The 288,358-nt window shown below is 44.9% G+C and overlaps 6 protein-coding genes across 14 annotated transcripts in view; 2 read left to right on the forward strand and 4 right to left on the reverse strand.

The window, feature by feature from the left end:
* The window catches only part of RAB27B (RAB27B, member RAS oncogene family), a 111,640-nt gene extending 81,986 nt beyond the window's left edge, over nt 1-29,654 (reverse strand). For 2 of the 4 annotated variants that reach the window (XM_081881708.1, XM_081881710.1), the window contains exons 1-2: nt 29,544-29,654; nt 21,992-22,083 (exon numbers count right to left, since the gene is read on the reverse strand). The gene's annotated coding sequence lies outside the window, so the exon portion shown is untranslated. Of the gene's footprint in view, nt 1-18,416; nt 18,435-21,991; nt 22,084-22,230; nt 22,379-29,543 lie in introns of those variants that run through there. The other 2 variants (XM_081881709.1, XM_081881711.1) reach the window with 2 other exon arrangements.
* A 14,299-nt stretch (nt 29,655-43,953) lies between these two features.
* Nucleotides 43,954-60,710, reverse strand: LOC309352764 (uncharacterized protein). Of its 2 annotated transcripts, none has more exons than XM_081881562.1 (8): nt 60,492-60,710; nt 53,017-53,223; nt 51,306-51,539; nt 49,705-49,858; nt 48,481-48,590; nt 47,995-48,108; nt 44,876-45,025; nt 43,954-44,160 (listed from the first exon to the last, which is right to left on the reverse strand). In XM_081881562.1, exons 1-8 carry the CDS (start codon nt 60,573-60,575, stop codon nt 44,026-44,028), a joined length of 1,188 nt encoding a protein of 395 aa, XP_081737688.1. In that variant the 5' UTR covers nt 60,576-60,710; the 3' UTR covers nt 43,954-44,025. The 2 variants fall into 2 exon arrangements, with proteins under 2 accessions (XP_081737688.1, XP_081737687.1); XM_081881561.1 differs by lacking the exon at nt 60,492-60,710 and adding an exon at nt 54,337-54,640.
* Nucleotides 60,711-63,426: 2,716 nt separating this feature from the next.
* Nucleotides 63,427-82,597, reverse strand: LOC309352754 (lung adenoma susceptibility protein 2). 2 transcript variants are annotated; one of them, XM_081881538.1, is made up of 8 exons: nt 82,455-82,594; nt 80,064-80,394; nt 77,562-78,320; nt 75,876-76,026; nt 70,522-70,627; nt 70,089-70,220; nt 67,555-67,625; nt 63,427-65,024 (listed from the first exon to the last, which is right to left on the reverse strand). In XM_081881538.1, exons 2-8 carry the CDS (start codon nt 80,347-80,349, stop codon nt 64,964-64,966), a joined length of 1,566 nt encoding a protein of 521 aa, XP_081737664.1. In that variant the 5' UTR covers nt 80,350-80,394; nt 82,455-82,594; the 3' UTR covers nt 63,427-64,963. The 2 variants fall into 2 exon arrangements, with proteins under 2 accessions (XP_081737664.1, XP_081737665.1); XM_081881539.1 differs by lacking the exon at nt 80,064-80,394 and having other exon boundaries at nt 82,455-82,597.
* A 23-nt stretch (nt 82,598-82,620) lies between these two features.
* On the forward strand, nt 82,621-92,149 carry STARD6 (StAR related lipid transfer domain containing 6). The gene is made up of 7 exons (XM_081881714.1): nt 82,621-82,757; nt 83,703-83,796; nt 84,118-84,167; nt 86,586-86,712; nt 88,945-89,062; nt 90,314-90,407; nt 91,979-92,149. Exons 2-7 carry the CDS (start codon nt 83,707-83,709, stop codon nt 92,133-92,135), a joined length of 636 nt encoding a protein of 211 aa, XP_081737840.1. The 5' UTR covers nt 82,621-82,757; nt 83,703-83,706; the 3' UTR covers nt 92,136-92,149.
* Nucleotides 92,150-93,728: 1,579 nt separating this feature from the next.
* POLI (DNA polymerase iota) lies at nt 93,729-119,269 on the reverse strand. 4 transcript variants are annotated; one of them, XM_081881442.1, is made up of 11 exons: nt 114,694-114,859; nt 112,529-112,575; nt 112,223-112,348; nt 111,089-111,253; nt 106,243-106,395; nt 105,925-106,161; nt 102,840-103,018; nt 101,244-101,335; nt 99,645-99,778; nt 97,331-97,533; nt 93,729-95,270 (listed from the first exon to the last, which is right to left on the reverse strand). In XM_081881442.1, exons 3-11 carry the CDS (start codon nt 112,257-112,259, stop codon nt 94,464-94,466), a joined length of 2,007 nt encoding a protein of 668 aa, XP_081737568.1. In that variant the 5' UTR covers nt 112,260-112,348; nt 112,529-112,575; nt 114,694-114,859; the 3' UTR covers nt 93,729-94,463. The 4 variants fall into 4 exon arrangements, with proteins under 4 accessions (XP_081737568.1, XP_081737569.1, XP_081737567.1 ...); XM_081881443.1 differs by lacking the exons at nt 112,529-112,575; nt 114,694-114,859 and adding an exon at nt 119,046-119,269; XM_081881441.1 differs by lacking the exon at nt 112,529-112,575.
* Nucleotides 119,270-119,306: 37 nt separating this feature from the next.
* On the forward strand, nt 119,307-186,085 carry MBD2 (methyl-CpG binding domain protein 2). Its single transcript, XM_081881673.1, has 7 exons — nt 119,307-119,806; nt 155,393-155,552; nt 159,605-159,742; nt 169,800-169,890; nt 171,974-172,151; nt 183,314-183,459; nt 185,073-186,085. Exons 1-6 carry the CDS (start codon nt 119,691-119,693, stop codon nt 183,441-183,443), a joined length of 813 nt encoding a protein of 270 aa, XP_081737799.1. The 5' UTR covers nt 119,307-119,690; the 3' UTR covers nt 183,444-183,459; nt 185,073-186,085.
* Nucleotides 186,086-288,358: the final 102,273 nt, after the last annotated feature.

A 288,358-nucleotide genomic window follows, 5' to 3' on the forward strand; every position in this document is an offset into this window, starting at 1 on the left:
AGCCCATTCCACAGCGCTTTGCAGCTTTCATGCAGGACTATGCAACTCCTGACAATCAATCTATAGGTTAGAGAGTCCCTTATTCTAGTGGTTACTTTGAAGTCAGGGGTTTTCTCTCAGGGGTTTCTTCCCTGGCACTTCTGGTGGGGATGTCCCAAAAGTTGCTTTATTCTGGAATGAAAATTATCAGGAGGTGTCAAAGATTATTAAAACACATATCCAGTTGCCCCTACTAAATAGGTGGACAGATACTCTGGAGACATTTCGCCAAAGGGAACACTTGGCATGGATGCTGGCAGCTGCCAGGATCTCTCTAGCACAACAGTGGAAATCTTTTTAAAAGACTGATTCTATCCTTGTGGTATAAACATCTCTAGAATTTAGGCATTGCAGGGGGGAGGGGAAAAATAGCACATGTGTTATGAGTGTCTAAGGGACAGGAAGAGCCCAGATCTCTCCACCTCGTTTCAGATCTTCAGATATCTCTCCCCATGCCACATAGATTGGCTGTTATATTTTGACATGTTTAGGTTTTGTATGACCAGCCTTTAGCTACATTTAATATAGAATTTTTCTTATTGTTTACTTATCTCTGTGGTTCCATAATAAATTGAAAACCAATATATAGATATATATAGGAACTAGATCATGGCTTGCTCTCTCACAAATAAAGTGACACCTTAGCCATCTGTTCAGACTATAGTTCCTCCATTTTGGAACCTTCCAGATCTTCTTCAGCCATACATGTTCATTCAACCAGAACTTCCCTCACAGGGCAACTTTTAGCCTGTGGTGAACTATGTCAACAGATCTTTCTTCCCTATTTGCAGTGTGAAGTGTCATTCTAAAGCCTGAGCAAAGTCTGTGCAACTCAAGTAAATTCCAAAATCTGGCTCTTAATGCACATGATTCTGGAAAGGTCATTTTTAAAATAATGATTGGGGAGAGATCCGATTCTAATTGTTTTGCAAAATACTTCATGCAACTGAATCTCAAAGCTGTAATGCGCCAGCACAGAAGAACACAATGTACTCAGTGACAGGCTTCAGCGCATAACAGAAACACCGGTCACCTTTGTGGCCAGCTGCACTCAGTGGGATTAATGGTAAGTCTAGGTTTCTGATAGCAAGCAGCAACGAAGCTTGGGAAGAAGCAATAAAACATCTGGAAACTCTCCCAATTACTTTTGCAACAAAAAGAAAAAGGATATTTGGACAAGAGGAAACCTGTGGCAGTTCACAGCAAGTTCTAGCTCCCTAAGGAAATAATAGCAGTAAACGAGATGGATAAAAAGGCGGTGACACATTTTCACAACTCAGTAGTTTAGGAAATGCTACTGCTTTGCACCCAAAAGTACTCATTTGAGCAAAAAAAAGTAAAATGGGAAAACACTGGACAAAGCCCTAAGATGCTTCCAGAAAGCTATCTATTGTGGTGTTGATGCTCCTCACATATACAAGGTTTCTGAAGTGTCAACACATATGGCTAGTCTGGTGACTGGGAGCAGCCGCTGAGACCATATAACACTGGTCTTGAAAGACCTACACTGGTTCCCAGTACGTTTCCGAGCACAATTCAAAGTGTTGGTGCTGACCTTTAAAGCCCTAAACAGCCTTGGTCCAATATACCTGAAGGAGTGTCTCCACCCCCATTGTTCTGCCCGGACACTGAGGTCCAGCGCCGAGGGCCTTCTGGCAGTTCCCTCACTGCGAGAAGCCAAGTTACAAGGGAACCAGGCAGAGGGCCTTCTCGGTAGTGGCACCCGCCCTGTGGAACACCCTCCCACCAGATATCAAAGAGAAAAATAACTACCAAACTTTTAGAAGACATCTAAAGGCAGCCCTATTTAGGGAAGCTTTTAATGTTTAAAATGCTTCCCCACACTCCGGCCCGTCACGCGATCAGCGCTGGAGACACTGGCCCTGTCATAAGCTGAGCTGCAGAACAGGAATTAAGTGACCAAGAACAGACTGAGAGACTATTTTCATGTTTAATTTCTGCAACTGATTATCACATGCTTGTGGTCCGTGTTAGCTAATCTGGAGAACGTACCATCAGCTGGTTTCCAGGCACTGCTACTAAAATAGATTGTCAGTCTGATTAAAATCAGTGGGTGTGGGCAGGCCTAACTCTGCATGGAATGTGCTGCAGAAATACTTAACCAGTCACTTAGAGATGTCTGTCCCCTAAAGTTCAGGCAACAGTTTAGGCTATATACACAGCAGCACCTTAAAACGCAGAGTGAGTGTCATTCCCCCCCTCCCAGTCCCAGCTGTGTCTTTCACATTTTTCATTTTCCTTAGTTTAAAAATATGAACTAAATATTTTTCTTTCCAGTTTTTTTTATAGAAATGGGTATGTGCTATCTTTCTTTTCTGTATAACAATAATAATAATTATTATATATAATTGTAATTATATTAGTTGTCTACCAGCAGCCCAACATATTTCTCCTATCCCACTGCCACTAAGGTCTCCGCTGCATAAATTTCCCGCTTCTGTCTGGGGTTGTGTGTACTCTGCTAAAGTAGAAACTCACAAAATCCAAATTCAGCCAAAAGAAAGTCAGATCCTGCAACCAGCATAAATTATGCAAATTAAGCACAGCAGTGCATGTGATCACTTATTTTGCAAAATTTATTTTGATTTCCTAATTATATTGAGGACTCTCATGCTCTGCTACTGAGAATGTTATTGTCTGACCTGAGATTTCACCAGGCATTGTCCACATACAATGAAGCCCAACTTATTTAATATTTAATATTTATTAAATTACAGCACAAATCCTCACAGCGTCTACTCAAAAGTAAGTCCTACTCAATTCAATTAGTCTTAAAGGTAAAGGGACCCTTGACCATTAGGTCCAGTCGTGACCGACTCTGGGGTTCTGGTGCTCATCTCGCTTTATTGGCCGAGGGAGCTGGCGTGCAGCTTCCGGGTCATGTGGCCAGCATGACTAAGCCGCTTCTGGCGAACCAGAGCAGTGCACGGAAATGCCGTTTACCTTCCTGCTGGAGCGGTACCTATTTATCTACTTGCACTTTGACATGCTTTTGAACTGCTAGGTTGGCAGGAGCAGGGACCGAGCAATGGGAGCTCACCCCGTTGCAGGGATTCGAACCGCCAACTTTCTAATCGGCAAGTCCTAGGCTCTGTGGTTTAACCCACAGCGCCACCTGCGTCCCTTCAATTAGTCTTACTTCCAGGTAAATAGGGTTAGGATCACAACCCTAAATTTCTTACTTTAAAAAATATATTCTCCATACCTGTTACGCAGGCGCTCAAGGCAACTAACTTTAGACACACCAATAAACAACCACAACTGGAGATGAATATAAAATCTTCATATCTATGAGAACCCAGAACTTGCCTGGCTTAACTCCCTTCTTCCACGCCATGTTATTGCTAGGATATAAACTCAGATGTAAGAGAGATCTTGTATATGAAGAGCCTCTCAGTAGTTTTGGCACTTTCCCCTCCATTCTTCTCAGATATGGATCCTGGCTTTAATCAAAGATTGTGAGCCTTAATCAGGTTCCTGCAAAGCATCCTGTTTCTGAAAATGTCTGACCTACTCTTTCCTCCTCCAACTTTCCAACTTCTAAGCAATAATTCATCATTCCTTTATGAAATATTAAAGGCGGCACATTTTGCAGTGCCCTGTTTATCTGCAGTTTCTTTTTCTGCTCTTTCCACGGTGCTATTAAGCTTACTCCCAGCCAGCAACAGCTTCTGCAGACACATTTCCATCAGGGTGTATAATTAAGCAAGTCATCTTCCGTTCTGCTGTGCTTTGCTGTGCTGTGATGACAGCATATGAGCAAAGCTGGTTCCCAGTTATCCTGAGAAAGCATGGCACAGAGCTATCAAGTCCTATTCTCAAATGCTGTGGTATGCTGGAATAAATTTGTGCCAAACTTTTTTTTTAAAGGATGAACACTTTAAGGCCTGTTCCACCATCACCACCATCCCACCCCACAATTTGCTCAGTCCTGCAGTGCAGTTCTAAACATATGCAGAGTGCATTTCCCCCCCTGCGAAGACAGAAGGCACAGCTTTCCGGACTTAGCTACTGTTTTTCAAAGGCTATAGGGAGACATGATTTGATTTAAACTACAGAGATCAGGGGTGTGGATTTCATTAAGTCACTCTGTAGCCTTTGCCCTATAATTTGAGCGCTGTACTTTTTCTTACTGCTGTACAAACCCAACTTGTTCCTACACCTTTGGGATTACAAACACACCTATCAAGTCATAGGGGTTCCTATGCAATTTGAAGAATGCAGTGCATAAAACCAGGTCACTTTCAAGTCCAACCTTTATGAGTTAACTTTAACTTGAACCCATGATCTTTTCCACCCAATCCTCTGACAGTTATCTCTGAATTAACATAACATACCATGAAAAGGGAATAGCTGCATAGATTTTATATCAGCATGAAGCTGATTACACACAAGATTTAGTATAAATTTTTGCCCCTTACTCAGCGGTGTAGCGTGGGTTGTCAGCACCCGGGGCAAGGCAAGTAATTTGCGCCCCTAACCCCTAACCTGCCGCCGCTGCCAGCTTCTTCTTGCTGCTGCCTGGGCTGGTTGGGTGTGGTTCTCTCCCGCGCTCAGTGCTGCGCTGGGCGGCCACTGCACTGTCCCCCCCCCAGATAGTCCCTCCCTCGCTCTCTCTCCGCTCCGCACCGCAACGCACGCCTGGCACCCTCCCCCTCCACAGTGGGCGGCAACCCGGCAGCTCGGATCGGATTCACACAGCCAGCACAGCAGTGAGAGAGAGTGAGTGTGCCAGGTAGGGGCAGAGAGCTGTGAGTGCGAGCGCGCCCCCCCAAATGTTGCGCCCGGTGCGGCTGGCCCCCCTGCACCCCCCACGCTATGCCACTGCCCTTACTCTCTCTGATTACTGTCTACCTCTTGTGTTGCACCCAGGGATGTCTTCATCAAGAAGAGAAAACCTGCCATTGCAGAGGATTCGCCAACATGGGCATACATCCCTGTTCTAGTCTTAGCTGTGCATGTTGGCATACCCATGTACAGAGATGGTAATTGCACTGGCACCAGCTGAAGAACACCCTCTGCTGCTACTTCTACTACTGTCAACAGAAGATGTCAGTTTAGATAAGCAAATCACTCTCTGCACTTTTCCCCCTCATAGATGAATGGAAATTTGCCCAGGTTATCCACCTCATATGTCACACGGTATATAGCCAGTAGGCCAGGTTACTTGATCCTCAGTTCACACAGAGAGGAGCTCGCTCCCCCATCTACTGCAGTCCATATGGTCGGGGACAGGTGTTTTTTTTAAAAAAAAAAAGGTAAAGGAACCCTGGACGGTTAAGTCCAGACAAAGGTGACTATGGGGTTGTGGCGATCATCTCGATTTCAGGCATTTGTCCACAGACAGCTTTTCTGGGTCATGTGGCCAGCATGACTAAACCGCTTCTGGAGCAATGGAACACCGTGACAGAAACCATAGTGCACAGAAACACCATTTGCCTTCCTGCCACAGCAGTACCTATCTATCTACTTGCACTGCTAGGTTGGCAGGAGCTGGGACAGAGAAATGGGAGCTCACCCTGTTGTGGGGATTCAAACCACAAACCTTCTGACTGGCAACCCCAAGAGGCTCACTGGTTTAGACCACAGCAGCACTCACATCCCTGGTTGGGGAGAGGAGCCAACTCCTCAAGAGGCAGAGACCTCTCTGCCTTTTCTTCCCTGCCATGCATCTTCCAAGTTAGCGGTACCCACTTCTAATGTGGGAGGCATCAGGGTCCTGGAAGAGTACAGTTTCTGGTCTGTTGTTGAGCTCTAATATGGTGGCTTGTCAGGTTAGTCTTGAAAAAGCACTTTTGTTTCCCTGCAGTGCCTATCTCTTTTCTATGCATTATTTATCTGGTGGATTTGGGAGGGATGATATTACTTGAAGTTGTTTTTACTCCAAAAGTGCACATTTTTATTGCTGCTCTGTGCGATATTATTTGACTACAGCACCCTAAGGCACCCGATGACAGCACTTGTGAGTAGAAGGATGATTTAGTTTTAAGATTTAATTGTGTTTGTTGTGCTTCAGTTTAATTCATGTTTTAGTAGGATCTCAATGTGCTTTATGGTTTGTTTTGAGCTATACAGGAAAAGCCCGTGAGCACTTGCTGAGAATGTGGAAGGGTTGTGACCTGGCGATAGAGCACATGCTTAGCATGAAAGAGGTTCCAGGTTCAAACCCTGGTGTCTCTGGGTGGGGTTGGGAAGGGTCCTGGCCTAAAACAACAGAGAGCTGCCACCAGCCAGTGCAGATAGTAGTCAGCTGGTTGGGCTAATGGTCTGGCTTGCTATAAGACAGCTTGCCAAGTCACTATCGGAAATGCAAAACAAAAATCCAGGGACTAGACAAGTATTGTCACTTATCACCCAGTACTGGGATAGCCAGAGACTATCCTGAGTAGGGACACGGGTGGTGCTGTGGGTTAAACCACAGAGCCTAGGACTTGCCGATCAGAAGGTCAGCGGTTCGAATCCCTGCGACGGGGTGAGCTCCCGTTGCTCAGTCCCTGCTCCTGCCAACCTAGCAGTTCAAAAGCACATCAAAGTGCAAGTAGATAAATAGGTACCACTCCGGCGAGAAGGTAAACGGCATTTCCGTGCGCTGCTCTGGTTCTCCAGAAGCGGCTTAGTCATGCTGGCCACATGACCCGGAAGCTGTACCCCGGCTCCCTCGGCCAATAAAGCGAGATGAGCACCAGAACCCCAGAGTCGGCCACGACTGGACCTAATGGTCAGGGGTCCCTTTACGTTTACCTTTACTGGGATAGCCAGCATCTTCAGCCCTGAGGTCCTGATCCTTTTCAAAGTTGGACACCTTCGCCCAGACATCACCTCCTCCTCTAACCCATGCCTGCAACTTGCCCAGGAATAGCCTGTTCCTTCAAAATTAATGAGGGGACCCCCAACCTTTTGGGACCCAGGGGAACATTTGGAAATCTGCTGTGGGCACCACAAAATTCACATTTCGCCAACGAAAAACTGGTGATATTCAGAATCCTGCTGCCAAGCAAAACATACACCCTGAAACAAAACAAATCTGAAACAAAACAAATCTGCCAAGTAACCAACGCTCCCCGATCATCCCCAAGGACTTTTGCTACAAACAAACATAGACATTTACATTAAAAAATGATCCCTTCAATTAATAGGCCATGGAGAAGAATGCATCATGTGATCTTGCTGGGGCATCTCCTGGCATTTCTGGATGATTAGCATGCTTTAATTATTCAAAGACTGCTGTTCCATTTGTGTTCTACCATCTTTTGAGTCAATTAAAAAAAAAGTGCAGGAATGCTGAACAGAATATATAAAGTCATTATGGTTGGCTAAACCATCGAATCAGAGAAAAATCCTTCTAATCCTTATTTAACCCATCTCCCCTTATAATGGATAAAACTCTGCATTGAATAAAATATGCCTTAGCTATATAACAAAGTGCATCCAATTCAACTAGTACTACTTTGGGTGGCATCAAAAGCTATTCGTTTATAATCCCCAAAGATCAAGACAGCATTATATGGTTTTGCACATCGTGTGCGCACACACAAGCATAGAATTATCTAACTGGTAGGGACATTATGAATCATCTACTCAGGAGGTGGTGGATTTATATCTGGAAGCTCCTCAGTTATTCACTAAAGCAAATTCTACAAATAAAGATCCTGGTGAATGTTCCATCAAATGCTTGGCCAACCTGTTCTGATGGACCACCTCCTTTACAGAATGTTCTTCCTAATTGCCACTGGTTACAGTTTCAGCTCATTATATCATGGCATCCTTGGCAGAAAAGAGCAGTGGACCTCTGCCCTTTTTAAAGCACCCGACCACATATCTGAAGGCTGTTTCCAAGTCTCCTCTAGTCTCCCAGCCAAACAAATGTGACTACTTCAGCCTTTCTTCCTATGCCATGTTCTCTACGCACCTTCCATCATTTGTTTCTTTCCTCTAGATTCTTCCCAGGTTGTCTATCCTGTGCTTGCTATGGGGCAACCAGAACCTTCACACTGTATTTCTACCAAAAGGTCTCACGAAAGTAGATCAAGTACCTCCTGTGTCTTACTTTATGGTTACCAGACGTCCCCGTTTCCTGGGGACAGTTCCTGGATTTACAAATCTGACCCCAGACAAAACCCGTCCCCGGAATGTTCCTGGATTTCATTTAATGTCCCCAGATTTATATTTTAAGTGTTGTAGATTTATTAGTAGGGAATGAATGTTGTGTGATTGGTTCAATGGCACAAGACACATCATATGGGGACTTCCGGCGAGGCAAAATGGCGGGCTCCTGAAGCCAGCCAGAGCCAGCTGTGCTACCAGGCTGGCTCCGGGCTGCTGAGACTGCCGCTACTGCCGCCACTGCCAAAGGGAACCAGGGATGCCTGGCCCAAATCAAGCTGGGAGCGAGAGAGCCCGGCCACCTGGCCGACTGACCAGCAGCGCTCCGTAAACAGGAAAACCTGAGAGCCGATGCAGGGAGGAGGAGAAGAGAAGGAAAAGGAATAGAGAGAGAGAGGAAGGAGAAAAAAGAGGGGAGCCCCAACCTTGCGGCGCTGCTGTGGAGGAGAGGTAGGAGAGCACAGGGAGGGCAAGGCCACGTGGCCGAGCCCAGGCCCAACCTGAGCCTACTCCACGGCGGCTAGCAGCTTGCGCTCCAAGAGAGCAGGCCGGGGCCCAGAGGAAGGCTGTGCCACAGAGGAGACCACAGAAGAGAAGATATTACTTCTTTTTTAAAACTTTTTTTAAATATTTTTTTTTCTCTTTTCAAAAAAAAAAGAAGTGTCCTTGGATTCTTTGAAAAAAATCTGAAAACCTTGTCTTACTTGTGGTCACTAGCCCTGTCCATACCTCCCCATTCACAGACCAGATGCTGAAGGAAAAGTAAGGAAAACAAGAAAGCTTGAGGAACGATGTCTCATCCCCCAGCCTCATATGAAGAGGTGAAGTGCAAGAAAAGGCACAGAGAGATACTTCCAGTATAGGTATTTGCAGTATATGGGCAACCTCAGGAAGTTGTGGACTCTCCTTCCTTGGAGGCTTTTAAGCAGAGGTTGGATGGCCATTTCTTCATGGATGCTTTAGTTGAGATTCCTGCATTGCAGGGGGTTGGACTAGATGACCCTCGGGATACCTTCCATCTCCACAATTCTATGACTCTACTCTGGTATGGATAAAGCACAGCCATATCAACATTCAGATCAATGGATCTGATATTCAGTACAGGCTATTGCAAGGAGGAGGAGAGGCTGACAAGGAGACCTATTGCTTTGCATGTGGAAAGTCCCAAACATTTCCAGCTAAAAAGGTTATCTGGGAGCCGGTCTGGGAACAATACTGTTATGTACTGAAGTTCTCACCCTGGGCCAGCAGGGCGATACTGTAGATAGTTATGCAAATGAAGGATCAGTGATTGGATAGTTTTAGAAAGTTGCTACAGTAACATGGTACTGGAGCTCTATATAAGCAGGCTGACTGAGCCCTTTAGTTCAGTTCTGTCCTGGCCTGTGAATAAACAAGAGCTGTTTGAAGGATCGATGTCGTCTGATATGTTCACCCACAACTTAATACCTTCTGGATACCTTGTTAAAATAGAAAATGGGTCAGTGGACAGACTCAGTATAAGTCCATGTGTTCAGTAGCTTGGAGGGGGCTCCACAGTTCTTGCAAAAAATCCCTATTTGGAATCCTGCAAGTTCAAACCTGAATGTCTGGGCTTTGGCTTGCTTCTGCCGCATTTTATCTCTAAAGAGCAACAGATACAATTCCAAGAAGGCTGTGATGAGGACGAGACAGCTGGGTCAGAGACTGAAAAATTAATTCCAGGATTTCAATTAATTCTTCTTTTATGAGCTAGCAACTCCACATTCGATATCTGAAAAATGCAAACATTGCACGACAAGATTGTGGAGATGAGTAAAAGTTTCCGGTGGTCTTATTAATCTATTGCAGCAATCACCCTGTGACAGCAGTCTGAGAAGAGCAAACAGAGCATTTTGGAGACTTCCGTGAGGGCGGGAGTAGATGGCTGATGGCGTGGGAGGCCATATTATTACTTTACGGCTCCACAAACTGAAAATGACAACGAAGTCTGCTCCTGCAGAGTTTTGAACATTGTACATGGTATCGCTGTCTGGGTACAGGGATAATGAGAAAATTTACTTAGAAAGCAACGTAAAAACCATATAAAACAAGATTAGGCAGAGCACGGGGGGGGGGGAGATACATCAAAGAACGTGTGTGTGTGTGTGTGTGTGTGTCTTATTGGAAGTACGACTTTTTTTTTACACATCATCACCACCTGATTTGAAGACACAGGACAGCCAAACCGGAGAGCCGATTAAAAAAAGGTTTGAAGGCCTCATGCTTTGAAATTTTTATGCATCACTGAGGAAGAGAATGGAGGGATTTAGAGGCAATATGAAGGACAACCACCCTTTCTCCTAAAGCAGAGCTGTGGTGTAAATAAATGTGATAAGTTAGTACCAGCTGTTCAGGTCTCAGAAGTGCTTTGTTGGATACCGCGCTCAGTATATTTGGGGAAATTGCTTTGCAAAAAAAGAGTGCATCTCTGGCAAAATTGCAAACAAGAATATGTTTGTTAAGAGAAGGTTGCACTATCTAAATAAAGGATGAACACATGGCGTAGCCTTACAGTGGATTGGCTTTTTTGTCCATCCAGACCCATGTGGTCTACCCTGAATGACTGTGGCTTCTACAGCAAACTGAATTCTGTCCAGTTCTACTTCCTGAAACCCTGTTTAGATGGCGATGCATGGAGATGACCAGGACTTTCTAAAAGCGAAACAGATGCTCTACTTGTGAGTCATAGACCCACCCCTCTCTGAATATCTGTATGGATGTCTGTGTAGGTAAATCCTTTCTGTTGCAGGGAAAGCACTGCCTCCTCCCTGCCCACCTCCCAGTTCACTGCCCCTCACACACTTCTTCTTCTTCAACATCATCATTAGCAGCAGCATCATTATTATTTTATTTATACCCTGCCCATCTGGCTGGGTTTCCCTAGCCACTCTAGCCAACAGAACACTACAAACAGACTATAACATCAGTCATTAAAAGCTTTCCTAAACAGGGCTGCCTTCAGATGTCTTCTAAAAGTCAGATAGTTGTTTATTTCTTTGACATCTGATGGGAGGACATCCCACAGGGCAGGCACCACTACCAAGAAGGCCTTGTAACCTCACTTCTCGCAGTGAGGGACTTGCCAGAAGGCCCTCGAAGGTGGGCCTCAGTGTCCAGGCTGAATGATGGGGGTGGACATGCTCCTTCAGGAATACTTTGACTTTAACATACCCTATTTAACAGTGCTGCTTAGTTTTTTTAACTCTTGGAAACAGTGCAAGGGCCAGCCAACCAGCCCTGTGCAAATCCAGCATCTGCAGCAAACTGGGAGAACAAGTTTCTCCTGAACTTGGTCCAGGGCAAGGGAGGAGACTTAAAATAAGCACAAATGCTTAAAATAAGTGTGCTTTCATGGTGGGTCCACCACTAAAAAAGATCTCTCCCTATACGCATGCTACGGTGTTTATTTCTGAGATTTCATTTAGTAAAACAAACCCTTGTGACACGAGGCAGTTTAGCAAATGTAATGAGATTATTACAGTGGAGAATGTAAATGTAATAACCAGCATTTGAAAGTGCCAGGGAAATGTGATGCAGTATTTGTTCACCACCCAAGCTGATTAAATTCTGCTTCCAATTTGAGAAACTTTTAAATAAATGATATAGAAAAAATAAAATGATTAATTTAAAAAAGAATATCCTCTGGTAAACAGATGACCAAAGTATGGAGGAAAAGTAATGCCAATTCAAAGGAAGTCCAAAAAATAACGGATATTGTTTGAAATACAGTAAGGACATAGATTGTATTCATGTGCTCAAAATTTTGTGCATGTATTCCTCTCTACTTCCAGGAATAGCCCTGAGGAGAGAAGAAGACCAAGGTGGTCCCAGCCATCAGAAATGAAATGAGCAATTGCAGGAAATTTCCCCCCCATTCCCAGATGCTAGAAAGGACATTTGACTCTAACTACCATCTGCAGGGAAGCCTGCTCTGGCTGAATTTATCGGTCACAGGACAAAAGGTTTTGTAGCAAACACTCTCACAAAGCAGCTTCCATAAACGGTACAATACAATGCACAAAATCGGAGTTGCAAGTGCCACAAAAGCACAACCAAATCTTTGCGAGCGTTCGGGTGAACGCATTCGGTGAGCTTCTGAAAAACATCTGTTACTACATGCTGATATGAAGGATGTTCACATAAATGCATGTGTTATGTACTGAGTTGAATAGGGTCCAAAATGCAGTAGTCTGATTGGTCATAGAACAATAGGATCCAAAATGCAGCAGTCTGATTGGTCCTAGAACAATAGGATTCAGAATGCAGCAGTCTGATTGGTCCTAGAACAATGCAGCAGTATGATTGGTCTGCAGGAGCCACCCAATCCAGGTCCAGGTGGAGGTGAATCCACAACCTGATTGGGCTACAGGAGAATCCCGGAATTAGCCAATCACGTGCAGCCCATTGTGTAAATAATGTATATAAAGCAGATATTGTGGGGGAACTTCCATTCCTCCTCACCACTATAAGCTGAATAAAGAGCATGAAATCCACTCTCTTCCAGCATGCAAGGACTGGGTCCAAATATGAACAATTCGCCTGACCACCATTGCTCCACTTTGTCAGGAAGCAAGGTGAGATCAAATAAAGAGCAGAGAGTGCCCACTTCCCAGCTGACCAACAAGCAATCAAGGCAACGCCTCTGTTTCTCAAAAGGCGTTTTTCTTTATGTGTGGCAAACACATCAGCAGCGAGTTTATTATAGATCTACATGCAGCCCCAGACAAAAACCCACATCCAATCCAAAGTGGGAGCTTGGACTCTTTGCTATGGCAATGGCTATTCTAGGAAGCAGAAGCAGCATTTTGGAATACCTCTTGTCTCTCCACTACAAACTTGCCCTTATTTATTTATTTCTGTTCAGTTAACCTTTTCGCAGTTGAAAGCAGGCTTGACAGCTGTTCCAGCTTTTACCTGATACCTTTCCATGTAAGAAAGATGCTTTGTCTAAAGTGACCTTCTGCAGCCATGAAGTGGATGAGCAGAACATGAAACAAGGATCTACCATATTAGGATTTCCTTAAGCATCATATAAAACCAAATAAGCCTCACACTTTTAGTTAGTCTTAACAGAGGCAGTTACAGATAGGTAGCCGTGTTGGTCTGCCATGGTCAAAACAAAATAAAAAAATTCCTTCCAGTAGCACCTTAAAGACCAACTGAGTTAGTTCTAGGTATGAGCTTTCGTGTGCACGACCTTACGCCAAAGAATAAATGGACATAAATCCGACATCAGGAACCACAAGACAGAAAAACCAGTAGGAGAACACTTCAATCTCCCAGGACATTCTATACAAGATCTCAAAGTAGCTGTTCTATTACAAAGGAATTTCAGAAATAGACTGGAAAGAGAAGCTGCTGAATTGCAACTTATCACCAAACTTAAAACTATGGAGAGACCTGGTTTGAATAAAGACATTGGATTCTTATCTCATTATACATGACAAAGCCATTTTTCACCTTCTCACCCCTTGCTTTTTCCTGTTAGACCTATTGCAGTCGTTAAGAGTCGTCAACAGGCTCATCGCAGCTATCTGCCAATCACCCATTCCCACCACCCTTCTGAGTAATACCCCTCCCCACCTTCTCACTATATAGAAAGGTCCGGTGACTTCTGTTTCAGTGTATCTGAAGAAGTGTGCATGCACACGAAAGCTCATACCTAGAACTAACTCAGTTGGTCTTTAAGGTGCTACTGGAAGGAATTTTTTTATTTTGTCTTAACAGAGGGACAGACTTACAGAGAGATCAGTCTTTATCTCCTGCATAAACAACGCATTTAGTTTATACTCCTGAAGAGAAAGTTCTAACATGGTCCCAAGACTGTCCAATCCTTTCTGCATTTTTCTTATCTAAATTCTCTTTCTTTCCTCCTTGGTAGTTGGGTTGCTTACCTTGTGATTCTTATTAATCATGCTCATAACAAGCAGCATAACTTGCAATTTAAGTCCCTCATGACCCAAATTCCTTTAATGAATGGCTGGATTATCTCTTCTATGTTAGTGGGATTCTGCCAAATTAAATTGCTCAGTCGAGCATGGGTCCAGCCCATCCATAAGACACAAGGCAATCAACAAGGAATGTTTTCTATGGAAGACGCACAGGAAAGAGACAAAAGCTATCCAACATGGCTCCTCCAATGGAGCTAAAAGGACCAGTAGCTAGGGATGGGTGGATCTGTCAATTTTAATTTTGCTCAGTTACTCAGTTTTCCCACCTTAAGTTCAGCACTCAGCCAATGTGCTTCCCAACTATTGTTGGGCTAGGAGCAACCAGCTCTCACTCCTACACTTGCTATTAAAGGACAGTGCGATGAAATAGAATTTTTTTATATTGCTGGGTGGTGGAGGCTGAGAAATGATAACATAATGTCATCTACACAGTGGCATATTTGAAATATTTGATTAGAAATGACTGTAGTCAAATGCTATGCTGTTGCATAGAGACAATATTTGACAAGTTACTTGATTAGAGTGTCAGCTAGACTACATAGCTTCTTGGGGTGAAAAGCTCACAGATTTCGATTAAAGGCATTTATTTTCCAAACTCAGGTGTCTTCTGCCATCATAAGCAGCATGCCTCCTACCCAGGGTTGCTCAGGAATTCTAAGAAACTAAAATATTCAGTACAGTTTTAAGATCAGTGGTTAAAATCAGTGAAGTTTTGAAAGGTTCAGCCCGCCATCTTCATTCGAAATGATGTCCAATTGTATCTAAACATTCCTTGTACCAGGAACCATCTTGCAAAATTTGCTTACGATATCTCAACGGGTGTCCAAAAGCATAGGAAAAAAATCATATATAAATATAGATACAGTGGTACCTTGGGTTACAGATGCTTCAGGTTACAGACTCTGCTAACTCAGAAATAGTACCTCGGGTTAAGAACTTTGCTTCAGAATGAGAACAGAAATCGCATGGCGGCAGCGGGAGGCCCCATTAGCTAAAGTGGTACCTCAGGTTAAGAACAGTTTCAGGTTAAGAACAGACCTCCAGAATGAATTAAGTTTTTAACCCGAGGTACCAGTGTATACAGATACACACATACATATATGTATATATTCTTCGTGGCCATATCCTAATACCAAGAGGTTTAATATACTTTGGCAACACACCATTTGGTCAACAGCAAACCTGGCTCAAAGGCTCTATTAATGCTGTCCAACTCATGTTTTGCCTCCCCACCCCCCATTGTGCTGTTGAACGTGGCCTGAGGCACACTGTCGGCCAAGTCACATTAGATTGTAGTGTATTTGGATTCAGATAAGCTCTCCTGAGCATCCTGAATTGCCAGAGCACACACAGGAAACAGAGACAGGAATGATACCCTGGCATTTAAATTCTCAGCTGACGGTATGCCATTAAACCGTGTCCATTTGTTCAACAGGAAACTCCTTTCTTTCCATTCGCTCATTTTGGGCCAGTTACAGCACACCAGAGGAGCCGATCTGGCGCTCCTGCTCCCATCTTGCCAATGTTCTGCCCCTCTCTCTCACCATCCTGACACATGGCAATGACACCTCTGCCGGGTCACCTTCCCCTCCACTGCCAGCCCAATACATTTTGCCGCCTGAGAGACAGAGCAGGAAATGGTCCCCCAACCTTCTAGCTCAAGGTCCATAGCATCCAAAGCTGGCCAAGTTATTTGGAAATGGAGACAGGCAAACAGTGTTTTTCACCCTACTTGAACAGCAAAAACGCAACAATAATAAATAAAACAACTAACAGTTTGCTGCCCTTGTATGACACCCAAAACAGCACCCAAATCTACAGACTGGAGTAGGTTTGATTTGTTAATGGCAGGGAACAAAAGGTGCAGGGAAAATAATATTCCCCAAGAAGTGATCTTTGAACACAGCCAAACCTAGTACACTTCAAATTTGGGTTTTTTTAAGTGTCCTTGCAAGTTACTCTACCCCTTTTCAAAAGTTAAGGGGGGTTGTTTGCTGGGGAAGACTGACAGGGAGACTAGCAAACCCCATTTTGAACTGGACTCTATTTGAACAAGGTTGGGCCTAACTGAAAAAGAGAAGGGCTTTTTTGAGTTGGGATGTCGCATTTTGAGCTCACATGACTCAACCTTCCCTTGAAATATCGATGTCCCCCAAAGAATGCTGTTTGAAGGGTACTCCTCTTTCTCCCATAAAAGTGAACGGTTCTCCTCCCGATCAGTCTTATGAGTAAAAGTAAAGCAATGGACTTAGGCACAACACCTCACTACCAAGAGCCTAACTAGATTTTATGAAGGATGTGTTTCTGGCTTTGACAGGTGTCTGCCCAGTAACACATGACACAACATCAACGTTTCTCTGGGCATGAAGTCATGATGCTTATTACTTTTACTAGCTGTTACTGTGAAGACGCTGGGGAGTAAGGGAGATGTGGTACTTCTTCATAATGCTTACTAAGGCCCTGTAGCGCCCAGCTGTCACTAGTAAGGATCCTGCAGGAGACACCATGTGTGCCTGCCTGGAAAGGACCCAGGGATTCCACATACTCATCAATGAAAATAACAGTCATTTTGCTAGTAAGGGAGATGATGATGAAATTATTCCTTTAATAAAATAGTTCTCCTATGCTCCTGCGAAATGTCTCTGTGAACTGGGTAATGAATTCCATTTTTGAAAGTAATTTTCCAGCCATTAATGGGTGGCCTGTTTATTATTTGTTTCTTCCCCAACATTTGATTCATAGCATAAGTGAGAAAAGCAGGATCTCGCCCCAAGGAGCTTGCAAACTAAGATCTGACAATGGCAAAACAATAGCAGCTACCTAAGGGTTTCTGTCAGGGAGATGAGGGCAATGCTTTCTCATATCTGTTGTATAAGGTCAGTCCAGGCAGCAGCACCTCTAATTCTGATTGGCAAGTCAGTTAATGCAACAAATCTCCATCTTCACAGAGCACCTGTAGGAGCCATGAACATATCATTCAACTGACAGCAACCTTATTAAATTTAATAGGAAGGAATCTGCCTTGCTGAATTAGCGATTCCAAATAAACAGAGGCTGTCAGGGAGATTTCAGGTCTATTTATGTATTATACCCTCAGGGGTCCCTTCCAACTCTACAAGTCTATGGTTTTATCCTACCTCTACCTAGTGTGATAGCACTTTTTAAAAATCCAAGGACTAATCAGGTTGTGTATGTCCTTTTAGAGATATCCCAGCAGTTCAGAATCTTTCATCCATTCATCCAGGAATTTAAGTAAAGGCTATTATTCTTATTCATGGGGTGCCTTCACTGTAGCATGTAGCAATCTAGCATTTGTTGTTAGTACCACTACTGGAAGCAAACTCTGCCACTGCTGCTATTTTTGTGCTTACAATGTTGCCCTTTTCTTTAAAGTATTTTGTGATGAGCTGTTGTTGAGGTTAAGTAAACTAAATCAGTTTAACTGAACCGGGCATCTACCACTGCAGGGCTCACACTTTCCTTTTTTTAGTTTCAATCAGTTCTACACTTCAGTTTAGCACAATTATGTGCACAAAGATGTTACACTGGATGGAACAAACATCTGTCTGATATTATGGCTATCAGGTGCATATCTTTTCAGCATCTGGATTCCAAACATGAGCCTCCATCCACACTTCCATTTCAGATTTCATTAAGTAGCATGGTTAAGTGATTTCGATGGAGAAGCAGATATTTCTAGTAAGATGAAAGAGATCACTCATCTTTCCTTACAGAGTGAGAGCCCCGGTACATGAAGCAAAACTAACAAACTTCAGAGTTCCTCTGCACAAGCGTTGATTACACAAATAGATCATCTCCCCCAACAAATGACCCCCCCCCAATACAGTTGTATCCAATGCTGGCCCAGCAATGGGACTTCCATTTCCTCTCTCTCCCCCACACCTGCATCTGATCAAAAAGGCCCCCAACATCCCAGAGCTGATGTTGAGGTCATCTATGTATGTGTGGAGGGGACAGGAACTCTGTCTTTCATACAAAAGTGCATTGCATCAGCAAAGCTGGATGTCGCCCATAGACATTAGAAGGAGTGCCAGTCAGTCAGTGCAGAACTATCCAAGTGAAAACAGATGGGCAACCTGTGGCCCCCTGTCTTAATTTTGTGCATCTCCTGGCATCTTCCTCCTCATATTTCCTGGCTTTTTAAAGAGCCTCCCTTCTGTATACTTTAAGAAGAACTGGAAGGGGCAGTGTAGGGTTTTGTGTGCATGTATGTATACAGAGCACACTGAGGTCAGAAAGGAATTACTTTCAGTCGCATACCAGAACAGTAGCTGCATTGGTTTGTTGTCGGCACACGCAAAAATCCTCTGCCTACTTCCCTTAGAGTAGCCCCATTTAATCCAGCTTACTTCTGAGTAGACTTGCATGGGAGTTCTAACTTCAGGTAGCCATGATGAAAAGTGAAGCAGGGTGGTCCTTGCCATGGATTAGTTAAGCCATAGTGGGAAGAAGAAGAAGAAGAAGAAGAAGAAGAAGAAGAAGAAGAAGAAGAAGAAGAAGAAGTCCATCATTAGCTCTGGCTCTGCCTCTCACCAGCAGACATCCCTGACACCTGTTGGGTGCTGTTTGATATAAAGTTCCTGTCATATCAGTACACATGCATGGAGTTGCTGTTTTCCACTGAGTTTACTTGCAACCTCATTTGAATTCAGGAATACTCCATCCTACAGTTGTTTGAGGAACATTTTTTGTTTTCTGTTTTCTTCTTCTGCAATTTTAACACCGTTTTCGAATAATGCATGCTGTTCTATCTGGTTTAAACAGTGTTTGGATAGTTAATTTGGATTTGCAAATTGGTCAAAGCAACAAAACAAGATGGGTTTGACTCGGAGAAAGATTTCAGCCACCTTGGACACTCCAGCACAGAGTTTTTGGGTTATTCTGCGGGAAGAGCTGTTCTATGATCCTGCCAAGCCAGTAGCCACAAGGCCATGGCTACTGCCCCATTATATGGCTGCAGCTTTAGGCTCAACAAGAAAGATAGCACAAAAACTGCTGCAAGAAGGAAAACTTCCTTTTATGATAGGAACTTTAAATAAAACACAACCCAACATATGTCCGTTTCATGTTTATTAGCAATTAATAGGTTATCTTGGATGCAATTTTTATCCTATTTAAATCAGTGACAGTTCTCTTTGTGGTTTTTTTTAAAAATGGATCAGAATGGCACCCCTTTTCATTAACTGTTTATTTAGGGAAAATAAACAAAGAGACATAGTGCCCCGTCATAAATGGTTGACACAAAATTTAAGCAGCTGAATGGAATACAATATAGGCAACAGACCATTTATTTTTATTGTCAGTAGAAAATCAAGATTTTCTTTTGCTGCCCAACAACAGATGGGAAAATAGGAGTCTTATATCTAAAGTTTCTCTTATATGTGAATAAAATGATATGGGCACATTAAAAGATGGAGAAACATATGGGCACATTAAAGGATGGAGATGTTTAAGTATATAATATACAACTTACAGCAAGGGAGAAGCTATGGAACTGGGATTTGAAGTTTACAGCATGTTATACGTTGAAAGAAAACTATATGAAAATGATGAATCATTGGTAGTTAACTCCCAGTAAACTAGCTAAAACGTACAAAGCAAGGTCAAATACATGCTGGAAATGTGAGGAAAAGGAAGGCACCTTTTATCATATGTGGTGGACATGTAAAATACTAAAAGAATTCTGTGAGATGATATACAGTGAATTTTCAAAAATGTTTAAAATAACTTTTTCTTAAAAAACCCAAAACTTTTCTTTTATGAATTCTAGGTGCCGAAATTCCAACGGATCAGAAAAAAACTATTTATGCACGCAACCGCTGCTGCTCAGATGTTACTAGCCCAGAGATGGAAAGAAGATAAAGCTCCTACCAGAAAAGAATGGCAGATTAAGTTGATGGATTATGCCAAAATGGCAAAAATGACTGGAAGAATCAGAAATCAGAAAGAGCAAAATTTTAATAGGGAGTGGGGTAAATATATAATTTACCTTAAAAACTATTGTAAACAATTAAATTTATTAGTAGGATTGGAATAACTCTTGAAGTTTAATATTGAACTTCCATAGTCACTTATGGACTCACTGTTAAAACCATGTTTATGGAAGACAATCTTACTCAGCTACGAGTGATTGCTAAAGAAGGAGGAGGAGGAGGAGGAGGAGCAGGAGGGGCATTTAATAGATTTGGATTAATACAAGATGCAGGAGCAAAGCATTATACAAGGACCCACAAAGGGGATGAGGAAGTCCAGGAGACTCTTCAGAATTCTCTTTTTATGTTGGTTGTTTGATAACTGTTCATAAATTTCAAAATCTGAAAAAAGCTAAAAAAAAATTTAAGAGACTTGTTTAAGGTTTGTCAAACTATCCCTCTGCCATCAGCTCCTGTTTAAACCTCAGTGGTACCTTCTAGTCTGGGTTGAACCAAACCAGGGTTGGGGAACCCACGGCCCTCCAAATGATGTGGGACTACAGTTCCCATCATCCCTAGCTAACAGGACCAGTGGTCAGGGATGATGGGAGCTGGAGTCTAACAGTTTCCCCACCCCAGAATTAGACAATGGCAGCTGGTCCGGGGCTGGTAAACCACAAAATGGCTGCAAAACAGCTGGGAGGAGCTGTGATAGACAGGCCTATAGCTGGGGTGATGGGCTGGGTCCTTTTTCCACCCTTCAGTTTCCTCTACCCCACCTGCTTCCTCTCAAGCCAGGGATCTTGCTGCCTCGCAGGGGGAAAGGTGGGCTGCAAGGAACCACAGTGGGGAAGCACACCTCTTTCCTCTTGCCACTTCTCTGCTGAAAATGACAACATACCCCAATAGTTCAGATCCACTGATCTAACTCTGCTGCCGCACATCCAGATTGACTCCCTTTCTTGCAGAGAAAGCCACTTGTAACTGAACCACGCCTGATGCACAGAACCAAAAAGGAGCAAACTTAAGCATGTAAATAAGATTCACTTCTGATTTAACATGCAAATAGTACACCTCTTGTTGCAAGAGAGTGGTATTTTGAGGGAGAGTTGGGTTCAAGCAATGTTCCTTGTCTCTCAACATGCAGGCCTGTGCATATGATTCTTTATGAGGATGTTTGTTGCTCCTGTGTTTTCATGTAAACTAACCTGACATATGGTTTCCTAGAACGGCAGAGTTGGAAAGGACCCCAAGGGTCATCTAGTCCCAGCCCCCTGCAATGCAGGATTGGACCCTTTCACCTCTACAGCACCACTGATAGTCTAATTTTTAAAGAACTGTCGTGGCATGGCACAAAATCGCCAGATGTTTTTCTTGGGGGTGAGGCTTGTCTCAAAATAAAAATTGGGCCCCCTTGGAATCTGGCCCAGAACCTGGGCATGTCAAAGTAGTTTGAATAAAAACTATTTCATTTCACAGAGGACAATGGAACCAAACTGGAATAAATTCAAGTATTTTGGTTTCCCACGCTCGCTAGCTCCTTCCTGGTTTTAACACAAGTCATTCCTCTTCCAATTGCTTTATCCCCTGCCCTCCTTTCAGTGGCCATGGAGAACACAGCAGAAAAAATAATAATGATAATTGCAAACAGAAAATCATCTCTGACCATACATAAACAAGCAAAAAAAGCACATGACCCATACTGGACTTTGCAAGGACTTTTGGGGGGGGGGCATGTGTTATAACAAATATGAACATTTTATTTCATAAACTGCCCCCACAAGAGAACTGGAAGGTTTCTAGAAAAGGGGGATGTGCTTTGTTTTGGTTTGAGGCTTGGTGTGTGGTTCTTTTTGCAAAAGATTAAGGTGCAAAAGCAGTAGTGACAAGCTATGCAGGGGAGATGATATAAAAGCTACTTACACTTTTTGGTGTGAAATAATCCCTCTGGATTCTGCCAGCTGGAAAATAATTAGCCCATTTCTTAACGGCACTGTTGCTTCTGTCTGCTCTCTCTACGGACGCAAGAAAACACAGGTATGAGAGGAGGGAGGGGAAAATGCTGCCACTGGTGTTCTGCCGCTGCAGCTAAACTCTGCTAGCCTCTGATAAGCAATTGGCAGGTTAAGGATGCTGAGGACGGCAAGCAGATAAACAGGTACCTTGGCTTTCAAGAGGCAAAGGATGCTCCTGCGGCTGCTACCCTTCTTCTTGTGTAACAGCGAGAGCCGCTCAGTCTCTGTACCGCTGACATGCTACCAGCCAGCATTTCAGAAAAGGCGTCTGGGAGGTCCTAGTGCCAGGGTCTGCAATGTCGCCTTGTTGCAACCCGACTCCTGGCATGTTAGAGAAAAAGGGATCAAGGGTAGAGAAAAAGGGATCAAGGGCTTAAGTCGAAAGAAGGCTGACAATTCAAGACCAGCCTTGCAACTCTACAATCCTATGGTTCTACTAAGCAAAAGAAGCACCTTTCTTTCTTTAAAAGAACAAAACTCAATGTTTGCTCTAGTGCTGAAGAAGACAAGGGTATGTCCAAAGAAAAATGGTTTTCAAGGATCACAAAAGCTGCAGCCTTAGTAGACTAGCTGCAGAGTACTTTTGGGGAAGCATGCAAGGATTGTGGTCAAATTTTCTTGGAATAATGGGGTGTTGTAGTTGCACAGAATAGAGCCTCACATTGTTTTATCCCCCCCACCAAGGCACATCAGACATAGGGAAACTCTGTCTCTCCAGATGTTGGAGTCCAACTTATTGCTGCAAGGCAGGGGTGGGGCTCCTGCTGGAGACCTATGGTTCTTGTTTGTGTACAAATCCCATCAGCTCCAGCCAGCCTGGCCAGTGGTCAGGGATGATGGTAGCCATAGTACACCAATATCTGAAGGCCCACAGGTTCCCATCCTTGGGCTACACAGAGACAAACTTTCCCTTTCTTTTTCAAGAAAATTGAGTGTTGGAGATGGGGAACATATACACACTCTGATCTAACAGAAGGAAACACATAATAATAAACAACACATGTGCTATAAATTTGCTTGGGCAAAGGACCAGTTGAGGTTGAGAGAATCAGAGCAAAAGCTGGATTCAGGCCTCCCTCTTGTTAGTGGCACCTGATCAAGATGAAGTTTTGAGAAACAACAGTGTTTCATTGCTGTTGCTGTCTGCAAAAAGACACATTGAAATAGTTGGTCATAAGAATAAAAGAAAATTACAATAGTTTGGAGATGGTATTTAACATCAGTCAGATTAAATAAATGCTTTTGAATTATGGTGCTGGAGGAGACTCTGCAAGAAGATCAAACCTATCCATTCTGAAGGAAATCAGCCCTGGGTGCTCACTGGAAGGACAGATCCTGAAGCTGAGACTCCAATACTTTGGCCACCTCATGAGAAGAGAAGACTCCTTGGAAAAGACCCTGATGTTTGGAAAGATGGAGAACACAAGGAGAAGGGGATGACAGAGGACAAGATGGTTGGATAGTGTTCTCAAAGCTACCAGCATGAGTTTGACCAAACTGCGGGAGGCAGTGGAAGACAGAAGTGCCTGGCGTGCTCTGGTCCATGGGGTCACGAAGAGTTGGACACGACTAAATGACTAAACAACAACAACAACAGATTAAATAAAATAAACAAGGAATATTCGGTGTTATGTTGGAGGGCATGCCAGGAAACCGGGAACTATGTTCACATGTGGTGGGGGTGTAAATACGTACAATTTTTTGGTAAAGGATGTTTTAGGAGATAACAGAAATCACTGGGTTAAAGCTGACGAAAGCCCAGAAGTAGCATTATTATCAATTTACGATGGGGGAGAAGGTTTGCAGGCTATGAAGGGCTTGCTCACAAATTTATTGACAGCTGCACGAGTTATTATAGCTAGGAAGTGAAAGGGGCAAGAGGAATATAAAATGGAAGAATGGTATATAAATAGGTGTGGGATATAGCCATTAATGATAAATTAACATGTGCCATTAAGGTAAGACAGGGAATTTGCAGGAGAAATGATTTTGAGGAGATATGGAAGGTGTTTGTAGAATTTGTACTGTTAAAATGGAAAGGGGGTCAAACCATCTTAAGAGGTGTTGAAATTTTGGGAGGTTGGATAGTTACAATGGAATGGTCTCGGTGGTGGGGTGCACATTTTTATTCTTATTTATTTATGACTATTACTTGTTTTCCTAAAAAAATAAAGTAATAATAATAATAATATCAATAATAAAGAAACAGTTGGTCATTGCTCTGGGGAAACAGGTAGTTTTGCCTTCTCCCCTCTCTATTTTTGAAGGGCTGCATGAGCACTCGTATGGATAGGCAACATTCTTAGAAATGCACAACTCTGTTAAAAACAGCTCCAAAACTGCTCAAATACATGTGTTTATTTTCTCTCCAATAAGCACTTCAGATTGTCACACCAAAACGTACACATGTCTATTTAGGGAGCAACAAGTTTGTTCAGCTGGCTACAAAAATTGGCTAAATCTGAGAAAGAAAAGAGTTTGACAATAATAACCACAAACGTTTCAGACTCTATCTCCAAGCCTGAAAGGCTATAATCCATACATGCTCCAGCATAATAAAAGGCCTCTTCTCATTTATTAAAACCATTGTTGTTTTTTTAAATCACAGAATTGCATCCATCTTCCCTACTTCCCATTATGTTTCCAATGTCTGCTACATATTTGTTGTTTCTCTGTGGTGTATCAGTCCCTTAAGGCTGATGTTTTGGAATAATTTCTCTTTATTGCTGCAGGCAGACAAGACCCACCCCTGCCACACACAATATTTCTCCTGACTAGACTTACTGCATCCTGACTTTTCTATGCGCTTTTAGAAATGACAGCTTGCATGATTAGTTTTACTCTTTTATTAGTGTTCAACTATTTTAAAACGAGCCTGTTGTTAGTGTGCTGTTTATGAAAGTTTGTGTCAATTAACATCTATTCACACATTTTTAATAAGTAGCCTACTTCTTTTTGATACAATGGCACCTACCCCCCTTCTTTTTGACTTATTTATATTATTTACAAAAACAGATGTCTTTCCAGTCCTGTTTCTGAATCTTGTACTCTTAACATGCAGCAAAAATTGCTCCATCTTTCAGCAAATGCAACATTCTGTGATATCCTCAGGGTAGGTGGGTTCCCACAAGGCAAGACACAGCGATAACAGCAAGAACCTTTATTCAACTACATAACTGGGAAACAGGGACAAGGAACTGCTTATATACGTTCCTGAAAGCCTGTGCCACTCCCACTCCCAACGTGATTGGCTGTCTAAACTTCCAAGCTGCGAATCACGACTCAGAGTTCAAGGGCCAATGGCAGAGGCCCAAATCCTGAAATGTTCTATGATTGGACATCATGTATCGAATCAGAACACAGGAGCTCAGAAGCCTTAGTCCAGACTCAATCTCAGGCAAACACAAACCACTAAATACGTAACAACCTCCCTTCTCTCTTTTGAACTAGTTCAGCTAATTTACCCATATCAGCCAAATCCATACAATTTATTAACCACTCCCACTTCTCTTGGAGCTTGTTGACACTTCCATTTTCTAGCCCACCAGCTTAGCAGCTACCAGCAGCACATATCCTAATGGCTTCAGATTCTTAACCAATTCATTCTCAATGACATTAAACAGAATCAACACTGGGGTAAGTCTCAGAGTAACCCTTATTAGATCAGAGACAGCCTGTACTATTTGCCTGCAATAATTAGTTACGATTGGACATTTCCACCATATATGGAGCAAACGTGCATTTCCTGCTGGGCATTTCCAGCATGTAAAATCTGTTCTGTTCAGAACTGCAGGCTTTAAGTACTGCCTCAACATTCATTATATCACACTCCCCTAATTGACAAACTTAGCAACTCAGCCAGACTTCACATCTTTTTCTATCATTGATCTGAGATAGTCCATCTCAGATAACATTTAGTTTTGATTTATCAAATTCCAGACCCTGAAAGGGGTGTCATGGTTGCATGCAAGAAGCACAGGATTGTGCGTAAGCTGCACAATTCATAACAGTTGTCTCCTGCAGCCTCGCTGTTGACTCTTTATTTGGATATACAGAAGCACCTGCAGGAACTACTGAACTCTGGGAGTTGTAGTTTTTAAAATGAAACATCACACATGCCTCCATTTCTCTCCCAAATCATGTTGTAAGGCTGTCTTGCGTTCTCTCTCTCTCTCTCTCTCTGTGTGTGTGTGTGTGTGTGTGTGTGTTCTAGATAACAGAAGAGCCTGAACTTATTAAAACTGCCCAGCTTCTGGGCAACTTAATTTAGAAAGTGCATTTTATTCTTGTGCTTGCATGCAGCTTCCTGGATTCAATGGATATAGCTGGAGTGGGTCTGTGAGGGCAGCTGAACTAAAACGACCACTGCTGCAACTTGGGCTTTGCACAAACTTCTCCCCCTCCGCATACACTCCCCCTATCTTCTTGGAAATTCAAGCCAGCAAGTTGCTGACAGAAAATGACTAGCTGTAGAACGGGTTGTAATAACTTCCACTGTAGTGTTTTAAAGCACTTTTTAATAGACCCGAGGCTCAAATTACACATAGATGTGTTTTTTCTTTTTCTTTAGGGGAATGCAGTCACAGGGAGTGGAGAAGTTGATTAAGGCAGTGGCATTAGGAGAGCAGGCGCTTAGCAATTTCCTCCCCCCCTCCCTAAACATGCCTCAAAATTGCCATTGGGGGTCAATTTGACTATGAAAAATCACAGGTACAAACTGATTTCTCAGTAGTGGGGAGTGAGGGAGGCAACAGGAATTGCAAAATGACTTTCATGGTTAATCGCCTCCCTCCATTAACATTATAGTGGTACCTCAGATTACATACGCTTCAGGTTACATACGCTTCAGGTTTCAGACTCCGCTAACCCAGAAACAGTGCTTCAGGTTAAGAACTTTGCTTCAGGATGAGAACAGAAATCATGCTCCAGCGGCGCGGCAGCAGCAGGAGGCCCCATTAGCTAAAGTGGTGCTTCAGGTTAAGAAGTTTCAGGTTAAGAACGGACCTCTGGAACAAATTAAGTACTTAACCTGAGGTACCACTGTACTGTTAAAATCAAAGTCACACAATCCTTTTTTTTTTTTTTTAAGGAAGATTAGATATGAATACTTAGCTATGCTGCATTAGTCTTAGGCTAATGTCTTCCCCCACCCTGCATCCCCACCTCAAAATATGAGTATTATACACAATAAATTGCTGCTGTGGACCACTCTTTTTCTCAGTCACACAGGCAAACACAACTCTCTCTAATACGGCCATCAGAATAAGATCCACTATTTGACTATTGATTCGAAACCCTAAAATGTATTTTATACAATTGACTTTTTATTTCTATTCTTTGTATATCGTATCGTTGTTTTATTGCTCTGGCCGATAGCTGACGCAAATAAAGATTCATTCCTTCCTTCATTCATTCTCTAATACGGTGTAATAATGATAGATGTATTTTCATTTACACCGGCAGGGCTTTTTTTTTTTAAAAAAAAGGATAACACATTTTTTCAAGGAAACAAAGACTGTTTAATACTAATTTGTATAGAGATATTATTTTTCTCTAGATTATGGCTAAATGGCAATGTTAACAATATTGATTTGTCTTAATATTTAAACCAACATGCTTCCCCCCCCCCTTTTAAATGTATTTTTGCAAATTTATTATATGTTTTTGTAGTTATATATTAACAACGGGACCGTGATTTTGATGATGGTGAAGACGACAGTGAGGATGATTTCGTTATTTCATTTCTGAGTCACTTCCCATGAGACAGTTTAAAGCAACAGAACATACATAAAATCAATTAAATCCAGCATAATTGGATTTGTCTTCACCCAGGCCTTTGGTTGAGTGGATGCCTTTCCTCCTCCTACACGACAGCAATGAAAATTACTTCTGAGTAGGCATGCATAGGATTGCACTGCCATGCTAATATTAATGGCTTTGCTACTAAGTTTACTAATAACATTGTTCTGTTACTCGTCAAAAATAACAATAACAACAACCACACTTTCCACAGCAAATAAAAAGCAAACCAATGCAAAAATCCAGGATTTTTAAGAAATCCAGAAATAAAAAGACCTGTGTTAGAAAGAGTGTAAATTCCTGCCCCTGTTTCTGCCTTGTGTTTGGGCGGTGAGACACTCGCACTGGTGCCCAAACACAGCTACCTTAAAATCATTAATTTTTGCACTGTTTTCCTGTCAAAGATTGGAATCAAAATAAATCTAATCTCCAGATTCTGGATAATATTCAACTATATTTTTATTCATAATAATAGACCCACTGAAATGAGTGAACATGACTAAGTTAGGCCCGTTAATTTAAATGGGTCTTCTCTGAGTTAAACAGCTGAAAACCACCTTCGGTCTTAACTTTTTAAGTTAACCAGCAAAGCCGCCTTTTTCTACAGCAGCACATCGGCTGCTGCAAATCCATTCAGAAGCAGTAAAGTAAAAGCCCTACACTTGTGGTGAGGTCAGGGGAGTAAAACCAAAACCACTTGCCTTTTACGTAGGTCAGAGCTTTCCAGACTTTTCATGTCGGTGGCACACTTTTTAGACATGCTAATAATAATAATAATAATAATAATAATAATAATAATAATAATTTTTTATTATTATCATTTCGCGACACAGTGATTCAGTTTTGCACCATTTCGCCACGCAGTAATTCAGTCTTACTAGCAAACTGGAGGTTAAACTAACCCCTTTGGGGAGCGTTCGTGCAACACACCTACACACTGCAGCCGACACACTAATGTGTGGCGACACACAGTTTGGAAAGCTCTGATGTAGGTGGGTCATCATAGTAAAAAGGACCCCTGGGTGGTTAAGTCCAGTCAAAGGTGACTATGGGTTTGCGGAGCTCATCTCGCTTTCAGGCCAAGGGAGCCGGCGTTTCTCCACAGACAACTTTCTGAGTCATGTGGCCAGCATGACTGAACTGCTTCTGGCACAACGGGACTCCATGACAGAAACCAGAGCGCATGGAAACGCCGTTTACCTTCCCTCCGCAGCAGTACCTGTTTATCTACTTGCTCTGGCATGCCTTCGAACTGCTAGGTTGGCAGAAGCTGGGACAAAGCAACAAGAGCTCACCCCATCGTGGGGATTCGAACCACCAACCTTCTGATCGGCAAGCCCAAGAGGCTCAGTGGTTTAGACCACAGTGCTACCCACATCCCTTAGTAGCGCAGGAGTGAAGAACTTGTCATCCTCTAACTGCCATTGAACCACAACTCCCACCATCCCTGACCATCATCCATGCTGGCTGGTGCTGAGGGAAGCTGTAGTTCACCCATGTCTGTAGCGCCACAGATTCCCCATCCCTGTGTGTGAGCATTTCGTTCATGGAAAACTGAGGGAACTCTGTCCCAAAAACTAGCCTGAAGTAAATAAAACCTAATAAGCAGCAACACAAAGCAAGTGGTCTTCATCAAGTCCCTTCTGTCACAGAAGGATCACCTTAGAATGGGCATCTCCTTGTCAGCATATGCAGCCGGGTCTCTAAGCAAATCACAGGCTGCTCAACGGCCATCTTGTGCATCCAAAGTGGTTCAAAAAGCCAACTGCCCTAACCTTCTTGGAATGGAATTTATTCAAATGAGCCTGGCAGGGACTGCGCTGGCATTTATCCTTATATCTCTTGAAGTGCAGAAGGAAACATCGTGTTCTGCAAAGCACCCAACCTTTCCCTCATTGCTCTGGGTTAACAGACAAGGGTCATAATCTTAACATGTCAACTCAACCTGCTGAAAAATGCCTCCACATTAGCGAAGCATCACAGTGGTCTGCAGCATTTAAATCACTAGAGGTATTTTCCTGGTAAACCCAGAGAAATTGACACAACGTGCATAATTCCGGGTTGTGCCCATCCAAATTCTGGCAACTGTTTTCTGTACTGATTGAAGTTCATCCCTAATATTGGGAAATGATCTATAATGAAATGAAGAAGATGTTTAAAATAACCTTTGTTAAAAAACCAGAAGCTTTCCTACTAGGTATTACAGGAGTGTAGTTACCAAAATCACAAAATAACTTATTTATGTATGCAACTATGGCCGCACGGACATTATTAGCACAGCATTGGAAAGAAGTAGCTGTCCCAGCTAAAGAAGATTGGCAAGTTAAATTAATGGAATATGCTGAAATGGCAAAATTGAGAATGAAACTAAGAGGAAGAGACGACAACGAATTTAAGGATGAATTGAAGATGTTTATTGCATATATACAGAAGCATTGTACACAGGTTAATACATTAGCAGGGTTTTAAAACTACTAGTAATTTGTTATGAATGGACAATGGTTTTCAAATTTAATAATGGACATGCAGTATGTTGATAAATAATAGAACCAAGGAAGGGACTAGAGCAAGCACCCCCAAACTCGGCCCTCCAGATGTTTTGGGACTACAATTCCCATCATCCCTGACCACTGGTCCTGCTAGCTAGGGATGATGGGAACTGTAGTCCCAAAACATCTGGAGGGCCGAGTTTGGGGATGCCTGGACTAGAGGGAAGTCAATTTGTTTTGTTTTTGTTTTTGTATTGTTATTGTTATTTTTGGAAAAATTAATAAAATATTATATATCTAAAAGAAGCTCATCCCCTCCAACATTTATCCAATGAAAATAGGGACTTCCATTATTATTATTATTATTATTATTATTATTATTATTATTATTATACCTGCTGAGAGCCTGAGGGCCCTGTCACTACCTCTCTCCACCTGGCCCAGGGTGAGACCCAACAGGTTTATAAGGACTGCTGCCCAGCAGAGAGCACTGCTTCTTCTTTTAAATTGCTTTTTAAAAAATTTAAAATCTGTTTTTAGCTGGGTTGATTGACAACCTATGCCCTTTAAAAATGTGTTGGGGGTTGTTGTTGGGTGGTTGTTGTTCTGATTATGTCTTTTGTGGTTTTTTATTCTAATTTTATCCTGTGAACTGCCCTGAGACCTCTGGGTCCAGGACAGTATATTATTATATTATATTATATTATTATATATTATTATATTATAATATATTATTATATATTATTATATTATATTATATTATATTATATTATATTATATTATATTATACTATACTATACTATACTATACTATACTATACTATACTATATTATATTATATTATATTATATTATATTATATTATATTATATTATATTATATTAATTTCTCCCACCCATCTGACCGGGTTGTCCCAGCCACTCTGGGCAGTTTCCAAATATATAGAAACATAACAATAAATTAAACATTTCCTATTACGATGGCTTGAGGGTCGGATAGCTCCATACCCCTCCAACATTTCTCAGATGAAAATAGTGACATCCTAAGGGGGGGGGGGATTCCAGGATCAAACCAGAAACCAAGATGGTTTATGTAAATCCAGTACTGTCCCTGGAAAATAGGGACACCTGGAGGGTCTGGAAGCTTCTGAGTCATCTGCCAGAACAACTTTGTATATAGCACATTGCTACAGGTGGTTTCTGGAGTATGGACCACTTTGGGGCCAAACTATCCATGTCCAGAAATGGCCACAGGTACTGAACCAGCACACCCTGTACCAGAACCCAGGATTCAAGAAGCATCTACATCCAGTTTATTGGCCCTCACCTAGCCCAGTACCAACTCTAGGCACCAGTTTAGCGCCTCCACAGCCTCATCTAATCCAGGTGATAAGAAGCAGTGGTAGAACACATGCTTTGAATGCAGAAGGTCCTAGGTTCAATCCCTGCCAACTCCAGGTGGGGCTGAGACCCCTGGTTGAAACTCTGGAGAGCCGCTGAAAGTCAATGTAGACAGTGCTAAGCTAGATGGAGGTATGGCTCTGACCTGGTGCACTTTATTTAATCCACCATGTGCTTGTTATACTTTTATGTATGCTGCCCAGGGGCTTCAGTTATTAAGAGATCTGATAGTAATATGCTTGTTTGCATATTTATTATTACAGTCATACCTCGGGTTGAATGTGCTTCGGGATAAGCGTGTTTGAGTTGCGCTCCGCGGCAACCCGGAAGTAACGGAGTACGATACTTCCGGGTTTCGCTGCTTGCGCATGCGCAGATGCTCAAAATGACGTCACGTGCATGCACAGAAGCGCCAAAACGTGACCCGCGCATACGCAGACACGAGTTATGTTTGCTTCTAGATGCGAACGGGGCTCCAGAACGGATCCTGTTCGCATCTAGAGGTACCACTGTACATTGATATCCTGCCTGCCCTCCAAGGAGACCAAGATAGTGTACATGGTTCACCCCTCCCCATCTTAATCGGTATGTTTTAATTGATTCAACTCGCCCTGGGACCTTAGGGCAAAGGGCAAGTAATAAATTTAATAATAACTTTAACCACTCTGTGTAGTAGGTTAGGCTGAATAGCCCAAGGTCACCCAGTGAGCTTCGTGGCTGAGTGGGGATTTGAACCCTGGTCTCTCAGGTCGGAGCCCAACACTCTAACCACAACACCACACATGATACAAGGCAGCACCCTCTGTGGTTTCCAAGCTTTCACTGCTGAAATTATTGTCGTGTGAGGAAATTTTTCTTTGTTAGGCGGGGAGGGTTATCCAATGAAGTAGTCTTCCTCTAAAATTGACCTACTTCACAGTTAGAGCTATGATCGAGTTGAAATTCCTGAATTTTAGGGGGTTGGACTAGATGACTAGATGAGTTGGGTCCCTTCCAACTCAACAATTCTATGATTCGTCCTTTCAAGTGTGGCCTCCTGGACCATGCCCGTCTGCAGCTTACTGTAAAGGTAAAGGGATCCCTGACTGTTAAGTCCAGTCTCTGGGGTTGTGGCGCTCATCTCACTTTACTGGCCAAGGGAGCCGGCGTACAGCTTCCAGGTCATGTGGCCAGCATGACTAAGCCGCTTCTGGCAAAACCAGAGCAGCACACGGAAATGCCGTTTACCTTCCTGCCGGAGCGGTACCTATTTATCTACTTGCACTTTGACGTGCTTCTGAACTGCTGGGTCAGCAGGAGCTGGGACTGAGGAACAGGAGCTCACCCCATTGGGGGATTTGAACCGCCAACCTTCTGATCGGCAAGCCCTAGGCTCTGTGGTTTAGACCACAGTGCCACCCACATCCTGCAGCTTACTGTACCATCTCACAATACAGAAAGAGGATGACTTGTATCCCCACTTTGAAATCTCCCTACACATAGAAAGCCAAGCCAGATGTAAGGGAGAAGTCTAAGCCCAAGCCATGGGAGGACTATACCACGTGTTCCTAAAAACATTTAAGCTGCCTCTCAGTTACCACTACAGCAGTTGCTTCTATTTGTCGTCATGGCAATTTTCCACCCCTCTGTTGCCATGCAACCATTTCTGAGCAACACTGGTATGTACATTTGATCTGTCTGGCTTAATTTTATTTCACCCCCACCCCAATGCATTTATTTGCTTATATGTCACAAGTGGGTTCTTTCTACAGCTCAGCTTCAAAACCGGGAGACCTTATTTTCTTGTCGAAATACTTAATAGGGAGATTTCTGTTGTTGTTATTATTATTTTAAAAACATCTCAGTTTTCTTCCATTTAATGTTACCTTCCTGTTAATGTATTTGCACTACACTGACTTCATGGTCACAGCACTCTATCAACCAACATGAGTGGGCTCTTCTTCTCGGAAGAGCAAAGCCACTTTTGTTTATCATGAGAAAAGGGAACCTGCGTCAAAGGTAGCTTATCAGATCGGGACAGAAGCAATGGCCTTTCATCACTTCCTGTATGTTCCATAAAACCAATTATCAGGGAGGCCACCTTCTCCACACAAGAGTGCAGCCTGATCACAAACTGGTAAGACCCAGTTAAAGGGGAACCTTACGCTCCGTGTTAGAGTGGAAAACAGCTTTGTATAATGTTCAAGGAGGGTTCTGGTGTGTTGAACAATTTGCATCTCAATGACCATGGTAAGATGAAGAAGTTGTGAAGCAACGAGGTGACAGAAGCTAGCTGGCCAGAGGAGAAACAGCTAGATGACATCTATTTTTGTCCTAATTGAAAGTTCCTGCAGATTGGGAATTTGGTGTAAGACGCCATACTTGAACCCCTAAAGGAAACTTCTCCCATAGTAGCCTGGGAACATCTTAACTTCTAAACTTATTGCGAGGGGGGGGGGGTTAAAAGAGAAGAAGAAGAATGTCACAGCCTGGCAGTGGCATAGCGTGGTAGGGGGAGGCAGAGGGGCTGTTGTAGAGAACAGAGAACAGCAAGCCAAATGATTATTATTTTTTTGTGGAACCCAAACTGCAGCAGAATGGAAACATCACTGCATGGGGTGGATATAAGGCCTTTATAAACCTGTAGCTGCTACACAGTTGTTCCCTCAAGCAGAGGACTTTTAGGTTGGCCATCTCTAAGCTGCTCTGCCTTATCTCTCTCTCTCTTAGGGCAAGCTGGTCCTTAGGTAATTTTGCAGTGGCAGTTGAGAGAGGGAAAGGCCATCTCAACTAGAAATACTGATGAACAGCGTGAATTGCCCAGTGATTCACAGCTGAATATATAAACTGCTTCCATTACTCAACATTGTATCTGAGATGATATGAAGGTTTTATCTTCAGTGACTCATTCATTCCTAAAAGTCTTCGTGACAATGGATGCAACTAACATGTGTGAACGTAGTCTATAGACTATCTCCAATCTGCAGCTTAGCTGCCATTTCCTATTACTCAGGAAGTAAGTTGCACTGAGTTCAATAAGACTTATTCCCAGTAAGTGTGCATAGAATTGGAACTTTAGTAAAGCGACGCCAGCTAGTCAGAAATCATGTACAATCTTAATCAAAGACAGTGTAAGCCCCCAATGCAGCCAGCTAGATTTAGCAGTGTGCCACCATCATGAATATGAAACAATAAGGGCACAAAGCCTAGCCTTCTCTCTCAACAGACTTCCTGACAATGCCATGCAGCCAGTCAGATCTGGTCACGTGATGATGTCACAAAGCCAGATGAGAGTGAAGACAATGCTGCCTGCCTATACTCTAAATAATGGGGGGAAGTGCCACAAAACTTATCTACTCAAAACCCCTCTGCTAAAAAGAAGTACAGTGGTACCTCGGGTTAAGTACTTAATTCGTTCTGGAGGTCCGTTCTTAACCTGAAACGGTTCTTAACCTGAAGCACCACTTTAGCTAATGGGGCCTCCCACTGCCGCCGCACCGCCGGAGCACGATTTTTGTTCTCATCCTGAAGCAAAGTTCTTAACCCGAGGTACTATTTCTGGGTTAGCGGAGTCTGTAACCTGAAGCGTATGTAACCTGAAGCATATGTAACCTGAGGTACCACTGTACATTTCACAATAGGAAAGTTTCTGTTGAAAAAAAACCTTCTCTTCCCTAGTTTTAGCACAGCCCTAAAGCAGTTGCTGCTAGCTATATATATATCTCAGAGAAAGAGCAGAAAAAAGCAAATTAAATTATTAAAATACTACTACAGTACCTAGTTTTTCTACCTGGTTTATACCTTACAAAAATATAAAACTAAGTTTACAACTTGTTGAACTATAGACTTTTTCTTGGGACTTTGCTGGCAATCCATACCAGCAGCTTAATGTAATATTATTCCTGTGCATAAGTCAGCTATAAATATATACCAGAAGAAGATATCCTAGAAATATATTCACTGTTTACTTTCTCAGTGAAAAAGTAATATTAGTCCCAAACTTTCCCTCAGGGCTGTGGCAATATTAGACTTATAACTCTTGCCACTGACTGGAGCAGATTTTCAGACAATCTTTTAAAATCTTCATTCCTCAACAGCCCTCCACCAATATTCCCTAATGTCAAAGGATGATCAGGATCCTAAACCCAGACCATCAGGAACCTAAGCCCTGCACTACAACCCTACCTAAAGCATTCAAGTGCAGCTTGTCAATCTGTTCCACAGCAATGACCTTTAGTTAGCCATAGCAGGGGTTAACGTACCCAGTTAGTGATGCAATGGTCATGTATTTTATACAAAACCTCTCACTTACTCTCTGGCTGTGAGAAAGAATCTGAGATTTATATTCCACGTCCTCCAGCCTCTGAGTGAATAAAATACTGTATCCGTAGCAAGTGAGTCCGTTTCCCTGCTTCTTCGTTAACCTTTTGTGCAACTTTCTCCTTTAAAAGGTCCAGAAGAATCGCAAGAAGTTCAAGGCCGAAGAGGAAAAATGGAAGCGAAGGCAAAGCATCTTCCGTCGCGGGATCTCTGGCCACCGTTCTGCTTATGCCTTCTCCCACCAGCGGGGTTATGCTGACCTCATAGCTTCCATAGCTTCATGTTCAGATGTGTTTCCTTTCCTTTCCTTTCAATAAAGGTAATTGGCCTTGTACAGTAGTTGTTTCATGTTAGTTGATCACAGGGTGTGATGTCAAGAAAACAACAACTATAAAATGATATCCAACTATAGAATGAGTTCCTATCATTGGTTTTTGGGTGGAGAAGTACACTGATATTAATGCATTCACCTGTGTTTCAGTATTAAATATTTGTTTCCTATTTTTGTCTAAAAATAAAGTACCTTTGTGCTTTAAAAATGAAAATCCAATTGCCAATGCCATTGAATACATTAAACTTGAACAATGCATGAACATCATACAATGAACATCAGCTTAAACTGGTGGTAAGTCAAACAATAAGCTATTTCTAGGCTGCATCAACAGAACCTGTGACCTGATCAGGGGAAATAATATTCCCGCTTTATTCTGCCTTGCTCAGACCACATGTGGAACTACTATGTCCAGTTTTGGGTGCCACCATTTAAGAAGGATATTGACAAGCTGGAAAGTGCAGGGGAGGGCAACCAAGATGATCAAGGGCCTGGAAAACAAGCCTTATGAGGAACGGTTGAAGCAGTCTGGTGTGTTTAGCCTGGAAAAGAGGAGACTGAGAGGAGATATGATAGTCATTTTCAAATATCTGAAGGGCAGTCACATGAAAATGGCACAAACTTGTTTTCCTCTGCTCTGGAGCCTAGAAACCAAACCAATGGCTTCTAGTTACAAGAAAGGAGATTCAGACTCAACATCAGAAAGTATTTTGTGACAGTAGGAGCTGTTTGACAGTGGAGCGGACTCCCTCAGGAGGTGGTGGACTCCCCTTCACTGGAGGTTTTTAAGCCATCTGCCCTGTATGATCTAGCTGTGATTCCTGCATTTCAAGAGGTTGGACTTGATGCTCTGTCAAATAATTTCATAAAAATTAAGTGCTGCTGAAATAGCCACTAGCTCACCTTCAGGCGCCACAAAAATCACAGTTTGATGACTGCAGGGTGCAAAAAATACAAATAACAATGAGTTTCATCGCAAGTATAAACAGTGCCTTCATGTTCATCTCCTGACTTTTCAAAGTGTCGGCTGCTCTGAGCAACTTGGGCACAGTGCAGAATCATAGAATCATAGAATCATAGAGCTGGAAGAGACCACAAGGGCCATCGAGTCCAACCCCCTGCCAAGCAGGAAACACCATCAGAGCACTCCTGACATATGGTTGTCAAGCCTCTGCTTAAAGACCTCCAAAGAAGGAGACTCCACCACACTCCTTGGCAGCAAATTCCACTGTCAAACAGCTCTTACTGTCAGGAAGTTCTTCCTAATGTTTAGGTGGAATCTTTTTTCTTGTAGTTTGGAACCATTGCTCCGTGTCCGCTTCTCTGGAGCAGCAGAAAACAACCTTTCTCCCTCCTCTATGTGACATCCTTTTATATATTTGAACATGGCTATCATATCACCCCTTAACCTCCTCTTCTCCAGGCTAAACATGCCCAGCTCCCTTAGCCGTTCCTCATAAGGCATCGTTTCCAGGCCTTTGACCATTTTGGTTGCCCTCCTCTGGACACGTTCCAGTTTGTCAGTGTCCTTCTTGAACTGTGGTGCCCAAAACTGGACACAGTACTCCAGGTGAGGTCTGACCAGAGCAGAATACAGTGGCACTATTACTTCCCTTGATCTAGATGCTATACTCCTATTGATGCAGCCCAGAATTGCATTGGCTTTCTTAGCTGTTGGCTCATGTCAAGTTTGTGGTCAACCAAGACTCCTAGATCCTTTTCACATGTACTGCTCTCAAGCCAGGTGTCACCCATCTTGTATTTGTGCCTCTCATTTTTTTTGCCCAAGTGCAATACTTTACATTTCTCCCTGTTAAAATTGATCTTGTTTGTTTTTCCTCCTTCTCCCCAGCCACCGCGCAGTGTAGTCTGGATAAGCACTATATGCTATTCTGCGAGGGCAATGCACTTTAACTCAAGATCTGGACAAGGATTTCCTCTGGAAAAATTATAGTTTTGCAAGGTTACTCTTAACCAGTCATAAAAATAAGCTCAAGAGAGACACCTGCTGGAAAGAACTGCTCTGAGCAATGGCAACAGTAGACATCATTGATAAGGATTTCATTACGAGTCCAGGAAAGTGGAACTTGGGGAGAGGGGAGTTATCCTGCCACCTCATAAGGAGAGCCCTGCTAGATCAGGCAAAAGGTCTAGCCCAACCCTCTTGTTTTCACAGTGGCCACCTAGATACCTTTGAGTAGCCCACATGCAGGACTTGAGTGCAACAGCCTCTTCTTACTTATGATTCAGAGACTTGCTGCCTCTTCCTCAGCTGGGGATATAAAACAGCATCATTTTCCATGTCACCCAGAATGCACTGCATGCAAGCAGGGCTTCCGTTTTATATTTATTTCAAGCTGCCTCGCCAACCCTGGTAGATGGAAAGGTGCTGTACAGTGGTACCTCTGGTTATGAACTTAATTCGTTTTGGAGGTCCGTTCTTAACCTGAAACCGTTCTTAACCTGAGGTACCACTTTAGCCAATGGGGCCTCCCGCTGCCGCCACACAATTTCTGTCCTCATCCTGAGGTAAAGTTCTTAACCTGAGGTACTATTTCCGGGTTAGCAGAGTCTGTAACCCGAAGTGTTTGTAACCTGAGGTGTTTGTAACCCAAGTTACCACTGTATATATATTTTAAATAAATATATCCTGGTCTGACTGCACTGGCTACCAATTAGTTTCAGGGCTCAATTCAAAGCTGGTTTTGACCTAGAAAGCCTTAAATGGCTCAAGATCGCAACACCTCATGGACCACATCCCTCCATATGAACCTACCCTAGGGTTGCCATATTTCAAAAAGTAAAAACCAGGACACCCCAAAAGTTGTTGAGCTTTTTTAAGGAAAACCCCAAATTTGTTCATTGACTTGCCTAAGATCCAGGACAGAGCACCACATTTTGGAATCTCCCCCAACATCAATTCCACCTTTGAAATCCCAGTAATGTCCAGCCCTAACCTACCCAGACCTTGAGATCATCTTCTGAGGCCCTTCTTCATGTGTCTCCCCTGCAAGAGGTCCTGAGGGTGACAACATGAGAACAGGTCTGTTCCGTCCTGAGATTTCTCTCAATATGATTAGTATCAACAAAACTCCACAAAGCTCTCAAACATGTATTCTATTGAAACTCACAAGGCACAAATAGAGGTATTTACTCACATTCCAGTAGCCTGTTCTTTTGGCTCTGAATGAATGTGGTTAGGAAGCTCTTTATGAAGTAGGAACAAGGGAGTCTACCCCTCTTCCTGGGCTTGCAAGAACTAAACAGAACTAGGTTGCAAAGGAGAGACAGAGGTTTTTCCCACTGTGGGAGTAACCAATAGAAACTAGTATATTACTATGCCCTCCTTTCCCAGCCTGCTTTGAGATTTGGAAAGGGGAAAGGCACTACCTTTTCTTAAAGTTGCAGCATTACTATTCCTTCTACCTAACATTAATACACAGATTTGCTATCACCAAATAATTGAACCCTGTGGGGCAGAACAGGGTCTTTTCTGCAGTGGCTCCCCGTTTGTGGAATGCTCTCCCCGGGGACATTCGCCTGGCACCTTCGTTATGCTTCTTTAGATGCCAGGCAATAATGTTGCTCTTCAAGCAGGCCTAGGGCTGATTATCTTCCAATACCCTTTTAAGTGTTTATTAAGTTGTCTTTGTTTTATTACGTATTTTTTTAATATTGTGATTTTACGTTGTGAACCACCCTGAGATCTACAAGTATAGGGCGGTATACAAATTTAAGAAATAATAACAATAGCAATAATACACTGAAGTAACAGTAGCTTAGTCCACTGGTTCTTCCCTTCCACACTACCCAGAATGCCAACTCACTCCTCTGTCAGTTTCAAAATGGCAGCTGTAAAAAGGGACCTATTTCCACGGCTTCATCTGATGCCTTGCACTCAGCTAAATAAATACAGAAGTGAAGAAATGTACTCTTAAACTATTGCTGCTTGAGGGCATGGATTGCAACACACCTTGGTATAAACCGTAACTTGGTTTCTTGGGGAATAGCTTTCAGGCAGAAGTTATTTCTGAGCCCTGGAAAGTGTTGTGTCCATTTCATGATGCCATTGTGAGGAAAAGCGTATCTAAGGTCTCCTTGCCTTTTCTGCAGCCTCAATATTTTCTTCCAGGACTTTATGCCTTAAATCTTCAACAGAGTTGTGGCATGCATTGAGGCTATTCAACCTCCCATAGCTTACATTTTAACCATAGCTATCCTGGGCTTGCCATATTTCCTTTGCCTACTTAGACAAATTATTCCATTAAATAGTTTACAGATACAGATCTTTACTGATGTACGATGCCACCTGCTGGCTAAACCCCTATAAAATTACCCTGAATTATGGGGATTTGCTGCCTTCTAAGAAACTTGGGCTAATACCGTAATTCTTGCCTGTTAAGTGAAACCCTTGAATTGCATTGTTCTTGGGAACAGCTGGCATCTGCAAACACTTAAAAACAATATTCTGCGCATATTACATAAAGTGAAAGAGTTTACTTTGAAGGTCCTAGCCTTCAATATGTTTGATGCTTTTGAATTATGGTGCTGGAGGAGACTCTTGAGAGTCCCATGGACTGCAAGAAGATCAAACCTATCCATTCTTAAGGAAATCAGTCCTGAGTGCTCACTGGAAGGAGAGATCCTGAAGCAGAGGCTCCATTACTTTGGCCACCTCATGAGAAGAGAAGACTCCCTGGAAAAGACCCTGATGTTGGGAAAGATGGAGGGCAGAAGGAGAAGGGGACGACAGAGGACGAGATGGTTGGACAGTGTTCTCGAAGCTACCAGCATGAGTTTGACCAAACTGCGAGAGGCAGTCGAAGACAGGAGTGCCTGGTGTGCTCTGGTCCATGGTGTTGGACCAGAGTTGGACACAACTAAACAACAACAACTAGTGGTGAAAATTCTTCTGCTCCCATGATAAGTCATAGAGGCTTATTCCCAAGTAAGGGTGAATTGGGCTGCAAGCTTACAGCCAATTTTTGTAGTGTCATCCCCCTAGGGCATGAGGAAAACCCCGAATGAGTGACTACTATGTGATCACATCCCACAAATACATTTCGCCATCTGTTAATTCCACATCCCTAAATGAAAACTAATCACTACCTAATTGCAATGTAGTAGAAAGCTAGTGTGTTGTTCAAATTACAATAATTGCAGCGCTGTTTCCAAAGTTTGCTTACAGCATTCGCTTGAGGATCTGAAAGTGGGGAAAGGAATGTATATATTTGAGGGGAAATTATCGCCTCAGCACAGGAATGAGCAAATATATGTCAGTTTCGATTTGTCTCAGTTCTCCTTTTTCCAATCATCAGTTCAGCTCACCACATTTCCACACCAGTTCAGTTCATGTACTTTGGGAGGGAAGGGTGCCGATGAGGTAAATTCTCCATTAAATGCAAACAGTTGGATTTCTCCCCCATCCCAACCCCATTATTGAGGAACTTCAGTCGGGAATGATGAAAAAATACGCTGGCTTAGATGCAGAGTTTCTAAGATTAGGACTTAACTCATGGAAGGCTCAAGGGATGCAGGGGGCGCTGTGGGTTAAACCACACAGCCTAGGACTTGCCGATCAGAAGGTCGGCTGTTCGAATCCCCGCGACGGGGTGAGCTCCCGTTGCTCGGTCCCTACTCCTGCCAACCTAGCAGTTCGAAAGCACATCAAAGTGCAAGTAGATAAATAGGTACCACTCCGGCGGGAAGGTAAACAGCGTTTCCGTGTGCTGCTTTGGTTTGCCAGAAGCGGCTTAGTCATGCTGGCCACATGACCTGGAAGTTGTCTGCGGACAAACGTCGGCTCCCCCGGCCTATAGAGCGAGATGAGTGCGCAACCCCAGAGTCGGCCACAACTGGACCTAATGGTTAGGGATCCCTTTACCTTTATCTTTTACATGGAAGGCTCCTGAGGTCAGAAGGGGTTGGGGCTGAGGCAGACTCTTAAAATTATCCCTACTTCCTCCAATAGTTCCCTGAAAATTTGCTCTGGGGGATAGAGAAGACCCTCCAGGACAGTGTGGAAGGTGGCCCAGCAGGAAAAGAAGCAAAAATTCTCATTCCTCTTCTTTCTACCGACAGGAGTCTCTGCTGAGTTGCCGCCCTTTCTGCAGACGAAATGAGCCCTTTCATGAAAGGAAGGACAATGTAAGACCCAACCTGCTCCCTCACCACAAAAACTTCTCGTTTTGTTTTATTTATGTGACTATTACATTGCATTTGGAACGGATCGTAAGTCAAAACACTTCCATTTAGTGCTCTCATTCATGCTTGCTAAGTTCTAGAAATGTGGTTTTCCTTCACAACTGGCTGAGTACGCTATAATCCTGGTAATGCCAAGACAGTGCCAATGGGTACAATTGCGCTGGCGATGCCTCCCCACAAGGTTTGGGAGCTTCCTCCACTCTTCTGCCTCAAGATGTGGCCCATGAATCCAAAATTTTGGCAACCCTTGTGTATGAGATAGGGCCAAGCTAACCATGACAACAGGGTAACGTGTGCACATCTTTGCCTTATATTGTAGCCCGTCATGTAAAGAATAAGCTGACATTATGAAGGAGCATCTCCACCATAGCTGTCAAGTGTCCCTTATTTGAAGGGACAGTCCCTTATTCCAGGGCCATGTCCCACTGCTGTCCCTTATTGATGGATGTCCCTTAAATGTCCCTTAAATGATGTACCCTTAAATTTCAAAGGAAGCAGCTCCTCTCCATCCCTGCCGGCCAGGGAGGAGGGAGGCTCCAACTGTGTTGCTTGGCTGTGTTGCTCACCCAATAAGAAGTCTAAAAATGACTGGGGGGGGGGGGGAGCTTGCATGCCTTGTGTGTGGCTAGTTAATGGAAGCTGAGGGGTTTTTTGAATGCTGGACGCCATTTTGTTGCACGTGCTGCTGCAAACTTTGCAGTGCAAAGCCAGGCCAGGGAGCCATCTTAAGTTGAGGCTGCATAGGCCTTGTGGTGCATGTGATTCAGATTCTATTCAGTTGAACCTCTGGTTACAAAGTTAGTTGGACAGTGTTCTCGAAGCTACCAACATGAGTTTGACCAGATTGCAGGAGGACAGGAAGACTGGAGTGCCTGGAACAGGTGAGGCTGCAGGTCCCTTATTTTGGCTGCTGGCCCCTTATTTTCAAATCTGTAAGTTGACAGCTATGATCTCCACCCCCATTGTTCTACCCAGACACTGAGGTCCAGCTCTGAGGGGCTTCTGGTGGTTCCGTCCTTGCGAGAAGTGAGGTTGCAGGGAACCAAGCAGAGGACCTTCTTGGTGGTGGCGCCTGCCCTGTGGAATGCCCTCCCATCAGATGTCAAAGAAATAAACAACCATCTGATGTTTAGAAAACATCAGAAGGCAGCCCTGTTTAGGGAAGTTTTTAATGACTGATGTTTTAATGTATTTTTAATCTTTTGTTGGAAAGCCGCCCAGAGTGGCTGGGGAAACCCAGCCAGATGGGCAGGGTATAAATAAATTATTATTATTATTATTAGGAAAATGCAATGCAAGCCCTGACTTTGTTTACTTTATAAAGAAGTAGATAACAACTCGGAAAAACTCTTCCAAGGCAGCATTAACATTATTAATAACACGTGGTTTCATGAGGACTTCTTCGTTGCTGTAGTGAAGCTGCTACGGTAGATTAATTGCCTGATCCTCGTTAAAATGTGGAATCTTCTTAAATTCGTCCTGCTTTTTGAAGAAAAGTTGGGCTAGTATATGGTCTGGCGTGCGATGGAAATAGTCATCCATATCAAGGGTTTGCAGCTACAAAAACAACAACAAGAGCATTTGAATTGGGAAGGGGGAGTTTACGCTCGTTTCACAGTAACACACACACATTTTTCATGGCAAACTATTAAAATGACCATCTTATGTAATATGTACAATCATGTATAATACAGATGGGCAAATTTCAGCTGGTTTCCCTCCATTTCTAATTTTTCTAGTCTTACATTCAGTTCTCTACATTTCCACATTGGTTTGCAAATAAATAAATAAATTGTAAGTTCTTGTGAAAATTCATCAGCATTTTCGTGAGAATTTCACCGAATAGTCACATCTTTGTATGCACTTTTACCTTAGCTATCCGCTTTTGCAAAGCAGTGTACCTAATATAATGCACTTTCCCATGTTATTTATTGCTAATATGCATTTTTACACCTCCTTTAGTATATGCACATTACCTGGCTGGAGAACTACATTTCAAAATTCAGAAAAATTCAAATTTTGAAGGATGGATGTTTGGGTTTTTGGTGTATTGCTTCAGAAAGCACAAATTAGGCAGACTTGCCTTTAAATGTGAACTGAGTTAAAATTCTTCCCCATCGCTAATATATGGTTGTTGCTTTTTTCTCCCCAATCCTGCAAAACCTTTATAACGTTGATTGTGGTTCACAGTAACTCACCACACTAACTTAACTGTGGCTTCACTGTATCTAGCCCAGCAGTTTACCTAGGAAGTCAAGCACAGATTTCCTACCTGGTTCGCAGTGCTGAATGCCAAAATGAAAAGCAACTCTTCATCGCATGTGCTCTTGATGTAGTGTTGGGTTCCAACGGGGAAAAACACGACATCTCCAATGCCAATGGTGAAGTCAGTGGTGAGTGATGGTGAAACGATAATGCCCACCTGGAGAGAGAATGCACCAACAAGGAAATATACCCCAACACCCATCCAACTGAATCTGTGGTTCTCAAAGGACTTCATGAAAAATGTCACAAATCCAGGCGTCTGTAATGTCTCCCAGAGCCGAAGGTTCAGAAAAGGGAAGAATAGAATGATCCAGAAGATAGAGCAATTCCCCTATGAAAAAATGCGACCACATCTGGGGCTTTTTAGTTTAGAGAAAAGGTGGAGGGACATGATAGAGGACATTATTCATGGTGTAAAGCAGACATGTCCAACCGGTCAGCCACGATCGACAGGTAGATCCCCCATTGATAGTGGTCGATCACGGGAATAAAAGAACTGTGGAATGAATGTCTCCGCCCCCTGCCCCCCTTGCTCTGTCCCTCTGGGCGGAGTTTGGCGCTATCGCTTTGCAATGTTGAATACTGTCAGGGGTTCAGGGAGAGAGACGCAGAGTGAGGGGGAAGGATTCCAGGGTGACGAGGAAGAGGACGACAATGACCCAAGATTGTCCATGAGTCCGTCCAGTGAATCGGAGGACTCCCAAAAGGGAGCCCCTCTGGTCAAGCCAAGGGGAGCTAGAGGGGGAAGCAGTCAGGAGCAGGGAAACGAAGGGGGAACCCCCAGTGGGAGTTGGAGAGCGAGACCGGCTGCTCCGCTGGAACGGAGTGAGGGGGGAGGAGTGACCAGTGTGTCAGAAGGAGCAGAACAGGAAGCAGAGAGGGGAAGGAGATCAGGGCAAAACGTCCTGCCGGAAGGGGAGGAAAGTAGTATCGAGGGCAGTGTAACTGTCGAAAGGAAGGTCAGGAGCAACGTACGCGCGCCAAGTTCAAAATGGGAGGCGCGCGGAAATGAAGAGAGTCCTGGGGAGGAGCCTGGTCCCAAAGCCCGAAGGAGGGGGGAGGAGGCGGCAGAGGATTCAGCCTCTGGAGAGTCCCGAAGGGAGAGAACACAGGGGGGCAGAAAGACCCTGCGGAAAAGGAAAGAGAGAAAGAGGTGGACCAGTACAAGCCTCTTAAACTGGTGTCGAGGCGGGAGTGACTCAGAGGGGACTTCGGCGGTCTAAGTGTAACAGACGTAGAGTCACGGACCTCGGATGTAAAGCTAATAATGTTCTTCAATAAAAGCTTTTGTACATAAGCTGCAGTGGACTTTGGTCTCTTGTGAGCTGGGACCACGGGTGACTCTGACAAATACGTTTGAATGCGTGCAGTTTTCCAGGTTATCAATTGATGTCATACCCCTGTATAGAAGTTGTTTCCCCCCAAAAAGCTCAACAACTCTTGCTCCCCCAAAAAGGTTCAACAGCTGTGGTCACTCCTCAATGACAATGGGTAGATCACTGCCAGTTTTTTTATATTGGGAGTAGATTTCAGTCTCTTGGTAGTTGGATGGGCCTGGTGTAGAGAAAGCAGATAACTGCCGTATTTTTCGCTCCATAAGACGCACCTAGTTTTTAGAGGGGGAATGCAAGAAAAAAAATTTCTTTAAAGGGAGCACTGAGCAGAGCCTGTATGCATCCCAGGGTCTACTCCGCGCTCCCTTTCATGAGCTGTGTGGAGCGTGTGTGAAGCTGTGTGGAGACTTGCAGTCTTTTCCCTGAGGAGGGCGAAGGGCAGCCCATCACTGACGAGTTGCCCTTCTCCCTCCTTGTGGAAAAGCCCCCAAGAGCCACACACACGCTCCGTGCGGCTTGTGAAAGGTAGCGCAGCTCTTGGGGGCTTTTCCAGGAGGTGGGGGAAGGGACAGAGCGCAGCTAAGCCAGAAGCTAGAACAGCGTGAGGGAGCGCAGCGATCCCTCTCGCTGTTCTGGCTTCTGGGATAGCTGTGCAGCCTCTTCAGGGCAGTGGGATGAAGGCTGCCCCTGCCCTGAAGAGGCTTCGTGTGGCTAAGCCAGAAGCTAGAACAGCGAGAGGGAGCACAGCGATCCCTCTCGCTGTTCTGGCTTCTGGGATAGCTGTGCAGCCTGCATGCGCTCCATAAGACGCACACACATTTCCCCTTACTTTTCAGGAGGGAAAAAGTGTGTCTTATAAAGCGAAAAATACGGTATGTTTTTCTCCCTCATATACTGTTATAAAGCTGTGTAAGGGGACAGGAGGAGCCAGGAGGAGCAGCACAATGGATACAGGAGAGTGGCCTTCCTCGTAGGGCAGGACTTGTAGACAACCTGATGTGCAAGGCTACGGAGCTCCAAGATTTCTTTCCCAACTCTGCCTTGCAGAAAACTGGAAGGAAGCAGAGCTAGGAACAGTTTGATTCTCCTAACCCAGCAACAGCCACTGGGTGACTACCTGATATTGGATTACAACTCCCATCATCCTAGTCATGTTTTCTGTGGCTGATGGGAGTTGTAGTTCACTATCTTGAAGGCACCAGGTTGGCTAACCCTGCAACCTCCTTGCCGCCAGCCCAAAATGCTGGCATTTCTTCTTTGAAAATATTCATAACCTTTTTCTTTTATAGAAAAGCTTATAAACTGCTTAAACAGAAAAAAACATAATTGACGTACATAATAACATCACCAATAAAACATGATTAAATCAGCAAAACTTAAAAAAACAAATATACATAAAATAATAACCAATAAAACTCGGATAAAAAGCAGCAAAACTGGGGGGAAATGCAGAACTAAACTGTATGCCTGGGTAGGATTGCTGAAATAAAAACAACTATGGTATAAGACATAGAAGACAAGGTGCAGCAAAGAGGGAGAAATAAAAAAACACAGTGGAAATGGGATGGGAGGCTGACAAAAACAAAAGAAAAATTGATTATGTATTGGAGTGTAACTGTGAAACTTGTAAAAATTTAATAAAATATAACTGGGGGGTGAAATGAAAGTCTTCAGCAGGAGTCAAAACAATATTGTGAGAGTTTCTGCTTCCTGGCAGTAGCTAAGCACCTATTCCTTACCCAAGGAAAACTCAGAACGGTTTACATCACAGTGGTTTAAGTTAAATAGCTACCTTTCCACACCCACTGATGACGTATCCCATCTCGTTGGCATTGAAATGAAAGTGAGGCTGCCGTAGACCATTGCTATAGATCCTGAGTGTCCCCAAAGTAAGAGCATCTTCCTTCTGAGAGAAAGGAGAGCAAACAAAAGCACGTGAGCATGTGAGGTTGTGCAAAATAACAAGAGGATGTCTCAAAGCATTAAAACAGGGGTTGGGAACCGGTGGCCCTGCAGACTTGTTGGACTCCAACTCCCATTATCCCTGACCACTAGCCATGTTGGCTGGGGCTGATGGGAGTTGGATTCCAACAATGTTAGAAATCTCAGGTGGCTCCATGGCTGTTAACTGGCTATTAACCAGAAGGTTGATGGTTTGAGCCCATGCAGAGACGGCTATGGGCAGGGTTTCTGTACTGCTCCCCAAACGGAACATTTGACTCAGATCTCCATGATCTCATCCACTACAACAGGCAGCGCTTTTTATCTCAGTACTTACTGAATGGAGAAACTCGCTGTAAATTCTTTCATTCGTACTCAAGCCTTTTCCATCTTTCACATACCGAGCAAACTGGATTGTTCCCCCGGGGAAACGGAACTCAGTTGACCCTGAATGGAGGACAAACGCAGCATCTTCAACAATCAGACCAGCTTGGGAGACTTAGTTCGCGATCATCACAGAATATTTATTAGCTTACATTGCTCGCTAAGCCATCCTTGCTGTTCTGAGACATTTGCCATCACTTTGCAGCAGACCACATGTTCTGGATATAGAAGTGCCAGACATACTTCTGTGAGGCCAAAACTCCATAGCTTAGGAAGATAGAGAATACACTTTCCCAGCCTTCCTCCATCCCGTCCCAAGTTCCAAGAGTGGTGGAACTACTAAGAGAGTCCTGAGTTAGGGTTGCCATTTTTCAAAAAGTGAAAACCTGGACACATAAAAATTGACATTTTGAGCTATTTTTAAGGGAAGTCAGCAAAAACAACACTGGGTTACCATACGTCCAGATTTTCCTGGATGTTTTGCCAATTTCCATGCAGACACTGCTTCTGACTGCAATATTCCGGGTATGTTCAGATGTATGATAACCCTATCTGAGTGCCAATCTTACCACCCAAGAGGGTTTCTTTAAAAACCCAAGGCTTTAAAAAGAGAATATTTGATTCCTCCATGGGCATTTAATTGGGAACAAGCTCAGCTGCTTGGTTTCGCAGACAGCAGAGTTTCTGTATCCAGCTTTGCCCATGCTCTGGAACGAACTGTGGAACCAGAAATAGATTCCGCCACTGATTTTGGGCAATCCTTCCCTGGCTGGGTCTCTGAGATTGTCTGGAAATATCTTGGGTAGCAAGTGGATGCCACCAGCTCCTTCCTGCATCAGAAGCCCAGGAGAACGTTCCTAAGGTGATGGTGGGGCTGGTCCTCTATTGCCTCTGCTCCCTTTGCTGAAGCAACCCTGACCCACATTGCTAACTGTCTGGAAACAACAGTGGCGTATCGTGGGTTGTCAGCACCCGGGGCAAGGCAAGTAATTTACGCCCCCTAACCCGTGGATTTGCGCCCCCTAACTCGTGGATTTGCGCCCCCTAACCCGTGGATTTGCCCTAACCCCAGATGTTGCGCCCGGTGCGGCCGCCCCCCCCCCCCCCGTATCCCCCACGCTACGCCACTGGGAAACAAAGGTCCCTGTTAATGCCATCTCAGCTTTCTCTGAAGTACCTTTGAGATCAAAGAAGTACCGCCACACAAGCGGGTCTTCAGACTGCTGGTAGTTGGGATTCTGAACAAACTCTGCTAGGTTTGGAGGAAGGTTGACAGCTTGGTCTTCTGCTTGCTTCTGGAAAGACCTGATGAAGGCCACTCCACCTTGAGGCTAGAAAACATGCAGCAAACATTGGATTTAGCTTCTCAGCAGCAGTGACTTAAAGGAGCTCCAGCTAGAGGAGTTTGTTTTTGTCACTGAAATTCTACTCAATATTGATCCAGAGCAGATTCCAATGTGTAGTTAGCAGAGTAACAAACACGTTGCAGGATTTCCAAAAACTAGATCAGAGGCAATTAATATTTCATCCAGCAGAGCTTTTCTGCCACTGAAGGCAAATGAGTATAATGGTCACAAATCCAATACATTCAGGATTGGCACTGTCTATAAAAAATCCAGTTGCAGCTGACTTAGTTAGCTTAAACTTACAATAACTTATGATAAGTCTAAAACACTAAGCATACAGAACACCACATCAGAAAGAAAGAGAGACGGAAACAGAGGGTGAGACCCAGGCTCCTTCTGGCCTCACTATTACAGTCAGCATGACCTTGACAGAAAGAGATAACAGAACCAGTTTAAACCAGCTGTACTCAGCTTCTTTGAAGGAATAACCCAAACATCAGGAACCTTCTGCTTGTTTCTTTCACACAGAGAAGCTTACAGAAGCTTCTTGAATTAAGTAGAATAGGAAAGATTTCTACACATCAGATCAGTATTTTCTGCACTAAGAAATGCAAACTGACAGTTTTAGCCCTAAAAGAGATGGGAAGGGGGTGGGAACCAAATTTTCAAGAACAAGTGAAATACTTTAAAGGCTTCTTAAAAAAAACTAAAAACTAAAACACCCTGTGCATTTGTTGTTGTTTAGCCGTTTAGTCGTGTCCGACTCTTCGTGACCCCATGGACCAGAGCATGCCAGGCACTCCTGTCTTCCACTGCCTCCCGCAGTTTGGTCAGACTCATGTTTGTAGATTAGAAAAACTTAAAACTAAAACACCCTGTGCATTAGTGGTGGGCATATTCTGCTTTATTAGTTGTTCTGAGAAGCTTACCCAATGATGCCACATAACTGCTTTCTAGAGGGGCTGAAGCACAACAAAAAGGGGACCAAAAAAGAACACCCGACCCCAGAACAATTTGTGGTAAGAAAAGTTGCAGAATTTCAGTAGGAAATGAACTTTGCTGCTTGGAAATGAAGCGGGGGGGGGGGAGCTGCCCAAAAACCTCTGCAGGTGCAATTTGTATGGAAAGTGGAATCTTCTAAGACCACCCCAATAGCAAATGCATAATTAAAAGGCTATCTGGAGGGGCCCATGCCCCATGTCATTGCCCCAATTGGCTCTTAAAGTGGCTTACAAAGATTTTCACAATACAGCTGCATTCAAGTGTAGCATCAGGAACAGAAACAGCTCAGGGCTAATCCACATATTTGCTTGCCTTGACCACTTTCCCCTGGGAAAACCTGTAGTTTAGTGCTGAATAGGAATGAACAGCAATCAGTTTCCCCCCACAGATTTGTTTTGATCTAGCACGAAGGAGTTTATGTTGTACAGACCTTTAGTGACCTTGCTGCTATGTCTTCAGGTGTTAAGAAAAACGTATCATCCAGATCCAGAGTTTGAAGCTCTTCATGGGTTGTGAAGAACAGCAAGAACAGACAGTCTTCTGTACCGACGTTCTTGAGCCAATGCACCGTGTTTCGAGGGAAGAAAATGACCTGGCCCGCTGTGACGTTGTACGTGGTTACGGTATTTCCACCAGCATCGACAACCCCAATCCATGCAGTGCCCTGAAAAACACAGGTGGAGAGACGACTAGTCTTTGCAAATCAAGTTAAGAAGGCAGAAATCCAATGCCATCACTAAAACACTGCCATGGGCCATCACAGCAGTGCAAAGAGTGAAGCCGCGATGTTTTATTGTGTTTTATGAGTGTTGGAAGCCGCCCAGAATGGCTGGGGCAGCTATAGACTATTAAAATGTATCGATCAGTCATCTGCATCAGAATTCTTGATCCAGGACACCGACGATCTATTCGCCACCCTGGAATCCTCCTCCTGTCTTCTTCCCAAAGCCGAGTTAGTGCTTTCCCCAGAATTGGGAAGGATGTGGGAAGCCTTTGGGACTCTGCCAGAGCCCTCATGCCTCCTTCACCAAATAGGTGCCTCCATACCCTGTCACTGCTGTTGACTGCATTTTATTCAGCTACGCACACCCCAGTCCCTGACTAGTGAGAGATTGCAGGGTTGCTGACACATAGTAACAACAATTTTATTATTTCTATGCCACACCCATCTGATTGGGTTGCCCCAGCCATACCTCAGGTTTGGTTTCCTTCAAATGAAGGTCACCAGAGATGGCAATGTCTTTGTGATGTGTGATTTTATTTACATGCCTGTACATTACAAGCTCAAGGGACGCGGGTGGCACTGTGGGTAAAACCTCAGCGCCCAGGACTTGCGGATCGTATGGTCGGCGGTTCGAATCCCCGCGTCGGGGTGAGCTCCCGTCATTCAGTCCCAGCTCCTGCCCACCTAGCAGTTTGAAAGCACCCTTAAGTGCAAGTAGATAAATAGGTACCGCTTTATAGCGGGAAGGTAAATGGCGTTTCCGTGTGCTGCGCTGGTGCTGGCTCGCCAGAGCAGCTTCGTCACGCTGGCCACATGACCCGGAAGTGTCTCCGGACAGTGCTGGCTCTCGGCCTCTTAAGCGAGATGGGCGCGCAACCCCAGAGTCGGTCACGACTGGCCCGTACGGGCAGGGGTACCTTTACCTTTACCTTTACATTACAAGCTCACAGCACTGACAACCCAACTGATTTTGCTTTTCCCATTAGTTTTCTTGTGGGTTTCCCAAAGCCATAGCTCTGGATTCAGCGCACAGAGAGCAAGTTAAGCCTGTGTGTTTACTCCACATACGACTCACCCTGGTCTATTCTCTCTTAAACCCACCAATGACATAACCTCCAACCAGAGGAAGGAGGGAGGCCTGTCCCGCTTCTGGAAACATCCAGTAACTTCCATGGCAACTAGTCTCCTTAACACCGTAGTCATGCAAAGAGATACTTAACAGACATGGCTTGGGCCTTTAACTTAGCAAAAAGACTCCTCTGCAGAATGCAATGCTAGAAATATAAAACCATAAATTTGGAGGGCACCCAAAGATGACATAAAAACGAAACCACCATCCTAATTCTATAGCCATTCTCAGGTTCTTTCCACTAGAAAGGTTGGGTAAAAACAATTTTAAGATACCCTCAAAAAGTACCTTTAAGAGGTAGCCATGCTCATTGGCATTGAAATGCCAGTGTGGTGCACGCAGTCCTTTGCTCTTAATCCGCAAAGTTCCAAACGTCATCTTGGAGCGCTGAGCATTGATGCTTCTTCCAAACTCCATCTCTTCCTTGTTCTGGTACTCATTGGCGTTTTTTCGGAATCTCGACCACTGAATGGTACCGCCCGGGAACTCGTGCTTCTGGAAAGGGTAATACTTGGGACATCAAGCACTGCATAAAAAGTCTATTATCCAGTGAAGTTAGTTGCGGCTCATCCTGCCTCCAGCTATGTACAAGAATTTGTGTGAAAAAGTGTACACTTGTTACAGGCTCAGGTACTTATGCTATCTCCCTCCACAGTCCAGGAACACATAATGTGGCTCCTTCTTTCCTTATACAGTAAAATAATAAAAGTAATAATAATAATAATAATAATAATAATAATAATAATAATAATAATTTATTATTTCTATGCTGCCCATATGGCTGGGTTTCCCCAGTCACTCTGGGCAGCTCCCAACAGAATATTAAAAACACATTAAGACATCAAACATTAAAAACTTCTCTAAACAAAGCTGCCTTCAGATATCTTCTAAAAGTCAGATAGTTGTTTATTTCCTTGACATCTGGTGGGAGGGTGTTCCTCAGGGTGGGCACCACTACCGAGAAGGCTCTCTGCCTGGTTCCCTGTAACCTCACTTCTCGCAGTGAGGGAACCGCCAGAAGGCCCTTGGAGCTGGACCTCAGTAGAGCAACACCAGCCAACTTTGTGTCCTCCAGGTGCTGCTGAACTTCAACACCCCAAAGCCTCAGCCAGCATGGACATTGGTGAGGGATGATGGGAGCTGGAGGCCACTACTTTTTGGCAACCCCATGGACAAAATAATCATTAAGGTCCTTATTCATAGAATCACAGAGTTGGAAGGGACCCCCAAGAGTCATGCAGGAATCTCAACTAAAGCATCCATGACAGATGACCATCCAACCTCTCCAATGAAGGAGAGTCCACAACCTCTTATGTGAAATATATACCGGCTGGGCTTTTAGTGTTGTGGGCCCAAGCCTGTGGAGCACACGCCCAATTGAGATCATAACGGCACCCTCCTGGCTGAACTTCAGGCACATGACAAAAAAGACTTTCCCACTCCAGCAGTTATTTGAAGGCAGTTCAAGTTTTGCACAGCTTTTTCGTTTTTTGTTCTCTGCGTGGCTCCTGGTTCCTTGTATGCCGCTTAGAAATACTAATGATTAAGCAGCTTATAAACGCCTTAAATAAATAAATAAAAATAAAACAGGACACGGTCAAATTCTACCTTGGCTTTAGCAAGCTGGTGGAGAAACTGGAACTTGGGGTCCACCTGGGCAGATGTTACTCTTGATGTTCCCGGGAAAGCAGCTCTATGCTTTTTTGCGCTGTCATCGTATTTTGGTTTGAAGCCAGTGTTGGCGGTATAGACCAGAGACAAAACCAGCACCCCTAAGACAGTGGTGATGGCGCAGGCCAAGAGGCAGACCAGAAAGATGTTGAGCAGGGACCAGCGGCAATTTTTCTCCCCCGATAAACAAAGAAACAAAGAGGAATAATTAGTAGCCATTTTTATAGTACTGGCAAAACAGAACATTGCCTCTCCAGGCCTGTGTAAGCTGCTGTACCGGCAACCTTTGGGAGCACGTGACAAGCTTATGGATAAAACACTATAACTTCACAATGCAGAAGGTCTGTAGCTCAGTAGTAGAGCAACTGGCTTGCATGCAGAAGACCCCAGATTCTGAGGTTGGCTCATGAAGGTAGCATGTAGGCTTCTCCAGGGCAGCAAAAACGTTGACTATCAATTCTGAAAATTCTCAGTGTTAGGGACATAGATGACCTCCTTGGTCATTCAGTTTTGAGACGAGGCCATTTGGTGAAGCCCTAAAGACGTGACTCACATATTGGAGCTGTTACTGGTCGCTTCATAGGGTTCTCAACACATCGTGTGCCTGGCTGCTACGTATCTCATAACTCTTGGAGCTATTTCACACACGGTTCAGCACAATCTAAGGTTTCCCACTGAGTGTACGTACAAACAGCAAGGACTTGCTTCCAATCCTGTTTTCCTGGTGGTTGTTGTGGCGATCACACAGGGTCCCCGGACGTTTCACCATCTATTGATCCCTGTGCCACCACTTTATTTCTCGCTGCCACCACCCAGGCCCTACCTGGTACAATACTGAGTCCAGTCAGGGTTAAATTGGAACATAAACTTCTGTTTATTTATTGCAGTTCAACAAGCGTGTGGTTTCATAAACAGTGTCAGTCAATTACATTCATGGGGTGCCTATCCAGACCTATAACTTCCGCTACCTGCTCTCACTCACTAAACCACCTCTCAGATATTTACTTGTCTTCCTAGCCCCTAACTGTTCCTGACTCAGCTTATTTCGCTACACTAACTCAACCTACCCACAAACTCTATCCCAATTCACTCCCACTCCAACCAACCTCCCAACGAACTCCTCCCTTTGCCCCTCCCAGAGCTGGTTTTATAGTCCCTCTGACTCCACCCCCCTGGGTCCTGATTGGGTAACCTGTTTAACTATTTCACATCCAGCACTCTCTCTTTTTTTTATTATTAATTTTTTAGAAAAGTTTTTCTTTTACAAATTTAAATAACACATACTTTCCAATATAATACATAAATTCTTTTAGACTTCCCCCAGCTCCCTCCACAATCCTCATGATTTTAAAATTTAATTCACATTTCCTTTATAATTGTATTGCTAGTTAGTGAATCTTTACAGCTCTTTCCCCTCTTACAACACCCTTTCTCCTCACAAAGCCTCTTTAAAACCGACTAGCGTTGTCTGTTCATCACATATATTTTCCAGATGAATCGTAAACTTTCTCCAGTCCTGTATGAACTTGTGATCCTTTTGGTATCTGATTTTTCCTGTCAGTTTATCTAATTCAGCAAAGTCCATCAATTTCCGTCTCCATTCTTCCAATGTTGGTAAATCTTCTTGTTTCCATTTTTGAGCCATTAAAATTCTTGCCGCAGTCACTGCATATTGAAAAAGTTTATAATCACTTCTATTGATCTCGCTTCCTGTAATTCCTAACAAAAAGGCTTCTGGTTTCTTCACAAACGTATATTTAAACATTATTAAGAGAGACCTCGAAGTGTGGAGTAGGATGAAATTATCTTTTTGGGGCAGAATCTCTTCAATTAAGATGAGCGTGCTTCCAAAGATGTTGTTTTTATTTCAAATGATTCCAATAATCAAGGGGACAAAGATCTTCAGAGAGTGGCAAAGAATGATTTCCAAATATATCTGGCAGGGCAAAAAGCCACGAATACAATTCAAGTTACTAACTGATGCGAAAGAAAGAGGTGGCTTCGCCCTGCCAGATTTGAAACTTTATTATGAAGCATCTTGTCTCTGTTGGTTAAAGGACTGGATAACACTAAAAAATAATAAGTTATTGGACTTGGAAGGGTTTGACAACAGGTTTGGTTGGCACGCCTACTTATGGTTGGGAAAGAAGAAAGCTCACAAAAGTTTTGCCAATCATATTTTTAGAGGTGCCCTAATAGAAATATGGGATAGGTACCAAAATATTTTGGAACCAAATGTACCTCATTGGTTATCCCCACTGGAGGTCATGAGTGTTAAAAAGACAAACATGAGAGAGGATTGGATGACTTATGGAGATATTGTAATTAAAGAGGGGGGGAAATGGAAATTGAAGCCATATGAACAAGTTAAAAAATATGTATATGATTGGTTGCACTACTTCCAAACAAATGAAATGTTTAAAAAGGATTGTAAAGAGAGGAAATATATTGAAGGAGAGTCTAGATTTCAGAAAGAGATAATAAATAATGATTATAAGGTTTTGTCAAAAATGTATAAAATGCTATTGGAATGGCAAACAAAAGACGAAGAAGTTAAATCGGTTATGATACATTGGGCCAAGGATTTTGGTTATAATATACAGCTGACAGATTGGGAGAAGGTATGGAAGGAAAATATGAAATTCACTGCATGTATGACGATAAAGGAAAATATTATGAAAATGGTATATAGATGGTATATCACTCCCGTTAAACTCGCAAAAATGTATAAGACATGTAATAAATGTTGGAAATGTAAGGAGAAGGAAGGGTCGTTTTATCATATGTGGTGGGAGTGTAAGAAAGTAAAAGGCTTCTGGGAAATGATATATAATGAGTTGAAAAAGATGTTCACATCCAGCACTCTCATATGTTAACGTCACAGTTGTCAGTGGGGAAAGGGTGGGGGAGCATGACTCCAAGGTATGTTTAAAGTGTGTAAAGGTAAGGTATGTTTAAATATGTGTAAAGAGTAGGGATTATATGTGTGGGCATGAAGGGATTATCTGTCTAGTGCAATACACAAAACATCCGACTCCCTGTGAGTTCTAAAAGCACTATTACAGAGACTACGTATGTCGTGGTCTCTAAAGGCCCTCCTCCTCCATTATTTTTTTTTTTTAAGTCTTATGTAACTCTGGGAAATGGTAGGACTTGTGCTATGACAAAGAGTAAGGGAGCTCCTGAGCTGGGGAGGAACCTCCCATAATACCCCATCTGAGCTTAGTGTCTTATCACATGCATACATGATCAGTTTATACCTATCTTAGAACAGGTTGCACTAGGGTTGCCACCTTTTTTGTAGCTAGGAACCTGTACCTTTACTAGCTACCTGACTGGTAGAAATTCAGCTTTCCCCTCTCACTGCATTTCCATGCAAGTAAAAGCCTCATCAGTTGAATTTTAGGTTGTTATTTCAGCTCTGGCTATTTTCAAAGCAGAATAGCTCCAACTAGGGGAAAAAGCAATTGATAACACTCAGAAGTGACCCAGCTTGTTAATATTGTCATTGTAGCAACTGGCAGTTTTTGCCTTTGATTACTGCAATGCTGAAAGCTTCTGGTTTGTTTTTTTTAGAAGTTTGTGGAGAATAATTTGCTGGTTTTGATCTGCTCAGCCAGGAAAACTTCCTCTTTCAACTCTTCTTCCCTTACTTCTGCTTACAAAAAGTTGTCCTAACCAAAGTTGCTCAAGCTAACCGGGAAAATGCCCGAGGAAGTTAACAAATCAATATTAGTTAATTCATAATTGTGCAGTAGTTTTGCACAGAGCACCCTGGTTACCTTGGGGAAGTCACTATTATTCAGCAGAACATAACACAGACACAATTATCACTGCCATATCTGAAAACCAAGTTCAGAAGTGCTTGTCCTTTTTGTCACATTCCAGCATGAGAAAGACAGATTCAAGGATGGGGCTATGCAGAAATGGATGAGCTCAGTTCTTGATGCATCTCTGGGGAAAAGCAAATGTAATGTGGCCTAATCTGACCCCACACAGAGACCTACAGTAACTGGAGGCATGGCAAATATTGATCCTAACCATCTCCTTAACAGAGCCTGAAAAGTTATCTCTTTTTTAAAAAAGTTCTCATTTTTAAGGTGTTGTTGTTTTATCACTTGTTGTTTTCTGCCCCAGGCTCCTTTGGGAGGAGAGTTGAGATATAAATAAATAAATAAGTAGCTCAAGTCCTGTCAGGCGAAAAGCGGGGTATAAATATGGAATAATAATCATTAAATGGTGAATTGCTTAATTATTTTTTCCAGCTATCATGATATTTAAGCTTAAAGGTCTGAAGACTCCAGGACAGAGGTTTTCAACCTTTTTGAGTCCACAGCTCCCTTAACCAATTACAATATTTCTGTGGCACCTCTGTGGGCCTGTTTTGTCACCCCTTGTCTGTAGAGCTAGCAGCCTCTCACCCTTTTTGAAACATCCTCCCTTGTGGAGTCTTCCTTCAGCCTCCTCTCCTCTCCCCTCTTCCTTGGGAGTCCTCTGGGCAGCTGCTGCTGCCGTCCCTGGTCTGAGCTGCTGCCCTCCCCACCCCAAACAGAGGTGCCTCCCAGGGGCACCATTCACCTGCGGAGCTCATAGCCAGGGCTGCTACAATAAACGGATGTGCAAGCCTTTGGGAGTCAGAGATGCGAGAGGGCATCAGAGAAGGGAAGCAAGGAAAGAGGGACAGAAGGCAGTGTTGCCTCTGCACCCCTGACCATCATTCAAGGCACCCCAGGGTGCCACGGCACACTGGTTGAAAACCACTACTCTAAGGGTTAAAAAAATGTAAGAGAATGAACTTGAGGAACTTGAAATAATTCAAAGTTCTACCCCAAAACAAACTTCTCATTCCATTCACCCAACAATTATGGGAACTACTTGCAGGTGTAGCTCAGAGATTTTTGAACTAATTCAGTGAAGTTTGTTGAAACAAACTAGTTCATTCCAAGCACTGGTCTTTAATTTCTACCCTTTCCCCACTTTGAAATAACTAGCAGCCATTTACAAAATGGGCATGTCACTTCTTGTGGACAGATAAGACAACGGTACACATTGTACACTGAAGAGCTATAAATCTCCCTGCAATTCTTTGTTTTTCTTTACTGTTGGAATGGTCAGTAGTGGAGAAAGAGATTGTTACTTAAAGGATAACAACCACTTCTTTTGCTCTCAGCAGTCCACCTGACATATCCCCCCAATGTTCCTCCTTCTGCATGTACCAAATTTGTACCAGATCATATGACTAGGCTTTTCTTGTTTCTGCACCCAAAGATAGCAACCCTCCACAATGGTCTGACTTGGGATAAGACTACTTCCTTTGTTCGTATAAGACTGTCCATTCTGACAATGCTGAAAAGGCAGAGAGACAATGTGGATTCTGTTTCTTCTGCCTGCCTCAGAGGCTACAACACAATGAGAACCCCAAACCATCCAGAAGTTGATGGACGCCAACTAACATCAGGAGAGGCAGCCCAATATATTTTGCTGCCTGAAACAAAGAACAAGATGGTTCTCCCCCATTCCATGAACAGAAGCCAGCTGGATTTGCACATCAGCCCCAGACAGCATGGTCAAAAACCAGAGATGATGAGTTGGCATCCAATATTATCCTGAGGGCCACAGGTTCTCCACCCATGGCTGCCAACATCAACCTTTGGGTGGGTGGTACAAACTTCCAAGTGCTGCCTACAGGTCACATAGCCAGAGAGATGGAATCATGCGCTTCCAAGTATTTGAGAACAGAATCAGAAGATTAGACTGCACATAGGAAAATTTCGACCATTGGATTACTCTTTCTGGGACCGACGAGCTCATTTTAAAAAACAAAAATCTCCCACTCTGTGTTTTTAACTCAGCTGTTGTTGGTTTGTTTTTAAAAACAAAAATAAAACATTTTTTATTAGCAGATTTTTAAAAACGCAGTTCAACCCCTAGGCAACCTGCTAATACTTAGTTTATAGCTAGAGGTGCTGGATGAAGTATGGAAGCACATTCTCAAGATTTTCTATACATTTTCTATACACTTGTAAAAAGTTTCCAGATCTGAGCATATAGCTTCAGATCAGCTCTCTCGTTATTTCACAACAGCAACTTACTGGGTGTTCTTGTTTTTTCCTCTCCATTTTGACTGAGGGACTTGGAGGTGTTTCTTCATGCAGTTCAAATCCTGAGTTATCCATTTCAAGCGAGCAAAGTAGAATTTTGCATGCACCAAAAGTGAAATCCGAAGTTACCTTGGATTTGTGGCCTGAACTTCAGTAGCAGAAGAAAGCATCTGTTTTCCTTAGGATATACACACGGTAATGGACAACTTGAGGAACAGGTTGCAATTCAGGATATCCCCTTTCTTAAACCAAACTTTCTTTACCAGGAAAGCTGTCACCATGACTAATGTACTTCTAATTTCGGTCATAACACTATTCATTTCCTCAGCATCATATGAACCAAGCAATGTAATATGCCAGTGAGAAAGTGTGTGTGTATATATATATATATATATACAAGAGTTGAGAGCGAGCCTGATTAATTTATGTGATTTCAGGTACTATTTTATTTATTCATCTACTAAAATATATACCTCAGGTTACAGACGCTTCAGGTTACAGACTCAGGATGAGAACAGAAATCGCGTGGCAGCAGCAGAGGTCCCATTAGCTAAAGTGGTACCTCAGGTTAAGAATAGCTTCAGGTTAAGAACGGACATCTGGAATGAATTACGCTCTTAACCTGAGGTACCATAGTAAACTCAAAGCGGTTTACAAAAAGATGAGAACAAGAAAATATTGGGAGGAGAAAATAGGATACTTTAAAACTTACAAAAATTTAAGATACTAAAGCAGATTAAAATTCACATCACCATTTCTAAGCTTCTGGCTTATTTAATTTGAATGTGTGTGTGTATATAACAAATAAAAACATGTCCAAAATTAGGAAGTGGTTTGTTTCAGTTACACACTTTCAAATCCATTTCTTCCTTCTGGTTTACATTGTAGCTAATGCAACTTAACTGACGCTCATGAATCCTCATTTTATGTTAATGGGGCAAAGGGTTTTCCCATGATTACCATAGGAGGGGGTCCATGCTACTGGTCTGGTCCGTTTTGGTCACATTGAAGGAAACACCCCTGGGGATGTCCACACATTGATGTTGAAACCTACACTAACAAAACCAGCATGTGACCAGCTGCAGGAATGTGGGCTGAGCACAAGATCCTGATTCCTGAGCATATGGGCATGCTTGCTGAAATCAAGCTTATCTTGATTCTGGCATCAGCCTAACTGGACGTGTAGCTTTTGTGAAATTATATGCTCTATCAAACCAATGAAGATTTGGTAATATGCTAACCAGACTGAACTGAGTAACCATCTTTTAGCCAAGCAATCAACTGAAAATTATTTCACTTGATTGACAGCCCTCATTTAAAGTGAGATGGGTGGAAAAGTACATGTACAGGATGAGGGAAACCCTGCAGAAAAATGTCCTGAGACACTAAAAAAGGTAAAGGTAAGGGACCCCTGACAGTTAAGTCCAATCGCAGATGACTCTGGGGTTGCGGCACTCATGTTGCTTTACAGGCCGAGGGAGCCAGCGTTTGTCCGCAGTTTTTCCAGGTCATGTGGCCAGCATGACTAAGCTGCTTCTGGTGCAACGGAACACTGAAACCAGAGCAACGCACGGAAACACTGTTTACCTTCCCGCAAGAGTGGTGCCTATATATCTACTTGCACTTTTTGGCATGCTTTCAAACTGCTAGGTTGGCAGGAGCTGGGACTGAGCAACAGCAGCTCACCCTGTCACGGGGATTCGAACCGCCGGATGGGGGAACCCTGCAGAAAAATGTCCCGACACTAATGGCCTTTAAATGCAGTAGAGAATGCTGCGGAAACGAACTCAGACAGAAGATTTCTGTTGACACATGGAAACCTCACACTATGCTGTCTGTGGACTGGATTGTTGCTTTATTAGTTTGGTTAATTTGGCACAAGGATTGTTTCCACAAATAAAACAAAGAAGATGTCTGCTGCCGTGAATTCCTGATAATTCAGAATTTGAGTAGCACTAACAATATTTCTGCTTAGACACAGCCTGCATTCCAAATTCATTGCAGAGGGGGAGGTGAAGCAGGGGCACTCCATTGACTATCCTGAGAAACTAGCTCCAGCTGGGTCCCAGCTCCCTCTGCTGCCAACAGCCATTCCATCAGGCTGCTGAAGAGGGAGAGATAGGAATGAAGCCCACACTATCAGTTCTGCTGAGAGGCCAACTCCATTCAGCTACTCCTCACCCTGAACAGTTTCCATTCCCGTTAGTCACTATAAGAACTTTTAAGTAACTTTAAGAACTGGTGCCAGTTTTTCTCTGCCCTCCTCATCCCGTTTTCCTTTTGTATCATGGATTTTAGATTGCAAACCTGGAGGCAGCAACTGTCTGGGTTTTGCTGAATTTATGTAAATCGCTATATGAACCTTTCTGGCTGAAGGCCGAGGTAAGAATACTTTGGATATATAAATTATAGAATCAATATGCTGGCTATAGAAATTAAGTCAAAAGGAACTCGCTGCATGTACAGTGGTGCCCCGCAAGACGAACGCCTCGCAAGATGGAAAACCCGCTAGACGAAAGGGTTTTCCGTTTTGGAGGCGCTTCGCTAAACAAATTTCCCTATGGTCTTGCTTCGCAAGACGAAAAAATCTTGCGAGTTCCCGCGGGTTTTTTTCAGTCCCCCCCTTTCCTAAGCCGCTAATCAGCTGTTCCGCTGATAAGCCGCCTCTCAGCTGATCGCTAAAAGCCGCTAGACCGCTAATAGCGCTAATCCGCTAAGCTGTCAATGGGCTTGCTTCGCAAGACGAAAAAACCGCTAGACGAAGAGAATCGCGGAACGGATTCTTTTCGTTTTGCGAGGCACCACTGTAATTATATTCCCTGCAGATTTTGTGGAAAAACCTTCTCCCCTTGCCTAGTGCTCTATTGGATCAGAGAAAGGATCCATTAATGCAACACACCAGGAAGGCTTCTAAACCAAGCCTGGCGGTGGATAAGCAAAACTTTTATTTAGCATGTTGAACATCTTATCCATGCGTCTTGTTTTCTCAAAGCCCGCCCACCACAGATTTGAAAAAGCACACAAAATATTGTTCAGCTGATGCTCAGGTGTCTCATCCAACTTAAGGACGATTCATATACTACTTCAGAATATCCAAGAGCAGGGGTTTTTTTTTTGTTTTGCTTTATAAACAGGCAACTCAAACTGGTTTCCAAAAGCAGCACACACGTTTTTTGTTTGGGAAGCACCTCTTGGCTGCAGCCCCAAACACAACCTGCAACCCACAGTATCCATCACCCAAGTATCTCAAATGTTAGATGAAGAATGTCCTTCATTCATGAGACCAAGAGCTAGAAATTTAGGAATCAAAATTTCAGCACAGGCAAAACTCCACAAGCCCAACAGACCACGTTCACGATGGTAGACCCTCAGTTAGACAGCAGAACAGGCATGCTTAGGGTTGCACTGAAAGAGAGGCTGAACATTTTTTATTCAAGACTAAGGATTAGGGATGGTAACATTAGCTGAAAATATAGCCAAGTGTCTGGCACCAGCAGCATCAATCTTTATATATTTAAAAAAAATAAATTCCAACAGTCTTGGAGCAACAAATGATATTCCAACCTATGTGGGAAAAGGCACTTTTAAAGGTATTTGAGTCGCTTCGTATGGCTACACTTTGTGAGAACTTACATTTTTAACTGCCCTCATTCTCAAGAACAAGAGCTATAATACACATTTCTATGAAAACTCCTGGATTTCACCATAGTTCCCCAAGCCTGTAGCATAGCACTTCCAGACAGAAAGCGGGAGACATCACAGCTTGACTATTATGGTTTCCCAGAATGTGCCATCCTAGAAACCTCCGGTATATTTTTTACTATGCTGAAAGTTAATCCTATGATGCCAAGCATGATTAGAAATGAAAGGAAAGCAGCTTGTATTCTGAAGATCACCCGCCCACCTGTGTAAACACAGTGAATCGACAAACAAAAAGCAATTTCTGCAATAAGGCTGTTGCGATGTTCTTGTTTGATGATCTTGATTTCCTGCGTTCCCAAGGTTAGCTTTGATAGCCTGTGGGTGACACTTAATCCTTTGGACCTTGTCTCTGTTGTGCTGGAGAACAATGAAACCTGAGAATTCAAGCAAGGTTTTAGAGCTGGCTTTCCCCAAGCAACTCATGCTGCACGGAACGCAGGGGGCTTGCAAAGGCTTGGTATGGCGTAAAGCATGGGTGAAGCCAGTTGCCTGTGGGAGTGGAGAAGAAGAGGGAGCCCCAAATTCAACTCAGTGCCACCAGCCCATTCAATGTGCTTGTGCAAGTTTTTGAAAAGTCTAAAAATTTTCAATAGAGAACATCCACCAAACCACAGTTCAGCTGAAGTAGAGCATACACTCTAGTCTGAGAAGTATTTATCCCATGAATGTCCAGGCCTTGATTAAGAGACTGCCCTAGGAATTCCCCCCAGTTCACAGATTTATGACAATGTATGCTTCATGTCTTGATAACTGTTTTTTGGTTATTCTTCACCACTTGTATCATCAACCAGACCTTTAAGTCGAGATAAATGATGTAAAGCCCTATAAACAAAGCAAAACAGATAAATGAGCATCAATCTCTGTGCATAGTAGTGTTATAAAATAAAATAAAATAAAATAAAATAAAATAAAATAAAATAAAATAAAATAAAATAAAATAAAATTAAATTAAATTAAATTAAATTAAAATAAAAATAAAATAAAAATAAAAATTTATTTATACCCCACCCATCTGGCTGAGTTTCCCCAGCCACTCTGGGCGGCTCCCAATCGAGTGTTAAAACAATATAGCATTAAATATTAAAAACTTCCCTAAACTGGGCTTCCTTCAGATGTCTTTTAAAGATAAGATAGCTGCTTATTTCCTTCACATCTGAAGGGAGGGCGTTCCACAGGGCGGGTGCCACTACTGAGAAGGCCCTTGGTCTGGTTCCCTGTAACCTCACTTCTCGCAATGAGGGAACCGCCAGAAGGCCCTCGGTGCTGGCTCTCAGTGCCCAGGCTGAACGATGGGGGTGGAGACGCTCCTTCAGGCATACAGGACCGAGGCTGTTCTTCCTTTGGTTTCTCAGAGCACATCAGATCAGCCCAATAACAATGTGTTGAACCAAGGCTTTCGTGATCTGCTGGCTCTCTTTTAATGCATAGGATCTCTGCTATATCAGCCCAAAAGATCCGTCTACCAAAGCATCCTGATTTTGGCGGTGGCCAGATGCCTCCAGAAAACCTATAAGGCGGCCATGATAGACCTAATTTGAAGCCCCCAAACTTCAATGCATTTCTTTTACTCCGCAATGGAGTAAGTTAAGGCTATATGAGTGGGCTACACTTTCAGATAAGCTTGCTTTCAACCTGTTACATTATACCATACCCAACCCAGATTTAACAATATGGCTCAGAAATAAATAGTTAGTGCACAGCATGATCCAGAAAATAAGGAAGCCGATGGATGGATGTAAGGAAAAGTCCCAGCTCACAACTTTAAAATTCTCTAAGCAGGCAGCCCTGTGGCAGCTCGTAAGAGCTGTGACAAAGGCTCAAGCCTGAAGAAACCCAGTTTTCCTTTATTTTCCTTCCTCATGAAGATGGTCAGGTGGGGAAGAAAAAACCATGCAAACAGGCTTCCAGTTCCTGTCCCGCCCCATGGCGATGGCTCTCTCAACATCGGAGAGAGGCATAGGCTGAAAAATGGGGGTGGAAGGGTTAAACAATCCCCTATAGGCTTCTCGGGGTACAAGAGGTATTGGCAACCAGTCATCACCTCAATTGCCCCCGCACAGATCAGCATTGAGACAGGTGGAGGTGATGGGTACTATGCACTTACAGTCTGATGTGAACCCCGCCCCCAAATCACCATTAGATGCAGAGGTTCTCCTTAAAACTGGGTTTTAAATGGCATTAAGGTGCGCATCGGAAGAAATGGACATAATAACTGAGAAACAATCAGCTGCATGCAACTGAGGTATGAAATCAGGAGAAAATTCTATCTTGTGCTGGAGGTGGATGGAGGAGAGGGGGGCTCTCTGATATTTTATGGAAGTTTTTACACTTATGATTCGGCAACCCTCTCCTAATATCGAATTTTACATGTGAGGATGGCTCGATGTACGATGTCACACTGAGATTTAAAAGAAGATGTAAAGCTGAGTGCGACTTGAAAGGAGTAAAGAGGGGGAGAGCCTGGTTGCTTTGTTTGTTTGTTTTTTTATAGATATTTATTAAGATTTTTCAAAACAAATCCAAATCACAAACACCAAATCAAAAACAATACAACAAAAACAACAAGTACAAAAAGAACTTGTTGCTTTGTTTGGAAGGGTGTCACTGGGAGTTAGAGCCTACCCCCCCCCCCCCCGAAAAAAAAGACTGAAAGAAATCATAGAGATGTTGAGATATAACCTTTAAAAAAAGAAAGAAAAAAGAAAAATGGTATAGTAGCAGTGAAAGGAAAGCAGCGTGAGGGATTTTGGGATGTTGGAAGAGGAATGGCACCGCCTTTCCGCTCCCTTCCCAGTAGGAGGAAGATATGGGGAATGTCTAGAACTTGTTAATTAGTTGCCAGTGGAAGGGAGGGATCTGCTGTGGCTGATTTGGAACTGCTTGAGTATTATGGGAAGGAGCTGAGCCTGTTTAACCTTGAAGCTGCAGCTCCGCCCCAACCAGGCTGGAATACAAAAGCAGTGGGAGTAAGGAGAAAGCCCCAAATGCCACAGGAAAATGGAAAACATCAGCGAGGCATATGAGGCAAAGAAACTAACAACTGATTTTTGGATGTGGCACATGCAGGATGAAAAAGAAAAAGCTATGGTTCCTCACTTGAAGCTCTTATTTTGGAAGTTGAATAATATAGTAACACGAATAGAAATCATTAAGCTGTTAGTTATGTGATAATTTTGAAAAATGGAACGTAATAGAAATAAATAAGAATATGACATGCAGCAATATTAGATCATAAGGATTCATCAAGAATGATGCATGGGAGCCCTCTTAACAAAACTGTATTAATTTGGAACTAATTTGTGTAATTGGGTTTGGAGCCAAGACTTAGGTCTGGGGATCTCAGCCTGCTTACCTCTGAAGTGATTTTACAGGGATGATATCATGATCATGCAGTTTAAATTCCACATCTTCATCTAAAAAAGTCTGAAAAAGAAGCAAGGTTTGCTTTAGCAGCATTGCTCAAGGGCACATTTCTTTCTGAACATCCTTTCTTTCTCTCTTGGGACGTACAGAGAAAAAGTTTAAAATTTCCTTATGAATAAGCAAATAAGCACAACTGTTTTATCAGAATATAAGAAGAATCCCAAGCAATATACTGAACACAGGTCCCTCCATCAGAATGTTCGTTATCCAAAAGCAAATAATTATACCCAAATGTCACTAAACAAATGGCTGATTCAGATAACTTCAAACAGCCAGAGTTTGTCCACTTCCTTTCTTGTGTTTTGCTGGTCGGTGGCAGCCATTTTAGGCAGAAACCATAGACGGAGGAAGAGAAATCAGACAAATCAGGAAACAGGTGAGATAAGACATATCAGTTTTCCCTTTGTTTGGCTTTTGCTGATTGGCTGCAGAAGTTTCAGGCAGAAATCAGGGAGGGAGGGAAATCAGAGGTACCACAGATTAGAAATGCTCCCATAGGAATTAATGGAAAGCATTAGCTTGTTATGCAAACACTTGCCTAGCGAACTATTTTCTGGGAATGTAATGTATTCAGAATGAGGGGCCCGCTAGTATATGCCATCACTGGCACAGTACAGAAAAATTAGGTATACAGTGGTGCCCCGCAAGACGAACGCCTCACAAGACGGAAAACCTGCTAAACGAAAGGGTTTTCCGTTTTGGAGGCGCTTCGCAAAACAAATTTCCCTATGGGCTTGCTTCGCAAGTTCCTGCGGGTTTTTCCTGCGAGTTCCTGTGGGTTTTTTTCCCTTCCCCCCCCTTTCCTAAGCCGCTAAGCTGCTTATCAGCTGATCCGCTGATAAACCGCTTATCAGCTGATCCGCTAAAAGCTGCTAAACCACTAATAGCGCTAATCCGCTAAGCTGTCAATGGGCTTGCTTCGCAAGACGAAAAAACCGCTATACGAAGAGCCTCACGGAACGGATTAATTTCGTCTTGCAAGGCACCACTGTACGTTTTAAAAGAAAAATACAGAATCAGCCTTGCCGTTGTTTTGGGTTTCCCATAGGCTTCTGGTTGGCCACTGTGAGACCAGGATGTCTAATTGGATGGACCATGGGCCTGAACCAACAGGGCTTTTCCTATCTTTTTACTTAAAACATGCTGCAGTGTTGGTGAAATGTAGTTGCTAACACTGTGAGACAGGAAGTCCCTGGCTCAAATCACACCTTGGCAGCAGCAGCAGCAGCAGCAGCACAAACAATGAAAACAGAAAGGATGGGAACAGCTTCAAGCTAGTTACATGTACTTGGGCTTATGTATTCATTCAAGGTTCTTTAATCCTGCCTTTCCTACAATTTGTGGCTCGAGGCGGCAAACAACTTGTATATAAGCCATTGTGCAAAATAGCACATCCTTTTTAATTGTAAAGCCGTAACAGAAACAATTCAGCAGCAAATATTAACAGTTACAGAAGGAACGGGAGTTGTGCCAAAAGCTGGATTTTGAGAAGTCAGCTAGTGCTGGTGCTTGGAAGCAGCAATTAATTTTGCGTGAGTTAAAAGATGCAGGAAGACCTTCTCTCATCAAAATGTACTGGGCAATCTTCAGATAAGAAATTGCTGCTTTCAAACTCTTTCAAAGCTTGCGGCCTGCCCCCCTTGTCCCCCCCCCAAAAAAACTTATTTTGGCTATGAACTTACTTGGTGCCTTAGTGCTTACCCATAATAACAAACCCCCTCTCTTACTTCAAATTTCTCATTAAATCCAAACTTTTCTGCTTTTATACAATCTCCGTGCTCCGTAAAGTCTAGGATTAAGCAACTGACGCAACATGGTTTTTTCTCCTATTTTATCCCTGCTACACTTTCCACACCTTTCTCTGAATCATATTTTAGACTGTATACGCTTCAGGGCAGATACTTGGATTCTTATATTTCGTAAAGTGCCACTGAAGATAATGATAATACCGGCCAACTTAAACGGTTGTTGCCAAGAATAAATGAAATAGTGTATGTGAAGGATGATGAGCACATACAAATACTTACAGCAATATTTCTATTATCTAACTGCTTGGCTCAGGCAAGTAGCATCAAGGGCCACTGTTTAAACTCCCCAGGTTCATGTTTACAGGCACAATGGTAGGTTTTTGTGTATGCTTTTAAAAAATAAAAATAAAATAAAGCTCACATGCAATGGCACTGTATATAGCATTTTTAGCATGCCAAGTGCTGTACAATCCTTCTCAGTCATTTAGCAGATCAAGTTTTGCCCTACCGTTCTCCATCTCCATCAAAACAGAATCAGCAGTCACCTAAGAGGCTTTGTACGCTAAACATTTCTGCATGTGGTTTTATTTCAGGTCATTTTGAATTTAGATAGTTATGCCTCAATTTTTCAGTCAGTCTTTTCAAGAGAGGGGGTAAAAATATAGAAAATAATTAAACATCAAAGGGGAGTCTCATTCAAAATGGAAGAATTTACTTTCTTCAATTCCTCTTTTTGTCCAGCAGTTTTGTTCTGGTTAAAGCTGTGCTGAACTGCTTGAAGATTAAACAGCATTAGCTTCAAAGCTTCCACGGGGCCATGATGATTCCCTCCAGAGAATGTGTCCTCCTGGAAATAAAGAACTATATTGTAATCAAAGGACACTGAACTCAATATAGCAGCTGAAAAAGTTATCCCCTGTGAAGTTCAGGATTGTGATTTAAGTGGCAATTTTCCACCTTAGCTCCAGATCTATATTAAAAGGATTTCATAAGTTTCTTTAGGAATGTGCTTGGGAGGGCTGTTTTTCCATTTTAGTACTATATGTTATATGTTAAAGGTAAAGGACCCCTGGACGGCACACTCCATTGTCTCTCGAGACAGATGGATGCCAACAATGCTCTTCACTCAAGCTTCACTTTTAACCTACCTGCCCAACGTTCTTTAAGCAATCTTCCAAAAATTCATTAACAATGCCTGCTTTGGGGTTTTGCGGAAAGGTCTCCTCCTCACAACACACAGGTACTGGAGTTTTCCTGTAGACAGATATCTGGAGCTTAATGTCTTGTCTGAAATAGTTTTTCATTCTCAAAAAATATTTTAGCATAGCTGTATACAAACCAGTGGGAGACTTTTTCAGTCAAAAACAGTCCTGAAAATCAGATAGTATAACAACCTTGGTATCAATGAGTATTAATATTCTGTGTTATGATTTGGTGATGTTTCTGTTTCTGTAAGCAGAGTTAAATGGCTGATTTTTAAAAAAAATACACTTAACAAAACAGCTTTTCCATAGCATAGAATGTTGTTTATTGATTATAGCTGGGCTTTTAATACCATCCTCCCTGACATTCTTATTAAAAAGCTGAAGGATCTGGAGCTTTCTTCTACCATCTGTGACTGGATTAAAGACTTTTTTAGGGATTGGACTCAAACAGTGAGGATTGGGACTGTTACATCTACCTCCCTGAAGCTTAGCACTGGCACCCCACAGGGATGTGTGCTAAGTCCCTACCTGTACTCATTGTACACATATGACTGCATATCATCTGATCCACCCACAGTAATTATCAAGTTTGCAGATGATACTACTATAATGGGCATAATTGCAGGCAGAGATGAAAGAGTGTACAGGGGGGAGGTTCAATGAGTATCTACATGGTGCTTAGAGAATAACTTGCACCCAAATATTAGTAAGACAAAAGTGATAGACAGATAAACTTTATTTGCATTAGCCAATGGCCATAGCAACATAAAACAAGCAAGATATACAATTAAAAAGACAAAAGAGATGGTGTTGGACTTCCAGAGGAAGAGAGGGGAACCTGCCCTGTTGTATATTGGGGGGGGGGCTGTGTGGAGAGAGTCTCCTCCTTTAAATTCCTGGGAGTTTACCTTAGTGAGGAGCTCACTTGGAAAATCAACATAACTTAGGTGCTCAGAAAGGCCCAACAAAGACTCCATTTCCTCAGGGTCTTGTGAAAGAATAATGTTAAACAACAGTTGATGAACTCCTTTTACCGGTCCACAATAGAAAGTGTCCTCTCATATTGTATCACAGTGTGGTATGCTGGCCTGACAGCCACGGACAGAAAGTCTCTACAGAGGGTGGTGAATACAGCCCATGATATCATGGGCTGTCCCTTGAGTCCACTAGATGACATCACAAGGGATCACTGCCTTAGGGGAGTGAGAAAAATTCTCAGGGATGACTCACACCCCGGCCATCACCTCTTTAATCTTCTACCCTCAGACAGGAGATATAGAAGTATAATCAGCCGTACCAACAGGCTAAAAATAGCTTCTATCTATGGGCTGTTAGACTCCTGAACGAAAAATAACACAGCAAAATTGACTTGCAAGGTGGTGTGTTGTTTGATAAGAGATTGAGTGTTGGGGGGGGGGAGGCTTGTTTAATTTCATTGTACACAGGTTGACAATAAAGGTATAAAGAATAAAGAATAGTTCTGCTATGGGGCAGCTCTATAAATTAAATAGGTAAATAAATATGAGGAAAGCAAAATGTTACTTAAGAGAATGATCTGGAATATTTTCCTTGAAGCTTGAATTTATTTTATTCTGGATTGTTTTATGTTTTAATGTGTTGTAAACAGCTTTGCCCCTTCATGGATCACTGCCTTGCTGTGGCAAAGGGGCTTGAATAACTCAGAGAAGCTACGAGCTATGCCGTGCAGGGCCACCCAAGATGGACAGGTCATAGTGGAGAGTTTTGACCAAACGTGATCCACCTGGAGCAGGAACCGGCAAGCCACTCCAGTATCCCTGCCAAGAAAACTTCATGGACAAAGGCAACAGGCATATAAAAGTTATTACGCTGGAAGATGAGCCCCTCAGGTCGGAAGGCGTCCAACAAGCTACTGAGGAAGAGCGGAGGACAAGTACAAGTAGATTCAGAGCTGATGAAGCGGCTGGGCCAAAACCGAAAGGACTCTCAGTTGCGGATATGCCTGGAAGTGAAAGGAAAGTCCAATGCTGTAAAGAAAAATATTGCATAGGAACCTGGAATGTAAGAACCATGAACCTTGGTAAGTTGGATGTGGTCAAAAATGAGATGGCAAGAATAAATATTGACATCCTGGGCATCAGTGAACTAAAATGGACGGGAATGGGTGAATTCAGTTCAGATGACCATCATATCTACTACTGTGGGCAAGAATCCTGTAAAAGAAATGGAGTGGCCCTCATAGTCAACAAAAGAGTGGTGAAAGCTGTACTGCGATGCATTCTCAAAAATGATAGAATGATCTCGATACGAACCCAAGGCAGACCTTTTAACATCACAGTAATCCAAGTTTATGCACCAACCACTGGTGCTGAAGAAACTGAAATTGCCAATTCTATGAAGACTTACAACACCTTATAGAAATGACACCAAAGAAGGATGTTCTTCTCATTATAGGGGATTGGAATGCTAAAGTAGGGAGTCAAGAGATAAAAGGAACAACTGGCAAGTTTGGCCTTGGAATTCAAAATGAAGCAGGGCAAAGGCTAATAGAGTTCTGCCAAGAGACCAAGCTGGTCATCACAAACACGCTTTTCCAACAACACAAGAGACGACGCTACACATGGACATCACCAGATGGGCAGCATCGAAATCAGATTGATTATATTCTCTGTAGCCAAAGATGGAGAAGCTCTATACAGTCAGCAAAAACAAGACCTGGAGCTGACTGTGGCTCAGATCATCAGCTTCTTATAGCAAAATTCAAGCTTAAACTGAAGAAAGTAGGAAAAACCACTGGGCCGGTAAGATACAACCTAACTCAAATCCCTTATGAATACACAGTGGAAGTGAGGAACAGGTTTAAGGATTTAGATTTGGTGGACAGAGTGCCTGAAGAACTATGGATGGAGGCTCGTAACATTATACAGGAGGTAGCAACTAAAACCATCCCAATGAAAAGGAAAGGCAAGAAAGCAAAGTGGCTGTCCAACGAGGCCTTACAAATAGCGGGGGAGAGAAGGCAAGCAAAATGCGAGGGAGATAGTGAAAGATACAGGAAATTGAATGCAGATTTCCAAAAAATAGCAAGGAGAGACAAGAAGGCCTTCTTAAATGAGCAATGCAAAGAAATAGAGGGAAACAATAGAATGGGAAAAACCAGAAAATTGGAGATATGAAAGGAACATTTCGTACAAAGATTACCATAATAAAAGACAAAACTGGAAAGGACCTAACAGAAGCAGAAGACATCAAGAAGAGGTGGCAAAAATACACAGAGGAATTATACCAGAAAGAAATGGATGTCTCGTACACCCCAGGTAGTGTGGTTGCTGACCTTGAGCTAGACATCCTGGAGAGTGAAGTCAAGTGGGCCTTAGAAAGCACTGCTAATAACAAGGCCAGTGGAAGTGATGATATTCCAGCTGAACTATTTAAAATTTTAAACAATGATGCTGTCAAGGTGCTACACTCAATATGCCAGCAAATTTGGAAAACTCAGCAGTGGCCAGAGGATTGGAGAAGATCAGTCTACATCCCAATCCCAAAGAAGGGCAGTGCCAAAGAATGCTCCAACTACCGCACAATTGCACTCATTTCACACGCTACCAAGGTTATGCTTGAAATTCTACAAGGCAGGCTTAAGCAGTATGTGGACCGAGAACTCCCAGAAGTACAAGCTGGATTTCGAAGGGGCAGAGGAACCAGAGACCAAATTGCAAACATGCGCTGGATTATGGAGAAAGCTAGAGAGTTCCAGAAAGACATCTACTTCTGCTTCATTGACTATGCAAAAGCCTTTGGCTGTGTCGACCACAGCAAACTATGGCAAGTTCTTAAAGAAATGGGAGTGCCTGATCACCTCATCTGTCTCCTGAGAAATCTCTATGTGGGACAAGAAGCTACAGTTAGAACTGGATATGGAACAACTGATTGGTTCAAAACTGGGAAAGGAGTACGGCAAGGCTGTATATTGTCTCCCTGGTTATTTAACTTATATGCAGAATTCATCATGCGAAAAGCTAGACTGGATGAATCCCAAGCCGGAATTAAGACTGCCGGAAGAAATATCATCAACCTCAGATATGCAGATGACACAACCTTGATGGCAGAAAGTGAGGAGGAATTCAAGAACCTTTTAATGAGGGTGAAAGAGGAGAGCGCAAAATATGGTCTGAAGCTCAACATCAAAAAAATGAAGATCATGGCCACTGGTCCCATCAGCTCCTGGCAAACAGAGGGGGAAGAAATGGAGGCAGTGAGAGATTTTACTTTCTTGGGCTCCATGATCACTGCAGATGGTGACAGCAGTCACGAAATTGAAAGACGCCTGCTTCTTGGGAGGAAAGCAATGACAAACCTAGACAGCATCTTAAAAAGCAGAGACATCACCTTGCCAACAAAGGTCCGTATAGTTAAAGCCATGGTTTTTCCAGTAGTGATGTATGGAAGTGAGAGCTGGACTATCAAGAAGGCTGATCGCTGAAGAATTGATGCTTTTGAATTATGGTGCTGGAGGAGACTCTTGAGAGTCCCATGGACTGCAAGAAGATCAAACGTATCCATTCTGAAGGAAATCAGCCCTGAGTGCTCACTGGAAGGACAGATCCTGAAGCTGAGGCTCCAATACTTTGGCCACCTCATGAGAAGAGAAGACACCCTGGAAAAGACCCTGATGTTGGGAAAGATGGAGGGCACAAGGAGAAGGGGACGACAGAGGATGAGATGGTTGGACAGTGTTCTCGAAGCTACAAACATGAGCCTGACCAAACTGCGGGAGGCAGTGGAAGACAGAAGTGCCTGGCGTGCTCTGGTCCATGGGGTCACGAAGAGTCAGACACGACTAAACGACTAAACAACAACAACAAACAGCTTTGAGATTTTTTCCCTTTAAAATAAAAAGTGGTTTAGAAATGAAATTAGTAATACTTTTTTTTAAAAAAAATCACAGCAGAAAAGGCACCTAGACATTCCATTGTGGCTACCATAACCCAGATTTAAGGTTCCATTTGGCGATCAGCTTAGATATCTGAGTTTCTAACACTGGTCTGAATATGGGCTTCCTGTAGGCATTTAGTCACTGTGGGAAACTGGATGCCAGGCTAGATGGGCCACTAGCCTGATCCAGCACTTATTATGTCTTCTGAAAAATACCGGGAGTTCATTGCAGAAGACTGTCCCTATGTACTTCCCATGCTCAGGCCGGTTGGAGGTCTGCTGTACAAACTAAGATGGTGCAGTAACCATACTCTTGAACGTTAAACTGATATATCCCTGCTATGCTTTCATAACAAAGCTATGTGTATGTCTTGTTTACTCACAAACCAATAGGAACATTATCCCATGATCTTTCGGCTTCTAACACATCCACTGTACAAGGGCTGCCATCATTTTTCAGCGCATTCCTTAATTCGTCAGCAGAAGTCTCCTGAGTCCCTCTTGTCTTCTGAAGTATTAGATCAGTACCCTCATCTGAAATCATTTATTGAAAATAGCAATTAAATGCAAGACACCTTGAATTCACATCTGGTGTATACAGTTGTACCTTGGATGGCAAACCCAGAAGTGAGTGTTCCGGTTTGCGAGCGTTCTTTAGAACCTGAACATCCATTTCGGCTGTTGGCATTGTTTTGGGGGCCAATCAGCCAATTGGAAGCCGCATCTTGATTTGCGAATGTTTTGGAAGTCCAATGGACTTCCGGAACGGATTCCGTTCATCAACCAAGGTATGACTGTACTGCATGTTAATCAAAATAAACATACGTATCTAAAGTTATAACAGTTTTGTGTTGAGAAGATCTGCTACAATAAAAAGAAGTATACTGTGTTAAAGTAAGGGCACAGTCCATTCATAACTATGTCTCTTCAGGAGTAAGTCATTTTGATTTAAATGGGGCTTACAAGGAAGCAGGGTTAGGCGTGTGTGAAATGTTATCCTCATTTGGCAGACAGAGACAAACACTGGGTAAGAGAGAGAAAATGTAAACAGCAGGACCAAAGGCCATGAAATAAGTGGAATCCAGTAGGCCTTTGACAGTTATGCAAAGGACAAATGTATACAAGATCAGGACTGTGACCATTCATAACATCAGTAATTAGTGAGACTGCTGTTATGAATGGTCACTGTTCTTATCTTAGGTCAAATGTATAGAAGATAAGAACAGTGATCATTGGCAACAGCAGCCATGCTAATTACTGCTGTCATGAATGGCCGCTGTTTTTGTATGCATTTGACAGTGGCACAAAAATGTCACAGACCTCAACACCCCGAATGGCGTTATGAATATACTTAAGAGGCCTTTGTCAATTAGACTGACCCATCTAATTGACAAAGTGAGTGAGTCTAGCCACAGCCAATTAGAAAATACTGGCTGTTCCTCCAATTTCAGAATGGCATGTCAGAATTTGCAACGTTTCTCTTACTGACTTATACTGTATCATGCTTTCTGTAATAAAAATCAAACTCTGGGCAGCTTACAGATAAAAGTTATAGATCAAATAAGATTTAAAGTACTCCCAACAATAAAATAATTTATTACAGAATATTTCATTATGAAAAACAAGCTAAAACCATGCAGTTTCCCAAGTTTTTAAATAATGCATAGGTTTTATTAGTTTCTATCATAATCTCTGCTGCTGTTTTAAATTCTGATTATTTCTAATCACAGTAAGTCCAAACCACCATTTAGAGATCCACTTAAAATCATGGTTTTAAATTGTGGTTTGGTGTTAACTATGGTTAGTGAAAACACAGCTTCACCATATGCTAACTATGGTTAACTCAGATATTATAATGGAAGTCAGGAGGAGCAGGTGAGCTTACACTACTGACACCCAACCATGGCTAGGGATTGGGCAGTATTGTTTCTGAATCAGGCCAATGGGTATAAGGTAGCAGAAAGTTGTTTTACTCTCTATGAAAACATGTAAGAAACAGTCTGGATTCATGATCACCACATGCTTCAAAAACTTTGTTGACCACCAAATGAAGTGCACCTGTGAGTTACCTGTAATTGAATGCCTATGTTTTAAGCCCTGAGGTGTGAAATAGGCACTTGGAATATCATAGTGGCAGTTTCTCTGAACTTCATGCTCATGTTGTTGGTCCAACAAATTGTTATGTCCAGGACATCCAGGATGGTTTGACCTTTCCACATCATTCTGACTCCTCATCAGTGTCTTGCTATTTTCCAAAAATGTGGTACCGTCCTCTCCACCTGGTGCCCAGGTAGAACTTTCATTGCTTGACTCCGGCAAGAGATTATGACTCTTCAGCCAGGCTGGATACTTGAAACTGGGAATGCTGCTTATCCCTGAAACACTTAGGTCAGATTTCTGGCTTGTAAGCCACCTTGGATAGTTCGTATGAAATACAGACTCTGAGTTGTCTTCTTCCATGAGGTGGTCCTTCACAGAATGCCCAGAGTCATATCTCTGAAATCTGTGTTGTGTGTACACATTTCTGCTAGAGTGTTGATATGAAAGGGAACCTGAATTTTCAGGAAAATTCAATACTTTTTTATTGCCAAAGAATGAATCCTGATGAGCACAGGAAGCAGATGCTGTCAACGACTTCCTGTTCTGGTTGATACTTTGAGGCACAGGTCTTAAGGCAGCAGCATGGATAAAAGGTAAAGAACCATCTGCAGGGAATGCTAAAAGATCATCGGTAGTGAGACTAAGCATATCTGCATTATAGGCATTTTTTCTCCTCAGATGGGGCACAACTGAACCTAAAATGGCTTGCTGCTCAAATTTCTCCAAAGCTGAAAAACAAGAAGTAAGAGAGAGAGAGAGATGTCACATTAAAAAACTGTAAAAAACAACAACCAGCAACATAAACTCATTTAAAAGATGTTAGGTAAAGTAAAGGGACCCCTGACCATTAGGTCCAGTCGTGGCCGACTCTGGGGTTGCGGCCTCATCTTGCTTTATTGGCCGAGGGAGCCGGCTTACAGCTTCCAGGTCATGTGGCCAACATGACTAAGCTGCTTCTGGTGAACCAGAGCCACACACAGAAACGCTGTTTACCTTCCCGCCGGAGCAGTACCTATTTATCTACTTGCACTTTGACGTGCTTTGGAACTGCTAGATTGGCAGGAGCAGGGACCGAGAAATGGGAGCTCATCCCCATCGTGGGGATTCGAACCGCCGACCTTCTGATCGGCAAGTCCTAGGCTCTGTGGTTTAACCCACAGCACCCCCCACGTCCCTGCTAAAATATGTTAGAAAGGTGCAATTTTACTAGAAATATATTAAGGTTGCTCAATGAACTCTGTGGGAATTGCTTATGAGAAGACATAGTGCAAATAACTGCACACAAGAGTGATCTACTTGCAAGAATAACATAATGTCCATTAAAATTCTCACGGAAGTTGGAACGGCTGCTTCTTTGAGGGGTGCAGCCAGCAAATGCAGATATCTTTGCTCATAGAAACAGCCACTTCCTATGAAAATGCTTAATCAGACATATTACTCATGTGCAACAAAACTGTTCACTGTTTGTATGATCAGTTCTTCACTAACTAAAAGCCACATGCCCGAAACTTTCAGGCTACAATTCTAAGTTCTGTGTTGTCACTTCCCCCTCTCCCACCTGAAAGATCATGCAAATCCAGCTGATAGCTGTCCTGGGACTGTAAAGCAGAAGGCAAGAAAACACTGGCTTCTGCCTCCAGCGATGTGGCTGAGGGGCACTGGGACGCTGCCTCCCTGGTATAATATCAAGGCAAACGAGGGACCAATCTGGTCCCATCCATCACCACAGAAGGAGCAGCTGCAGAGAGCTTGCTTCCTTCTCCTTGCCTGAAAGCATGTTGCTCTTGAATTGCAGAAACAAGGGGAAAGTACAATCTGACCAACAAGTAACTGGTATTCAAGCAAGAGCACCAGCAAGGGAAAATCAACCTGGCCTGGCCTGGATATAAATGCCCACTTTGTTCTACCCTTGAAGAACTGAGCACCCTCTTCTACCTTTTCCATCCACTCCCCCTTTTTAGTGTCTCTCTCTTTTTAGCTTGTAAGTCTAATGATGACAGCCCCTCTCTTTTATTACTGATGACAGCCACTTTAAAAGGCAATAATTGTATGAAAAGCAGTATAAAAATACCTCCATTGCTTAAACAAAACACTTAAGTTAGTCTTAACTAGTTATATCATCTGCTAAATTATTCACATCATCTAACATGAATGTATAAAAGAAATGACTAGTAGCTGCTATAACAGAAATATGACCCCTTTCTTAAGCAATGTTACGAAGTTATTAATGTTATTACAATGTCTCTCATTTGTGGAGTGTTATATTTCACTTTAATCCTATATACAAACTTGCCACTTATCTCTCACTGGAAGCCGCCTAAGCATCACAAGATAGGAAATGCAAATAAGATCAAAATTATGTAAGCTAAGCAATAAGAAATGTGCATCAGCTGCCACTCTCCAGTGACCCTTCACAGGGACCAAGGTTTTGCCTGACACATTCTACACAAATGAAATTAACACTCACATACCATATTTGCACTTGAAACTGTCCTCCGAGGACCTTAGGTCTTTACGAGTACTCTGTCTAATGCAGATTTTTCCAGGTCTTACTTCTGGCGACGCAAGGCTGAGATCGAAATCTTCAATATAGGCCTCCAATGCTTGAGATGCAGACCTATAGAGCCTGTCATTGTACTGAATTGAACTGTGGGATTTCAAGGAGCAACTACTATTGCTAAGGCTACAATCTGCCAGAAGACAAGAAACAGTTGATTCCGGAGAGTAGACGCTGCCTTTTTTAATCAAGCAAGCCATTACACATTTCACCAAATTGGATTCCTGGAACCGCTAGACATGTTTCTGAAAAATGACAGCAAGTGAGAAAACCAGTGAGTCAGCCATGCTGAGAATTAATAAATGTTGTGGATTCAGAAGCCAGACCTGTTGCCGGACCGACTCTCTGTTACAAAGCCTGTTTGAAAGTGTGACATGAAGGCTGACAACATTAATCCCACCATATGGGAATCCCTTGCAGGATTGTAGTGCCTGGAGACAGACAGCCAGGTTGTGTATCCACAGCAGTGACCAGAGGACCAACGAGTGCAGAGAGAAGAAAACCATGCTGCATCTGCAGCAGAAGAACAGGATACTTTCATCTGCCCCAGCTGCAGCAAATCATGACTTTCCTGTATCAGTCGTTACAGACACAGCCGATGCTGCAAGCTTGACCTCCCCTGCAAAGGCACACTCCTCCATTGTCTCCCGAGACAAACAGACGCTGAAAACATGTTTTGGTTTCTTACAAGCTGGGCACTCTGAACTCAATGTTTGTTGTTGGAGAAGCAGGACACAAATATCAAATCCAATCGAATCCTCCCAGGTGAGTGACATGCTATTTAAGTAGGTCCTCCTGCTAAGGCAGCAGCAGCAAAACCCCAGGCACACCTATGCCAAAGCTTTACTTGCTCCCAGGTAAGTACAAGAAGCCGGAATCCAACCAAAGTTCACATAAACTTTATGGTCCTATCCATCCTCCCACCTGGAAGCAACTCGGAATATAGTGGTACCTTGGTTTAAGAACAGCTTAGTTTATGAACAACTTGGATTAATAACGCTGCAAACCCGGAAGTAGATGTTTTGGTTTGTGAACGTTGCCTTGGAAGCAGAACATGTTCTGCTTCCTGTTGAGTGTGTTCCATTTGTAAATTGAGTCCCCCACTGCTATGGGAAAGCACGCCTTGGTTTAAGAACGCTTTGGTTTAAGAACGGACTTCCGGAACGGATTAGGCTCGTAAACCAAGGTACCACTGTATGCAGAAGGGAGGGAAAAGAGAAGACGCCAGAGAAGGAGAGGAAGGGAAGCCCTTCGGTGTTTTCTGTTGTGTCCCCTTGGATTACCGTGGTTTTAATTTTTCTCCTTTTATTCTTATTCTTTTTGAACTGTATGTAAAAACACAAATAGAAGCAGGCATGGGCTGGACTGAATCAGGTCTTCCTTAATGCATCACAAGAAGCTTGACTGCTTCTTATAAGAATTTTCCAATAACTATTTTATTACATTTTTTTCTTTTTTTCACAATAACTGTTTATTTTACTTATTTTGCGCCAGGCAAAAACGTTCCTTTTTAACCAGGCCTTTGGTTGATCTGATTTACATCCCTATGCCCTTTTAAAATGTGCTTTTTGTGTGTGGGGGGGGGCTATTGGGTTGTTTTTATTTTTATTATGTATTTTGTGGTTTTATATCGATTTTACTCTGTGAACCGCCCTGAGACCCCCAGGTATAGGGTGGTATATAAATTCAATAAATAATAATAATAATAATTTATTTTACTTATTGCATGCAACTATTTTATTTGTTACATTTTTACTTTTCCCCAATAACTGCTTATTTTACTTATTTTATTTCATTTCTATACGTGGTGCCTTTATCTCCCAAGGAGCTCGGGATGGCGCACGTGGTTCTCCTCCTCCCAATGTCACCCTCACAACAGCCCTGTAAGGTAGGCTAGAGCAGCATTTCCCAACCTTGGGTTTCCATCTCTTTTTGGACTACAACTCCCATCATCCCTTGCTAGGAAGACCAGTGGTCATGGATGATGGGAACTGTGGTCCAAAAACTGCCAAAGACCAAAGGTTGGGAAACACTGGGCTAGAGGCTAAATTTTGGCCTAGCCCTAGTACGGATTCGGAACCCACATCCATCTCCCCGAAATCTCCCTCAATCCTCCTCAGAGGGTCGAAAGCGGACGATTCTCGCGCGAGGGGCGCAAGATGCGGGCGCGCACGTCTGAACCCGCGACACGCGTGTTTCCGCGGACCGTCGCGCGTCGCCTCACCGCGTGTGAACCCGCCGCCGGGCAATAACGCGTGTCTGGCGACTCCCCACCCTCTTCGCCCCGAGGGAGAGAGCCGCTTACCCGCTTCGGTCGGCGCCTCCTCCTCTCGCCCGCAAAACGTTTGAAACGGGGGGGAAAAAATGCCGCCTCTTCCCAAAATGGCGCCGTTAGCGCTCCACTGCGCATGCTCCATCGCTGCGGCCGGGCGGCACCGCGACTGCCCGGCGTTCGGAGAGCAAGCGCCCCTGCGAACCACAACTCCCGGCACGCCCCGCGGGCGAACGCATCACAATGCTGCTGAGCCACACCGCCCCCCACCGAGGAGAAACGCGAGTTGCAGCCGGGAATGCGGAGACTGGAAGGGATGCGAGCGACGAGACCCAGGTGAGCGCTTGGTGCGGCTCTGTTGCAGCAGCACCTGCAGACGCCTCCGAGAGGCGAGCCGCCTTCTTGAAGCCGGGAAAGCGATGGGAATTTAGCCCGCAAGAGGAACTGGGATTCATAGTTTCAATAGAAGGGACCCTGGGAATCAGTGCAGGAAAATGCAGCTGTACCATACGGGCAGTGCTGGATTTACGTACTGTATAAAGCTAAGCAAGCTATAACTTAGGGCCCCACTCTCTTGGGGCCCCCCAAAATAATTAAAGGGGGGGGGAAGCACCTGGATGTACATTTCCAAAATATAAGATAAAAAACAAAATAAAACTTACATACCTATTAGGTCCATCAATTACCATATAGCATATATTCAACACACACAAAAACAGCGACAATTTGTTGTTGATAAAGGACAGCTGCACATATAAAGGGCCCCATTACCCTCAGTAGCTTAAAAGGTAAAGGAACCCCTGACCATTAGGTCTAGTTGTGGCCGACTGTGGGGTTGCGGCGCTCATCTCGCTCTATTGGCCAAGGAAGCTGGCGTACAGCTTCCGGGTGATGTGGCCAGCATGACTAAGCCGCTTCTGGCGAATCAGAGCAGCGCACAGAAACACTGTTTACCTTCCCGCTGGAGCGGTTCCTATTTATCTACTTGCACTTTGACATGCTTTCGAACTGCTAGGTGGACAGGAGCTGGGACCGAGGAATGGGAGCTCACCCCGTCACGGGGATTCGAACCACCGACCTTCTGATCAACAAGTCCTAGGCTCTGTGGTTTAACCTACAGCACCACCCACATCCCTTTATTTCTATATAGAACAGCCTAATGTTTCTAGTGCTGTCACACCCTACACCGTTAAGGTGCTCTGTGGAATGAATAAAACGTGCTGTATCCCCATCCTCTGTCCTTGCGACACTTACTTGTCCTTTGCTTTGCCATTTTCACAGATAGATGGACTATAAGAAACTTTCAGAGGGCCTCTCCATAAAAATTTTCTCGTACCTGCATGATCCAGTGGGATGGAAAGTGGTGAAAAGTGCAGTAAGAACAATGCAGTTCATCTTGTTTCAGCTATTTCTCTCTTGCTGTTAAGCCCCAAACTGTTATTAGCCCATGGCAGGTTTTTCTTTTTTTATCACCCTGCTGATAAATAATTGCACCTTTAAAAAGAAGAAGGAAACATCCCAAGATGCCTGGTCAATTTGCAGGCAGCTCTTATTTCTCACAGGCAACCAGAGTATTTAGAACCTGATCTAGAAGTAAAACAATTTTTTAAAATTGGGGTTTGTTTTTTTTTAAAGTTACAGATATTTCAGAGGTGTTTGATTATTGTTTTTTCCTTTCCTTTATTGTCAACCTGAGAAACAAATGTCAGTGTCGGCAAGACCTTCAACAGATTTCCCAGGAACTCTGTAAGTAAACAGGGCTTTGGTTCCTGTGTATTTCCTTCCATGCACTCACTCTGAAAAGCAGCACCAATGGGCAAAAGCACAATACAAAGGATTTCCCCATCCTCAGAACTATTAATGATGGACATGTCCATACTGCGGACCTCAAAACTGATTCAGTAGTCACTCCCCCATCCCAGGGACTCCTGAATTTTTCATGCCAGTCAGTTGCCGTGTTAAATGCCACATGGATCCCAAAATGCCATGCTATAAGGTGGAAGCTTAGTTTTTTTTTAAAAAAAAAAACTAATTTTGTTTCGTTATTTATTTAAACATTTATTTAAACATTTACAAGCCACACTTTTCATAAAAGACACAGCAAGGCAATATACAACATGCAAGATTATAGCAATGTGGGTAGAAGCCTCAGTAGAAGCTGGTTGTTGGTGGGTAGGAAAACATCACGTTCCAAAGGACTGTCTGAATGACACAGTTTTCAACAGACCCTCTAAAAGTAGGCAGGAATCATTCCTGCTGAGCGTCTAGTGGCGGGGAGTTCCACAGGGCAGGGCCTTCCGAACTAATGGCATGGTCTCTAGTAAAGGCTGACTGCACCACAGTTCAAGAAGGACACTGACGAACTGGAACGTGTCCAGAGGAGGGCAACCAAAATGGTCAAAGACCTGGAAACGATGCCTTATGAGGAACGGCTAAGGGAGCTGGGCATGTTTATCCTGGAGAAGAGGAGGTTAAGGGGTGATATGAGAGCCATGTTCAAATATAGAAAAGGATGTCACATAGAGGAGGGAGAAAGGTTGTTTTCTGCTGCTCCAGAGAAGCGGACACGGAGCAATGGTTCCAAACTACAAGAAAGAAGATTCCACCTAAACATTAGGAAGAACTTCCTGACAGTAAGAGCTGTTCGACAGTGGAATTTGCTGCCAAGGAGTGTGGTGGAATCTCCTTCTTTGGAGGTCTTTAAGCAGAGGCTTGACAACCATATGTCAGGAGTGCTCTGATGGTGTTTCCTGCTTGGCAGGGGGTTGGACTCGATGGCCCTTGTGGTCTCTTCCAGCTCTATGATTCTATGACCCTCAGGGAATCTCAGTGATCAAGATGAAGCATAAGGAATCTGGAGGTCCCAGATTATTTACACCCAGAGCCTTGAACCTGGAGTGGTAGCTTATTGCAACCAGTGTAGCTCTCTCAACAGAGGCGGATGGCATGTTGCCTGTAGCCTGCTCCTGTGAACAGTCTGGATGGTGCATTCTTCACTAGTTGTGGCTTCCAAATCATGTAAGATTTAGTTGACCTTCCTGCAATGCAGAGGGTTGGACTAGATGGCATTTGTGGTCACTTCCAACTCTCCAGTTCTACGATTCTATGAATGAATTATCAGGAACATAGGAAGTTGCCTTGTATCAAGTCAGACCACGAGTCTACCTAGCCCAATATTGTCCACACTGACTGGCATCAGCTCTCCAGGGTGTCAGGCAGGAGACAAGTCCCAGCTAAGGCTGCCTTAGATGTTCTCTCTTTTCATTCATACATCAGTGTGTGTTGTAAACAAAAAAATTGCCCTTTTCCCTTATGGGGTATCCAAGAGCCCATATAGAGCCCTTACATAGGTTCCTTATTGGTAGGAGACAATAACAGAGGCCAACCAGAGAATACTGAGAAGCAAAGCAGCTAGTAAGCTTGATCTTTATTGATCTGTTGCAACAGGGTGCTCGCCTCATCCGCAGGAGAGAGGAGGGACCCAGAAAAATGGCGTGCAAGGCCTTATAAAGACTTTTGAAATTGCCACCCTATAGATCAAGACCACCCCCAGAAACATCATACATACATCACAGAAGGGGTGTAACCTAAGACCACCCCTCAGATACATCACACCTACATCACAGAAAAGGCGGTCTAAAACAGAAATTTGAATATTGTTTTTCTCCTGTTGTTGTTTATCTCCTGTCTGGCAGGTTACTTGCTTGGATTGCCTGGGGAGCCCGGCTAGTCTTTTGTAATGATAAATACCATACTTAGTCCCTGGGCCATGTCACCCGTTCACACCCTATTCAAACACAGACATACCCTTAAGACAGGCTTTATGAAGGAAAAGACAATGGGGAGGCTTTTCCATTTTCCTTTGACCTTGCAGAGAAAACATTTGGTCAGTTTGGGACAGTTTGGGAATCAAAATGGTTCCAGATCGGACTTCCTGTGCTGATCTATGTATGTGCTTGGTTGGTACACTTATGAACATTTAACATGTGTCTAAGACCATAAAATTCCAATCACAAGTGCCTGCCTTCCTTCCCCACCCATGCCAGTCTAAAATTATACTGCTTTGTTCTACTGCCTCATTCTTCTGTGTGCGTAGAACTGCTCCTCAATTCCCGATACAAACCAAACACCTCTCAAATACCTCTGTTTCCGTATCTAACCTAGATATCGTGCTGAAGCCCTAGTGGAAGTACCGGCTCCTAAACTCTTTCCCTTCATTTTCCGGGCTGAGTACCGCAACAAGTGGGACAGAGCAGTACAGTCGTACAAACTTGTAGATACAATTGACCAGGTGATTCCATAAGTTAATGGGGTTTTGAAGTTCTGGGGTGTGTTTGTGGTTTTCCCCCCCTTAGCCTAGGCATTACTTTGGCTTTTCTGGCAGAGCTGAAATGGGGGACAAAAAGGTCTTGTGCCTTTGGCTGCTGTAAAAAAGTCTGGATTTTCATAGATGCATCTTTGTTACATTATTTAGGGTTGCATCTAAAGAAGTTGTCTCCTTAGTGAAAGGACTTCTACCTGTGTGGCAGGAGTTCCTCTCCCTTCCTCAATACGTTCTTGGTTTCCCGTCAATCTCCTGGAGCAGATTGGTGGGTACCCAGCGAGAGAAGAGGGGATCCCATTGCACAAGCAGAAGTCATTGTGCTTAATAATAATAATAATAATAATAATAATAATAATAATAATAATAATAATTTTATATATACCCTGCCCTTCCCGGTTCAGAAAACTGGGTTCAGGGCAGCTAACAACAAATTTAAAACACTTAATTGAAACAACAAAAAACAGCATAAAATACAGTATAAAACGTGAATAACAATAAATTCAGAATTCAAAAATCAATTTAGGGGGGAAATCCATCCAGTAAACATTAGATGATTACCAGGGCTAGCTGGCTAAAGGATGATTTCATAGGATGCAACCCATAATGCTTCGTGGCATGTAAGGCCATACCTGCCAACTTCTTAAAGACATAGCAAGTAAGCTCTACACTTCAAAAATAACATACCAATATAGCTACTGTTCAGGAAAGTTAGTGAAAGCAATCCCTTTCTGACTTTAGTATGCTACACACACGGCAATAGCCTACTACTTTGTCCTCAAACATGTGGGAAGGAGGGATCTTATTTTCCCTGGCAGAGCTTTCCTAACTATGGAAAGCCAGCATTTTTTACCTCTCGTTAATGAGGGATTTGAAGGAATTTGACTTGAACCATCTTTTTTTTCCTGGTTAAGTTCCGCTGGGTTGCTAGGTCATGTGATTGAGCTGAAAAGGGTTTGGAAGAGGTGTAAGTCTCTATCTGCTGTGTTCCCACACTTCCCCATAACGCTCCCCTTTGGGGGGGATTTATGCTAGTTTAGCTCTGGGTGAGAGACTTACACTGTTGTATCGCCAGCTTAGCTGGAAAAGCCCAAGATTTGCTGAATCCAAACTCCCGCATCCTGGTGCATCTTTGGGCTGGATTGTACTGTAAGCCATCCCACCTGCACAAAATATTTTTTTCCTTTTTTAAATCCATTTTTCTCAAATGTATTAGTGTCCTTCCGTCCAATTGTTCTGAAACTACTTAGAAAGATTGGGGCAGGGGCAACACTTTTAAAAGCCAGGAAAAAATAAGGAAGAAATGAATAGGAAGGTAAGAACTGTCATGTTTGCAGAAACGGGGTGTCTTTAGGAAGTGTTGGAGACACATAGTATGAGGTTGGTTACCTGTTTTCGATCCATATCCATTCCATACAGTAATCCATTCCATACACCCCCATCCATTCCATACCTTGGTTCCCAAACTTAATCCGTTCCAAAACCAAAGCGTTCTAAAACCAAGGCACACTTTCCCATGGAAATTAATGCAAAGTGGATTTATCCGTTCCAGACTTTTAAAAACAATCCTTAAAACAGCAATTTAACCTGAATTTTACTATCTAACGAGACCGTTGATCCATAAAATGAAAACAAGAAACAATGTACTGCAGTCACACAATCAATCAAACCATCAGTCAATCAGTAGCTGAACTGGGTTCCACACAGTCACAAAAACAAAAGAGCCGCAAAAACAGACAGACCTCAGCGTAACACTCAAATTGTCAGTGTAACACTCAAAACGGAAGTGTGGTACTCAAAACGGAGTACGTTCGACTTCCCAAAAAAGTTCGTAAACCGGAACACTTGCTGTAGTGTTTGGGTTCTGAGTTGTTTGAGTACCAAGGCGTTTGAGAAGCAAGGTACCACTATAATTTATTTAGTTGCTCAGTCATTTTACTGAAAGGATTTCTATTCACTCTTCAGTGAAAAGCAGTGTTTCTATGTTGAACTCTGAGCTGAGCATCAGCAGTGCCTGCATGCTTTAAAATGCCAGTGTTGCTTTTTGCTGGTGAAGCCTGGCATTTTGCTGACAAAGCTCAATATCAAGACTCTTCAACTTGTTTTTCTGGTAGGCAGGTTACCCAGATGCAGCCAAGGAAGTTTTGGCCCAATGCTTTTAACAATTTGTTTATTTATTTGTTTGTTTTGTATTTGCTACAGGACACTTTTGTTTACCAAAGTATTACACACAGTTACGGCTTGGGACTGGTTACGCCAAGGGACTTTGTCTACTTGCTGCATGTTAAGACATACGATGGAGATTTATTGACAACAAACTGTAAGTATAGTAATATTGCTTGCTGGGAAGGGGTTAAGAAATGGATTTCACACATAACCAGTTTAGAACCTGGTGATTCCCCTCAGTAGAATACACTAGTGGGCAGGGGTACCAACTTGAATAAAATATTGGGGGAGGGGGCAGGTAAGTTCCACCCCACATAATCACAATATTTTATTTTATTTTGTTTAAAGTTTTTTTATTCAAAATTAAAACAAGACATATTATCCAAAAACATATCGTCCTTGTCCCCCCCCCATTTTTCCTCCCTCCCCCACCCTCCCCCACAAAACCCCCCGACCCCCACCCCCCGACTTCCCTCAGTTCCAGTCTTTGGTTTCTCTGAGACTGCTGTTTTCTGCAGGTTACAAAGTTGTATAGATCCTCAAACTATTTAGCTGATTATTATCAATAAAAAGTTTGTGAATGTTTATTCAAAACCTGCCAAGGAGTCCAGTTCACTTTGTTGCATCTTCAGATACTTTGTAAAGGGTTCCCATTCATCTTTAAAGTCACAGTTATCCTTGTCCTGTAACTTTCAATTTGAATTTAGCCTGATCTTTTATTCCCCTTCCTTCCCTCTCCCTCCCCTTTTATGAAGATTGCCCACTCTGGGATCCCACAGCAAATTCTCCCCTGGTCTCCTCGCTGGCCCAAATAGGACTAATTTAGCCAGCTAGCCCTAGTGATCATCTGTTTATTGGATGGATTTCCCCCCAAATTTATTTTTGAATTCTGAAATTATTGTTATTCATGTTTTATACTGTATTTTATGCTGTTTTTTGTTGCATCACTTAAGTGTTTTAAATTTGTTGTTAGCCACCCTGAGTCTGGTTTCCTAAACCGGGAAGGACGGGGTATACAGTGGTACCTTGGGTTACATACGCTTCAGGTTACATATGCTTCAGGTTACAGACTCCGCTAACCCAAAAATAGTGCTTCAGGTTAAGAACTTTGCTTCAGGATGAGAACAGAAATCATGCTCCGGTGGCGCGGCAGCAGCAGGAGGCCCTATTAGCTAAGGTGGTGCTTCAGGTTAAGAACAGTTTCAGGTTAAGAACAGACCTCCAGAACGAATTAAGTACTTAACCCGAGGTACCACTGTAAATAAAAAAATATTATTAATACACACACAGTATGTTGCTCTTTTATTCTTAGTGCCAATTGGTGATTTGTTGCTTGGACGTATGTTTGGGTCACCATGCTTGCTGGTGGAGCAGGTTTTAAATTCTGTTTTGTTCTCCCCCATAGCTGTAAGTATAGACCACCCAGCCTTTCCTCCAACTCCAAAGTATGTGCGTGGAACAAACTACCCTTCTGGCTATGCATGCTGTCCCATACCAGGGTAAGTGGTCCTGTTAATTTGCAGGAAAGGGTAAATCATCATGATGGCTTCCAAGCTGGGATGCAGAAGATAGTAGATTTATTGCTCAGATAAGTCCTGGCGTCCAGCCCACTTCGGCTACGCAGCTCTGCTGGACTTCAAAGGCCACATTCCAAAGGCTCTGAGCAAAAAACGCAGAGTTTACGCAGCAGCAAGAGAAAGCTGCAAAGCTTCTTCAGTGTGCTAAAATAAAGTCCACTCAGGATATTAGCAGCTAGAAGCAGTTTATTTACAGCAGACTATCCATTATCTATCACAGCGAACAGCATCTTGAAAAACACGTCCTCTCTCCTCAAAAGCGAAAGTAGAGAACAAGAACAAAGACTGGAGACACTCGGAAATGACGCAGGGTCTCCCTCCTCCCAACAGTGGGCAGTGCGTACACTCTGAGCTGTTTAACCCTGTAAGCTCAGGTTCTCCTCACAAGCTCTTCATAACTTGATTGTGTCAGTTGTAGTGGGGTTTGGTTACATGAATAGAAGCATAGGAAGATGCCCTACCAAATCATAGAAGCATAGAATCATAGAAGAGTTGGAAGGGACCTTGAGGTCCATCTAGGCCAACCCCCTGCAATGTAGGAATCTCAGCTAAAACATCCATGACAGATGGCCATCCAACCTCTGCTTAAAAACCTCCAAGGAAGGAGAGTCCACCACCTCCCTTGGGAGACTGTTCCACTGTCGTCTTCCTGGTGTTTAGCTGGAATCTCCTTTCTTGTAACTTGAAGCCATTGGTTCAAGTCCTACCCTTCCCGGCAGGAGAAAACAAGCTTGCTCCATCTTCCATGTGACAGCCCTTATTTGAAGATGGCTATCATATCTCCTCTGTCTCCTCCTTTCCAGGCTAAACATACCCAGCTCCTTCAAGCGCTCCTCACAAGGCTTAGTTTCCAGACCCTTGATCATCTTGGTTGCCCTCCTCTGCACACATTCCAGCTTGTCAACAAACTGCTTAAATTATAGTGCCCAGGATTGGACACAGAATTTCAGGTGTGGTCTGGCCAGGGCAAAATAGAGTGGTACTATTACTTCCCTTGATCTGGACACTATACTTCTGTTGATGCAGCCTAGAATAGCATTGGTCCATCTGGCAGAGGCTTTCCAGAGTTCAAGGCAGGGGGAAATGATTTAAGTGTATAGCGAAGGGAAGCTTTTTGCTGAATTTACTCTTTGGTTCTGTTCTGTGGGTCCCATCTCTTGCTGAGTTTGTACTGTTCAATTCTCACTGTTAACAGTTTTATTTTCCCCCTCCCACCTTCCAATAATTGGAACTGTTTGTTTTTAGAAGGGTATATTTTAATTGTTGTAACTCTCCCTGGGACCTTATGGTACAGGGTGCATACGAAATCTAATAAAGCAATGCTTTGAGGTTATTGTCACAGAGAAAAACTGTCTCGTTTGCTTGAGTTAGTAGAAATTAGTGCCAAACATAATGACAAAGTAGTAATGCTGACTACGACCGGGTTATAGTGTCCTAGAACTGTGTGTAATTTCCGATTTCTTAATGGATAAAAAACAATTCCTCTCTTTCAGCAACCCAGAGCACTCCAAGTTTGTGGCGATTGTCCAGGTGGACTTAGGAGGGAAGTTAATGCCTTCTGTCATAGATTCGGTTATGCCAATGAGCATCATGAACATGATCATGGATTTCAAAGCTGGAATTAAGTCACTGAAGGGAAACACCCTATAAAAGTCTACCAGAGAGTGGATGGAAGGTTCTTTGCAGTGCACAACTGTCACTGAAGTTTGGTTTAATGTAAAGGCTCAGAGAGTGTGCTCAGTGAAGCTCAGTGTGGACCATTTAGAAGTTGCCATGTTGGGTCAGGCAAAGATCAATCTCATTTAGAGTTGGGTCTCCAGAAGTGGGCAGACACAAGGAAGCTTACAGATAGTATGTGATGGAAACAACCACCCTCTCTGCATTAAGAACTGGGAAGAAAACATATAGCTACCTTTAAATCACCTTGAGTGAAACTTCATGTTATGGCAGGGGTGAGGAGCATGAGGTCTTCCAAATGTTGTTGGACTAGTGAATGGGCTTTTGTTACCTGGCCAAGAGAAGAAGAAGAAGAAGAAGAGTTTGGATTTGATATCCCGCCTTTCACTCCCCTTCAGGAGTCTCAAAGCGGCTAACATTCTCCTTTCCCTTCCTCCCCCACAACAAACACTCTGTGAGGTGAGTGGGGCTGAGAGACTTCAGAGAAGTGTGACTGGCCCAAGGTCACCCAGCAGCTCCATGTGGAGGAGCGGAGACACGAACCCGGTTCCCCAGATTATGTGACTACCGCTCTTAACCACTACACCACACTGGCTTTGCTGTGACTCCTTCAGAGGTCTGCTGTAACAACCTTGCAAGGCACTTTAGGGACAAAATCACTCAGATCTAGGCAGAGTAGGATGCCACAGTTGGAGCAAGTCCACACTGGAGGAATCCACTCCACCATCTTCTCCTTCTGGACCACTTTATCTTCTTGTGGCCTGAGGATGAGGACAATTTTCTTGGATAAGCACAGCTGACCACCTGCCCCCTTGACTAATGCCTACCTTGGCTTGTTATAGCTAGCTGTAGGGTGCTGACTGGGTGGGTCCAGAGAGTGGACAAGGCTTCATTGGAAAAGGGGGAGGTACCATCTGCCTTCAAGGAGGTGGTGGTTGTGGTGCATCTCTTCCTTAGAGGACCTCTCTGGACCCAGAAGTGTTAGACAACTGTTGCCCAATGGCAAATGTCCCTTTTGGGCAATGTGCTTGAGAACATGGCAGCTGTCCCACTTCAGGCATGCTTCGAGGAGACTGAAAATGTGGATCCATTTCAGTCTGGCTTCAGGCTTGGTTGATGACATTTGTTAGGAGAGAGATGTGAGGGGTGCAGTTATGCTAATTCCACTTGCGAGACTCAGCAGCCCCAGATTATATCCTGATCTCAATGCTGGGGATACACATATATACATTCACACAACATATATTGACCACAACCACTATGGGCGTGAGTTACTTGGGTCCTTATGACTGTTTGGCATGAAGGCTGCATTGACAAAGTCACTTACACACACTTACCTGAGAGTAAACCCCCTTGAAAACCATGGCGCTTACTCCTAAATACACATGCACGGAGTGCCTTTACAGCATAAATGTTAAAATAGGAACATGTGCACCTGTAAAATTTCTTCCAGCTTCCAAGTTCTTTAAGGAACACAAGCTTAGTTCCAGGAAGCTGACAGTATTTAGACCTGCTCTACACATAAGTGGGAAGACGTTTATTTGTCATAAGAATTCAGACTCTTACTCCATGGTTAATAACACACTTATATTGTGTTTATGAACGAAAAATTCTGGTTGTGTTTGTGTCAACTACCCCCACTTTGAGGATGGAAATGGAAAACCCCATTTTCTGAATCACCCTGCCTTACCAGAGGATCTAGGTCCACCAAGTTCCATCTACTCATGTCTGTCTCTCCTGTTATGTGCTTTTCCTTGCCCATCCCATATTCTCACCTGCCTTTTCAGAGGTCAGAAACCTCATCACCACAATGTGCTTGACGGTGAGAGTAGGGGGAGCAATATTTCCTGGGGGTGTTCCTTTAATATTACCCCACACACACACACACACTTCCCTTTCTTGTACCTCTTCTCCAGAGTTTTAAGCAATTTACATTTCAAAGAAAAGGGATTTTGGATTAATGTTCACCTGCACAAATCATCAAAATCACATGGTCAGGTTCTTTCCCAATTATAGCAGATAGCATATGGGTAGCTGCATTTTCTAAGCACTCCCAACATATTAAAGAAGCAAACCCTTATCATGTAGCAAAGTAGCACATTGGGGAGAAAGCTAGACAAGAGCTAGTTGTCCATGTGCAGGGAGGTTATCTATATATTTAACTTGAGGGTGCACTAAAACAAAACAAAACAAAACAAGCCCTCTTCTCCAGTTGCTGTCAGAAATGGCACCATCCTAGAATTCAGCCATGTGATTTTCTTTAGTTTCAACACTGCACTGATAACCCAGTGTATCTGGTGATCATTTGGGTTTAAAATATCTTAACAAACTGTTTGAGTGGGGGGCTGAAGGAAGCCCTTTCTTTTCCCTTTTGAGCCTGTTTTGAGTTTTGCCAGCCCGCAGCTTGGAGGCAAGCTCCTGGCTCTTCCACTCCACCAACAGTTCCTTCTGCATCTCTGTAGGCAACTCGGAAAAGGTTTGGGGATCAATATTGGGAGGGAGGACAAGTTTTGAACCGTCTTTCCAACCTTGGTTGCTGTCTTCTTTGTCTGGGTGTTTCTGCCCCTCTGGAATACAAAGGTGCAGAAATGAAGGCTGAGATGGAACTGGGGGTGAGCTTTTAACATGCTCAGTAGCGTCAGCAATTGAGGCATTTTCACCAGTTTCTAGAGGGCAGCTGGGAGTACAAGTGTTTACAGCTAGCGGTGGCTTGTCATTGGTGGATGCCATGCCCCCACATGCCAAAGAGCTTATGTCCTGTTGGATGCTTCCAGAAATCAAAGACGCATGGCTCGCTTGGTCTTGTGCCTTAGCCGAAATTCCTTCCCTCGGGACCCATAATGTTCGTTCCTGTAGAGATGCTGTAGAATCTCCTCTCATTTGGCTAGAAATAATCTCCTCCTCAATGTCTGCTGGAAGCTGGTTAAACACGTTGCAGTCAATGCCATCAGGAAGTAAATGAAGCGGGAACTCAAGAAGGCCAGTATCTTTCAGGAGGTCTGGGGACCCCAGTCGACCTTTTATAGCACCCCTCACCTCTGAGGAAGCTTCACAGCAGTCCAGCTTATCTCCTGAAGTTATTCGTCCTGCACCCATACCTTCTGTTTCCTGCAACACAAATGACATAATTTTTTGTGCAAGAACATTATTTGCCAACCTGGTGCTCGGAGCAGATGTTTCAGACTACAGCTTCCACCAGCCCCAGCCTGGCTGTCGCAGAGTTAGTCCGTAAATAACACAGCTTAAAGCTGGGGCTAACTCTTTATTAGCGAAGCACGATGCTCAAGAGACTTGGCTGGGTTTCGAGCCTAATGAGCACAGCAGCTCATGCCCTGTAGTAGGGCCTAATCCATGAAATAAGTTGCCATGACTAAAGCTCCCCACCTCCCCCTCTCCAGGGCTTCTTGCAAGCAATCAGAGACTGCGCCTGCGGCCGGTCTGTATTTGCTCCTCCTGTTTCATACATCTCCTGGTTCTGCAAGTCAGTGTCAGAGTGCTGAGGAGTATTGCTCTGATGAGAAATGGTGGGAGCTCCCACCTCCCCCTGCTCCTGACCAGGATCCCAAAGCTGCCCAGGAGCAGTGGAGCAGTATAGATTTGGAACAGCGGTTTGCAGAGGGACATACCGTATTTTTCACTCCATAAGATGCACTTTTTCCCTCCTAAAAAGTAAGGGGAAATGTGTGTGTGTGTGTTATGAAGTGAATGCAGGTGGGAGGCAGGCAGGAAAAGCCCCCAAGAGCCGCACACACACTCCGTGTGCTCTTTAAAGAGCTCCCCTTGCCCAGGAGAGGATGAAGGCTCCCCTTGCCCAGGAGAGGCTGTACGCAGCTATCCCATAAGCTGGGACAGCAAGCAGGATCACTGCGGAGCGATCCCGCTGGCTGTCCTGGCTTCTGGGATTCAGAATATTTTTTTTCTTGTTTTCCTCTTCCAAAAACTAGGTGCATCTTATGGTCTGGTGTGTTTTATAGAGCGAAAAATACAGTAGTTTGGAAGACAACAGCTGGGCAGAACTGAGTGGGGGACAGCTAGGAGAAGAAGAACTGGAAGAGAGAGAGAGCTAATAGACTCTCACTGGGAAGTGTCCAGCCTATCAGCCCAAGGCCACGTTGAGCAGATAAGGTGGCTACACAAAAAGCACGGTGGCTGTGAGATCAGATTGCAGGGCGCAGAAGTGACTAGGGGGGAAGTGGGTGGGAACCTTAATTGGGAGAACTTTCATTCCGAGAATCAATGCTTTGTTCTTTTGCTGTGATCATTAAAAACTCTTTAAATGGTAAGAGACTCCTTTCGCTTTGTCCTGCTTATCTACAGCCTGGGGGGTGGGGAGCCAAGTTCCCAAAGCCTGACAGACAGGGGGGAGGGGAGCTTGTCATAGCGGGGGGGGGGGAGACACCTATAACTTCACCAGCCTGACTCATCTCTGCCTCTTGACCTCCCTCCTTCCACTCTCGTACTTCTGCTTCTCCCTCTGATTCTTGACTTCTCTCTGCCACAGACTGTCCCAACTTGCTGAGCCCTGTTGCTGGCTCCCCAGCCAGTTCCTCCCACCATTCCTCTGCATCCAACCAGTCCATAACACTGGCTAGAGCTGATGGGAGTCGTAGTCCAAAACATCTGCAGACAGCATTAGCTTGGCAAAGGTAGACTGAGATACCCAGCAAGCATCATTCAGTTGACTGTCAATCTCTTCTAATTGCTCCTTGAACCCTACTCTTGCGAGTAAGTCCAGAAATATTTTCACTGGTCTGCCTGCTCTACACATACATTACTCATTTATAAAAACAAACTGCTGTTGAGATCGTGCCAGAATTCTGATAGGGACCATCTATACCAGGGTTAGCCAACTGGATACCCTCCATATGCTGTTGGATTCAACTACCATCAGTCCCAGCCAGCATGGCCAATGGTCAGGGGATTGTGAAGTTGTAATCCAGTGGGCACCAGGTTGGCCACTGCTGACCTATACTGTATTTGTGGTGGCGACACATCCAGTACCAACAGGCTAAGCTGGTGTACTGGATGAGATTCTTGTCCACAAAGTATAGGTGAGGAGCTCAGCTATTTCTTGGTGAATTTAAGTAAACATTTCTTTGGGACAGGGCAGGCAACACCTCTCTCTCTCTCTATAGATTTACAAAAAAGAAATACAGTTCTGAACTTACAGGAATGACTTTGCTGCAGCTGGAAGAGGGTGGTGAACGAGTTAAATAAAACCCAATAGTCTGCTTGGCGGAAGCAGGAGGGGCCTTGAGGCTGGAGAAGCAGACGTTCAGAAGCGTCAGATGAAACGGAACTTGCACGTTTATCATCTTATGAAACAGTTTCATCAGGAGAGCAACCAGGTGTGTCTTGACTTTGGAGTCACCTGGATGTGAACATTGAAGCAGGAGAAACCCACCCTGAAGTTACACACGGTTTACAGTGTCAAACAAGATCTGCACCAGAATTCCAGTAAAGATCATCTATACTGGGGGAGACAGCATGGTACCCTCTGGATGTTGGGACTCCCAACTCCCACCACCCCGGCCAGCATAACAAATGGTCAGGGACCGTGAGAGTGGTCATCCAACAACATCTGGTGGACACCAGATTGGCTAATGCCGATTTATACATTATGGTACTTGTAACAACGATGCCTCCAATACCCGTTGCCAGAGCTGGCACCCAATGCTCAGTTCCACGTTTCTATGAAGGAAGGGAAAGTTGTTTGCTTGGGTGGGATACAAGGGTGGTCTGAAGCCCAGGATGCAGAGAAACAAAACATTGAAAACAATATATAGGAAGCCTGGATGCAAGGCAACTGATAGGTGGGTGGGTGTTCAGTAGGGAAAGGGATAGGCAGAAGTTTTTGTGGACACTGCTAGTCACCAGAAGAGAGTATACTCAGTGACAACTGGGAGAACCTAAAACTATCTCTGCCTTACCCCTGCCCCCAAAGTAAATTGAGGAGGGCACCTTGGAGCAGGGAGCATCAGGCTTTTCCCAAAATAATTGTACGGCAGATTTGCAAAGACCTTCGGCCTTTGCAAGGAGTGACGTCAGACACTTGAAGGCCTAATCTCTTTTGGGGACGGGCAGAGTGATGCTTTGTCATCTCTAGTGCAAAGAGCTGAGAGAGAGGAGCAAGGAAGGGAGGATTAAGGAGAAGAGACAGGGCACTGAGGCAAGGAAAGACTCAGAAGAAGAAGAAGAAGAGTTTGGATTTGATATCCCGCTTTATCACTATCCGAAGGAGTCTCAAAGCGGCTAACAATCTCCTTTCCCTTCCTCCCCCACAACAAACACTCTGTGAGGTGAGTGAGGCTGAGAGACTTCAGAGAAGTGTGACTGGCCCAAGGTCAGCCAGCAGCTGCATGTGGAGGAGCGGGGAATCAAACCTGGTTCACCAGATTACGAGTCAACTGCTCTTAACCACTATACCACGCTGGCTCAGAGGGGACTCTGAAGATACTTCCCAGTCCTTATAGCCAGGAGAGTCTGTATGTTATGACAGAGAGAGTGAGGGGTGCTAGGAACAAAGAGATAAGAAATAGATAGATGGTAGATAGCCATCTAGAAATGGTAGATAAGAAATGGTTGCTACCTGTAGGCCTGGGATGAAGAAGCTGTGCCCCCCAAGAATATACTGAACTTACTCCCAAAGAAACATCATGACTGCAATCCTAACACATTTTCTGTCATGCCTAGGTAATTGCTGCTCTTTGCTGTAGGGAGGCTGGATGCTTTTCTCCTTAGTTAGGGTTCCTCAAGTGGTTTAAATGACCATACTTCATTGCACAATAGTGCTTGATTAGAATGAAATGCAAAATGAATGCTGACCTGAGTCATGTACACTGCTCTCCCCAGCGCAAGGCCAACATGTGAACCACAACACCATCATTTTCCAGCTCAGTGTCAGCTAATACTGGTAAACAGAGTATTGTGCTATGTGCTGGGGTGTGTGTGTGTGTGTGTGTGTGTAGGGAGGCATTATGTAACGGATCAAGATGCAAGCAGTTTTCTCCTCTCCTTGGAGGATTTGCTATGGCTAGTGTGATGAGCCTCTGCACCTCAGTTGTTTAGAAATGCACCCAGTGTTAGTGCTACTCACAGAAGACCCATATAAATTAATGGGCCCAACTAACTTAGCTCCATTAATTTTAATGAGTCTACTCGAAGTACAATTTCGTTGGACACAATTCTTCAGATTGGTTATTTGCACTTAAAAGCCTTAACGGAACAGTCCCAGGTCAGGATACAAAAATCTCGCAACTGCAGCAAGCACAAAATCATAATAAACATCAGAAAACAAAGCCACAAAACCAACTGGTAACAAAACAAAACCAGACAGAACAGAAAAGCAACCCAGCAAGGAGGGAAGGCGCTCAACTCAACCAAAGCTCCAAGGAGGTTATCTTGACCAATCATTGAAAAGCATGCAATGGTGGCACAAGACGCATCTTGAAGGAGAAGTCCCCCCCCCCAAAGGCAAGTTACCTGTTCCGATCCTCTGGACCACATGCGATGGAATAGGGCACTGGCGGCTCTCCCGATTAAACCATTTATTGGTAGGGGAAAACTGCCGGATTGTTAATCTTATGGTATGTGGCTTTCTTCCATCCTTGTATAACCTAACCAAAACAAACAAACAAACAAACAAACAAACAAACAAACATGGAGAAGCAGACAGAGGCTGACATGCCCACCATTTCCCAAACATCTCAGTTTCGCCTGGCTCAAGAAAACTAAACCCTATCAGGCATTTTTACAGCACTGCAGAAATACTCCAAGAGCTTCAGCTACATAGATAGCTGGGTGACATCCCCACCCCATCAAGGGCCACATTGTCTTGGGAGGTAATTTGCTGGGGGCCACAAACTGTGTGTGTGTGTGTGTGTGTGTGAGAGAGAGAGAGAGAGAGAGAGAGAGAGAGAGAGGGAGGGGGGAGGGAGGGTTGGGGAAGCTTCTTCAGCCAAAGGAGAGAAAGCAACACTTTTATCAACACTACTAAACCAAGTGCTTTGGGAGATTCAAATTTAGGTTCTACTGGCAGGAGATTCAAATTTAGGTTCTACTGGCAGGCTTCCTCAACCTCGGCCCTCCAGATGTTTTTGGCCTACAACTCCCATGAGCCCTAGCTAGCAGGAGCAGTGGCCAGGGATGATGGGAACTGTCGTCTCAAAACATCTGGAGGGCCAAGTTTATGAGGAAGCCTGATCTTGTGAGTGGCTCCTGCTGGCAGAAAGAGGGGATGGGATGACTTTTGCCAATCTCCCTTTCCTCCTGTAGCTACTTTGCCCCTGGAAAACCTGTTCTGGAGGACTGGGGGACAGCATGAGAGGTCAAGCAGAAGGCTGCTCAAGGGACATTGGTGAAAATACCACATCACATCTGACCCCAGTGGAAGCCTCCACTGACCTCCAGTTCCATCTGTGAATGGAAGTAACCCATTCCCTCCTGGGTGACGTGGGGGGGGGGCGGGGAGAGCAAGTGTCATGTGCCAGTGGTGGGCGGAGCAACAGAACCAACTCTTGCTTTGACAAGCCAAAAGCTTCTGCACAGACACACGCCAGGCAACAGCATTCGAGGAGGCTGTTGAGAGGCAAGACCTGGGGAGAAGAAACATGGCCTGGGCAAGAGGCCCAGACAGAGAGAGGCTTGGAGGGGTGGCATTTAGGCCCTGTGCTTGCAGTTCCCCAGTCCTGCTTGATTTGAATGCAACAGCCATTGGCAGGACAAATGACACAAACATGCATGATAATAGCCAAGTCAAAAATACATACAGTGGTACCTCGGGTTACATACGCTTCAGGTTACATACGCTTCAGGTTGCAGACACTGCTAATCCAGAAATAGTACCTCGGGTTAAGAACTTTGCTTCAGGATGAGAACAGAAATCGTGCTCCGGCAGCGCAGTAGCAGCAGGAGGTCCCATTAGCGAAAGTGGTGCTTCAGGTTAAGAACAGTTTCAGGTTAAGAACGGACCTCCAGAACGAATTAAGTACTTAAGCCGAGGTACCACTGTATTTTATAAGAGATATTTCAGCTTATGCCCAGGTGCATCTCTTCTGATAAGTTACTCCACAGTAAGGTCACCTGTCCAGAAGACTAGCAAGCAGCTCTTCAATTTTCTTTTTCACTTCGGCTTCGGAAGAGCACTTTCTAAAGGAGTCTTCGTCACTGAGAGACTGCAGAACATTAAAAAAACCATTATTGTAATTGTTAATACCACAGCGACAACAAATGGGTCGGAAAAAATATGAGGAAACCATGGATCTGTGCATTATGCACAGGCTGATTTTTCACCCAACTATCTTTGTTCTTTAAGATTTACATGCTGTGAAATCACCTCTGAAATACTGCGTTTGGGGAAACCAAGTACAGTAAGTCAAACTTCTGATGAATCACAGCCAAGCTAGTACCAAATGTATTGCTCTGCTTTCCTTTGGACCACATCAGTGAGGCCGAGAGGGGGGTATTGTCATCTGGGCAGCCCAGGACCTCCAGACACACTGCCCAGACTTGTGCCCTGAGGAGGTCATTTTGTTGCTGCTAACGCAATGGTTTGACTTCACCCCCGATGGCACACTCCATTGTCTCTTGAGACAGACAGATCCCCAAAACAAGAAAACTCAAGCAGGGAGGTGGGGAGATTCACTCTCTCCAGATATCTCTGTCCGGCCTCAGGACTCTTCCTGGGCCACAACCCTCAACATCAATGTCCATTTCAAAGCTTTTGCCGGGATGGAAATTATTTGATCTGTGATAATGCCTCTTGGGGACGTGGGTGGCGCTGTGGGTTAAACCACAGAGACTAGGACTTGACAATCAGAAGGCTGGCGGTTCGAATCCCTGTGACGGGGTGAGCTCCCGTTGCTCAGTCCCTGCTCCTGCCCACCTAGCAGTTTGAAAGCACGTCAAAGTGCAAGTAGATCAATAGGTACCACTCTGGCAGGAAGGTAAACAGCGTTTCTGTGCGCTGCTCTGGTTCGCCAGATGCGGCTTAGTCATGCTAGCCACATGACCCGGAAGCTGTATGCTGGCTCCCTCAGCCAATAAAGTGAGATGAGCGCCGCAACCCCAGAGTTGTCCGCGACTGGACCTAATGGTCAGGGGTCCCTTTACCTTTTAATGCCTCTTGGGGAGAGGTAGGTCTGCATTGAAACAGCTCATGTGTGGGTGGCTGGAATAGAACCTATGACACAGATCTAGATTTGCATCCATTCCTCTGCCCATCTTTGCCTCTGGCCTTTGTCCGCCGTGAGGGAATGTGGGACCTGGGCTGAGAAAGTGTTCTCCGCCCCCAGTGACTAGTGCATGGCAGAATGTTGAGAACGGAGGCAGAGAAGAAGAAGAAGAAGAAGAAGAAGAAGAAGAAGAAGAAGAAGAAGAGGAGGAGGAGGAGAAGGAGGAGGAGGAGTTTGGATTTGATATCCTGCTTTATCACTACCTGAAGGAGTCTCAAAGCGGCTAACATTCTCCTTTCCCTTCCTCCCCCACAACAAACACTCTGTGAGGTGAGTGCGGCTGAGAGACTTCAGAGAAGTGTGACTGGCCCAAGGTCACCCAGCAGCTGCATGTGGAGGAGCGGAGACGCAAACCCAGTTCCCCAGATTACAAGTCTACCGCTCTTAACCACTACACCACACTGGCTCTTGGGAAGACCTTGAGCATCTGTGTTTTCCTCTATACCTGAGGGAGCCCCGATGGGTTGACTGGGGAATCATCTTCTCCCCAGCTGAGCTTCTGGATATGTTGGGCAACTGAAGATCCCAGCTCTCTCTCTAGGATTGCAGTCGGGCACGTCTGAAGGTCACGCACCGTGGTGATTCCCAGCGTCGCAAGGCGCTTTGCTGTTTTATAGCCGATACCTGCAAAAGAGAAATAGTTCACTCTACAAGCACTGGAGCAGACAGGGGAGTGCAAATTTCTCAGTATACTAGCATGAAATGGAATGGAATGCTGGCCTTGAACTAGGAAGTCCTCAATTCAAAGACAGCAGGAGGCTTCAGGCATGCCCACAAGCATATTTATTTATTTGAAAGAAAACCCAGGAAGTCCCCTTAGTATGTAAAAACTGGTCCCTTATTTCTGAACGGCCTTTTTTGCTTCCAGATTGATAGGTATTCAGCCACTAAGAAAGGTAACAATGTGTGTATAGAATAGGACCTGTAAAAGGGTAAAAGAGTATTGGGAAATAATTCATAATGAATAAAAAAAAAAAGTTTAAAAGTGCTTTTCCAAAAAAACAAAAACAAAACCAGAGTCCTTTTCGTTCGAGATAATTCAGATTGAAATTCCCAGCTGTCCAAAGAAGTTATTTATGTATGCCACGACTACAGCCCATGTTTTGTTAGCCCCAGAATGGAAAGCAAGCAAGGTCCCAATAATAATAATAATAATAAATTTTATTTATATCCCGCCCTCCCCAGCCGAAGCCGGGCTCAGGGCGGCTAACAATAATCAAATAATCAAACAATCAAATAATCACACATTCTAAAAATATTTCATTATAAAAATTAATTAAAATCAAATTAATGGCAACCGATTAAGCAAAATTCTGTGCAGGTTGCCAGAGGAGGGAGTCAGGCTGCGCCCTGACCAAAGGCCTGGTGGACCAACTCTGTCTTGCAGGCCCTGCGGAAAGATGTCAGGTCCCGCAGGGCCCTAGTCTCTTGTGACAGAGCGTTCCACCAGATTGGAGCCACAGCCGAGAAGGCCCTGGCTCTAGTTGAGGCCAGCCTAACCTCTCTGAGACCTGGGACCTTGAGGATGTTATTATTTGCAGACCGTAGGTTTCTCTGTGGGGCATACCAGGAGAGGCGGTCCCGTAGGTACGAGTGTCCTAGGCCGTATAGGGCTTTAAAGGTTAAAACCAGCACCTTAAACCTGATCCTGTACTCCACCAGGAGCCAGTGCAGTTGGTATAGTACCGGATGAATGTGATCTCGCAGCGAAGACCCCATAAGGAGTCTCGCCGCGGCATTCTGCACCCGCTGGAGTTTCTTGGTCAGTCTCAAGGGCAGCCCCACGTAGAGCGAGTTACAATAATCCAGTCTGGAGGTGACCGTCGCATGGATCACAGTGGCTAGGTCAGGGCGAGAGAGATAAGGGGCCAACTGCTTAGCTTGGCGGAGATGAAAAAAATGCCGCCTTTGTTATAGCTGTAATCTGCGCCTCCATAGAGAGGGAGGTATCGAAGATTACACCCAAACTCTTAACGGACGGTGCTGGCACTAATTGCACCCCCGCAAGAGATGGGAGTTGCCCCCTCAATCCCATATCGTCCCGCCCCAGCCAGAGGACCTCTGTCTTTGAAGGATTTAACTTCAACCGGCTCCCACGTAACCATCCAGCCACAGCTTCCAGACATCTCGCCAGTGTGTCTGGGGCCGAGTCAGGATGGCCATCCATCAACAGATAGAGTTGGGTGTCATCAGCATACTGATGGCAACCCAGCCCAAAACTCTGGACAAGCTGGGCGAGGGGGCGCATAAAGATGTTAAAAAGCATCGGGGAGAGAATCGCACCCTGAGGCACTCCACACACCAAGGAGTGGCGCGATGACAATTCCCCCCCAAGCGCCACCCTCTGTCCCCGACCAGAGAGAAACGAACGCAGCCATTGAAGGACTGTGCCCTGGATCCCCACGTCGGCAAGGCGGTGGTCCAGGAGTTCGTGATCGACCATGTCAAAGGCTGCTGACATCTAGAAAAATCAGCAGCCCCGACCCGCCTCGATCCAGCTGCCTGCGGAGATCATCTGTTAGGGCGACCAGAGCCGTCTCGGTCCCATGACCAGCGCGGAAGCCGGACTGGAATGGATCCAGAGCAGATGTTTCATCCAGAAACCTACCAAGCTGTTCAGCAACTGCTCTCTCAATCACCTTACCCAGGGATGGAAGATTCGAGACCGGGCGGTAATTGGATAGATCTAAGGGATCTAATGATGTTTTCTTTAAGAGCGGACGCACCACTGCCTCCTTCAGTTCCCCTGGGAATATCCCGGTGCCAAGGTACAAATTGATGATATCCCCCAGGGGGGCCCGCACCTCGTCTGGACACGCTCTAATCAGCCATGACGGGCACAGGTCAAGAGGACAGGTGGTGGGCTTTCCAGCTCGGAGGAGTCTGTCCACATCGGCTGGAGATATCCGGTCAAAGTGGTCCAATACTGTACCCGAGGACAGTCGAGGGGCCTCCAGTTCCTTTATTGTATATATTTTATTGTATATATATATTATTGTATATATTAAAGAAGAATGGCAACTTAAACTGATGGAATACACGCAGCTTGCAGACCTAACATATAGAATAAGAGAACAAGAAGAACATATGTTTAAAGAAGATAGGAAAATGTTTATTGAATATATGGGGGGAAATTGTATATACTTGAAAACGTTGACAGCATTATGATAAACTCAACAGTGTAAATATGTTTTGATGGATGTAATAATGGAATACTGAACGGTTTAGTTTATGTAAAATATGCAGGGATTTATTATATGAAAAATATGGAAAGAGAAGAAGGGAAATCATTGACATTTTGAGGTTGTTTAAATGAATATTTTAATTTGTAAAACAGAAAATTTAATAAAAATATTATACACAAAAAACACACAATGTGTGTACAGAATAAACCAAGGTAGAATTTCTCTTTTCCCGCCACCCACTCAAAAGAAGAAACCTCTTCCCCAATCCCCCTCCTCTTAAACCTAACCTATACAGGTGAGTGCACATCTAACTGGAGCAGAGGAATCTCCCCTTCCCCATCTTACCAGGCACTTTCATGACGTTGTCAAGGCTGTTCATGAGGTCCTGCCGACCCTCCGGTAACAGAACAGTTTGCTGGTTTGGTTTAAAGGTCCCGGACACCAACTTGGAGAGTAATTTGTTAGTTGCCACTCCTGCACAGCCTGTGAGGCCTAGCCTGCTGTGCATGGCTGCTCTCAACTCCGCTGCCACCTGAGACCCCACAGCCAATCGTATGTGCACTGGATCATGTAAATCGACAGCTGAGAAGCAAACAGAAAGCGTTATGAAGAGGTGCACCTAACAGGCCAAGCAACCTCGCTTAGGAAGGGTGAGGTACTTACTCTGATTGTTATATACATGGCCTGAGAGAGAGATTTGAGAAAAGGCATCTTTTTTCCATTGTCCCAGCCTTTTTTCGACCATCTCAGTGATGTCCACAAAATTTTCATCCAATCCAAGTCTTTCCACCAGGGGAGTAAATTCTTCCAACAAGGCTGTAGACAAAACAACAAAGTGTTTAACTGAGCTAGTGGAGGGGAGACACAGGTGGCTAAACCACTGAGCCTCTTTAGCTTGCTGATCGGAAGGTCGGCGGTTCGAATCTCCGTGACAGGGTGAGCTCCTGTTGCTCTGTCCCAGCTCCTGCCAACCTAGCAGTTCGAAAGCACGCCAGTGCAAGTAGTTAAATAGGTACCACTGCGGCGGGAAGGTAAATGGCGTTTCCGTGCACTCTGGCATTCGTCACGGTGTCCTGTTGCACCAGAAAAGGTTTAGTCCTGCTGGCCACATGACCCGGAAAACTGTCTGTGGACAAATGCTGGCTCCTTTGGCCTGAAAGCGAGATGAGCGCCGCAACCCCTTTGACTGGACTTAACTGTCCAGGGGTCCTTTACCTTTACCTTACAGGGAGAAGAAGAAAATTAATACCTCCTTAATAGAAAAATCCAAGGCTCATCACAGACTGCTGACCATAGACTAGGCCTGACACTTTTTGACAAGGTTGCCTAATATTTCTGAACTGCTCTTTTGAGGAACCCATAATCACCTTCTCTTTGACTGAAAAAGAATAGAGGCAGATGGGTCCAAGTCCAGACCTGAAGGATGCACTTTTCAGCTCGGGGTCCCCACACTCAGCAGCCTGGGTTGGAAGCTAAACATAAACACAGGAATGCATTGCTCCGTTGATGTAAGGAAAGTTGGAAGGCCAGCCCGCCATAATGTCTACCATACCTGATCAATCCAGATCAAAATTATTTTTCTAATAAAATAATTATTCTTCTATTTGTTTTTCATTCTGCCCATTCTCACAGCAACCATATTACTGTATTGACCTGGATATAAGCCACACATTCCCCCACTCCAAATTCCGACCATGAAAAGTTAAAGTGTGGCTTAAATTCACAACCTTACAAAAAATGGCTTTTACAATATCGCTGCTGAAACAGACATACGGCAGAACGGAACGGGTGTGAGTGCCTGCGGAATTTTAAGGGAGCGGCTTATATTCAGGTATTGTCTGTTTTTTATTTTTTCCCCTTGAATTTTAAAGGTACGGCTTATTTCGAGTGTGGCTTATATTCGGGCCAATATGGTATATGGAGCACTTTAGACTGGAAGCAACAGTGAGACAATGCATCTTGCTTAAGGAGACCTGGGGGAGTTGATAGAGTTGGCACTTCCACCCACAGCTTTCAAGTCCAAAGCCAACACAATAAACATCTCCTTTGCAAGGCTGATTGAAATGAACAAGATTTTGGTGGCAGCTGAATGCTCAGGCCCTAATCCGAACCCCACTAGCCAGGGAGCAAGTCCCACTGCATTACTTCTGAGTAGACAAGGGCAGGCTTGAGCTGCGACTTATTTCCCCAGGCTTTGAGGAGAGGATCGCTGCCATGATTCTGCAGGTTGTATGTTATTCCACAAATGACAACATTTTGGAGGTCCCAGGTCGGTTAGATTGGTCTCAACTAGGGCCATGGCCTTTTCAGTACTGGCCCCAACTTGGTGGAACGCTCTGTCACAAGAGACTAGGGCCCTGCGGGACTTGACAACTTTCCGCAGGGCTTGCAAGACAGAGCTGTTCCACCTGGCCTTTGGTTTGGATTCAGTCTGATCCTTATGTTTCCCTCCCCTTATGTTTTTGATCTATGGGCTACTTTTAAAATAAGGCTGCATTTTAAATAGTATTTTGACCTGTATTTTAAATTGGGTTCCCCGCCCCCCCATTATGTTTTTACTGTAATTTTACTGGTGTTAGCTGCCCTGAGCCCGGCTCTGGTTGGGTATAAATATTAATTATTATTATTATTATTATTATTATTATTATTATTACCCTCCCTCCACCCAACCTGTTTTCACTGTGCATTGATTTCAATGCACTCTGGGACTGCTTCAGCCATGAAGAGACAGAAAGAAATACTTTAAATGCAATAAAAGAGAACGTTTTGTTAAGTTTCAGGCCCTTTATTACTCCAACTTTATATTTCAAGGGAGTAAGCTGTCGATGAGGGATGTATCTGCTTCCAGGAGATGCACACATCACAAGGCAACTTTATGACATCACCACGACAGGACCTTGGGAAGATTCCTCAAGTCCCGAGGTCCCCAGCCAATGTCCACACATTACAACAAAAGTAGGAGGAGCAAGAGGGTGAGGTGTGAGACACAAGCTGTTTCCACAGCTGAAGCCTATGCACCTCATCTTTTCCCTGCTTGTGCATGACTCCTGAAGCCCCTTCAGAGCTCGCATCTTTCAAAGTCCTTTCCTTATCTGCTCTTCCCTAGTGGGCTTCACATCTCCTGACCACCTTGCTCTCAATACTGTTTGCACCTGCAAAGGTTTTGGGGCCGTCACACTGCTTCATTTCCAATTGGTACACATTTCATAATATTCAAGTATATCTGAAGGAGCGTCTCCACCCCCATCGTTCTACCCAGACACTGAGGTCCAGCTCCGAGGGCCTTCTGGCGGTTTCCTCACTGCGAGAAGCCAAGTTACAGGGAACCAGGCAGAGGGCCTTCTCAGTAGTGGCACCCGCCCTGTGGAACGCCCTCCCACCAGATGTCAAAGAGAACAACAACTACCAGACGTTTAGAAGACATCTGAAGGCAGCCCTGTTGAGGGAAGCTTTTAATGTTTGATGTATTACAGTATTTTTTTTTTTTTTTTTTTTGGAAGCTGCCCAGAGTGGCTGGGGAAGCCCAGCCGGATGGGCGGGGTATAAATAAAAAATTATTATTATTATTATTATTATTATTATTATTATTTCCTAGTGAAATTACTCAATCTGTCATACTACGCACAAATCTTCTGGTTTATTTTTCTTGCTGTGCTTTAGCCCCTCTGGACGACAATAACATGGCAGTGTCAGGGAAAGCATTTCAGAGCAACTAGCAAAGAGGAAATCCACCACTAACCCAACTTTGTGTCCAGAACATGTTACAAGATAAACATGCAATAGAAACCTAGTCTGCAGGGGTCCTATAAAAGGAAGCTATGAAGCTATCCTATGACAGCTCAGATTATTTGCCATTATGGCCCAGTATTTTCTACTTTGATCGGGAGTGGTTCTTCAGGGTCTCAGGAAGAGAACATTTTACATCACTTACTATCGGATCTTTTTAACTGTAGAGGCCAAATACTGAGCCTGGGACCTTCTGCAGGTAGAGTGCATTATTATTATTATTATTATTATTATTATTATTATTATTATTTAGTCTTTTAGTTGTGTCCGACTCTTCGTGACCCCATGGACCAGAGCACACCAGGCACTCCTGTCTTCCATTGCCTCCCGCAGTATTATTATTATTATTATTATTATTATTATTATTATTATTATTATTATTTACACACCGCCCATCTTGCTGGGTTTCCCCAGCCACTCTGGGTGGCTTCCAACAGAATAAAAGCACAACAAAACATCAAACATTAAAAACTTCCCAAAACAGGGCTGCCTTCAGATGTCTTCTAAAAGTCAGATAGTTGTTTATTTCCTTGACATCGGATGGGAGGGTGTTCCCCAGGGCAGGCACCACCACTGAGAAGGCCCTCCGCCTGGTTCCCTGTAACCTAAGGTTACCAGGCGTCCCCATTTCCCGGGGACAGTCCCCGGATTTACAAATCAGTCCCCATACAAAATCCATTGAAGTTGAAAAGTGTCCCCGGATTCATTGAAAAAAATCTGGTAAACTTACTGTAACCTCACTTCTCACAGGGAGGGAATTGCCAGAAGACCCTCAGGGTTGGACCTCAGTGTCCTTGCTAAACGATGGAGCTGGAGACGCTCCTTCAGATATACTGGGCCGAGGCTGTTTTTAGGGCTTAAAAGGTCAGCACCAACACTTTGAATTGTGCTTGGAAACTTACTCTCCTAATTGGATATACCGTATTTTTTGCACCATAACACTCACTTTTTTCCTCCTAGAAAGTAGGGGGAAATGTCTGTGCGTGTTGTGGAGGGAATGCCTACAGGTGGCATGCCTACGGATTTTCCTCCTCTAAAAACTACGTGCGTGTTATGGTCGGGTGCGTGTTATAGAGCGAAAAATACGGTAGTCCCTTCCCCAGGTCATAGAGGTGAGTTCTGTACTCATGGCTGAACCACTGGAATAGGGAAGGATATAAATCCAAACCTAGAAAGTTAGGACAAAGTTTGCCAATTCCACATTGTTAAAAATCTTTTTATACGCGACGGCGGCAGCAAGAGTTCTGATCGCGGCAAAATGGAAGAGTAATGAAATCCCCTCTATACAAGATTGGATCCAAAAGCTGACAGAATATGCCGAATTAGAAGGTCTATCAGAAAAAATAAAGAATAAATCAAAACAGGAACTTGTTTTAAAATGGGAGGTTTTCAAAGAATATTTGAAAAATAAATATAGTAGTTTAAATTCTGTTGCAGCATTCGAGGAACTTCAGTAATAGTTGCAAGGTAGATATAAGGAATTAGATATATTAAGAAAAAGTTTAATTATGATAAAAGTCTGTGATGGCAATAATATGAAATCGAAATATGGAATAGACGAAGGTTGGGTCTTTAGTGTTAAGACCAATATATGTTTTATTGTTTGCTAAGAAAATTATGTGTCTATGGTTATTCCTGTGTGTAATTTGGTATTTGTGTTTTTTCTTTTTTCTTGCTGTATCAATATTTTTTTAAAAAAAAAAACCTGTCAAGGTGAAGATACCTGTTAACTTATAAGACATTTCCCGGTATTTTGTCAGATCCTCTCCATTAACCAGCACCAATTCTGGACACTTTTCTTTGGCTTCTTTCACAGACATGCACTTCTTGACTCCAGCATTCCTGGCTTCATAATTGCAGGTGACCATCAGGTATTTCTGTTGCACACCTGGAAGAGGCAGAAATGAAGCAGCTGAAATGAACAATCCATTTGGAGTTTTCAACATGCCAAAGTATATTTCAGTAACTCGCACAGTACTGCTTTTCTCCTTTTTTTTTTAAATTTCCAAGATTAATATCCAACACAAATCAACACATAGTTAAGCAGAAGCAAGTTGCACTGTGCTCAGTGGGCCTTATTCCCTAGCAAGTGCATTTAGGATTGCAGCCTTAGGCACTCACTCTTGAGAGCACTCACCCGCAAACTCTGGGAGCGGAGGCAAGGCTGTGCGCAACCTTGCCGCCACTCCCTGACCTGTTCTGGGGGCTGGGGTCGGGGGAAGCTCGGGTCCCCCCCCCCAGCCCCAGGGACCACACATTCGCTCCATAAGACGCACAGACATTTCCCCTTAGTTTTAAGAGGAAAAAAGTGTGTCATATGGAGCGAAAAATACGGTATTACCTGTAACTCTGCTCTGATGGAAGCCCACTCCCTGACCTGTTCTGGGGGCTGGGGTTGGGGGAAGCTTGGGTTTCCCCCGCCCCAACCCTGAGGCTAAAAAGGAAGCCAGGACAGCGAGCGGGATCCATCCCGCTGGCTGTCTTGGCTTCTGCCAAAGCTGTGCGTAGCCTCTCCCGGCTGCAGAGGTTGCGCGGGGCTAAAGAGGAAGCCAAGACAGCCAGCAGGATGGATCCCGCTGGCTGTCTTGGCTTCTTTGCTCTTTGGGGCTGGGGGGGAAATCCGGGCTTTCCCCGCAGCCCGGAGGAGCTCTGGGAGAAGCGGACAGGCTGCGCGCAACCTGTCCGCTGCTCTTTGGGGCTGGGGGGGGGGGATAATATATTTTTTCTTGATTTCCCCCTCTAAAAACTAGGTGCCTCTTGTGGTCCGATGCATCCTATAGAGCGGAAAATACGGTAATTACTTGGGGAAAATGAAAAATGCAGGCATACACAGAAGAGCAGTCAACTACGAGATTACCTAAAGGTTTGCTTCTTAATTCAGGATTGCAGATCATTTCCACCTGCGCATAAAAACAATCCAGGTCAAGGTGCACAATGATTCGGTGCTGAGAGCTTCCTGCTGATACTACTTTGCCATGGCAAGCTGCTGTGAAAGGTCAAAACAGAGATTAATTCATTTTTCATGTTTTCGCCACCAAGTGCTAAAGCATGTTAACATTTTACCAGCTGTAACTACAGTTACCAGTGTTCTATCGGCCCTGCTACTGCAATTGTAACAACAGCCTTCTAAGCAACAGATATTTGGAAAGGAAGCTTCTCTTACCATAGGGACAAGAACATCTTCCGGCTAAATTTTGAGGCCTCAAGCTGCTGTTTTAAGAGAGCAGCAAGGAGGAAAAGTGTTAATCCACGATGCAAAGAATTCACAGACATTCAGATTCAAGCCAACTTGTTAACAACAACAACAACAACATACTCCACCCATCTGGCCGGGCCTCCCCAGCCACTCTGGGCAGCTTCCAACAGGATATTAAAAACACAATAAAACATCAGACATTAAAAACTTCCCTAAACAGGGATGCCTTCAGATGTCTAAGATAGTTGTTTATTTCCTTGACACCTGATGGATGGGTGCCACTACCGAGAAGGCCCTCTGCCTGGTTCCCTGTAACCTCACTTCTCACAGGGAGGGAACTGCCAGAAGGCCCTTGGAGCTGGACCTCAGTGTCCAGGCTGAACAATCTGGGTGGAGACGCTCCTTCAGGAATACTGGGCTGAGGTCAAGGGGTCTCCTCCTTGCATCTCACAGAGGATACAGCGCCATTGACCCTTACTTGCCATCTTTGTAAGGGGGCACATCCTGCAACCTGCACACCGATTCTCATAAGAGCACAGCACCACCTTTGCATGGGGGGCGGGCACCCAAAGTGGGGTCCAAAGCTCAAGAGAGAGAGAGAGAGAGAGAGAGAGGATGCTGAGGAGGTAACATCTTCCTCCATCCCTAGCCAAGACACAACGGTGGGGCAAATGCCTTTTAGCAAAGGATCCTCAATGGTAATATTGTGAGAAGCAGGTTGCTCCCTCCTTTGCTGCAACCAGATTTGGGGAAAAGTTTGCTGCTTCCCCCCCCCACCCCTTATAGCAGTGGTTCTCAAAGGGTGTGGCAGGAGAGGATGACAGGTGTGCTGGGGAAGATTCAAGGACAAGGAAACATTTAAACATTTCAGTGTAGTGTTGTATAGTATCTGTATACAGTGGTACCTCGCAAGACGAATGCCTCGTAAGACGAAAAACTCGCAAGACGAAAGAGTTTTTCGTTTTTTGAGTTGCTTCGCAAGACGAATTTCCCTATGGGCTTGCTTCGCAAGACGAAAACGTCTTGCAAGTTTGTTTCCTTTTTCTTAAAACCGTGCATGCAGGGGGTGCAGTTGCGACTTGACTTCGAGGAGCAACTCATAGCACGTGGTGTGGTAGCCTTTTTTGAGGTTTTTGAAGACTTTGGTGATTTTTGAAGCTTTTCCAAAGTCCATGCTTCGCAAGACGAAAAAATCTCAAGACGAAAAAACTCGCAGAACGAATTAATTTTGTCTTGCGAGGTACCACTGTATATAGAGAGATATTATTTGCAGACTATGGATGGGTATCTTTTAAAAAATGAGAGCAAGAGCATCAAGTCATACCGAGGGCAATCCTAGTTGTGGTCCTTTTATTTTCCAATGTATTTCTTATAAATAAATTAATAAAATCAGTGTGGCATGAGCAATTTCTTTATTGTTAAACGTGTGGCCCAGAAGAAGAAGAAGAAGAAGAAAAGAGCTGCTGCTCTTTTCTAATGCTCCTCTTCGAGGGAGAGTAATAAAATCCAATTAATAATAAACTAAGAATTAGCACGCCAGTCTGCAGATCTCTTGCACATAGCTGCAGCTTGCACCCATGCATACACCCCAATGACTGTCCACAGCAGTTTGCAAGTGTGCAAAATTATACTGGGGTTAGTAAACCATTAAGTATTCCTTATTCCATTCTCTCATGCTGTTCTCAGCCTGCTTTCTCGAAGGTTAGCAGCGACGCCCGCACTCTCACACTGTATTCCCCTCTAGCTATGCCTTTCTCTTTCTGCAATGAACTCTCTGTATTTTTGAGAGGGCATCAGAAGAGCCTTGCAGGATCAGGCCAGGAGCCCATCTAGTCTCAGGGAAGCAGCAGGACCTCTCCATCCCCTCGGATCATTTTTCGTTTGCCTTTTTCTGAAACGCTCCCAGTTCTACAACGTCCCGTTTGAGAAGCGAGGCGACCACAACTGCTCCCGATATCCTTGGGAGAGGCGCCAGTTTTCCAGCTCCCCGGCAGACTAAAGAGGAGCGGGTCCGAATTCCGATTCGGAGCGCCCAATTCGCTTCCTGCGCCGCTTTGTACCGAGCTCGGTAGATGGCGGAGTTGAAGCAAAGCAGCAAACCCCCGCCCCCCAAACTGTTCGCCCCTGTTTACATGGGACTCTTCCTCCAGCAGCAAGAGGATCTCTCCCAGGGCTGCAGCCGGGCTCCGGCAGAAGCCAATCCGGTTCCTCGTCGTCTCCGGACCCCTCCATTAGATGCGAGGGGCGTCTGCGCGGCCGCGGCAAACGGGCGCCACCTTCGCCCGCGCGCTGCGCATGGCCGGCCAGCTGGGAAGGCGGAGTTACGCGAAGAGACTCCCTTCCTTGCTTCCTTCCTCGTTCCGGCGTCTGGTCTTTCTGCGGTCGGCATGGCTTAATCCGGATCGGGTTAAAGTTCAAGGTCCTCCCTCTGCCCCGCATCTCTTCATTCCTGTAGGGGAGGCGGAGGGCCAGAACATGGCACACCAGAGAGAGAAGTCCCGTTGGATGGAATGGCGCTGCTTTACTTCCGAGTAAGGCGTGCGTGCAACAATGGATAATCGCCCATGGATGAACCGCTTGCTTCCCAGGAAAAAAAAAAAAAAAATACCCCGAAGCGATTTCACAGCAAACAAAGCAAGTCCACACGTGAAAACACAATAATATATTTCAAGACAACCTCATATGCTCAGCAGTTTCAAATCCAATACCGATCAAGTAGGCGTCGCGTGGGAATTCTAATTTATGATTATTAGGGCAAGTGTCAATTCGAAAGTGCCTTGAGTTAGGATCAAGCTTCGGTCCACACAAAACATTTAAAACATATTCAATGCACAATTGAAGCAGGTGACTTCAAAAGAATCCTGGGAACTATAGTTTGCCCCTCAAGAGAAGGAGAGTTACCAGCACCCTTAACAGGATTCTTGGGGGGGGGGGGGGACATAGTCCTTTAAATATATGTGATGGGTCTCATAGAATCAAAGAATTGGAAGGGATCGCGAGGGTCACCTATTGTAGCCCAACCCCGCAATGCAGGAATCTCATGGCAAGTGTATTTAGGATAGCAAGACCTGAGAGCAATTAAGCTTGTGTAACAGGTTGTGAGCTTGTTTATGGGGCCTCAAGGTGGATCAGGCACCTCAGCCTTTCCACATTTATATAATCACTTTAAAAAAAAATTACAGTAAGGCTGGATCAGACCGGATCAACCTAGTATTCTGTCTCCAGCTGCAGTCAAGCAAATGCTCCTGGAAACTCACATCACATAAAGCAGAGCATGGTTTAGGGTGAAGATGGTGCCCTCCACTTCTGTTTTATTCCCAACACAGTGGTACCTCGGGTTAAGTACTTAATTCGTTCCGGAGGTCCGTTCTTAACCTGAAACTGTTCTTAACCTGAAGCACCACTTTAGCTAATGGGGCCTCCTGCTGCTGCCGTGCTGCCGGAGCACGATTTCTGTTCTCATCCTGAAGCAAAGTTCTTAACCCGAGGTAATATTTCTGGGTTAACAGAGTCTGTAACCTGAAGCGTATGTAACCTGAAGTGTATGTAACCCAAGGTACCACTGTTCCAGAGACACCTTCCCTTCCTCTCCACCCAAGAGCTGGAAGCCTCAAGTTCCCTTCGTAGGCCAAATTGTGTGGGTTTTGCTTAGAAACAGGATGGCAAATCCTAGAGGAGTCTAGAGGTCACCACAAACAGTTTCTAAGAATCTGCATTTTGTTCCCCCAAATTATAAACCAGGGCCAAGCAGAAAGGTGTGTTTGGAAGGGAATTCAGAGTTCACTGGCAGGCGGAGATAATTCATTTTTTAAAATTGCCTTGCACTTCTCCCTGACCCTCTGTATAGGGAAGTCACACACTGGTTGACCCAGCTGGGTGGGGCTTTCTCAAACCACTCTGTGTGCCTTTTGCATGAAGCCTTGCGAAATATTTTCGTCCTGTGTGCCGTGGGCCCATTGGGTAAGGGCTGTAGCTCAGTGGCAGAGCACATCTGCCTTGGTAGCTCAGTGGGTAGGGCATGAGACTCTTAATCTCAGGGTCGTGGGTTCAAGTCCCATGTTGGGCAAAATATTCCTGCATTGCAGGGGGGTCAGACTAGATGACCCTTGGTATCCCTTCCACCTCCACAATTCTATGCTATGCATGCAAAGGGTCCCAGGTCCAGTCCCTAGCATATCACCGTAGGGCTGGCATTGAGCCCTGCCTGGTACCCTGGAAAACCACTGCAAGACAGTGAGTTACGTCGTCTGATTCGGTATAAGGCAGTTTCCTATTCTGGCACCTGCTTGCTCACCAGAAAGCCTTACGCTCAAATAATTTCAGAAATAGACTGGAAAGAGAAGCTGCTGAATTGCAACTTATTACCAAACTTAAAACCATGGAGAGACCTGGTCTGAACAAAGACATTGGATTCTTATCTCATTATACATGACAAAGCCATTTTTCACCTTCTCACCCCTTGCTTTTTCCTGTAAGACCTATTGCAGTCGTTAAGAGTCGTCAACAGGCTCATCACAGCTACCTGCCAATCACCCAATCCCACCACCCTTCTGAGTAATACCCCTCCCCACCTTCTCACTATATAGAAGGGTCTGGTGACTTCTGTTTCAGTGTATCTGAAGAAGTGTGCATGCACACGAAAGCTCATACCTGGAACTAACTTAGTTGGTCTTTAAGGTGCTACTGGAAGGAATTTTTTTTATTTTGCTCAAATAATAAACAACCTGAGGTCTTGCATGTTTATGCCCAAGTAGCTTTCACTGCAGCCTTAAAGCATTTGCAATGAGGGCGCAGCCGAAGTAACTTTGCTCTTGTTTCTGTTTTGCATTCGCGGTATGGCAAATAAACCGCACTGATGCTGTTTTAAGCCTCAGAAGGGCGAAGATGCCCAGTTCTCTCTTGTAGGCATCTACACGTGGCTGGCACAGAAGGAAGCCTCTCCCCTCTCCCCGCCTTGGCTTTTCCACGTAGGCAACGCCTAAGGTTTGAACCGGCTCCACGTCCCCGTCTCCTCCGCGCCCAACTGCAAGCTCAGAGAAGCCAGCGGGCTCCGCCCAGGCAGACAATTCCCCGTTTCTAAAAATTAAAGATGTCCGGAATCCGGACGGCTCGTTTTCCCGAAAGTTCCCGCTCTCGGAGATGCACGACCTCGCCCACAATTTCCGGTGTGTGATGGATCTGCTCAGGAGCCAGGGGGGACAGCGCTCTGCACATGCTCAGAAGCATTGCCTGAAAGTTAGAACTCCTTCTGTCCTTGAACCTCGCTAGTAAACCCAGAGATTTGGAAACTGGAGCGCCTCAGTAGCTGTGCATTTGTGCGTGTGTGGAAATCCACTTTACAAAAGTATGCAGACGTCCCATATGGGGATCGAACCTGCAACTTTGGCGTTATCAGCACCACGCTCTAACCAACAGGGGGTTGGACTAGATGATCCTCAGGGTCCCTTCCAATTCTGTGATTCTATACACTTGCTCAGAAGCGCTGCCTAAAAGTTTAAACTTTTACGGAGGTAGCTCTCGACCAGATGTATGGGATCTGTGCCTCTCCGTTAGCCAGAAAGCTCTCAAAAATGTTAAATGTCTTTATTCGAGAAAACCCCCACTTTTTAAGTCCAGATGTGTGGGATTTGGAGCTCCTCACTTTGCACATGTTCAGAAGCGCTTCCTATAAATTGAAACTCTTTTTTCGGAGTAAGCCCTTACCCTATACTGTGGGATCTAGCCCTTCGCGGTAGCCACTGGGAAGGTCATTCTGCACATGCTCAAGGGCGCTCTCTAAAATAGTAAACTCAGCAAAAACCTTCGGCTCCAGATTCCAAATGTGCGGGAACTGGAGCACCGGGCTACAATCCTAAACCAGCTCCTTTGGAAAGTAGAGACACCTACCTAGGAGTAAAGCTCCATTGGAAACAGCGAAGTCTTACAGCACATATATCAATTTTCTTTTATTGACTATAGTTACATTTTGTATCACGCGCGCTTTCAGAACTGCAAGTGGCTTTGAGACATTTTTGCAGCGCGACACGAATAAATGCAACTAATGATAAAGATAATACGAAACCGTCGCAGTTCGATCCCGCGTTTCCCTCCGGCTCCCATGGTCCTCCCCCTGCTCACTTCATCCTCACGACAACCCTGCGGGGTAGGTCGGGCTGACGAGCAGCGACTGTCCCCGGGCCAGCCCCGCGAGCGGGGAACCAAACCCTGTTCTCCCAGGTCAGACCCTAGAGAGTCGGAAAGGGGGCCACGAGGGTCATCTAGCCCAACCCCGTGCCGTGCAGGACTACTCTAACCACTGGACCGCACTCTCCCTCTAACACACACGAGTCCCGCCCTCTAACAACCGGGGGACCCTGAGTCCCACCAGACGTCGACGTTAACCATTGGTCGCGCTGGCCGGCGCTGATGGGAGTTGGAGGAGCCTACCAATATGCGGGGGAGGGGGGGGGTGTTAGAGACGCAGCCCGGCAGCCTCTAGCACGACCTCGGAGGGCGGCGCTGCGCAGCCCACTCGCCTCCTCTGTGCTGTCCGCGCGAGGGGCGCGCGTAAAGTTGGAGCGCGGAGGGCAGGGGAGGCGGTCTTCCGGGCCGAGCCGGGTGCATGTGCCCGGCTGGCTCGTCTGGGGGGCGGGCGCTTGGCTGGCTGGCGTGCCGCCCCCCTCCCCTCCCCGCCTCCTTTGGCGGCGCCGCGCGGGCTCTATGACCCCGAGGTTCCGAGCGCCGATGACACGGATTCCGAGGCTCAGTTACGGAAGCAGCAGCAAGAGGAGGCGGAGAGGCAGGCGCTCCCGCGGCCGCCGCCGCCGCCGCCACCGGGCAAGAGGAGAGCGCTGCGCGCGCAGCAGCCCCAACTCTGCCTCCCAGCTCTGGCCGACGGAGTTCAGCGGCGCAGGAGGAGCAGGCGCGGAGCGTCGCCGCCGCTGCCGCTGGACAGGAGCCTCGACGGGCGGCCGCTGAGCGGGTCTCTCCGGCGCCCCTCGCCTGCCCAGCCTCCGGCCGGCCGGCCTCCTCTGCCGGCCAAGGGGCCGCCGCACGCGCCGGCCAGGCAGCCGGACAGCAGGCCTCGCTTGCTCCGGAGCAACTCTCTTTTTGGGCTCCGTCGGAGGGGCGCCGCCGCCGAGCCCCGCGCATGGAGAAGCGGGGGAAGCGGGTGGACTGCCCGGCGCTGCCTCCCGGGTGGAAGAAGGAGGAGGTCATCCGGAAATCGGGGCTCAGCGCCGGCAAGAGCGATGTCTACTATTTCAGGTAAAGCCTCTCCATCGGAAGCGCCAGCCGCCCAGCTCGAGTCAGGGCGTGACCCCAGAGGCGCTTTGGTCAGGGCCGGGTTCAAAACTCGCCGCAGCAGAAGCGCCGCCGCCGCCGCCGCCGCCCTCTGAGCATGTGCAGAGTCAGGGGCTCCCGGGGAGTTCGAGGGTTCGGCACGCCGCGCTTGGGAGTGGCGCTGAAGAGGGCAGGAGGAGTCGTGGCTTTCTGGCAGCGCCTCCTGAGCATGTGCAGAGTGAGGGGCTTCCCTCCTCAGGTGTTCTAGATTCTACACGCAGGATATTAGGATAGAAAAGGGCGCAACTTTCAGGCGGTTCCCCTGAACGTCGTCGACTAAGTTACTCTCCTGCCTCCCAAGTTTCTAGAGAGCTCCAGGTTCCACGTGTCTTAAGTTTGAGGAGTGATCCTCACCCTTTGTGGTGGGAAGTTGTAACTTTCTCAGGAATTGGCAACCTGACGCATTTAGTTTTTGAAACAAAGTCTGGTCTGCGTAACTTTGAGTGGCTTTGGGAGATGAACCAATCTGTGCGTTGGTGGCATTCTCTTTTCCTCTTTCCTCCCATTTGCTTCCCTGCGGATGAGTTTGACCAAACTGCGGGAGGCAGTGGAAGACAGGAGTGCCTGGCGTGCTCTGGTCCAGGGGGTCACGAAGAGTCGGACATGACTAAACAACAACAACAACCATTCCAATAAGGCTTCTTTCCCTCTCTTATTTTCTATCAGTGTCACCGAACCCACAAAAGGGACTGCTGACTGGTGGAGCCAGGCTAGGCTCTAAACCGGCCTTATGCGGCCTCTGGTGGCCCTACTTTGTATACTTCGCTTCTCTGGTCTCTTGGCCTCCCTTTCTGGGGTTCAGAGCAGCAGTTCAGCTTTGGTGCAACCCTGTGGAGGTATGATAAAACTTCTGCCTGCAGTTTCGCTTGCAAGGGAAAGAGAACTTTTTTCTCAAAGTTTCTAGGTAGGAAAAACATGCCTCGCTTCAACAGTAATATCTTTTCTTCCCCCTTTCTCCCCCTTCCGGCTTTGTGCAACACATGCATATCCATAACTGCCAGGCGGAAAGCCCGGATCCTGCAGCCTGGCCAGTTGGAAGGGTTCGGTTTGTTTGGCAAGATCCGTTTACGTCCTCCAGACTGCTGCCTGGAAAAGTGACCCCCCCCCCCGAAAGCAAAGAAGTCTGCTTTCTCTGCCCTGCCCTGGGTGTGTCTGGACAGCAGGGGCGTAGCCAACTTACTGCTTTTCAGATGTTACGGACTACAACGCCCACCACTCTTGACCACTGGCCGCACTGGCTGGGCAAGATGGGAGTTGTAGTCCAAAACATCTGGAGGCCACCACATTGCCAACATCTGTTGTATGGAGTGGCATTGTCCGGGCTGGAGTCAGGCGTAGGTGAGCAACAAAAACAACAAATTGCCCGAGGCCAGTGCCTAGTGCTCTCAGCAACTCTTTCTAGGAGGTCTTGTCCCAATGAAGCATTTGCGAGGACTGAAGGTCCCTGCCTTCCCATTGCCCACTAGGACTCCTCCTCTGCCGGGTATTTCCCGCACTATCTCAGGCTCCGCCTGCGCACAACCTCCCTCTACTCTGTTTGTTTCATTTCTCTGAGAGACCTGGGGGAAGGGAGCTGGTCACAGCAGCAGCAGAAGACTCCCTGGCTTCTACAGCAGCCTGTCATCTCTGCTTCTTGCTCCCGCTCCTCTCCAGCCTCTGCTTCTGCCTTGGATTCCGGACTGCTCTCTGCCACAGCCTCTTCCTGCTCATTAAACCCTGTTCCCTCTTCAGCTTCCGACACCTCCTCCTCCCAGTCTGCTCCCTCTTCTCCCTCTTGACCAGAGGCAGAGGAAGGGGGATGCGGAGGGTGCAGACCGGCCTGGGTGTCATCATGGGTGTGTGAGTGACAAAACGACAAAAATATGAGGGTTTTTTTTTTAAAAAAATGGGCTCACAAAACTTTTTAGTTCAGTCAACAAACCTAACAAAACGTGGCTGGCACTGGGTGCCACACCACGAGGGCCGGCACTTACCACGCGTCTCTCCTGGGAGTGGCTTGGGCGCCTGCAGGCTCTGCGCTGCCTGAAACGGCAGTGTGGGGCTTGTGTCTACAGCTGGGGGGAGGTGGTAGAGAGGCTCCACGCAGTGCCCCTCGCCCCCCTATGCGCGGCTTGCCCAGCCCCCGGCTGCAGGACATGTGCACCGCACCCAGCACCCGAGCGGCTACTTACACTGCTGCTCTTGACTACTCATTGTCGTCCCACCACCAGTCCCCTGAGTCTTCTTCCCCTGGGAGTTCCCCGGCTGGTGCCTCTTATCACCCCTCTGTGTCCATCCAGTTCTTGACAGACATTTACAGTGGTACCTCTGGATGCAAACGGGATCTGTTCCCGTTCGCATCCTGAAGCAAACACAACCCGGGTCCATGCATCATTTTGAGTGTGTATGCGCGAACGGCGAAACCTGGAAGTAACGTGCTCCATTACTTCTGGGTCACCGTGGAGTGCAACCCAAAAAGCTTAACCTGAAGCGACTTCAACCCGAGGTATGACTTACCGTATTTTTCGCTCTATAAGACGCACCAGACCACAAGACGCACCTAGTTTTGGGAGGAGGAAAACAAGAAAAAAAATATTCTGAATCTCAGAAGCCAGAACAGCAAGAGGGATCGCTGCGCAGTGAAAGCAGCAATCCCTCTTGCTGTTCTGGCTTCTGTGATAGCTGCGCAGCCTGCATTCACTCCATAAGACGCACACACATTTCCCCTTACTTTTTAGGAGGGAAAAAGTGAGTCTTATAGAGCAAAAAATACAGTATTTTCCTTCCTGCAGCATGCATGTATCGCCCACCCAGGCGACACTTGCTCTTGCTGCTCCTTTGGAACTGTTTGCCTAAACAGTGTCTGCTCAATATATATATTTTTTTTGGGGGGGGAGGGCAGAAGGAGACCCTGAGTGGGGTCCCCTCCTTGTGACCCCTGCTTGCCGCGATATGCACCACTGCCTTGAAGTAGCAAGTACAGCCAGCTGCTTTCGCTTGCTCTTGCTTTGAGAAGTCAGGCGAACACACAGCAAGAGTAAGCGAGTGAGTTCTGGGGCTCAGCAGGGACCCCTGACCATCCACTGCCCTTTAATTTCTCTCGATATGTTCTGTTTGCATGATGTGTCGGTCTATGGAATTGCACTTTGTGAGATATTATATGTTGAATTGTGTTTGAAATAGAAGTTACATGGTCAAAAACAGCATGTTACGTAGTGTGTGTTGTTACCAGGGTTGAGGGCTTTGGCATGTGTCTCACAATACTGACCCCTGGCACCGGCCCAGGCGTCAGGTGCATTTTGCAACCAAATGAAGATGTTTTTTCTTCAGGTTTGGCGCCTGGCATCTGCACCATCTGGCTGGTGTGCAGAAAAATCTCTGGAGATTTCTTGTCGCTTTTTTTTTTTTAATGTTTCAATGTGTTGTAAACCGCTTTGAGATGTTTTCCCCCTTTAAAAAGAAAGTGGTATAGAAAAGAAAGGAAGAATAAGAATGATCAATTTCACTGCAAAAAAAAAAAGGTGACTAGACAATCTGTTGTACTGACTATAAAAAAAAAGAAAAGGTAAAGGTAAAGGACCCCTGGACAGTTAAAAGGTAAAGGTCTTTTCGTGGTCCAGTTGTCACCAACTCTGGGGTTGCGGCGCTCATCTCGCTTTATTGGCCAAGGGAGCTGACGTACAGCTTCCGGGTCATGTGGCCAGCATGACTAAGCCGCTTCTGATGAACCAGAGTAGCGCACGGAAACTCTGTTTACCTTCCCTCTGGAGTAGTACCTATTTATCTACTTGCACTGTGATGTGCTTTCGAACTGCTAGGTGGGCAGGAGCTGGGACCGAGCAATGGGAGCTCACCCCGTCGCGGGGATTCAAACTGCCGACCTTCTGATCAGCAAATCCTAGGCTCCGTGGTTTAACCCACAGCACCACCCGCGTCCTTTCCTGGACAGTTAAATCCAGTCAAAGGTGACTCTTGGGTTGTGGCATGACTAAACCACTAGCATGACTAAACCGCTTCTGGCGCAACGGAACACTGTGACGGAAACCAGAGTGCACGGAAACGCCATTTAGCTTCCTGCCGCAGTGGAACCTATTTATCTACTTGCACTGGTGTGCTTTCGAACTGCTAGGTTAGCTTGGACAGAGCAATGGGAGCTCGCCCAGTTGCGGGGATTTGAACTGCCGGCCTTTCATTTGGCAAGCCCAAGAGGCTCAGTGGTTTAGACCACAGTGCCACCCGCGTCCCAATATGTGGTGACTGTAACCTAGGTTTAAGGTGCTGTTTGGTGATCAGCTTATATATCTGAGCTTCTTACACTGCTACAGAAACACACCTGCCTGCCCAGTGCAAAAGGACAACTTAGGATGTGGCGTTCCAACAGTAGTGATACCCACTTACGTATTCCCTGGTTGTGGAGGGCAAAGGGCTTCTTGCTCATGTCCAATTCTGCACCTCAAAACAGCGAGTACCTTGCATCCTGGTACCTTACAGCTTTACCCACTCAGTCTGCTGTCCCAGGCAGGGACACAAGGGGCATTGGTGGCCACCAGCTCGCATGGTTTTAAAAGCAGGTTAGATCAAAGCTATCAGTGGCTACTAGCCACAATGTCCATCTGACTGGCCCCAGTGAGAACAGGATGCTGGGCCAGATGTTCCTTTGGCCTGATCCACCGGGGCTTTTCTTAAGTCCTTAGGTTAAGCTGGCACAGTCCAGTTTGGGGCAGCAGCGTCACATTTGGAGCTGTCCTCTTCAGGCCTGGCGAAAGCAGGCAGCCTAACTTCTCTCGTTTCCTTCAGGGTCAGAGAGAATGACTCCTGTGCTTCTGTGACCCCCACCCCCGGTGGCTTCTATGGGCCAGACAGAGACTGGGCAGGCTGTTCCCCCATTTATACTGCCAGCCGGGAAAATGCCCCTAGAGACCATCTCCCTTGGAGCAGCAGGATTTCGACTTTCCTTGACTCTTCTTCCCCTTCCTGTAAGTCACCAGGTGACTTTCATAACCATTCCTGCCACACCCTTTTCTTACTTCTGCTGCTGCAGCAACTTTCCCCTTCTTTTCTGCTACTGTTATTCCTGTTGTTTCTACTACTGCTACTACTTGTTACAGCTGCTGCATCATCGGCCTGCAGTATGTTTTAAAAACCCTTTTAAAAGTAATAATAATAATAATAATAAAGTCATACCTCGGGTTGAATGTGCTTCGGGTTGAGCGCGTTCGAATTGCACTCCACGGCAACCCGGAAGTAACGGAGCGTGTTACTTCCGGGTTTCGCCGCTTACGCATGCGCAGACGCTCAAAATGACGTCACACCCATGCACAGAAGCAGCAGAAAGCGACGCGCGTGTGCACAGACGTGCCGTCACTAGTTACATTTGCTTCTAGATGCGAACGGGGCTCCGGAACGGATCTCCGTTCATATCTAGAGGTACCACTGTAACAATAATAATATTATTGAGGCTGTGGGTTTTTAAGCACAAGCTACAAGTTGCACAGAGCTTCATGTAACTCTTTTTTGAAGGAAGGTCTTGGGGATTTGGTGGGGAGGAGATGCTTTAACCCAGGCATAGGCAAACTCGGCCCTCCAGATGTTTTGGGACTACAATTCCCATCATCCCTGACCACTGCTCTTGTTAGCTAGGGATGATGGGAATTGTAGTCCCAAAACATCTGGAGGGCCGAGTTTGCCTATGCCTGCTTTAATTCTTGTCAGTTGTCCTTTCATCTCTCTGTTCCCCAGTTACTTTTTCTCCAAAGAGGGAAAAATAAAGTGGTAGCGCTCCCCCCCCCCATGGGAGGAAAAGCTTATGATGGGGGCATGGGGGCGCCTAATGTTTAGAGCAGGGGTTGGGAATTGTTCATCCGTAAGCCAGGGGCAGCCCATGGTGGTTTGGGGTCCAGCCTGTGACGTCTCCTTCAGCCTCTATATTAAAAAGCTCACATGCAAATTGAGCCTTTCCCACACTAACTGCTGCACAGTGGGGATTTTCTGCAGGAAGGGAAAAGGGGAGACACAGCATTGGGGAGGGGAGAGGAAGAGAAAATGGGTGACCCACCACCAGCTCCATCCTGACCCGCTGCTGGTTTCTGCAGTGCCTCCTGGAAGGTCTTGTCTCTCTACATTTTACACACACACTTCCCCCTGAAGTATTTATTTATTTTTAATTACTAACTCCGTGTAACATCCAGTTTGACCTGAATGCAGGGAATGTGTCAGAGTATTGTAAGCACATGGCCAACTATGGTCTACTCCAGAGGTGGAGAGCAGTTTTCTAGTCACGGGCTGTTCCCTCTGGTAGAAACATCAATTACGGTATATTATTCCCATATTACACCAATTACATTATTCCCATTTTACACCAAGAGAAAATGACTTACCAGAGGTCACACGAGGAATCAGTGGTGAAGGCGAAACCTGAACTCAGGCCACCAAATTGAAGTCCATTTCTTGCTGTCTCTCTTGTTCCCCATTGACCAGCAGGGGTAGGGAACCTCAGGCCCCGTGGGTAGCCCAGAAAGCATCCCACCAGGTGTCTCTATTTGGGAGTTTCCGCAGGCCACGCCCCTCACCTTCCTTGCTCCACACCTTCCTTGAGTGTTTTGGGCAGACTGAGATGCATCTCTGATACTGACTTTTGCTTGCTTGGATGGAGAAGTGTGTGTGTGTGTGTGAGAGAGAGAGAGAGAGCGCGGGCACATGCCTAGAAACTAGCCAAAAAACATGCAAAGGTAGCATTTATACCCAGTGTTCTGCCAAGAACTCGCCTTTGCTCCTCAGGAGGGACTGTGGTCTACCACTGCTGTACAGTTAGGAAAAGGGGAATGCTTTAATAGGATTCCGCCCAGCCAACGTTGCTCTGAAATTCTTTCCTTTCCTTGGTGTAAGCACTAAGCTTATTAGCTGTTTTTGTGTGTTAAACCTTCCCCCTCATGCTTTGGGCTTTTGCAGATTTTTGGAGTTTATGGCATGCACCTTGGACTTCATCTTAGCACACGGAAAACTGATGGTGGACGAGGGTTTCCTGCTGCTGCTTTGTTTTTTATTTACTAATTAAAATGCTTAGTTGCTTTATCCTTGACAAAGGCAGCGACTTACAAAATCAGACATATTCTCTTGCCTTGCAACCAACCCAGCTCCAACCCCTCCCTTGCATCTACAATTTGTGATTCTATGATTCTGCCCTTTCCCTGGGGTCTTGTACTCGCTGGTCCCATTCTCTTTTCTGTGTGCATGGGGATGGGAAGTAAATGTATCAGGCCACTTTATTTTATTTTTAAGAGATGCTTTCAGGTCCGTCGCTTGTCACTAAGAGGAAGCCGTGAAGGCAGGTGATAGCCGCAAGCCCATGCACCCCCAGGCTGCTTTGCATGTACAGCAGGCCTATATAGCTGATGTAACGGCAGCTGTCTTTCCTGTGCATGGCAGGATATGACCACTTCAGGTAGTTAAGAGTTTCATCGTAAATAGGTTGCAGTAAATCAGAAAGGACTGTGTGGCAGGAGCTAATCTGTCCTCCTCGCCTAGACATGGCAGCCAGCTCTGCTAGTGGATCTGATCTTCGTGAAAAGCACCCCAGGGGAGGGCATGCTCTTTATCAAAGACAAGGCCTTTGGAACCACCACTGACATCGCCTGTAACTTTTCGAAGTGCAGCTTTCCAAACTTGTGCTTGAACTGTGCATTTCCCTCCTCCCTCCCATTACTTTTTCCTTGTGTGCTGTGTCTTAGATTGTAAGTCTGAGGTCAGGAACCACCCAAATACCAGTTTTTTTCCCCAAGCCATTCCAAGAGTCTTGCAATTTGAAACTGGTATTGCTATTAGTATAAAGATAAAGGGACCCCTGACCATTAGGTCCAGTCGTGACCGGCTCTGGGGTTGCGCGCTCATCTCGCTCTCTAGGCCGAGGGAGCCAGTGTTTGTCTGCAGACAGCTTCCAGGTCATGTGGCCAGCATGACTAAGTCGCTTCTGGCGAACCAGAGCAGCGCACGGAAATGCTGTTTACCTTCCTGCCGGAGTAGTACCTATTTATCTACTTGCACTTTGATGTGCTTTCGAACTGCTAGGTTGGCAGGAGAAGGGACCGAGCAACGGGAGCTCACCCCGTCGTGGGGATTCGAACTGCCGACCTTCTGATCAGCAAGTCCTAGGCTCTCTGGTTTAACCCACAGCACCACCCGCGCCCCATTGCTAATAGTATACAAAGCCCTTAACAACTTGGGACCATTTACCTACGAGATCGCTTTTCCCCACAAGGGCCCACTTGACTCCCTCGATCGGTGTAATTGGCACTACTGCAGGTGACACATAATACCCATTCGGCTTTAGTGTGACAGCGTCTGAACTTTGGAACTCCCTGCCTGTTGAGATCAAGTAGGCACCATCACTGTACTCTTTTTGGTGCTTACTAAAAACCGTTCTTTTTTTTTTTTTTTATAATAATTTTTATTGATTTTACAACATAAAGAAAAAACAAAACAAACATAATGCGACTTCCCCAAACCTCCCCTTCACTGCATCCAAATTTCAAAATTTTTAGCAATTCTTCATCCCATTTTTATATTTAATTCTCTTTAAAAAGAGTTTCTGCTTTATAAATTTCGATTTATAGCTGTAATTCTTAGTGTCCAATCCCCTGACATCTTAACATTCCGAAATTTTACAACAATTTTTAAGATAGATTTTAAATTTTTTCCAGTCCTCCTCCACTGTCTCTTTCTTCTGGTCACGGATTCTGCCGGTCATCTCTGCCAGTCCCATAAATTCAGTCACCTTGGTCTGCCATTCTTCCAGAGTAGGTAATTCTTTAGTCTTCCAATACTTCGCCAAAAGGATTCTTGCTGCTGTTGTTGCGTACATAAAAAAGGTCCTATCTTTCTTTGGTACCAATTGGCCGACCATGCCCAAGAGAAAAGCCTCCGGTTTCTTTACAAATGTCCACTTAAGGATTTTCTTAATTTCATTATAGATCATTTCCCAGTAGGCCTTAATCTTTGGGCAGGTCCACCAAAGGTGATAAAAAGTTCCTTCACATTCATTACACTTCCAGCAATTGTTATTGGGCAAATGATATATCTTTGCAAGCTTGACTGGGGTCATGTACCACCTATAGATCATTTTCATTATGTTCTCTTTCAGGGCACTACATGCCGTAAATTTAATACCTGTGGTCCATAACTGCTCCCAGTCAGCAAACATAATATCATGACCAATATCTTGTGCCCACTTAATCATGGCTGATTTAACCGTTTCATCTTGTGTGTTCCATTTTAGCAGCAGATTATACATTCTAGACAAATTCTTAGTATTGGGTTCTAGCAATTCTGTTTCTAACTTTGACCTCTCCTTCTGAAATCCTAGTTTTCTGTCCTGCTTAAAAGTTTCATTAATCTGGTAATAATGTAACCAATCTCGGACTTTAGGTTTCAATTTCTCAAAACTCTGTAGTTTCAACTTTTCACCATCATATTCTATAATTTCACAGTATTTTGGCCAGTCTGTATCCATGTTCAATCTTTTTACCGCCTTAGCTTCCATTGGTGACAGCCACCTGGGGGTTTTACTTTCAAACAAATCTTTATATCGATTCCATACATTATACAATGCTTTCCTAATAATATGATTTTTAAAATTTCTGTGTACCTTTACCTTGTCATACCATAAATATGCATGCCAACCAAAACTATTATCATAACCTTCCAGGTCCAGAATATCTGTATTCTCAAGAAGTAGCCATGGTTTCAGCCAGCAAAAAGCTGCTGCTTCATAGTAAAGTTTTAAGTCCGGCAGGGCAAAGCCCCCTCTATCCTTTGCATCAGTCAAAATCTTGAATTTAATTCTGGGTTTTTTGCCCTGCCAGACAAATTTAGATATATCTTTCTGCCACTTCTTGAAACAGTCCATCTTATCTAAAATTTGCAATGTCTGGAACAAAAACAACAATCTCGGCAATACATTCATCTTAATTACAGCAATTCGGCCTAACAAGGAAAGTCTCAATCTTGACCATATATCGAAATCTTTCTTCACTTCAGCCCAGCATTTCTCATAATTATCTTTAAATAGATTCACATTCTTAGATGTTAAGTTCACCCCCAGATATTTTACCTTTTTAGTAATTTCCAAACCCGTTTCTCTTTGAAAACTATCTTTTTCCCCCACCGTGAGATTTTTTTCCAACACCTTTGTCTTGTGTTTATTCAATTTAAAACCTGCTACCTGACCAAATATTTCAATAAGTTCCAAAACTCTTTTTGTGCTAGTTTCTGGCTGTTGTAGTGTCAAAACTAGGTCATCTGCAAATGCTCTTAGCTTATAATGTTTAGTTCCGACCTGTATACCTTTAACCAGCTGGTCTCTTCTAATCATGTTGAGGAGAACCTCCAGTACCGATATAAACAATAGAGGGGAAATTGGGCATCCCTGTCGTGTCCCTTTCTCTATTGGAATTTCATCCATAACCATACCATTTACAATAAGTTTGGCCTTTTGCTCAGAATAAATTGCACTTATACCATTTTCAAAGTTCTTGCCTACCCCCATTCCTTGGAGATTCCTCTTCATAAAACTCCAACAAATATTGTCAAAGGCTTTCTCTGCATCCACAAAAATCAAAACAGCTTTTCTATTTATGTCAGTTTCCAAAAGTTCTAGAATATCTATAATATTCCTCACATTGTCTGACAAATGCCTGCCTGGTAGAAAGCCTGTTTGGTCCCTGTGAATCTCCTCTAACAGCACTTTTTTGAATCTTTTTGCTAGAATGTCTGCAAAAATTTTATAATCCACGTTCAAAAGTGATATAGGGCGGTAATTCTTGACTTGATGTTTCTCAGTTTCTGTCTTTGGTATAAGTGAGATGAATGCTTCCTTCCACGATTCGGGAGCCTTTTTCCCCTCCAAAATTTGGTTGCAGACTTCTTTCAATGGTTGTATTAACCAATCCTTCAATACTTTATAATATCTCGCAGTTAATCCATCTGGCCCTGGTGATTTTCCCAGCTTCATATCCTGGATGGCACTCTCTATTTCTTGGTCTGTAATTTTCTCGTTTAAACTCCTTCTATTGTTTTCAGAGATTTTTGATAGTCCGTATTTTCCAATAAATTCTTCTATCTCCTGTTCATTTTTTGGCCCTTGTTTGTATAATTTCTTAAAGAAACTTTGAAAACAATTACTTATCTCATTTGGTTTATTAATAGACTTCCCATCTACTTCGAGTGATGTCACTGTGTTCAATTTTTGTCTCTTTTTCAGTTGCCAAGACAGTAGCTTCCCACATTTATCTGCAGATTCAAAAGTCTTTTGTCTCATTTGTTTAATTTTCCATTCTATTTCCTGGTTCGTCAATTCCATATATTGTGTTTGATAAAATTTTATTTCTCTTAATATCTCCTGGGATTTAGGCTTAGATCTCAATTTCTTCTCCCCTTCTTTTATTAGATTCCAAATTTTCTCTTTCTTCTCATTCTGCTTTTTCCTCTTTATTGAATTCTGTTGTATTAGGAAGCCACGCATCACGGCTTTACTTGCGTCCCAAATGATTCTTTTTTCTGTATCTGATCTCAAATTGATCTCGAAGTAGTCTTTAAGTGTTTCTTGGGCCTTTTACTAAAAACCGTTCTTGTTCAGACAAGCCTACCCACGTGATTAGAAAGTTGAGGTCATTTTAATCTGTTTCAGCATTTTCATTTGGTACGTCTTAAAGTAGGATCGTGAATCCTTCTTGATTTTATTGTTTTGTCTTTTTGTAAACTGCTGTGAAGTGGGTAGTTTTTTTTTTTAATACAGTCAGGCAGTGTGTAAAGTGTATGGTATAAATAAATCCTATAAGTAAACAAACCTAATTTCAGTCTCTGGACTTAAATGGTCTGATGTGTCTGCTCCCCATCATTAGGACAGCAATGTGTCATTAAATTATTTCAAAGTGTGGCAAGCCAGTCCTGGTGCCCTCTGGCTCAGTCTGGTGAGCGAGATCCTAGATTTCTGCCCTAAAGTACTGCCCAGATGACACCACTGTCTGGGAATGCAAACTTGTTAGGGCAAAATGCTCTGTACCCCTCTTCTGAGTTAATTTCACTTCTGTTGGTGAGCTGTCCTTACTCATTCATTTTGTTGGTGTTTGAGAATCAGTCTGCATCTATTTATTTGTTTGTTTGCTGGAGGCAATAGTCCATGCTCTTTTGAGGATAGGCGTAAAGGATACACATGACTTAGGCAGCGTTAGAACCTCAGATATATAAGCTAGGTGCAAAATGGCTCCTTAAACCAAGGTTGTTGTTGTTATTTAGTCATTTAGTCGTGTCCGACTCTTCGTGACCCCATGGACCAGAGCACGCCAGGCACTCCTGTCTTCCACTGCCTCCCGCAGTTTGGTCAGACTCATGTTGGTAGCTTTGAGAACACTGTCCAACCATCTCGTCCTCTGTCCTCCCCTTCTCCTTGTGCCTTCCATCTTTCCCAACACCAGGGTCTTTTCCAGGGAGTCTTCTTTTCTCATGAGGTGGCCAAGGTATTGGAGCCTCAGCTTCAGGATCTGTCCTTCCAGTGAGCACTCAGGGCTGATTTCCTTAAGAATTGATTGGTTTGTTCTTCTTGCAGTCCATGGGACTCTCAAGAGTCTCCTCCAGCACCATAATTCAAAAGCATCAATTCTTCAGCGATCAGCCTTCTTTATGGTCCAGCTCTCATTTCCATACATCACTACTGGGAAAACCATAGCTTTAACTATACAGACCTTTGTTGGCAAGGTCATGTCTCTACTGTCTAGTTGACGTTTTGGGGCAAGGCGGCTCTAAAGTCTAATTTTTCAAAAGATGGACTGACTGTGTTTGATTCTCGGTTAAACATCTGGTTAGTTCAGATGACAACCTTGAACTAGGCTAGGCGCTGTGTTCTAAACCACTGAGCCTTGGGCTTGCTGATCGGAAGGTCGGTGGTTCGAATCCCCGCGACGGGGTGAGCTCCCGTTGCTTGGTCCCTGCTCCTGTCAACCTAGCAGTTCAAAAGCACATCAAAGTGCAAGTAGATAAATAGGTACTACTCTGGCAGGAAGGTAAACGGCGTTTCCGTGCACTGCTCTGGTTTCGCCACCAGCGGCTCAGTCATGCTGGCCACATGACCCGGAAAAACTGTCTGCAGACAAACATCGGCTCCCTTGGTCAGTAAAGCGAGATGAGCACTGCAACCCCAGAGTCGTATGTGACTGGACTTAATTGTCAGGGATCCTTTACCTTTACCCACTAGGATATATGCAGATGGCCTCAGAGGAGGATCCAGTGGCAGGGAAAGCAAGTCCTATGAGGAAATATGTAAAGAACTTGGGATATTTACCTTGGAGGGAAAAAATGCTGAGAGGGGGTGATCATGATAACACACTTGAAATACCTGACGGACTGCCTCATCCCTCAGAGGGAGGAGCAAAGACTTGTCTCCTCCGCTGCTCCAGAGGGCAGGATTAACCCTCAGGGGCTGAAGTCACATGAGGGTAGGTTATGACTGTACCTTCTGCAAAACGTGTTAATAGTATGAGCAGTTTGGTGATGGAATTGGTTGCCTATAAGAGTAAAGTGGTACCTCAGGTTAAGAACTTAATTTGTTCTGGAGGTCCGTTCTTAACCTGAAACTGTTCTTAACATGAAGCACCACTTTAGCTAATGGGGCCTCCCGCTGCTGCCGCGCCGCCGGAGCACAATTTCTGTTCTCATCCTGAAGCAAACTTCTTAACCTGACGTAATATTTCTGGGTTAGTTGAGTCTGTAACCTGAAGTGTCTGTAACCTGAAGCGTATGTAACCTGAGGTACCACTGTAGTGGGCTCTTCCCTCACTGGAGGTCTTCAAGGAGAGCAGGGGGCTGCCATCTGTTTCTGATTTTCTATCTCAGGAGTAGGTGACCTCAGTTTCAGGGGCCAAATGTGGGCCTCTATCCCTCTCCACCTGGCCCTTGGGACACTAGACCACACCCGTTTCCCAGCTAATCTCTTCACCAGCCTGCTTTTGCATGTACTCACACAGTGATAAAGCCTCTTGCTTTGTCTGATGAGGGATGGTGTGTGTGGATTTATACCGTGGCGTACAAAGGTAGAAGTTGCATCTATTGCTCCAGTGACGTAGCGCAGGGGTGGGGGCCTCAATCCAGCTGTGCACTTCTGTCACTGAGCTTCTCCATGCTAACCAGGAAGTGAACTCTCTGGACAACAGACTCTCCAGCCTCTTCTTGTTTTAAATCTCTGTGTCTGCGATCTCCTGGGTGACTCAGACACCATAAAGCAGTTAATGTGCATACGCACTCCATCCGTTTCGCTCCCTCCCTCTCTCCCACTTCTGTACAGCCCCGGGCACTGGCAACCCACGCTATGCCACTGCATTGCTCCACCCACTTTATGCCTCTGCTCCCCCCATCATTACATGCCTCCCCCGAAATTTCCCTGTGAGAGAATGCAGTCCTTTGTATTGAAAAAGATTCCCTATTCCTGCTTCAGCTTTTCTGGAAGTGCAGCCCCAGTCTCCTCCCTTGCACGATTGTAACCACATGATTGTACTCACATGAGGGAGACACATGAGGTAGAAATTTGTCCTGGGAAGATGGTAGCTTGTTCCTGGACCCCAAGCACTTCCCCTCTTAGAAATCAGTGTTAACTGCTCCGATTTCCCCCCAATATCCCAGGGCCTTTGTACTTCTTGGTTAGAACAACTTGGACGGCAGGGTGAGGTTGACTTTTCTTGCACACAACGTTTGTTGCAATCGGTCAGTAAGTTTTTCCTTCTCCATAAGCAAAAAGACTAGACAAAATTTCAGGCTTGGGCTTGAAATTTCTCTGTGGGTGCCAGACACCACCTCTTCAATTTCACTTCTTCCCTGGATCACATTGTCTGTTGTGGCTGTCATGAGGCCTCATGAAGCGCCACTTTTTTCTTCTTCTGTACATTAAAAAACACACAGTTGCCAAAAGTGTGCATTGCCCAAGCATTGGGAAGGTGACTGGGACTTGCCACATGTTGAGTGAGAAACCCAGCTGATTCTGTGCAAAGTGTGAAATGGCCCTTTATTCCTTAGGTACCGTCTGTCCAAAATGACAGGCAGTCGACAGAGTCAGACACATGCTCTTTTTACCCTGCGGAAGCTGAACTTGGGTGGGGAAGGGAGGAGATAATGGTGTTTGTATTGCAGAAATGGGTCATGATGCCAGACGTTCTTACAAATTCCGTGTTGGGGGGGGGGAGAGGAGAGAATGGAAGGTGGTTTCACAACCTTAATGGAAGCTCAGCATTAAATAACTGTGCTGCGAACCCCCCCTCCCATCTCCCTGTGATGAAAACACGCCGAGGGGTGCTGTCCAGATCTCTTATATGGGTGATGTAGCCAAATTTCAGGACTGTGGCCTCATTTCCCCCTCCACCTTCTGTTAAGGTGGGGGAAAAGGAGGCGATAGAAACCGCTTTGTAATTTTAGAGGTTGCTATCAGTTCAGTTTCGCTTTATTGCCCAAATTCCTAGGGCTCATAATGAGCTGTAGCCAAAAGGCCATGCTATCACTTTTGTTTACTGTGTGCTGTTCGAGTGCATTTAACAAGCAAAGGCATTTAGCTTCCTCTCGCTCCCTGCTTCGCCCCCCCTCCCTCTCTGGGGAGAAGGAATGTTTCATCCTGCTTGCTCTTTCACAACTGTCAGATTGTTTGAAAAGGCGCCTGTGCTGTGGCTGCCGAACAAGAGGGAGCTGACAAATGTCTGTCCAAATGAAGGGGTAAAAAAAGAAGAAGAAAAGGAGCAGGTCTTTTGTCTCTGAACTATGTCTCACCATCAAAGCTCGCTCTTCTCTCTCTCTGCATCTCTCCCCCCCCCCCCCCGCCGCCGTTTCCGGGTTACTGCCTTTGTTTGACCCGGGGTGCCACCAGCCGTATGCAAATGTGCTGGCCGGTGATTGGCCAGTGTTGGGCACCCGCTCTCATCTTTGCCCGTGGTGTGTGGCAGGCTGGAGAGAAAGGCTGCTTCGAAATGGGAGACCGGAATGATGTCCTAAGCGTGCAGGGATGCTAACATGCAGCTGTTGACATGCTTTGATATTCCTAGCGGTCTGGGGAAGTTGGAGGGGCTGCAGCCCTCTTTGAGTGCAGTGAAATACCGTATTTTTTGCTCTACAAGACGCACCAGACCACAGGACGCACCTCGTTTTGGGAGGAGGAAAACAAGAAAAAAAATATTCTGAATCTCAGAAACCAGAACAGCAAGAGGGATCGCTGTGCAGTGAAAGCAGCAATCCCTCTTGCTGTTCTGGCTTCTGGGGTAGCTGCGCAGCCTGCATTCTCTCCATAAGACGCACACACATTTCCCCTTACTTTTTAGGAGGGAAAAAGTGAGTCTTATAGAGCAAAAAATACGGTACTTATTCCCAAATTGCAGCAAGGGATATTGCACTCCCAAGCCTCGCTTCATTTCCCACCACCTTTCGCTTTATTTTCCCTCTTCTTTTTCTGTGTTGAAAAGCCTTGAGCTGTATAAGAGTTCCGGAAAGATCGTTTTTTGGTCTTCAACAAACGCCTCGCTTTAGGGTGGACCCGGGCATTAGGAAGGACGCAGGACCTCTGCCACAACCAGTGTTTCCAGTGCTGAGTGGTTTCCATAAAGTCCAGTTCAACTTGCACCATGTCCTAATGTCACTGAGACTTTTTAGACCTCACCCCCCCAACATTTCCAGTTCACGTATGACGTGCAAGTATTATTATCATTAATTAAATTCAGTGCTTTTTCTCTCAGGGGGATGCAGGCGTACGCATACCCCTAAACATTTTGTGAATCTTTGTACTTTTGTCCATTTACTGTATTTTTCCCCATTTGAACTGTAAAATGGTGATTTTCTTGAGTCAAAATGAGAGTACCCCTAAACATTTTCCCCAGAGTGGCTGGGGAAACTCAGCCAGATGGGCGGGGTATAAATAATAAATTACTATTATTATTATTAGGGGGGGGGGAGTGCTGATTAAATTTGCATACCTCCCTATACCCGCAGGTCTCAGGGCGGTTTGCAACATAGCATCACAAAATACACAATAAAAACAAAAACAGGAACAACCTCTATTTTTAAACACATTTTAAAAGGGCATCAGTGAGGTTACTCTGTGGAATGTGCTGGCACACAGTTTGTTTCACCTGAAGAAGCTGCACTAGGTGCCGATAAGCTAAAGCAGGGGTGTCCAACTGGTCGATCGCGATCTACCGGTCGATCGCAGGGTGTCTCTGGTTGATCATGGTCGATCGCAGGGCCCTGACCCCCCAAAAAAGCTCAACACCTTTGGCTTATGTTCCAAAAAGTTCAGCAACTCTGGCCAATCCAATGGGTATCTAATCCACTGCTAGTTTTTTTATAGTGGGAGTAGATTGCAGTCTCTTGAAAGTTGGATGCGCCTGAGCTAAAGGACCAAGTTAACCTGGAAAAGCACTTAACAACTTAGGACCAGAATTCGAATTCCGGCACAAGGGCCTCTCTCCCTCCTGGCCTGTCTGGGCATTGCACTTGACTGCAGGGCCACGTGGGCATCCATGGGGTGGGCCTCAGGCCCACTGCTGCCACCGAAGCAACCCAGGTAAGGGAGCGGCACAGTGTCTCACTGCCCCTCGGAGCAGAGGAAAACCAGTGGCAAATCTCTCTGGAATGCCTGTGAGTTGGCAAAGCTGCGTCGCCAGGCGGAAAGCACTGCTGTCCCACCTGGTGAAGTGTCGAGGCTTTTCTTTGAGAGGAGGCCCTTTCAGAGCCTCAGGCCTCCAGCTCCATCGTGTAGAAAACAGCAGGAAGTTTTGCCTCAGGTGGCAAAATGTCTTGCACCGCCCCTGGTTGCCCTGAGCGAGTCAAGGTCTACCAGCTTCATTTACGGGGTTGTTGGGTAAAAACACTCCCCTGAGCGCTTTGGAAGAGAGGAAGAAGGGTGTGTGTGTGTGTGTGTGTAACTTTATTTATTTATTTTCCATTTAATAATATACATTCACATCATTATCATCCATTTTACCTCCCTGGCTCTTTAGAGCCTATCGACTTCCTTCCCTCCCGCCTCATGGCTTTCAAAATTAACTTTGTATCATTGCATTTTGTGCATTTTCCAGTTCTAATTACACTCCTTACAAAATAGCTCAAAATCTAAATAAATATAGAAAGGTAGAAAATTTCTCATTACAAGTCTGCTAATGATGTTAATTGTTTACAATAATCTTCCAGATATCATAAAAATTTACTCCAACCCTTTTGGAATACTTGATCATGCTGGTTTCAGATTTTTTCTGTCAGCTTTGCCAGTTCTGCAAAGTCCACCATCTTCATCTGCCACTCTTCTTTCGATGGTACTTCTTGTTGTTTCCATTTTTGAGTTAAGAGAATTCTTGCTGCAGTTGTTGCACACATAAACAGTCTTTTCTCTTCCCTTGGTATCTCTTCACCCGCTATACCCAGTAAAAAGGCTTCTGTTTTCTTAACAAAAGTATTTTTAAGCATTTTCTTTAACTCATTATATACCATTTCCCAGAAAGCCTTTACCTCTTCACAAGTCCACCACATGTGACAGAAGATACTTCCCAGAAAGGAACTAGATTTAATTGGGCAAATAAATATATATATCCTGCTCTTCCCCTCTGCCTTTGAGGAGCACAGTTGCATTGTAGTTTCACCCCCTTCATGTCCCCACAATGGTCTCCCATCCCCAAGCTGCTCAGGCCCAGTCTGTTTAGCTTTCTATTCGACAAAATGTGTGTGCCATTTGATTGTAATAAAACCTCCAACAGTTTACAAAAAAGCTAAAACTGCTACCTTGGTGGAACCTGCAAGCACAAGAGCTTGGTCTTCTATTTCCTTGCTTATGTGCAAATTATTTGGAACAGAGATTCCAGCTTGCTGACCTTTATTATTTTTGTTCTCAGCAACAGCCTTGCACAATAGACCACAGTTATGCCCATTTCAGAGATAGGAAGCTGAGGCTGAGCTGAGAGGCTGTGACTTGCCCGAGACTGCAGAAAAGATTGCAAGGCGGACGTAAGTCTGTAGCGTTCAGGGCCACACAAACTCAAAAGAACACAACGCAAGTTTGGTTCTGGTGCTGATGCAGCTCTCCCCAGTCTCCTGACTATGCTTAGGATATTGTCTTCCCTGAGATGGGGAGAAGGCAAGTGAAATGGAGGAAGAGGTTTTCAAAACTCTTCAGTTATGAAGGAAATCTTACGCAAGTCCAATAGATACAAGGCAAGTTCACAGTATTATTAGTGTGTTGCAATCTGGACTCATATGCATTTTGTAATTATTTCTTTTAGGCTTGCAGTACATACTTTCCCCATCAATATCACATATGAGTTCGCCGTGTGGATGTGTGTGTACCTGATACATCCCTAAGGCCATGTAGCACAGGAGAAATGGATTTTCCCAGCCTTCAGATATGAAACGCTGATTAAGTTTACAATACCAAAAAGTTGGCTTATCGAAGCCAATGATCTTGATGGTTATTAAAATGTGCAATACTGCTATACGAAAACGATCTGGGTAGATCTTAGTGCTATAAATATGTGGTGTTCATAGTGCTGAGAGCTTTACTCATTTGACTAATCAGTGAAAACATTAGTTGATGGGGCCAATTTTTAGTGTGTAAGAGGTTTCCCTTCATATCTATTTTTGTTTGAAGTGTGTTGCAAGAATATAAAGTGTGTTGCAAGACACATATATATGGTATATGGCCTGTCACTGCCTTCCAGTTCATCATCATTAATTAATTCCACGAAAAAGAGGATGACTGAGCCAGTAAAACGTCTTTAGAGAGCAAGATATACATGGCAACTCGCTGGTAGTTAGAAAAGACAAAGGCAGAGTTGGGAGTTGTGTGTGAACCTCAAAGTGGGAAGCTGCAGGCTTCAGGCTGGGAGAGACAGAGCCATACCTGATTCCTACTTGAAGCCAAGGCTGCAGCTATGAGAGAAGCACGACTCTCTTGGGGTATTAATGCTGTGAGCCCCTCCATTGTAGGTTTGGGCTGCATATATGTGTAAGTTAAACTCATATCCTAAAGACACTGCAGTCTCCGCTGCCCCTTATTCCGAGGAAAACGAACCCTGGGTAAGAGCCTGGAAGAGGCAACAATACCCTTTTGTGATTTTATCTTGTGAAGCGTGGGTATAGGGCGGTATATAATTGTAATAAATAATAATAACATAATAACAACTCAGGTCCAACCTACACAAGCTGCAATATGTAGTTAATATCAATAGCCTACCTGAGAGGGCTACTGTGAGAATAACTGGAGATATAAGAAAATAACTTTGAGCGCTCAAGAATTGCACTACAAATCTCAGGACCAGAGGGCTAGATGTGGCCCTTGGGTTTCTTCCTAGGCCACGCCTTCTCTGTAAGCCACACCCCTCTCCCCAGACCACACCCCTTTACACTCCCACTCCTTGAGTGCTTCTGCCTGACTGAAGAATGGAGGATTGCGTGTATGCACATACACCTGAACTACGTGACTTCAAAGTTTAGCCCATTCATGTGACTGCAGTCTGTTTTCACTATTTTTTATACTGAATTTTAAATTATTGTAACTTGCCCTGGGACTTGCTGCTAAAGGGTGGGTCATCATAATAAAAATTATAGACTGAATTTGAAACATCAACAATACTCTGTTGCTTGGGAGTAAGAAGGTTGGCGATTCGAATCCTTGTGACGGGGTGAGCTCCCGTTGCTTGATCCCAGCTCCTGCCAACCTAGCAGTTTGAAAGCACGTCAAAGTGCAAGTAGATAAATAGCTACCGCTCCAGCGGGAAGGTAAACGGCGTTTCCGTGCACTGCTCTGGTTCACCAGAAGCAGCTTAGTCATGCTGGCCACATGACCCAGAAGCTGTACGCCAGCTCCCTCAGCCAATAAAACGAGATGAGCGCTGCAACCCCAGAGTCGTCCACAACTGGACTTAACAGTCAGGGGTCCCTTTACCTTTACCTTTGAGTAAACATGACAGGATTGCACTGTAATACTGCCACCCTGTATGCACTTACTGAGGAGTAAATCTGATGACGCTGGGTGGATCTTACTTCAAACTGAACCTGCAAAGGTTTGCACTTTGAGATCACCACTTCAAACGAGCTTTCTAGGGATTAAGGGTTGTTTTACTTCTGAGTTCCAGTTACAGATAGGTAGCCGTGTTGGTCTGCCATAGTCAAAACAAAACAAATTCCTTCCAGTAGCACCTTAAAAACCAACTAAGTCAGTTCCTGGTATGAGCTTTCGTGTGCATGCACACTTCTTCATCTGAAGAAGTGTGCATGCGCACGAAAGCTCATACCAAGAACTGACTTAGTTGGTCTTTAAGGTGCTACTGGAAGGAATTTATTTTGTTTTTACTTCTGAGTAAATGTGTTTAGGAGTCCCACAGCAAGCTGATTTGAGAAATGGCTGCTGAGCAGATACTTAGTGTTCTTCAGTAAGGTTGAACATTTCCCACACGGGAAATTAAATCTTTCCTTACTAGGGAAAATATCGGTAATAAAGATGAACATATTACCAAGGATGATGTTTTTATTTCAAAGTATCCCAATACTAGGAGGAGATAAATGTTTTAATAACTGGAAAAGAGATTTGGCTAAATTCGTATGGTCAGGGAAAAAGCCAAGAATAAAACACAAAATAATGATAGATAAGAAGGAGAGAGGAGGATTTGGTCTCCCAGATATGGAGTTATATCACGATGCGGTGGGTCTGACCTGGCTAAAGGAATGGATCAAATTAGATGACTCGGATGTATTGGATTTAGAGGGAGTAGAGACGAGATTTGGATGGCATGCCTATCTAATAGATGAAAAAGTGAGAGTACATAAAGGCTTCCTAGGGCATATAATCAGAAAATCTATATATAAAATATGGGAGAAATATAAAGGACTCCTAGAACTGAAAACTCCCTGGTGGGCATCGCCAGCAGAAATTGTCGCAGTGAAAAAATTAAATATGAAAGAAAATTGGGCTACCTATAAAACTGTATTAAAGGAAGAAAACGGAGAATTGGAATTAAAGGATTACACAGAAATTAAAGCTCATGTTAGTGATTGGTTCCAATATATTCAAATTAAGAAGTGGCGTAGCGTGGGTTGTCACCACCCGGGGCAAGGCAAGTAATTTGCGCCCCCTAACACGTGGATTTGCGCCCCCAACCCTAACCCCCAGATGTTGCGCCCGGTGCGGCCGGCCCCCCCTGCACCCCCCACGCTACGCCACTGAAATTAAGTATAGATTAGCGAAAGACAAAAAGTTAGGATTTGAAAAAGAAATATCAAAATTCGATAAATAATACAATAAAAATAAAAATAAAATTCTAAATTGTATAATCTGATTTTAAAGTGGGGAACAAAGGATGAATTGGTTAAAGCATCAATGATTAAATGGGTGCAAGATATTGGGAAAAATATTATGTTTGAACAATGGGAAAAATTGTGGAAAGAAGATATGAAATTCACTATGTGTTATATACTGAAAGAAAATTACCTTAAAATGCAACATAGATGTTATTTAACACCTGAAAGAATAGCAAAAATGAATAAAAATTGTAGTGATGTCTGCTGGCGATGCAACACGGGAAAAGGTACTATATACATATATGGTAGAATTGTTTAAACATCAAACAATTTTGGGAAATAATATATAATGAAATGAAAAAAATGTTTAGATACTCATTTAGGAAAACACCAGAAGGTTTTCTATTGGGAATAGTACCAGGAAGCCTAAAGGAAGAAGATAAGACCTTATATTTATACGCAACAGTAGCAGCAAGGCTATTGATTGCGAAAAACTGGAAAAGTGGTATAATACCGACAAAAACAGAGTGGCTTGCCAAATTATTGGAGTATTACAATATATCCAAAACAATGGAAGAAATTGGAAGGATTTCAAAAGAAAAGATAGATAGGGACTGGAAAGTGTTTAAAAGATACTTGCAAAATCATATCGAAAAATCAGAACTCCTATTAGAATAAACAAGTTCCGTTTCAAATACTGAAATATCAAATAAGATGGATAACAATGTGTAATAGAAAAAGAAGTATGTGAAAGGTGTGTGAAAGAAAGTAATAGAAGTGGAAAGAAATTGTAATTGAGTAGATTGGAAGTCAAACACAAAGGTGGGGTGAGGGGTGGTGGATGGTGATAGGGAAAGGAATTATTTGTGGGATTGAGTGTAAGTATGTTTTAACACTTTTAAGGACTGTATGAAATGTATGTTTGTATGTTTGTATATGTGTATTAATGATGAACTATTTTAACAATAAAAACTTATTAAAAAAAAAAAGAGAACATTTCCCACACGAGGAAGCTAATTTGTAGAGCCTCCTAATATGTAGAGAGAACTTTTGATGTTGGAATTCCACATGGGGGAAAACAGGCTGTGAGCGGGTTCAGTCCCAGGCCCTGAGCAATGATGTCAGTCTTCTGCCAAAAACACACACACACACACACACACACACACACACACACACACACACACAACACAACACATCCCCAAAAACAAAAAAAACCCCTCAAATGAAATGCAAACTAGACAGCTTGGGGCTTGTTGTTTGATGTGTTCTTCTGTAGACTCCAGCATCCCAAAGCTAAGGTCTTGATCTTGCAAATAATCTATGTATATATTTAAATACCAGTTGTGGGATGGCGCCTAGAGAAATATTGTGTGTATGTAGAACACAACTGTTTAACTAGATACAAACTGGCATAGAATGTATAGGAATTCACGTTATTACTCTTCTCCTTTTTCATATCTGGCAACCTTAGTTAGAAGTCACCTTTAAATGTTTTTCTTCTATGAATTATATATAGATTTTCTTTTTTAAAAAACCAAAGTCTTAAGCAGACTTTGGCAAAATACATAAAGCAGAGGAAAGGTTAAAAAGAACAAAGTTGCCATTTATTCTAAAAAAAGGGGGTTAAGAGAAGTGGGTATAGAATGAATATGGTAGTTTGCATTTCAGGCTGATCTCAAAAGCCTAAAATTAGTGTTGTGCTGAAATCTCTCCTCTAGTTTCTCAAACTGTCTTCTCCCCTCAGCTAGCCCTGTGAAAGAGGCTTCTATTTTCCAACCTCATTCTCAAGGCTTGTGAGGTTTTCTTTAGAACTTTGTTGGATATGGAGTCCTTATCGTTAAGAGGTGGACAAGGGCGCGGCGTAGGAGTTTTTATTTCTATTAAGCATTTCTCCAGCAGCCTGCTTGGCTTTCCTGCACTTCTTGAACTGAAACCTCCTCATGACACAAGACCTCAGGGTGGCTGTGCACACACCCTCCTGTTACTCAGTGTGCTCCCACTCCAGATTTGGGAAGCAGTGTGCACGCAGCTTTGGCCACGATCTACATACCGTATTTTTCGCTCTATAGGACGCACTTTCCCCCCTTCAAAATGGAGCGAAGACGCCATAGCCCTGCGACCCTCTCCTGGGTGGAGAGGTGACGCGCGGCTATGGCAGGAGCCTCTTTTTTTAAAAAAAATAAAATAAAATTTTTATTACATTTTCAATTTACAGAAAAGGAAAAAAAAAGAACAAACAGAAAAGAAGAAGAAGAAAAACAATCCATCTTTCAAAATGCATTTTTACGTTACTAACTGGACTTCCCCACATCTCCCTCACCCTGCGTTCTTTACAATAAACATATCAGCAAATTATTACCTTGTTTCGTATCTTTTTTATATCTTTCAAAATATTTTACTTCTAGATTTAAAGTACCTTTTGTCAATTGTTTATACCTTAAAATAATACATAAAATAACTTTAAATTTCAACTTTTTCTAACTTATAACTTAATCTTCTGTTTTCCCAATCTAATTGCAGGAGCTCAAATTTCCAAATCATGCAGATTCTTAACATTCATACAACTTGTAATTTTTTTGTAAATAGTCCTTAAATTTCTTCCAGTCCTCTTCCATTGTCTCTTCTCCCAAATCTCGGATTCTGCCAGTCATTTCAGCCAGTTCCATATAGTCCATCAACTGCGTCTGCCACTCTTCCAGCGTGGGAAGATCTTGTATCTTCCAATATTTTGCAATGAGTATTCTTGCTGCTGTAGTTGCATACATAAAAAATGTTCTATCCTTCTTTAACACCTTTTGGTCCACAATGCCCAGGAGGAAGGCCTCTGGTTTCTTAGGAAAGGTGTACCTAAACACCTTTTTTAACTCATTGTAGATCATTTCCCAGAAGGCCTTCACTTTTGGGCAAGTCCACCAAAGGTGAAAGAATGTCCCCTCAGCCTCCTTACATTTCCAACATTTATTATCAGATCGATGGTAAATTTTTGCTAGCTTGACTGGGGTCATGTACCACCTATATATCATTTTCATAATATTCTCTTTCAAGGCATTGCATGCCGTGAATCTCATTCCAGTGGTCCATAACCTTTCCCAGTCTTCAAACATAATGTTGTACCCAATATCCTGAGCCCATTTTATCATGGCTGATTTGACTATCTCATCCTGAGTGTTCCATTTAAGCAGCAAGTTATACATTCTCGAAAGTACCTTAGTCTTAAGTTCTAACAGTTCTGTCTCTAGTTTCGATTTTTCCACCTGGAATCCTATTTTTTTATCAGACTTAAAGACTTCTTGAATTTGAGCATAGTGAAACCAATCTTGCACCCTATTCTTTAATTTTTCGAAGCTCTGCAGTCTCCGGTTGTCTCCTATTTTTTCTATCATTTCCCAATATTTTGGCCATCCGACCTCCATATTGAGTCTTTTTCTAGCCTTGGCCTCCACTGGTGATAACCACCTCGGGGTTTTACTCTCTAATAAGTCTTTATATTTTGTCCAGACTGCGAATATAGCTTTTCTGACAATATGGTTTTTGAACATTTTATGAACCTTTACCTTGTCGTACCACAAATATGCATGCCACCCAAAAGCATTGTCATACCCTTCCAAATCCAAGACATCCAAGACATCAGTGTTCTCAAGTAATAACCACTCTTTCATCCAGCAGAAAGCCGCAGCTTCATAATATAACCTTAAATCTGGCAGGGCAAACCCCCCTCTCTCTTTGGCATCCGTTAGTATTTTAAATTTTATTCGGGGCTTTTTGCCCTGCCAGACAAACCTAGAAATATCTTTCTGCCACTTCCCAAAACACTCCACTCTGTCTATGATCTGTAGGGTCTGAAACAAAAATAACATCTTCGGCAATACATTCATTTTTATAGCTGCAATTCGGCCCATCAAGGAAAGTTTCAATCTTGACCAGATCTCTAAATCTTTCTTAATTTCTGACCAACATTTTTCATAATTATCTTTAAACAAATTCAGATTTTTGGCAGACAGGTTTACCCCTAGGTATTTTACTTTTTTAACAACATTTAATTCTGTCTCTTTCTGAAACTCATCTATTTCCAAAGATGTCAAGTTTTTCTCCAAAACCTTAGTTTTTTGCTTGTTCAGTTTGAACCCTGCTACCCGACCAAATTCATGAATTAACTCTAACACTCTCTTCGTACTAGATTCTGGCTCCTGTAATGTTAAAACCAAGTCATCTGCGAAAGCTTTCAGTTTAAATTGTTTCGCTCCGACCTGTATTCCTTGTACCAACTGGTCTTCCCTAATCATGTTCAAAAGCACCTCCAGAACTGAAATAAATAACAGAGGGGATAGGGGGCACCCTTGTCGTGTTCCTTTTTCAATTTTAAATTCTTCTGTCACCACATTGTTTACAATTAACTTTGCTTTCTGCTCTGAATAAATTGCTTCTATTCCATTTTCAAACCCCCGTCCCACTCCCATCCCTTCCAAATTTTTCTTCATAAATCTCCAAGAAATATTGTCAAAGGCTTTCTCCGCATCAACAAAGATTAACACTGATTTTGTATTAATGTTGGAGCCTCTTTAGCCGCACACCACCTCTCCAGCCGGGAGAGCCGCGTGGGGCTAAAGAAGCCCCGCTTACTCTCTCCCATCTGGAGAAGTGACACGTGACTATGGCAGCAGCTTCTCCGCTGCGCCTTTCCGCTGCTCCCTGACCTGCTCTTTGGGGCTGGTGGTGGGCTTCCCCCCGCCAGCCCCAAAGAGCAGGTTGAAAGGAACGTGAAGCCTGGAGAGCGAGAGGGGTCATTGCGCACCGACCCCTCTCGCTCTCCAGGCTTCCAAGGTAGCCGCCTGAACACACCTTAAACGGCACCTTGTTTTAGAGCGGGAAAACAAGAGGGGGGAAATTCTCCCCCTCTCTGCGCAGCACCTCCTGCCACTTCGCTGAAGGGGCGCTGGGCAGAGAGGGAGAGATTTTTTTTTCTTGTTCTCCCCCCTCTAAAACAAGGTGCGTCCTATTGTCCGGTGCGTCCTATGGTGCGAAAGATACAGTATCCTGTTGTTTCTTATGAAATGCTATGTTTCAATGCATTGTATCCCAAACAGGGGTGCGGGTGGCGCTGTGGTCTGTGATCAGAAGGTCAGCGGTTCAAATCCACACAATGAGCTCCTGTTGCTCTGTCCCAGCTACTGCCAGCCTAGCAGTTCGAAAGCATACCAGTGCAAGTAGATAAATAGGTACCGCTGTGGCGGGAAGGTAAACGGCATTCCCATGCGTTCTTGTTTCCGTCACGGTGTTCCATTGCACCAGAAGCGGTTTAGTCCTGCTGGGCACATGACCCGGAAAGCTGTCTGCGGACAAATGCCGTCTCCCTCAGCCTGAAAGCAAGATGAGTGCTGCAACCCCACAGTCACCTTTGACTGGATTTAACCATCCAGGGGTCCTTTACCTTTAATCCCAAACCAGCTTTGCTCCGAATTGAGCAAAAGAACATGTTTGCAGCATATTAAGCTGGTAATGTGTACGCAGCCAATGTCTTTGGGCTTTAATTGAAATTGAGGAAACGTGCTTAACATGTGCCTGAAATCTGTGTTTTGCTCCAAGTGGGACAATAACCAGCAGTTCCAAATTTCACAGAAGTGGATTTTGCTGAAACATTGCAAGGGGGTGGATTGAATGACCGTTGGGGTCCCTTCTATGTTTCTATATATGCTTGCTTATTTTGTTCTTAGGGGAAGCTCTTCCCTTTAATCTTTCTGCTACCTTAAACCCGCACCTTTACTATAACTGTAAATTTTGCTAATGTGTGTATATATATATATACACCAATCAAAAATTGATTGACTCATCACCTATGCCCCATCAATCACCCCTCTCTTACTATCCTCCTGAGAAAACCCCCACCCCACTCTCCCACTATATATAAGGGTCTGGTGACTTCTTTTTCAGTGTATCTGAAGAAGTGTGCATGCACATGAAAGCTTATACCCAGAACAAACTTAGTTGGTCTCTAAGGTGCTACTGGACAATTTTTTTATATATCTTTGACTGTGTCAGACCAACATGGCTCCCTACCAGAATCTATTACTTATATATATATCGTACTTATATATAGAACTGGGTTACAGTTTCAAGCACCTTTTTGGTTTTCCCCCTTCATTTTTTCACTTTGTGCCCCCTGAAAAGTTTCAATATAATTTTATTTTATTTTATTTTTTAAAAAAAGGAATTGTAACTCTGTGAGGGGCACACATCAGTGCCCAGAACCCCCCTTTTTTGGGGTGGTGCACTTTGAAGGCAGTTTTAGAAACTCAGATATATAAGCTCCTCAAAGCAAGGTTGCAGTCGCCAAAACTGAATGTCTAGTTGCCATTTTGGGGAAGACAGCTCTAAAGTCTTATTTTTCAAATGATGGACTGATGGTGATTGATTCTCAGTTCAACATCTGGCTGGTTCAGATGACAACCTTCAGCTAGGTTAAGACCTTTGAGAAGAAGAAAAGTCCCTTGATCCAGGGACATTCCACATACATCCTGGCCTATTCTGACCTCTTTTTCTTAATGGTGAAACGGACCATTCTTTGCAACTGTGAGCAGGGCAGTATGGGGTAAGTAGAATCAAGCTTCAACAATTAGCTATACCGTTGTTCACTGCTGCTGCTCAGGCTGCACAGAAAAGGCATTTTGATTCCTGGAATTCAATCTGAATATGCGGATATAATATAACTGATAGAATTCTACAGGATGGGGTATTAGTGTATGAAAACATAAAGATGCAGCGATTCCCAGGCATGCACCTCCAGATGGTGGAGACATCATGCGCCCAGGCATCTTCATCTGTCCGCAAGTGGCTGATAAAGGTAAAGGTAAAGGGACCCCTGACCATTAGGTCCAGTCATGACCGACTCTGGGGTTGCGAAGCTCATCTCGCTTTATTGGCCGAGGGAGCTGGCGTACAGCTTCCAGGTCATGTGGCCAGCATGACTAAGCCACTTCTGGCGAACCAGAGCAGTGCACGGAAACACCGTTTACCTTCCTGCCGGAGTGGTACCTAGTTATCTACTTGCACTTTGACATACTTTTGAACTGCTAGGTTGGCAGGAGCAGGACCGAGCAATGGGAGCTCACCCCATCGCGGGGATTCGAACCACCGACCTTCTGATCGACAAGTCCTAGGCTCTGTGGTTTAACCCACAGCGCCACCCACGTCCCTAGCCCAGTGCAAAATGCTCCTAGCACCCAGGCTAGTTTTGAACACTGTTTGAAGGCATTGTAAAGGTAAAGTGTGCATTCAAACCCGGTCTCTTAGCTGCTACATTTTGCCAAATGACACCGCAGCAGCCCACTTGTTCTCTCTCTAGGCTGCCCAGATGCAAGAAAAAATGGGAATTTTTGACAGAGGTAAAAGCAGCTGCTTGCTTGAGCTTCCTTCTTTCTGCAGGACTGTTAAAAGCAGGAATGTGGAACCATTTTCAGACCGAGGGCCGCATTTCCTTCTGGGCCAGCTTCTGAGGGCCAGAAGCGGGCAGAGCAGTGAATGCACCAGCAAAAGAGCAGAGACTTTTAACAGTTGCACCATTGCTAGCCTCAAAACAGTCGACCGGCACGAGCGCTGTTGTTGCTAGTTGAATGTGATGAGTGCTTTTCATGATCTTTGCAGTGAAAGGTAATCTGAGCCTGTTGCATGGCAGCGGGTGTGTGTTTTGACTCTTAGGTAATGGGGTTTGGCAGTGGGGAAGCAAGCCTTCAAGTGCTGTTGTGCTCGACGAAGTTTCCCTTTCAAGCTTGGTTCCCTCTGACTGAGCAAATCCTTCACTTTTAAGTATTGGGTTGTGCGTTCCAAGCTGCAAAGGCGGTGTCTGGAAAACCTGCTGTCAGTGGCGTTGCGGCCAGGGAAATGGAGCTGGGAGCTGGTGCCTACCTGTCCCTTGTCAACAGGCTTGTTTGCCTTCTGACGCAGCTGCGCTGTGCAAACCCGCTGAAAGAGATGAGATTGCAGAGGCGTTGTTTAAGGCGACAGGGTGTGCTGTGGTGGCTCCCTGGTTGTTTTGAAAAGCAGCAACTCTTCCATAAAGGCCTGGAGGTTCTTTAGAGGGCCTTTTTTGCGAATCTGGCACCTTCCAGATGTTTTGGACTACAACTCCTGTTATGTACTGAGTTGAATAGGATCCAAAATGCAGCAGTCTGATTGGTCCTAGAACAATAGGATTCAGAATGCAGCAGTCTGATTGGTCCTAGAACAACAGGATTCAGAATGCAGCAGTCTGATTGGTCCTAGAACAATAGGATTCAGAATGCAGCACTCTGATTGGTCCTAGAACAATAGGATCCAGAATGCAGCTGTCTGATTGGTCCTAGAACAATAGGATCCAGAATGCAACAGTCTGATTGATCCACAGGAGCCACCCAATCCAGCTCCAGGTGGAAGTGAATCAGCAACCTGATTGGCCTACAGGAGAATCCCGGAATTAGCCAGTCACGTGGGGCCCATTGTGTAAATAATGTATATAAAGCAGACATTCTGGGGGAACTTCCATTCCTCCTCACCACTATGAGCTGAATAAAGAGCATGAAATCCACTCTCGACTCCGAGTATATTTCAACTCCCATGAGCCCCAGTGAAAAATGATTGGTGCTGCTGATACAAGGATAGGCAGTGCTTTATAAAGCCAGACCGTGCCAGAGCGCAGTTCTGGCACCTCTTCTATGGGTACCATTTTGGGCCGGCGCTCCTCCTGCCTGCTTCCTGCCTTTATGAACTTCTAAGAAGCCCAGAGCAGAATCAGAATCGCCAGAGCAGCGATGTCACGCTGGCCACGTGACCCGGAAGTGTCTTCGGACAGCGCTGGCCCCTGGCCTCTTAAGTGAGATGGGCGCACAACCCCAGAGTCTGTCAAGACTGGCCCGTACGGGCAGGGGTACCTTTACCTTTACCTTTACCTAAGAAGCCCAAAATGAATATTTCAAGTCGAAACAGAAGCTGGCCGGCATGTGCAAGTCTACACTTTTCAAAGATCTGCGACTCCACCAGGCTTCTAGCTGCTCCCAGCCTACAGAGCAGGGCCAATTCATATTTCTTTTTCTTCAATCCTTTTTTGTAGCAGCTGTGGCCTTGAAGCTTTCTAGCCAGGCCTCTAGCATTGCACGAAGGCCGTTCTGAGCTGCCCTAGCCACCCACTTGAATCTAAGAGAACGAGGGATGTTTCTCTCTCTCTCTCTCTCTCTCTCTCTGTGTGTGTGTGTGTGTGTGTGTGTGATTTTAGCTTAGTTGAATGATGCCCTATTTGTGGCAGATGGAAGGTTATCTATCTTGTGTGTGGAGGAGGAGAGGTAATATGACTGGTCTTTCACATTAGGAAATGATGTGTCACCCACATGAATGAGTGGCCTTATTAATTGAGGTTGGTTCCTTGACTAATTACAGTAGTAAGAGCCACTGTGTATTTTTTTTAAAAGTCCATCTGAACAGAGTATCTCTTTTCAAGTGATTTTATTGGGTGGACTTCCTCTTCAAGCCTTCTTCTGAAACATTGGTTTTATAAAGGCAAATAAGAGGAACCTGGTTCTTAAAACAGGCATTTAATCTTTTTTTTTTTAGCAGTATTTCTGTCCATGTTTCATCCAGATGTTCTGAATTTTGCTTGATAGTTCTACTTCCTCCACACACACCCCATTCACATCTGCTGTACTTCTGAACCTGTTGCAAATTATTACCGGGTTCCAGCGAGCTGTGCCGTCTGATCTGTGTGCCCGTTGCAGGGGCCTTTGCCCTTCCAAAATGCGTGGAGGCGGAAGGAACTTGTAAAAGCATCCAGAAAGCCAGCATGCTGCAAATGGTTAGAAGCAGGTGCTGGGGAAACCTTTGGCCCTCCAGATGTTGCTAAACCACAGTTCGCATCAGCTCTGGCCAGTGGCTGTGCATGCTTTTTTTTTTTATTGCCCCAGCAGGCCTGTGAAACAACAGTGGCTTTAGTCAGAAAAGGAAAATAGGAGGAGAAAACTGCTTTATGGTTTAGTTACACAGTGGTACCTCGGATTAAGTACTTAATTCATTCTGGAGGTCCGTACTTAACCTGAAACTGTTCTTAACTTGAAGCACCACTTTAGCTAATGGGGCCTCCTGCTGCTGCCATGCTGCCGGAGCACGATTTCTGTTCTCATCCTGAAGCAAAGTTCTTAACCTGAAGCACTATTTCTGGGTTAGCGGAGTCTGTAACCTGAAGCGTCTGTAACCTGAAGCGTATGTCACCCGAGGTTATTTAAGGAGACGTGTATCAGGAACCTGTAAGTGCAGTTTTAATTTCGAAACATCTATTTTAAAACGGCGCCACTTTCATTCTGACTCTTTTGTGTGAGCCTAGGAATCCTAACGCTCTGCAAAAAAAGAGTCACACCACTTCAGCTGGGCTCCTGGAGCCACGTGGCTTTGTGGAAGCTTCAAAGCTGCATTCCAAAGAGAATACCTGATCTCTGGGCATTTGCCCTGAAGAACAAGCTTCTGAACTGCATTTGAAAAGGCAGAATCCTTTTGTATGCCGTCAGACGCCTGCAATCTTTTTGAGGACCGTTTTAGCCAAGCTGCAAGAGGTCTTTGATGAGAATGAGCACGTCCAGTAGTGTCTGTAGGCGGGTTCGCACAAGTATTGATCCCTTGTCACTCAGCTGCTTAGCACTTGGGGCTTGATGTACATGCTCATTGTTTGGCAGTGGCGCCATGTGTGAATGAGCTGTCGTGGATCTTATGCATCAGCTCAATGGCAGCATTTTCACCCCCATCGGTGCTTGCACTCAATTGGCAGTTGTCAAGTGGATGAAAACTGGGTGATGGATAAGAATGTGTGAATGAGGTCTTGATGAATTTTGAACATGGCAGCTATCTCCATTAGGAAGTATCTCAAATAAACTGTGGGATACCCCCGAGGGGTCAAACGGTTCCTCCCAAAAAAGTGAATTGGATTTTTCTTTTTTTGCTACATTTTAACTACTGTATCTGGCAAAGGAGCTTAGGCTGAGAGATGTTGGCTTGCCAGAATCCACCCACCGAGCTGCTTGGTTCAGTAGAAACCAGAACCTGAATTTCTCACGTCCTACTCACGTCCTGTTCACCGCAGAGCAGGGTCGATTGCACATTTCATGGCAGCCAGCTGGTCGCGTATTTGCCCTGGTGTTTCCTGTGGAGAGCACGCAGAGTGCAAAGGAGTGGTGTATGTTCCCCTAAATGCACATTAGGCGTGTTCCAAGGACACACTGGTAAGTGTGTGTCTCCCTTGCCCTTACTGCAAAGTATTTGGAGATACACAGCTCCTCTTTGTAAACCATGTGCATGGTCCAAACAGAAGCGTAAAAGCAAGTGTGCCTGGTGGTGCAAAGTGTGGATTGGCTGCAAAGATGTTGTTTAAACACCTGGTTGAAGCCCAGATGGGACACGGGTGGAGCTGTGGGTTAAACCACAGAGCCCAGGACTTGCCGATCAGAAGGTTGGTGGTTCGAATCCCCGTGACGGGGTGAGTTCCCGTTGCTCGGTCCCTGCTCCTGCCAATGTAGCAGTTCGAAAGCACGTCAAAGTGCAAGTAGATAAGTAGGTACCACTCCGGCGGGAAGGTAAACGATGTTTCCGTGTGCTGCTCTAGTTCGCCAGAAGCAGCTTAGTCATGCTGGCCACATGACCCAGAAGCTGTCTGCGGAGAAACGCCAGCTCCCTCTGCCAGTAAAGCGAGATGAGCACTGCAACCCCAGAGTCGGTCACAACTGGACCTAATGGTCAGGGGCCCCTTTACCTTTACCTTTAGAAGCCCAGGTGCCCCTTCATTTTTCTTTTAAAGCAGGCTTGGCCAACACGAATCTCTGCTGAAAGACCAGCAACTTTAGTGGCCTGGTTTTCTTGACAGCTTTCAATTCCAGCTGGTCATTGTAAGACTTCTGTTAATGAAAAAAAAAACGGTCCCCAAGCTTGCTTTCTTCCTCTTCCCTCCCACTCCCCTTTCCTTTGGTGTTATGACTTCTGGCCCTGGTCCTTGAGTTTACAATCAGTCTTATAGGTGGCGTTTTTAACCTACTCTGCCCCTCTCCTTTTTTGTGCTGAAGCGAAGGATGAAAAAGTTGTTTTGTATTCAGTTTATATACTGCCCTTTATTGAAAGATCTCAGGGTGGTGTACAACATTAGAAACACTTCACAAAGCATCACTGACAAAAAAATAAAAAGCGCACTGGCAGGCGGCCTAACAGTAAAATAATCAACAATCTATTAGTGATATAAATCAATTAGTACGTATCAATTATATATTATAAATCAGTTACTGATCTGGGGACCGGTGTAGGCTCAGTGGTCAGGAATGAATCTTTTGCAAGCTCAAGGAACCTCTTGCCTGCAGGCAGAATGTGGCCATTCCGTTCTATTCCTCCAGCGTTCAGGATTCTTCCCTTCCTTGGCTCAACTTGGTGACTACTTTTGTCTGGCTGGAATGTGTCCTTGAACAAAGGATGGAAATATGTTTAAACCTCTGACCTTTGCACAACTGGATTGTAACTGCTGTACATAGGAAGGTCATAACCATTCCTTTGCTGTCCTTTAGACTCTGGCCTGGCTTGTCGTGTCTCCCCACCCCACCCCACCCCACCCCACCCCACCCTAGACCTAGAAAAAGGTTGCTTATAAGGAAATGTGGCCTTTGGGCAGAAAAAGACGTGTGTTAAAAGCTCCATAATGTCAGTTACTGGAAACCATGGCGGTGAAAGTGCCCCTGTGTTGGGTCTGGCTTGCAGTTTTTCCTGCAGGCAACTGATTGGCCGCAGGATGCTGGATTTAGGTGGGCTTTTGGCCTGATCCGTTGGGATGCGGGTGGCGCTGTGGGTTAAACCACAGAGCCTAGGACTTGCCAATCGAAGGTCAGCGGTTCGAATCTCCGTGATGGGGTGAGCTTCCGTTGCTCGGTCCCTGCTCCTGCCCACCTAGCAGTTCAAAAGCACCCCTAAGTGCAAGTAGATAAATAGGTACCGCTCCAGCGGGAAGGTAAATGGCGTTTCCGTGCGCTGCTCTAGTTCGCCAGAAGCGGCTTAGTTATGCTGGCCACATGACCCGGAAGCTGTACTCCCTCTGCCAATAAAGTGAGATGAGCGCCACAACCCCAGAGTCGGCCACGACTCGACCCAATGGTCAAGGGTCACTTTACCTTTACCTTACCTTGGCCTGATCCAGCCAGGAGTATTAAGTTCTGAATGAAGCATTTCTCATTCTCCTGTTCTTTATATTTGCAGTCCGAGTGGGAAGAAATTCCGAAGCAAGCCCCAGTTGTCGAGATACTTGGGGAACACTGTTGACCTCAGCAGTTTTGACTTCAGAACAGGGAAGATGATGCCTAGTAAATTACAGAAGAACAAGCAGAGGTTAAGGAACGATTTGCTCAGTCAAAACAAGGTTTGTTCGCAAGCACACTTTATAGATGGGTCGGTTCCATAAACTCTGACATCTCTCTCATTCATATATATATATACACACACACACACACACACACACATATATATAAATATAAATAATTTAAAGGAACAATAGTCTTTGTTTGTTCACACCTCCTATCAGCTTCCCCCTGACATCTTTGCATTTATCTTGATCAGTGATGGAGGCGTTTGCTTGGGTTTTCAGTTTTCATTTCATTTCATTTCATATATTTTTTTGCAATGCTCCGGCAGTGACAAAATAAATAGAAGTAAGCCTGGAACATAACCCTTGAAAATAATTCTACAAAACTTCTGCGTGTATAATCAAAGGTACCAAATGTCTGTGCTTTATGATGAACAACGATAAGGCTGACAAAACACTTCCAGGGAACATTTTGATGCGACAGGTGATGCCAAGAGATTACCTGGTGCATTTTCACAATGTTGTCAACGCCGTTCATCATCCAGGGAGCAAAAGTAGGTTTTTTGGCAGGAAGGCTGCCTCTTGCCGTGTGTGCATTAAAGGGCATTGCAGGGGCCGATCTTCAGGCCAGGATTCCAGGAGTTAAGGGATCAATGATCTGTATCGCTCTCATCCTCCCTGCAAATGGCAGAAAGGCAATGGGCTGAATTCAAAGCGGTTTGTCATTCCATTAACCCACTGGCACCTCCATTCTCTCTCCTCCCCTCTCCTCCCCAAATAATAATAATAATAATAATAATAATAATAATTTTTATTTATACCCCACCCTCTCCAGCCTAGACCGGGCTCAGGGCGGCTAACACCTGATAGAAAAACAAATTGATTGAAATGCAACTTAAAAACAAGATTAAAAGACAACATAAAAACATTAAAATACAGCCTAATTTCAATGGAAACTCAAATCAAAAACTTTTTGGGGATGAAAACGTCAAGTCTTCACCAAGGCTAACTATCCAGACTGGTCCTACGTGAGCCAGAAAAAAGCCAGGGAAGTCCCCAAATAGGAGTTCCATCACAGAAGGAAAAAGGAAAAAGGAAAGAGGGGGAGGGGATCAAGTTGATTCCAAGCCAAAGGCCAGGCAGAACAACTCTGTCTTACAGGCCCTGTGGAAAGAAATCAGATCCTGCAGGGCCCTGTTCTCATGAGGCAGAGCGTTCCAGCAGGCCGGAGCCAGTGTTGAAAAGGCCCTGGCTCTGGTTGAGGCTAATCTGACTTCCTTAGGGCCTGGGACCTCTAGGGTGTTGCTATTTATGGACCTTAAGGTCCTCTGTGGGGCATGCGGGGAGATCTTCTCCAGAGGCTCCCATCTCCCCCTGGGCCTGATTTAGAGGGTGCACAGGAAAGGGTCTGTAGGGGAAAGGAGTGGGGTAGTTCCCCTCTTGTGCTAGCAGAATAGAAGTAGTAAATTGTTACATTTGCATGGTGGATCAGTGTTACTTGGCACAGGAATCTTTTTTCGGTTGCTGATACAGGTCTGTCTCAGAGCAGGGCTTTCAGTGTGGCTGCCCCTGTTCTGCGGAACAGCATTCCTGTCGAGAAATCACTGGAGTGCCCTAGCTGCACCTACAAGGAAGCAAACAGAGAGCAATCTTGTTCTGACAAGCTTTTCCAGCTGTGCAAAGAGGCCTCTGCCAACAGGTGTCCGCTTTGTATTGTTTCAGGACACTTCTGCCTTGCTAGCTCAGTTGGTAAGATCATAAGACTCGTAATCTCAGGGTTGTGTGTTCAAGTCCCTTGTGTCAGCATCGCCCTTGAGCCAGTGTACCAACTGGACTCATGCACTACAGCCCCGACTGGGCTAGGCGAGCTGGGTAGCACTGCCAGAGACCTCCTTTCCCACAGGAACAGGTCACAGTGCTGTGGACTCACAGCTTGGAGCTGAGAGCACCGGATTCACTGTCTCAATAATACAGTCGTTGCGCAGCAGCGTTTTGCAGAGTCTTGCAGAGTATAAACCACTCGGAGAGCAGCTCTGTAGAATATCTTCCTTTTATTCTATTGCTACAGCTATAATACAAAACTATATACAGAGCTACAAATTCTAAGCATAAATCAATGCTATACTCTGAGTGCCTGCAGCTGCTCTTAGCAGCAATCTTATCACTAAACACAATCTCTTGCACTCTCTCTCCGACACACTGACTGACTCTCTCTCTCACACAGAGACTGACTCACTCACTTGACTAATTAAGTAGAGAGCAGTACATTGCTCCTCCTCTCTGTAGAGTCAGCAGAGACCTCAGGAGATCATCAGGAGATTCTTGGGTATGGGAGGGGTGAAATCTCCTCACCTTGTTGGGCAAAACGTTTCTGCATTGCAGGGGTCCCTCCAACTCTAGGATTCTATGATCTTCTGTTTAGTTGTTGCTTTGTGCCTGTTTTTCTTAGATTTTGTATATCAACAAATATCTAGATATTTGTTGAAGGCTGATTGATGGATAATAAATTAGGAATGGAGCCATTATTTCTCTCGTAAAAACATAAGAAGGGCTTGCTGGATCAGGCCAATGGCCCATCAAATCCAGCATCCTGTTCTCACAGTGGCCAACCAGATGCCTGTGGGAAATCTGCAAGCAGGATTCAAACACAAGACCACTCTCCCCTCCTGGGTTTTCCAGCAACTGGTATTCAGATGCATTTCTGCCCCCCACTGTGGCGACAGAGCATAGGCATCATGGCTGGCTAATCCTCTTCTAAAGCTGTTTCAGTGCTGTTTCAGTGCTGTTTTGTCCTCTTTCCCCTTCCTTAGTGACCCTACATCAGCATTTCTCAATCTGTGGGTCCCTAGCTAGCAAGGCCAGAGCTCAGGGATGATGGGAGTTGTAGTGCAACAACATCTGGGGACCCACAGGTTGAGAACCACTGCCCTAGACCATGGGTAGGCAAACTAAGGCGCAGGGGCTGGATCCGGCCCAATCGCCTTCTAAATCTGGCCCGCGGACGGTCCGGGAATCAGCGTGTTTTTACAGGAGTAGAATATGTGCTTTTATTTAAAATGCATCTCTGAGTTATTTGTGGGGCTTAGGAATTCGTTCAATTTCTCCCCAAAATATAGCCCAGCTCCCCACAAGGTCTGAGGGACAGGGGACTGGTCCCCTGCTGAAAAAGTTTGCTGACCCCTGCCCTAGAGACAGTCAGGTGAATGCTATATATCCTGTCAGGTTCGGTGATGTGAAGACATCACTGCGGTCAAAACAAAGCAAAGTGAGGCAATACTTTCCCAGATCAGTCACATGGGTGTTCCCTGCCAATTGGATCACTGATTGACCTCACAGGAAATCAGCATTCCAGGCAGTTACAGCCCCCTTCCAATGTGATCCTGGAAAACCACTCCAGGAAGGGAGTGCTTTTGGCTGCTATGGAAAATGTTCTATGTATGTTCTTTCAGCTTGGCTCCAGGTGAAAAACAAGCAAAAGATAAAGCAAAAGGCATTATCACATGGGTAGGCAAACTAAGGCCCGGGGGCTGGATCTGGCCCAACTGCAATCTAAATCTTGCCCCTGGACAGTCCGGGAATCAGCGTGTTTTTACATGAGTAGAATGTGTCCTTTTATTTAAAATGCATCTCTGGGTTATTTGTGGGGCATAGGAATTCATTCATCCCCCCCCCCAATATAGTCTGGCCCTCCACAAGGTCTGAGGGACAGTGGACTGGTCCCCTGCTGAAAAAGTTTGCTGACCCCTGCATTATCAGAATTCCAGCCAGGAAGAAAACTCATGGAGGATGTGAAGCCGGACCACAGAAGGTGTGTGGCTGTGGCTGTGATGTAGTGAGAGTCCCGAGGGCCAGGTAAAAAGGCTTGGAGGGCCACATTTGCCCCCACCCTTGCCATACATGCATAAGTAAGCTGGTCCATGAAATTTCCCCAAAGCGTATTTTATCATGGTGACTCTTTCTTTAAAAAATGCTTGATGTTCAGGAGGAAAATACGAGCAAGTTCTTGCATGTCCCGCTGTGATTACCAGCTATGTAATAACTTCTCTTGTTTCCCCATTCTGCTTATCAGCTGTGCGATAACATGTGGTTTTTTTCCTGTCTTCGAATAGGGCAAACCAGATTTAAACACAACACTGCCAATCAGACAAACGGCGTCTATTTTTAAACAGCCGGTCACCAAAGTTACCAACCATCCTAGCAACAAAGTGAAGTCTGATCCACAGCGAGTGATTGAACAGCCCAGACAGGTAACTGGGGACGATGGGTGGTTTGGGGCTGATATGGCCCAGAAGGACAGCAATTGGAAACTATTTTGTCACAGAGGAAATGACGTGAAATACTGGGACACCTGCCAATTGGCAGTTGTGGTCAAATATCCACCACTGTATTCCATTTTTATTACAGAAATACAAAATCAATGCCGTCTAAATATCAACATGATGCTTAATGTGCAAGATGCTTTGCATTAATACTTTTTAATATAATTTAGACAGAAAAATTTATTTTGTGTGAAGGAAAAACAATGCAAAACTATTTAAATGACTGGCTCATCTTAAATGTGTAACAAACAAGGCTAACAAAGTGCTCCAACAACTCAACGAAAGAAAGAAGAAAGTTATGAAAGCTAATTTATTTTTATTTATTGCATTTATCACTCACCTTTCCTCCAGGAAGAGCTCAAGGCTACGTGATCCCACCCTCACAATAGCCTTGTGAGGCTAACAGATGGTGACTAACCCAAGGTCACCCAGTGAGCTTCATGACTGAGTAAGGATTCGCAGCCGCCTCTCCCTTTTTCTAGTCTGATACTCTAACCACTACACCTCTGCATCTTGTATTCTGGGGCACCGTAAAGAGCTTCCCCTCAGAACTCTTTTTATTCAGAAGTTCCACTGGTATTGCTGGGGCTTGAACTTCCCGTTCAGATTGCAGCCTTAGGACTAGGTCACGGTTTCTTTGTACGTGTGTGAGGATATTGACATTTCACATATCCTGAGAGCCCATACTCTTGGTTCACTGGGAGCTTTTTTTGGGTGAGTCAAAGGCTTTTCCTGGGTGTCTGTTTCTTCTCTGCCTCCCAGATGCATCACGTTGGAAGTCCTTTTGATCTTCCTGGATGATTAAAGGTAAAGGGACCCCTGACTGTTAAGTCCAGTCGCAGACGACTCTGGGGTTGCGGCGCTCATCTTGCTCTATAGGCCGAGGGAGCCGGCGTTTGTCTGCAGACAGCTTCCGTCTGTTGACTAAGCTGCTTCTGGCGAACCAGAGCAGCGCACGGAAATGCCGTTTACCTTCCTGCCGGAGTGGTACCTATTTACAGTGGTACCTTGGGTTAAGAACTTAATTCATTCCGGAGGTCTGCTTTTAACCTGAAACTGTTCTTAACCTGAAGCACCACTTTAAGCTAATGGGGCCTCCTGCTGCTGCCGTGCCGCCGGAGCCCAATTTCTGTTCTTATCCTGAAGCAAAGTTCTTAACCTGAAGCACTATTTCTGGGTTAGCGGAGTCTGTAACCTGAAGCATATGTAACCTGAAGCGTATGTAACCTGAGGTACCACTGTATCTAATTGCACTTTGACGTGCTTTCGAACTGCTAGTTTGGCAAGAGCAGGGACTGAGCAACAGGAGCCCACCCTGTCGCGGGGATTCGAACCGCTGACCTTCTGATCTGCAAGTCCTAGGCTCTGTGGTTTAACCCACAGTGCCACCCGCATCCTGGATGATTAGGTCCTCCTAAAATAGATTAATCTTTCAAGATGACTTTGAAGGCCTGCGGGAGAAACTCTCCAGCAGAATCATAGAATCATAGAGTTGGAAGAGACCACAAGGGCCATCGAGTCCAACCCCCTGCCAAGCAGGAAACACCATCAGAGCACTCCTGACATATGGTTGTCAAGCCTCTGCTTAAAGACCTCCAAAGAAGGAGACTCCACCACACGCCTTGGCAGCAAATTCCACTGTCGAACAGCTCTCACTGTCAGGAAGTTCTTCCTAATGTTTAGGTGGAATCTTCTTTCTTGTAGTTTGGAACCATTGCTCCGTGTCCGCTTCTCTGGAGCAGCAGAAAACAACCTTTCTCCCTCCTCTATGTGACATCCTTTTATATATTTGAACATGGCTATCATATCACCCCTTAACCTCCTCTTCTCCAGGCTAAACATGCCCAGCTCCCTTAGCCGTTCCTCATAAGGGATCGTTTCCAAGCCTTTGACCATTTTGGTTGCCCTCCTCTGGACACGTTCCAGTTTGTCAGTGTCCTTCTTGAACTGTGGTGCCCAGAACTGGACACAGTACTCCAGGTGAGGTCTGACCAGAGCAGAATACAGTGGCACTATTACTTCCCTTGATCTAGATGCTATACTCCTATTGATGCAGCCCAGAATTGCATTGGCTTTTTTAGCTGCCGCGTTACACTGTTGGCTCATGTCAAGTTTGTGGTCAACCAAGACTCCTAGATCCTTTTCACATGTACTGCTCTCAAGCCAGGTGTCACCCATGATCTGGTCTGTTAGAAAGGCTTTGTGTGTAATCTTGGTTCTGTTGTGGGCCTGGCTGTTACCTTGTATATTTCCACAGTGAGAGCTGTTGTTCAACAGTGGAACGGACTCCCGCGGGAGCTGGTGGACTCTCCTTCCATGGAGGTTTTTAAGCAGAGGCTGGGTGACTATCTACCATGGAGGCTTTAGTTGAGATGCCTGCATTTCAGGGAGTTGGACTAGGTGACCCTTGGGGTAACTTCCAACTCAGGCATAGGCAAACTCAGCCCTCCAGATGTTTTGGGACTACAGTTCCCATCATCCCTGACCACTGGTCCTGTTAGCTAGGGATCCTGGGAGTTGTAGTTCCAACTCTTCCAGTTCTAATACAGTGGTACCTCAGGATACGAACAGGATCCGTTCCGGAGCCCCATTCGCGTCCCGAACGGAACGCAAGATGCGACGGCACGTCTGCGCATTCACGGGTCATGTTTCGCCGCTTCCGCGCATGCGTGTGATGTCATTTTGAGCATCTGCGCATGCGTGAGCAGCGAAACCGGAAGTAATATGCTCCGTTACTTCCGGGATGCTGCAGAGCGCAACTCGAACGCGTTCAACCCGAAGCGCATTCAACTCAAGGTATGACTGTATTTCTTTCCAAGAAAACATTAGGGGTGTACACACTGAGTATACAACTTGTGTACACAAGTGGATGAGCTGTACGGTAAAATTTCAAGACAGTGGTCTTCCCTGTCACCCTGATAACTGACTCTTTTTACTGAAGATGCTATGAACTGAATCTGGGACTTTTGGTATGCAAAGCAGATGATGATGATGATGATGAAAACCACCCATCTGACTAGGTTACCCCAGCCATTCTGGGTGGCTTCCAAATTTAACCGTAGTTTTCTGTGTATAAGATGATTTTTTATTAGTATAAAATAATGTTAAAAATTGGGGGTCGCCTTATACACGGATAGTGCAGAGTGGGGGATGGGTGATTGGTTGCAGTCACGAGCAGGAGATTGTCAGCTGCGATTGGGCGGGTGATTGGTGGGTGCGGCAAGGGCTGCTGCTGATTGGCTGCTTCTGTGTCAGCTGGGCATGTGATTGGTAGCTGCTGCTGTGGCAATTGGGCTGGCGATTGGTGGCTGCTGGGGGTGAGTGGGCAGACGATTGGTGGTTTTGGCGACGTGTGATTGGCAGCGTTGGCCAGGCGGGTGAGCGATTTTTGGCAATCCCCCTGAAAAAAAAACTCAACAGCTCTTGGCAACATCCCCCCAAAAACTCAACAACTCTGGGCATTCTCCCCCCACTTTCTTAATTTGGAGTCCCCCAAAATAGGGGTCGTCTTATACACAGGGGCGTGTTATACACAGAAAAATACGGTAAACACAGCAAGACATCAGGACTACCTTTAGATAGATGCTCTGTCATTGAGCTCTAGCCATCTCCCCTTTTCTGGCAAGCCTCCTCTATTTATTTATGCTTTTATATGCCTTATCGGGTCACTGCATGTATATTTATTTTAAGAAATAGTTTTAATAATAATAATAACAATAACAACAACAAATATGGTGATATAAATATTATTGTATGGTATTTTATCTGACAATTATGATATCATTTTTTTGCAAGCTGCATTGTAGATGGAAGGGTGAGGTGCAAATATTTTTCATAAATACCTACGTTAATGAGGATTTCTGATAAGTTTCCCAAGGTGGTAATGTACAGCCTGGGCAGCTGCCACATCTCAAATTAAGACCCTGCCACCTTCATTTGTGTGGGGAGCTTCTTCTTCTTTGAATAAATTTAATTAGAGTTTATAAAGAGAGATATAAAACTTAATACCAAGTATCTTTTTTCATCCAACCGTAATCTAAATAAAATAAAAACGTGGAGGAAACGAAAAAGGATAGGATAAAAGAAAAGAGGAGAAGAGGAGAAAGAAATGAGAGAAAATGACAAGAAGAAGGAGACAGAAAAGAAAAGAGAGAATAGTAAAGATAAAGTACAGAAATTAAAGAACTTTGGATTCTTTACCTGTCTGCTGTCTATAAACAACAGTCACTTCATTGGTGTGGAACATCTGACCCATAGGCTGTTTTGGGTGAGGCACGCCTTGGTGACAGAAAAGGCATCATATTCAAAAAGCACCTACCGTATTTTTTGCTCTATAAGACTCACTTTTTCCTCCCTAAAAAGTAAGGGAAATGTGTGTGCGTCTTATGGAGCGAATGCAGGCTGCGCAGCTATCCCAGAAGCCAGAACAGCAAGAGGGATTGCTGCTTTCACTGCGCAGCGATCCCTCTTGCTGTTCTGGCTTCTGAGATTCAGAATATTTTTTTTCTTGTTTTCCTCCTCCAAAAACGAGGTGCGTCTTGTGTTCTGGTGCGTCTTATAGAGCGAAAAATACGGCAATTCAAGTTGCTGCAGAGGAAGGCCTGCATTTGCATCTGCACCTTGAGTTGGGAAAGCACTGCCTTCAAGCCAGGGCTGCAAAGGAGAAAATGAGAGCACACTTAAGAGCATGCTCCGGATTCTTCTTTCACAGCCACAGTTTGAAGCGTCAGTCACGTGGCATCCTAATGACATCAGGCGAGGGACAGGTGGCTCACCCACCCCACCTGTCGAAAGTGGCCCACACAGGGTTAACTGCTCCTGGATCTGGCCCTAGTAGCGGGGATGGGGGGAAGACCTCTCTGCCTGATGAGACCTTGAAGAGTTGCTTCCAGCCAAAGTTGGGATGATTCATTTATAAGGCAACTTCTCCCTTTGTATATATATATATATTCATAATGTTGGAGATCATTCCATGCACAAAAGAATGAAGAGCATTTGGTGTGACTTCTCTTGAGTCCAGCAGCGTCCTCCAGACCCTACCTGCCATTTCCCAGAAGCTACAGACCAGTGCTCCCAGCACAAGATCTCCAACATGGATTTCTTAAGTGTTCTAGAACTGCAAAGGCATTGTTACTGTCCCAGCTCTGCAGAAAAGCCTGCGAAGAAGGCACTGAGCTTTGAAACCTAAGGAGCAGTCTAAAAATGCTGAAATGGGAGCAGCTTTAGGCTTCAGGTTAATCAAGTGTCTTTTTCTTTGTTGTACGAATGTGCTGAATAGGGAAGGGGCCCAGTTCAGACATTCAGACCTGCGTTAAAAGCTGCCCACATTAGCAGAGAGCCAGCCTTGAGTGTTTGCAAGTTTGGAACCACTCAGACAATATCCTTGTGAGTACAGACAGTTTGTCTGATATAAATGAGACTTCCTATTTGTCTATGCAGCACCTCGTTTCATTTTGTGTGGTGCTGAGCTTATCACGAGGAGACTGTAGCTCAACCACAGGCCGCATGCTTTGCATTCCGACGTCCTGGTTTCTCAATCCCCAGAACCTTCAGTAAAAACAGAACCAAAAATATCACATATTGTAGAAGCTGACTAAATACCAGCTCCTTCAACTGTTCCTCATAAGGCCTGCTTTCCAATCCCTTGATCATCAACCCTTCCTCAAGCTTGTTAGTATCCTTCTTAAATTATGGCGCCCAGAACTGGACACAGTATTCCATGTGTGGTCTGATCGAGGCAAAATAGGGTGGTACTATTACATCTCTTGATCTGGACACTATACTTCTGTTGATGCAACCTAGAATAGCATTATATTTTTTTGTTGCAGCATCACACTGTTGACTCAGGGAAAGAACTCTGCGGAGCCACTGCTGTGAGCTGAAGGGGCAAATAGTCCGTAAGGCACCTGGCAGGACCCAAGCCACCAGTAATTCACCTTGAGCAAGCTGGAGTTACCTCTTTCTTAGCAAAACAGGATCAGCACAGGAATTTCAGGCCTAGTGAGCACAGCAACTCAGGTCTTGCCCCCATGAAGCAGTTGCCTAGACCAGGCACCCCCAAACTCGGCCCTCCAGATGTTTTGGGACTACAACTCCCATCATCCCTAGCTAACAGGAACAGTGGTCAGGGATGATGGGACCTGTAGTCCCAAAACATCTGGAGGGCCAAGTTTGGGGATGCCTGGCCTAGACTAAAGGTCCCTGCCTCCCCACAGCCAGCTATGTCTCCTCCTCTCCAGGATGTATCCCAAGCAATCTGAGATTGTGCCTCTGTCGCTGCCTTTGCTCCTCCCTCTTCATGCCTCTCCTGACTCTTCACAAGCCTGACCCATCTCTGCCTCTTGGCCTCCTCCTTTCCTACTTCAGCTTCTGCCTCCGATTCTGAACCTCTCTCTTACTAAGCCCTGTTATTTCTTCAGCTTCCACCATCCCATCCTTCCAGTCTTCTCCCTCTGATCACTCATTGCCGTCCCACCACCAAACCCAGGGCTCTGAGCCTTCTTCCCTTTGGGGTTCCCCAGCTGGTTCCTTCCACTATTCCTCTTTGTCCAACCAGTCTATGGCATCATCTCTATCTGCTTCCATCGCATGATAGATGTTGCTGCAGGCCTAGATGTCTGATACACACAACTGATTTCTCCTCTTCCTCAACACCTCTGGCATTGCTTTTAAAAAGGTGGCATCTTGTTTACTGCTGCACCCAAACTGTGGCATATCTTGCCCTGCAAGGCTTGGATGACCCCCTCTCTTTAACCATCTTCCACCCGCTAGGAAAGTCATTTTTGTTCGGGAAGACATTTTGCCTTGTTGAGCAGAGAGTATTTTCCTCCCAGATTTGCTGTGCCTGTTCTGCCTCTTACTACGTTCCATGCATGTTCAGTCTGTGCACACCATTGCTTGAACTGGTACAAGTGTGATATACGACGAGTGTACCATCTGTGTACCTGTGTTCACAACAGTTGAGCTGTAGAAATCAACGAGTGTGTGCTCTTTTGTACAGACACTTGTACATGTGGAGGCGCATGGAGGCGCAGATTACAGCTATAACAAAGGCGGCCTATGGAGGCGCAGATTACAGCTATAACAAAGGCGGCATTTTTTCATCTCCGCCAAGCTAAGCAGTTGGCCCCTTATCTCTCTCGCCCTGACCTAGCCACTGTGATCCATGCGACGGTCACCTCCAGACTGGATTATTGTAACTCGCTCTACGTGGGGCTGCCCTTAAGACTGACCCAGAAACTCCAGCGGGTGCAGAATGCCGCGGCGAGACTCCTTATGGGGTCTTCGCTGCGAGATCACATTCAACCGGTACTATACCAGCTGCACTGGCTCCCGGTGGAGTACAGGATCAGGTTTAAGGTGCTGGTTTTAACCTTTAAAGCCCTATACGGCCTAGGACCCTCGTACCTACGGGACCGCCTCTCCTGGTATGCCCCACAGAGAAACCTACGGTCTGCAAATAATAACATCCTCAAGGTCCCAGGCCTCAGAGAGGTTAGGCTGGCCTCAACTAGAGCCAGGGCCTTCTCGGCTGCGGCTCCAATCTGGTGGAACGCTCTGTCACAAGAGACTAGGGCCCTGCGGGACATGACATCCTTCCGCAGGGCCTGCAAGACAGAGTTGTTCCACCAGGCCTTTGGTCAGGGCGCAGCCTGACTCCCTCCTCTGGCAACCTGCTTAGAATCTTGCTTAATTAGTTGCCATTAATTTGATTTTAATTGATTTTTATAATGTAATATTTTTAGAATGTGTGAATATTTGATTGTTTGATTGTTGATTGTTGTTAGCCGCCCTGAGCCCGGCTTCGGCTGGGGAGGGCGGGATATAAATAAAATTTATTATTATTATTATTATTATTATTAGAGACAGCTTGTACCTGGGTTCAGTGTAATGTGGGAACACGCTTTGTATTTTCTTGATGATGTTGTCTTTATGATGATGTGGTTTTAATTGATCTAAGCTGATCTGAATACCCATATGCAGTAGAAGGGTCGAGATAATTATATACGTGTATCCATATAAGCACACAAGGTAAAGTAGCAAAGGCTGTTGATGATGGTCTGGTGAAGGAAAACAGGAATGAAATAATTGAGTTGTCTCGCGAAATGTGTAAATATGGGCTGAAGTTGGTCACTGCCACGATTGTCTTAAAAGTGATCTTAATTGGACAACCAAATATTAATGGCTTGTGTAGAGAGCACTGAAACAAAGCAATTACGTTGCGTACAAAACTCATCCATCACATTATCACTCTGACCAGGGTCTACAGGGATCACCAAACTTATCTGACATAATTGTAACCTAAATTGATTTTTTAAATTGGCTAAATGGGAACATTTTATATAGTCCTTACAGTAATCATGCCAATTGTATCATTTTAGTTCCTATTTAAGATAAATTAAGTAGATGTTTAAAAAATTGTACTGTCATTTTCACAATGAAAAATTACTTGGGGGTAACAAAAAATGCTCCAATTACTAAGTAAGGAGTTGCAATTGAATACCTTGATTTTCAGGAAAGGAGCACATTTCAAAATAATCTAATTAGGTGCCATATGTAAGGATCTCCATTTGCATGATACATCCACTTGCTTAGGGTGGTATTCAGCTAAGTTTTACTCACAGTAGGCCCACTGAAATTAATGGCAATGTCTTAGACATGTTCATTAATTTCAGTGGGTCTCATGGTAAGCAGCAAGGTTGGTAATTCAACTAAGTTTTACTCAAACGTAGTTCAACTACTACCCTTGCTGATTACTCTTATTTTTTTCATTTTGTTTTTCCTTCAACGTGTACTCTCTCTCTCTCTCTCTCCCTCTCCCTCTCCATTAGCTCTGTGAAGCTTATTAGACTGAGATATAGTTAACTGGTCCAAGCTTACCCATGGCTGAGCATGGATTCGAATTTGAGTCTCCTTGGTCTACAATCCTTGCAGATTTCCCTCCATGCGCAAGTTCACAAGCACCTTACCGATGCACGCATTTTCAGGTGCTGAACTTAGTCACCCTGTGCCACAGGGCAAATTACACTTACACTAGGGCAGAATTAGCAATCGAGATGCCAAATCAAAGTTTAGCTGGTCCCAATGAGTGATTTCCAATGCAGAAAGCACCTTTGGAACAAGGACTCTTATTTAGGACAGCAGCAGGAGAGGAGTGGGTTAAATTCTTCCACCACACCTGCTGTGCTCCTTGTAATTATCCATTGCTCTCCCTGCAGCTGATGCTATCTGCATTTTTTTAAAAACAGCAACAGCCCCCAACAAAGCTGCCTTCTGCATCACACGTAGTTTGGTCCTTGGGTGAGCATCCTTGAAAGCTACCTACCCCCTTTTAAGTTGATTATGCAGCCCTAGCATATTGGAAGCAATCAAGGGCTCAAGACGATTGTCCTTAACTGGAAAAAGTGTGCGTATGCTTAATTGTTGCTTAGTTGTTTTTGCATCAGTTTAAAGTAAGCAACTCTAGCCGGCGCTCATCTGCATTGGAGCAATCGGGTGTTGGTTTGTCCTGTGCACAAGTCCCATTCAGGTGTGTAGGGAAGCAACTGTGTTATTGGGCAGCGACTGTTCATTTCGCAAGTCTTTGTGCAAGAGAACTTCCCAGAGGATAGTTTCTCTTCAGTAGCAAAGCTCCGTAGGGACCTGGCACCCATAATCTGCCCTGGAAGTAACCTTGAAAAAGAATAAAAACAAGGGATGTTTGCTTTAGTATCACCGCAAGCTGCTTTTGAGAGGTTGATTGCCTCCAAATAAATGGCGCATAAATATTTGAACTAAACCCGCAAATAAACAAAACGATTCCTTCTGCTTTTTCGTCAAGTTGGCAGCATGCAGAGGCTGCCTGTAAATCTTCCAGCGCTGTTGCAGAAGGGATTAAGTTTATGCCTATAAAATGAATATTCCGTCTTGGTTTCCCTCCCCCCCCTGCAGTGTTTTTGTTACTTTTCCATTTTAAATTAACCCGGCAATCTTTCAATCTTTTCAGCTTTTCTGGGAGAAGAGGCTGCAAGGCTTGAGCGCATCAGATGTGAGCGAGCAGATCATAAAATCCATGGAGCTGCCAAAAGGCCTTCAAGGTACTCTTTGCGTCAGCAGTGTTCCGTGCGCTACTAATAAATGGGTGGCTCTCAAGCTGGGGTGCAGAGGGACATTTTGTGCATGTGTGGATGCATCTGAAGGGGTGGGGAGTGTCAGGAGTTCAGCCTACACTTGAGTAGGACCCTGGCAGAGACACATGCCCGTCTGGCATGTTCTCTCCCTCCTGGTCGATCGTTCGGGAGCTTCAAAATCTTTCTTCACCCCAAACATCACAGCGACCGATGCCAACCGACACTGGAAACACTTAGGGATCCACAGAGTTTGCGCACCTTGCGTGACAGACCTCAGCTACTCAGCATTTTGGCTAATCTACTTTATTTACATATAAACACACATGGAGCACTGTAACATGGCTCCCTCTCTCTCTAGCATCAGACAACAAAGAGAAAAAAAGACCAAAGCACAACAGTCCCACTTCACGGAACACAGTAACACAAATATCCTGTCTCCATCACTTAGAATCATAGAATCATAGAGTTGGACGACACCACAAGGGCCATTGAGTCCAACCCCCTGTCAAGCAGGAAACACCATCAGAGTACTCCTGACATATGGTTGCCAAGCCTCTGCTTAAAGACCTCCAAAGAAGGAGACTCCACCACACTCCTTGGCAGCAAATTCCACTGTTGAACAGCTCTTACTGTCAGGAAGTAAGAGCTGTCAGGAACTTCCCACTTTGTGGAGTCAAAACATATACCGTCATGTGAAAGACAAAAATCCCATGACTGCAATCATGGAGCAGGAATTCTAACAGGGAGGGCGCACATGCTTGACTTTGCCCCCAGTGTCCACATTGTAGCTTCACATCTTGGTACGCTGGTGGAAGCCTAAAGGGTGATAAGAACATAACAGCAGTAGCCCTGCTGGTTCAGACCAAAGCTTCGTTTAGTCCAGATTCTCAGGTGCACAGCAACTGCCAGGAGGAGGAGAAGAAGTCCTATTCTGTGAGCAAAAGCCTGTTTGGTGTGGGGAGAAATTCCCTTTGTGGGTTCATTACAGAGGCTGTCACCAAATTCCAAGTTTGTCTATTTAGTACTGCATTACAGGACAGAGGACAGAGAGTCTACAAGAACTTCCCATTAGGAAACATGGTATATAGTAAAAAGATAGTCACCTTAGGTATTTCTTCCTCTCCCCTGCCATCTTCTACCACCCCACTGCCTGTCAGGATGCTGTCAGTGGCTCCCGGCTGGTTGCCCAGGAACGTATAAAGACAAGGGAGAGTTTCTTACCGTCCTTTTTTATTTTAATCTTTACAGAGAGAGGCTATAGAACCCAGACTCTTTGACAATGGCGTTGTCCCAAGTGAATCTCCACCGTCTCTCCCACTTCCTCATTCGTCATTCTCACAATCACTTTTACGGGTGCTACTATGTTCCCTCTGTCTTTGAGCTCTTTGCTCCCCTACTTTTAAGGCTTGCTGTGCTCTGGGAGACAGGGGGTCTGGAATGCTTTCCAATGTCAGCTGGGTGTTGTTCTGGCTGTTCCATGATTTCCCAGCTTTTCCTCTCATCTGCCTCTGAGCTGCGACCTCCCCCAAACCCCTGTTGTAAATCTATACTGCCTTCCTCTTCCTCCTCCCCGGAAGGGTCAGGATGGGGAGGTGGTCTCCACCATTCCTTCTCTGCCCAGTCCCTGAAATTGGCCCACCATCTTTTAGTCAACCACAGTCCTTGGAAATGGCATGTGTTAGAACCCTCCTTGTACCGTATCTGGAGTTGCTTTGGCCATTAGGTTCCTCCGAAGCTGGTTCTTGCCAGTTTTGTGGTTAGGCTGCCCTCTTGCCCTACAGATAATTGGTTGTCCAGAATTCCTAGAGTGTCAAGCTGAACCTACACCAAGCAGGAAGGTGAACTGAATGGGGCCAGCACTGTGTGGGGTGAGACCCGTGTGTGTGTGTGTGTGTGTTGCTGCCCCTGCATGCTTCATCTCCCTCTCATGTGCTCTTTGACTACCTGACTAGGCTCTGGGATGGGAGGTTTGGGATCCTTGCCACCGGATCCTGCCCGTTGAACTCTGCTCTGATGAACCTTATTGACAAGTGCTGCATTCACGTTCCAGGGGTTGGCCCGGGGAACAACGACGACACCCTCCTGTCTGCCGTCGCCAGCGCACTGCACACGAGTTCTGCCCCCATCACAGGGCAGCTCTCTGCCGCCGTTGAGAAGAACCCAGCCGTGTGGCTGAACACCTCCCAACCTCTCTGCAAAGCCTTCATTGTCACGGACGAGGACATTCGGTAAGTCCTTGCCTCTGTCCTTGCTCCCACTGCTGTTGAAGGGCTTTTCTTCTCACAGCAACCAGCTGTGGCAATCACACAGGGTCCCCGGACGTTTCACCGTCTCTTGATCCCTGTGCCACCACTTTATTTCTCGCTGCCACCACCCAGGCCCTACCTGGGACAATACTGAGTCCAGTCAGGGTTAAATTGGAACATAAACTTCTGTTTATTTATTGCAGTTTAACAAGCGTGTGTTTTCATAAACGGTATCGGTCATTTACAATCATGGGGTACCTATCCAGACCTATAACTTCCGCTACCTGCTCTCACTCACTAAACCACCTCTCAGATATTTACTTGTCTTCCTAGCCCCTAACTGTTCCTGACTCAGCTTATTTCGCTACACTAACTCAACCTACCCACAGACTCTATCCCAATTCACTCCCACTCCAACCAACCACCCAACTCCCAACAAACTCTCCCTTCGCCCCTCCCAGAGCTGGTTTTATAGTCCCTCTGACTCCACCCCCTAGGTTCTGATTGGGTAACTTGTTTAACTATTTCACCTCCAGCACTCTCATATGTTAACATCACACCAGCCCCATTCTCTGTGAGGTGAATGGAATTGTCTCCTTTTATCACTATGTGTGTTCACATTGCACAAACTTCCTCTCCTTCTCCCGAGTTGATTTCTGGATCTTACCAACTTTTCAGACTTCTGACCTTACAGTTTTACCACACTGCTGTTTCAAAGGTCTTCTATGAGCTCAATCTTGTCCATTGCACCTCCTCACAGTTTGTTGAAGAACCGTTGAACTTTCAGACGTTGGGCTGCACTGGGATGACCTGTAGCTGGAAGTGCAAGTTGGGCAAGCAGTGGTGCCACGCTTGCTGGGTTGATCGACTTGTAAAAGATCTTAAAGTGGATGGAATCAAACCTGCAACCTTGGTGTTATCAGCACCACACACAAACCAACTGAGCTACCCAGGCAGGCAAGCCTCAGAAAGGACAGGAAAAGAAAAGGATATTGAGCAACTGCAAATAGAATAAAATAAAATCATGCATGCTCCCTTAATGGAATGGACTTGATGATATATAGAGGCAATTTCCATAGTGTGAGAGACTTTTGGTAACTAGAGATGTAATGACTAGAAAACGATGTCTAAAAAAAGTTAGTAAGAACGATGGTTTGAGCTGATCTATTTTCTTTGAAGGGCCAGGTTTGCCTTCCCTTTGAGAGCAGTTGGAGGAAGCCTTAAATCGGGTGTTTAGTGTCACCAGCCTCCATGCTGCAGACCACCCTTCTAGCAGAGATTTGGCAGGCACCCCAAAATGTCTCTTGACCTCTCTGTGCCAACAAGCCTATGCGGTGGTTTAAAATTTTCTTGGGTATCCAGTCGTTTTAATCATCACTCTGTATTGCTTTTGTTTTATTTTTTATGTTGTTGTACAGTAGCCTGATGTTTTTTGAGATGACCCCTATAAAAGAAATAATAAACCTCCCTTCCCAATGGGAGATTTCTGTCCCCCCTGCAAAGCAAGGTCAGGATCACGACACCTGCTGTGTCGGGGCTGAACCCTGCATCCTCGCCTGTCCTCACTTCCCCCAGATTCCTGCATCCTTTCTGCCCATTGAGACTCATTCCTGTTGATGCTTAGAATGTTGCACCTGAAAGCAGGTTGCAGAGATAACTTTGTTTCATGAGGCTGCTCTTTGTGCTTTGTGACTTAAGAAAAGGTATGCCCTTTCTCTTTCCCGTCCTGTTAGAGCCCAGGTTTTGAAGGGCATGTTTGAAGCTTCTGCCACCTCAGCAGCAATGCAGCGTTCACAGAGCTTTGTGTATTTCTGCTGACACAACAGCCCACGGCCGTGCCAGTTCATAAACAAGGAAGTAAATCAAATGGGGTCATGTTTGGCCTGTGCTGGGTGAAATATGAGAGTGGGCACTTTCCCAATACAGTGGTACCTCAGGTTAAAGATGCTTCAGGTTACAGACGCTTCAGGTTACAGACTTCGTTAAGCCAGAAATAGTACCTCGGGTTAAGAACTTTGCTTCAGGATGAGAACACAAATCGCACGGCAGCAGCGGGAGGCCCCATTAGCTAAAGTGGTGCTTCAGGTTAAGAACAGTTTCAGGTTAAGAACAGACCTCCGGAATGAATTAAGTACTTAACCCAAGGTACCACTATAAATGTTTGCACTGTGGAGTCAGACTCGATTACAGCTGCCACATGCCTTTCTTTTTAATGCTCTATTTACATGTTGCTTTTGAGCCTCACAGTGGCCCATTTCCATAACTTTCTGTATCACCGGGGTGGGTTATCCAAATTGCATGGCTCCTTTCCACCCCCTTAAAAATACTGAGATAAAAGCTTTCAATAACTATCAAATGAGGCCACCTGCCCCATCTAGCTGCAAACAGATAAATGGGCGAGGTAAAAGCACTGTGGGGCACACCGTCTCTTGGCTAAGGATGCTTAAGGAACCTCTGTATTTCCAAATTCCCATGTATTTTTTTTAAAATGATATTTATTTAGATTTTAACAAGAAAAAAGGTTACAAAACCATAGAGAACAAAAAAAAAATAGACATCAGAAAAATACAAAAACCAAAAATTCAACACAAAAAGAAAAAAAGAAAATAAAGAAGGAAAAAAAACCACAAAAATAAAATTCCCTCTTTTCTTCTCATCTTTCTCTTACTTGTTTTCCTGACTTCCTCTCACCTCCCTCCTTGTATTCCATTTAAAGATTATTTCAGCAAATTCATACCCTCTTGTCTTACCCTTAATTGTATGTCCCCATATAATATAACTTCATATTTTCATTTATGGTCAAACCATTCTTGCAAGTTCTTATTTCACCTTATTGCTCAAACCACTTCCTTTTTTACATTAATTTCATTAATTTTATCTTGTCTTCAAATCATTAGGATTCCAAAATTTTGGAATCCAAATTCCCATGTAACTTGATTTGCTCCTCACCTCCCGTATGTGGATTGAAATGCAGCTATTATGTGGAAGATAGTTCAATAATGTCAAATGGTCCAAAATGCGGCCATCAGAGGCAGTCAATGTTGATGATATCATTGCTGTAGCAGCTTCACCGACTGACAGTGAGTTTCTGGGCCCAATTTAAAGTTCTTTTTTTTTAACCTTTAAAGCCTTAAATGGTTTGGACTGAAGTTGTTCCTTGGACTGGTTGCACCTGTATAATCCTGCCAGCAAAGAGCAGAGTGCGGTTTTGCTCAGGTCTTGCTTGAAGGCATCTGGTTGGCCATTGAGAGAGCATTGCTGTCTCCTGCTCCAGAAGGTAGGATTCGAACCCATGGCTTCAAGAAAGGAGATTCCAGCTAAGCGTTAGGAAGAACTTTCTGTCAGTGAGAGCTGTTTGGCAGGGGAACAAATTCCCTTGGGAGGTGGTGGACTCGCCTTCCTAGGAGGTTTTTAAGCAGAGGTTAGGTGGGCCATCTGTCATGGAAGCTTTAGCTGAGATTCCTGCATTGCAGGGGGTTGGACTAGATGACCCTCAGGGTACCTCCCAACTCTACAATTCTATGATTCTACGATGCTGGACTGGTTGGGCCTTTGGCATGATCCAGCAGTAGCTGAGCACCAGAGAATCTTCCTGCAGGTCCGCTTCGTAGGTTGCTAAAATGGGTGGCCATGAGAGAACGGTTGTTCTCCATGGCAAACTGCCAGCGTTGGAAATTCTCTTGGAAAATGAGGAGGACTTACACTAGGCTTTCTTCTGAAGTGCTTCCTTTTTTTGTGCAGGAATTATTTTTTAAAATACAGGGTGTCAGGGAACTGACATCGGAGCCAGGAGTGGAGGCAGAGCTCCCAAGCGAAGCCGGAGAAGGGGCAAGCAGGGAGAGAGGGAACTCATCGGCTGGGGAAGGAAATCAGCGTAACACCAGGGATAAAGGGGGGCGGTTGGGGGAATCGGAGAGGGGTCTCCAGGACTCTTCGCTGGAGACCAGCGGGGAGAGCACTGGTCCTCCTCTGCCCACACCCACCCTGCGCAGAAGACTTCCGCGCAGGGAAAGTAGGCGTAGACTTGGCGTCAAAGAGCTTTTGTGCTGGAAGAAGTTTAAGAAACGCCCACTGACGGATTCTGCTAGCGACTGAACAGCCACGAAGTGAAGGGCTGTCCAGTCAGGAAAGGTTTAACCAGGCTAACTAGCCAGGCATGGTAGCAACTTACGCACAAGCAACCCCCATACATCCATTACACAGGGGATTTTTGAGAAATCCAGTCCCTTCCTTCCCTGCAATATGAAGTGATACAGCCTGGGTCCACTTTTACTACAGTGGTCCCTTGGTTCTCAAATTTAATCCATTCTGGAAGTCCGCTCCAAAACCAAAGTGTTCCAAAACCAAGGGCCGCGCTTTCCCATAGAAAGTAATGCGAAATGGATTAATCCATTCCAGACTTTTAAAAACAACCCCTAAAACAGCAATTTAACGCGAATTTCACTATCTAACGAGACCATTGATCCATAAAATGAAAGCAATAATCAATGTACTGTACTATAAAATAAGACAGTATTGTAGAGGATAAAAATTAAAATTAATTTTTTTTTTCCGTACCTGCACTGATGATAGTCATTGTTTGGGGGGGGGGGGGCTTTTATCCATTTCCGCAGTCACACAGTCAATCAATCAGTAGCTAACTGGGTTCCACACAGTCACAAAAACAAATTAACCGAAAAAGCCTCAAAAACAAAAATGCAAAACAAATAGCAAAAACAAAAGGGCCAAGCTTAATCTATTCCGGAGGTCTATTTAACTTCCGAAATGTTTGAAAACCAAGGCATAGCTTCTGATTGGTGCAGGCACCCCGGAAACAATAGCTGACAGCCACATCAGATGTTCAGCTTCTGAAAAATGTTCGAAAACTGGAACACTTACTTCTGGGTTTTTGGGTTTTGGGAACCAGGGCGTTTGAGTACCAAGGCGTTTGAGAAGCAAGGTACCACTGTATATGACCTGTGCTTGTGTTTGAATAATAGAATTGTAGAATTGGAAGGGAGCGCAAGGGTCAGTTATGCCAGTCCCTGTAATGCAGGAGCGTTTTGCCCAAAGTGGGGCTTAAGTGTCTCATGTTCTATCACTGAGCTATCCTGGCCAGTCCTAACGTACAACAATTTCGCAAAATTGCTCTTGCAACCTTTTGCTTTAGTAGACTTTGCTCACAGATATTTTACCCAAATAGGCTAGAAGAGTTTGGTGAATTTTGAGCAGTCCTGGAAGCTCAGAGATGAACGCAGATCTTTGATGCTGCAAATCCCTTCCCCACTCCTTTATTTCTCCCTTTGAAAATTAGTTTTGTTCAGTAGTCTCTACCATCTTCTTAAAGTTTGGGACTAAGCGTTTTTTCGGCTTCACTGTGTCCCGAACGATGTAATGGAGGCATAAAAAGTTAACACAGCATGGGTTCCCCCCTCTTATTATTTCTGCCGCCAGCAGGAGACGGCTAACACATAAAAAGAAATGTTCCAAAGGATTTCGGGGTGTTTTTTGTTTTGTTTTAGCAGTTGAAATCCCAGACTGCCTCCGGCAGAGGGCAATGTTGAACCACAGTTCTCTAATAGCAATGGAATCCTGATCTGTCAGAAAAATAGTGTTTCCAAGGTTCGTTTGCTTTGAAAAGTCACATCTCTTGTTCCTTCTTTTCTTTTCCTCCACGTCACACTTGCATTAAAAAAAATATTAATATTATGTTTGCACGGGCTACCTTTGATTTAGTTGCATATTCAGGGACTTTTGTTTCCAGAGTGCCTTCTCTGCAAATTAGCATAGGAAATCAAGCTGAACGTATTAATGGGAAAGTCATTTGCTTCAGGCCTGCAGTTCTTACTTAACTTGTGATGATGCGTTTTCACTTAAAGGTAGCCGCCTAAGTGCAAGTCGTTTTGGGTTTTTGTGACTGCTGAGTCCCTCTCTGGTGATATATATGCAGGACAGGGTTGAGCTGTGTAAGCGCAAGATATAATAACAGGGAAATATTTTGTGATATTTCCCCCAAAGGATCTGTGTTCCCATTCTCCTTTGACAGATTCATGTGCTTCATCAATACAGTGGTACCTCGGGATGCGAATGGAATCCGTTCCGGAGCCCCGTTCACATCCTGAATGGAACGTAAGACACGACGGCACGTCTGCGCATGCGCAGGTCGCGTTTTGCCGCTTCTGCGCATGCACACGACGTCATTTTGAGCGTCTGTGCATGTGCGAGCAGCAAAACCCGGAAGTAACGCGCTCAGTTACTTCTGGGTTGCCGAAAACGCTCAACCTGAAGCACATTCAACCCGAGGTATGACTGTATTATGATGCTGGTATCCAAACACTCCTCATCCAAACATGGCCAAGACTGTAGTTCAGTGTTAAAGCATCTTCTTTGCATGCAGAAAGTCCCAGGTAGGGCGGCAGAGAATTTTGATTCAGTTTGCATTCAAAAGACAAAACTACCTAATTCAAACTTTCTGAAGCAATACGAGAACCAAAACACAGGCGTCCACCAGAATTCACACTTTTCTGAATTTTGCAGTGCAGTTCACCGGCCAAGAAATGCATGCAAAATAGCATACACCAGAGTAAAGTGTTCATAAGCTACATATATTAGTGAAAAGATTGTACAAAAATGCGCTGCATTGGGGTGGGAGGGATTGCCTTGGGTATATTCAGGCAAAACTGCCAAACAAACATGTATAGATTGAGAGAAATTTGTACTAAAATGCTGACAAACTTTCACGTTTTTGTTTCTTTTAAATTGCAAACCAATGTGGAAATGTGGAGAACTGAACTTAAGACTGGAAAAATAAGAAACTGCAAGAAACCAAAAGCAGGGGAAATGGAGGAGGCTACAGGAAAGCGGGTGAAAGGGGAAATAAAAGTGGGCAATGGAATGAGCAGAGGGCAGCCTGGCTGAGATGCACTTGGCTGGCATTGACATATTGATATGGAAACCCTGCCAAGCCTTTGGCTGTAGAGGTCCTCTCGTATGTGCAAAAGGCAAGAGACCCGAGCTCAGTGGTAGAGCATGAGCTTTGCATGCAAAGGGTCTCAGGTTAGATCCCTGGAGCACCCAGTTTTTGAAAAGGGCACAGGTAGCAGAAAAGCCATTTCTGCCATAGATCTGGGGATACCCATATTTTTCTGTGTATAAGACACTCCCATGTATAAGACGCCCCCTATTTTGAGGGACTCCAAATTAAGAAAATGGGGGAAGAGTGCCCAGAGGGGATTGCTGAAAATCGCTCACACCCCAGAACCACACTACTATCGCCTGCCTGATTGTCGCAGCAACGGCCAGTCAACACAATCCCTTGCTGCAGCAACAAATAACACACCCAATAGCCTCTGAGAATCTCCTGCTCGCAGCAGCAACCAATCACACATCCCCCCAATGCACTACCTGTGTATAAGATGCCCCCTCCCCAGTTTTAAACATTATTTTAAAACTAACCTGGTCTTATACAGTCCTACCTCTGCTTACATATCCCTCCGCTTACGTAAACTTTGGGATACATAAGTGGCAAACCCGGAAGTATATTTCTGGGTTTTTGCCACACATGCATGCGCAGAAGCGCTCTACCACCACATGCGCAGAAGCAGTCCCTCCAGTTGTGGAAACCTCAGGATCCGACCAGAGCTCCAGAACGGATCCCATCCGCAACTGGAGCTACCACAGTACACGGAAAAGTACGGTAATTCTGGGCTCTCATATACATTGCACAAGCTTTTCATATACATTGCTTTTCACTGCCAACTTCCCACTCTCCCCAAAGGGATCCTCAGTTGTGATTTGTACCCAGGCCACAAGATTCCTTGTGCAAATACACATACATTAGTGCCTTCCATTCATTTACTTTAATCTCGCTCTCTAAATGCCGGCGGATGATTTGGTGACACGTTCTCTGTCTTGCACCTTTTAAATCAGCCTCGGCTCTGGAATCTGGGACGCCCCCCTCCACCAGCTCTTCTGCATGCGCAGGGCGCCTCTTTTGAGCTCCCCGACCTGTGCTTTTGCAGAGTTATCCTTACATCGCCTGTGTGTTGCTCAAAAATAAATCTCATTCATCAGCCTTGACATTACTGCCCCCCAACACTACTAAAGCCTGACCCAGCGCGATGTACTGAATGGAAAGATAAAGTAAAAGATCTGTAAACAGCAGCATAAAACATCTTTATTATTTAGTGAGATGCTTTTTACGAGACACATTTGCAGTCTCCGCGTCAGCTTGATCCAAGTGTTTCAAAATAAACAAAGAAAGTGTGATCGCTTCTTATCCGTGACATAAGGGCAGCGGCTTTAAAGGTATTAGAAACATAGAATTTTAGAGCTCAGAAGGACAGGGCAGGAACTAAAATTTGAGACTCAGTCACATCATCCCACGGCTTTATTTGCACTAAAGCCAAATCACTGTCTTTTTTAAAAAACAAAAACAAAAAACCCTTGATGTTTTAAAAGACCATGTTTTTGGCCAGCAGGGGCTCTGCCAATAGTTTTTAGTGGTAAAGGTAAAGGGACCCCTGACCATTAGGTCCAGTCGTGACCGACTCTGGGGTGGCGGCGCTCATCTGGCTTTATTGGCCGAGGGAGCCGGTGTACAGTTTCCGGGTCCTGTAGCCAGGAGGACTGAGCTGCTTTTGGTGAACCAGAGCAGTGCACGGAAACGCCGTTTACCTTCCCGCCAGAGCGGTACCTATTTATCTACTTGCACTTTGACGTGCTTTCAAACTGCTAGGTTGGCAGGAGCAGGGACCAAGCAACGGGAGCTCACCCCGTCGCGGGGATTCGAACTGCCGACCTTCTGATCAGCAAGTCCTAGGCTGTGTGGTTTAACCCACAGCGCCATCCGCAGTTGGGTTTAAAAACCTGGTTTGCTTGTTTTAATTACTTGAGTTGGGAGTGGGGAATCTGGGGCCCTCTAAATGTTGTTGGACTCCATTTACTGCCAGCTCCAACCAGCATGACTAGAACTATAATCTAGCAACACCTAGAGGGTTCCTCATCCTTGTCTGAAGGCAGCTAGAATAATCAGTTTTGAGTTTGCTTTGAACCTCCTGCTTTTCAAACATGGGATTATGAAATGTTACAGAAGAGTGCTTGAAGATGGGAGCTCTCTGCTCCTTTCAGTTATCCAGTGTTCATTGCTCTCATTCCTTTAAAATAAGAAAAACTCTGGTGCATAGTAAGGAAAAGTACATTTGGAAAAGTTTTGGGGATTTGCGTTCAGCTTCTCCATCTAGGTTTATTAAAGCCATACAGGTCTTTGTAGCTGCTGGCTTTTCATCGCTCTCAACAATGGAAGTGTGGCAGAGAATCCCAAGAGATTTTTCCACCCTGACATCACATTCAGTGCTGGCTTTCAGCATTCCCCCAGTGACTTATTCTTCCAGAATTCAATAGTTCCGTGTTTATGTTAATTCTTCTTCCAGGAAAAAAAAAAAGATGGTGGATAGGCTTTCTTTTTAGTCTTAAAGCCAATGACCTCCAAACTGGTATATGTATTTGACTCAGTTTAGCTGAAATGCTTCCTTCTCAACTGCTACATCAGAGTTCATAAGTGAAAATCAGTGAATGTTGATGAGATTAGTGGTGGGTCCCTATTAAGCTACCTATGAAGAGCTTCATTAAAAGAATCACATAATTTGCCTCAGTGGGGAGCATGGATTTTAATTTGTAGCAAAAAATACTGTATGGAGATAGTTTTCGCATTGGACACAGCAGGTGTTTTTCTTGATGTGGAAACTCTTCTCATTGACTTGAATATTTGTACTTTAAATGGATGTGAATCTGGGCTTCTCTTATAAAACCTACCTGATCCCCAGTAAAAGGTATCCATCCACCTGATCTACGAGTAGATCCTGAGATCTATGGGTATACGGCAGTATACAAATTGTTGTTGTTGTTATTATTACCTACAGAAGCAGTGTTTAGAGCATCTCATTTGTCAATTATGTTTTTTCTCCAGTTTGTCAATTATGGCTCTCCAGGTAGCTCAGTTGATAGAGCTTGAGATTCAATCTCAGAGTCATGGGTTCAAGCCGCAGGTCTGCCAATTATCCTGCCTTGCAGGGGGTTGGACTAGATGACCCTCACAGTCCCTTCCAAGTCTACAATTCTGTGGTTCTATGGGAATGCCTTCTTTTAGATCAGGGCTGGGGATCCTGTGGCCCTCCAGATGTTGTTGGACTGCAACTCCCATCATCCTCGGCCACTATGGGCCATGGTCAGGGATGATGGGATTTGGAGTTTCAGAGGGCCACAGGTTCCCTCGGGGACTCACTTTCATGGGAGATAGACGGGAGACTTTTAGGACGGTAGAAGAAGCAGGAAGTTTCTGAAGGAAGTACTGGAAAGATCTAGGTGGAGAGAGACTTCAAGAGCTAGAAGAGACAAGACAGGAATAAAGTGGAAAAGTTTGTTTTATAGTTATTTCTTGAATCTGGTAAGGTAACATTAATACAATAAATTTGTATGTCACTAAAGTGTATCTCATGCAATGTAAGTGGGCTGAATAGTAAACTCAAAAAATGAAGATAGTAAATTGAAGGAGTTAACTATTAGAAAGATGATCTTGGAGAATTGTTACAAAGGTGTCACAATGAAATTCAGTTGGGGGGATTAGAAGAAGTCAGATAACAATGAAAGTTAATTTGGATTTTAGAAGTATTAAGTGTTTTTTATTTTTCTTTCTTTTTTCTTCTAGTATTGTAATGTGTTTCGTTTTGAGTCTTTTATATGTTATATTTGTTATCAATGTGGAAAATTAATAAATTTTTTAAAAAAACCTCAAAAGAAACAAAATAGAACATGTGTTAAGGGGGGAAAATGGGATATTATATGTCTACAAGAGACTCATGTCTCCAGTAATCACACAAGAGTTTTACAAAATGGGAAATTAGGAATAGAATTTATTGCATCAGGGACTGAAAAGAAAAGGAAGGTGGTAATCTACACAAAATCTAGTTTGGACCTGAAGTTGTTCAAAGATGAGGAAGAACTATAGGGGTGGAGATTAAATTTGATAACAGAGGGTCACAGGTTCCTCACCTGCTCACCTTCAATCCCTGATTTATAGAGATAGCATTGGCCTGCTGATTGACTTCTTTTTCCATTTGCGGAGATAATATTTCAGTGATGTTTTCCCCCTCTGGGTTATTCCACAGGAAACAAGAAGAGCGAGTACAGCAGGTACGGAAAAAGCTGGAGGAGGCGCTAATGGCAGACATTTTGTCGCGAGCTGCAGATACAGCTGACTTGGACGAGGTTGAGATGGACGATGGCGAAGAAGCATAAGAGGCAAAAGCATCAGGTACAGCCACGGGTTCCTTGTGGAGCCACAACGCTGCGTGTTGGAGTGTCTCCCTTAGTTACTGTGATTGCTGCTTTGCTGTTGAGCATGAAAAGCCTGCAATTTGTGAAGTGCTTCACAGAGCACAGAAGTGGCCTCTCCAGGCCTGCCAAGCTGATTGGCTAAAGGTGAAGAGACAGAATAGATCTTGATGAAAGGCGCCAGGCAAGGGCCATTCTCAGCAGCAGAGCCCCTGCTTTTGCATGCAGAAGGTTCAGTTCCTGGCGCCTCCAGCTAGGGCAGCAAATGTTGAGTTGGTGAAAGGCAGCTTCCTAGGCCCCTGTGTCCTTCCCAAGGCCTTCAAGGTAGTCCCTTCTTCTTAAATGTTTGATTGAAACTACATTCTGAATGGGATGCGGGTGGCGCTGTGGTCTAAACCACAGAGCCTAGGGCTTGCCGATCAGAAGGTTGGCGGTTCGAATCCCCGCGATGGGGTGAGGTCCCGTTGCTCAGTCCCTGCTCCTGCCCACCTAACAATTCAAAAGCACGTCAAAGTGCAAGTAGATAAATAGGTACCGCTCCAGCGGGAAGGTAAATGGTGTTTCCGTGCGCTGCTCTGCTTCGCCAGAAGCGGCTTAGTCATGCTGGCCACATGACCCGGAAGCTGTACGCCAGCTCCCTCGGCCAATAAAGCGAGATGAGCGCCGCAACCCCAGTCGGCCATGACTGGACCTGATGGTCAGGGGTCCCTTTACCTTTACCTTTTTTACATTCTGAATAGATACAGTGGTTGCCGTCTTGCCCTCCCCTGTTCTTTTTTAAAATGAGTAAGATTTCTCCATAACTGAATACCTCAACATGGTGGTGTGTATATAGCATGAGTGGGAAACATACAGTACAATCTTGACCCACTAGGGAGCCCAGTGGCCCAAAAGCGTATTTTCCACAAACCATGCCATCAGCTGGTATCACTGGCCATTACGTTTTATAGCTGGTTTAAGCAAGAGCTGCTGAAAAAGCCTCCATGTGGTCAGAAGCCTCCAGGTGACAGTAGCTGTCGTGGCTTCTAACAGTTCCTGTAGCCCACTGTGGAGGCCCTCTTCCAACACATCCTTAGTGCATCCCATCTGCTCAACCTCAGGCAATGCCTCATTTCTTGCAGCAGAGGTGAACAAGGAAGCTGCAATGTCTCCTGGTACTTTTTGTTTGCTGTAAGTAATTGTTGGAGGGTGAGTGTCCGGCAGCTCAATTCTATATATTATCCAGAAGTTAGCTCCGTTGACTGTACTGGGGCTTACCAGCTGGTTGTTGGATACTGAGTGTGGCAGTGTAGTTGGATACTGAGTGTACTTGTGAGTAAGCAGCCCTGAGTGAAGAGTAGAATATGTCTCTTCCCGGGAACCTGTAGCATTTGTCAGGACCAATAAAACTGCTACAGGCAATCTGAGGCTTCAGATTATGTGGAAGCTTTGTTCTAGAGCTCCTGTGGTATAGATCGTCACCGTTAGAATAAAAGATGTCTAACCATTGTCATTCTTCTCTCTCCATCTCCCTCTTCCTCCCTCCCTCCCTCCCTCTCTGTCTCTGTCTCTCAAAAACCTGTTTCATACCCATTCCCTACATTCTACATACAGGTACTTAAAACAGAATTATCCCCAGAAGAAATTCCTGGAAGCTGAAGGCGCTTTTTTTTGGTTTTTGTTTTCCATTGGTCTTTTATGAAAAGAAGAAAAGGACCTGTGCACATTTATATAGCTTTCTAATAGCATTAAAAACCAATGCCTTTTTTTGGCTCTTTTTTATGTATATATCTTTGGGGGGGGGGGGAGGAAACAGAGAGACCAAGAAAGAAAAAGGAAAACCCACTTTTAAAAAGTTTGTGTCTTAACGACTTCAAAAGTCTTCTTTTTTATTTTTATTTTTTTTGTTACATCAGACAATTCCCTAAACTCAAAGCTGAGCTTTCAACTCTAGGCTGCAATCTGGAACTGTATGACTAGCACTAAATATTTTGGGTTTTCCCCCCTTCTTCTCTCTCTCGCTCTTCCTTTTGTGTGGATGTCTGTGTGCTGGTAACAATGGATCAGGCAAACGGAATGTTCGCTCCCGATTTAAAAAGAAAGAAAGAAGTCTATTGTGACATGTGTTGTACATATATTGTATAAAAGATTTTTTTTATATACCGGAGTTGAGTGGAAACATCTGTAAATTGACCCATCGCCACCCCTTCTCTAAAAGAGAAATAAATAACTGTATTCGGAGCAACTAAATTTGTAGACTGTGATGCGCTATAATTAAGTGGAAATTATAGGCACCCGTGCCCAGATCGCCAGATGGAACGGTGGGCAGAGAAATAAGGGCGTTAAGTGAGTGGACTGTATCCAAGACACCCGGGTTCAAGTCACTGACTTTGATTTGCACTTCTTAAGGGCCCAAATGGGGATTTGGCATCCCCAGCCGAGGCAACTATCCTAAGTTCAGCGGGAACTGGATGAGCACTGTGATGCGAGTATGAATGCACACACCTGCCGAGTGTGTGCGGATCAGCCTCAGTTCTCCATTTGTGAAATGGGAATGAGTGACCTACCTCACAGGGTTGTTGTGAGGATGAACCTAATAAAGATTGTAAAGCACTTTTCAAATGAAATGGTTTGCGCAAATGTTGTAGCAGTCGGTCAGCGCAAGGAGAGAAAAAGTCGCTAGTGGTATTGGCTGGGGTGGGGGGGAGGCCATGACTTGGTGGGAGTGGGGTGCTTGCTGCTTATGTGGACCAGATGTGGGGAACCTGTGGTCCTCCATGAAGTGATGGACATGAGGCAGGAGTTGATAATGCAGGTGAGCTGCACACAGGTGGGCTGCATGCGAGCTGCTGGCCAGCCCTGTGGAGCCTCCTTTTATTGAGACAAATATGCAAACCAGGCAGATACATTTTGGGCTGTGACCTTTACACATCTTCTGGTCCCAAGATCGTGGGGTGGTACAAAGTTATTTTGGCACCTGTTTCCACCTCGTCATTTTCCCCTTGCACAGTGTATGACGAAGGAGACAAAAGATCTCAGAGACAAAGGTTACAGACAGGACACCGCAGACTACTGAGACTGCAAAAGGTTAGACAGAGGGCAAGATGTTCAGACAGCCATGGCTTTGTCTGTGTGTGGGGGGGGAGTGTGCCCCGCACCCCAGGGTCACACGTGCAGGCATACTGTGGCTGCCTGCGGGTGGGGAGTGTGCTCCTTCTGGACCCCACTCCTCACTCCGCGATCATCCCCACACTCCAGATGTTGCTGGACTGCAGATCCCATCACCCCTAGCCATTGGCCATGCCGGCTGAGGCTGATAGGAGTGGCAGTCCAACAGCGTCTGGAGGTCTCCATTTTCTCCCTCCCTGGTGTCGTGGTTGGAGCAGTGTGCTTGACAAATTTGACCCTCATGAACTCTGAACTGAAGTGCTCTAATCTGCACCTTCAGGGCTGATGTATGGCTCACAACTGAGCTATCTATCGGTTGCTGCATTTTTCAGAAAGCTGCAACACATTGCTCAAAATATGCATTTTCCAATGTTGAAAGAAAATATAGTTAGAATGCTATTTTGAGAAATGACACATTTGGGAACATGTACTTAAATGTATATTCTTTTGCAGGTTTTTTTTTTCTTTTTTTAATTGTGGATCAGTGTGGAAATGGATCAGAGCAGGAGTGAAAACGTGTGAAAGCAGCACACACCCCAAATAGGCTGATGAACAGGTTCAGAGCAGGCTGTTCATTGCCCTATCCTGATGCCTGCCCTCTATTCACGACATTGTATTGTGTTCCCCTACAAAATGCTGCCCTGGGGTCTCCACCAATTACAATCAAGCTTGTTGGTAGCTAAAATGAGAGGAATACTGATTGCGGAAAGCCAGTCCACAGGAAGACATCCATCTAGCAGAGTCCGAATCTGAAGAGCCTTTCAAGGCTTCTTGGTAGCAGGGAAGATAATGCTTGTTGCGTGGTGATTTTTCATAAAAGTCGCCCCATAGACACCGTAGTGAATAGAATCTAGTGGCTTTATAATAATGTGCATTGAACTTCTGCAGCCGGAGCCATTTATCTTGGACTTTGCCGTTTCCAGTAGTCTCTCCTGGCCTAAGTTGTTTCCAAATAAACCATTGATCACGGGACTCCTCAAAGCCTTGCAAAGCAACCTGCTCTGCGGGTTTGCCTCCCTTGATACTGATGGGTAATTTATTCTTGTTACAAGACGGAATTGGAAGCCTGTTAAACATGCATTGAACAGTGACATTAAACTCGGGATCTGTCTGCTTTCGCAGAGGAATGGATGGTTGCAATGCAGAGAAATGGTCTGCTATGACAGGCTGCAGTTTTCAATTAATGAAAAGCCTGTTAAATCTGAATTAATTAATTGGACAGCATGCTTTTTAAAAAAATACATTAAAATCTAGATGGCAAGTGCCATTTGAAAAGAGGCACCCCCTCTTTCAATCGCTTGGGGAGAATGCCTCTTCTTTGCATGTGTGATGGTACCAGGTTGTCTAAAAACAAAGGAAACATTACTTCAGAACTACTATCATCAATTCATCCATAGATGAAAACGTCTTCAATCAAGTTTCAGCCCTAATGTATAATTAGGGTGCAGAATGCCACGTCGCAGGATCACATTCACACGGTGCTATACCAGCTGCACTGGCTCCCAGTGGAGTACAGGATTGGGTTTAAGGTGCTGGTTTTAACCTTTAAAAACCCTATACGGCCTAGGACCCTTGTAACTATGGGGCAGCCTCTCCTGGTATGTCCCACAGAGGACCTTACGGTCTTCAAACAAAAACATATTGGAAGTCCACAGAGAGGTTAGGCTGGCCTCAACCAGAGCCAGGGCTTTTTCGGCTGTGGCCCCGATCTGGTGGAATGCTCTGTCACAAGAGACTAGGGCCCTGTGAGACTTTACATCTTTTCACAGGGCCTGCAAGACAGAGCTGTTCCACCAGGCCTTTGGCCAAGGCACAGTCTGACCCCCTCCTTCTGTAATCCTCACAGAACTCTAGCCAAATGGTTGCCATTAATTTGATTCTGAATTGATTTTAAAATGAATTGATTTTAGAATTCTGTGTTACTTTTATTGTTGTTAGTTGTTCTGAGCCTGGCTTCAGCTGAGGAGGGCGGGAGATAAATAAATTATTATTATTATTATTATTATTATTATTATTATTATTATTATTATTTATTATTATTATTATTATTATTATTATTATTATTATTATTATATTTATATTCCACTTTTTCCTCCAAGGAGCTCAATGTGGCATGGATGGTTCTCCCCCCCCCCATTTAATTCCCACAACAACCCTGCAAAAGAGGAGACTGAGAAGAGCTATGAAGGAACCCAAGGGTCATCTAGTCCAACCCCTTGCAATACAGGAATGTCAGCTAAAGCATCCAAGATAGATGGCTAACCAACCTCTGCTTAAAAAAACCCCAAGGAAGGAGTGTCCACAACCTCCCGAGAGAGTTTGTTCCACTGTCGAAAGTTCGTCCTGATGTTTAGTCGGAATCTCCTTCCTTGTTACTTGAAGCCATGGGTTCGAGTCCTGCCCTCAGAAAGGTAACTCTTGGAAGTACTATAGGAGTTGCCTTCCTGAGAGTACTTACCTGAAAGTAGGTACTGCCCTTGCCCACAAAGGAGCCCAGGGCTCCAAACAGAAAGTAGAAAAGCAGTTCAATTAAAAGAAAAATATTTTAAATTGCCACATATGCTTCACAGTGGAGAACAATTTCAAGGTTGCTAGGAACAGCATCTTTCAGCCACCGGATACCCGTGGAGCATTTTGCACCAGCCAGCTTTGGGATCAAGTGCAAGGAAAGCCCCACATGGACTGCGCTACAGTAATCCAACCTTGAAATTATTAAGTAAAGAACTCCAGCAAATCAGGGCAGAGTCCGACAGCACAATCCCCACCCACTCCCCTCCCCTGCCATGTATGTTGAAAGGAACCTTAATGATTGCATCAAACTGCAGTGCTTTGACAGCCCTGCATTTCAGCCCTTTGCCACAGTTGCTACTTTAGCAGATAAGGCTGCTTCCTGTCTTATATATATCTATTTAGTAACTGGATTTCCAACCCTACAGCTTTTTTTTATATATATGAAGCTGACAGTTGATTCAGGATGGGCAAAATGTTGTATTCGCATGTCGTGCACTGGATTTATGAAACTTGCTGCCGCGAACTGTGGCAAATGGACATAGGCTTAGGTGGCTTTGAAAGGGGATTAGACAAATCCATAGAGACCTGTCAATGGCTGTTAACCATGCTGCATATATGGATCCTTCGGGGTCAGAGGTGGAATATATGCCACTGGATATCGGCTGCTAAGGAACAATGGGAAAAGGTAGTGGTTGCCTTTGCAACATGCTTGCTAGTTTGCTGGACAACTCTTCCTGATTGCTAGGTGCTGCACCAGATATGACATTTGATTGTATCCCCAAGTTGCTCTTCTCTTAAGGGAGAGCTTGAGTCTCACCCTTTGGTGACCCATGCAATAGCAAAGGTATAAGGCTCTCCAAAAAGGACGCGGGTGGCGCTGTGGGTTAAACCACAGAGCCTAGGACTTGCTGATCAGAAGGTCGGCGGTTTGAATCCCCGCGACGGGGTGAGCTCCCATCGCTCAGTCCCTGCTCCTGCCAACCTAGCAGTTCGAAAGCACGTCAAAGTGCAAGTAGATAAATAGGTACCACTCCGGCGGGAAGGTAAGTGGCATTTCCGTGCACTGCTCTGGTTCACCAGAAGCAGCTTGGTCATGCTGGCCACATGACCCGGAAGCTGTACGCCGGCTCCCTCGGCCAATAAAGCGAGATGAGTGCCACAGCCCCAGAGTCGGCCACGATTGTACCTAATGGTCAGGGGTCCCTTTACCTTAAGGCTCTCCAAAGGTGGGGAGATGTTGTATCCTGCACAATTATGGATGGCTCTCTGCAGTCATAAACAGAGGTTACATGTTTCGCCAGTGCTTCCATCTCTTTATATTGGTGCTGTAAACAATGAATTTTGAATAAAGATTTCTCTCCCCCCCCCCCCCCGAAGAGAGAGAAAGGGAGATCATAATGCTGTGCTGAAACTCTTGGCTTACCTCTCACGATCCCTGGGCCCTCAGACCAGTGAAGATTTGACTAGGAAGGATTACCATCCATCTGGGGAAAATAATATTTGAGTCATTTTTTGCTACCAGATTTAATATTGTAATGCATGCCAAAATGTAATGGATACCAAAATGGTAAGTGCATAATGTTTGTATGCTTCCATTTGTGATGTGGTCTTAGCGTACGCGATGCTTATCGGGCCGCAAGATGAAAAGCAAAGTCAAGAGGGTCAAATCACTCCAAAATGCTTGGGAGTTGTTTTGAAACACAGTCTTAGAAGCTCAACTGAAGTGTGTACAGCAGATCGGGAGAAGTCCCACCGGAGTCAAGAGAATGTCAGCATCATCCTCTAACAGCAGAATCAAAGAAGCTATTAGAGGCAAGAAGGCTTCCTTCACAAATAAAATAAAATAAGACTGGTCCAAATAAGGACAAAAAGGAACTCGAGCTTCGGCAAAATGAATGCAAACAGACAGTAAGAGATTCTTAAAAAAGAATTTGTGGAGTACGTCAAAGTAACAATAAAGATAACCAACAACAATGTTCGAATTCATTAGTAGCAGAAGAACAGTTAGGGCGACTGTTGGGCCCTTGGATGACAAGGGAGACAAAGGAGCGCTAACCAAGCATATAGAACGAGCCTTGCTGAAGCAAAACCATCATGGTTAAGTCCTGTCTCAGTTGGTTTGGGATAGCTCAGTTTTGGTAGAGCATGAGATCTCAGGGTTGTGGGTTTGAGCTCCACGTCAGGCAAAAGATTCCTGCATTCCAGGGTGTTGGACTAGAATGATGATCCTTAGAGTTCCTTCTAACAGCAATTCTATGATTCTACTAATCTATTTGAGTTCTTTGAGTGTGTCAACAAACATATAGATAGATGCGGTCCAGCTGGCATAGTTTACTTGGATTTGGATGGATTATACCAATGCATGTAGGATCAGGCTATCAAAGGATACTAGTTATGGTGGCTGGGTCCTAACTCACTGTGAGCATTATGTCTCTGAATAACAGTTGCTTGGAATCACAGGCGGGCCGAGTGCTGGTCCTGCTGACAGGCCTCAGCCAGTGTGGTGTACTGGTTAAGAGCGGTGGACTCGTAATCTGGTGAACTGGGTTCGCGTCTCCGCTCCTCCACATTTAGCTGCTGGGTGACCTTGGGCTAGTCACACTTCTCTGAAGTCTCTCAGCCCCACTCACCTCACAGAGTGTTTGTTGTGGGGGGAAGAAGGGAAAGTAGAATGGTAGCCGCTTTGAGACTCCTTCGGGTAGTGATAAAGCGGGATATCAAATCCAAACTCTTCTTCTTCTTCATGGGCACCTGGTTGGCACTGTAAGAACAGGCTGCTGAACAGGCCTGATACCATAGTGCTATTTTTATGTTCACGCTGTTATCACATGGAAATGCACCCATCTACAAGCAGCTGTGGATATTTATCCAGTGCATTCAGTGAGATTGCCCAGCCGCGTGGCCCCTATAAAGTCTTTCCATACCAGCACAAGCAGTTAGCAGACTGTCACAAAGCCCATCTGAACAAAGTTGATGCAAGAGTTGATTTAGTAAAAGCTATGACAAAGAAAGGAGACTCTCCGTGGGATCAGGCTGAGCCATGTAGCAAGCCAATGACAAATATTACAGCTCCCTTGCAGAGCTGTAGTGACCGCATGGAAATGGATTTCAGTGGCTCCCCTGAGCATATTTTACATGGCAATTGTGTTTGCTGTACATGCGCCAGTGTTTACATTTAGTGTGGATGACGGACTCTGATTCTCAATAAAGGACTTTTTTTCTATCTCATTCCTGTTTTCAAGTTCTCCTAGTGTCGGATAATTCATATTGGGTAATGGGCTGAGTTGAAAAATAAAGGTGATCAATATAAGATCAGACTGAGATGACATCTGAGCTGAGACTAAAGGAGTTGATTTTAGGACCTGCTCACCCTCCTAAAAGACAAGAGGACATAAGGGAAAGGCTTATATGTACTGTTGAGCCTCATGATGAGGAGACCTGAACACGGCTGTACTTGCTACAGTATCAGCACCTTGAGATGCCAGGGAACAACCATTTCCATACATATTGGTGCATCCAAACCCTGCTGGATGTGCTTGTGCCAGCAGACCTCAACCTGAAGCCTATTGCTTCCTGCAAATTCTCCCCCATCGCTTCCCCTGGTCTTTGATCAGTTTAAGAAAGAAGGGAAGCAAGGCAAACTCTGGGCCAGGAGAAGGATAGCAAGGGAACCTCTTTGGTCCTGATGCACTATGCAGTGATGTCAGACTGCAATGAGGTATTCAGCCTCACCAAGCGGGTTAGCAGGCAGTGGAGGGCAGAATGAGAGGTGAGCAGAACTGAATTGCGTTACTTGCTTGGGATGGGCCTTGCAGATCTCATTTCTGCTCACTGCAATTCCATCAGGAGTGACTGCTTTGCCAGGGGCCTGTTTTGGATTTTTTGCCTCCATTCCCAATCGCTGCTCGCTCGCTCACCCATTCTGAGTCAGAATAAATACATGAGCAAGCAGGCAGCAACAGAGGGCAAGAGGAACAGGTGAGCCAGGAGGTTCTTGGCAGAGCACTAGGGGTGTGCACTGACCACATGGTTTTCCTCTGCCCAATCACTAGTGGAAACCGCTATTAACTTTTCCCCTTTTGACAGAAGTTGAGAAAATTTGCAGGTATGCTAGCATCTCCAGAGTACATAACTCCTGCCAAATTTGAGATGCCCTCTGCTGGATCATGAGCCTCAGCAGGCACTACATCTGCCACTGTCCCTGTGGATGGGATCTCGAGCCACCCATCCCTAATTCGAATATTCCAGTCTTCCAGGCAGAGTAGCTTGGCTCTTTGCTAGTCAATTTTGTTTGTCCCAAACAGGTTCTCAGGAATTTCCAGTAGCTCTTTGGTGCATGTTCATGGGTGCTTATAGATGCACACTTGCTGCATGTGTTTACTCCAAGAACAAATCTATTGTTTAATAATAATAATAATAATAATAATAATAATAATAATCTGTACTGTATGAAAGAGGGACAGAGCTCTTGCTTTTATATTTTTGTTCTATTTTTTCTTTCTTTCTGATTTAGGGATTTTAAATTATCGTTGTTGTTGTTATGCTGGTTTTTTTTTTTGACAAACAGGATGTTGCACTGATAAGTACTTGTTGAATCTCCTGCCTGCGACAGCAACAGATTATTGTGAAATAATTCTTGATAGCGAAAAACACACCCCGCCTATTGGAAGTTGTGGTACATGATTTTGATGTTGCTTTTTGTGACTCGGGAAATATGACTTGTTCATTCTCTCCAAATGATGAGATAAGATAATTAAGTGATAATGGTCCCTTTTCCCCCCTTAGGGAAAGATAAATGGCTCAACAATAAATAACAGGGGCACAGGCTGAGTGTTGATTCACAAACCGTTTACCTCCTAGCTCGAAAACCTAATGATCTGTTATACTTCAGCAGCAATACTAATTATTATTACAGCTGTTTATGTAATTGCTGACATTCCCGGCTGCAGGAACTAAAAAGATCTAATAGGTCATCTCATCGCTTCCTAATGCCAATGCTGGATAATTTCCTGCTGTGTTATAATTTTCAATGAAAGTCGGGTCTTTAATATGCAGATTCTACATAATCACACTTAAATGGCTTCCTCTAAAGCTGGTGGGATGCCTTTGTCCAGTCCCAGCCTCTGTGATGTCACATTTTGTGATTCTGTGCCCCACAGCTCTTGTTTTCTGACATCTTAGTTTGGTATAAGGCTGGGAGGTGAGTGCTGTATTTGCCTTGAAGAACCTAGTGAAGGAAGCTAGTCTTTGTGGGAAACATAAAGCAGGGGTGGGTAACATTAGGACCAGGGGCTTAATGTGGCCCTCCAAGACTTTCTATCAGCTAAACCCCTTCCCAAGACCACAGCTTTCAGTGGACTTGTTCTGTGTCCTCCTCGAGGGCTTTTGCTTGACTGGAATTTCCTCTTGAATGGTGGTGATGGCTCTTTCTTGCCTGGGCAGAAGGATGGAAAGGCTTGTGCGTGGCTGGAATGTAGCCAAGTGCAAAGGTAGGCATCACAACTGAAGAAGAAGAAGAAGAAGGTTTGGATTTGATATCCCGCTTTATCACTACCCTAAGGAGTCTCAAAGCAGCTAACATTCTCCTTTCCCTTCCTCCCCCACAACAAACACTCTGTGAGGTGAGTGGGTCTGAGAGACTTCAGAGAAGTGTGACTAGCCCAAGGTCACCCAGCAGCTGCATGTGGAGGAGCGGAGACGCGAACCCGGTTCACCAGATTACAAGACTACCGCTCTTAACCAGTACACCACACTGGCTCCCACAGGGCACCAACTGGCCCTGCCCACCATTGGCATGGAAGGTTCCCCATGAGGGAATGTGGCCTTCCAGCTGAAAAAGATTCCTTCAGAAGATCTGCTTCCTTGAGCATGCTCAAATTTCTATACTGGAACAAGGGGTTAAACAGGACAGCCTTGATTGATCAGCCGTAGGCTATTCCCACACATGAAACATTAACAAAAACACATGTTCTTCTTCTGAGGATTGTTGCACATTCACAGCATTGATATGTGTCACAAAACATGAACAAGAGACCCTGAGATATTTCCTTGGAATGCTTTGCAGAATATCACAGAATTTTGGTGTACTAGAGTTCACGGAAGTTTGGAGATCATCTAGCTCAGGTGTGAGAAACCTCAGTCCTATGGGCCCACCAAAGAGTTCAATTTGGCCCATTCCACCCAAACCACACCCACTTGCCAATCACCTGTCACAGGGTGCTATCAGCTGATGGGCGGGGTTCTGTATTGGTTGCGTTTGCTAGTTCCCCACAGGCAACTGGGTGTCACAATACTCCTCATCTCTGGGTTAGATGGATGAATAGTCTACCCTGGTGGAAAACATCTTCCTATGTTCACATCTTCCATATTCATTTATTATACTGACGGCCCACCTTTTTCCCATAATGAAATCCACACGTAGAGTTTTGAACCAGTCTCCCATCCAGGCCCTTAGCAGACCTGTGAAGCTTCAACCAGGTTGCTACATTGTGGGGTTTCAGACTATGCCCTTTAGAGATCTTTGGGATGGAGCTAAAACCTGAAGTATTCTAGTGTGCCTTTCTATATCCCAACAAACATTTTGCAAGGGCAAAACGGAGGAAATTGTGGGCAGAAAATTACTGATGACAGGTACCAGAAAACCGATGCTGCTCCAAGCTCCATCATCTCTAGATGTCTGGAGATGCCAGGGAGATCACCTCATCCTGTCACCAATTTAACTCAGAATTAACTTGGCTTGGGGTATGTGTGTGTGGATTGTGTGTCTTAAGAAAAAGTTCTAAGAAAGCTACATGGAGGACAGCTATCTGTGACCCTCTCTTGCTGAGCAGTCAGACAGAAAAATGCCAGCATTATGTCCTGTTCCTCAATTTCTTTTTAACAAGAGGAACTTTGAAAAGGTCCTCTGTTAGTTGAGTGATTCCTCATCGGGGATGCGAGGAGGACAGCAGAAAATACTGGCCTGATGGATTATGATGGAACTTCCAATTTCACCTTTAAGAAGAACAGGAGATGAGTAAACGGTCTGCTGCTTTTACAAAAATATCTTTCCTAGCACCAATAAAGTTAATCACAAAGTATAAATGTGGGAAGCAGCCGTATGCTGAGTCCAACTAGGATAGGGATGTGTGGCCTCCAGATATTGCTAGACTACAACTTCCATTATCCCTGGCCATATTTACACCATACATTTGAAGTGATATGATTGAAGTAGCCATGGCTTTCCCCAAAGAATTCTGGGAGCTGTAGTTTGTTAAGGGTGCTGAGAGTTGTTAGGAGACTCCTTTTCCCCTCAGGGTGGTTTAACAATCAACCCCTCATCAACTCTGGGAATTGTAACTCTGTGAGATGAATAGGGGTCTCCTAACCACTCTCAGATCCATTCTTAAGGAAATCAGCTCTGAGTGCTCACTGGAAGGACAGATCCTGGAGCTGAGGCTCCAATACTTTGGCCACCTCATGAGAAGAGAAGACTCCCTGGAAAAGACCCTGATGTTGGGAAAGATGGAGAAGGGGACGGCAGAGGACGAGATGGTTGGACAGTGTTCTTGAAGCTACCAACATGAGTTTGACCAAACAGCGGGAGGCAGTGGAAGACAGGAGTGCCTGGTGTGCTCTAGTCCATGGGGTCATGAAGAGTCGGACATGACTAAACAACAAATCACTCTCAGCACCCTGAGCAAACTATAGCTTCCAGAATTCTTTAGGGGAAGCCATGACTGTTGAAAGCAGTGTCATGCTTTAAAGTGCTCTAAATGCATTGAGTGAATGTGGCCCTGTGCTGGCTGGAACACAATGTTGGCTCCTCTAGGTTAAGAAAAGCCCACGGTACTTCTGAAAAATGGAGTTCTGCGTACCAGTTCTTGGTGTTGCGCTTTAAGGAGAAAGACAAACTTAAACGTGTTCAGAGAAAGGCAATGAAGATGGTCAATGGTTTGCAGAACCAAGTCCCATGAAGCAAGGTTTAAGGTATTGCTTCTGGGCCAGCTCTGTGATGAGGCAGAGGGAGGCAGCTGCCTCAGGTGGCAGATGCTGAGAGGCAGGGAGGTGAAAGAGCCATGAGTGCCATGGGCTCTGTAGTTGCACACTTTGGGCTTTAAAATCTGGTGCCCTCACCTATTGCCTTCCATTGTACATCATTGCTGCAATGCCCCCTGTGGCATCCTTTCGGCTCAGTGCCCAGTGCGGGCAAACTGGTTAAAGTAAAAGTAAAGGGACCCCTGACCATTAGGTCCAGTCATGGCCGACTCTGGGGTTGTGGTGCTCATCTTGCTTTATTGGCCGAGGGAGCTGGCGTACAGCTTCCAGGTCATGTGGTTAGCATGACCAAGCCACTTCTGGCGAACCAGAGCAGCGCACGGAAACGCCGTTTACCTTCCTGCTGGAGCAGTACCTATTTATCTACTTGCACTTTGATGTGTTTTCGAACTGCTAGGTGGGCAGGAGCAGGGACTGAGCAACGGGAGCTCACCCCATCACGGGGATTCGAACCACCGACCTTCTGATCGGTAAGTCCTAGGCTCTGTGGTTTAACCCACAGTGCCACCCACGTCCCTCGGACAAACTGGTTGTGCTCCCCTAAATGCACCTCTGCTGCCCTGTACCCGCTATGCTGGCTGGCTGCCCTCAAACAGTGGAATATTCATTTCCTTTCACCAGTATTGGAGGAAGATTCCACTGCCAGTCTGACTAGCTTCTGCATGTGCCTTGGAGAAGGGCACCAACTTGTCCTTTGCCTCAGGCAGCAAAATGTCTTGAGCTGGCCCTGGCCTGCCTCCTTACTTACAACCAGTCCAGGGTGTGTCACTGGCTATTATTCTCCTTAGTCTCAGTGTTGCCTTTGTAGAATCTGGCAGGGAGGAGGATGGGGATAAAACCAGAATTAGTTTTCTCTTTTTTACTGGTTCTGCCTCCACCAGCCATTGGCTCACCTCACCTGCCTACTGTCTTCCTCCTGGTCTTCTGCTTTACTGGTCCCAGTACATACCAGTCTTCACCGAGGTTAGAAATAGGAGGCTCTCATATTGTTGCACTGTATTAAGATGTCTATGTGCTAGAATGTGCTTCTTATATTAAGTTAAGGTATATCCATTACTTTAAATACATTTTATTGATTTTCATATATAAGGGGGGGGGGGACTGCATTACTTTATAATAAATAATCCTTACCAACAACATCATCATTTAGGTCAGAATTCTTGGGTCAAAAACTGCAGCACTTAAGAAAATATTATTTGAATTAGCCTCTAGAGGTCACTGCAACTTAAACAATAGGTAGCACTTGAGTCTCAACAGCTATTCAGAATTTATTCTTCTCCTTTTGTCCTAATGAGAACGTAGACACTTTCCCTCACAACTCCTCGCGATAAGGCCTCTCCCTTCCTCACTTTATGGCAGCATTTTGCATAAATTTGAAATGTTTGGAATCAAAGGATGATCTAATTTCAGATTAAGTACTTCTTATAGGCATATATCAAAAGTGTTCCTTGTCACTTTCCCCCCTGCTTGGATGTATAGATCACGCTTTCCTGCATGTGATCTTGTGTCCTCTTAGGTTCTCCACATAGCAATTGACATTCTGAAATTTGCTGTTACTTCTTCTCTGTCCTATTTTCAATTAGTACTGGGGGTGCTCTGGTTCCTAGGAGCTTGTTTTCTCTGTAAATGTGGGGAGAACAGTCCCTGGAAAAAAGCTTTTAATATTACCCTTGGTATGGATGTTCACAACTATTGATAGCTATCAATCATCCCCTTTGCTGCTCTTTAGTTTGTTTTCCCCTCCATTCAATATCCACCCAACATGATCCCAGCCAATAAGGGATGCCGCACTACATCTCATTACTGCGTAGCCAATTAGCTTTAGTTATGTGCTCATATGATTATAGGCAAATGAAGTTTTTCAGAGTGAAGTCACAGTTCCAGTAATGGATACATATTATTATTAAATATTGCTGCAGGCAACCCCTACCTCCGAACGGTGGGAGACTCCAGGGGTTCACGTTTCCTTTGGAAATGAGGCACAGTGGAGACTGTGGTGTCTTTATGATATATGGTTTAATTACACATGGAGGGACTCACAGCACTGACACTCCAAGAGGTTCTTGCTTCTCCCATTCAAACATAATGTTTCTCCCTTCCAACTCTCTATGATTCTCTGATTCCATAAGTCTATTGAGTACTGTGGCCAAGTTGTCTCAAGTCATCATCACATAGGTGATCCTAGCCAATCAGGGACCTCTAAACTAAACTAAACAACCTCTAAACTAAACTAAACAAGGTTACCAACCTTTCTTAATAAATGCTGAATTGGCAAAACAGAAGGTATCTGAAATATACTCGGAGTCGAGAGTGGATTTAATGCTCTTTATTCAGCTCATAGTGATGAGGAGGAATGATAGTTCCCCCAAAGTATCTGCTTTATATACATTATTTACACAATGGGCTGCACGTGATTAGCTAATTCCGGGATTCTCCTGTAGGCCAATCAGGTTGTGGATTCACTTTCATCTGGAGCTGGATTGGGTGGCTCCTGCGGACCAGTCATACTGCTGCATTGTTCTAGGACCAATCAGACTGCTGCATTCTGAATCCTATTGTTCTAGGACCAATCAGACTGTTGCATTTTGGATCCTATTCAACTCAGTACATAACATCATCTTTCCATCCTGATGAAGCTTTTCATGAAACTGCCTCATCTGTCCCTCGCATTTTGGTTCAGCGCTACCACATGTTAGCCATCACCACGGGACTGCCATCCTTGTGCTGAGTTTCCTATCCTTCAGCTAAAACATTTACAACCACCAGTCATGTAGAGAGATGGTGTCAGCTAACCATGGTGTCAAGCTAACCATGGTGTCAAGCTAATCAAGCACGTTACGTGCTTGAGCTTACAAATGCTGTGGTTAGGGTTGTGCAAAGCCTGTACTCTCCCCCATTTATTTTTACAGAATGTACCCCTCACTGCCATGCCCCCATCTCAGATTATGCAAGAAAAATGAACTTTTGGTCTCTTACTTCGTTTGGCGTTCTGCTGAGCAACAGATGCAGTATGAGGGTTTGTCTTATTGAGGTTCAGCAAGAAGAAGGCTATGAGGTGGTGTGTTTTTCCACAGAGAGTAAATTACAGCTCACAGAGAACAATAGATAGATAGATTCTTTATTGTCATTACACAAGTGCAACATTGCACAAGTGCAACGAAATTGGATGCCATCCCTTAAAAACAACAAAAGCAAAACAACAACAACAACCAAACAAACCACATTCCAGCCACACCCACACCCACACCCATCAAACTCCCAGGTCACACTATCGAGTTACAGCATTTAAGAAGGCCACAGCTCTTGGGTAGAAACTATTTTTCAGTCTGTTTGTCCTTGACTTGATGTTTCTGTATCTCCTGCCAGAAGGCAGTAGTACAAACAGACTGTATCCCGGGTGAGATACATCCTGCAGGATATTGTTTGCTTTCCTAAGACAACGGGAACCGTACAGTTCTTCCAAAGATGGGAGGGGATGACCAATAATCCTTTGGGCTGTGGTTATGACCTTCTGGAGCACCTTCCTCTTCCTAGCTGTACAACTGGAGAACCAGGCACAAATACAGTATGTAAGAACGCTCTCTATGGAACCTCGGTAGAAGGACACCAGCAGTCTCTCACTCAGATTGTTCTTCTTTAAAAGTCTGAGGAAATAAATTCTCTGCTGGGCCTTCTTCACCAGAGCAGTGGTATTTGCGCTCCAAGTCATGCCCTGATCGATAGTCACTCCCAAAAACCTGAATTCCGCCACCCTCTCCACCCGTTCCCCGTTGATATACAAGGGCTGAATGTCCACCTTTTTTTTCCTGTAATCCACCACCAATTCCTTGGTCTTAGCCGTATTAAGAGCCAGATTGTTCTCTCCACACCAAGCACAAAGCCGCTCCACCTCGTCCCGATAGGCGGACTCATCCCCTCCTGAAATGAGCCCCACCACCGTAGTGTCATCAGCAAACTTGATGATTTTGTTGCTGGAATAAATGGCTGTACAATCATACGTATAGAGAGTATAGAGCAGGGGACTCAACACACAACCCTGTGGTGAGCCGGTGTTAAGGCTAAGGGCTGTGGACATATGTGACCCTACTCTGACCCTCTGAGAACGTTCTGACAAAAAGTCCAAAACCCAGAGACAGGTGGAGTTGGAGAATCCAATCGCCTCTAGCTTGGACACCAGTCTATGGGGGAGGATAGTGTTAAAAGCAGAGCTAAAATCCACAAACAGCAGCCTCACATAACTCCCCGGCTGCTCCAGATGGGACAGAGCAGCATGGAGAGTGGTAGTGATAGCGTCTTCAAATCACAACACTCAGCGAAAGGGTTTTTGTTTGTTTGTTTTGCAGAGCAAAGTAAAGTAAAGCAGCTTTCAGAAGTTTCAATAATTCAGCCCGCAAGTGATTTTTTTTTAAAAAAGTTAAAGATATTAATACAAAGAAATGAAATGAAGAGCCCCCAGTTTCAAAGCACCAGGGTGCTTACTTCAAACTGGGACATTCATATTGATGCTGCTTGTTGCTCGAGAAAGATAATAGCCAACAACATAGGGCAGGATCCTTTCATGATAACTACACCATGTCCCCTCACTGCCATGCCCCCGTCTCAGATTATGCATTGTGTAAGATTAGATAGGGATGCGGGTGGCGTTGCGGGTAAAACCTCAGTGCCTAGGACTTGCTGATCGTAAGGTCGGTGGTTCGAATCCCCACGGCGGGGTGAGCTCCCGTTGTTCGGTCCCAGCTCCTGCCCACCTAGCAGTTTGAAAGCACCCCTAAGTGCAAGTAGATAAATAGGGACTGCTTACCTAGCGGGAAGGTAAACGGCGTTCTGTGTGCGGCGTTGGTGCTGGTTTGCCAGTGCAGCTTCATCACGCTGGCCACGTGACCAGGAAGTGTCTCCGGACAGCGCTGGCTCCCGAGATGAGCGCACAAACCCTAGAGTCGGTCACGACTGGCCCATACGGGCAGGGGTACCTTTACCTTTACCTTTTAAGATTAGATAATTCAAATGTGTAGGGACTGATACATTCTGGGTGCAGGTAGTTCCTATACAGCACTTTGAAGCACTGTTTGAAGCACTTCTCTGGAAAATGAACAAAGAAAAGAGTTTTCAGGAAGCCTAGAATGTCCTTAGCAATGCCCTTAAGAATGGACATTCTGGCATGAAATCAAAAAACTGCCCAAGGGGAAAGAAACTTTGGGTGCTGTTGGTTAATTCTTAAGTGACTTAGAAGGCAATTACCACCAGAACCTTGCAGTGACAAGGCATAAGTCAATGCAATTCACCACTTTTATTTAAAAGGGGGGTTGGTTGGTTGACAGGATGCTGAGATAGGGACCCTACGGGAGCCCTGCTCCCACAAACCTAACAGGTCCATACCCCCCACATCACCCCAAATGACTACACTCCTAGTGGAGCTTCTCCTTTGCAGAAGATCCCAGGTTCAATCCGAAACATCTCCAGGGCTGGGAGAAAGCCCAATTTGAAATCCTGGTTAGCTGCTCTAAGTCAATGAGTAGACATTACTGAGCCCAATGAACCAATGGTCCGATGGTCCTCCTATGTTCTTCCTATGGCTTTGCATTTGGTTGCATGTTCAGATGCACATTCAAATGTTGGTTCTGCCCTTTCCTCTCAATGGCAAGCACATATAGATGCCCAACTAAATGGAACTGATGCCCCATGCCTTTAATGGTTTGTGCATCCAAACAAAAGTTCCCATTCTTAAACCTCTGGATCTCCAGCAAGATATACTTTTTTTGTTTTCCTAATGGAACGTTAAGTTAGGTAGAATTGCCCGCAGCAGCAAAATTACAATATCATGTTGAAAATCAAGCCTATTGGATTACAGTGCCAATTCCTGGGGTGACAATAATGTATGTGTTATATTTTTTTAAAAAAGTATGAGCTCTTGTTTGCTTGTAGAGATGCTTATTGATCACACAACAGAGATCAGGCTCAACCTCTGTCATCTCCAGTTAAAAGAATCAGGCAGCCTTCAAAAGCTTTGTCCCATCCAAATCTTTTGGACTACAACTCTCATAATCCCTGACCACTGGTTGAGCTGATGAGACCTATGGTCTGAAACATCTCAAAGACACCAGGTAGGGGAAGTACAAGGCTAGATGGACAAATGATCTGACCACACAGAAGGCAGCTTTTTATATTACAAAGAGAAGAATTGTCTTGCTGAATTGGACAAAGGGTTATTCTTGCCTGGTACACTCTGTGTCAGCAATGCTCTAGTTATCTCCCGCTTGGAATACTGCAATGCGCTTTGGGTGGGGCTACCTTTGAAGGTGACCTGGAAACTACAACTAATCCAGAATGCGGCAGCTAGACTGGTGACTGGGGGTGGCCACCAAGACCATATAACACCGGTCTTGAAAGACCTACATTGGCTCCCAGTACATTTCCCAGCACAATTCAAAGTGTTGGTGTTAACCTTTAAAGCCCTAGACAGCCTCAGCCCAGTATACCTGAAGGAGCGTCTCCACCCCCATTGTTCTGCCCGGACACTGATGTCCAGTGCCGAGGGCCTTCTGGCGGTTCCCTCATTGTGAGAAGCAAAGCTACCTCAGGTTAAGTACTTAATTTGATCCGGAGGTCTGTATTTAACCTGAAACTGTTCTTAACCTGAAGCACCACTTTAGCTAATGGGGCTTCCTGCTGCTGCTGTGCCGCTGGAGTACGATTTCTGTTCTCATCCTGAAGCAAAGTTCTTAACCTGAAGCACTGGGTTAGCGGAGTCTTTAACCTGAAGCGTATGTAACCTGAAGCGTATGTAACCTGAGGTACCACTGTACAGGGAACCAGGCAGAGGGCCTTCTTGGTAGTGGCGCCCGCCCTGTGGAACGTCCTCCCATCAGATGTCAAAGAGATAAACAACTACCTGACATTCAGAAGACATCTGAAGGCAGCCCTGTTCAGGGAAGTTTTTAATGTGTGACATTTTAATGTAGTTTTAAACTTTGTTGGAAGCCGCCCAGAGTGGCTGGGGAAACCCAGCCAGATGGGTGGGGTACAAATAAATTATTATTATTATTATTATTATTATTATTATTATTATTATTAATGGCCAGGCATTTGCGCTTAGGGAAGCTCACAAGCTTGGCATGAAATTCATTTGGGAACATTAACCAAATCATGGATATTTACTTGATTGTATTATCTAATATCTTCCAGAAGTGAGGACGGTCCTTTTTGAAATTGGTAGGTTCTAGAGGAAAAAGTGGGCACATTGGAACATAGCAAGAGCCCTGCTGGGCCAGACCAAAAGCTCATCTAGTCCAGCATCAAGGTCTTACAGTTGCCAACCAGGTGCCCATGGGACGCTTGAAAGCAGGACTTGAGGACATTAACATTCTCCTTACCTGTGATCACCAGCAACTGCCTTTCAGAGGCCTCTGACAATGAAGGTCGGGCATAGCCAACATGGCTAGTAGCTACTGATTGCATAGGGGAGCTTGCATAGGGGCTAGAAACATGACTGGTTTTAGTAACTCATCTTTTCTCACAAAGCATATGAAGTCAACAGGTTCCCTGGCCTACTTAACACATCAAGTGAAGGTGCATTGTGTAGGTTCATTTTCCCCACATGAATCCCCATCACCGGCATTTTAAAAAAAATATAATTTCCCCTCGAATCAGTGCTAGTGATATTTCATCTCCTGCTGAGGACACAAACCGCCAGAGGCGAATGACAGCAGCGATAAACACATCTTAGTAATTATCTTAATTTTTCTCATTATTATGGTCAAACTCGAATAATAAAAGTGCAGTAATTACTATTCCAGTCCATGGACTGATAGTATAAAATTGTGATGACTGGTACTTTGAATTACTAATGAAAATGATACACGATTGGGGGAGATCGTGCTGGGTCCATTGGCACAATCTGCCTTGCTCTCCAGTACATGTTGATCCCACTTCAAAAATGTTCATCCTGGCTTAGCTGAGACATGCTTGGCAAGTGTCTGTAGGACCTAATTTAAGTGTGCATTACCTTCTTTTACAAACTATATCCTAGACATAGTTGGTGATATTCAAACTGAATCCCAAATTCAAGTGTGTGTGTCACTGGGTTGCCTGTATGTCATTGTTGTTGTTGTTTAGTCGTTTAGTCGTGTCCGACTCTTCGTGACCCCATGGACCAGAGCACGCCAGGCACTCCTGTCTTCCACTGCCTCCCCCAATTTGGTCAAACTCATGCTGGTAGCTCTGAGAACACGTCTAACCATATCGTCCTCTGTCGTCCCCTTCTCCTTGTGCCCTCCATCTTTCCCAACATCAGGGTCTTTTCCAAGGAGTCTTCTCTTCTCATGAGGTGGCCAAAGTTTTGGAGCCTCAGCTTCAGGATCTGTCCTTCCAGTAAGCACTCGGGGCTGATTTCCTTAAGAATGGATAGGTTTGATCATCTTGCAGTCCATGGGACTCTCAAGAGTCTCCTCCAGCACCATAATTGAAAAGCACCAATTCTTCGGCGATCAGCCTTCTTTATGGTCCAGCTCTCACTTCCATACATCACTACTGGGAAAACCATAACTATGGTTTTCCCAGTAGTGATGAATGGAAGTGAGAGCTGGACCATAAAGAATGCCATTAAACCATCCCAATTTTTGTCATTTTACTACCACAATTTTCTGGGGTTGCGAGGGCTGTCCACTTCCCAATATTGTGCATGACTGGTGGCAATTTCTGTGTTATTTGATTCCCAGAACATGCACAATATTACATTAGTTTTCTGCAAGTGGCTTTTACGTCATGCGGAAGCCACCCAATGAGTTTACGGCTGAGATTTCTTTGAGATGGGGACTACATTAATATTGGCCCAGCGCGGTACAGTGGTTAGAACAGCCTTGTCGCGCAGCAATAAATTAATCAATGCAGAGTCCTCTTTATAAACAGAATAAAACTTTTACTTGGGAAAATAAAGTTGTTCATAAACAGCATAGTCGAAGAGTGCTCATAGCAGCTATCTGACTCTTCACAGAGGCATAGTCTTAGTTACTAATTAACTAGAGTCCTGGAGCTACTCTGTCTGCAACAGCTATACATTCACATAGCAACACTCTGAACTGGACACAGACAAGACACTGAGGCCCCCTGAGAGGCTGGCTGCTTATATAGGGAGAATGAGTCATCACCCAAGATGAGTCATGAGTCACAGTGATGTAGCGGTTTGCTGTTAACAGTTAACAAGCTTAGGCTTGAATGACTGTGTAGGCCTTGTAGACCTTCCCTTACTTCTTCTGCTCTTAAGAACCTTTGTCTCATGACAAGCCTTCCTGAACCTGGTGCCCCCCAGATGTTGTAGACCACAATTCCCACCATCCCAGACTATTGGCCATGCTGTCTGGGGCTTTTGGGAGCTGTAGTAGCCCAGCAATCCTCAACTTTTTCAGACCCAGGAGACCCAATGTGTATCTGGGTGCCCAGTTCCCTAACTTTTACCCTTTCTTTTCATGGTTGTAGTGCTCCTTGGATCAAGCCATGACACCTCTTGGATCCCAACCCATCGGTTGAAGACCAGTAAAGGTAAAGGTAAAGGGACCCCTGACCATTAGGTCCAGTTGTGGCCAACTCTGGGGTTGTGGCACTCATCTCGCTTTATTGGCTGAGGGAGCCGGCGTACAGCTTCTGGGTCATGTGGCCAGTCATGACTAAGCTGCTTCTGGCGAACCAGAGCAGTGCACGGAAACTCTGTTTACCTTCCCGCGGGAGTGGTATCTATTTATCTACTTGCACTTTGACGTGCTTTCGAACTGCTAGGTTGGCGGGAGCAGGGACCGAGCAACAGGAGTTAACCCCGTCATGGGGATTCGATCAGCAAATTCTAGGCTCTGTGGTTTAACTCACAGCACCACCCGCGTCCCAGTGCTGTAGCCCAACACATGTGGAGGGTACCAGGTTGGGGAAGGCTAAGCTAGGGAATTGACCTTGGAACTTGGAGATCAGCATTAAAATCGAGGCTTGCCATAAAGCTCACTGGACAATCCAAGGCGTGCCTCCATCTCTCTGCCTGGCCTACCCTACAAAGTTGTTGTGAGGCCAAAATGAGTGAGGGCTGGTTGTTACCCTCTGTTCCTTGGAGGAAGGAAAGGATAAAAATGAAGTAAAATAAATAACAATTGGAATAGAATAAATAAAATAGATACCAGAATGGGATAAAATACACTGGGATGGGCACTGGGACGGGCACACACCATGGAAATGCAGTGTGGGAATCTGCTTCTATGTAACCCTGCTTCGGGACACAGGTGGCACTGTGGGTTAAACCACAGAGCCTAGGACTTGCTGATCAGAAGGTCGGCGGTTCGAATCCCCATGACGGGGTGAGCTCCTGTTGCTCGGTCCCTGCTCCTGCCAACCTAGCAGTTCGAAAGCACGTCAAAGTGCAAGTAGATAAATAGGTACCACTCTGGCGGGAAGGTAAACGGTGTTTCTGTGCACTGCTCTAGTTTGCCAGAAGCAGCTTAGTCTTGCTGGCCACATGACCCAGAAGTTGTACGCTGGCTCCCTCGGCCAATAAAGCGAGATGAGCACCACAACCCCAGAGTCGGCCATGATTGGACCTAATGGTGAGGGGTCCCTTTACCTACCCCTGCTTCAGTTTCCTGTTCACTAATTCCAGCTGATTTTGCCCTAAATATTAGTGCTTTGCAGTCAAGGGAAGAAAAAAAACATTTCACATTGACTTATGTCTTATTTCCCCCCTTCTGAACACATCACGGGACTCATTTCTTCGTTCTCGGGCTTTACCAAGAGAAAATGAGAAATGGCTTCTCCTTAATATCAGGATAATGAAGCAACTGTCTCCCACAGATCTTTGTGCGAGGTGTCGGAAAAATATTTATGAAATATTTTGCCACTCAGGCAGCTGACAAATGATAAACTGTTAATATCCAATCTCTCCCCCCCCCCCCAGCTCCTTCCAACATTGCAGCCGCTCCTCCGGAATGAGGCTTAAAAGAGAAGTATCGATTCCTGCTTCAGACGGGACAGATTTGTTCTTGAACTGTATTGTATTGACAGATATGAATCTCAGGAGAACTTTTGGCTGTTAAGAGCAACCACTTAACTTCTCCTTTCAAGTGTGACCCTCTCCTAATTCAGATATCTTCTGTGCTCAGGATTTCCTAAGGAAAAGAGTTTACGTCCGCTACTGAAGGGTGAAGACATATGTAAGATCATCTCATGCCCAGCTGGTCATAAGGCTCTGCAGGAGAAGATCTTGTTGATATTGTCTCATTAGGAGGCCTGTTCCACTAGGTGTCTTAACACTAGAACTTGTGGAAAGGCAACGAAGGAGAATGTCGGAATATTCAGGACACATAAAAGAAATTATTTTGCTCAGCATGTCGTTAATATGGAACTTGCTCCCAAAGGAGGCAGTGAGAAGGCCATCAACTTGAATGGCTTTAAAAGCGAATTGGACAAATTTGTGGAGAGAAGACGAAGGAAGTATTCACAGAGTGAAAGAGAATGGTGAGGGGATGGGGGTCAGGGCACAGGAACCAGAGCAGCAGGACCCATCACCAGAGCCCTGTCTCCATGAACATGATGGGCTCTAAGGCATAGGAAACAACAAGAGATGGTGGTCTCATAGCAAGGTTAAAGCTTACTGGGAAATGATATACAATGAATTGAAAAGGATGTTCAAAATAACTTTTGTTAAAAAACCCAGAAGCTTTTCTTTTGGGAATTTTAGGGACAGAACTACCTAAATTGTATAGGAATTTATTTATGTATGCTACTACAGCAGCAAGAATGTGACTTGCCCCAAAGTGGAAAAAAACAGAAGTCCCAGCAAAGGAAGAATGGCTACAAAAACTTATGGAATATGCAGAAATGGCAAAACTTACCGGAAGAGTAAGGAATCAAGATAACCAAGAATGGAAGTGGTTTATTGAATATTTTACAGATAAATGGCAAACAGATAAAAACATTAGCAGGATTCTTGTGATAACCTGCAGTTTCATAAGAGCATATATTTAAAGTAGATAATTAAATGAGCAAAATAAATGAATTTGGATAGGCAGAAGATATTTAAAAATAAATTTAAGGAAATGCAGAAAGAGGGGGGAAGGAAGTCAAACTTTGAAATGTTAAATTGGTTGCAGAACTAATGAAATGTATAAACTTGAAAAGTATAAATATTTTCTTTTAAAAAAGGAGGGGCCCCTTAAGAGACTGAGGCCAGCGAGGGCCCACAGCCCTCCTCCATAGCTGGCCAGGTGGGGCTTGCTAGCTCTGGGAGAAGGTGTGTGATTCCTCAGCTGGAGTAGGCTTTGAATAGATGAGAGTCACAAGCCTCATCAAGCCCATATGCTGTAACCAGCATGCAAAGGAAAAAAGTGAAGCAGAGCTGAGGTGCTGTGTCTGCTCAACTGCCCATGTTGATGGACCTTGACTTGGAAGCTCATGGACCTCTATGGGATGAGGAGATTTTACCCCTCCCATATCCAAGAATCTCCTGATGAGTCTGCTGATTCTCCAGAGAGGAGGAGCAGTGTCCTGCTCTCTACTTATTCCACTCCAGCACCACATCAAAGAGTCAGTCAGTCAGTCAGTCAGTCAGTCAGTGTGTCGGAGAGAGAGAGACTGAGTGTTAGAGAGAGATCGTGTGTAGAGATAAGGTTGTTGCTAAGAGCAGCTGCAGACACTCAGTGTAGTGCAGCATTCATTTATGCTTAGACCTCATTAAGCTCTGTATATAGTTGTATAATAGTTGTGGATAGAATAAAGAAGATATTCTACAGAGCTGCTCTCTGAGTCGTTTATATTCTGCTATATTCTGCTGTACTCTGCTGTGCGCCAACTGTCTTCTTGTTGGAGTGAATTCGGTGCTCACAACTCTAAGCTGTGAGTCCACAGCACTTTGACCTGTTCCTGTGCAGAAGGTGGTCTCTGGAAGTGCTACCCAAATCACCTAGCCCAGTCGGGGCTGAAGTGCATGAGTCCAGTTGGTGGCACTGGCTCAAGGGCGATGCTGACATGGGACTGTGCTCTGGGTTTGACTCTGGACTGTATTCTGACTGCTGGACTTCAGACTTGGCTACTTGGATTGACACTGCGCCATGTTTCCTGACCTTTGGACTTCGCTTGCATGGTTTGACCCCTGGTCTTTAAACTTTGGACTTGGCCTACTGACTTGTTGCCAGGCAGGCCAGGGGTTCAGGACACCTGGAATTACAGAAGCTGCCCTGGTTCCTGATGAGATTCTGGGGTGTCCCATTTTGGTTCCTCCAATAGTGCAGCCCCAAAAGATGCCCATTTTGGGGGGGCCATGCTCTCATGCAGTCACTGGCTCCCGCAGAGTGTGGCCCCCCAAGACCCACAACCAGGGCGAATGAAGGCATCATGACACCCGGGTGTGGGGGGGTGTTGCTACGTAGGATGCATGTGTGGCGTCGCTGTACACATGCTGTACACGCTGTACACATGCGCTGTACATAGCGGTTTGCCGCCGGCGTGGGGATCCTCACAACCTGATTTTCCTTTGCAGGATGTTGGAAGGTCTACCTTTAGTGTGGCAGCACCTACACTTTCAAACTTTCTTCAGTGACATATCGGACAGTCAGCAGCCCTATTACATTTTCAGTGCCTTTTGAAAACATTTCTTTTGCAAGAAGTCTGTCAGGCAGAGATTCCAATCCCAGCTGCTATCACACTGAGGTGTTCATAAATAAATACAATTTTGCCAAACACCAAAAGAGCCCTGTCTCGTTTTGTATCTTTTTCAGGGGTCAGTGGGCACATTTAGAATTTTGAGACAGTTCTGTGGCCATCAACCACAACATGTTGCATGATGGTTCCTGAGATCAAGGAACAGGTTTTTGTCTCTGTTTGGATGCACTCGGACACCATTCTGAATCAATATGGTGGACTGAAGTGTTCAAAACTGCCATGATTTCAACCACAGATTTCAAAATTGCAACTGATTTTTTAAAATTATTATTTACTTCTTAGAATTCTTGAGCAATTCCAGGTACGAGACCAACTCACAAGTAAGTTCCAGTGCAAATCAGCTGTAGTCGTGTAACTCTTACTATTTTTAGAATGTCAAGGAAAAGTATGAGATTGCTTACTATGTGCAAAAATGCTTTGGAAACCACCCAAAGGGCATATGACCTAGCCTCAGAATAACTGCATTCAATTCATTTTATTAATCAGACCTTGGAGGATTTCCTGTTCTCCTTTGTTTTATACTTGCAGTTCATGACCAGAAAACTTATTGGCCAATAACTTTAGAATTATTCAAATGAAGTCAGTTTCTGCAAAGGAAGTATTTTATTGTGTGGCTGAGGGATGAGGCAACCTTATAACTTTATAAGATTATGAGTTTTAAGGATTCTAGAAGTTTTCAGAAAGGTATAATAAGGTGTCAAAAGATGGAACATCGATGGGAAAAGGTCTTTCTCTCTTTGGGCACTTTCTGTGTTGACAAGCAAACTGTTTTGCTGGTCAAGGCCATAATCATGAGCACATTTATTTGAGCAAGCAGACCACATTTTTAAGTAAGTGAAGTTATTTCTTTCTTATTGCCTTTAAGTGGTCCAAAATTTCATAAAATAGCTTCATGAAAATAAAAGCAAAGAATCTTGTGGCATCTCGAAGAGTAACAAATTCATTTCAGAATTAGCTTTCATGGGCGAATCTACTTCATCATATAAAGGAAACTGTAGCGCACAAAACATTGTGCCATAATAAATTTGTAAGTCTTTAAGGTGCCACAAGACACTTTGTTGTTTCGGTTGCAAGAGCCTTACATGGCTAAAAGTGGATAAAGAACTCTCTCTCCCCCCTCTCCCTCCCTCCCTCTCCCTCTTTCATGACTCAAGAAGAAGAAGAAGAAGAAGAAGAAGAAGAAGAAGAGGAGGAGGAGTTTGGATTTGATATCCCACTTTATCACTACCCGAAGGAGTCTCAAAGCGGCTAACAATCTCCTTTTCCCTTCCTCCCCCACAACAAACACCCTGTGAGGTGAGTGAGGCTGAGAGACTTCAGAGAAGTGTGACTAGCCCAAGGTCGCCCAGCAGCTGCATGTGGAGGAGCGGAGACGCGAACCCGGTTCCCCAGATTACGAATCTACCGCTCTTAACCACTACACCACACAGGCTTGCTTTTTCAGCAGGGCGCTGGCCCAGTGTCCCTCAGACCATGTGGTGGACCGGACTATATTTTGAGAAGAAATAATGAACAAATTTCTATGCCCCACAAATAACCCAGAGATGCATTTTAAATAGAAGGACGCATTCTACTCATGTAAAAACACGCTGATTCCCCGACTGTCCATGGGCCGTATTTAGAAGGCAATTGGGCCGGATCCATGCACTAAACATGTGGACGTCCAATGAACCTGAATGTTGGAAGATTCAGGACAGATAAAAATAAAGTACTGCTTCGTTCAGCCCAAATATAAACTATGGAACTTGCTCCTGCTAGAGGCAGTGATGACCACCAACTTTGAAAGGGGATTAGACAAATTAATGGAGGAGAGGGCTGTCGATGGCTACCAGCCACGAAGGCTAGGCTCTGTCTCCACATTCAAAGGCAGCTTGGCATCCATCTGTCTCAGGAGATAATGGAGGAGCGAGCCTTTGGGGATGAAGTTAGACTGTTGGAGTTACTGGAAACCATAGTTGGGGGGAGCGTATTTGTGTTCAAAGCCTGCTTGTGGGTTTTCTCAAGGCATCTGGTTGGATGCTGCAAGAACAGGTTTCTGAACTAAATAGGTCATTAGATGTTTTTAACTGTAACTGTTCTGGAATATTTTAGGTGATTTAGAACACTTTCTTTTTTTTAAAAAAAAAACCTGTGGATGTGTTTGCTGCACTTAGCTCCTTCAGGATAACAACAACAACAACAATTTATTCATACCCCGCCCATCTGGCTGGGTTTCCCCATCCACTCTGGGCGGCTTCCAACAAAAGATTAAAAATACATTAAAACATCGGTCATTAAAAACTTCCCTAAACAGGGCTGCCTTCAGATGTCTTCTAAACGTCAAATAGTTGTTAATTTCTTTGACATCTGATGGGAGGGCATTCCAGAGGGCTGGCGCCACTACTGAGAAGGCCGTCTGCCTGGATTGAAGGGTGGGATATAAATCCAATACCTTTGGATATAATATTGTTTTACATTTTACACTGAACATAACCAAAAGACTTTATAACCTGATCAAAAAGAAAGAAACAAAGAAAGAAACATGGTGCATTCTTTGTCGTTCATGAAAATCTTTAATAAAAGTTATTATTATTTTAAAAAGGATATAGTTAAGGCACATTTTTTGTGCCAATGCACAAGTAACTAACACAATATTCTACCCCTAACAAAATGGTAGGCTAGGGACAACACAACAGCCCTCTGCCTGTGCTGTCTACCAGAGAGAGACTGAACCTGTGCCTCTGCATCTCCTCTTTGCAAATAATTGGCAGCAGATTGAGGCAAGCAATCCACTTCCACGTGTAACATGAAATTATGGAATTTGCTGTTTCTGGATGTGGTTGTGGCCACTGGCCTACAGAGCAATTCTAACCATGTCCACCCAAAACTAGGGACGGAAGGATCTGTCAATTTTGGTTCTCTCAATTTCTCATTATTAGACCTGTTGGATGTTTTGTGATGAGACCAATGGGAAGGTTTCAAGGTGAAGAGAAGCCCAAAGTTGCTGTTCTTTTCAGAAGAGCTGACAGAGGCCCTGTAGTCTCTACTCTCTTATTCTCTCCTGTTCTAAGTTGCCTCAAGGAAGGAAGGAAGGAAGGAAGACATACTAGAGAGATCCCTAGTCAAAATTTCTTGCCTTGAGTGACTGCCCTTAGGCCACCCACAATCTCTCAGCTTAACCTATCCATCTTAGCCTTTTGCACAGGCATGTGGGGAGGATGTTTGCTACGCTGAAGTCCTTAGAGGAGAGGTGAGCTAAAAATATACAGTGGTACCTCAGGTTAAGTACTTAATTCGTTCCGGAGGTCCGTTCTTAACCTGAAAATGTTCTTAACCTGAAGCACCACTTCAGCTAATGCGGCCTCCCGCTGCCGCTGCGCCGCTGGAGCATGATTTCTGTTCTTATCCTGAAGCAAAGTTCTTAACCCGAGGTGCTATTTCTGGGTTAGTGGAGTCTGTAACCTGAAGCGTATGTAACCCGAGGTACCAGTGTAATAGTGTTGCACACACCCAAATCTGAGCAGTGAGAGACTTGAGAAGTTTGTGTGCTTACCCAAGTTATGGTTTCCTTGGAATGAAGGTCAGTGGAGACTGTGGTGTCATTAGAATATACGGTTTTTTAAAACACATATATACAATGTGGGCATAGGGTGGAAGGGCCCACAGCATTAACACCCCCAACAGATCTTGCCTCCCCTTTAGGTTTTCAGGGAGATCCGCAAGCCCTAGTTTTCGGTTCAGCACAGAGCAAGACAAGCCTCTGAGTCTCCAGCTTCTAGTATCAGTGAAAACTCTCTCACATACAGCCCCTCTTGGCCTGCTGTTCTCCACCCTGAGATGGGAAAAGGCCAAGCAGTTTGTCTCCATAGCGACAGGGCAACCTCTTTGGACATGTAAACGGCAGTACTCAAGAGGCCAGCCAAGGCCATTACCTTGTAGAGAGAGTAGTCAGTGGCATTTTCTACTAGATTCTACTGGACGGAGTAAAACAAGCCAAAATGGGGGAAAGTCTCTGAAGGTATATTCGAGGTGTGAATTCCTAGTTTTGAAGGGCTTTAGATGTTTTGTCAGGCTGCTGCACACATTGGTTACTTTGTATTCCTACCCTGTTTCCACTGGAAAGCATTCCTTGGTCCGAGCCGAAAAACAATACCCAGATCACCAGCAAGAAAAACAAAAACAAATTATGCATCCAGGATTTGCTAATAAAGTCACATTATGCACATTAGCATGGGATTATGCTAATTTTATGCCTATTTGTCCAACACTGTCTGCTTTGAACAATCTTTAGCTCTTCATAAACTGGGAATGTGGAGTGAATATGTATATCATGGGGTTTGAGTGGTGAAGTAAAACACTGCATTTAGATGGGAAGGAGGGCTGTTGCAGGGAATACAATGTGTGCAGTAGAGATTTCCTTCAGAATAAATTAGGCAAATCAGAACAGGCAAATCTGCGTGTTCTTGCTTTGCATCCTTTCTCTTCACAAAACGGCTCTGGTTATGTGCAAGCTCCTCTTTCCCCAAGGGGGTATGAGAAGTTTCCAACTGGTGAAGTGGAGGCTTATTCATTAGTGGGGGAAATGGAGCATTGCTCCCCCAAACTCAGCCTGTCATCAGCTAACCCTGCTAGCTTGTCTCCCAGCTTTCAAACAGTCCAGAAGATGGTGTTGCCTCCTTCTCCTCCATCTCTGTGCAGAATTCAATGGTGAAGAGGTTGGGGACAGGGTGAGAATCAGTTTGCTCTGCCTGTCATTCGCTCTGGCTCCATCGGCTGTTTTGGGCTGTCTGCCTGTCACAGTGGGCACCAGTCAGCAATGACCTTGTGTTCTTTCAAGTCCAGGCATTGGCCTAGCCTATATTTAGCTTTTAGAGATCAAACAACACAAGGTGCTTCAGATTACTGTTGTCCTGCCCCCCTCCACCAATGTACATATTCAGCGTTTGAGGGTTTGCAGATACTAATAAAAAAGATAGGGAAGTTACAGGAGGAGATCATATGAAGCTGGCTAATAATAATAATAATTTCTTATTTATATGCTGCCATTCTGTGTTGCCCCAGCCATTCTGGGCATCTTCCAGCAAAATATAAAACCGCAATAAAACACCAAACATTCAAAACTTTCCTATACAAGGCTGCCTTCAGATGTCTTCTAAAAGGCCTATAGTAGTTTATCTGTTTGACATATGATGGGAGGGCGTTTCACGGGGCGGGTGCCATGCTGAGAAGGCCCTCTGCCTGGTTCCATGTAATATCACTTCTTGTGGTAAGGCCAGAAGACCCTCAGGGCTGGACTTCTGTGTCCTGGCTGAATGATGGGGCTGGAGATGCTTCTTCGGGCCAGAGCCCTTTAGGGCTTTAAAGGTCAGCACCAACACTTTGAATGTTGATCTATCTAGTACTGCCTACTCTGACCTGCAGCAGTTGCCCAAGGCACAGGAGGGGAGCCTGTGGCCCTCCAGAAGGTGGGCAAAAACTCCCATTATTCCTGAATGCTGATTGAGGCTGATGGGAGTTGGAGTCAATGCGCGGAGGGTCACAGCCTCCTCATCCCTGGCCAGAACATAGCCTAGAACATAGATTTCAAACAATATTCTGGGGTACTCCTGGTCTTCCTCAGATGCTTACCATGAGATTTATTTAAAGTATTTCTAGCTTGATCTAGGAGTCTTGGTTGACGCGGCAGCTAAAAAAGCCAATGCAATTCTGGGCTGCATCAATAGGAGTATAGCATCTAGATCAAGGGAAGTAATAGTGCCACTGTATTCTGCTCTGGTCAGACCTCACCTGGAGTACTGTGTCCAGTTCTGGGCACCACAGTTCAAGAAGGGCACTGACAAACTGGAACGTGTCCAGAGGAGGGCAACCAAAATGGTCAAAGGCCTGGAAACGATGCCTTATGAGGAACGGCTACGGGAGCTGGGCATGTTTAGCCTGGAGAAGAGGGGGTTAAGGGGTGATATGATAGCCATGTTCAAATATATAAAAGGATGTCACATAGAGGAGGGAGAAAGGTTGTTTTCTGCTGCTCCAGAGAAGCAGACACGGAGCAATGGTTCCAAACTACAAGAAAGAAGATTCCACCTAAACATTAGGAAGAACTTCCTGACAGTAAGAGCTGTTCAACAGTGGAATTTGCTGCCAAGGCGTGTGGTGGAGTCTCCTTCTTTGGAGGTCTTTAAGCAGAGGCTTGACAACCATATGTCAGGAGTGCTCTGATGGTGTTTCCTGCTTGGCAGGGGGTTGGATTCGATGGCCCTTGTGGTCTCTTCCAACTCTATGATTCTATGATTCTATGATTTGATTGGGAGCTGTGGGGACTATCTAGGCTACCAGCCACAATGGTTATGTTTTCCATCCACTGCTGGGAATCACAGGTGGGCAAAGTCCTGTTGCGCGCAGGTCCTTATTTCAGCCTTCTCCCACAGGCATCTGGCTGGCTACTGTGACCCACAGGATGCCAGACTAGATGGGCTTTTGGCCTGATCGAGCAGGCCTCCTCTCATGTTCCAATGGACACTCTAGAATCCTTCCCAGAATCCTCAGCAACCCACTGAAGCTCCCTCACAGAGGGACAAGGGTTCCTGGCTGGGCCAACTGACATGGAAAGAGTGCCTTCACGATGAGTCATTGTCAAACCTCAGCTCTCAAGTACGGTATTTGGGAAGAAAACACTGCAATTCTCAGTTCTGGTTCATGAGTCTATTAAAACACAGCTGCCTAGCACACTACGTCCTCACTGAGGGATTTAAAGCTCTCAGGCAGCCTGCCCTGTGTGTATCACTGCATGCTAATTTCCCTGTTATTTATGTAATGTTTTCAATATTTTATAATTAGGATGCTACCTATCCAAGCAGATCTATTTATCTAAGCTTGGGTGTTTACAGTGCACCTAGTAGCACAAGTAGAATGATCCCAAACAGTAAATCACAAGCTTTGTCTTTTTTCTTTTTTTTTAAAAAAAGAAATGCACCTGACTTGGTAAACTATGACACTTTTCTGATTTCGTGGATGTGATGATATTGTGGGTGCTCTCGTGCCTCCTCTTTACCTGCAGCTGTAATCTTGCAGAACCTGCTTTCCCCTCTCAATTTGTCACTTGTCCCACCCAGGTTTTTGGCAACTGAAAGTGCTTTAGTAAAGGAATCCATGATCTCAGCCATTTTATTTGAGCATCACCTTCTTGCCCCCCTCCGCTTTGTTTATTAAGAGGCTTCCTTCATGCATCTGGAGCTGAAGTGTTGTTGCAGCAAATAGATTTTAAATGCAGCAGCTGAGAAGGAACAATTGACTTAAATATAGGTCAAGCCTCTCCGCTAATTGGTTGTTGTGCTTTTTCGAGTAGAGGCTTAAGGATGTTTAGCTAGCTGGCACAGGCTGAGAACGTGTGTGGATTGGGTGGCAGTCTTGTCATCTCTTTAGCTGTTTTTATTCTTTCATTTTTGTACTCTTCTCTGTGATTCGTATGGGAGCGACGGTGGAGTCTAGGCTCTGCTCCTATTGTAGTTTGATACCAGTTGGAATCTGTAGATGACTCCAGGCAAACAGAAGACCAATACATACTCTTTCAGATCCAGTATTATTGGGTTGCTTCCATCTAAATCATTGCATGCATGGAATGACTTCCATAAGTGCAATGCACATAGCTTCCCCTCAATCTTTGAGCCTGTCCACCCCCAAATCTACTCTAGCAGTTTCCTCAAACTCAGCAGATTTGGGGAGAGGGTGTGGAGGGAAGAGATGGAGACAAACTTTCATTGCACTTCTGGAAATGGTTCTGTGCATGCAATGGCCATTGGATTCAACCCTTAATTTGCATTTGTATCCAACACCTCCTCTTTTGAGCAAAGGATGGTGTCCACAGAGGTGGGTTGATGGGAATTGTAGTATGGTGACAACTGGAGGGCCAACGTTTCCTGACACTTGCTCTATAGAGTGATGGCAATTAGTTAGTTCTTAGCTTTGTAGTGGTGGGGTCGATTTGCCCTGTCAGTTGAATGGGTTGTGGGCAGCTGCCTAGTGGCTGTTCTATGCCAAGATTTCATCTGCTGGATTTTATCACTGTATTGTCGATGGGTTGGTTTTATTGTTGCACAGTTAGTTTTTCATTTTTGTTCTGTATTGTATGGCACCAGCAGAATTTCTCTTATTAGGCAGCTCATAAATGCAAATAATAAAGTTGAGGCAGCAATCCAAGATTTCTGGTAGATAAAAAATTTAACCCCCTACCCCAAGCATGGAACATGGATGGTTCAAGGCCTCACCAACAGATCTTAAAGTCCAGACACACTTGTATGAGAGAAGGTAACTCCTGGAGATGCTTGCACCAAGACCATATCAGGTTTTGAAGGTCCAACCAGAGAACTGAGCCCATTAATGAACTGGCCACCAATAGAGGTTTTAGAAAAGGTGAAATATGTTCCTGCCAACAGGTGGACAAATAGATGGGCACAGGAACACAGGGAGCTGCCTTCTACCAAGTCAAGGCAAACCAGCTGATCTACCACTGAGCTATGGCCATTCTTTACCAGTTTCTGAACCAATGCTCAAACCAGGAAACCACCAGGGCATGAATTATGTTAGCCAGGTCTGTCTTCTGCAACTGCTACTCATATGGTTGGGTAAGCAGGTGCTTGGTTCTTGGTGCCCTATTTTGGTTTCTGAGATTCCACTACACATTGCTCATAGATATTGTGACACAACACCCCAGTCTCCAGGGGTTCCAGATGCTTACCCGGGGGTCACTTTCCTCGGAATGAGGGACAGCAGAGACTGTGGTTTTTGTGTGTGTTTATTTACATATATAGACAACCTGAGCCTACAATGGAGGGGTTCACAGCATTAACACCCCAAGAGGGTCTTGCTTCTCCTATAGCTGCAGCCTTGGATTCTAGCAGACATTCTGTCTCCCAGATACCCAGCTTGCAGCTTAGCTTCTAGCTTCTACCTCCCACACACCTAAACTTCCAACTCTAGACTTGGGTTTTCTAATTACTGGCAACTTGAGGGAAGGCCCCTCACCCATTTTCTGTCTGGCACAGAGTCTCTTACTTTGTCATCTTAGTGGCCCATATTTAAAAGGTCATTACATCACTAAGAAGCTAGCCTGGCTATTCCAGGCATTGAATCTGTGCTGGATCCAGGAATTAGATGGGTGCTCAGCCTACCTGCCTCCAACTCTTAACACTATTGAAACTTATCTGCACACAGGCTAGAAACTTACTGGGAAAGAAAGAAAGAAAGAAAGAAAGAAAGAAAGAAAGGTGGTTGAAATTCTCTGGATTCCCAATGCCCTGAGTCTAATTAGAAGTTTTGTCCTTGCAGAATGCAATTGTGAAGTCATAGGACTAAAATAGCACCCTTGTTAAATCTAAGCCCAAAAAAGCCATCCAAAATAAAGCAATAAATAAAGCAAAAGTGCCAAGGATTGGTTAAGTCTACAATAGAATAGAGTTCCCCATGGTACAGCAGCCAATACATGGCAATTTTTCTATCCAGCTCAGCTCTTGATTTGCTCCTTCCCATTGGCTCCTCTCTTTTGTTTTGGATAGATGGAGAAGTGGTTGCTTTAAGCATCCATGAAAAAGGAAGAGCTGCCTTTTACATAGCTTGCAAGACAGAAATCCCAGCTCTGCCAATGACTGCTATAGGTACCAGCGAGCTGTATTCCTTCCTGCTTCTCGTTGGTGCACAACACATAAGTTTCCAATTGCATATTTGCCTCATGTGCACACTACATTTTCCAGTAGATCTCCCACTCTTAATATAGAAATTGGGGTCACTCTCCTTCATAGGGTTGGCAGGCTGAAAGCCAGAGAACTTGCCAATACCTTTTTCTCTGAACTGTTGGACTGGGACTGGGGGAAAGCTCTGTTGTGCTAGAGGGGGCTATTACACTGTCTTCTGCTAATGCACTGGGTTAGTTGAATCTGGGCCACTACGTTTAATTCTTTTTGAGAAACTAGATGAATCAGGGAACTGGTCTCTTGTATGTTCCATTCTTACATTTGTGCCCTTTCGGAACAGGCCCTGACTCTTTCTCTAAGTGTCCTGATTATTTCTGGGCAGGCAATGGATTCTAGGGGAGTTGGATCGTGTGTGTGTGTGATCTAGGTTAGTAGCATATTAATTTGCGGGAATAAATTAATTTAATATGACTGATATTAGATATATCTAGGCAGAGTTGGCTTGGAGGTAATGAATGGGAACTATGGAAGGGAAATCACATTTATTTTGAGGGAGATAAGCTGGGAAATTAATTGACGGTAAATAAATTTAAGAGGAATGGATTTGGGTTATCTGAGATGGGGTAGCAGATTAACAGCAGAATTTATCCAGGATGATTTGGAGGGCAAATGAGTTGGCTGGTTTTCCACGATGTTTTAAATTCTAAGTGGGTACTCTATGCAAATCTTATGAAAATGTTCATCTATGGGTCTGTGCCCTCAATCTTTTAAGTAGCTAGCAATGCCCCTGTTTGTGCTTGTTTCAAGTTACAGAAATCATAAAGCTAATCGGCCTGAGAAGAGAAAGGCCTGCCATGGGAATGGTTGCTCAGTGACTGAATTAATTCCGGAGCATTGATTCAGAAATGTCAAAAGCAAGTAATGAAAAGGAGGGCATATATCCCAAAGAGAGCTAGACAGGAAGACAGTTAGATCATTTGTTTCCTTGTGATGCGGTTATTCTTAATTGTGATAAGCAGCACAGCTTGATGGAAGAATGAGGAGAGTCACACCAAGGTGAGGAATATAAAAGAGGACATCGTTTGTTTTAATCTTGCCATCCTGTGGGATACCCGAACATTACTTATAGGTAGCCACGAAGCAGTCAATTGAATGGAATTAATTTACTATATGAAAAGGATTGTTATATAGTGAAGTGCTGAAGGAAGTTTCGGCAAAGGCATAGGGGAGAACTTACCTAACATGGTGGTTTGGGAGGCAGAAGACACACAATATTCTGTTTAATTACATCGCTTACTCTCATTAGGTCATGGCTGTGCATTAGCTGAATGCGAATGAAGAAGACCCACAACTGGTTCTTTGGTCTTCTTAAGTTCTGGTGAATAACAGCTATGGGGATGACACTCCAGAATGGGATCTTGAGGGTGCTGGGGAAGGTTTTCCCCAACACTTTCTTGTCATGCTGATTTCCCAGTTATAATCACGCCTCCCATCACCAAGCTACTCTTTGCCCTGTCACAGGTAACATACATGCATCAAGTCTGTACATAAAGACATTGAAACATAAGAAGAGCCCTGTTGGATTAGGACAAATGCACACCAAGCACACCATCCTGTTCTGACAGTGGCCAATTAGATGCCTCTGGGAAGCCCTACCCACCTGGAATGCCCAGCCACTGTCATCCAGAGGCATACTTCTTCCAACAGTGGAGCTACAACAAAGCCATTCTGGCAAGCAGCTTTATCCGCCATAAATTTGTCTAATCCAGGCTTCCTCAACCTCGGCCCTCCAGATGTTTTGAGACTACATCATCCCTGACCACTGGTCCTTCTAGCTAGGGGTCATGGGAGTTGTAGGCCAAAAACATCTGGAGGGCCAAGTTTGAGGAAGCCGGGTCTAATCCCTACCTTGCCTCCTGCACTTGCGCACCATTGGATAGAACATGGTGCTTATCATACCAAGGTCAGAGGCTTGATCCCCATATGGGACAACTGCATATTCCTGCATTGCAGAGTGTTGGGCTAGATGATCCTCAGGATTCCTTTCCAACTCTAAAATTCGACAGAGTTATGGATCAGCACTGCGGCTGCATGTTAACACACTATTCCTAGCTTCTTGTGTGGACAAATACTTCTGGAGCTGGAAATTACTAGGAGATGATTAAGCCAATGGACTTTTGAAATAGCCCAGCAGGGCACTTCGCCTATATGAGGAGCCTGCTGGATCAGGCCAGGGGCCATCTAGTCCAGTATCCTGTTCAGAGGAGCCAACTAGATGCCTATGGGAAACCCAAAAGCAGCACCTGAGTGCAACAGGGGACCATCCATTGAAACTCAATGCTGGAGGAATCAGACTTTTGTAAAAAACAGCAACAGAAGTCTTTCTGTTAGGTATTTTAGGCCAAGATATACCAAAAGAAAAGAGGACTTTTTTTTATTTAAGCCACCACAGCAGCGAGAATGTTGATCGCACAAAATTGGAAGACTGGAGAAATACCAACTAAAGAACAATGGCAAGAGAAGTTGATGAACTATGCAGAAGTGGCAAAAATGACAGATTAAGAGGAAAAGACAACAGTGACTCTGAAAAGGAATGGGAGCCATTTATATTATATTTGCAGAAACAAAGAAAGTCTATAGACTTGATGTCAGGATTTAAATAAACATTCGCATTGTTAGTATTAGAAAATGTCTAGAAGACAGAGAAATAATACGGTGTATTCATTGTTATGTTTAGGTTTGAAGTTATTGTATAAATATGTTATTAGTAGCTTTTTCTTTTAGGAGGCAGCAAAGTGGGCGAAAGGAGAAACAAACCAGAAGCGGAAGTTGGGGGAAGCCTAGGAGGGGAGGGAGGAAGGAATACATAGTCAATGTTATGAATATGAGGTGTGTGTAATGAATGAAAAAGGAAAAATGAATAAACATTTCAAAAAAATAATGCTGGAGGAATCAGGGCAAAGGAAAGCTCTTTTTTCCACACAGCTCCATAGTCAAACTGTGGAACTCGCTCCCACAAGAGGCAGTGATGTCCAGGAAACCTGGATGGCTTCAAAAGAGAATTAGATGAAACCATGGAGGAGAAGGCTATCGATAGCTCTATGCCTCACCCAGCATCATAAGAACACAAGAAAAGCCTGTTGGATCAGGCTAATGGCTCGTCCTGCCCAGCATCCTTTTCTCACAGTCATCAATCAGATGCTTGTGGGAAGCCTGCAAGCAGGACCTGAGTCTGCCCACCTGTGATTCCCAGCAAATGTTGTCCAGAGGCACACTGCCTGTGACAGTAGTAGAAGAAGAAGAGTTTGGATTTGATATCCCGCTTTATCACTCCCCTTCAGGAGTCTCAAAGCGGCTAACATTCTCCTTTCCCTTGCTCCCCCACAACAAACACTCTTTGAGGTGAGTGGGGCTGAGAGACTTCAGAGAAGTGTGACTGGCCCAAGGTCACCCAGCAGCTGCATGTGGAGGAGCGGGGAAGCGAACCCGGTTCACCAGATTACGTCTACCACTCTTAACCACTACACCACACTGGTAGAGGTAAAACAGTCATTGTGGCTAGTGGCCATTGACGTCATGAGCAGGAACCATGGTGTGTGTGCTGGGCCCGGGGGTTAACCTGAGCAACACGGTCCAGGTCTGGTCTCGAATCCAAGGGTTCCACGAGGAGTCAGTCTGACAGGGCCCAGGCAGGACACAAGGCAGGAAACCAGGCTAGGTCAGGCACAGGGTCTCAGGCAGCTTCCAGCAAACAGCAATGTTGTTCCTGCAACCTGGGCCAGGGTCTTACAGCCTTTTATCTTTGTCATGGTAACGGCCGTTCCTGATCCCCCGGTGACTCACCTCCCTGTCTCGTCCGAAGGTGAGCACTCCTCCTGCGAGTACTCAGGTCTCTCCTTCTCTCAGACCTTAGTCTCTGCAGCTTGGGAGATGTCGGTGGGTTACTAGACCTAGAGGCCGCCTCAGCCTCTCCTGACGCAACCGGTAGTGGAGCAGCTGTAAGTGATGGCCCAGCTGAAGGCAACAAGGTAATCCCCACATCTGGAGCCAGGGCAGGCTCAGGCCCCTGACTCGGCCCAGCTGGTGCTTATTGCAGGGGAACCTGTGCAGACTGGGGCTCTTCAGAATCAGGCCCCAGACTTGATCCAGATGCAGCCAGAGGCAAAGGATGCAGACAGACCCCTCTGGTCCCGAGTCCCAGGCCGTCACACTGTATGGACTCCTCCACCTTCTGGAGATGCAGCTCCAACATCAGATGGGGCCCTCCCTCGGTGTGAAGCACTAAGCCAGTGTGAAGCCACTGAGTCCCTCACTCCATAATGAGTTCCTCTAATTTCTGGCTGTTTTGCATGACAAGCTCCTAATCAGCTGGATCATTATTGAACAGGAAATTAGTATAAATGAATAATGTAATCATCCCACTTAGAGTCGTGGCTTGGGAAATGCATTTACAACACCTTCTAATGAGGAGGTGAGAGAAGCCGTGGAGTCGATCCCTCCTTGCCACGTTATTCGCTCTCCCCCTGCCAGCCAGACCTCCCGAGGGTCCACAGTTCCATCTCATTAGCAGTGAATTCAGCTCGGAGGCTTTAACGCTGACTGGGTTTGATTCCACGCTACGTTTTAATCTCTCACCTGCCTGGATTTATGTTGCGGTCCCTTACCTGTAAATTCTTACCTGTCTTGACATGACTGATTTATATCCTTTCCTTTTCAAAAGGGCTTCTCCTTTTGCTCTGGGCACTCTTCTGCAGTATTCTGGCATGGGAGCAGAAATAATAAAGACCTGTAACTTCAAATTGAGCTTAAAGCCATTTCCCCTCGCAGGGAGTCGATGTTGTGGGCAGATCATGAGCCCAACCCGTGTACGCAGGGCTTAGGTAGCTCCGCATCACAGGGAGTTCCTGGCTGTGTCATTTCATATCGGCCAGTCCAATCGGCCGAAGGGAGCATGGCTTAGCCCATTTAAACAAGCCGCGGCCAGGCTTGCACCCTCTTTTACCTCGCTCCCGCTTGCACAGTTCTCCCGTCCTCCCTGTCACGGTCCAGTTCATGGGCGATCGAAGTCCCAGCAGGGGACGTCAGGACCGGGGGCAAGATGGTGGGGTGGGAACAGGAACGGGGGTCCAGAAGCCAGGAGTCAGGAAGCCAAGAGTTGGAGGGTCAGAGAGCTGGGAGTCAAGGGTCCGAGGGTCAGGAAGCAAGGAGTCACGAAGTCAGGGGTCCGAGGATCAAGAAGCAAGGAGTCAAGAAGCCGAGGTTCAAGGATCAGGAAGTAAGAAGCCCAAGGCAGGAAGCGGGTTGCTGTGGCAAAAAGCCAAAGGGAAATGCTGACTTTATATCCCTTCTCAGCTCTTGCCACCAGGTGCTGTGAGCTACCAATCGGCCGCGCCTTGCCTCTTCAGAACAAACTTAGGAAGGCCCCAGTCCTGCAAAGTCCTATTGGTCACAGGGCCTGGCTCCTGCACACACACCTGAAACTCCCACCCTTAGTTAGGTCCTTATCCTTTGACCTTGCTATGGACTTCGGTTGGTCTCCTTAGTTGTCCAGGGGGCCCGGTAGGAATTTTTTTCCACTTGGCAAATTGGCACCAGCCACTTGGTTTTTCGCCTACCTTGTAGCAAATCGCCACAACTTTGTAAGGTTTGGCGGTTAGGCATTGGAGTATTCGATTGGAGGCGAGGGGAGGTGGCGGCCATCACCTACCCCTCCTATTTCAAGGGTATTCCGTTAAAGGAATCCAGGGGGCGTGTCCTCTGTCCGAAGCCCAGACGGGGGCCAGGGCCATAGCACGACCCCTATCAGTGGCCCTGGGGGAATTCCTAGTTGATGTGCATCAACAAGGCTCCCCCTATCGGTGGTTAACCCTTACTAGACTCCTGACAGGCTGGCAGGAGTCAGATATAGTCATTGGTTCCAATGCCAATACCACTCACATTCTGTAATCAATAAAGTTGTGGCCCTTTTCAGCCTATTAACCTAAATTCTGGTGCCAAGTGTCTTTATTCTACAATGGGGGAGGGTTCAGGACCTTGCCACACAAAGGACTGTTGTGTGATAATCTCTCTCGCTCTCCTCTCCTCTCCTCAGTAAGTTTTCCATAGCTGGAAACACTGAAGTAACGCTATTTTAAATTCCAAAAATGGAAGAGATAATTCTTAGGCATTAAATGATGTTCTTTTGTGCTGTAGGTGAGTGATGGGGATTGGGTCAAAGAGAACATTCATTTCCATTCAGAATAGACTCCCTGCGTACGTGTTAATTTTTTAATGTGACGGCAGTCGAGGGGAAGGCTAGGTTTTTGTTAGGAAGAGTAATAGTCCTCAGCCACTCTTCAGCTGGCTTACCTGATATTCAAGGGAAGGTGTAGAATAATACCAGCATAATCAGGGCCACGCACCGTCTTCAAATCTTAATCTTTGAGGCAGCAGTTCTGGCCTGAAACAAAAGCTGCTTTCAGACGTCCCCTTCCTTCCTCGTAGCAAACCATTATTATTATTTTTTAAAGTAATTTGGTTTTTGAAAAGGCACACCAAAACAAAGATTTCACAGGCACATCTGCATAATTAAAATGCACATAATGGATCATTAACAGAATGAAAAGAGAACTGGTGGGAGCATTAAAGTTGTATTATTATTTTTATTTTTAAAAAGCTCCTCCGTGGCTTCTTTGTCGACACATACCTCTGGATAACCGGAGACCACAACATATGGCAAAGTTCTAATTAAATCTGCAGGAACAGCCTCTATTGCCAGACACAGGCTGCAGTACTAAACTTACTCACTGGAAATAAGTGAAAACAATGGGGCTTACTTCTGCGTGGATGTGTATAGGATTGCCCTGCTATCAACAGTTTTGCTATCGATCCTGTAGCTATAACTACCTACCTACCTAATCCTCCATGTTGGTGCCAAATAATCAACCTTAGCAACAAGCACAGTGTAAACTAGTGTTTGGAGTGAACTAATTCAGTTTCACAAAAGTTCACCAAATTGCTTCAAAAATTTCTGAACTGCATCTGAAAGTAGCTCCAATAGCTGCTGAGTGAACTGAATGTAAATTAAGTTTATGTTGAGAAAGAACTGTGAATGGTTTCAAAATATATTCAAGTTCGTTTTTGTACATTTTTAAAGCCATTCCACTGTGTGTATGTTTCCAAATCTTAGTCTTCTGGCATATATTTTATACTTCAACACAGCGGTCCTTAGCGTTTTGAATGCTGAAATTCTTTTGCCAAGGATAATTTAAGCGAACTTGAATTGAACTGTGAGCTGAACTGAACTTGTTTGCTGCATAAAGGGACAAAGATGAACTTGAATTAGTTCCTTTTTTTGACATCTTGAACTGGAATTGGTTCCTTTTAGAAGTCAACTTTCCAAGCCCTACCGTGAATACTCATTAGAGAAGGAATGTAACTTTATGTACTTACTCCTGTGTTGTTTGGAAGATTAGGTTAGGGATTCTGAATGTGTGTATTTAAATATTTTGTATGTGTGCAGAGTTTTAGACATACTCAGAGACAGACATTTGCTTTAATACTAGGGGAAAACAAGACCACTCCTTCCTCCCCATCCCACACATGTAAGACAATTGATGCAATAAACCACCACAGCTTCTCAAAAGCCATTATAGTGCCATTGGAGAAGCAAAAAAGACATTAAAAATGTATTCAGACACATTTTAAACATGCATATTGTTTGGCTGATGAGGGTAATGGCTGTTCTGGAGCTATCATGGCTTGTTATGCAAAACCTGTTTTTATTTATACAATTTTGAAGGGGCATTATTTACCCAAAATGACAGTAACAGCCCCTCTGTGGAAATTGACATATAAATTGTAATTTGGGTGCTTGGATTATCAATCCAAGGCATTGCAGGGGCTCTAAATGAGCCGTAACGCAGGCAATCAGCATGAATTTTAATAATGCAAAGGATGCAGCGGTTATTGCAATGCTGTGATTATTTATCAATGATTGTGCGGCACCCCAAATTGTCCCAGGAACTCCCCACAAAATGCCATAGATAAATTACATTGGGGCCATGAGTTAAATTTACAGAACTTTACAGAAATATGCCAACTAGCTGAGTCAAAAATGATTGTTGATCTTCAGAGACAACAATGAACTCTTGAAAACTCAAGTGAAAGATAAAAATGGCATCAATGTTCAATTAAAAAATAGGCAGGACTGGATGAGTTGTTAGGTTAAATAAACTGCAGTTTAGGGCACTGTTAATTGAGGGCTTCAATTATTTGTTTGTGGAGAGGCTAGAAGACATTGCACCAAACCAAGTGATATCTCACACTAGGGATGGAAGGATCAGACAATTTCAGTTCTCTATGCTTCTCATTCTTGCAAACTTCAGTTCCATTCACCCTGTTTCTGCAGCAATTTCTTCAGCATTTTAGTGCAAATTTCTCTTAGTAAGCACATTTTTGTATGAGGTTTTGACCAATATATGCATTTTCACAAACCATTTCTCCAAACATTATGTACTGGTCTGTTATTTTCACTAATATATTCATTTTACGCACAATTTCCTCTAATGTATGCATCTTTTAAAACAGTGGTTGGCTGGAGAACTACATTGCAAAATTTGGATAAATGCGAATTTATTGGAGTCAATTTTACAAAAGTCAATAAAATCAAACGGTTGGCGCGTACTCAGACATTTTTTGCACTTAATGGCTGTGTTAAAAACATTGCAGAAATTGTGTATATGAGCAGGATTCTTTATGAGGTCAAAGAAGCTGGCAGTGACATACAGAATTAATGTAGGGAAGTCTTGAAGAAGCCTTTTGGTGAAAAGGACTGAAAACACATACAATCTTCTGTATCAGAATACATTGCAGCCTTGCCCCAAATTGACTCCAGGTCAGGTCTGACTGGAAATGAGGGAAATGAGAGTTCTCCTCTCACAGAAGCCTCCCCCATAAAACAGCTGAGGGCCTAACACAAACGGGAAGCCACCATTTCACAAATCATGAGTTTGACGTTCTTCCATTTTCTCTCTTTTTTTTGACAGCCTCCCCACGTGGAAGATTCCAGTTTTAACAATTTGTCACTCTGAGGCACTCGATTAAATAATAAAGCACCACACCAGGCCTTCGAGTGTTGCCTTCTGAGGTAATTTTTTTTTGCATCCTTCTCTTTCTCCTTTTGAAGGCAATTTGCCCTCATGGGGTCAGACACAATGGGCTGTCATCAGAAGCTGTTGTTTGTGGAGGTTATTTATCTGCCATTTCAGTCAGTCAGCTTTTCCGTTGGAGCGGAAATAAGGAGTGTGTTTATCACATTCCTGTCACTCTCACAGATACATTATTGGGGGACTCCCTCGCCACTCTTCTTTGTTATTATGCTCCAGATGTGCATTATGGAAGACGTGTATCTTGGAGTTGGTTCAGACAATACGAACATAAGAAAGACCTGCTGGATCAGGTGAATGGCCCATCTAGTACAGCAACCTGTTCTCACAGTAGCCGAACAAGCTACCTGTGGGAAAATTGCAATCAGGACCTGAGCACAAGAGCCCTTTCGCCTCTTGCAGTTTCCAGCAACTGGCATTCAGAAGCATTTGTGCCTCGGATGGTACGGACAGACAATAGCCATCATGGCTATATTTCCTTTCTTCACAAGAGCAATTTCAACTGTCCAGAGGCATGTATTCTTGTGACCATTTGTAACCTATGGATCAAGGTGTTTATAGCTATAAAGGTAAAGGTAAAGGGACCCCTGACCATTAGGTCCAGTCGTGGCTGACTGGGGTTGCGGTGCTCATCTCGCTTTATTGGCCGAGGGAGCTGGCGTACAGCTTCCGGGTCATGTGGCCAGCATGAATAAGCCGCTTCTGGTGAACCAGAGCAGCGCACGGAAACGCCGTTTACCTTCCCACCAGAGCGGTACCTATTTATCTACTTGCACTTTGATGTGCTTTCAAACTGCTAGGTTGGCAGGAGCAGGGACCGAGCAACGGGAGCTCACCCCATCGCGGGGATTCGAACCGCCGACCTTCTGATCGGCAAGTCCTAGGCTCTGTGGTTTAACCCACAGTGCCACCTGCGTCCCTTTATAGCTATACCCAGCATTTCCATGAGAGCAGTTGCTCAAAGAAGTGCCATCACGATCACAAGAACTGCTGCCAGCAATATACTTTGGATGCACAATTTAAAGATTGCAGAAATGGCCGGTTGGAAATGTCCTGGATTGATACACTGTCAAAAACAATGTCACAGAGGTTGCTGATTACAGTATCTTCACAAGTAAGGTCTTCAGTGGATGAGACCAGTGGTATCATCACATATGTGAGTAGCAAACTCAATGGTATGACTTGTTGGCATCCATCTGTCTTCAGAGACAATGGAGTGCACCTCCAGGGGGTAAAGTCATACTGCTGCATTAATGGCACCAAGAAACCTCCCCGGGGCACAAGCCTGGGCAACGTGTATGGAGGTCCAAGGCTGCCCAAATGACAGGTTCTCTCCTCTTGGCCTCTGGTGTGGTTGAGAGGAAAGCAGAGCAATACATTTGGCAGCAGCTTGGTTGCCGGAGTTGCCAGAAGGAGGTCTACAAGGCATCCTCCATCTGTCTAAGGCAGCGGTTCTCAACCTGTGGGACCCCAGATGTTGTTGGACTACAACTCCCATCATCCCTGAGCTCTGGCCTTGCTAGCTAGGGATGATGGGAGTTGTAGTCCAACATCTGGGGACCCACAGGTTGAGAACTGCTGGTCTAAGGTACTCCATTCTAGATTTGTGTAGGGTTTACTCCTTAGCCTTTTTTCTCCCAAAGATATCTCACAAGGCAGTGGATGTTTAGGCTCAGAGCTTTCCTTCTCCTAGATGGGCTACCTACCCAGGTTGACGAGCCCCACCTGCCCCTCACTTCCCTCTACAGCACGTGCAGAAACTGCCTGCTTGACTATTGGACACACTTTTGGTCTCGTTTGCTCAATCCGCTGGAGCTTGTCTTTGCACGCAGCACAAGTCCCTAACTTACCAAAGGTTTGGGATGTATTGGCTACCTTCACCAGGGTTTAGCTGGCCAGTCATGAGTTATGACTATGGATGTAAGAAGGCATAATTTCCCATCCCACCCTGTATTCATTGCATGCAACACTGTTTCCACTCTACTGCACTTGTCCATCCCAAACTATGCTATTTGTCTCACTGTCTAAAGTTCACTACTAGATTTAAGGAGAGAGAAAGTTATATGCACTATTTATTAAGGTAAAGGGTAAAGGGACCCCTGACCATTAGGTCCAGTCGTGACCGACTCTGGGGTTGCGGCGCTCATCTCACTTTATTGGCTGAGGGAGCCGGCGTACAGCTTCCGGGTCATGTGGCCAGCATGACTAAGCCGCTTCTGGCGAACCAGAGCAGCGCACGGAAATGCCGTTTACCTTCCCACTGGAGTGGTACCTATTTATCTACTTGCACTTTGACGTGCTTTCGAACTGCTAGGTTGGCAGGAGCAGGGAGCGAGCAACAGGAGCTCACCCCGTCATGAGGATTCGAACCGCGACCTTCTGATCGCCATGTCCTAGGCTCTGTGGTTTAACCCACAGCGCCAACCGTGCACACACTTCTAATATATCCAAGATACGAATCTGTTGTATATGGAGTCTGACCATTGTTCCATCAGTATGACCTATATGGAGCTAGCCAGTTGTTGCTGTTGGACTGCAGCTTCCATCAGCCCCTGTCTGACCAATAGTCAGGGATGATGGGAGCTGTAGTCTAGCTGTGCCTCTCCAGGGTTTTAGAAAGGAGTCTTCACCAGCGCTACCTAGAGATGTCTGGGATTGAAATTGGGACCTTATGTATGCAAATAATAATAATAATAATAATAATAATAATAATAATAATAATATATTATTTATACCCCGCCCATCTGGCTGGGCTTCCCTAGCCACGCTGGGTAGCTTCCAACAAAATATTAAAATACAGTGATACATCAAACATTAAAAGCTTCCCTAAAAGAGAACAATAACCACCAGATGTCTTCTAAAAGTCTGGTGGTTATTGTTCTCTTTGACATCTGGTGGGAGGGTGTTCCACAGTATGCAAAGCACTTGCTCTACCAATAAACTATAGTGCTTCCCCTATGCAAATCCTATGCAGTGTATGTAAATATTCTAGCCTAAAAGCAGGTGGATGGGGCACAAACTAATTCTGCCTTTGTACTTCATTGAGAGAAACTGAGGTTCAAATAGTGCCTGCAGTATTGTGTTTGATAACAGGCCTTTGACAAATTTAATCAAACTCCAAACATTCTGGACGCATTATTGCTTTCATGGATTCCAGACAAAGACTAAATGAAGGGCATAAGTGATGCCAAAATGCAGTAATGAGATGTTTTAAGTCATAAGCTTGTCCTTGGGCAAGTAAACCAACAGCATTTATAAACCAAGTAAGTAAAGTGGCTGAAATAGCTTGGAGAGAAAAAGAATTAAAAGAGCAATTCTGTGCCATTTTTAATGGATCTAAACAAAAACCAATTTGATCTGTATCAGGTTTTTCTGAGCATCGAAAACCGTTTCTGTATTTCTACCCATGATGCCAACATATTAATGTTGCTTCAATGATCTCTTTGGCTGCAATCCTATCCATGCATACTAAGACACGTACTAAGAAGTAGACATAGAATTCAATGGGACTTGCAAAACAGGATTAGGATTGCAGCCTCCCACTTCCTTATTTGCCCTCAATGCCATTTAATTCCACCGGATGGGACAATGTAGGTCGCTTTTCTCAGTGATGTCATGACATTCTGTATCTGATGTGATGACATCATGGATGCCCAGAATCAAAATTTGATTGGTTCCCACAAGCAATTGTTGTAAATAGAAATGTAGGCAAATTAAACTAAGACCAGTTAGAGCAATGAAGGAAAAAATGGTGTGTAAGGGTTCCAAGGGGTTGCTTGAGAGCAAGCAAGCAAATGCCTCCCTGCTTGGCTGTGAAGCCTTGCTTTTGATGCCAAAATAAACTTTCTCTGTCCAGAGCGCCACTCTCCCGTGGCTGGTTCATTCACTGGCAGAATCCGTTGAGTGGGCAGTCCTTAAACCTTCCTCAGCAAAGTAGTTTCTTGACGCCCAGTCTGTGCCTCCCCTCTCGGCGCGAAAGCTTACTGCGCAAGGAGGGCGTGGGTAACGGAGGACCTCTCTCCTCCCCGCTTTGCCCAGGCAAGGTGTCCTGGTACCGCCTCGCCTCCTCCGAGCCCTGAAGCTCCTCTCCACTGGAGGCATGGTTACTTTCCTCCGCTGAGGAGGAGCTGCTTCCCACGATCTTTGGGGGCTCTCTGTAATTCATCCGGCTTTTCCCCTCTCCCTCCTGATCCGATGGCAGTTCCCTGACATGGTGCAAAGAAAACTGCTCCAAATGAAGGAACAAAAGGGGACCAAACAGCAGTGAAACGGAGCCATAGCTCAGTGGTAGAGAATATGATTTCTATGCAGAAGATCACAAGTTCAACCCCAGCATCTCCCAGTAGGGCTGAGAATGTAGACAGTATTGAGCTAAATGGACCAATATTCTGGCATGGTACAAGGCACTTTTCTATGATCAACAAAATGAATATTAAATCATATGTATCCTACCTTGGGCTTCTGTGATGGAAGGAAGGTGAGTTATAGAACATAGTATTTATTTGTCTGTGTTCACCTGCATTGGTTATTTATTCTAAAATATTTATTTACTGCTCTATATTTAAAAATATCCAAAGTGACATACAACATAGAATTAAAGTAAACAGAACAAAGACAATATACAAGTTTAAACCCATAAAACAGCACTATGCATATACAATCCAAGCTGATAGTTGTGAGACCATTACTGATAATGCAATTTGACCTCATGTATCGCCATACTGACTATAAATAGGAGAAAATTAGCTGCAAATTGCTTAAAAGGCCAAGCTGGATGAAATTAGCTTCTTTTCCTTCCCACCCCATTAGAGGGTTGCCAGTTGTTGAAATACAACATTTCCCCCCTCCTTCTCCTCCTCTTCCTGGGGTTTAAAAGCTTAGAAACGCCAAGAATAGGCCCTGTTACTCTGTCTACTGACAACAGTGCAATCATAAAGCCTCATTTCCTTTACAAACTACCATAAAGTCTCCAACATCGAATCACAGAGAGTCTTGACTCAAAGGACAGCCCCCCCCCACTGACAAATCTGTATTTCCCAAATTACAAAACCTATGAAGGGGAGGCCCTCTGTCTTCCAACAATCTTGTAAAACAAGACCAATTATTTACTCCACTCCACAAAACCTCACAACATCCAGAGTTCATCTGCCTAGCCCTGTACAAACAACTCTGAAAAGCACAAAGCCCTTAAACGTTATGAAATCTGGGGGATGGCTGAAAAGAGAGACCTTCTGGGACATAGGGTGGAGCTAAAGGACAAATAAGTGGTTTTAATTGCATGCATGGGCGGAGCCTTGTAGTTTTTGGACAATCCTGGGGATGTGTGATGTTGGAGCTACTGCTAATGCTGTCCAGGGGTGCCAGCATGGCCCCACAACTGCATGGCACTGATATTTGTGGGTGCCCGACCCTTTCATGGCGAATTTTCTGGGTGCTTGGGCACCCAGGGCCCCAGGGAGTTGGCACCTATGATGTTGTCTGTCCCTACAAGGCAGCCTTCCCTGACCTGAGTGTTATGTATTGAAGTTCTCACCCTGGCCACCAGGGGTATTGTGTATATAGTTTTCACACAGGTCCACATAAGTTAATTTAGATGGGGAAACCCTGGGTGGTGGTTGTTACAATGTTGACAGCCGGCTGCGTATAAAAGCAGGCCGGCTGAGCTGTTCAGTTCAGTTCAGTTCCAGCTTACTTATAAAGAACTACTTGAAGAAATCTCTGTCGTCTGCTATGTCCACTCACTAATACTGAGGTCCTTCAGAGGTTGGGATTACAGCTCCCATCATTCCTAACCAGTGGCCATGGAGGCCCAGGAAGGTGGGAGATGGAGACCAACTGCATAGCCACATTTGGAATCAAGCAAAGATCTAGCAAGGCTCTCTCTCCCTCTGCTTGCTTCTTTGCTTCTGGGCTACATCACTGCAACTCAACTCTAAATTTGGGCATTGTCCTTCTAATTAACCACAAACTAGGGGAGCGGCCTCACCTGTATGCCATCTCAAACAAAGCTCCTTTCCTTTGTTTCCCTTAATGGCCCATCACCCAGGCATATTACCTGGAATATTACACTGGAATATTACCTGGTTGATATTTTAACACTTGCACAGGACAAAATGAGACCAATTAATTTCTGAGAAGAATTAGTTGGATTATAGCCAGCTGTTGACACTAAGCATTTCATGTAATAAGTTTTATTACAAATGTTTTATTCATTTTTTTAAAAAAGAAGTGTCATGGCAAGGATAACCTCTCGGCTTAAAGCAGGAGTTTGTAATATTTAGTATGCAGGGAAGCCAGTTTCTAGAATTTTAAAATGTTCCAGTTTAACAATAGATTTCTGACAAAAGGGGAAAATAAGCTCTAAGGGGTTATTTTTGTATGCACAGATGTTGGCTCATCTGCCCTTTTGTTCCTTGACAAAATGAGGAAGTAAAAACATGTGCTATAAATCCATGAAGTTCACAACAGTTTCAAGAACATTTCCCCACTTTTTGAAATGATTACATTTGCATTTATTTTTTTGTACAGAAACCAATGTAAAAAACAACCAAAATACAACGCTCTGCCAATCCAGCCTCAATGGCATAACCAGCTACATCAAAGAGGTCCACAGTTTCCATATGGTCTTGAACTGAACCCTTGTAGATAATCATGTTTTCAAATTACCCAGCTCCATTGAGGTTGCAACGAGATGCACAACTTCAAAGCGAAATTGAATGTCTAGCAAAGAAATGTCAATAATGGAATATACATATATGGAAGCAAGGGAGGATGTCATGGAGGGCAGACAGAACACGTACCAGAAGCTCCTGGCATCTCCCAGATACAACTAAGTCCAGTGCCATCTATTGACTAAACCTTATAACAGGGGTCAGCAAAGTTTTTCAGCTGTGGGCCGGTCCACTGTCCCTCAGACCTTGTGGGGGGGGGGGCTGGACTATATTTTGAAAATAAAAATTCGTATGCCCCACAAATAACTCAGAGATGCATTTTAAATAAAAACACACATTCTACTCATGTAAAAACATGCTGATTCCCGGGCTGGATTTAGAAGGCGATTGGTCCTAATCTGGCCCCTGGGCGTTAGTTTGCCTACCCATGCCTTATAATAACACTATCCATATATAGAGAAAGAACATTCAGATTGAAGGCTGCTTCAGGTATTACTTGGAATCCCCAAAGAGGATTGGGGACATCTCCTACTACTACCAAAGCAGCTACATTGAAGAGGTCCAGGGAATAAGGCTATCAGTGACTACTAGCCAGAATGGCTATGCTTTGCCTCCATGGCCAGAAACAGTAATGCTTCTGAATACCAGTTGCTGGAAACCACAGGAGGGGAGAGTTGCTCTTATGCTCAAATCCTGCTTGTAGGTTTTCCACAGGCTTCTGTGTAGCTACTGTGAGTACAGGATGCTGGACTAGATGGGCCATTGGTCTGATCCAGTAGGCTATCCTTATGCGCTCTGCTTTTTGCTGCTTGGAGGAAAGACAGCTATAGATGTAAAACAAATTTTATATTATGATTTCCAACTCACAGTTCAAGCTCCATTTCTCTCTCTTTCCTTCTTTGTTTTGGAGCTGCTCTTGTTATGTCCTGTTTGGTGACTTTGTCCCCTCTGTGCAATTTTTAATTAAATTTCTGAACATTAAAAAAAACCAAAAACAAAAACAAAAAGCGAAGCCTGCACACAATTAGCATGCAGAGAGATGTTAGTCCGGTTCTCTTCCTTATATTCTTAACATTGCAAAATATGGGGTATTTTTGTTTTTTGTTTTCCAAATGCTACAGCATCTGTCAATGCCTTGCAGGGCACTGGGAGACTGGCCAGGTCAGCCACTGGAGATGATGGTGATAGGGTAGCAGGTTAGCTGCAGATCACAACACTCCACTTTCTTGATGGCTGCCCACTACCAGGCTCTGTATTGATCTCTGTACTGCCCCAAGCAAGGGTTTCCTTCCTTTAAAATTTACTGCATGCAATGCCCTAAAAGAAAATGTGATGAAAATGATGTATAGATGGTATATTACACCTGTCAAGTTAGCGAAAATGTATCAAGTCAGTAATAAATGTTGGAAATGTAAAGAAAAAGAGGGAACATTTTATCACGTGTGGTGGGAATGTAAAAAGGTGAAATGCTTCTGGGAGATGATATATAATGAGATAAAAAAATGTTGAAATATACATTTATAAAGAAACCAGAAGCATTTTTACTGGGCATTGTGGGGAATGATATAAATAGAAAGGCTATTAATGACTGTAATTGGTCTTACAGGAAAAAGCAAGGGGTGAGATGGCTAAAAATAGCTTTATCATGTATAATGAGATAAGAATCCAATGTCTCTATTCAGACCAGGTGTCTCCATGGTTTTAAGTTTGGTAATGAGTTGCAATTTGTCAACAGCTATCAGCCAATCACCCCTTCCCACCACACTTCTGAGTAATACCCCTCCCCACCCTCTCACTATATATAAAGGTCTGGTGACTTCTGTTTCAGTGTATCTGAAGAAGTGTGCATGCACATGAAAGCTCATACCAATAACAAACTTAGTAGGTCTCTAAGGTGCTACTGGAAATATTTTTTTTTTTTTGTTTCGACTACAGCAGACCAGCACGGCTACCTACCTGTAATTAGAACCATCCAACTGTGTTAGGGACTCAACTCTGGATTTGTGCAGGGTTAACCCTTCAGTTTTATCTTCTGAAGATATCCCACAAGGCAGCAGAGGTTTAGGATTAAGAGTTTTCTTCTTCCCAGACGGGCTCCCTTCACAGGTTGATGAGCCCCATCTGCCCTTTAGATCTCTCTACAGAATGTGCAGAAGCTGCCGCCTTGGCCATTGGACCCACTGTTGGTCTTGCCTGCTCAATCTGCAGGAGCCTTCTTTGCATGCAGGGCAAGTCCCTGGTTTAGCTGGCTTGGTTTAGCCAGCCAGTCAAAGCTGTTCCCTGTGTTGTGGCTGCTGTTGCATGCTGACAGCTTCTAGGAGTCACAGGTGAGAACTGAGGACCAAATGTGGGCAAACTACCCTGGAAGGAGTTCCCTGACAGAGGTACTACTCTCTCTACCCCAGCACCCCAAACGCCTCTTCCTGGAATCACTCTCTCCCTTTAAGAGAGAATGTGTCAGCCATTAGGACCAACTAGCACAGAAATGAGTGCTAAATTTCCACTATATTCTGCTACATTTCCAGAAGTGGCCTTTTTATTATGTGTGAAAGCTCAGCTATGACGTGGAAATGAACAGTTAAGTAAGCACTGGAGGAAATGTGTCAAACTGCCTTGTGAATGCAGCCTGCACCTAAATGGACTGCCCTTCCTTCGAATAGAGGACTGTCCTCTGAAAAGTAGGACACACGACCACCCTAATGGAGCGCCTTCCATCTCAAGATTGACTTCAGCTTGCTTCTCAGACCAACAATTTTGACTTGCCCCTGACTCAGGCACCAGACTGGGGAAGTCTGGGCTCTCAGAATAGGCATATTGTCTCCTTCTGAGAACAATCTGCAAGGCGAGTTGCTTCCCCTCTAATGCTTCATAGAAGTACTGCAGGCATATTTGTGTCTGTGTGTCTGTGTATAGATCACATCTGATAGATATTCTACCAGGAAATGGGGTTTTGAGAAGTGTAAATCATTTAAGCCCACTCCAAATATCTAAAGCTCTTTCAACATATTTTGTTGAGAGACAGAACCTGGAAAACCTTCTCGTCTGAAATATGAGTACATCATTGAACATCTCTAAACCCTTTTTTCAGCCCCATCCTACTTTATAGTGTCTGGAGTCCTATTAGCCTGACACAGAAACTCAGCCATTATTGAATAATACCTAATTTTTGCTTTGAAACAAGGCAACTTCCCAAGTTCATTTGTCTTGCAAAATTTATCAAGAGCATACATCTATCTGACCTAACTAATTATTGCAGGCAAAAGGCTCATCAGAGGATGAATGCACCTACTCTGATTTTTTTTTTAGCTAAAGAGTTTTCATGTTGAAGTCATTGATTTATTTTCTTTTCTTTTCTTTTCTGTTAATTACTTTTAGATATGTGGATTAACCTAATTGGGAGGTAAGGCGAATATTAAAAATCCTTTTTCTTCTTTAGAACAATCCTCACCTCCTGATGTTTGTGCCCAAACTTTGCTTCTACAGAAAGTTTAAATGGGCACTTGGAAGCTTCTCACAAAAAAATGTTAAAAGCCATTTCTTTCCAAGGCTTCGGTTGTCACTGAGTCATAATATCAATCTCAGCCGTTTATTTTACAGTTTCATTGTCCTTCCTATTTTTGCTGGAGGTGGGGAGAAGAAAAGAAAAGGGAGAAACCTCTCCTTTGGCTAGGGATAGATGAATCCATCAATTTCAGCCTTAAGATGACTGATTTCAGTGGGGCTCAGGAGAAAAAAAAATCTGCAAAGGAAATAGTTTCAGAGATTATTTTTATCATGTTTTGCATTGGTAGGATTTTATTTCTAAGCAAAGGTATTTTCCAAGAGTTTGCCAAACCATATGTGGTTAGATCTTCAGGTGGTTGGTTTTTGTTTTAATATAAAAAAGACTTAAAGCAGTTGCAGCCACAGAAAGAAGAATTCGATTAATACGGCAGCAGTGAGAAAGTTTCTCATTATCCCATTCCCATCTAATATATGGCAGGTGAGTATACAGAATAGGACCTTCTTGGACATGGCTCTCAGATTATTGAGCCCTCTCCCTTGGGAGGCCTGTTGAAGCGAAGCCTTCCCTTTTAATTTCCGGGAAGATGGGTGAGATTAGCTTGCTTCAACAGGTTTGTAGGAGTAAATGTTCTTTGGTGAGTTTCACTGTTTCTCACTGTTGCCAGCTGTGATCTTTTAGTGCACAATGCTGATCATTTCTGCTGACTTTTCTCTGCCAGTTGCTGAGAAATAAACTGCACTTAGAAATTATCGAAGGTGAACAACAGTTTTCATGAAATTCCCATGGGTTTTCATGTTGCACTTAACCTTACTTATAAGGTGGCCAAAGAGTGTCTGTGAGTGTTCTTTCCTTTATTTTATTCTGCAAATTATCTCCCCAATGGTCTGTACTCTGCAGTTTTCTTATGTACTTCCAGAAAAAAACCTTATGGTGTTCTCACCTGGGCTTTTGTCAAAGGTCAGGAAGGTTGTGGGGCTGTCTGCTGTGGACCCAACAGCTGTTCATTGTTATATAAATTTATTTTTAAAAAAAACACTGTTTTTACTTTTAATGAAATCCGTCATGGAAGGTTTTTTTGTTTTTTAAAGGCAAGAGGAAGTATTTTCCTTAAAAACAAAATGAGCAAGTGCAGCCATCTCAGATGCTTGGCAATGTATAGTTACTCTGGCTTTTCACACTTCCATTTAAATTCCAGGGGAAAGACATCATAGAATCGTCAAGCTGGAAGAGAACTGAGAGTCATTTAGTGCAGTCCACTGCAATGTAGGAGCTAACTCCTTCCAGAAGACTATTCCAGATCAGGAAGCGTGGGAAGCTGGTGAGGCTGCAGAGAGCTGGATTGCAGAAATGTTTAATGGAAAGACAAACTAAATCTAGGGGAGTTTTTAGACTACATCAGCCTTTCTCAACCTGTGGGTCCCCAGATGTTGTTGAACTACAACTCCCCTCACCCCTAGCTAGCAAGACCAGAGCTCAGGGATGTTGGGAGTTGTAGTCCAACAACATCTGGGGACCCACAGGTTGAGAACTGCTGGACTATATTGTTCTGTTGAACTGTGGATACTACTCACTCATCCTTGCCTGAAAAAATAGCAGTGGCTATTCAACATAGCACTAAGGAGAACTCAAACTTCCCACCAACATCTCCTTGGCTACTGTGAGACTAGGATGCTGGACTGGATAGGCCATTGGCCTGAATCAGCAAGCTCTTCTTATGTTCTTGTGTAACTTTCCATGAGTTCAAGGACTTTCCCCTGTGCAAGGGGATGTTCTCCTTCCCCTATGAGCCTCCTAAAACTGTTCTTGAGGTTCCCTCAACCCTTTAGACCAAATCTGGAGACACTGCAGGGCACATGCAAAGAGAACAGGGGTTCATCAGCATCATCATTTTTTATTTGTATGCCGCCTTTCCACAGTTAAAAAAACAATGCTCAAGGCGGCTGTGGCAATCTCACAGGGTCCCCGGACGTTTGACGGTCTATTGGTCCCTGTGCCACCACTGTGATCACTTCCCTGCTGCCACCAACCTATTTCTCTCGGGTACACACTGAGTCCAGACAGTTGTTAACATTAAACCAAATAAACAAGTTTATTTTATAAGCAGTAACAAGTTTATGGTTTCAGATAATTTTTCTTGTCAGTTTCTTATCCTTAGTTTCTTTACCGGCCTATACCTTCCTAATACCTTCTGACTGATTATCTCAACTTAACAGTTTCTCTCACATCAGACTAGCCCAACCCACAGATTTATCCTCCCTCTCTCTTCTCTCACTCCAGACTGACTTCTTAACAACTCTAACTCTAACTCCTCCCCTTGGGTTCCTATGGGTTAATCATTTTACACTTAGTTAACCCTTTCCTTATGACCCAGTATGATGTCACACACCTAGGAGGGCATGACAAGATTTACATAATTACAAAAGTCAGAAACAATAAATAAACCACATCAAAAAAATACTCAACCAAATGGGAAACAATTTCCACAAAAATCAAAATCTAAAACTAAGAATACAGCATTAATATCCCAGTTTAAAATGGCATAGGTAAAAAATAACAGCACTTTAAACAAAAAACAAAAACAAAAGAAGACGGAGCCCTCTCTGCCCAGCAGCAGCAGCAGTCCTTTATAAAACCCATCAGGCCCCGCCCTAGGCCAGGTGGTGAGTGGCAGGACTGGGGCCCTCAGGCGCTGAGTAGGGGAGTCCTCCTCCAGTTGTTGCACTACTGCTAATCCTTGTGCTAGTGCGAATATTTAGTTCAGGCTTCCTCAACCTTGCCCCTCCAGATGTTTTTGGCTTACAACTCCCATGATCCCTAGCTAGCAAGACCAGTGGTCAGGGATGATGGGAATTGTAGTCTCAAAACATCTGGAGGGCCGAGGTTGAGGAAACCTGATTTAGTTGAATACCCTCACATGGAAATAATAGGAAAGTTCTGCAAGGTAGGCAGAGCCTTGTTTCGTGCTGTCAACAATGGCAATTTCTGGGCTGTTGTCAGAATTGGGTCTTGTGGTTCTTACAGTGCTATCAGTTGTGTGGCATTGTACTTCAGGGTTTGTGCCCCATTCTATGCATTCCCTTTGTGCACAGGATCAGGCCAGAAGTATTATCAGAAGAACAATAAACAGTCATTTGGGGAACGTTTCCCCAGTACCTTCTCCTGATTAGGAGCTTCACTGTAGCCGAAAGGAGAAGTATGTTTGTGTACAGATGGGAAATTTGTTTGATTATAGGTATATAAAGCACCTAATTATCTCTCTGGTAGCTGTGCTGTGATTTTGGTGTGTGTTTTCAATCCTGGAGAGGTAAACACATTGCGAGAGAAAACGGGCAATGCTTTTAGTTTGATGCTACACCCTCCCAATCTGAAGTGCTGGCTCCTAGAACGCTCTCCAGTGCTGAAATTGAATCCTCAATTTGCACTTACTGTGACCTGGGTAGCTCTGAAAGAATGGATTTTAGAAACATCAAAGAGTAACCGACTTCGTGTGGAAATAGATTTGTTGACCACATGGCTGTGGGGCGAGGCAAGCTGGTACATATCCGTCCTTGCAACATAAAAATTACCCTGTACCAGGTCACAAGTCTAGCCCAGAATTATCTGGCAGCGGCTCTCTCGGGTTAGTTGTGACAAAAGGAGAGGAGAGTGGTACCACATACGTCATCATACAGTGATGATAATTTTTGATCTCTCCAATTCTTTGAGGCTGCACTCATATGCACACTTATCTAGGAGTAAGTTTCACTGAACACAATATGCTTAGTCCTGAGTAGGCAAGCATGTCCTATAGTTGCACAGATCTTTTTGAGCTACCATTTGATATACCGTATTTTTCGCTCTATAAGATGCACTTTTCCCCCTCCAAAAATTAAGGGGAAATATGTGTGCGTCTTACGGAGCGAATGCAGGATCCTTGGCTTCAGCGATAGCAACGTGAAGCCTCCGAAGCGCAGAGGGAGTGCTTCCTCCTCACTCCAGAGGCTTTGCGTTGCTTTCGCTGAAGTCTGGAGAGCGAGAGGGGTTGGTGCGCACCGACCCCTCTCGCTCTCCAGGCTTCAGGAATAGCCACCTGAAGCCGGAGGCTTTGGGTTGCTTCGCTGAAGCCAGGAGAGCAAGAGGGGTCGGTGCACAGTGATTCCTCTCGCTCTCCTGGCTTCGCTTCGCTCGAGAGGCGCTGCACAGCTTTCCCCCTCTGTGCAGAGCCCCTTCAGCGAAGTGGGAGAAGAAATGGAAGGGGCTCCATTTCTCCTGCCGCTTTGCTGAAGGGGCGCTGAGCAGAGAGGGGGAGATTTTTTTTTCTTGTTCTCCCCCTCTAAAACAAGGTGCGTCCTATAGAGCAAAAAATACGGTATCTAGTTGAGAGAGTTTTGGCCTGCCTTTGCCAGTTGAGAAGGGCATTCTTGATAACAACACTACAGCTGGATGCCTTTCACCAGCATTTTAGTGCAATTTTCTCCAAATACATACATTTTCCCAATACAGCTTTTCCCTAAAATAACCCAGTTCTGTATGCTATTCTCTCTAACACATACATTTTTATGAACACTTTACCCTAGCATATGCATTTTTGTTCACATTACCTGGCTGGAGAACTGCTTTGCAAAATTTGCAAAAGTGCAAATGTCAAAGGAGAGTTGTGTTTTGGTCTACATATCGTCTTTGGAACTGCAAACTAGATAGGTTCACCTTTAAATGCGAACTGAATGAGAATTCTCCCCTGTCCCTACTTGTGGGTTGGGGTTGTTTTTTCAAAAGAGGGGGCTATTCTGGGAAGCAGATGCAAAGTTGCAAGGGCATTAAAATTCTGGCTCCACTTCCCCATCAACAAACAACTGCCCTATACACAAATACCACACAAACAAGATTGTATTTTATATCCTGTGTAATGCCTTGAACTATAAGATTGGTCATAGAGTGTGAATGTAAAGACAATGATTTGTTGTGCAGGGGGGTTTTTTGCACTGTTTTTTAAACTTCCATACTGGAGTGGATTCAAACCTCCTCCCCCCACAATTTTTCCCCCATTTGAAATTGAGGATTCTATTTGCATAATGCATCAGTTAGCATGTGAAGTTCTACAAAATGCTGTTTCTGCTTCCTGGAATGGTAAACAATATGTTCCAATACAGATGGCATTATTAAGAGTCGAGTTGTTATTACTATTCCCCCCCCCCCATGCAGCCGTTTTGGATGCCACACAATTTGGCGTTTGGGCAGCGGTTTTGCTTGCAAAAGCTGGCCATGAGTACCAACAAACAGACTGCTGTGGCCGGCGAGGTCTAATAAATTCCCGAAGTGTGACTTGGGTGCCTCTTTAGTATGCAGGAGACATCGATGGATACTTTGAGAGCAAGCTGTCTAACTCTACTTTAATATGGGCAAAGAATGTATTATGGTTCATCATGAAAAATAATAAGCCTTTGCTGTGACCATAAACGCAAGTAGCATCAGCTGAGATTTATTACTGGCCGGTCAGAAATAAGAAGCTTGGCTGAGAGCTTTGGTCAAAATGATAGCAAAAGACTGCTGGTTCCACAGGGCAACAGCAGTGGGCCTGAGCATCTGGTTAGGCTGCACATTATCCCTGTAACACAGAAAAACAAAGAAGCCTGTAGTGCAATGGTTAAAGTAGCAGACCAGGAAGTGGGTCTGAATCCTCATTCAACCAAGAGGGTGACCTTGAGCCGAGTCACTGCCTCTCAACCTGACCTACCTGACAGGGTTGTTGTGAGGGGGAAAGTCTTTTACAATTCCTTAAGCTCCTTAAAGAAAAAGGAGGGATATACATGCAACAAACAATATACATGCTGGATGGTTTCGTGGGAGCCGATTGAAACTAAATCCTTCGAAGACAGAGGTCCTATGGCTGGGTCGGGATGGCATGGGGATGAGGGACCAACTCCCTTCTCTTGCAGGGGCCCAATTAGTGCCATTGCCTTCCGTTAAGAGTTTGGGAGTAATCCTTGACGCCTCCCTTTCCATGGAGGCGCAGGTTACAGCAACAGCCAAGGCGACATTTTTCCACCTTCGCCGCATCAAGCAGTTGGTCCCTTACCTTTCCCGCCCTGACTTGGCCACAGTGATCCATGCGACGGTCATCTCCAGGCTTGACTACTGTAATTCGCTCTACGCGGGGCTGCCCTTGAAGCTGTCCCAGAAACTCCAGCGGGTGCAGAATGCTGCAGCGAGGCACCTCACAGGGTCTCTGCCATGGGAGCATATTCACCCAGTGCTTTTCCCGCTGCACTGGCTCCCGGTGGAGTACAGGGTCAGATTTAAGGTGCTGCTTTTGACCTTTAAAGCCCTTCACAGCCTAGGACCCTCATACCTACGGGACCGCCTCTCCTGGTATGCCCCACGGAGAGCCTCAAGGTCCATAAATAACACCACCCTAGTGGTCCCGGGCCCTAAGGAAGTTAGATTGGCTTCGACCAGAGCCAGGGCCTTTTCAACTCTGGCTCCGGCCTGGTGGAACGCTCTGCCTCATGATACCAGGGCTCTGCAGGATCTGATTTCTTTCCGCAGGGCCTGTAAGACAGAGTTGTTCCGCCTGGCCTTTGGCTTGGAGCCAATTTGATTCCCTCCCTCCCTCTCTCTCTTTTTTTCTTTTTTCTTCTTCTTTTCCTTCTCCTCCTGCGATGAGGCTACATTTTAATATTTTAATGTTCCATTATTTTAATGTTGTATTTTATTTTTGTTTTTAAGTTTGTAATCATTCATCTTGTTTTTATTATTGCTTGTAAGCTGCTCTGAGCCCGGCCTTGGCTGGGGAGGGCGGGGTATAAATAAAAAAATATTATTATTATTATATTATAACAAACAAACAAACAAACAAACACAGTCAATGAGAAAAGAAATAGTATTTAAAAGTTATCAAAGAAAATGTCGGTAAAATATTTCTTCTTTTAACAGGGATTGTATACTGTTTGGTTATACAAACCTGTCAGCAGTTTATGTAAAATATAAAATATACATTAAGATTATATATAAAAAGCCACAAGTTGAAAACAGGTAGACCTCAAACATTTCAGAGCATTACATAAAGTCATTAATTTTACATGTGCACACACACACGCACACAATTTAAGCTTTACCTGTTAAAATGCATGTCATCTTTACATATCTAGGAAGTCAGCTTATACTGAATTAGATCATTGATTTAGCTCAATAGTGTCTACACTGGCAGGCAGCACCTCCCCATGGTTTCAGGCAGGGAACTATCCCAGCCCCACATGTTGATGTTTGAGGATTGGACCTGGGGCATTCTGCATACCAAGCAGAAGGACTACTGCTGAACTATACCCCTTCCCCTAAATATATGGGCGGGGGGCAAGTTTTCTGATGTGGTTGGTGGATTTTTGTGAGTGTCCTTTCTTTCATTCTACAAATCATCTTGCCAGTGGTCTGCACCGTGCAGTCTTCCCAGATGGCTAAGCTTCATTTAAAGCCCAGGTGAATATTCAGCAAAGTAACCCCTCTTGTGAGGATTTTCGCATAAGAAAGAATGAGCACCCAGGGAGGCTGCAGAGTGCTGGAGAAACATTTACTAGAAAGGAAACACACACACACACAACCCTAGGCCTCCTCACAGTAATGATACATTTGAAACTGTTATGTACTGAAGTTCTCACCCTGGGCCAGCAGGGGGATACTGTAGATAGTTCAGGTCCACATATGCAAATAAGGGATTGAAAGTGACGCTCAGTGATTGGATAGTTACAGAAAATGGCTACTGTTGCATTCTAGTGGAGCTCTATATAAGCAGGCTGGCTGAACCCTTAAGTTCAGTTCTGTTCTGGCCTGTGAATAAACAAGAGCTGTTTGAAGAATCGCTGTGTCGTCTGATATGTTCACCCACAACTTAACAGAAACCCACCCATCAAAATTCTGAAGAAATTCTCAAGGGCCCTGAGGATGAAGCAGAAATATGGAAGCCTCTTTCACAGAGGAAGAATTTGATTGGATTTGTTGTTTTCATAGATCGCCAGACTGGGCTGAGATTGTATACATTTGATGAAACGTGAACTGCAATGGAGATAATTTGAGAAACAATAATGTCATCCAAAGACAAACAGGTACAGAACAGTGAGTTACATTGCTACACATGGTTCCCCCCCAAAAAACATTTCCAGAAGCTGTAGTTTGTAAAAGGTGCCGGGAATCATAGCTCTGTGAGGGTTAAACTACAGCTTCCAGGGAAACACCTCTGCTTTAAAGTTGCTTCAAATATATGGTTTGTATGAGCATAGGGTGATTCTAAGCTGATTGCACAGTGTGTTAGAAAATGCTTCTAAAAAAAATAAATTCTGTAGAACATTTTGCTTTTCCATGATTGAGAAATTACTGTCAGTAAGCTACACGTGAACATAAGAATTCGACCACATTAAACAGGTGGTTAATATATGCCATATGCCAAGATTTTGCAGCTTTGTTTGAGCAATTCTTAATTAAGTTTAAATATAACCCAACGACGAATCATGTTCTTCTGATGCTAGTAGCAAATTAGATGTAAACGTGTGTTCTCCTACCATGTGCTGTTCTTACAGGAATAAGAGAGATAAGTGTTTTTGGCAACCAGAGGAAAGCAATGCACTTCTAATTACCTGCCTCTATTATTAGCAAGGTGTTCTAATCCAGCAATGAGCAAGGTATTGATTTTTATCGCCCCCAACGTAATCCTCTTTCCTGTCAAATAAATGAGTAGAGGATGTGGCAAAATGCAGCAGCAGCAGCAGCAGAGACACCCCTGGCCTTGGCAGAAACGAATGCATGTCCCAAATGATGGAGCCAAGGCAAATGAATGTAGCTGATGCAAATTGAATTATCCCTTCAGGATATATCAGCTGTTTCTGACTGTGTGGCAGGTATCACTTGTTGAAGGTCATTAGTATTTAGAGTGGGAGGACTGTAGCTCAGGAGCACAGAATATGCTTTCCCTGTGGAAGGCCCCAGATTCATGGATGGGGCTTTTGAGGTTAGATAGAAGGTTAGCAAGAGGTGACAGAATAGAGGTTTAGGAAATGACTCATGCATAGTGCCATGATGTGGATGCAAATTGCGCCGTCTGTGGTCATCAGATCAGCCGTGAGGTGAGTGGCTGATAACCCCCTTCCTCAGCCGATCTGCACAGATCAGCTAAGGGAGTGCTGTGGGCAGTGCCAGATTTACATATAAACTAAACAAGCTATAGCTTAGGGCCCCACTCTCTTGGGGGCCCCAAAAAAATTTAAAGGAAAAAAACCCTGGATGTATATTTCCAAAATATAAGTTAAAAAACAAATAAAATAAAACCTACATATAGTGTTTTGTGTTGTGTAAGCTCCTATGATGTAAATAATGGGCCCCGCCTGCTCGCCTGCTCCCTAAAATATCACTGCTTTGCTCATTTCTATATACAGTGGTACCTTGGGTTAAGTACTTAATTCGTTCTGGAGGTCCGTTCTTAACCTGAAACTGTTCTTAACCTGTAGAACTACTTTAGCTAATGGGGCCTTCTGCTGCTGCCGTGCTGCCGGAGCACGATTTCTGTTCTCATCCTGAAGCAAAGTTCTTAATCTGAGGTACTATTTCTGGGTTAGCGGAGTCTGTTACCTGAAGCGTATGTAACCTGAGGTACCACTGTATAGGGTGCCTACATTCTTCATGTGCAAATGGCTTTAGATACCTATTAGGTCCATAAATCACCATCTAGCATATATTCAACACAAAAAACCAGTGACAATTTCTTGTTGACAAAGGACAGCTGGACATATAAAGGGCCCCATTTCTTTCAGAAGCTGAGGGCCTCATCAAACCTAAATCCGGCCCTGGCTGTGGGTCTGGGTTTGATTGTCATGGACGCATGAATGAGAATATGCAAGGCAGACACACTCTCTTTTGGCATGTGCTCCCCCAACAACCCCCCCAATTTTTAAGTATAGTAATTTAATTTGCTGAAATTGTAAATGCTTGTATTCGTTACTATGGATTTAAATTTGATTGGTTGGTAAATGAATTCTCGAGAGTTCTCCAGTAGTTCTCATGTGATTGGCTAACGTTGGTTCACATGGGAGGTACCTAGTGAAGGAGAGACTCCATTTTGCGTCAAGCAAGACTGCTGTCTTTTAGAATCCACTGTGAACACTGCTAAGTTGAATAGAGTGCTGGAGTGCTTCTTCTCTGCTTGATAGAAAGAGAGCAGCGCTGCAGACGGGTGCTATCTGGGGGGCAGGGGGCAAGCCCCCCTGTTTTTCCAAGTAAGGGGCTGCCCCCCAAATTCCACGAAGATCCTCCTCAAAAGCAGGCATAGGCAAACTCCGGCCCTCCAGATGTTTGGGACTACCATTCCCATCATCCCTAGCTAACAGGACCAGTGATCATGGATGATGGGAATTGTAGTCCCAAACATCTGGAGGACTGGAGTTTGCCTGTGCCTGTTCGAAAGGACACAGCAAGAATAGGATATATACAGGCATCTCCCCACTGACACAGGGTGTGAGGGCCTGGGATTCGGACTCGGAGGCTGAACCTGAGGAATCCCAGCCTGCACAGGAGTCCCTGCCTCCAGAACCAGCTGAGCCGGGGCTGGGGCTTGAGCCTGAAGGGTCCTCATCTGTGCTGGATCCTCAGGTGCAGGCACCAGCTAAGTCTGCTCTGGCTCCTGAGGTGCTGGAGGACCCACTGCCTGCAGGTGCTCCACTCTCAGCCCCGTCAGAGGATGCTGAGGTTCCTCTGGGTCCGGTAACCCTCCAGCCTCTCCTGAGCTGCAAAGGCTCAGGGCAGAGAGGTGGAGGGAACTAAGTTCCCACAGGAGGAGTGCTCGCCTCCAGGCCAGGAGAGGTGAGTCACCTGTGGACCGGGGCCGCCCTATGCCTCAGGGCAGATAAAAGCCAGCCAGCCCCAGTCCCAGGTTGCGGGAGCAACATTGTTGGTAGCCTGTTCCTGCCTGCACCCTGTCCTGCTCTTCTGCCAGAGTTCCTGACCTCACCCGACTCCCTGCCTTGGACCCAGCTTCAGCCTTGACGGACAGCCTCCATACCGCACCCTCGACCTCAGACTGGACTCGGACCTCGCCGCACGGTTAACCCTCAGGTCCAGCATACAGGGGTTATGTATATACCTGAAATCACATATAGTGGGGGACACCAACTAAAAAGCCTGTAAACATCCTCTAAACCTCTAGAAACCCCTGAAAAGCCCTTTAAAAAACCAGCAGCACTTACCAGACAGGCATGAATGGTGGCTCTCAGTCTTCCTCATTGCTGCAGGACGATGTAGAGGGCTGTGAGTCGAAGGTAAACCGGTACCCCGAAGTTTAAATCGATTTATTTAATTATTTCCTGTCAAACACACACAAGTAGGGAAAGGCCTGTATGGAAGACTTGAGGAACAACTTTTCTATTTTTGCAGACACCCTGGACTCAGCTACATTTGTAAAGATAAAGCGCTCTATAAGTGTTATAACACTGTGACACCAGATGGCGCTGTGGAGTCCTGCCTTTTGCCAACGGGATTTCTCTGTTTGAGGTTTGCAACACGTTTAACTGAATCGCTTCTTTGACGTGTCTAGATCCAGCCACGGTCTGCAGTGTTTTTGGTTTTTTCCCCTTCAATTTTTGGAGCTGTCGGCTCATCCCACTTTGCTTGGAGAAGCCGCAAATCCAGTCAAAGCAGTTCATTTCATTTCGGAAATTGTCTGAATCTTGTGCACACCACAAATTGCCAGTGAAGGATGCAGGGAGTTAGCCTTTGGTCTGATCCAGAAAAACAATTCTTATAAAGAACAATTTGCCATCTGTACTCCATATAAGCAGCAAAGCTTTTCTGTACAAATGAAAGCTGAAAATGTGTGCTTGTGCAGTGATTTCCCCTTCACATATTAATGTTCCAGAACATATGCTCAGGCAATTGGGGCTTGAAAGCTATACTGATATGAATATTGCTTGACATTTTCATGAAAATGGCAATAACAGCAGGATCTGCTTTTTACTTCCTTACACAAACTAGCTTTTCTTCTTCTTTTTCTTTTAAATAGCAGCTGTTGTTGGGGGGTCACTTGGCTTTCTTTGTTTTTTCTCTTGGCGAAATATTTTTGGTTTGTTTTAATCAATGTCGTTAACCATTTAATAGCAAATTAGAAAGAGCATTCAGTCACAGATAGTGGACTGCTCAGTTTCTCATTTTTTCTAAGCTTAAGTTTAGTTCTCCACTTTTACACCTAAGTTCATGATTTTTATATAAAAAAATGAAGTCCTCATGGTAAATTCATCAGCATATTAATGCAATTTTATCCTAATATTGCACATTTCTATGCAATTCTGCCCAATATACACCCCCCAAATAACACATTTTGTATATGTTGTTTTCACAAATATTTGCATTTTATGTACACTTTACCCTGGTGTATGCATTGTTTGATTGGAGAACTACACTGAACAATTAGGAGAACTGCAAATTTCAAAGAATGGTGTTTTGATTCTTCTGTTGATTTGGGAAGTGAAAATGTGGACTGAATGAATCTTCCCCTTATGTTCAGGGAAGACTGGGAAAGGGTATCACCTGAAGCTCCGAGGAGCTACTAAATTAGGTAGACAAATTTAATAATAATAATAATAATAATAATAATAATAATAATAATAATATAATTTATATCCTGCCCATCTGGCTGGGTTTTCCCAGCCACTCTAGGCAGCTTACATCAGTGCTAGATTTACGTATAAGCTAAACAAGCTATAGCTTAGGGCCCCACTCTCTTGGGGGCCTTCAAAAAAATTAAAGGAAAAAAACACCTGGATGTGTATTTCCAAAATATAAGATAAGCTCAACTATTACTTGGATAAAATACATATTTTGTTATGTGCAAATGGCTTTAGATACCTATTAGGTCCATAATTTACCATATATATATATATATTGAAATATCACATAACATCTTATCTTATACAATATTTTTAGGACTTCCATCAGCTTCGCCTAATGAATTTCATTCTTCATCACTTAGTCTTGCATTTCATTATTTTCACTATTACTTTTAAAAATCCATAACTAATAGTCCTTTTCATAAATTTTACCTGCAATATTTTATAAAAACTTCTTGCAGTCCTACTAGCATATTCAATTGATTACAGTCAATTTTCAAATAGTTCGTATATTTACTCCAATCTTCTAATAACCTCTGATACTGCTGGTTTTGAATTCTTCCTCTCATTTTATCTAATTCTGCATAGTCCATTAATTTTATCTGCCACTCTTCTTTCGTCGGTAATTCTTCTTGCTTCCATTTCTGTGCCAATAATACTCTTGTTGCCGTTATTGCATATAAAAACAATTTATTATTTTGTCTGCTTATGTCTTCTCCTACCATACCAAGTAAAAATGCTTCTTTTTTTTAAACAAATGTATATTTCTACATCTTTTTCATCTCATTATATATCATTTCCCAGAAGCGTTTTACTTTTTTACATTCCCACCACAGATGATAAAAAGTTCTTTCTTTTTCTGAGTATGTGAAAACGTTCACAATGAGGTTCTCGTTTACCTTTGCTGCTGGGGAGCATTCAGATTTTGTGATTTTCCCCTAACCATTGCTCTGAAGCAGCATAGTCCATTCTACTACCCACTGGTGTATGGGGGGGGGCAGGGGAGCGCACCGCACCGGGTGACATCGTTCTGCCCGGACACTGAGGTCCAGCGCCGAGGGCCTTCTGGCGGTTCCCTCGCTGTGAGAAGCCAAGTTACAGGGAACCAGGCAGAGGGCCTTCTCGGTAGTGGCGCCCGCCCTGTGGAACGCCCTCCCACCAGATGTCAAAGAGAAAAATAACTACCAGACTTTTAGAAGACATCTGAAGGCAGCCCTGTTTAAGGAAGCTTTTAATGTTTAATAGGTTATTGTATTTTAGTGTTTTGTTGGAAGCCGCCCAGAGTGGCTGGGGAAACCCAGACAGATGGGCGGGGTATAAATAAATTATTATTATTATTATTATTATTATTATTATTATTATTATTATTATTATTATTTTGGGAAAGGGTGCCATCATGGCTACCCCTCGGGATGCATGCTGCGCAACCCCGCCCGCCCGACAGCCACTCCCCCATGGGCAACACGCCATGCCCCTGCACCGTGTGCCATGCCCCCACACCGACACACCACGCCCCAGCGGGCAATGCGCCATGCCTCCTAGGACGTGCGCCAGCCGCGCCCCCTCCTAATCTCCACTCTGGGGGCTGCAGCATGTTGTTCTGCCACTGCTACTACCTGGGTCTACTACAGGCTCAGACTGGAACATTCCTCACATCAGGACCCATTGCCTGCATGTTTTAAGTGTAGACCTTATTACTGCACTGGGCTTGATTCCAAACCTCCAGCTCCTCTTGGCTGTTAACATATCATCAGCAGTGCCTCCGGTGTCAGAAAGTGCTGGGGAGATGGAAAGAGCTTTTATTTGAAGCAATAGGGCCATTCATCTGTGAAAAAGTCTAGCAACAAAACAATAAATTTGAAGGCCTGAGTCGGAGGGAAGCCGACGGCAAGGAACTGGGAACTCCCCCCCCTTTCATTCCTGCTAAAGCTTTCCTGAGTGTTGCTTTCTGACGAGTTAGACTCATTATAGTTGATTCATGGGATGCAGGGCTTGCAGTTGAAGACTACACTTTCTTTTTATAAGAGGCTGGGGTGGGGAGATGCTTCAAAAACAGCTCAAGTAGTTCTGGCAATGCTCTAGACCAGCCTTTCTCAACCTGTGGGTCCCCAGATGTTGTTGGACTACAACTCCCATCACCCATAGCTAGCAAGGCCAGAGCTCAGGGATGATGGGAGTTGTAGTCCAACAACATGTGGGGACCCACAGGTTGAGAACCACTGCTCTAGACCCTCCAAGTGTCCTCATTTTCCAGGGACAGGCCCAGATTTACAGAAACCATCCCAGTTTCTGATTTGATTCTGGAATGTCTCGCATTTCCTTGGGACGTCCCTATTTTTATCGGAAAAATGTTGGCGGCTATGGAGGTACCCGACCCCTTAGCCATCTGAAGGCAGCTCTGTACAGGGAAGTTTTTAAAAAAGATTTAATGTTCTATTATAGTTTTACAGTGGTACCTTGGTTTCTGAACGCCTCCGTTTACAAACATTTCAGTTTACGAACCAGGTAAACCTGGAAGTAAATGCTTCGTTTTTTTAACATGCCTCAAAATTCGAACATGCCACGCGGCTTCCATTGAGTGTAAGATCCTGAGGCCTAGCTGTTGGCTGTTGATTTTTTGGTTTTCGAACGTTTCAGAACTTGAATGGTCTTCCAGAACAGATTACATTGGAAAACCAAGATATCACTGTGTATATGTTGGAAGCTGCCCAGAGTGGCTGATACAACCCAATCAGATGGGCAGGGAAGAAGAAGAAGAAGAAGAAGAAGAGGAAGAAGAAGAAGAAGAAGAAGAAGAAGAAGAAGAAGAAGAAGAAGAAGAAGAAGAAGTAGAAGTAGTCCCTATTTTCATCAGAGAAATGTTGGAGGACAGGCAGGCAGAAGGATTTAATCCGAATTCATCAACTGATGAGCAGAGATCGAACCACCCCACACATTCAGTTGGAAGTCACCACTGGGCAAGCCGTGTGAAATATATCAACATGTCCAACTGTTAAGATTTCTGCTTGAGGCCCTGCTCCAGGCTCCCCTACTTGCAGATATGAGGCAGATGGCTCCTTGGGAGGGGGCCTTTTGTGTGGCAGACCCCCCTCTGCACAATACTTTCCTCATGTACATTAGACGGGCATCAGTTATTTAGATGCCCCCTAAAGATGTGTGTTTTTAAGTCAAGTTTTCAGCAGCCATTAATGTATTTTAAAGGCTTTTAAGCAACCACCTGCTGTTTTCTTAGCTGCGATTTGGACTTACCTGTAATGCGATGGTTTTTAAATTATTTTTAATTTACACTGTTATAAACTGCTGCAAAAAACAGTCTTGATGACAAATGGTTGAAAGGTGAGACCAAAATGAAATAAAAGTCGTTAAGTGTTGAATATATAAAATTGCAAGCAAGGAAGGTTGATTTTGGAGCCTTCTAATCCTTCTACCATTCAGTAAAAGGATGTCATAAAAAATAAATAAATCCCATGGCCATACTAACAGAAAGAGACAGAAAAATGGAACACCTAGATGGACAGATGTTAGAAACAGATAAGAGGAGATTTCTCAATCCATGTTACGATTCATTCCCTCGAGTGGTGCTGCACAAGCCAGCAGCCGTAAGAAGCAGTTTAGCTCAAGAGGTTTAAAAATGTCAACAAAATCTTAATTATTATGATTTCTGGGACTGTTGGTTGCACATTCTCAAATCTTAAATGCTTCATCTGAAGAGAGAAATAAGGATTGAAGGAGGGAGGACAAATGCTGAAATAAGTACCCAAATGCATTTCACCAATGTAAAGAATAAAATAAAATACAAATAGATGTGCAAAAGTCAGGCACTGTTCTTGATAAATATATGCAGAGGAATAGCTGGCTCTTAAATCTAAGCCTCATGTTTCCTTCAGTTCAAAAAGTCCCAGCACAAATGCTGCCACAATTAGAAAAGCTGGACCCCACTCCAAAAAGATGATTTTGGTTGTATTTGGTTTGAAATGTTGTCATTCCCTTTTCAGTATTTTTATTTGTATTTGAACATGCACACACAAATCAGAACAGGAAAGCATCCTCCCATTTATTATTCTATAGGCAGTGTTTATATCTGCTTCCCCATTAGGGCTGAAGAACTGCATTTCAAAATTCAGAGAATTGCAAACACTGAAGGCTAGCTGCTTTGTATTGTTTCAGGAAGGGCAGCATAAGTTACAGAGTTGGCCCACCCATTAGCCTTGGGGAGGCAGTCACCTCAAGTGGCAGGCTGGGGACAGCTGAGAGGGGCTGCCACTGCCATCCCAGTTGCCCCCTGACGGGGAAGGTCCCATTTGGCCACCACTGCTTCAGAACTGGAGATGCTTCTTGTGTAGGCCCACTGCTGAGGAATCTCTCTCTCTCTCCCTCTCTCTCCCTCTCTCTCTCTCTCTCTAATATATTTTGCAATCAATATATCCAATTACATTCCCCCCCCTTTCCCTCCTCTCCTCCCTCCTTCTCCCTCCCCCAAGGACTTCCCTCAGCTCCTCTCTCTGGTTTCTTTGCACATATTATCCTCTGCATATTGTAAAATTGTGCATATCATTGCCTTATCTATCATATATTCAACAAATAAATTTGTGGCTGTTTATTCAGAACCTGCCAAGGAGTCCAAATCATTTTGTTGCCTTTTTAAGTAATTTGTAAATAGTTCCCATTCGTCCTTGAAGTCATGTTTATCTTTGTCACACAGTTTATATGTCAGCTTGGCCAGTTCCGCATAGCTCATCAGTTTTTCTTGCCACTGTTCTTTGTTGGGTTTTCCTCATTCTTCCATCCTTGTGCTAACAAGACTCTTGCCACTGTTGTAGCATACACAATTTTTTTTTTCTTAGCAGTCCTATAATCCCTAACAGAAATGCTTCTGGTTTTTTTTTTGTTTTGTTTTTTACAAATGTCATTTTAAACATCCCCCCCAGTTCATTATATATCATTTCCCAATTTTTTAAAACTTCTCTACATTTCCACCACATATGATAGAAAGTACCTTCTTTTTCTTTACATTTCCAACATGTGTTTGACCTGGTTTTATACATTATTGCTATTTGTGCTGGTGTAATATACCATCTAAAGGGACGTGGGTGGCGCTGTGGGTTAAATCACAGAGCCTAGGGCTTGCCAATCAGAAGGTTGGCGGTTCGAATCCCTGCGACTGGGTGAGCTCCCATTGCTTGGTCCCTGCTCCTGCCAACCTAGCAGTTCGAAAGCACGAAGTGCAAGTAGATAAATAGGTACTACTCTGGCAGGAAGGTAAACAGCGTTTCTGTGCGCTGCTCTGGTTCACCAGAAGCGGCTTAGTCATGCTGGCCACATGACCTGGAAGCTGTATGCCGGCTCCCTTGGCCAATAAAGCGAGATGAGTGCCTCAACCCCAGAGTCAGCCACGACTGGACCTAAGGGTCAGGGGTCCCTTTACCTTTACCTATTATACCATCTATACATCATTTTTGTATAGTTTTCTTTCAACAGAGAACAGTCAGTAAATTTCAGATCTGTCTTCCACAGCTTTTCCCAGTCCTCAAACTGTATATTATGTCCTATATCTTGTGCCCATTTGAGGAGTCTCGACAGCTGTCTGCCCACCAAGACTTGCCTCTTTCTCCATGACTCTGAAGGCCCACCTATCCTTTGTTGCCTGTGGCCATTGCCTATTCATCTCCAGCCTGTTTCCCCTACCAGGCTTCTTCAACTTGCCTCATTGGAGGGCCAGCCCTCGTGACTACAGTCAAACCTCGGCTCCAGAATGCCTCCATTTTGGAACATTTTGGCTCCTGAACGTTGAAAACCCAGAAGTAAATGCTCTGGGTTTGGAACATTTTTCGGAAACTGAACATCCAACGCAACTTCTGTTTGAGTGCAGGATGCTCCTGCAGCCAATTGGAAGCCGCTCCTCAGTTGTTGAATATTTTGGAAGCATGAACAGGTTTCCGGAACGGATTATGTTCAACAACCGAGGTTTGACTGTACTCAAAACTTGTGATACTCTCAATCTACTTGCCATGTTTTTTCTAAAAAAAAGAGACTTGGATATATGGTTCCCCCTTTGTATGCCAGGTTTTAAGTACTAAGGCTGGATTAAATATTCAATTCTACTAGTCATGGGCAGAGAAGTGCACTTAGCTTTCAGAGATTTAATTCGGTGCACTCTAGTACTTGAGAGAAGAAAATGAAATAATAGAAGATTCTACGTATGTAGTATTAGAGAAGGTGAACATTACACTGCGTGTGGTTTATTGCCCTTTCATTGCGAAGGTTCATCTTGCATTCCCAGCTGAACAAAGTTATTGGTCTTTATTTTTTTTAAAAAAACACCAGATTATTTACTCTCTAATAATAAGAGCATTATGCAAATAATGGTTTAAATGTGACACATGATTATTAAAATGAGTGTGCTTGACTGTCATTTTGATTAACCCTGAATACATCTAGCAGTGTTTGTTGTATTGGGGGTGTCCTCTGAGCTGGGCATTAGCTGCTGCTGTTTTAATTTTACATTACCTTTGTTATGACCTATGGCAAAGCGGGCGCATGTTTTTCAGCCAAGTGGGCCACATTCTCAAATAAGAAGTCTGTAGGAACGGGGAGAAATTGGATTCAGTGTGCATATAAAGGCAAATGGACCTAATCCACACTTTCCAAAAGAATATGTAAACGAAAAGGCAGCCATCCTTCAAAGTTCACACTTCTCTGAATTTTGCATTGCCGTTCTCCAGGCAAGTACTGCATGCAAAACTACATATACGAGGGTAAAATGTGCAAAAAGTGCACCTATTGATGGAAATAAATGCATCATATTATAGAAAATTAGACAAAAATGTGCATATTAGGAGCAACTCACTCCGATGAATTTCCACGAAGACTTTTCTTTAATTAAAGGAATCGCAGACTGATGTGGAAATGTCAAGAACTGAGAAACGGAGAGAAACCACAGTGGTCAGATTCACCCGTCCATAGCTACCTGCCAGAATCCATGTGCCAATGAAGGGCAGAGCCAGAGGGGAAAGTGGGTAGAGGATAAGTGGGCAGGGGCATATGAAGTGGGGGTGGAGGCGGCGGGCCGCACCGGGTGCCACTCTGGGGTGTGTGTGTGTGACAAGATGGCCCCTGCCTTCCCCAGCTGTAGAGCCGCTGAGGGTGACTGTACGGGCTGCCGCTCTCGCATGCTGTCCGTACAGGCGTTCGTATGGGCTGCCACACATGCGCACTCTGTATGGTATGTCGCTCGCCCAGCAGCCCATATGGCCGCCGCGTGCGGACAGCATCCTGTACGGAGTGCACATGTGTGGCAGCCCATATGGTAGCCACACGTGCACACTCCATACAGGATGTCGCACATGCGCAGTCCGTACGGATGTTGTGCGTGCATCACCGGGCGGTTCGCCCCACCCCTTGGCATCCTGAGGAAAAGGTTCCTCCACCACTGTAAGTGGGCAAGACCACAGGCAAATGTGTGCTCGAATCCTGCTGGCCAGTTTCCCACAGGCACCTGGTCTGTGTTATACATGTATAAGTTCTGACTACATAAGCATCAGCACTCCCATGTCTATGGCTTTAAGTGGATGAGCAGACACATTCATGGAGGATCGCTTTATCAAGGGCTGTTGTTGCTGTTAAATTTATACCTCACCCATATGGCTGGGCCGCCCCAGCCACTCTGGGTGGCTTCCAACACATATAAAAACGTAATAAAACATTAAACATAAAAAGCTTCCCGGTATAGGGCTGTCTCCAGGTGTTTTCTAAAAGTCAAATAGTTGCTTGTCTGTTTGACATCTGATGGGAGGCCGTTCCACAGGGCGGTCACAACTTCACTTCTCGCAGTGAGGGAACCTCCAGAAGGCCCTTGGAGTTGTGATTGCTATAAGGGTGCTCCATGCTCAGAGGCAATAGGTCAATGAAAACCAGCTGCTGCAGGGAAGGGCAACCTGTTAATTACCAGACTACAATTCCTATCATCCCTGATCACTGTTCATGCTGGCTGGGACTAATAGGAGCTAGGTCTAAGAACATATGGAGGGCCACAGGTTGCCCATATCTGCTGGAGAGGGGCAATAGGAGAGGGCTATGGGCCTTCATGCCATGCTTCCCAGAGGCATCTGGTAAGGTCAGCCAGTTTTGGAAATAGGACTAGATGGACCACTGGTCTACTCTGGCCGGGGTGTGTGTGTGTGTGTCATATAATACGCTACCGATTTTGAGCCTTGTGACTGCAAGGGATGCAACTCTCAAGGGATAATTTTGGGCCTATTTCAGCAGCATTGACACATACAGCCTTCTCAGCTGGCACACTCTGATGCAGAGCCATAATTAGCAGACAGCATATTTCACCCCCCTCACAGCACATTAAACCTCTCCAACGATCACATTAATCAGCAGAGGCAGCACTGCTCATTCATTTGCTATTGCTGTAAACAGGTCTGGCCCATGTCCGGACACCAGCCTGCTGTATAATTGCCTGTCTGTATGGTTCTTAAGGACCACAGTAAAATATTAATTTTTTGTTGACTGAAACTGTCAGACGGGTTGGCAGTTCCTTGTTAACTTGCGCCTTCCGTATCCTCCAGAATTGGAATCTGTATGCAATAGGCAAAGCCTCCAACACACACCAGTGGAAATCCTTAATGCACTGGCTCCTGTAGCAAAATCTCATTGACTAAGATCCTGCTACTGTGGCAGATATCATGCACAAAATTCTCATGACCCCTGAGGTTAGTGCCACTTTTCTTCTAAAAAGGAAGAGGTCTGAGAGCAGAAGCCTGGCTATTTCCTCTAAGTCCAGGAGCTGTGAGGTATGGGTTCTAAAGGGGATATGGAGAGGCACTTTGCACATGCTTAAAGACTCTGATCCCAGTGAGGGTGAGGGACAATCAACACATGGATATGCCCAACCACACTTGTTAGAATGTGGCTTTGACCAAGGTGCAGGGATCCTAGTTGCTCTGGTGGTAGGAGCACTGGTCCAGATATCTATAAACGCATGCACTTGTTACAAGCTTGGGAGACATCACCCATCTCTTGTCCCCTGTGGGGAATGGGATGGTGGTGCCAAGCGTAAGAAGATAAGAAGAGCCTGATGGATCAGGTCAGTGACCCACCTGGTGCAGCATCTAGTCCAGTATCCAGGTGGGGGCTGGCTGAGGACAGGCTGAGGTTGGTGGTCCCATTTGCCCTCATGGATCTGCCTCTACTGCATCTATTTTAAGAGCAGGACTTCAATAACTTTGCTGTGACCCTGTGTTTTCCCCTCCCAATACAGAAACTTGAAATCAGCACCCCTGGTTGAACCTAACCAGATGTGTCTGGCCAATGTGAGTTGCAATAATAAAAAAAGACAAGCCTGCATAAAAGGACAGTTTTTAATCTTCTGCCACGCCTTAGTGTGACTGAGAATCCTCCAAAAGGGGCTGTGCCATTTGGGGCTGGCCTGCGTATTGGGAGTTCCCACTGAGCTGTAAAAGACAATTAATGCCTTGCTCCTCTGACCACTGGCAAGGAATGGGGCATGTCAAGCCCATATTTTAGACTTAGCTTCAGTAATGACATAGAGTTCCTTGATTGGAAAGACCAACTTCTTTTTCATCAGCAAAAATCATATTCTGGCTAGTTTGCAATCATGGCTGGGGATGTGGAGTGGGAAGTAGCTAATCCTTTACACAAGCATTATTTCCCCACTGAAAATTGCCCTTCTGCATCCTACTTGCTGTCAGTGGTAACAAAAAGTGCTATTTTTCTAGAAAAAGAGGTGCTGGAACTCACCACAAACTCCTCCCTTGTTCTCTTATAATGGCAATGGTGCCCACCTAAGTGGTGCTGGAACTGAGTAACATCTATAGGTACACCAGGTCATCATTGGCTACACTTGCCACTGTGTTTTGCCCAGGGGTAGCCCATCCTATTTTGCCACCCAAGGTGAGATGGGAATTGCTGCCTCCTGCCCCCTTGTGGCAACCCCCAACTCCCGCCACTGCCATACCCCAACTCTTGCAGAACTTGGTGGAAGCCAGGGCACACCTCCAAGAGTTGGCTGGCTCTTCCCCTAGGGGGCAGGGAAGATGAGTGGCAATGCCACACACTGAAATGCCTTTGTCTTGCTGGTGATGGAAGCGGTAGGGCAGGCAGAGCGCCGCTTCTTGCACTTTTGCCACCTGAGGCAGGCACTTCACTCTGCCTCATGGGCGGGTTGGCTCTGGTTTTGCTCCATGTACCGATATGTGGCCTTCAACTGACCACCCACCACTACACATGGCCCTTGGGGCAGAAAGGTTGCCCACCCCTGTAGTAAAGTTAGTATTATTTAGAAATCATTTTTTGGTCAAGTGGAAGGAGTGAAGCCTTGTGGGAATTTCATCGGCCACAAGGACCCTGGGAAAGAGGTTGTGTATCTTTAAACCCCAGACTAGCTGGCTCCTTGGCGTGAAAGGTTTATTGGAATCAAGGAAGCCTTGATTTAATGAAAGACCTAACACCTGAGTTTGAGAGTGTGAACACCCCCCCCCCCAATGATGTTATCCATCCTTGAATTGCTTGGGAATGGGTGTCTGTTTAATTTCCACGGAAGGGAGGAAACCCTTTGATTTAAAGTTTGGATTCCAAATTGACCCAGCTGCCAAGGGGTAGATTGATTGACTAGCAAGCTGGTCATTGGAGAATTCAAATATTAATTAAGACTTATGATTGGCTTGAGAGTTACTACGCAAAGTGCGAATTGTGAATAAAAGATCAGAGGACTGTCTGAGTCTTTGCTCTGTGCCATTGCTTGCTGCAATCCGCAAAGGTGCCCGGCTGTAATGAACCATCTAATAGCCGTCGTTTCGTCTTTTGAAATGGAGATCTTCAAAAGCCTTCAACTTGCAGATTCTTAAAGGACTTCAACTATCCTATTTTGTGTTAGACCTTGTGAGTATGTAAAGCTAGCTAAACTATGCAACGTCTTTATTTTCTTATCTGTAACGTTCAAAAGAGTGCCTGCTATTTTAGCATGTTCCTTATGTTATTTTAAAATAAACTTTTAAGAAAAGAAACTGTTTTAGTTTGTGTGCCTTCCCGGGGGAATAGTTAAGTCCTAGCCTTACGCTTGGTTACGCTATACCGTAGAACTTCTGTCTGCAAGTCTGTGGAAGCAGCTTGTGGAGTGGGGGACGGCCAGGATAACGGGTCACAGCCTTCTCCCTGGGTTGTGATTCTGGGTCCCCTGGAAAAGAGGGAGTGGTGGCAGCCCTACCGGGTCGTGTTTGTTCTGTTTTGCAAAAAGTAATGTGTCTGCCAACCCTGCCCTGGGCGTCCTAGTCTGGCCGGAGAGCAGAGACAGGAGAAGGGAGGGGCAAGTGGTTGGGGGCAACATTACTACAACCCCCACTGAGTGCCATAGGCCAGATCTAGATCAGACCCCACCCTATGGTTGATTTTTGTAAAATAAAATAGATGTTCCATCTAGTTTGGCCCTAAGGATACAATTAATACATCTCCATGGCCGCAAGGCTGCCATGGAAAAAAGAAAAGTGTTCTTGTTGCAGTGGGGCACAAAAATAAAACAAAAACCACATACCTTCCCATGCACTGGGGAGCTGTGAAGCTGTTTCCACTGTGAAAGACCACATGGGGTGAGAGCCCTTCGATAAATGAACCCATTTATTTATTTAATTCGCCCTTCCTTTCTGAATGTTGGCATTTTACTCGTAATGAATTTCCAAAACCTACCGGTACTTCTGCAAGAAGCCTTTTAAGGTAACATGGCTGGTCAAAATAGTTCCCTCCTGTACGGCTGCCAGATGATACATTATAATTAAATGGCTTTGGATTTTCACAAATCGCCTACAGCTTTCGGCTGAATCCCGTAGAAAACATTTTTGAATTTCAACACTCACAACTGGAGCTGCAGAGGCATAAAACATGGACGCCGTTTGATGCATTCTGCTAGGGGGATTTTAAAATTGGAACAATATAAGGTTACAAACAACCAGATGGTCTTCTGTGGTCACTCATAATAGTTAATTCAATTAACTGGGAGCAATCCGTCTGTAATTGAGGTAGTAGCTGAGGGGTCCATTATCTCCTCTTGTACCTGTAATTTCCATTGTAAAGTGGCTAATTGCATGGTTATGGACTAATCAAGCTGAAATTTACATTAATTATGGAAAGAATATGCTTGTTGGCCTCAGCATATAAGTAAAAACTTGTTAGTGTGTTATTGCTCTATAGGGAAAACAGAGACAGTTGATAAAACTCCCAGAATTCTTTACCGTGTTCCATGAAAGGGACTCAAAATACATGTTGGGTTTCCAGATTAACCTTCTTTGAGTGTCCAGCCTAGATATCTGAGGGCTAAAAATGGAGAGGGGCAGGATACAAGCCCCATCCCAAAGCATGCCAGGTGTACTTGCTCCAGCGCTGACTTTCCCTCATTGAGTGGTAAGGTCTGAGTGGGCTCCTAAGTGCTTTTGGCTGAACTTGCATAGAAGTTTCCTTTGCATTAAGAACACAATATGAGGCCTACTGGATCAGGCCAAAGACCCATGCATGCAGTCCTGCATCCTGCCTTTTCACAGGGCTTCCCTGGTACCTCAGGTTACATACACATCAGGTTACATAGGCTTCAGGTTACAGACTCCGCTAACCCAGAAATAGTACCTCGGGTTAAGAACTTTACTTCAGGATGAGAACAGAAATTGTGCAGTGGTGGCGCAGCGGCAGCAGGAGGCCCCATTAGCTAAAGTGGTGCTTCAGGTTAAGAACAGTTTCAGGTTAAGAACAGACCTCCAGAACGAATTAAGTTCTTAACCCGAGATACCACTGTATTCAGAGGAATACTGTTAGGGTCCGCTAATCGGGCCAGACTGTCTTGGTGACTGAAAAGTCAATAAACGCCATAGACAGAGGAGATTCCCATAATCACTCGTTTATTCAGCTGAGTAAAACAGAGCGGACGAGCCACACTCACCTGTGTGATGGTGAAGCTGTGCCAAATAGCCTTTGTTCATACTTTTTATAGGCATCCCCCTTCCCTTTCCCCTTTCGAGGTTCCTTGCGCTGATCGAAGCAGGACACCCTGCCTGGAGACCTTGAAGGGGAGAGCTGCCTGGCATAGGGAGGTTTTCTTGAAAATCGTCTAGCAACGTTATCTGGTCTTCACATGTTTGTGGCTCACCCTCCTAAATTCTAAAGCAGGCAGTTTTTTTTTACAAAAGCAAAATGGCATCAGTTAGGCTAACAAAAAAACAGGACAAGAACAGGCCTCTGTGGGTTTTCCTGAGACCCCACAATACGACCTCCAATAATAGAGACTGAATATAGTCATCGTGGCCAGTAGCCACTGATAGTCTTATGTTCCATGGATTTGCCTAAATCTCCTCCAAAGCCACCTAAGTTGGTAGCCAACACTGCGTCTTGTGATAGTGAGTTGCATAGTTTAACTATGCATCATCTGTGTCAGAACACCCTGCTTAACTCTTTTTGGCGCCTGCTATAAACATCGCGGACGCGGGTGGCACTGTGGGTTAAACCACAGAGCCTAGGGCTTGCCAATCAGAAGGTCGGCGGTTCGAATACCCGTGGTGGGGTGAGTTCCCGTTGCTCGGTCCCTGCTCCTGCCAACCTAGCAGTTCGAAAGCACATCAAAGTGCAAGTAGATAAATAGGTACCGCTCTGGCGGGAAGATAAACGGCATTTCTGTGCACTGCTCTGGTTCGCCAGAAGTGGCTTAGTCATGCTGGCCACATGACCCGGAAGCTGTATGCTGGCTCCCTCGGCCAATAAAGCGAGATGAGCGCCGCAATCCCAGAGTCAGTCACGACTGGACCTAAAGGTCAGGGGTCCCTTTACCTTTACCTTTATAAACAACCTTGTCTAGAGAAGTCTTGTAAAGAAGCTGGTAAAATGCGGTCTTGACTATGCCACCACTCAGTGGATCTGTAACTGGCTGACTGACCGAACCCAAAGGGTGCTCATCAATGGTTCCTCTTCATCCTGGAGAAGAGTGACTAGTGGGGTGCCACAGGGTTCTGTCTTGGGCCTGGTCTTATTCAACATCTTTATCAACGACTTGGATGATGGACTCAAGGGCATCCTGATCAAATTTGCAGATGGCACCAAACTGGGAGGGGTGGCTAACACCCCAGAGGACAGGATCACACTTCAAAATGACCTTGACAGATTAGAGAACTGGGCCAAAACAAACAAGATGAATTTTAAGAGGGAGAAATGTAAAGTATTGCACTTGGGCAAAAAAATAAGAGGCACAAATACAAGATGGGTGACACCTGACTTGAGATCAGTACATGTGAAAAGGATCTAGGAGTCTTGGTTGACCACAAACTTGACATGAGCCAACAGTGTGACGCGGCAGCTAAAAAAGCCAATGCAATTCTGGGCTGCATCAATAGGAGTATAGCATCTAGATCAAGGGAAGTAATAGTGCCACTGTATTCTGCTCTGGTCAGACCTCACCTGGAGTACTGTGTCCAGTTCTGGGCACCACAGTTCAAGAAGGACACTGACAAACTGGAACGTGTCCAAAGGAGGGCAACCAAAATGGTCAAAGGCCTGGAAACGATGCCTTATGAGGAACGGCTAAAGGAGCTGGGCATGTTTAGCCTGGAGAAGAGGAGGTTAAGGGGTGATATGATAGCCATGTTCAAATATATAAAAGGATGTCACATAGAGGAGGGAGAAAGGTTGTTTTCTGCTGCTCCAGAGAAGCGGACACGGAGCAATGGATCCAAAGTACAGTGGTGCCCCGCAAGACGAACGCCTCGCAAGACGAAAAACCCGCTAGACGAAAGGGTTTTCCGTTTTTGGAGGCGCTTCGCTAAACGAATTTCTCTATGGGGTTATTTCGCAAGACGAAAAAATATTGCGAGTTCCCGCGTTTCCCCCCCGCTTTTTTCCGCCCTTTCCCTAAGCGCTAAGCCGCTTATCAGCTGTTCCGCTGATAAGCCGCTTCTCAGCTGATCGCTAAAAGCCGCTAGACAGCTAATAGCGCTAATCCGCTAAGCTGTCAATGGGCTTGCTTCACAAGACGAAAAAACCGCTAGACGAAGAAAATTGCGGAACGGATTAATTTAGTCTTGCGAGGCACCACTGTAGAGTGGTGCCCCGCAAGACGAATGCCTCGCAAGACAGAAAACCCGCTAGACGAAAGGGTTTTCCGTTTTGGAGGAGCTTTGCAAAACGAATTTCCTATGGGCTTGCTTCGCAAGACGAAAATGTCTTGCGAGTACCTGCAGTTTTTTTTCCTCCCCCCTTTTTCTAAGCCGCTAAGCCACTTATCTGCTTATCCCCTAAACCGATAAGCCGCTAAAAGCCGCTAGTAGCGCTAATAGCGCTAATCCGCTAAGCCGTCAATGGGCTTGCTTCGCAAGACGAAAAAAAACGCTAGACGAAGAGACTCGCGGAATGGATTCTTTTCGTCTTGCGAGGCACCACTGTACAAGAAAGAAGATTCCACCTAAACATTAGGAAGAACTTCCTGACAGTAAGAGCTGTTCGACAGTGGAATTTGCTGCCAAGGAGTGTGGTGGAGTCTCCTTCTTTGGAGGTCTTTAAGCAGAGGCTTGACAACCATATGTCAGGTGTTTCCTGCTTGGCAGGGGGTTGGACTCGATGGCCCTTGTGGTCTCTTCCAACTCTATGATTCTATGTTTCTATGATTCTAAGTCTACCCAGATGCATAGAAATTTGTGGTAATTTTCATCTGTTTTATTTTAACTTTTGTATGTTTTAAAGTATGGCTGTATTCCCCTCCCCTTGATTTTCTTGTTTTATCTTTTGTAAACGACTTTGAGTTGTTGTGGTGGTTATTTACAGTCAAGCAATGTATGAATTTTATGAAATATGTGAAATAAACAATATCTTCGGCTGCATTCTCCAATTGGAGACCCTCTTACTAGTAAAAGTTAAACCTTGTTATCAGGAAAACTCTCTCATTATAATAATAAATAATAATAATAATTTATTATTTATACCCCGCCCATCTGGCTGGGCCTCCCCAGCCACTCTGGGCGGCTTCCAAAAGAATATTAAAATACTATGATACATCAAACATTAAAAGCATCCCTAAACAGGGCTGCCTTCAGATGTCTTCTAAAAGTCTGGTAGTTGTTGTTCTCTTTGACATCTGGTGGGAGGGCATTCCACAGGGAGGGCGCCACTACCGAGAAGGCCCTCTGCCTGGTTCCCTGTAACTTGACTTCTCGCAGTGAGGGAACCGCCAGAAGGCCCTCGGTGCTGGACCTCAGTGTCCGGGTAGAATGATGGGGGTGGAGACGCTCCTTCAGGTATACTGGACCGAGGCCGTTTAGGGCTTTAAAGGTCAGCACCAACACTTTGAATTGTGCTCGGAAACGTACTGGGAGCCAATGTAGGTCTTTCAAGACCGGTGTTATATGGTCTCGGCGGCCGCTCCCTGTCACCAGTCTGGCTGCTGCGTTCTGGATTAGTTGTAGTTTCCGGGTCACCTTCAAAGGTAGCCCCACGTAGAGTGCATTGCAGTAGTCCAAGCGGGAGATAACCAGAGCATGCACCACTCTGGCGAGGCAGTCCACAGGCAGATAGGGTCTCAGCCTGCGTACCAGATGGAGCTGGTACACAGCTGCCCTGGACACGGATTTAACTTGTGCCTCCATGGACAGCTGTGAGTCCAAAATGACTCCCAGGCTGCACACCTGGTCCTTCAGGGGCACAGGTACCCCATTCAGGACCAGGGAGTCCTCCACACCTGCCCGCCTCCTGTCCCCCAGAAACAGTACTTCTGTCTTGTCAGGATTCAATCTCAATCTGTTAGCCGCCATCCATCCTCCAACCGCCTCCAGACACTCACACAGGACTGTCACCGCCTTCACTGGTTCTGATTTGAAAGAGAGGTAGAGCTGGGTATCATCCGCATACTGATGAACACCCAGCCCAAACCCCCTGATGATCTCTCCCAGCGGCTGCATGTAGATGTTGAAAAGCATGGGGGAGAGGACAGAACCCTGAGGCACCCCACAAGTGAGAGCCCAGGGGTCTGAACACTCATCCCCCACCACCACTTTCTGAACACGGCCCAGGAGGAAGGAGCGGAACCACTGTATGACAGTGCCCCCAGCTCCCAGCCCCTCAAGACTACAAGTAGATCCTACTAGTAGTAAAAGTTTCTAACAGTAAAAAGTTTGTAAACCATTGGTCCAGGGCATCTATGCTTCTCATTATCTAAGAACAGCTTGAGCTGATTTTAACCAGAACTGCTGCTTGTACCTCTGACTATTCTCTGAATGTCCACTCCCAATTTCATGTGCTTTATGAAACTGAAATTGAATATATTAATTACACCTCTTGTGTACATTTCAAGAATTGAGAACATTCCGTCCCATCACCACGAGGGTAGAGTTTGCATTCTTATATTAATGTTCTCCATTTTAAATCTATTTTCTGATGTCTCTGCCTCTCAGACATTTTCAATAACAGATACTCAGAGTTATGCAGGAAATGTGAAGTGCTTTGTTCCTTTTTCCATTGGGAAATACTGTACCATAACCCAGGCTAGGCCAGCACAATTTTGGAGTATGACCCAAGTCCTATTTATTCTACTAGCTATGTATTATGTCCAGCCATACACAAACAGCCTCTGCTCCCCACCCACCAGTCCCAAGCAAATAGCAAAATCAGAAAGGTTCATTAAGCTTCCGGTGGGTTTTGTGTTCAACTTAGCAGATCACCACCTATACAGTCTAACTATTGTATCCATTCCAGCCTAGTATCTTATTGGGAGTGGTAATTCGGGGTCTTGGTTAGTTCTGGGTCTCTTCCCCAGCACCTGACAACTACTCCTGTTCACTGGAGATGCCAGAAACTGAGTCTTTGACCTTTGTATGCAAAGCATGTGCCTTACCATTGATATATGGTTCATTCCCTAACATGATAAATGTCTGCAATTACAGCTGCAGATGGTGTTATTTCTGGATATTTGAAGAAGGGCCATAGCTTGGGGCAGAGCATCTGCTATGTATGCAGGAGGTCCCAGGTTCAGTCCCAACATCTCTAAGTAAGTTTGGGAGAGAACCCTGTCTGAAATCCTGGAGAGAGCTGCTGCCTGTCTGTGTACCGCATACTGAGCTAGATGGACCATTGGCAGCTTCCTAGATTCCTTGACCTCCAAAAGGCAATTGCCTGTGAAAGACTTTGTTATGTATTGAAGTTCTCACCCTGGCCACCAGGAGTATTGTGTATGTAGTTTTCACTCAGGTCCACGTCAGTTATTTTAGGCGGGAAACCCTGGGTTGTTGTTGCTACAATGTTGACAGCCGGCTGCCTATAAAAGCAGGCCGGCTGAGCTGTTTGCTGTTCAGTTCTGTTCCAGCTTAAAGAGCTGCTTTGGAAGAATCGCTGTGTCGTCTGCTATGTCTACCCACAACTTAACACTGGCGACGAGGATGGGATCGTTGGACAACAGAGCACAGCTAGATGCGGCCACCCTCAGAGATGAGCTGAATCATGGAGCTGAAACACTGAGCGAAATCACGGAGCAGAACCAATTCAGAGCTGACCGTTCTGGCTAGAGCACGGTGTTCCATCCATCGCCTCCACATCGGCATTGGAATCATGGCTTCACTCGTGCCTCTACCGCCGTTTGCCCCAGCCTCTGAATCATGGGACTCCTACCTCGCTCAGTTTGACTGCTACCTCCAAGCAAATGAGCTGACAAGAGGGTCTGTAGAGCAGAAGCGGGGCCTCTTCCTCAGCCTTTTTGTGGCCCTGAAGTGTTCGCGATGGCCCGAGCATCGGTTGCGCCTCTAGCAGTCCAGGCAGCACCTTGGGACACGATGCAAGAGAAGCTCCACAACCACTACACCCCAAAGCCGTCCAAGATTGCTGCCCACCATGCATTCTACCACTGGAACCAGGCAGAGGGGGAGTCAATCAACAACTACACCACCGCCCTCCAACAGGCTGCAGTGCACTGCGAGTTCCAAGACTTAGACGATGCCCTGATGGATCGAATTGTCTGTGGGGTCCGGGACATCCATCTGCAATGGCATCTCCTCGCCAAGCCCAAGCCAGATCTCACACTACAGAAAGCCACTGAGGAGGCCGTGGCCTCAGAAGCTGTTGAACTCTCCGCCCAGGAATTCCACAAGGCCAGTAGACCGTATTTAAAGGACTATGTGGTTGGACTATGTAACACTGTTGGTCTAATGGAAGTATGTGAAATGTAACCGATATGCTTTGTGCCTAATTGAACCATTACGTGTAGTGCTGTATATAAGGAAACCATTACGATTGTAACTAACACCTTATCTCGGTGGGGAGGGGTGTTATGTATTGAAGTTCTCACCCTGGCCACCAGGAGTATTGTGTATGTAGTTTTCACTCAGGTCCACGTCAGTTATTTTAGACGGGAAACCCTGGGTTGTTGTTGCTACAATGTTGACAGCCGGCTGCCTATAAAAGCAGGCCGGCTGAGCTGTTTGCTGTTCAGTTCTCCTCCAGCTTACAAATAAAGAGCTTCTTTGGAAGAATCGCTGTGTCGTCTGCTATGTCTACCCACAACTTAACAGACTTCTCTATGAATTGCCTGTGATAGACTTCTCTATGAATTCGGGCTGAATGTGCTTAGAGGCGCCTCTGCAACTGGAGACTTCAAGATTCCTGATCAGGATTCCTAAGTGCAGGAAGGATTCAACCCAATATGCTTAGAAGCTGCTTCCAGATCTTCTCACTCAAGGTTGGTGGCAGATCCATGGGGCACAGCTATTGGGGCAATGGGTCCAGTGTGCAGTTATTGGGGTGGCAGGAGGTCAGTGTGTACATCCTTCATGCCCTACACATAACCTCTAACGTTCCTCAGATGAAAATAGGGACATATATCAGTGTCTCATCCCCTCTGGGATGTCTCCTCCTCTGAGGGACACAGAAGCAGCAGCCGAATGAAGCGAGAGACTGTAACAGTGCCTGCAAAAACCTCAGCACCCCTTGCAGCGATGGCAGTACAGGCCCTCCTTATTCGCTCCCCCACCTACCACATTCTTCATGGTAGACCAACTGAGGAGCAGGGAAACAGTGAAAACTTTCTTAGGGCATTCAAGTGAATGGATCTTGTTTTCATAAGAACAGGAAGTGACGCCATATTGGGTGGGAGGGAGGAAAGGGAGGAGAGGCATATTTGTAAGAAATGTGTTAGACATACGGATCTGAACTTCCAGTAACATGTTGAAATGCTGTACTGAAGGGAAGACCCCTTGGAAATTCAGGATTCTGTATGAAGAAGGGAGAAGCCGTGGTGGCTTAAGGGTTTTCATGTTGATCTGGTGTTTTCCGGGCAGTTGGAGGGTATGCCTACATAGATTATGCCTTAATATATTCAGCTGAATGCTTGAGCAGGGCTAACATAGAGAGAGAGAAAATAGTTCTCTAACAACTGTCTCCACACCATGCAAATTTCACAAACCTCAACTGTGCTTTCGCTTGCTTCCCTTTTCTCTGTGCAGTCTCTCTTATGGAAAAGGAGATATAAGCCCTCAATCATCAAAGCACGTAGGCAGGCAAATCATATATTCTAAAGTTCAGTAGAAGCCTCTTGAAAAGGTGATGGATTGGAAATCCCCACCCAAGTTCTGCTTTAGAAAAGGATTGGATAATACAGTGGAACCTCAGTTTTCAAACGTCTCTGTTGACGAACGTTTTGGAACTTGAATACCGTAAACTCGGAAATAAATGCTTCCATTCCCGAATGTGCCTCAGAAGCAGAACTTCCAAGTCAACTTCTGTATTGAGTCTTCTGTATTAATTTTTCTGTTTTGAGGGTTCTGTATTGAATTTTCAGTTTTCGAACGTTTCGGAAGTTGAACGGTCTTCCGGAACGGATTACATTCAAAAACTGAGGTTCCACTGTATAAGTTATTTCCACACCCCAGTTTTGGAAATAACTCTTATTGTTTCTGAAACTCTTCCACAGTTAGGACCCTGTCATGGTCATGATGACATCATCATAGGTGTGAAGGGATTCTGACAGAGATTGGGACTCCTTGCTTGACTTGACAGCTAAGCCGACACACAGCTGAGGGGTGGGAGCCAGAAGTGAAGGCAGATAAGAACAGTGGGAGTGTCTGAGAGCATCCTCTCTAGTCCCAGCCAGGAAGAGAAGGAGGTGGGAGACTGGGGTGACAGTGGAGAAGAGATTTAAGAGGGAAGCAGGAGGTGGAGGGAACTGAGCCAAGCTATGAAAGGAATGAGGGTGGCCACAGCCAGGACAACAAGGAAGGGGGAAGAGGAAGAGGACAGAAGGATCTAAGGTTGCCACCCCTAGTGGTGAGGCAGAAAGAAGGAAAGGAAGGCAGGAGATGACACTGTACATGGGGAGCTAGGAGAAGAGATGAATAAGGGAAGGGACAAGAGAAAATATTTTATATTAAACAGAGTGGAGTCCTTTGATGAAAGGAGCCAGTGGGACTCACACCAGGGGGAGCCCTGAAAACAAGAGGCCATCTGGAGGTCTGAGGACTTCTGGCGCCAGAGACAGGGATCAAGTTGAAAACAGGGTTCATAAGTCAATCTGAGCTTCTTCACTGTGCCCTTACTTGTCATCGATTCCCCACAATGTTTTTCTGATGATGGTTGTGGTAATGGGAAGGGCTCAGGTTAGGCATCTCTGTGGAGTTTGGAATGCTGCTAGGGACTCTGGGATATGTAGCTTTCCAGGGCGCCTGAGAAACCTAGAAACTACATCTCCCAAGAGTCCTTGCGCCTAGGTTCCTGCCATGTGCAACAGAGTCCTAGGTGCAAGGAAGCCTGGAACATGTAGCTTCCTGGTGTCTCTTCTCAGTTCATGAGCTCCATACTTTAATAAACCCTTCCCTTTTTATCCTCCAAGCCATTACATGAATCTTAAGATTTAACAGAGCATTTCTTCCTGCTTGCAGTTCGTCTGTATTATTCGGTTGCAAGCCCTGGAGTTCTCAACTAAATGATTCGTTAGTAAGCCTATTTAAAGCCAAGTACTCTTGAGTTAACGTAACTGTAAATCAAGGTGCAGGTGAGGAGAAATCACAGACCTAATCCCTAAAGATTGTTATAATGTGGTCTATCCTTCAGTTTTCATTAACTATTTCTGACAGCATTTTCACACTAATGAGCAATCTTTTGGTGTTATAAGAGATTAATATGGAAATATACTAACATCGGTTAATTTAGTTATTGGGGCAATATGTAATTATTCGAGTTAATCCTATTAATCAAATTATTAATGCCAATTCTTCATTCAGATACCTGAAATATGCAACCTCGTAATTCCAATTTGAATAAAATACGGCGAAACAAGGCAGCTTCCTTGTCATGTGGCCAGCAGAGAGCAGTGCACGGAAACACCTTTTACCTTCCTGCCGGAGTGGTACCTATTTATCTCCTTGCACTTTGACCTGCTTTTGAACTGCTAGGTGGGCAGGAGCTGAGACCGAACAATGAGAGCTCACTCCATCATGGGGATTCGAACCGCCAACCTTCTGATCGGCAAGCCCTAGGCTCAGTGGTTTAAACCACAGCGCCACCCACGTCCCTCATCATTATGGAATGGGGCCTCCCTAATTTCATCTGAGAAATGTTGGAGGCTATGAAGGATGCTAAACACACAACATCAACCTGCAGCTTGGAATGTGACCAGACATGAGCATTTGAATCCAGGGCTGGGCAATCGGCAACCAGCAAGCAGGAATCACGGAACAACACTGGCATTGCTTAAAGTCTTTCTAGGTCAGAAAGACCCAGTGGTGTAACAGAGTTACTTAGATACCAGAAACTCTTTACTGTCCAAGAAGACTTCAACCGTGGCAGCCCACAGACCTAGCAACTTGCCCCAAACATTGTGCAAACTCTTGCTAAACCTGCGCATGAAGTTACTCTAATATGAGACTATTTCTAAGTAAACAAACTTTCCATTTTTTTTTAAAAAAGGAGAGCATGTACATTATTTTTTAATACCCAAGAGGTTCCTGCAGAAGAAATACGCTGTGCATTTGCATCTTTTATATATATCTATGCTCTTTCAGATGGTGGCTTCCTTTGATGAAGAGCTGTCACCTCTTCAGTAGAATTTGTGGTGCAGAATATTACTAGGCACCAGGCACCAGCATTTCATGCCTGCAAGGCAGGATCAATGAATTCTTCAGCCTCGTTTCCTAGTCAGATGAAGCTTTGGGTCGCCTACGTAACTATCTGTGGTTTGGGGTGCATCATAAAATTGTATGCATTTGCCCAGTCTTTGGCAACTAATTGCTGCCATAAATTTCTCACTGCTTTCCAGAAGATGGCACTACAGATAAAACCATGGCAGCTGTGCCATAATTACATGGCGTGATGTGTTTAAGATCTAGAGCCTTGGGTATAGAAGAATAGCGTCATGCTGATCTTGAAGAAGAAGAGGAGGAACACAAATTGCCCGGGGTGAATATTACATTGAACCAGCTTTTGCTGGTGAAAGAAGCAAAGCTTTTGAGGTATGCAACACAATTCCTCCAGTACAGGGAAAGATTGGGGCTCTGCTTCAGAATCTCAGACAGGCTTTCCTGAACCATAACTAACTATAATGTGGGTGGGGCTGCAGTTGTCTGTAGAAACTTGCCTACCATACAGAGGTAAAATTCACATTAGGTGGGGTTCCCTTTATGAGCCCCAGATGACTACAACTCCCATCATTCCCTGGGATGGCTAGGGATGATGGGAGTTGTAGCCCCCCCCAAAAAAAAAAATCTGGAAGGCACCAGGCTGGCCAAAGCTGCTTTAACTATGTCCATAGTATTTTTTTCAGAAGCCCCTGCCAAGTGAAAATCTGGTGATCACATTTTGAACCACTGGCAGTTTCCAGACTGCCTTCAAGGGCAGACCCATGCAAACCACATTGCAGTAATCTATCCTGCATGTTACAATGGTATATATTTCTGTGGCCTAGCTACTGACAATGATAAAAGGTGCCGCAAAATATTGTTCCTATTAACCATCTTCTTATGAAATATGTATTGGGGAGAAAGGAAACACCAGTATTTGGCTTGTCCCATTACATTGAAGATTAAAATTATATAGTTTTAATTAAGGCTAACCAAAGTTGGAAAAATGCCATAGTTTCCCCTTCAGAAGCTGCTTGACTCCCAGTAAAACAAAGGAGTCACCTTTTAAGTAATTCAGAACAGCTCCAAACAATTTGTATTATCATAAACACACTCTGATGGCATCTCTCTCTCTCTCTCTGCTGTGAAATATTAAGATGCAAATTCTATGTGTGTAGTAAAGGAACTTGATAGTGTGTGAAATTAAAACTACAGGCAGTTAAATTATTGATAGGAAATCAAATAATACATTTTGTAATCGTATAACACTTCACATTTAGATGACTTTTCTATAACAAATTTATCACGCTATGCCTGAGCACCTTTAGTGGAAACAATTGAGACAGCTCAAATTTCACGGCGAGGGCAAATGGGATGCGCCACGTTTCGAAGGCCATTCTCAGACAAAAAAAGCATTAAATTAAATTGCACCTCTACTCTGTAAATATGACTCTGTCTATGTTTACAGTTCCATTTTTCTTTCCTTCTTCCTTCCTTTCCTTTCCTTTTTTTTAAAAAAGGAACAACAACAACAAAAACCCCCACAAAATTGTTCCGACCCCTTTCCTTAACTGCAGTGCTGATTGCTTTCAAAGTTAACCAACTGACAATCAGCAACGTTTTTACTCTGAGATTAAGACTGCAATCCTATACCCATATAACCGTGAATAAGCCCCATTCAACTCAGTGGGATTTTGTTTCTGAAGAGACATGTACAGGGTTGGCTGAATGCAGACCAGAAGCGCCCCTCTGCCAGGGCGCGCTCTGTTACTAGGCAGAGTGAGGTAGCTGCCTCAGGTGGCAGATGCTGAACGCTGGGGAGGTGACAAAGATGTGTTTGCACTGCACCCACTAAGTTAGTTTGCTGCTCTCAGGTGTGATGGAGAACTCTTACCCGTTGCCAGATCTTTCCCTCCATTTTAATACTGATTCTGTTGCAAATCTGAAGAAAATGGGGGTTGGCAAACTGCTCCAGTTCCTAGAGCAGTTTAACAACCAGTCCTCTGATAAGTTGCTCTGTGAGAGGAATCAAGGTCTCCTAACAATTCTCACTACCCTTAACAAACTACAGTTCTCATAATTATACACACACACACACACATTTTAATTGATTTTTTTAACATCTCAGTTCCAACAGTTATACAACATAATTTCTCATCTTATACAATATTTTTGACTTCCGTAAACACCTCTGATGATTTTCTGTTCTTTATCACTTATTCTGCATTTCTTAGTTTTATATTACATTTAATTGTCCTTAACTAATAAATCTCTTCCTAGTCTTTCTTGCTGTCAGGGCTGCCTCTAGGTCCCAGCTCACAGAGGACCAACGCCAGGCTGCTATTATGTACAAAAGTCTTTATTGAAGTATAATTTCCATTTTAAAGCCAGAGCGTGCAACCCTACGTCTAGACTCTAGATAGGCGAAGTCCCCTCTGAGTCACTCCCCCTTCTGCACCAGTTTAAGATCCTAGCCCGGCTCCACCTCCTGCGCTGTTCCTTCCTCCTCTGGGTCCTTCTGCCCCCTGGGGTTTCCTCCCTCCTGGACTCTTCTGACGCTGACCCCCCTGAGTCTTGCCCTTCCTTCCGGCGGGCTTTAGGACCTGGCTCCCTATCCGGGCTACCTGCTGTGCCGCTCGCCTGTACATTTGAACTTGGCGCGCGCGCCCAGCCGGTGACTTTCCTCCTGACTGTTTCCCCGCTCTCCGATGGAGGCGTGGCCAATCCTGACTCATCTCCTCCCTCTGGTGGTGGGAAGACTGTCCCATTAAACTTTAATTAGTTTAATGTAAATGCCCAGTGCGCTTCCATCGTCACAAGTCCCACTACAGCAGAGCATTTCGCGCAGCGGTTTAGAAGGGCAGGAGAGGCAGTATCTTTTCAAAGAGGAGTCTTGGAGCAAGCGGTTTGGAACTCAGAGATAAGGTTTATTTACAAAAACAAAAAAAACCCCGGTGACGAACCACACATATCAGCAAACACGCCCAAAAGGGGAGAAGGGGAAAAAGGGAACAAACACATGGGAGACTATTTATACAAACTCATGTTGCTGGAAGCCTAATGACCTCCAGCTGCTCAGTGATTAGAGCGTTTCTGCTACCTTTTAACCCTTTGATAGCAACACCCCCTCTCGCTCGTAACACTGAGCTGTACCAACCTTAATTCAAATTTAAACCTGAACAGAAACATTTATGAAATTGCGGACCCAAAGCTTTTGTAAAACTGTCTGCGAGATTTTCTTGGCTTGGACAATACTTTAGTTCAATTAAACCTTGTTTTACACTTTGGCATACATTTTGATAACGGATATCCAAGTGTTTTGTGTGTGCCTTGAATTGACCTGATTTAGCTAGTTTAATACAAGGTTGATTGTCTTCCCACACTCTGATAGGTAGGGAACATTCTCCAAACAATTCTTGTACCAGTTGCTTATAAAATTCCAGTTCTCTACATACATCTGATAATGCATTAAACTCAGATTCAGTTGAACTTAAAGCTATAAGTGACTGCTTTCTTGATCTCCAACCAATTAGTGCATTTCCAAATTTTATCGCCATTCCTGACACTGATTTTCTATCTGGTCCAGCATCTGCCCAACTACTGTCAGCCCAACATTCAAGTTGTGTGCTGCCCTCTGCTGATGGTTTTAAGCGAAACCTTTTGGTAGTTTGGAGATACCTTAAAACTCTTTTTACTCCTTGCCAAGCATGCATTGATGGTTTTTCAGCTTGTCTACACAGCATGTTGACAGCATATGTTATATCGGGCCGAGTCCACTGTGCAATGTGGAGTAAACTGCCTATCGCTGACTGGTAAACCCCGGGATTAGAGAACTCTGCCTGTTGCTCGGCTTGAGCATCCTTTATGTAACTTAACTCCATTGGGGTTTTAACACCAGCACAGTTGTCCATTTTAAACCTTTCCAGCAACTGCTGGATCTTAGCTTCTTGGCTGAGCCAATAGTTCCCATTTTCATCTTGCTGAATTTTAATTCCTAGATAAACAGATACATTGCCTAGTGATTTTATCTGAAACCTTTCTCCAAGCTTTGTGGCAAATTGTTGTGCAAGTTTATCATCCTTTCCACTGTATAATAAATCGTCAACAAATATCAAGACTGCTTCTTGTTCACATCCCGAGCCTTTTAGATAAAGACACGCATCTGCTGCGCTCTTTCTGAACCCCATGCTCTCTAGAGCATCGTTTAAGCAGGAATTCCAATTACGGGCGGACTGTTTCAACCCATAAATGGATTTGTGTAGGCGCCAGACCTGGTTTGGCTTGTCTCCTTCAAAACCCGGTGGTGGTGTCATATAGACTTCCTCCTGTAAGTCTGCATTTAAATAAGCCACATTGACATCAAAATGAAACAGCTTATTTCCCTTCTTAGCTAAAGAGGCTAAAAGCATTCTTAGTGACTCCGATCTTGAAGTTGGGGCATAGATTTGCGAAAACCCTTTTGCAACTAGTCGGGCTTTATATTGCAACTCTTCAGTAGTTGTGGGCTTTAAACGATATACCCATCGACAACCTACAGCTTGTTGCCCTTTCGGAAGCTCTGTACTTGTAAACACACCGAGAGACTTCATTGAAGCCATCTCTTTTTCCATTGCTTCCTGCCACTTTGCGGCTTCTGAGCTTGGAAGCTGTTGTACTTCCATATAGCTATCTGGCTCACACTGTGCCATATTTACGTATACACTTGTCACCTTAAACCGCTCTGGCGGCTTGCCCTTTGTGGCATGGTTTGATCTGCGCAATTGTTCCTCTTGTGCCCCCTCTGACCGTTGGCTGTCAGAATCTGTCTCAGACTTTATATCTGGATGTGCCTCTAGGGATAAAGACCTCCGTTTAGATACCTCCCTTGGGCTTGGTGTTGCAGGCGACCTGCTTCGCTTTTGCTGTCTGCTAGGCCTACTGACTGGCGATGTTGGAACACTCCTAGATTCTGGCTTTTCTACCTTAGGAGAAGAACCTTGTGCCTGGTCAGAATCTGCATCTGAACCATGTGCACCATCCCCTTCTGGCTCACCACCCTCTGGCCTTTCATTCTCAGCATGAATGCCTAAATCATCTCTCAAAATGTCAGGGTTAGCATGTAAGTGAGTCCATCCGAATTGCTCACAAAATTCAGCGCTCCTACTGAGGATCACTCTTGTAGTATCCCCATTTGGGTTCACGAATCTCCAAGATTTGGCATGTGGTTCGTACCCACAAAAGATGAGTTTCCTAGCCCTTGGACTTCCCTTTTTCCTTAACGCTTTTGGGATAAGTACATAGGCTGGACATCCAAACACCCGAAAGTAATTAATTTTGGGCTTCTTCCCATATAAAGCAAAATAAGGGGTAGTGCCAATTACAGAATTATATACTCGGTTCAGAATATGAGTAGCTGCCTGCCAGGCTTCCGCCCAGTAACTTTGAGGGAGTTTAGCATCAAACAACATAGAGTTTGCCAACTCTTGCAGAACCCTGTTTTTATGTTCGGCCACGCCTCCTTCTTGGGGGGAATAAGGTGTAGACAGACGATGCTTAATTCCCTTTTTCTTAAAGAAATTCTGCAACACAGAGCCGGTAAATTCTGACCCTCTGTCTGTTTGAAAAGCAAGTACTCTAGTACCGAATTCAAGTTCTACTGCATGAACCCAATTTTTAACTGTTTCTGCAGTATCTGCTTTGGTTTTGAGAGGAAAAAACCATGTGACTTTTGTTTTGTCATCCGAGAGACACAGTGCATACCTCGAACCTCCCATGCTAGCAACAGGCATTGGGCCACATAGGTCCATATGCACAAGTTGGAATACTTTGTCAGATTTCCTATCTGAACTGGGATAGCTGCATCTATGAACCTTCGCCCTTTTGCATGCAGTACAATCCAAATACTTAGCACATTTGTTCATTTTGCACCCTTCTGATAATTCAGGTTGCTTTTTAACATACTGAAAATTAATATGTCCCAGACGGCGGTGCCATAAATGAACACATGAATTATGGGTAGGCGAGTTCACACAACCAGCATGAACCTGTTCAACTTCATCTGGACTTGTCTCAAAATAATATAAACCATTTCTGCATTCCACCTGCAAAAGAGATACGTTATTCTTTGAAATAGTGCAAACCCCATTTTCAAACACAGTTTTAAACCCAACTCTATCAAGTTCTGACACAGACAAAATACACCCCTTCAATCCCTTTAGCACGTAGGCATCGATTTCCGTTTGCAAACAATTCAAGAACACTGTGCCTACGGTCTCTAAGGAACGTTTAGTTGAATCTGCCATTGTCACAACTTTAGGGGTTTGCAAATGTCTGCAATTCTGCAAACGGACACTAGATGGCGCCACCAGGTGGTGAGATGCACCACTGTCGATCAACCAGCGTAGATTGCTGCCTTGGCCACGCCCTTGCATCAACGCCATTGCTGAAGCCATGTGCTGTGTGCTGTGGGAGTAGCCACGACCTCCTCCTCTTCTTCGACGTCCCCTGGAACTCCTTGTCTGGTAACTAGGGGTAACGGCCTTGGTGCTGTCTTGACCAGGTTCATGTGTGCAATTCCTGATTAGATGGGAAGGGGAACCACAGCGAAAACAGTGTCTAGCTGCAAAAGCATTTACTGTGTGCTCAAACTCAGCATCAACACTCTTAGGCACAGCATAACTCCCCTTTGAAGACAAACCTCTTTCTCTTTGCCTTTTATCCTGTTCATCTGCAAGCCGAGATGAAATGTATTCAAGGGTTAATTCAGTTGAAGGCATAGCTTCCAAAGTTAGAGCTAGAGTCTCATAGCTTTTATCAAGAGAAGACAACAATATGTATGACTGCTGCTCCATAGAGAAAGGAATGCCCAGCTGTCTTAGTTGATTAAAGGCAGACACCATTTTGGCAATATGTTCTTTCACACACGCTCCCGGTTGGAGACGTAAATCAAACAAACATCTTGTAGCATGGATCTTGGCCCCCGCAGTGTTTCTGGAATTTAACCGCTGCAGAACCGTCCAGACCTCATGCGTGTTCTTTAACTCAGAAACATAAGGCATTTGCTCTGGTCCCACTGCCAAAACTAGTAGACCTTGGGCTTTCCTATCGCATTTCTGTGAAGCTGCTGCTGCTGCTTTGTCTTCTGCAGACGCGTCTGCAGCTGCCTGTAAAGGCGGTGCTTCAGTGCAACTCCACAACTCTTTTGCTTGCAACCAAACCCTTACTCTAGCCTTCCAATCTTGCCAATTTTTCCCATTGAGTCGCGTAAACGGGACAGAAAAACTTTCCTGGGACTCTGCCATCCTCCCTGGGGCTTAGGAACGATACTCACACACCTGTAGACCGTCTCCCAGCTGCTGAGGTGGCTCCTTGAGGAATAAGACGTCTTCCAGCGAGTACAAACTGCGCAGTGCCTGTTTAAAACTTTTCTAGGCACGTTGCAGGACTCAAGCTGCTTTGAAGGCTTTCGTTGTCGGCAACCGCTTCTGACTTCGCTCCAGTCCTTGCATAAATCACTCTGAACTGCACTCCTTAGCTCCTTCTTGACGTACAAACACCCATAACCTGTCCCATTAAACTTTAATTAGTTTAATGTAAATGCCCAGTGCGCTTCCATCGTCACAAGTCCCACTACAGCAGAGCATTTCGCGCAGCGGTTTAGAAGGGCAGGAGAGGCAGTATCTTTTCAAAGAGGAGTCTTGGAGCAAGCGGTTTGGAACTCAAAGATAAGGTTTATTTACAAAAACAAAAAAAACCCCGGTGACGAACCACACATATCAGCAAACACGCCCAAAAGGGGAGAAGGGGAAAAAGGGAACAAACACATGGGAGACTATTTATACAAACTCATGTTGCTGGAAGCCTAATGACCTCCAGCTGCTCAGTGATTAGAGCGTTTCTGCTACCTTTTAACCCTTTGATAGCAACAAAGACTGGTCCCGATGCCTGGGACTCCTCCCCCCCACTACGCTCTGGTGGGGACGCTGGTCCTGATTTCCAACTGCTGCTCAGGGAGTCCCCGCTGGCCCCTTCCTTCTGGGGTTTCCCCCTTGCCCTGGCCATCGGCGCTCCTCTCTGTGAATCTTCCGATTCGCTGGAGAGACTCGTGGACTCTCTCTGACCACTGTCACTGCCTACACCCCCTCGTATTCCTCCTCCTCACTCTCCATTTGCTCCTTCTCCTGTGTCTCTGCTCCTGAACCCCTGACATCCATCCCCCCCTCGAAGCCCCCCTTCCCCCTCCCCCTCTCCAGGTGTGGGTTCCGGGAGCTCCAGTGTTGTGGGGGTGAGCGCTGGATACAGTTCGTCCCCGGTGGCTTGCAGCCATCGGGATAAGTCCGGGAAGTCCTGCGCGGGCTCATCGACGGCGATCTCCTCTGCTTCCATCTCCTGGGCAGTGTGCTCGAAACCTGGAGCCGCCCCCAAATCCCCCAAGACCCCCTCTCCCCCTGTCGCCAGGGGTGACCCCTCGTCCCAAGGTCCCTTCAGCAGGTCTCTGCACCAGCCCACCTCGGGCTGGTCCTCCCACCAATAAGACCCCCCTGTGCCAGACCCTGAGAGCGATCCCTCTGGGGAACTGTCTCCCGGGGCCGACTCCTCGGCTGAAGAGAAACCCCGGAAAGTGCTGGCCGAGAGTGTGGGTGTGAACAGACAGTCGTCAAAAAAGTCCGCTGGCATGGGCTTGTCCGGGAAAAGTGTATGGAATTCGTCTTTGAGCCACTGTTCCTCCAGTGCATAATCCGGCACCCACCTGTTGGCGCTGGCCGGGGTGTCCTCTGTGGCGAGGAGATATTCAATCCCATCCTCCCCCCACCTGGAGTCTAAAATCTCTGTGGCTTCATTGAGTGGCTCCCCTCTGGGCGACCCCCCTTTCGCGGGCGCTTCCCTGAGCGGGTCTGGTGCTGTCCCTGGCGCCTGAAACCTGTGAGGGGCCTTGTAGGGCGTGAGCACTGATCTATGAAAGACCGGGTGCATCCTGGACCCCTCTGGGAGTGTCAACCGGAAGGCCACTGGGTTGATCTGCGCCTCGACTTGGTACGGCCCTAGCTGCTTGTGTCCGAGCTTCTTCTTGGCCAATGATCTGGCCGGGACTGCCTGGGCTGCTAACCACACCCAGTCTCCCACCCGGATGTCCTCCCCAACTCTCCTGTGCCTGTCTGCCTGCACTTTGTAAGCCTGTTTCGCTAGCTCTAACTGCCTCCTGAGCTGCTCGTGGACCTCCTGCAACTCCGCTGCCACGGCCTCTGCTCCCTGCGGCTCCCCCTCCCTCACTTTCTCTAAACCCGGGAAGGTTCTGGGATGCCGCCCATTGTTGGCGAAAAACGGTGTCACCCCCGTGGACACGTGCTTCGTGTTGTTGTAGGCAAACTCGGCCAGCGGTAGGTAGTCCACCCAGGTTGACAGCTGCTGGTTCGCGTAGCATCTCAGGTACTGCTGCATGATGGCGTTGACCCTCTCCGCCTGTCCGTTGGTCTGCGGGTGTCTCGCCGACGCCAGGCTGACCTTGACGTTCAGGATGCCCATCAGCTTCTGCCAGAAGTTGGAGATGAACTGGCGCCCCCGGTCGGACAAGATAGACCATGGCAGTCCGTGCACCTTGAACACGTGGTCTATGAACAGCTTAGCGGTCTGCTCCGCCGTGGCCATCTTCGCGCAAGGAATGAAGTGGGCCATCTTGGTGAACAAGTCTACTACCACGAGTACTGCTGTCTTACCTCTCGAGCTGGGCAGATCCGTGATAAAGTCCAGAGCCACCCTCTCCCATGGTTCGAACGGTGTCTGTAGCGGTTCCAACAGGCCCGCCGGCGGCCTGTGTACTGGCTTGGCCCTTTGGCAGGTGTCGCACCTATTGACGTACTCCGTGATTTCCCCCCGCATCTTGGGCCACCAAAAGTCTCTGGCTACTAATTCCACCGTCTTCTCCTTGCCGAAGTGCCCAGCGCTGGGCGCGTCGTGCAGCTGTTGCAGTACTCTCGCGCGGAGGTCGTCTCCTGGTACGTGGAGAGCCCCTCTGCGGATGAGCAGTCCGTCGCGTATTTGGAACTCGTCGTCCCTCGCCGTGCCGCTGCGCACCTCCTCCATCTTGGCTCGAGCGAAGGAGTCCGTCTGCAGCGCGCGACGTACTGCGTCCAGGTCCACTGTGGCTGAGGCGCATGCCCACGCCTTGGGCGCGAAAATGTGCTTGGCCGCCGCCGGTGCCTCTTCCTCGAGATACTGCGGTTTCCTGGACAGCGCGTCCGCCATGATGTTGTTGTCCCCCGGGATGTATTCTATCCTGAAGTCGAAATCTGCAAAGAACTCCGCCCAGCGGATGTGTCTCTGGTTCAGGAACCTCGCCGTGCGCCAGTACTCCAAGTTCTTATGGTCCGTGCGGACCTGCACCATGTGTTTGGCTCCGATGAGGAAGTGCCGCCACGCCTTGAAGGCTGCATGTATGGCCAGCAACTCCCTGTCCCAGATGGTGTAGTTCTGCTCCGACTTGCTGAGTTTTCTGGAGTAGAAAGCACACGGCCTCCAGTCCCCCTGGTGGTCTTGCTGCAACAGGACGGCCCCCACTGCCCTGTCTGAGGCGTCCGTCTCCACCCTCATGGGCCTGCTGGGGTTCACGTGTAGCAGTTGTTCTTCGGACGCGAAGAGACGCTTGAGCTTCTGAAAGGACTGCTCCGCCTGCTCCGTCCAGATGAACTTCTTCTTCTTGGAGCTGAGGGTGTCGGTGATGGCCGCTGTCTGCATAGCGAAACCCTTGATGAATTTGCGATAAAAGTTGGCAAAGCCGACAAACCTCTGGACTTCCTTCTGATTGCGCGGGCTCTTCCAGTCCAGCACTGAACGTACCTTGGCGCTGTCCATGGCGAGTCCCTTGTCGGACAGCTTGTAGCCCAGGAAATCCACCTCCGTCCTGTCGAACTGGCACTTCTCCAGCTTGGCGTAAAGCCTGTGCTCCCTCAGCCGCTGCAGGACTTCCTTGACATCTCTCTCGTGGGCCTCCTGCGACTCCGAGAAGATCAGGATGTCGTCCAGGAAGCAGACGCACTTCTTGTAGAGGAGACCCGCTAAGACGTGGTGCATGAAGGCTTGAAAATAGTGGGATCCATTTTGTAATCCAAAAGGCATAACTCTATATTCATAGGTGCCTAGCGGCGTAAACATGGCCGTCTTCCACTCGTCGCCCTCCCGCACGCGTATGAGATTGTACGCTCTGCGTAGATCCAACTTGGTAAAGATGCGACCCTTCCTCACCGTCGCCAGCAGGTCATCGATCTTGGGCATAGGGAAGGCTGAGGGCTTGGTTTTCGAATTTAAGATGCGGTAATCAACGATCAGCCTTTTCTGGGGCGTGTCCCGCTTCCCCACAAAAAATACGGGACTGCCCCCCACCGCCTTGGACTCTCGGATGAATCCCCGCTTCAAGTTGTGGTCTATGAACTCTCTGAGTTCCTGCAGTTCATCTTCAGACATGGAATACAGTTTCCCCGTCGGCAGCGTCGCCCCCGGCAGGAGGTCAATCTTGCAGTCGTAGGGTCTGTGAGGAGGCAGCTTGTCCGCTTCCTTCTCGCAGAAGACCTCCAAAAACTCTTTGTACTTGTTGGGTACTGCTTGCAACATGCCGAAGTTTAGCTGTGGTCCATCTCCGTGCCCCTCATCTCCCTGGTCGGCGAGAATGCAGTGTTCTGCGCAGTAGGAGGAGCAGAAGGTCAGTTGACGCTGGTACCATGCTAATGCCGGGCTGTGCCTGTCCAGCCAACTCATGCCCAACACTATGGGTGTGTCTGACAGGCGGGTGACGTTGAAGCTGATGACTTCGCGGTGATTTCCAATTCGCATCACCATTGGAGGTGTCTGCTGCAGCACTTGCCCTCCCAGTAGCTCTCTGCCGTCCACCGTGACGACGTTCAGGGGCACCGTTGCTGGCAGAAGCGCTATGCTGTGTTGCTGGATGAAATCCACTCCTATAAAGTCTGCATTGCTGCCAGAGTCAATGGAAATGGGGACTTCCATGGTGAGCCCATTTGGAAGCTGGAGGGATGCGGTGAGCTGCACCACTGGTTTGGGTGGGAGGGGGTCTGTGGGCTGTAAGATGCCTGGGGACTGCTTCACTGATACGTCTGGCTGGGCCCCAGTGGCTCCATTTCCAGCCAGACAGTGTCGTTTCCCTGCTGTGGTGCAGTCTGCTGAACTGATTCTGTTACTGTTGCTGAGGCTGCAGTGTGCTTGTGGATCCTCCGGGGACACTCTTTCGCCATGTGTTGAGCACTGTCGCAGATGTAACATTTCCTGTTCCCTCTAGGAGGCTTCGTTTTGACTGCTCCCGGCGTCAGGGCTCCGGTTGCTGACTGAGCCTTAGCACCACCTATCTCCATCGGCTCCTCTCCTCCTCCCAGCGGAGGCGTGGATTGAGCGCGCGCCGTTTCCCTGGGAAAGGAGGGCGGTGCTCTTGCTGGCGTGCGTCCCCAACGCCCTTCCTCCTTGCCCCAAGGGCGTTCTTCCAGCCTCACTCCAATCGTGAGCGCCCTCTCCACCACGTCTTTAGTGGTCTGGGGTCTCTCCCCCCTTGCAATTTCGTCTTTCACAGCTCCATTCAGCCCCTCCCAGAACAGGTCTCTGACGGCAGCTGACTCTTTTTCCCACCCCAGCGCATTCACCAGTGCAAAAAAGCGGGAGTGATATTGTCGTACAGTGGCTCTGCCTTGTCTTAGTCCATGAACCTCCCTCCTGGCGATATCCACATCAATCTCTGACAAAAAACACGCATCCATCGCTTTAATGAAGGCAGCCACATTTTGGAGGGCTGGATCCTTATCCCTCCAGAGATTGCGCAACCATGCTTTAGCTGCTCCACGC

The sequence above is a fragment of the Podarcis erhardii genome (genome assembly GCF_964252035.2).
Source record: "Podarcis erhardii genome assembly, chromosome: 11".
Taxonomy (NCBI): domain Eukaryota; kingdom Metazoa; phylum Chordata; class Lepidosauria; order Squamata; family Lacertidae; genus Podarcis; species Podarcis erhardii.

Excerpts from the sequence above, each read along its gene's own strand:
- POLI (XM_081881441.1), bottom strand. The coding sequence starts at position 114,793 with ATGGAGGGGTCCGGAGACGACGAGGAACCGGATTGGCTTCTGCCGGAG. Across the intron at positions 106,396-111,088 it reads AATGTCTTATAAGTTAACAG|CCTTGTTGGAAGAATTTACT; the intron begins GTATCTTCACCT and ends TTTTGTCTACAG. Across the intron at positions 99,779-101,243 it reads CTTGCTAGTCTTCTGGACAG|GTTATACAAGGATGGAAGAA; the intron begins GTGACCTTACTG and ends TGTTTTGGTTAG.
- LOC309352764 (XM_081881561.1), bottom strand. The coding sequence starts at position 54,618 with ATGGCTACTAATTATTCCTCTTTGTTTCTTTGTTTATCGGGGGAGAAA. Across the intron at positions 48,109-48,480 it reads ACAGCGAGTTTCTCCATTCA|AAGGAAGATGCTCTTACTTT; the intron begins GTAAGTACTGAG and ends CCTTTCTCTCAG. Across the intron at positions 45,026-47,994 it reads TCATCAGTGGGTGTGGAAAG|GTGGGCATTATCGTTTCACC; the intron begins GTAGCTATTTAA and ends TTCTCTCTCCAG.
- LOC309352754 (XM_081881538.1), bottom strand. The coding sequence starts at position 80,349 with ATGGCTTGCTTGATTAAAAAAGGCAGCGTCTACTCTCCGGAATCAACT. Across the intron at positions 76,027-77,561 it reads ACATAGGCATTCAATTACAG|ATGAGGGTACTGATCTAATA; the intron begins GTAACTCACAGG and ends AAATGATTTCAG. Across the intron at positions 67,626-70,088 it reads AAAAAGAGGAATTGAAGAAA|ACTTTTTTAGATGAAGATGT; the intron begins GTAAATTCTTCC and ends CTTCTTTTTCAG.
- MBD2 (XM_081881673.1), top strand. The coding sequence starts at position 119,691 with ATGGAGAAGCGGGGGAAGCGGGTGGACTGCCCGGCGCTGCCTCCCGGG. Across the intron at positions 119,807-155,392 it reads AGCGATGTCTACTATTTCAG|TCCGAGTGGGAAGAAATTCC; the intron begins GTAAAGCCTCTC and ends TTATATTTGCAG. Across the intron at positions 159,743-169,799 it reads TGATTGAACAGCCCAGACAG|CTTTTCTGGGAGAAGAGGCT; the intron begins GTAACTGGGGAC and ends CAATCTTTTCAG.
- STARD6 (XM_081881714.1), top strand. The coding sequence starts at position 83,707 with ATGGACTATAAGAAACTTTCAGAGGGCCTCTCCATAAAAATTTTCTCG. Across the intron at positions 83,797-84,117 it reads GGAAAGTGGTGAAAAGTGCA|AAACAAATGTCAGTGTCGGC; the intron begins GTAAGAACAATG and ends TGTCAACCTGAG. Across the intron at positions 89,063-90,313 it reads AGATTTATTGACAACAAACT|CTGTAAGTATAGACCACCCA; the intron begins GTAAGTATAGTA and ends TCTCCCCCATAG.